This window comes from Anabas testudineus, chromosome 3 (assembly GCF_900324465.2).
Source record: "Anabas testudineus chromosome 3, fAnaTes1.2, whole genome shotgun sequence".
NCBI classification, from domain to species: Eukaryota; Metazoa; Chordata; class Actinopteri; order Anabantiformes; family Anabantidae; genus Anabas; species Anabas testudineus.
Window position 1 is genome coordinate 15,195,967 of NC_046612.1, and position 267,401 is coordinate 15,463,367.

At 38.5% G+C, this 267,401-nt stretch overlaps 11 protein-coding genes across 13 annotated transcripts; 5 read left to right on the forward strand and 6 right to left on the reverse strand.

The window, feature by feature from the left end:
* Positions 1-6,973: 6,973 nt before the first annotated feature.
* LOC113173905 (proteasome subunit alpha type-4-like) lies at positions 6,974-10,242 on the reverse strand. Of its 2 annotated transcripts, none has more exons than XM_026377487.1 (9): positions 10,135-10,242; positions 9,664-9,688; positions 9,521-9,563; positions 8,609-8,771; positions 8,405-8,482; positions 7,991-8,079; positions 7,684-7,814; positions 7,408-7,531; positions 6,974-7,229 (listed from the first exon to the last, which is right to left on the reverse strand). In XM_026377487.1, exons 2-9 carry the CDS (start codon positions 9,664-9,666, stop codon positions 7,069-7,071), a joined length of 792 nt encoding a protein of 263 aa, XP_026233272.1. In that variant the 5' UTR covers positions 9,667-9,688; positions 10,135-10,242; the 3' UTR covers positions 6,974-7,068. The 2 variants fall into 2 exon arrangements, with proteins under 2 accessions (XP_026233272.1, XP_026233273.1); XM_026377488.1 differs by having other exon boundaries at positions 10,164-10,239.
* A 642-nt stretch (positions 10,243-10,884) lies between these two features.
* On the forward strand, positions 10,885-14,422 carry LOC113174931 (solute carrier family 25 member 44-like). The gene is made up of 4 exons (XM_026379146.1): positions 10,885-11,044; positions 11,933-12,596; positions 12,711-12,838; positions 12,967-14,422. Exons 2-4 carry the CDS (start codon positions 11,969-11,971, stop codon positions 13,156-13,158), a joined length of 948 nt encoding a protein of 315 aa, XP_026234931.1. The 5' UTR covers positions 10,885-11,044; positions 11,933-11,968; the 3' UTR covers positions 13,159-14,422.
* Positions 14,423-18,020: 3,598 nt separating this feature from the next.
* On the forward strand, positions 18,021-23,608 carry LOC113174522 (cellular retinoic acid-binding protein 1). Its single transcript, XM_026378583.1, has 4 exons — positions 18,021-18,154; positions 19,193-19,371; positions 19,768-19,881; positions 23,430-23,608. The coding sequence occupies exons 1-4, from the start codon at positions 18,085-18,087 to the stop codon at positions 23,478-23,480; spliced, it is 414 nt and encodes a 137-aa protein (XP_026234368.1). The 5' UTR covers positions 18,021-18,084; the 3' UTR covers positions 23,481-23,608.
* Positions 23,609-24,496: 888 nt separating this feature from the next.
* On the reverse strand, positions 24,497-41,369 carry LOC113174217 (paired amphipathic helix protein Sin3a-like). The gene is made up of 21 exons (XM_026378001.1): positions 41,168-41,369; positions 37,477-37,693; positions 37,125-37,304; positions 36,731-36,837; positions 36,304-36,619; positions 35,920-36,171; positions 35,640-35,792; positions 35,141-35,296; positions 34,411-34,497; positions 34,147-34,265; positions 33,689-33,914; positions 33,354-33,470; positions 32,580-32,818; positions 32,299-32,482; positions 31,478-32,060; positions 31,170-31,339; positions 30,189-30,362; positions 29,994-30,086; positions 29,752-29,846; positions 27,284-27,491; positions 24,497-26,431 (listed from the first exon to the last, which is right to left on the reverse strand). The coding sequence occupies exons 2-21, from the start codon at positions 37,669-37,671 to the stop codon at positions 26,213-26,215; spliced, it is 3,873 nt and encodes a 1,290-aa protein (XP_026233786.1). The 5' UTR covers positions 37,672-37,693; positions 41,168-41,369; the 3' UTR covers positions 24,497-26,212.
* A 577-nt stretch (positions 41,370-41,946) lies between these two features.
* LOC113174938 lies at positions 41,947-52,056 on the reverse strand. Its single transcript, XM_026379155.1, has 15 exons — positions 51,940-52,056; positions 50,815-50,970; positions 49,792-49,982; positions 49,032-49,133; positions 47,839-47,977; positions 47,177-47,327; positions 46,912-47,044; positions 46,052-46,204; positions 45,733-45,770; positions 45,566-45,595; positions 45,264-45,430; positions 44,128-44,615; positions 43,875-43,974; positions 43,131-43,500; positions 41,947-42,872 (listed from the first exon to the last, which is right to left on the reverse strand). The coding sequence occupies exons 2-15, from the start codon at positions 50,944-50,946 to the stop codon at positions 42,790-42,792; spliced, it is 2,277 nt and encodes a 758-aa protein (XP_026234940.1). The 5' UTR covers positions 50,947-50,970; positions 51,940-52,056; the 3' UTR covers positions 41,947-42,789.
* Positions 52,057-52,293: 237 nt separating this feature from the next.
* taldo1 (transaldolase 1) lies at positions 52,294-61,082 on the reverse strand. Its single transcript, XM_026378491.1, has 8 exons — positions 60,887-61,082; positions 57,402-57,525; positions 56,809-56,916; positions 56,441-56,572; positions 55,161-55,336; positions 53,650-53,847; positions 52,953-53,098; positions 52,294-52,844 (listed from the first exon to the last, which is right to left on the reverse strand). The coding sequence occupies exons 1-8, from the start codon at positions 60,984-60,986 to the stop codon at positions 52,812-52,814; spliced, it is 1,017 nt and encodes a 338-aa protein (XP_026234276.1). The 5' UTR covers positions 60,987-61,082; the 3' UTR covers positions 52,294-52,811.
* Positions 61,083-65,826: 4,744 nt separating this feature from the next.
* tspan4a (tetraspanin 4a) lies at positions 65,827-181,059 on the forward strand. Of its 2 annotated transcripts, XM_026377549.1 has the most exons (8): positions 65,827-65,911; positions 86,749-86,828; positions 143,651-143,842; positions 153,812-153,886; positions 169,067-169,168; positions 171,260-171,391; positions 179,130-179,213; positions 180,512-181,059. In XM_026377549.1, the coding sequence occupies exons 2-8, from the start codon at positions 86,766-86,768 to the stop codon at positions 180,578-180,580; spliced, it is 717 nt and encodes a 238-aa protein (XP_026233334.1). In that variant the 5' UTR covers positions 65,827-65,911; positions 86,749-86,765; the 3' UTR covers positions 180,581-181,059. The 2 variants fall into 2 exon arrangements, with proteins under 2 accessions (XP_026233334.1, XP_026233333.1); XM_026377548.1 differs by lacking the exon at positions 65,827-65,911 and having other exon boundaries at positions 84,992-86,828.
* A 13,848-nt stretch (positions 181,060-194,907) lies between these two features.
* Positions 194,908-229,866, reverse strand: ddb1 (damage-specific DNA binding protein 1). The gene is made up of 27 exons (XM_026378335.1): positions 229,694-229,866; positions 228,511-228,659; positions 228,101-228,217; positions 226,890-227,111; positions 225,789-225,903; positions 225,341-225,438; positions 222,248-222,406; positions 220,945-221,028; positions 220,663-220,779; positions 218,265-218,367; positions 217,462-217,537; positions 217,274-217,382; positions 215,005-215,183; positions 212,726-212,889; positions 210,967-211,074; positions 209,091-209,298; positions 208,823-208,918; positions 208,331-208,442; positions 206,988-207,111; positions 205,788-205,952; positions 205,190-205,284; positions 202,751-202,921; positions 200,740-200,849; positions 199,794-199,963; positions 197,206-197,308; positions 196,580-196,703; positions 194,908-195,567 (listed from the first exon to the last, which is right to left on the reverse strand). Exons 1-27 carry the CDS (start codon positions 229,752-229,754, stop codon positions 195,484-195,486), a joined length of 3,423 nt encoding a protein of 1,140 aa, XP_026234120.1. The 5' UTR covers positions 229,755-229,866; the 3' UTR covers positions 194,908-195,483.
* A 1,157-nt stretch (positions 229,867-231,023) lies between these two features.
* cfap70 (cilia and flagella associated protein 70) lies at positions 231,024-243,749 on the forward strand. The gene is made up of 28 exons (XM_026377610.1): positions 231,024-231,177; positions 231,536-231,722; positions 232,353-232,448; positions 232,589-232,659; positions 233,785-233,964; positions 234,225-234,407; positions 234,724-234,818; positions 235,232-235,322; positions 235,532-235,669; positions 236,097-236,249; positions 236,432-236,518; positions 236,755-236,846; positions 237,064-237,124; positions 237,216-237,398; positions 237,564-237,695; positions 237,792-237,920; positions 238,164-238,297; positions 238,489-238,604; positions 239,052-239,261; positions 239,781-239,929; positions 240,347-240,499; positions 240,770-240,931; positions 241,310-241,399; positions 241,666-241,767; positions 242,145-242,192; positions 242,563-242,661; positions 243,403-243,445; positions 243,619-243,749. The coding sequence occupies exons 1-27, from the start codon at positions 231,106-231,108 to the stop codon at positions 243,403-243,405; spliced, it is 3,216 nt and encodes a 1,071-aa protein (XP_026233395.1). The 5' UTR covers positions 231,024-231,105; the 3' UTR covers positions 243,406-243,445; positions 243,619-243,749.
* On the reverse strand, positions 243,408-246,505 carry LOC113174617 (transmembrane protein 138-like). Its single transcript, XM_026378696.1, has 5 exons — positions 246,393-246,505; positions 245,072-245,260; positions 244,741-244,912; positions 244,451-244,526; positions 243,408-243,520 (listed from the first exon to the last, which is right to left on the reverse strand). Exons 1-5 carry the CDS (start codon positions 246,503-246,505, stop codon positions 243,408-243,410), a joined length of 663 nt encoding a protein of 220 aa, XP_026234481.1.
* Positions 246,506-248,337: 1,832 nt separating this feature from the next.
* cd151l (CD151 antigen, like) lies at positions 248,338-266,752 on the forward strand. The gene is made up of 9 exons (XM_026378912.1): positions 248,338-248,557; positions 251,517-251,601; positions 255,156-255,347; positions 261,140-261,214; positions 263,842-263,946; positions 264,934-265,092; positions 265,253-265,339; positions 265,466-265,548; positions 265,867-266,752. Exons 2-8 carry the CDS (start codon positions 251,518-251,520, stop codon positions 265,523-265,525), a joined length of 762 nt encoding a protein of 253 aa, XP_026234697.1. The 5' UTR covers positions 248,338-248,557; position 251,517; the 3' UTR covers positions 265,526-265,548; positions 265,867-266,752.
* Positions 266,753-267,401: the final 649 nt, after the last annotated feature.

Here is a 267,401-nt window from a genome sequence, read left to right on the forward strand (position 1 = left end):
ATAATGCATGTTCACCACCCCCCACACGCAAAGGCCTGTCATGGCTTGTTCCCTTCGACAGCTCAGCCCAGCTCTACTTTTGCCCCTAAGAGGATGCGAACGTTTGCATAATTTAAACGCCGCCCGCTGTTTTCTGGGCTCATCTCTTATCAAAATTGTAACAGACTAAGTTTCTAGGGGAGCTTAATCTAAGGGGGGAGATGGAAGATGTTCTAGCGGAGACAATAGACACAGGCCTGGGCCAAAACTTCTCCAACTTTTTCTCTGCAACTTTTCTGAAACCTGACTGGATGAATACTGAGATAGATACAGGACATAACCCTTGACGCAAACAGAGCCTGTGCTGCACATTTAAAATCCAAAATGTTAATTAATTATTTAAGTAAGAAGACTAGTGAGAGAATCGTGTTTTAATTAACGTCTTTGCTGGTATTAGTTTACTACATTTACATGAAGATCTTGATGGATTGCTTGGTTATGTTCTATTATTTTCTACTACATTACTACAAGTATCATTTTAAGTCAGATATTGATTTTAGTATTAGTATTTTGATATTATTGATATAGTATTACAAGTACAACACATTTAATAAATCACAGTATTGTTTCAGTAGAGTTGATAAAGGGAAACAAAAGACTCATTGAAGGTAACTTGTGTAGCCGGTGTGGCCAGCTGCAGTTGGACAGGTGAAGGTGAATGAGGTCACAAGGAGAAGAAAGATATTTAAGAGAGGGGACGAACACCTGCTGAAGAAATGTGTAAAGTACAGACATGGGTCACAGCCTTTTAGCTGATGTGTCTTTACTTAACTTGCCTCATTGGTGAATACAGAGTGGCACTGAGTTGGGAGAAATATATGAGTGTTGTTGTGTTTGTTTGAAAATGTGCTTAAAAAATCTCTGTCTCATGCAAGCTTCATTAAAAGATTAACTAAATACAATGACCCTAAACATTAAGTAAGTATACCACAGAATGGCTTAAAAAATATAAAATCCATCTTATAAGATTGCTACTGGACATTGTGCAGGTCTAATCCACAGCTACAGGAAGAGCTTGCTTGAGGTTATTGCCGCCAAAGATAGTTCAACCAGTTATAAAAAAAAAAGCCAATTGTTTGTTATTGTGTATTCAATAACATGGCATGAAAGATCACAACTGTTTGTGTTTTATCAGCTTAGAAATATTGTGTTTGTTGATGTTTGGTAAAAATCAGATCACATTTCATGACTAATTTATGCAGAATACCAGGAAATTAAATTTCACTTACTTTTTCTCGCAATGTGTAAATTCTTTAATGGAAAACATTCTGCAGTTATGTTGCATAAGGGGTTAAGTTGCATGTTGTGTTCTGGCGTGCACTGGAAGAACATGCAGTTCACATAGGAAAGAAGACAGACATTATGCTTGGCTTGTTTCCCATAAACAGAAAAGACTTAATGCTGGTGCTGCTGCTGTCCTGCTTTTAATGAATCATCTTCACTCTTAGCACACAACTGTAGCTCTTTGCATGCTACCTTCTATACTGTAGCATGAAACCTACACTTGTCATAGTGAATGACTGTGATTGAGCCCATCATGGCAGTAGGTGACTTGTGTGTAAGCCTCCACGTGAACCATGACATTAGTTTAAGGCAAATTATCATAGCAGAGGTTTATATTTTACAGCGGTCCAACAGGATCAGCCTGAGAGGTTTGTAAACCAACACACGCAGGGAACTGACTAAAGCTGGACTCCTGGTTTTTATGACAACAATGTATTATTACTTCAAGACCATGTAAATATTTATCCCAAAATCTGATCATGCCAATGTGCTGTACCACAAAACCGGCAATTGCACGACAGCAGCAACAATAGCTTCATATACCTGTCCATACTTGGTCATATCAGCCGCACAGCTGGTAATTACTGTTTACTGTGACTTTGGCTCCATTTATGGTGAACTGTCTTGATCTGGTGGGGAGCAGCAAGCCTGTAATCTCAAGGATTTACAGGCTGCTCACAAAATTACTGACATGGATGAGAAGATTATTTAATTCCTGATTCCTAGTAAGGTCAGGATTTCACACACCAGTGAGTGGCCTTGACTTTAAATAGGAGCTTGGTTGTAAGTGGTAAACTCAGTAAGAGGCATAATACTGAGTTGCTCACACTTGAACACTGTGCTCCCTCTGTCACCGTGCACTGCAGTCTGACCACAGGGTTTGCTGTTTAAGAATCCAACGTCTTTATTCTATTTATTTATTTTTTGGGAAAACGTTTATAGTTCATAAATAAATATTAGTCTCGCACAGCATGTGTAACTTTTAATAATGTGTAGTATAAACACAAACCAGTCATTATGGCTATTATTCATAAACGCTCGCTATGGACATGGCAGCTGAGAATAGAAAGTCTTATTGTCATACACTGACATTATTTCTTGTTGCCATCACGGCCCAGTGAAAAACTGGCTTTGCAAGTTAGTTGTTTGTAGCTAGAAACTCCCTTAATTTACCTGATCTGAAGAGGTTCGCTTCAGTAGCTTGAAGATGAGTTACTAAAAATCAAGGCCTCTACACATTTACTTGTTGGTGTACACTGTTCATGACCACTTACAGTTTCTCTGATGCTGAATGCACTGTTGTTGAGACAATGGGATTTTACATGTAAAACATGTAAAAATTAAAATAAAATGAAATAACAAGCACTATTATAAGTTTCCCAACCAGTAGTTGTATAGGGTTTGACCATGGTCCTACCTGGCACAGGCCTGAGCACCTGAACGTTCAGGGGTTCACCTGCAAAACATCACAACAAAGAAATAATATAAGAAAACATTATTACAATAATATGTATATGAAGGTTCACAAAGCAGATTCAATAAAAAGCTCAATAATAAAAAATGCAGTGGAAACAACTAAAAACAATAAAAAAAAAGTCCAGTAAAACCAGAATATCAGCACATGCTGATATTTTCATACAGACAAAATCACCTTGACCATCAGTGGAAACACTCACCTGCAGCTGCTGTTGATACAGGGTGGATTATTACAGGATTGGATACAAAGCAAATATCAAAATCACCATATTACCATAAAAACAGGAATAAAAAGATGTGCAGCTGTCTGTAAAAAGCTCTGATGCCTTTGAACATACGTCTCTTTGCTGCAGGGGTTGTATTTACTTCTTTTCACTTCAGAAATCTTTTGATACAACTGTTTACTGCCTACATACACATGTTAAGTAACAATCCTGAGCATTTAATGGCCACAGAAAGTGTCTCCTGTGCTCTAAACTATCTCGGACTTGCTGTCAGTGATATGTGGCTGAAACTCGAGATCAGTGACGGGATCAAAATCCACTGCATCGAAATGGCAGCAAGTCCCATGTCATGTTTCCCCTTGTACCCTAACTGCTGTTTTTCCCTTTTGGGACTGAAGGAGAGATGGGAGGACGATTGCATCGTAGCGACACTTCTTCTTGTTCCTGTCTGATTCAGCCCCTCATACTCTCCTCCATTTGTCTCTTTTCACTCATCCTTCCGCCTCGGTCTCCTCCTCCTCCTACCTCTTGCTGCTCCTCCTCCAGCGCTAGCAGGATAACATACCGCCTGCCTCTTGTTTGGATAAGTTAATGCTGAGATGTCAGCCTTGATTCTGATGTATACCACCTGCCTTGGCCTCCAGCTGACCTCGTACTCCAGCTCCCACTACAGAGACATTCCTTTGCTTTTCTGGGACTGTGTTTACACTGAAGCGCTGCCTTGCTCTCCCTATCTGCTTCATCATGCTGGACACGGGTTGACGTCCAAATCTTTATCCAGAGTCATCCCAATAAACAGGGTATAGCTGGCTGTATGGCCGGCTAATGTTTTTGAGACCCTCAGCAGGATGTGTTGTGTACCAGATTCAAAGACAGAGAAAAGGGGGAGGTCAGCGGACTGGTCATCTCTGTTTCTCTGTTTTAGGCTCGGCCTCAGGAGGGGAGACCTGAGAGTGGCTCCAGTCATTCAGATGCCAAGATCCTCCCACTCGACGCTGTGAGGGCTCATGTGAACACCATGACCTCACTGCGTCTGCCCTTTAAATGAATTAGTGTTGTTGATTTACAGTTTAAGTCCATGTAAGACCCTAACCGACAGATTGACGTAAAATGAAAAGAGGTTTTTGTTTCAGGAGGCTGGTCAAGACTTTATCTTGGATGCAGCTCAGATATCTCAGTCACTTACAAAGAAACTAGGAAAACTTTAGGAAAAGTGAGTAACTCTGTACTTTATGTTTAGTATAAACAGTTCATGAAGTACTACAAAGTGGTTGTAATCAGTTACGAAAATGATGGAGAGGCAAAAAGTAAACTGTTGACAAATAATAAACACATTATACTGTGCTGTCAACCATTTAATCAATGTTTATATAATGTGTAGTAATGTTAGATAGGAGAGCATAAATTAGTATTAATGAAACATCGTTAAGTGTTAGTTTCTATAAAAGCCAATGTTCAGTCCAGTATGCTGTTGCTATAGCAACCGGTGACAGGCAATCTTCGATCCCCTCTCCAGATGTTGTTGTGTCATTATTTGTAAGTATTTACTGAAACAATAGCTGTTTACTGCTGTTATAATAACTACAGCAACATTAGCAGTGTGGTGAAGAAATAACGAACGTTCTGATTGGTTAATAAGACGAGCTCGCTGCTGTACTGCTGTCAGGATGTTTAATGGTCACACACACCTCTACTGTCAGCATCAGGATAACTTTCAGAGAATATTTTGACTCATAAAACATCTTAAAAAGTTACATACTATAGCTTTAATGTTACTTTTTTCAGCTGTTTTAGGAGTCTGAGTAGCTAGAGCTAGTTCCCTTGTACAAATACTTAACAATAATTAAGGCAGATCACAGAAATCACCATTATACATATAAATATGATGATTCTAATGATAGTGGAGTTGGAACGAGTGGCTTCATACCGCGCTGCAGCTTCAATCGAGGACACTGAGGTCATGTCCACAGCTTGTTTCTGGGAATGTGGGAGGGTGAGGGGAGTTGACATTCTACTATTACACACAAATACACATTATGGGTTTTTAAAGGCAGATTTATGTAGTTGTTGGGCTCAATATCGTATATTTGGCTGTAGAAAAAAAAAGAGGATAAGGTTTCAATAAAAGAAAGGAATTTACTATTACTCCTGCAAAATGACTGCATGTGAGGTGCAGAAGGCTTAAACGGATCATTCTGTCAGGAGATAAATGTGCAGAAAATATTATGAAGCAGTCACTTTATTAAAGCACGTTTAATGTTGGTTAATGGGGTTGTGCTGGAGGACTCTGGACTCCTGTTTTGGTCAAATCTTTTCCTGTGGTGTCACGTAACCAATCAGCATTCTCTGCTGCCAGAATAATTTCAGGAGCGAAACCACAGTAAAAAGAAGTTAGGCACAACGTTTTATGTTCTTGATGTTCTGGTAGGCATTTCATTACTTTACGCGCTACAGCATTAACAGCAGCTGGTTTCAATTCAGTCATGACCACCTACATAGTGTGTAACTGAGTGCCTCTCACTGATAGAAGACAGTTGTGGCCACGTTACAAACACCTGCTCTTTGACTGCACACAAAACTCACCAAATGACATTTAAATCACTTAAAAAAAAAATTTAAATTGAGTTTGAATACACACAAAGTTGATGTTGAAGACGTTGATCTTCATATGGCGTGAATACATCTAATCCCTGAAGAGCTTGTGTGATTTAGATACAAGTGCCTGTAATAAATATAAAAACTGTACACATCACGTCTGCTTTAACCCGTTGTAGTAATGATGATTTCTGGCTTTAAACGTTTTCTATTTTTCTTAATTCAGTGAGCTATCTGTGCACGATTTGGAAATAAAATACCTCAATTATCGAGCTATGTTGTTATTGTACAAGAATACTCAAAAGCACATTTTTTCACACAGGATATCAGCCAGAGGACATTTCAGTTCGATTACCACACTTCTCATGTGGTAAGTAGAACAAATGGGAATCAGAGATGGGAGACCGGAGGACATGATGTTGACGGTCACTGAAAGAATGTGTTATATTAACAGACAGACACAAAGAGGACCAATGCTACAGGAAACTGGTTTGGTTTTCTACATTTATAAAGGATTTCTAGAAATGTCTTCAAGTTTCAGCTGTCACACAAAACCTTCTGTAAAATGGTGACTTGTTTCTGTTCATATCCAGCTTCTGTTGGATTTTGATGTCTGAAGGTCAACAGAGGTTCATTTTCTATTTATAGCACAAAGGTTCTGTTAAACATTTTTAAATACAGCACAACTGATTCTAATTAAACTGTAGGTGAAACGTGAGAAATATCAGGAAGTTCATTTTAATTAATTAAAAAACAAATCAGGCCTTCAGTTTTAAGTTGTTACACATAAGAAACTGTAAAGGTACATCCACAAGACTGATAGCGCCACCGTGTGGCAGCAAAAAAAAAAGGAAAGAAAACGTATTCAATCGTACCCTCTAGGACCATCTGAAGTCAATAATCTATACCTGCTTTTGAAACTTGTAGGGTCCATAATGAAGCTTTTTTTATGTTATGTTATAACACTGTTAAATGGTGCGAAATTTAATTTTTGTAACAGTCATTTTTTATAAGTATAGGTCCAGGTTTAGGTTTAGAACGCTTTAGATTTCACCTTAGATCTAGACACAATCAGTTTCCCCACAGAGTCCCACACAAGTCAGGTGTCACAATGAGGGATGGAAATATTTGGGAAAAGACATCACCAGATGCATCCGTAACTGATGCAAATTATTGCATTTCATTCATCATCATAACACTGTTCATTTTCGAGTTTGAAGTCTGCAGTGTCGACACAAGTTGAAAGTGATGCCAGACGGGGCTTCGTCTTCCTGCTGCATCACTTTAGGTAATGTATACAATTTGTTTTAAAGAGGTGTAAAAAATGTGTAACAAGAATACACACAACACTCCCATCACTTTCCAACTTTTAATGTAAAAGACAAAAACATGGGAATCAGAGATGGGAGACCAGAGGATAAGATGACAAGAGAGAAAATAATTATTTTGCTCATTTCTCTTTCTCCTTCTCCTTCTGCTCCTTCTCCTTTTTGCTCTTTTCAGCTTTGGCCTCTTCAGCCTCGTGCTGCTTGATGAGTTCTTCTACTTCCTTCTGTTTCAGCACTTTGATTTTGGTTTTCCCGTCTTCTCGGGTCAGGGTGGCAATCTCCACTGAAACAGTAAATGTGAAACAGCATTGTGTTATTGTAGTATTTTAAGTCTACACAAAGATCCGCTGGCAACAAGGCACATTATGAGAATTTTTATTTCCTTTATATACACACATTCAAGCAAATCGTATCTGGTCTATGTGACATTCTGCAAGAAGAGTGCTATTCTTAAACCTCACCTTTTTCTGCTGAGAGCTTGCTGACATCCATTGTTTTGTTGAGGACTTTGACAGCCAAAGCCAAAGCAGAGGACAGTGTCATCTCTCCCTCTTTGTAGTCCTGCTTCAACATGGACACTGCAGCCTGAGGCCAGGAAATCAACACATCAAACATCATCCAGGGGAAAAATGTACCTGAACTAAATTTTAATGTTGGGCAAGAATTTATAGTGCAATAACTCTACAACATGTTCGGGTGTATCTATTGAGATAATCTCACAGTGATTTTGGACTTACAGCACTGTTGTTGCCGATGCAAGTCGCCTTCCAGCCTCCATAGTTGCCGCTGGGGTCACTCTGATACAACTGGAAGCCGTAGTGTTTGTCCCAACCCATGTACAGCAGTGAAACACCAAAAGGCCTCTTTCCTATTAAGACAAACAACACAGGTGATTCAGAATAAACAAAACCCATCTGTGAGGATACTAATATGACATTTGTGCAGGCTGTAAATGTGCAAACTGACAGGATGCTGCTCAAATCATTCAGCAGCATGAAAGAATATGAAGAATGTTCTAGATGAGGAGACAACTATGCATCTTACCTCCAAACTGTGTGTAGGCTTGCTTGATGTCACACAGTGCTGTCACCAACTGCTCGCAGGGTATTGGCTCCTGGTATTGCAATAAATTTCTGAAAGAGATTTAGACTGGTCACAGGTGGTGGTGGTGGCTATAATCAACTGAAACAGAAGCACAAGTATGTAGGAAAAAACTGGATATTCAGACAATCAATAGACAGATTTGTTTATTTATGGATTAATGTATTTTAGCTCATCTAATCCAAAAGTTGACTCTGTCCTGATTTGTTAAACACAATATTAATACGCAATATTAAAGTACTACAAGTTCTTTAAGCAAATTATCAAATTTACATAGAGACAATATTTAGGGATGTCTAAGGAAATACAATTAGCCCTAAAATTTTTATGGGTAGCAGGTTTCCCCTCTGAACTTACCTCTGTGCAATTAGCCGCAGCTCATTTGTCAGTACATTAGCATCAGATGTAATGCCAGCAACACTACAAGCCATGTCGCTGAAAGAGATAATTGACAGAACCACACTACAATGTTAGAACAACTGCTGTGTTTATATACTATATGAGCAGATGTATGGACTGGGTTGTAGATGGAGGAGTTCCCCTGTAGTGTAGTTCACTCACTCATTAAGCTTGTAGATCTTCTCAGAGAAGAAAACTTCATCAAGCAGTTTGTGGATGTTGCGTCTCTCTGCTGCTAACAGCACTCCATCGTTTGCTAGAATCCCCAGACATGTTCCAGCATGACCAATCGCCTCCATGGCATACTCCACCTGATACAACCGCCCTGTAAATTACAGTCGCAAAGTTCATATTAGTCTATAATCTTTAAGACATATTAAGATTATAAGGAACACACAAAGTAAATTTCACAGATGACATGACATGGAAATCCATACAACAGGTGCGTCCATCCTTACAAAGCCATCAAGGGAAAAACATTGTCTTACTAACAGAACACGGTTGTAAATTCTAGTTATTTTTAGATTTAGTTTCTTTGACAAAAATAAATAAAACAATAATAATAACACAATCAAAATTTGTTGGTGCCTGTGACTAAATATAAGAAATGGGAATTATGGTTTAAAATTTGATGAAGTGGCAAAACAACTCTGTTGTTGTTTCTTTCGTCTCACATCCCTTCCAAAGTTAAAACCACTGCTATGTGTTAAACACGAGCATATTTCATGTTTTCACATCCCGCCACCAGTCAGTCTTATTCTGCCTACTGGGGCCAAGAAGAGAGACCACATCTCCACTATACAGGCCTTATTTTCGCAGGTTACTAGCGAAGTACCAAGATTGACCGACCAGTATCTTGTTAGTTTTGACTTGTTCTCTGTACGATGCTGTTGAATTTTTAGGATCTTAACAACATATTTTATTCCTGATCTGTAAAGAACTAAGGTTAAAATCTGTTGTTTTAAAATGTGCTGTGGCTTCACTTCTAGTGTGGTCAAAATAAGAAACATATACAATTTGATCATTTCATTTAATACTGAAGTGTTTTTAAAAATAAGGAAAGAGAGCACTTACCTTCAGGAGAAAATATGGTGGTTCGGGAATCATATCTGCGAGACTAAACAACAAGAAACACTAGTTTCAACAGATGACAAAGTACAACTAATGTTGCATACTTTAAAAAGTAACGTTAAAGCGGTATTTGTGCAGTTACCTACCATTTTTCAGGTCACTGGAACTATCCTGTAAAAAACAACAGATATTGTTAAAAAAAACAACAGAGGAAACGAGCAGCAACCAAACACTTGACAAGAAACAATATTCAGTCTGTTTGTTTTGATAACATGTTAACTTCCAAAAGACAAAGATGTGATTATCTCTTAATTCATATAACAATTAACAGTGAAACAAGCCAATGAATATAATTTCTACATATAAGATCTTATAAAACCGGACGTGTTTTGATAATTCACTTTTCTCAGCGCCTCAGTGTATAAGAGCTAAAGCTAAGTTAGCTAAGTGCTGCTGTACAGAATGAATCTGCAATATCTGAGCATGCTAGCTAGCTAGCTATCCACTACACAACACAGAGAATCTTCCAGCTGGACCGTAAACAAACGGATCTCATCATCAAAATAATGTTAAAACTAAACAACCTTGTAGTAAACAGTAAAACATTGATTTGTTACCTTGGATAAAAAGGTCTAAATTGACGTACTTGTGTCCGGGCTGAGAGCTCCACTACTTTCAGTTTGATGTTTCCCCTCGGATACACCGGATTCTACCGCGGGGAGTTTGCGCTCAGCAGCGCCACCTTCCGCTGGAGGACCGATCGTTTCTGACAGGTGTTTACACAGGTACTGTACCCAGAGTTGGCATAGTTGTAGTTTATTATTTTTTTATTTCAGAGAACAGAACTCTCTTAGCTGTATTTTGAGTCTGAGGATAATGGAGGATCCATGACCCGCAGCTGAGACACACACAGACATTTAATTTCCCTCCAAAACCCATTTATAGTTTTGAGGCTTTAGGATTTCAGTGTGCACTGCACAAACTGCTAGATGGTGCAAATAAAACCGAACCCCCTCCATGTTAATCAGTAGGTGAAGTGTTATTTTATTTAATGCTTATTTTTCGTTTGTGAACATAGATCTGATATGACTTACCAAAAAGCTGCATTTTACTGGTTTTCCATTGGCAGCGACTGTGATAGCAGTTTGTTGATATATCTGCAGATTCTTCATCAAGTGGTACATAGATAGTTACTGTAGTCGTTATAAAGTCCTGATATCATGTCTCCAAGTGTTAAATACAAGTCGCAGACTGATTTAAACGATGAACACCGGCAATTCCGCTACAAATGAGATGACGTGAACGCAGCATGTACGCCATTGGCTGTTGTTAGCAGCATGGCGTTTGAATGGGAACAGGAAGCCGGAAGTGGTAGCGTGCTGACTAGCTAGGAGGTTGCTAACTAAATACATATGTTGTAGGTAGGCACCTGATGACGTTAGCTTGAATTTCTCTTTTTAATCAGCGGCTGAGATGGCGTTTCCAGGTCTAAACACATGAGGCTGAAATAAATATATTTCAGAAAAGGTAGGTCCGTGGTAAACTATTTTAGTAAGGTTAAAACAATGCTAGCGCTGAGGAACTCAAACCTAGCTAATGTAGTTAAGTCACCACAGACTAGCGAACGACACTTCCTTATAAGTTACATAACTGGTGCAGTACTTTAATTAATCCATTGTGTGGTCGTTTGACTTATTTTGTTAAGTTTAATACCCTAGCTGTTATTAGTAGCATTCAGCCCCCGGCTCGGGAACATGGTGTCCTCTGACCGGTTTTCCTGCTGGGGTCAAGCACCTCATCAACACGTGTAGTACTGTTTAGTTGATGTTAGCTCTTTAGTTTAGCAAATGGATGACCAAAAAGAGATATTTGTAACAACACGGACTGGAAATCGGATCTTTAGGTCAACGTATTTAGCTTTAAGTTGCTAAGTTATATTTCTGCACGACCTTTGAACTCTCAATTTGGATAAGTTGTATTGTCGACGAAGTTCCATGTTGTTTTGAGTTTAAATTTAAGTTTAGTTTATTTTCTGGGATTTTGTGAGCCCAAGTTGACATCAAGTTTGACCAGTGCCTGAAACAATTAAACCAACGCCTTTATCTAGAAAGCCCTAGGGATATAAAGCTTTGTAGGTTTGAGGCCTTTCCTCAGTATAGTAAAGACAGATGTGTAGATAGAATAGGCTACATTTCATCTGTGGGTTTGGGTTTTTTTTCTCTATGCAACATTATCTGCGAATATTAATTAATGTAGTCTGTTTAAGTTGTGTTACATTTTTGTACCGTCATCATTTAAATGTGAAAATGAAGTTAAAAAGTACAGTTTGCATCTTGTTGCAGACTTCAGGCTATAACTTGTAGATTAAGTAAAAACTAATTCACTGACGCCACTGTTGTTGATGCTGTTGGGCAGGAATCAGTCTGATGAGGGGCTCCCATAGCTGGCAGGATGCAGCAGAAAAGGAACATCCAGATCATCGAGTGGGAGGACCTCGACAAGAGGAAGTTCTACTCCTTCGGAGTGTTCATGACGATGACTATCCGGGCTACCGTTTACCCGGCCACACTCATCCGCACTCGATTGCAGGTGCAGAGGGGAAAATCGCTTTACAGCGGCACCTTTGATGCCTTCTTCAAGATCCTGCGGACTGAGGGTGTACGAGGCCTGTATCGTGGCTTCATGGTGAACACCTTCACACTCATCTCAGGCCAGGCTTATATAACCACATATGAGCTGGTGAGGAAGTATGTCTCCCAGTATTCTGAGGACAATACGGTCAAGTCGCTGGTGGCAGGTGGCTCAGCCTCCCTCGTTGCTCAGAGCATCACTGTTCCTATTGATGTTGTTTCTCAGCACCTGATGATGCAAGGCCAAGGGGAGCACCTCACTCGTTTTCGACTCGGTTCTAACGCTGAGACTGGGAAACCTAAAAAAGTGTTTGGCCAAACCAGGAACATTATGGCTCAGATTTTTGCTGCTGATGGTTTCCGGGGCTTTTACAGAGGATACGTGGCTTCTTTATTAACTTATATCCCAAACAGTGCTGTGTGGTGGCCTTTCTATCATTTTTATGCAGGTAAGCAGCAACACTGTGCCTGATGCTTTTGTACAAACAGTATGTAGTTAGAATACATTTCACAAGTCCTTGCTGTGTAGTTAATGCCATATCAAAATGTGTAATGTTTTACAGAGCAACTCTCTAAAATGGCTCCCAGTAACTGCCCTCATCTGATTCTACAAGCCATGGCTGGACCTCTAGCTGCTGCTACCGCCTCAACCGTCACCAACCCAATGGATGTGGTCAGGGCCAGAGTACAGGTAAGCATCACTTGCTGTACAGCTTTCAGTGCTTCTATGTTAATTTGATGGTTCACACAAATTCGGATGATTATGATAAAGTAAACATTTCATCTGTCACACAACAACACATGCTCTGTTGTGTTTAGGTCGAAGGGAAGACATCAGTCATTGAGACGTTCAGACAGCTGATCAAAGAGGAGGGCTTCTGGGGATTGACCAAAGGACTGTCAGCACGTATCATTTCATCAACACCCACTGCCATCGTCATGGTGGTCGGCTACGAGACGTTAAAAAAATTGAGTTTGCGACCAGAGCTGGTGGATTCGAGACACTGGTAGAACACATCTGAACAGACGATATACGGACCATGTGCCATTTTAAACCCCAAATTAGACGTTCTGTGAAAACACTGGACAAAAGTTGGTTTTAAATTAACCCTGGAAAGCAAAATGGAATCAGGCCACTTTAAACACTAACTATGAGTTTACATGTGAATTGGACTTCTTAGTTACAGACCCCTTGCCTTGTAAACTCATACCTAGATTTGCAATATGTTTGTGTTGCTGCTTAATTAGGGTTTTTGCTTTTTAAATGAAAGTGGTGAATGCATTTCTGTTTTAAGACTGGAAAATGCAGTGTAATTGATGCAACTTTATTGGTTGCATTTTTGTAATGTTTAGGCAACAAACACAAAAGCAGCACATGCTCTAAAGTCAGGTTTAAGGATTTTTGTGCTGTTCTGTTGCGTTTGTCAAGCCCACCTAATAATTTTAATGAGAACGATCATAACTCGGGAACATGCATTAACATCAGCAGTACGCAACATTTTCCCAGATTCCTGTTTCCATGCACTCACTAAACTGGCTCCTGTGTTTGTTCGCTTTTCTTTTCTCTTGGCCTTTTAAAGACCTTTTTGATTTGACTGCTGATATGTGTGAGCAGAACACTAGGTATTAGTCTGTGTAATGTAGCAGTTTATATGTTATAGGTATATTTCTTTTTTACTGTTGTCCTGTGTACTGCACAAAGTCAATGATAAAAGAAAAATTCCAAGCAAATCATTATACTTACAATATTTTATTAGGATTTTTGTGGTGTACTATTACGCTGTTGGGTAATAAATGGCCACTTGTGTGCAGGTAACTACCTGGAAGTTGTATTTCTATTAAGCTGGGCTGCCAGAGAAAATCTGTGAGGCAACAGTGATTGAAGGGAAGTAAGTTGCTTTGCTGTTCGGTACATGTTTGAGTGCAATAAGATGTGAAGATGTTTTATCCTGTGTATCACATGTGATTGTATCTTTTCTGTGAATTGTGTGATTAACATGTTTTAAAAAAATGTGTTATAATTAATTTATTTGTTTGCATTTTGGGAGTTTCTTTATGTTTTTGGGATCATGACCACATTTTGAAATTTCCGTTTCCTTTTAAGATGAATAACATTGAGTTTTGTAACTCGTGCAGTTTGAACATTGTTTAATTGCTTTTTAGGGAGGATAACTTTGAAAAAAAAAAAAAAAAAAGATATTTTAAGTATAACATCAGATGTGTCTTGGCTCATCTATTTGATCAATAAAACATCCAAACTGCTAAAGAAAAACAATTTTTTGTTTTGCTGTTTCAACCGCGCTGCTGTTTTCACTTCTGTACTTCATTGTTCACTTTTATGTTAACACTTGATGATCAGATGTCATGTTTGGGGATATTGGCACACAGACAGGGTGTTCTGGAACAAAGAAATGCTAGAAACAAAACTTGTGTAACCTGTTGCTTTGGCATCTCTGTACGGAAATTTCTAATCAGCATTGTTTTTATTTGCCTTTAATACACTAATAATACGTGTGAAGTGTGTGTGTGAATTCAGTTTTCACACTTTTTAATCACTCAAGTAAAATTACTCTTACTGTGGTGAAATTTACTTGATTACTAAATGTTACTTGTTACGCTTTTGGTCTACCACAACAGTCGATACAAACAAAATACTTCATTATTTTAAAGTGTAGTAAATTTCCGGAACCGTGCTTTTATTTTGAATTACTGTTTCCTGTAGAGCCACTTATAGGCAGGTACGTGACAGATCAGCAACAAACGCAAGTAGCCTGCATCAGTGGATATGTTTGACTTGGTTTTACTTATAACAAAGACAGAAAAGGAGAAATGCTCTAACTGAAGTCACAGAGGCACATAAACTAATACATAAACTGCAGGACAAATGTAAAAACTAGAACAGGGGTGGCATCCTGCTCCTCGAGGGCCACTGTTCTGCTTATTTTACAGCCTTTCCTTCAATCACAGCTGCTGATTGGCTGAACACACCTGATCCAGCTAACTTACCTGCACAGACACACAGGTTTTTGTAGACATCTAGCTTTACATTATTATTACATAACCCTGTAAATAAATACTATTCTCAAACATTAAAACACAGTCTGCTGAGTGTCTCCAGATTCCTTGATGTACAAATAAAACAAGAATATCATAGTCATGTTTAGCAGTGTGTCACTAGGTATGCAGGGAGGGGCTTTGAGTGATTACAACATTTAGAAAGAAAAAAAAACACGTCAATATTCATTCATTCTGTCCTCAGGGAGTTGGTTCATTGTGCAGTAAAGAAGCTCTGAATGTGATTCTGTGCCCTGAGAAGTTAATGTGTTTCCTTGACGTTCTCATAACCGTGGGGCGTTCATGCATCTTATCAAAGGTGACACTCTGACATCAAAGGTCGTGTCTCATTATGTTAGGTAATGAGATGAAAAAGCCCAATTGAGGCAACATGGTTTCAATGCAGCATCTTTCCTCATGGGGTTTATTTGATTTGACCATAAGTAGGAGTATCATGCAGATAAGGGTGAAATAAAACGTTCAACCCATAATTCATCATTGGTGATTTTGGTGCTTGTGGTGGTTTTGTGATGAATCCTTTTGTTCTTCTGGACAAACAAACTACACTTAAAAAAAAGAAACACTGCCCTAAGAACAGAGATAAGTAACCAAAATTATTAAAGCCATAAAAAACACCACTACCATAAATCTTCAAAGACCTATTTTTCACAGGACAACAGATGGCAGCAGACGGCTTTCAGAGCTCAAACCTTCCCTCCACACATCCTTAAACTTTTCTATGCTGCACCTAAACCTTCACTTTCCCTCTTGGAAATAAAATCACCCAGAGACCAACAGAAAAATGTCCTGATAAATGAAAATACAAAGAGGGCGGGGGGGAGGACGGTGGAGGCCCACTTTGAGCTGACAGATCCTGGTGCGATGACAGAGTGCTCCCTGCTCTGCTCTATACATTAGTTATCAAGCCGTGTCTGGAAGGCACTTTGTCAGAAAGACTGATGAGAGCCTGTCAGGGAGGGAACAAATCTGACTTGGCCGAGGTTAGAGAAAGGGCCTCCCATTCTCATGGGATGTAAGGGTGGTAGCGGGACAGTCAAAGCACAGACGGGATCGACATGCAAAGTGTACTGAAAACAACGAGTTGAGTAAATTCTGAGATTTGAGAAGCAGCAAAGGGCAGAATTAGCATTAATGAAACGACAAGAGTGGTGTTTAGTGAATTCATCATTCGTTATTCATTTAAACAAATGTTTAATCTCTGAGTCTGACTTAATACAGCTCTCACATGCTCATGTGTTCACCGGTTGCTCTAATCGTTTCATGTAACATGCTACCAATGCTTTTACGTGTGTCAAAATACCCTTGGTTAGTTTAACCTCCTGAGGGGCCCCGGGGAACCAAAACTAAACATACTACTGAACTCCATGAAAATGTATTCAGCCAAAGTTTTCTTGAGTTCAGGGAACATTCCTGTGGACGCCCAGTATTCATGTTAAATTACGCTTTGTCACATATTTGAGCCCCACAGTGAATATCAGGTCGTGTCATGTGTCTGGCAGGCCCCACGATAAGCAACACAACTCTCCAGTCCTAACCTTTAACTTTTCTGACCTCACCCAAGCAGAGAGTAAAAGCTCGGCAGTATGAGCAAGCTTCATACCATGTAAAAAAACAAAAAACAAATGACTGGGCCACAACCCAGTCCACTGTGCAACACTAACTCCTCCTTATTCAGCCCGGCCGGACCCAACTATAGATACCAGTTACGTTGTTCCATCCTCTTGTCCTTCTGTCTGCCTGAGAGTGCTGCTCAGCTTCAAGTAAGTGGTAACATGGTCAGACTGAAGCCACCACGTGGCCCTGCCTCCCCAAGGTTCCACTTACTCTCTGATAACACTGATGGTAATGTTCTCGTCTGGTAAACTGGGTATCGCTAAATAACCTGTGTAATTTTCTAGCATTTTAAAGAAATGATTACAGACGATAATTATCAGGTGGAGTAATAATAAAAACAATTGTTTGTTGCAGACTAACAGTACATTTATGATGGAGTTACGCAACCCCCCAGGTGTAATAAAAGTAAATCAATGAATTTTTAGAATTAAACTGAAGAAACAATAACATGCCAATGTGACCGTGAGGACATATGAGTATTAAAAGACTTAAAATATGAATGTATGCTTTAAGTATTTGTCTTTGAGCTAAAAAAGGACCACACACAAACTGAGAAAGCATTAATTGAATTGTTGATTCACCCAAAAACAAACTACAAACAAAACTCTGGTGGTACGAAGCCATCCAGATCATTTAGGTCTTATTTGCCCCAAACCTGAGCAAATATCTGTGCTCTGATATATCTGATGTTTTCCTTTACAGCCGAGGAGGATGGACTTTTTTTTTATGGCGTTCAAGCATTTATAAAAACACTGTGCCAACATTAACACTGCCCACCACAACAAACTGACATGAAAACAAGCTCTGGTGATTTTTATTATTATTATCTTCTGTTTGAAGAATTTTAAACTGATTATTCAAAAGTCTAAAACTCTCCATGTGCTGCAAATAGAAAAATAGATAAATTCATCTACCAAGAAAAACAATTTCTATTACTAAACATTTGAATAAATGCACCATTAAGTTCCTCAGTCAGATCAGATGACTGATCGCAACTGAACCATCATTTAGCTCTGTCATTAAAAAAAATCTCTAATGACAATGAGCCATTACTGATGTGTGTGTGGGTGTGTGTGGGGAGGTGGAGGGGGTTTGGCCTGTTGTGTGGGATCACTGCACACAGGGAGGAGAGAAGGAGGGAGCACAGGGACGGACAGAGAGAGAAAAAGAGCCTGAAGAAAAGGAGCAGAGGAGACAACGGCTGACAGGAGGAGAAGGCTGACACGCCGAAACCACCAAACAAGGAAAATGGCCAATTTTGCAGGAACCTGGAAAATGAAGAGCAGCGAGAATTTCGATGAGCTGCTCAAAGCCCTGGGTGAGGAACAAATGTATTTCTTCAATTAAGGTTCGGATGATTTTCAAATGATCCAGTGACTGAAGATAAATTGAACGTGGTTGTATATTATCGGCTGTGTGGACAACGTGGAACACATAGGTTAGACTGTAAGGTTTACTGAAGGTTTACTTTTCAATGCATGCAGGCTGCTGTTTAATTAACAGTACAAATATGAGACCATACAAAGGTACAAAGAAGCATTTCTTTGTGCAGGTTTACTTCATATGACAGATCTCAGGGGACCAATCGAACACGTGTGCTGCCTGGTTTTAATTACAGGCCGAGAACACAAACTCATCCTGTGTGTACGTGCACAGTGATGCGTTTAAGGGTCTACGTGTTGAGGAGGATGGATAAGAAACAGACTCATCGTTCTCTCATCTAATTGCTCGCAGTGTAACTGTGTGTAACTGCGTGACTGAGAGGGTTAATAGGTTGTTTCTACTCATTTGAAGGACACAATCTATCAGGATCTAAAGCAGAACTACACAGCACCAGAATTCCTGTCTCTCATCACCTTGTCACTGCACCCTCAATATTAGCAACATCTGGTTGATAAGTATCTCAGTTACAGCTGCTGTAGGGGCCTTTTTAAATATGAAAACCAACACCTTCATAGGGTGATATCATCGCAGGACAACTTAGAAGTGATTTGTTGTTGCTGGGGGCATGACTGTGTGAGATGGAGATGGATACCCCTACCTTTCTTCAGATCTGGTAAATGAGCCAAGTTCTATCTCAGAGACGGGGGCACTGATTTTTTTTTTTTTCTTACCACCCGTTTGGCGCCAGAGGCAGATAGAAAAATGTGAGGTGACTCAACTCAATGTCAGATGATTCAATATGGATACAGCGGGCTTCGTAGTTAGTGGCAATACACGGGAACAAAAAAGTCTGGGCTAGAATAAGGTCCATTTGAATTGTGTCCATTTGAACTGTGTCCATTTACTACAGGCTCATCAACCCTTCTCAATATTTGCACTGTGGGCTCACGGGTGGCTGTGTGCGTGCTTTCAGGTGTGAACACCATGTTGAGGAAGGTAGCGGTGGCGGCTGCTTCCAAGCCCCACGTCGTGATAAAGCAGAACGGTGACCACTTCTACATCAACACCTCCACCACAGTCCGCACCACGGAGATCAATTTTGTCATTGGTGAGGAGTTCAACGAGGAGACGGTGGACGGCAGGAAGTGTAAGGTAACTGGTGGTTTTAAATATGAACAGGTCTTCCTGACATGTAAGAATAAGAAAATATGGACATGGTATGAAAGGAAGATTTAGCATATTCCCACCTTACAACTCTCAGAAAGAGAGGCAGCACACACTTTTATTAACTATCTGAAAGACTCCAGTAGCTGCAAGCTGATTTTCAATTGGTATTGGGACTAATGAAGCCCAGTCAGTACCTGCACACACAGACACACACTTTAAAAAAGTGGGTTAAAGCATGTTAAAGACTGTGGGACTGACCCTTCAAACAGTTGCGGGCTCATTTCTCCTCTCTAACTTTGTTTTACGGCTGACATCCTGTTAACCAGGTGACACCGAGGATATAAATATAAGAAACCTTATTAAAGTGACACTTTTCTACAGAGCTTGGCCACTTGGGAAACAGAAAACAAGATTTACTGCAAACAGACTCTGCTTAGCGGGAATGGCCCAAAGACCTTCTGGAGCAGAGAACTCAGAGGGGACGAGCTCGTTCTGGTGAGTACTTTAACATTACAAACTGATCAAGTGCACGAAGCATCGATCGTGATAAAAAGTGTAGTTCTGTCATCTCTGCGATCACCTCTCACTTCAGGATCATCCCTTTTGTTTGTCTTTGTAGAACAAAACGATTCTGTGCTTTTTTCTTTTATTAAAATTGTGGCTCCCACATGCACACGTCCCATCAGACTGGAGAGGGATGTCTACACAGAGCCTCCTATTTTCAACCAAAGTCTCTCAGCAGAGCAAAGAACAGATGTTTGGAAGCTGATGAGGCGGCAAATTTGGAGGTCTCTGTCTTTAACCACATTGATCATTTTCTGTTTCTGCCAATAATATTCAGGGGATGGGCTGAAGTTGTGGTACGGTGGTGAAGTGATTAGCCCTGACGCCTCACAGCTAAAAGGGACCGGGGTCTATGTCAGCCCATCTGATCCACTGCCGTGACTTGGAAGTTATCATTTCCCAACGTCTTATAGACTAAACAATTATGAAAATAACGGTTAGTTGCAGCCCTGAGTGCCATCAATCCTCTCACCCAACAGCAGAAACCATGACCAGACAAGTGGTGAAGCGAGGCCATAACTGGGTGGCGACACCAGATGTGAAAAATCTCGGTCTGCTCCGTGGTTTTCCAAAGTACTACATAGTTTCTAGGAAATGTTCTGAGCTCCCATGAGCACTTGGAAACGTCATTCACTTTTCCTTCTTTCTCCAAAACGAGGGTGTGTATAAACATGCTTGGTCTGTGAGACAGCACATTATCATAAGGCATTGAGGTTTTGAGGGTTATTTATTCATGTTATGCTAAAAGGATTCACTCACAGACAACTGAACAAAGGCTGAAATGTGGACCAGACCTTTTACTTGGAAGACGTTTGTCTGAAGACACTATTGGCTGCACAATCATTAAGCCATAATTTAAAGGCTAAAAAGTGGTGAATTATTTGTTACAGTTTGCAGCAACACTTCGTCAGGGGCTCCACGAGGAAACTTCATCTCAATTTCAAAGGCAAAGACAAACATTAACGTTTCACCGCCATATGACTGTAGTTAGAGCCTGCATTCCACACAGCACATGATCTCGCATCCATCAGAAACAAGATCACTAAGACAAAGAAGTGTTTCCTGTAAACATCTGGGATTTGCCATACTTGAATTTACTGGCCAGTAACAACTATGTGGAGTTCAGTTTGACTGTGATGGAGATCTCCTCCTTTACTGGCTGTGACTCTTCTGCAAAGAGGCAATCAGGAAAACATCTGAGAGGGGCGGTAATTAGGACTAAATGCAGACATTTCAAACTGGAAACTAAGCTTGTCCAGTAATTGAAACACGCCGACCTTGTACTACAGCTCAGATAACTTTAAAGTCCGAATGATGTTGACAAAAAAAAAAAAAAATCACCAACGGTCTGGAGATGTCCAGTTTCAAAGTTTCTATAATATTTATCTAATAATATTTAGATTTCAATTCTCCTATCTCTCACATTAACTGCTCAGACATTTATTTAATTATTTAAATCTGATATCTGCTCATTTGCAAGGAGCACGTTGGCAGGTGGTATATTGGTGCTGATTTGTTACATAGCTTGTCCACTAGGGGGCGCCATTATGATTCATATTTAAGTTGATGTTTTATGATACTAAAATCAACTTTCAAATATATTGATGATTATCAATCAGCCTATAATTTCCAGTGATGAGTAGCTCCTCCATGAATGCATAGCGCTGTGGCACAACACACTAAATAAACATAGTTAGTAAATGTGTAATTGTTGATGTCTCAGGTACAAACTAACAATCAAATTAGAATAATTTCACGTGTCATCATATAGACCCATCTCTATGAAACACTGTTTATGTTATCTACTGTATATACTGCAACCCTCCAATGTCTTTTTTACTGTTAGTGTGTGGAAAGTACCAGTTTCTTGTTTTCTATTCATCTACAGTAAAAACTAACATCTCATTTTCTCCTAACATGAGTTCACTTTTCCACAGAGGGATTCCTCTGTTCAGAGGAATGTGAGCCATCCCTCAGTATAAACAGAATAAATAAACTAGAATAAAAGCACCAGCCCACAGATGAGGAAATTAGACTCTCAGGGAGAGACAGATGGATGTGGAGCTTAATGGAGACAACATGTGGTGGCTTAATGCACTCACTGTGATCTAAGATGGGTGGACTATAATGACCATTTGAGAAGAGCACAGTAAAGAGAGGGGAGCTGCCTGAACGGAGAATAAAAAGCTGCTCTATTAGTTGTCCATGCAAGCCAATACACACAGCCAAAAAAACAGTCACTCTTTGTTGAACCGCCTTTAGCTTTGATTATAACACTCATTCACTGTGGCTTCGTTTCAATAAGCTTCTGCAATGTCTCAACATTTATTCACTTCCAGAAATATTCGCCAAGATCTTGTATTGAAGACGGGAGAGTCAGACTGCTGCACAATGTCTTCTCCAGCACATCTCAAAGATTCTCAGTAAAGTTAAGGTCTGGACTCTGTGGTGGCAAATCCATGTGTATAAATGATGCGTCATGCTCCCTGAACCACTCTGTCACAATTTGAGCCTGATGACTTCTGACATTGTCATCAGGAAGAAAAGAAAATCCATTGATGGAATAACCTGGTTATTCAGTATATTTAGCTGACCTCATTCTTTGAAAACATAACGTAACATAATGTTGCTGAACTTAGACCTGACCAACTGCAGCAACACCAGATCATAACACTGCCCCCACAGGCTTGTACAGTAGGCGCTAGACATGATGGATACATCACTTCACCCTCCTCTCTTCTTACTTTGATGCACCCATCACTCTGGAACAGGGTAAATCTGGACTCATCTGATCACATGACCCTCTTCCATTGGACAGTTCTTAACCCAGTTTTAGTAGTTTCATTAGTCTCTTTAGATGTTTTCTTTGCTTGATTCATGTCACTAATTTGACTCTTCTGAATCAGATTAACATCTTTTCCACGACCACAGGATGCGTCTTCAGACATGGTTGTTTAGGAAATGAGCTACTCACTGCATCAGTTAGGGTTAAAGTGTATCTTGACCTTATTAAAGATTCATGCAGTTCTGCATTGGCTACTTTGTGATGAGACTGGAGTCCGATAAAACTGTGCCAGGAGTCCATATCTGTGTGTCGCCTCCTGTTGGGCTTTAAGTGGTCCCATTGATCTTGCAGTTGTGAAATGCCAGTGCACCCTGGTTTTACCTCTGTTTAATAGCTTCCCCGGAACGTTGCCCAATGCCAGTAGGTGCCATGCAGCTTCATTTTTCAGAGCTTTTCCTGTCCTGTGAAAATTAGGCTCAATAGAAATTAATTTTATGTTGATCGCCTAATCTGTAAACTGCCGATGCCCTAAAGCAGCTGGATAGTGTAGTGGTAAGATCGCTGTCTCCATGCTACCCTTGTAAGTTGCTTTGGATAAAATTGTCTGCCAAATGACTAAATGTAAATGTAATGAAAAAAACGTACAGACATGACTGAGAAGATGATAATCACTTTTTCCTCAATCTCCTTTCAGACTTTTGGGGCCGATGATGTGGTGTGCACACGGGTCTACATGCGAGCATAGCAGGCGTCCATGTCCTGAGTTCACATTTCCTCCAACAAAACATCTGTCAGTGTGAGACACTGCATAAAAACTGAATGTTTTGTCAGTGTTTTGCCATAAAAATTCAGTTTTAATAATTTTGTGCACACATTTTTTTTGAAAAACTGTGATCTAAAAAATAAATGATCAAAGTGCAAAGTTTCTGTTTGTTCCATTTATGCTTTCGAGTTGGGTCGGCATGAGATAGATAGATAGAAGAACTTGCTCATGAAAATATTCACTATTCAGAAAAAGAAACACACACATATATATATATACACACACATATATATATATATATATACACACATATACATATATACATACATATATATATATATATACACACACACATATATATATATACATACACATACATACACACACATATATATATATATATATATATACACATACATACATACATATATATATCTATATCTCTCTAGTTAACGTCCTTTGTTATATCTATATATTAATATATATATATAAATATCTATATATCTATATATAAATATAAGAGATTTATGCATTTATTTACATTTGCCAGTTCTTACAGTTATGTTAAGAAATATTTGGACAATGACAGAATTGTTATTTTTTTATTCCAAATACTTAATAAAAAAATGGCTGTAATCCCTACATGGTAAATGCCATATTTTGTGAAACCTCTCAAAACATAACTGAAAGGCTACTCTTCTATCTCTATTTCTATCACTCATTGACTGACTATTTGCCTTAAACCCATTCTGATAGTGTATAAAGGCAAAATCTTCCAAAAAAAATAAATAAAAAAAGTTCCACCTTTTCTTCATGTTTCTAATAAAAACAAATAAAAATTTGAAATAAAAAATAAAAGTTTTTTTTCTAAATTCTGCTTATAACAGGCTAGAGAAATGTAATATTTCATACCTACATAAATTAAATGTAAATGATGCTTAAAGATCAGTTAAACTCAGCACATAAACACAATGGACAAACAACAAAAGGTGGTCAACTGAGTTTCTGTCTATTCAAAGAATAGTTTAATGCCAAACACCATACTAACACTCATATACAACATCATAAAAGTCAAGAGAAGAGACACATTAAACGAGGTACAAACAATCTCTTTATACACAATGAGCTCCTCGGGTCTATCTGTGGTATTCCTTATTAAACACAGTAAATATAAAAATTAAAACCCCAAGTAATAAACTGTTCCAAGATTGTCTGTAGCTGGTTATGTTACTGACTGCTCCCTTACACACAGTTCAGGAGATCGCTGAAGGATGAAATTTGTCTGGCACCACCTGTGTGGCCATTCTGCACTTTTCAAACTGAGCTTTTTGTGTGAACGTTACGATCCACTGGTGAAAAATTACAACAATCTGACTCATTTCCTAAAATTAATATCAGATTTAAACACTTTACAGCATTTAGTGTGATGGATATTTTCCCATTCAACCTTAACTACAATATCTACAGGGCCAGTTGCAGTTTTATTAAACAACCTGCAGAGGAGAATAGGCAATACAAAATCCTTAGTTTACATCCCTATTTTAAGGGAATACAACATTCACATTTGTATTTCACCAAGAAATACAAACTGATAGCTTTGATAAACTGCGACTGAAGGAATTATTGCTTTCTTGTACACAGGTCACATGGCTGACATTCATGTATAGACCTACTATACATGCAGTCGTCCTCAACACTGGGCATAAAAATTAAACAACTCATATATGTTTTAGATTATGAGACCACTGAACATTTCATACAGACTCTAACCATTGGGTCAAGTTTAAATAGAAGAAAACGTTGAAAGTACTGTGAAGACTTCAGTACTCTGGAACAAAATGGACATATACTGTACTTTGAGAAATTGCTGCTCAGCTACATTCAATAATCTTAAAACCACAAGTGATACTAATCCCAAAGACTGAAAGTAGAAATGCGCAAAATGGGCTGAAAACATGTATAAAATTTAATTTCTACTAAACAAACAGGGGACAACATGTTTAACAGACCACAAACAAACAAAAAAAGGTCTCTAGTTAACATCCTTTGGTAAAAACAGTTAAAATTCTCTTAATAAACGTCTCTGCAACCTCTAGCTAAAGATTGATACTATGTCTGTGTTAATGTACGCTACACATAAATGACATTTGATTAAAAAAAACAAAACAAAATCTATAAACAACATATTTACACAAAGTGTTTGGGCGGTCATAAATTATTGTACTTGATACACACTGCTCAGCCAAGCGTCTACCCAGCAGTTGCCAGAGATGATGTATATATAGTGGACTACTGCAACTTCACCACCAAGAAAGAAAACATTCACAGGCTATACACGTTTACAGCTTCAAGTCCAAGTGTACACATCTGAAAAGAAGTAACAGGATACTTGTTCTTGCTACCTAAAGAGAAAAGTTGAGGCCGTTTGTTTTTATTTCCTATAAAATGATGAGTAGATGTTCAAAAACACTTATTACTGAGTTGTTGTTATGAAATGTTTCATTACTTCTTGAGATAGAAGATACAGCAAGGAAGGAGTGTTTTAAGCTTGTTTGAAAAATGTGGAAAAATTTACATCTCATCTAAATCATGGACTGACAACCTCTTGGCAACTGAGTCCAGTAAGTATGAATCTACTGTACGTCTTCACCTCTGGCAGTTTTTGTTTTGTGTAATGATGGCCACTACCACAGTTTATCTTTCAATAAGAGAGACTACAGTGTTCGGTACTTCACCCGATACTTGTTAATGTTGAGATAATGGAGGACCTCTGGGCTGCAAGTGGTGGTGCAGGACAACAGGCCTTCTTGTCCATCTCCCATCAGCCACTTGTGGTTGTCAGCAGCCATGTCACTGGTCACGTGCTCTTTGGCCCAGGTGTCCAGCCAGGTCTGAAAGCGTGTGTGCAGGCGCGTGTTCACCTGCTGGTGGGACTGGAAGAGAAATCAAACACGACGACACAGTTCAGCTACTGAGATACCGGGAAGAAAACATCTCCACAGAGAGGTCATCTCATTCATTAACATCGACACTAAGTGTATGACAGTGGCTAAAATATCAAGATTGACACCACTTTTCAACAGACTTCAATTTTTTTCAGAAAAATCTATTTTTTTTTCCAACTTTTGCAAAGACATAAGTAAAACCCACATTTGTGTACCTTGTCTTAAAGTCAGACTCTTGAAAGTGATCTAAATAAGTTTCTCAGACTGTCTTTTTGACATCTCTTCAGGTCTATAATACACCCATCTTTTTGACAGATTGGGGTTATTTTACAGTAAAAACTACAAACTTGTTTTTAGCTGTGATGAATTTGTTATCTTTGTGATGAGAACACACATTACATTAACCTTTAGAAACTTAAAACATGTTTGAGGGCGACTGGGACTCACGGTAAATGAAAATGGGAACCAAAAACATGACCTTAAATAAACATCTCACATTACGAACAAATCCAGTGGACTGTAGAAAACTGAAGACTATGCTGTGACTTTTGTTCTTTTCGTTTCTTCAGCCTTTATTCTTTGAGTATTAAAGGATGTCACTCCTCTAGTTAATGAAGACATGCTGTATCTGAGACCACTTGTGAAAGCATCATAAATTATTTGTCCATGTGTATTTAGTAGCGGCTGTTGTATCAACACAGGATGAACTTCTTGTCTCTGTCATTAAAAAAACTGCAGGTACATTTAATATTTTTGGATATGACAGTTCTGTTCTGAAATCCAGTTCTGATCCTATCAATAATGAATCATGAAGAAAGAGAGTATACAACTAGGATTTACCTGATGAGCCCGTGTGAGTGCTGTGTGTCTGTACATATAATCTTCTGACTTGCAGACATAGACCATCTTGTAGGAGTTGAGCTTGAACATGCACTCCATCTTCAGTTCACTGGTGCTATCCTGTGACTTGTCTGAGGGGCCCTTGGTCATTCTCTCCTGCTGCAGCTGCTCCCATCCTCTCTGACATTTCCTTACCCGTCTCAAATTCCTGAGAGCCAAAAGAGATTGACCACCATGAATAATAGGGAATGAGTCAAGAGAGATTACTTCACACATCAAACATCACATTTACAGAGAAAGTGAGCACAAATGTCTAAAATCTAAAAACTTTTTCTTTTCACTTGAGCATGTTACATGTCACAATATTGTTTTTGATGGCATGTACTAAGCAATTTTAAAGCCTAAGAGGATACGGTCAGGCATAAAACACGACATTAAGCAAATGTGCGAACAGTATAATCAAATTTGAGAGGACTGTCCCTTTAAACAATTATTTTTAAACCCATGCATTGCAACTCACCGGGTAACAGAATTAGATAGGGAGTCAAATCATTCGTGGGAAATGTGGATCTATAAGAGCAGCAGAGGCAGCAGTCGTAATATTTCTGTACAGTGCACTTCCGTTGCACAGCCACACAAGTTCAGATTAAAATCAAATATGTTTGCCAAATAAATACTTATTTGAATTGGAAATTGATCCCACATATGTGCAGGTAGAAAAAAAAAAATTACAATTATTCACCCCACCTGAATGAAAGTTTTAAATGTGTACTTACCACAGAGGTTACAGGTGAGCGAGGACTGAAACCATGAAGCATATTTTTGCATTCAGGGCTCCACTTAAAAGACATGACAGTAAGGCCAATTTCACGTACTGTTAAATATATACCAGCTGAAAATACTTTGATGCGCACATACTTTTCACCAACAAATGTACAGTGTTATGATCATGAGATGAAGACCCAACACAAGTGAAAAAGAAACTGCTGGAATTTCACTGCCACGGAATAATTTTGTGAAGAATGGTCAAGTGTTTTGACCTCTGGTGCTGCTTATGTCTTACAGATTAAATGAGAAAAGAAAAGAAAAAAAAGAAAAGCCACAAGATGTGGGTGAGCCCAGTGATAAATCATAGGTACCTGATTTATGCAATGGGTTAATAAATAAGACAAAACTAAGAGCAAGATTTTTGTGTTTTAAAAAAATCCTTTTGAAATGCTTATGGTAATGGACAGCCATCTCAAAGTAACAATCAAACAGAAAGTGCCAAAAAGCAGTAACAGACAAGATTTGATGTGTAACACTCGCAGATTTACGACAGAACAGACCCAACCACTCCTCTGTGCACACTTTTGAGGCAAGAGGAAAAAAATACACCAACATATGAACATACAATTAAGACGATCATTTTATTTACAAATCCTATTCCTCTGTACAAGTGGTGCAGATAATGTGCTTGACTAGATTTTTAAAAACTTTATGAGCACTAATGTCTGTCAAACCAGTGGAAAATCCTCACCCACAACCAAAAGTTGCAACGGGAGTGCACTGTTTCCACTGAAAATTATTACAAACATAACACTGAGTATAACAGACTTAAACAAACGACATTTGAACATTTACAGTAAGAAAACAGTGAGTAAGTCACACACACAGGACCTCTGATCTTAATACAATCACAAACAAAGGGCATGATAAAATAGAAAAGGAAACTACAACGTCACTGTTCTCTCTTTCAGATCCTACGCAAGAGCTTCAGTCTCTTCAACTAAGTCAAAGACACAGTAGAAAATAAAATAAAAAGGACAAAAGGTGGAACCCATTTGTTTTGCTTTCAGTTTGTGCATTCAGTGAATTTAGTTTTTCGGTTAAACAATGAAAATCATCATTTAAATTCAATACAGCGTGAATAATGAAACCAAAAGGGGTCAATATAGCTGTGTCTGAGGTGGAAATACAAAACCCAAGATCAAGCCTAAACTAGTTAAAACAAATCTTACTATTAATAAATAAAATTCCCATTAAAAAGGAACTTAATCAATGAATAAATAAATTCCATTTCTTAAAATGATGGCCATGTAAAGTGCAACCTTTCATCTGAGGCAGAGGTCTGAAACTCAAAAAGAAAAGTGTTTAAATAAATGCTTTTGGCCAATTTGATTATTAACAGACAAGAGAGAATTCAGGCACTGCACTTCACTGTAATCATAGTTCGAGTTATTATTTGATCCATCTTCTCAAACCTTTGCCGTTTGTCTGTTACTATAAAAGGCAGAACTCTCAGAGAGTTTTCTAAGTCAGGCTTGTCCAGAAGTGCCACTGTTTCTAACTCTAAAAAAAAACAAAAAAAAAAACTTCTGTCTGGCAGCTGGTTCAGTTTTTCAACAGTGGATTGCCAAGCTGACTAAAGCCTCATCACAGAAGCTTAAAATTGTGCAGACAAGAGGGGAACATGGCTGGAGCCTCACCTTGGGAGGAACACTGGCTTCTGGGCCAGATGCTCGCGCAGCTCTGGAGATGCAGAATCTGAATTCAGGTATCTTCCCACGTAGTCTGACCACCTCTGTAGACGACATAGCAGAAAAAAAAACTTGTATATAATTGAATGCAATTTAAAAATACAATCAACATTTCTGGGCTTCTGTACTGAAATTAATGAGGGTGTAGGTTAGTAGGTGAACTTAGTAAACTAATGACTAATGAGTCTTACCTCTGCCTCCACTGGCTCGTCAGAGTTCTCCTCTTCTGTGTCCAACAGTTCCATGGCCAGACTGACAGATCCTCGGCTCTTTACAAACATCAACTGGACAAAAACAGGCGATCAGAAGAAATTTCCAATAAACGCACTGTATAATAATTTAGACTGATATACAACATTATCGTTATTTGCTTTGTTTTGTGGTACCTTGAAACAGTTCTCATCTGACATAAGCTGCTCTGCTTTGCGCTGGTAGGTGATCTCTGCTGAGGCCCTTAATGTCTGTGTGGACAGTGTGCCCCCTGTGGCTTTATTGGCACTTTCGCTCAGGTATGTATCCAGTATACGTGCACATCCATCATCAGTGACGATGTGCTGGAGCTAAGAAAGCAGTAGATTTAGAATTAGATTTAGTATATGTCCACAAATGCAAAAATTTGTACCATTTAGAATTAAACCCCATTGGCTTGTTTATAGCCATATATAGTTTTTACACAGAGAAGGTGACTGATCTTTAAGATGCCCTAACATATTTACACTGCACTTTAAAACACCACGTTAAAGATGCTCTGGTGTTCATTTTACACAGGTATTGACATCCCAGCTTTAGCAGTGTGATGTTTAACATGACATATGATGATGTGCTTTTTCATAATTTTAAACACATTTAAGACAGGATTTAGACTTAAACACAGTTGATGCATACATAAGCATGAAGCATTATGTTCACATACTTATTTTCCTGAAGTAATGTGCAGGTGATTAAAAGCTAAAAGAGAAATGCAGCTCAGACTGCTATGATGTGCAGCTCTGGAGTAGGAAGGAATTATTGATGGGATAATGTTAGAATTGAAGTAAGCCCGGGGTCTGGTTAAGCATAATATACGGCTGGTTTGACTTTGTCTGTGCTTGCTAAAGTCAGACTGCTTTCTGACACATTGTTAGTTGTTCCTCTGAGGTGCTGTCTTTTTTCTACCTTGTTATTTCCTTTTCAAAATGTGCTTTAGTGTAAAAGACAGGTCACTTTAAGGCAGCATTTTTAAAACTTCTTTTAATGAATTCTGTACTATTTATTCTCAGTATGACTAAAAACATTATTCACAAGATTTAATTCCGTTTGAAGAAAAATTTACATACAGTGCAGGAGTTAATCTCTCTGAAGTCTATTATAATAGGGAATGTACTGACCTGCCGAACAATGCTCTGGATAAGTTTGTCCATGGTGAAGGCAATGTAGGCATGGATAGTAAACATTTCCCTCAGGGAGTCCTCATAATGAGCAGGCTCCATGTTTCCATCCAAAAGATTCCGCACCATTTCCAGAAACACTGAGTAATAGTCGTCTACATCAACATCCACTGCAGGTACAACATGGGAAATATGGTCAGTTAGAGAGTATGGAGGAAAAATTATACAATATGAGCAGCATGGCTCTTTAAGTGACTCAAAGTTCAAGACTCAGCAAAAATGAAACCACTTCTTGTTTGTTCACTTACTCGGCTCCTTCATCTTTAGTTGTATTGCTGGATTTTCATTTTTCTCCCTCTTCAGTCCCAGCACCTCTCTTTCCCACTCTCGCTCACGGGCATCCTCTTCAATCTGCTTCTCTGCTTGAGTGTAGATTCGCAGCAGACGAGAGCAGAGGATGTGATGAAGACGAAAGAATACATACCAGTAGTTGTTCACAAAGAACAGATTATAGGCATCATCGCTGCCCCGCAGCTTCTGAGCTGCTGTGTTGCTGAAAAGAAGCTTAGACTTGGATGGGCTGCTGCCTGGCAGGCCATTGTGCTTCCTGGGGCCGTCTTGATCCATCTCCAAGTCTTCTTCCTCCTCTTCTTCCTCCTCCTCCACATCAGAGAGCTCACCTCGCCGTGCAAACAGCAGATCTGGGATGAAGTGGTGGATAATCTGTTTGATCTTGTACTTGTCTTCTTTCTGAATGCCCACCTGTCTTTTGACATGGTGGATGATGAGGGCAGCAGCATCTTCCAGGATTTGGCTGTCATCGTAGGTCAAAGTCATGTGTGGGCCGCTTGGTGGTGGGGTAGGCGTTTCCTCTGATGCTCGCTCCTGGCGCTACAGGACACAGAGAAAAGTCAACGAGTTTACCTAATTAAAAGTAGCATTCTATATGATCTATCTAGACATGATCTGGTGATCCAAGCCTATGTTGTGGAAATGAATTACTGTACCAAAAGCACCACCAACAACCATCAATGAATCATTACGTTTTCCTTCCTTCCTTCCTTCCTATGTATCTATCTATCTAGCTATCTATTTATCAAATTATTGTTAAGACAACATGGTTCCTTACATCATCATACAGCATCTCTATTTCATTGAGCAAGGTCTTTGAGCGCAGCACTTTGGTGTCATTCTGCTTGAAGTTGATGCCTTGATGGTCAAGTGACTTCAGGTAATACTTTTCATTCTGCTCCCGCCAGATTTTGTTGAAACCTCTCTGGGATTCTCTCCACTCATCCTCCTTCATTTTTAATCTGGAAAAAACAAAAAAGCAATGCATAGTTTAGGTGGTGATAATTTATTAAAAAAGCTAAACCTTGATTAGAGAGTAATTAAAATTGGGCTATTAACCTTTTCAGCACTATGGGTACACACACAGCTGGGTTCCTCTTGAGACCGTCAATAATGTCTTGGGCCTTGTCCCCGTATATCCTCTGGATAGCTTTACGATGAATGACCTCTGATGAGCCACCCAGTGTGTTGTCGAGCTTGAAGCGCAACTGCTCCTCAGCTGACATGCGGGAAACTTTCCGCTGCACTGTCTCCAAGGCTCGTATCGTGGAAAGGTTGGTCTCCAACACAACATCCAGCTAAACAGGACACAATCACATTATTTACAAATGAGTTACAATCTCTGATTATGGATGGTGGTGTCAGCAGGACAGTCTTCCTTGAATATTTAAATCTTTGCTCTGGTATTTTGAGATGCTGCACAAATCTAAACTACAAAGTATTGTGAGCATCTTTGGGCACATACCATTGCTGAACATAGACCTGATCAGAACCAGAACAGATTGACATATTTTCCACGACCACAGGATGTGTCTTTAGACATGGTCGTTTAAGAAATGAGAAGTTACTCACTGCGTGAGTTTGGGTTAAATAACTTGTTGCCAGCTGAAGCATAATCATCCATGCAGTAATTATTCAATGGAATAACCTATTTGCTCAGTTAAACCTTTTTTGGGACGGGCAGTGTTCTTCACTTCACTTGTAATAATTCTATAATATGAGAGCTTAACCTTTTGAATAAAATTATATTAAAAAAAAAGTTTAACAGTATTCTAATTTGTTGAGTTGCGCCTGTACTTTACTTTAGAGATGAGTGGACTCAGTATTCCTCACCTCAAAACGCTCATCTTCACATCTGTAAATATGCTCCTCATATTGTGTCTTCTTTGAGCTCACAAATGTAGAATCCTCCGACCATGATGGAAATGACACCCATGTGTCATTTAGAACCTGCAAATGGACATTTATGTAAAATCAAATTTCTGTTTAAACAAAGTATTCATTATGAAGGCCCTCATTTGCAATAATGTCAAGCTGATAACAGACACCACAAAATAAAAAACTGGGTCGATGTTTAGGACCAACGCCTTTATCTGAGTTAATGACGAAACCATAGACCCTGAAAGAAAAAAAGTTTATCAATAGGCAGACTTCCCTCAATGACTCACCTCTCTGCAAAGTGGCGTCCTTCCTGTGCACTTGGGCTGCTGGTAGCTCTTTGGCAGAGCTCTGTAACTAGACCCCAGCCTCTTACAGGAAGCATAGTCAATCTCCATGGCGATGCCCTCTGTTGCCCGTTCTTTGGGTAGACTCTCAGCATGGCTCGACTCTCCATGACTAGACTCCCGGTAGCCCAGGAAGTTTTTAAACCAAGTAAAAAGCTCTGGGAATTTTCTGTAAATCATGCCCCATTATGTGAGAAACAGAAAGGTGAGACTACGGCCCAGTGCCTTACATGTGTGATTTTTAATAGAAGTATTAAATATGATGCACATGCTGATGCTAAAACCTGTGAGAGCAATACAGCGTTTCATTAATAATAAAGCTTAACATTAGAAAATGATGTAGCAATGTGCAGCTGAGCATTGATTGTGTGTATGTTTTTTTTTTTTTTTTTTAAACTCACCCAAGAAATGGTATGACTAGCTGCACCAGCTCAGCACGCGATATTACTTCTTGATTGAAGATGTGCAGACAACGCAGGAAGTTGTCATACGCCTCAGAGCTCCGAAGGGCCTTCTTTACCTGTTAATGTTGTCAGTGATGACAAAATGAAATTAAACGTGTGGACATGATTTAATTGTATAAATAGCATTTTAGTAGTTGTTATCTCCATCTTGTTATCGCAGTAACCTAAATACACTCGTGTGATGAATAAAACAATACTAACCTTCTCAAAGAACATAGTTTCAGTGCTGGTGCTGTGTTTGCCGACTTCAGTCATACCATGGTCCTTCTCCATTATTTTGGGTTTCTTCTAAAATGGCAATAAAAACATAACAAAACTACAGTCACCCCATGTATATAAAAATATGACCTGTTGCAAATATTTTTTACTGGATGCAAAGAGGCAGACAAGAATTAATAATAGTAATTTATGTTTATCGCTTCTTAATACAGAAATCCCCTCAAGCATGTGTGAACTACCATCTGAAGGTCTCTCTCTATTTCTATGGATTTTGAGTCTTGGCTTTAGCTGGGTCACTCCACAGACTGGTCCCAAAGTCACTATGCAGCATTGTCTTGGCTGTATGATTCAGGCTATTTTCATGCTGAAAATATTCTATAATTTTTCTACTCTGTCTTCCTTTCCCCTGCTGCTGAGATACACTCCATGCAGCATGATGCTGCCCTCACCATGATTCACCATAGGGATGCTATTAGCAGGTCATGAGCAGTGCCTGTTGTGTCAGATATAGTGCTTTTTTTGAGGTTTTACTCCCGAGAAAAAAAATTTATCTTCACACATGGTTTGATTCCTTGTGTGAAGGTCTACAGAGAGTTCAGGACTTGGTTTATGTCTTAACAAGCAGTGTGAATTTTATGACCATATATACACAGTTATGTACTTTAATCAAACTAAATATATTCACACAGTCAACATGGAGAGTGGCGTGTACCTTGACAGGTGGTGTGACTCCCACTCCAGCCGGTCTTCTAATCAGCAGGCCATTCTGGGTCAGTCTTTGTTTGTTGTTCAGCAATGGCCTCTTTACTGTGCCACCATGATCATTACGCACCGACTCTGCCCGGTCTGGCGTAGTCTTATTCAGCAGCTGAAAAAGATATTACATGTCACAGTCTCACCAAAAAGGTCCCAATAGGTGACAGAAAAAATTAAATTAACATTTAAGATTTAAAAAAGGTTAATGATCAACAACTTGCTGCAGATCTGAACCAAAACTAAATCTTGAGGATTATTTTTAGTGAGTTGCAATGTTATAATGTTATAATCTGCGTTGGAGAGGGTCACAGTAGAGACACCTAATATCCCATTATATTAAAATCTTTAACGGAAAGACTTTCACACTTCTAGATTCTTATTAGTAAAATAATGCCAGTGAAATTGGTGTAATAACATCCAGTTAAGATGTAGTGAGTGTATTCACTGAGACTCACCACTGAACTGTTTGCATCTGGCAAAAACTGTCCAAACTCTGAAAGGAGGTCCTCCTGGTTCTTAAAGAGCCTTGCCACCTGAGTGTACACCTCCTGCTCAGTCAGTGCTGGAGTGTAGTTACCTCCTGCCTCTTTAGCATTTCTCTGTTCCTTCTGGAAAATGTAAAAATAAAAAAGAGGTAGTGAGATTACAACTGGTTGTATGCCATTTTGACACACATATTTATGGTGGGTACAAACACAGTACCTAATTTATTTCTATTGATATGTTATTCATTACCTGGTATGTGTGCAGGATTTCCAGGAAAGATTTATACACATCTGGCTGACCCTGAAAGCGGTTTTTGATTTTATTGACATAGTTTATGGCGTGGTTGAACTCCACTGGCTGGTTATTCTGGAGAGGCGGTCCAGCAGATGGCGTGCTGCTAACAGGGGCATGGGACTGAACAGAAGGCGATCTTGGTGAGGCACAGGACGGGATGGATGGATTGGGCTGGCTGGTGGGTGTATGGGCTGGAGACTGAATTGGCTGTTGAGAACAATATAGGCACACAATGTGACATTATGACACACAAGGTCTGTTTAGGAAACATGACAACTAAGCTAATGAAATGTCTCTACCCTTCTATACCCAATTCATGGCAAACTGAATTTATTTTACCTTGCTGGTTTTAGTTGGAGCTGGTTGAGTGGGAATGGGCGAGGTGGTGGTAGTGTGAGGGCCAGCCTGTGGTATACTCTGGTGCTGGTGGTGGCTTGCAGGTTGGCTGGATGCTGTACTCACAGGGAGGTTCTGAACAGAAATACCATGAGGGGTGATGTAGTGGATCTGACCTGGTGTGGTCACATTGACTAGATCGTTGGTTTGAACTTCAATCTTATATCCAGGTGGCAAGAAAGTGTTAAAACCCATTATGAGGTCTGGATGGCCCTTGAAGAGCTGAGACACACGGTTGATGACTCCAGGAGTGTCAATGCTGTGATAAGAGAATAAATTAAAGCAATTCAATATGTGATGACCATTAATCACACAGAGAAATATTAGCAATTAATTTTTTCCAGATTTTCCCGACAAAATTATAACTCACCTCTGTGATTTGAACTCTTTCATAATATCAAGAAAATCATTATAAACTTGTGGCTGATTCCCAAATTGCAGCTTCACTTGATCCAGATAGGACAAGGCATCTTCAACCTAGAAAGGAAAGAATGAAAAATCAGATTTCTGCAGATTTCTGCTTTCATAATCAGATATTTTTCAACATCTAAACATGAAATTAACATGAACTTACCAGTCAAAAACAAACAAACAAACAAACAAAAACACCTACTAGGTTAATATAGTGTGAAATAAACAATGTCCATTTCATTAGTGGTAAAAACGTATAATATAGCATCACATTTGACACAGATGAACTATTTAATTAACACTGATGAGGGTACTGTACTTTAAAGTTTGCTTATTTGTCCATGTAGCAGTACCTTCAGTCGTTGAAACTGCTGCTGTCCTTGGGTTGATGTCATGGGTGCAGGTGGATGAACATGGGCTTGGACCACTGCAGGACCCTGAGACTGAACTGCTAGACTGTGTGCGTGGGGACCAACATGAGACGCAGTATTGTTGTGCCCATGTCCACTTGTGCTCTGAGGCATTGTAGACACCTATGAGAGAAAAGTACCAAATTTAGGATTCTGCAATTTATTTTTAGTATTGATAAAGTAGCATTTTGAATTCAGAAATGTGGTGCTTGATAAAAGTTAGTCTAAAACACAACTGAATACTAAAACAACTCATGTACTGCTGTCTAAGCCAACTACATTGATACCATCATACCTGGTAGCCCTGGGGGAGAGAGTACTGGATGCCGGTAGATGGCTGCATGGTGTCTGTGGCTGCCTCTATCACAGTAGGGGCCGGGGCAAGGGCCCGGTGCTGGAAACTCTCTGCTACACCTTGAACCGGGGGACGGCGTGGTTGCTGTTGCTGGGCTGCAAATATCGGTTCTTGGTCCTCCACACGCCTCTTCATTGTATACACATACTCAAAAGAACTAAAGGAGACAAAGACAGATGGAAAGTTAAGAGAGTGACTTTGGACTCTCATGAAATTGAAAACATATCTTCCTATAGCAATTTGCTTTAATGTCTCCTTGACTCAGATTGTTTACTTGTCTTACACCCGAATTGTAAGTCCCTTTGGATAAAAGCATCTGCCAAATAACTAAATGTAAATGTATAAAATAAATCTGACATATATACAAAATATATTTGTATATAAATATATGAATGTATATTATCGACAAAAGGAATGACTGACCAGGAAGTCAGTAATACAACTGAAGGCCATGTGGTTGTTGTTAAAGTTATGTTTGTAAATAACTTTTAGAGTGAAGGATCACAAAAAACATTAATGATGATCAGTATAATTGATGCCTACACAAACATTCTTTGCCAACAGATTTTACCACTGTTTGGAAATAGTTTGTTTGTCTTTTTATTTTAAACACCGAACTGTCATAGGTCCTGTTGAAGTGTCTGTATCATGGTCACGGTATACTTAAGTAAAAATGTCACAAATAAACACATAACAACATAAAATGTAATGCAATGTGATTCATTAAACGTAGAAATAAACATTTACTCGGTGAAGTGTATGAGCTTTATTTAGACACCATCAAACAGATATGCGCACGATTTTGCATAACAGAGCTCTGAATGTAACCTCAAGATTTTCAGTCTCACGTTCCTTCCGGTTAACACAACATAACATCTGAATTATTGGCCTCTGTTGGTGTTACCAGAACTAAGAGTGGTAGGGAAATGTCACCATGTCAGGTATAAAGGGGGAGTTCCAAAACTCTGTTAGCTTTAATAAAAAAAAAAAAATAAAATAAAAAAAAAAAAAAAAAAAAAAGGGAAGAGGAGCGGTGGAAGACATAATTACATTAGACATAGAAACAATAATTTTCTCTATAGTGGCCTACATATATGAAATGTTTATATAAATTAAAAAACTGAATAAATTTGATTTCCAAAGGAAAAAAACGGGTCGTTATCAATTTAACTCCCCTTGTAAATATACATAAGTAGACTGAACAGTCTAGTCTAATTAGTTGCAAGAAAAAGTAATAGCACTGTTTGCACTTTCTTGGATTTCCTGTAAAAACAACGTACAGGAATTGTGATCTGATCTTCAGCAAAGTCATAAAAAACAAACACAATATTTCTAGTCTATTAAGTCTATTAAATACACAGTCACAAACATATTACCAACAGTGTTTTAATAACCTTTGGCAGCAATAACTTCAAGCAAGTGCTTCCTGTAGCTGTGGCTTACACATGCACAACATCCAAGATCAACATTAGACAGTGTTCTTTACACAACTGAGGTCTGGGCTTTGACGTGGCCACCATAAAAGGCAGATGTTGGGTTTCTGAAGTTGTTCAAGTGTTTTGTTAAATCAAGGTAGTTCTAAACCACAATACTAGACTCATTGAATGGACTCCCGTTGGAGTTTCACATCAGAAGCCTAGTTTTACTTTCTTTTCCCCTATCATCATTCTATATGTTTAATGGGTGTGTTGAATAAAAACATGAAAGATTGTGGCTGTGTTTTGTCAGCTAATTTTGTGTGTTGATATTTGCGACTTTTGAAAAGATCAGCTTATATTTCATGACTAGTTTATGCACACACCAGGTAACTGAAAACGCTGCCATTACATTTTCTTGCAACTGCATATGAATGATCCTGCCTCCACAATGACCATTTCCTATGTTCAACAGAAGGAGTAACTTTTAATTAAGCTTTATGTGCACTATATTTACACTTGGAGCACATATAGATGAACAAGAGCCCTGTTAAACAAGTGTGCTAATAGAAATCAAAAATACAAAAGGGAAAAAGAGAAAGAAAAGGTGGGCACAATGCAAAACTAACTTACTGTATGAAAACAAAAAGCTATCATGAACGCAGTGGACTAAGTGCTTGCCCATGACTCCCTAAATAGACGTGCTATTATTGTTAAACAGAATGGCTGTGGTAGCCAGTTAGGGGCTGTCAATAAATTGTGATGGATCGGTGTGAAGGTTTCTCATTATAATGCAATAAAGTTGCCAAAGTTCTCGTGTGTAATTTAACAAACCAGCCAGATATTTGTTTGTGGAGTTAATTCGAGTAAATATCTGAACAAATCATAGACACGTCCATGTGGCTCACTGCACGCTCCATGCGTGTCTACAGAGACAAGCCATTTACCGTAGGTCCCCCGGTAAACGTCATTGCATTTGGTTAGCGGAGAGCAGACATTGTGCCTCACTACCCAGCTCCACCGATTACGGAAAACACGGTGTCTGAGCGCACGGTCTTCAGTTACCGAACTCGTGTCTGTCGCACGTCCAGGTTAAATGCTATTTGCCGAAACGCGAAGCAAATAACGTCAGACAGTAAAAGACAGCGACACTGGTTCGGTAGCGCTACAAAAAGCCACCATTTCGCTGTCAGCAAATACTCCACAGGCATGTAGGCGCTGTCTCTGTCTTTCGCTCGCTGTAGCCCTGCCTCATCCCCTCCCCCTCTCCGCCAAACATCGAGCTTAACGCCATCCGTTCTCGGTGAGCTGTCCGATTTCGCTTGTCTGATGGCTGACGTTGGCTTTCCTTTCGTCCTAGCTTGAAGTGATGTGGCAAGCGGGCTAACCTTTACCATCTGCAGATTAAATGATAGCAGGCTGAAAGAGCCAGGGCGGGTTTGTGTCTGCCGGGTGCTTGCTGACAGTCCTCAGTACGTTAATCGGGACTCTGCTGCTCCAACATCTAGACGAACTGAACACGTTGGCTACCCTTGTAGTTAGCCAGAACATGTCCAAAAGAAAACAGACACTTGTAATCGCGACAGCACAGTCGGCTGCATAGTTTCTAACGTGGCGGCCAACGTTACACCCGGGTAGTTGAAGTTATGCTGCCAGTAATTAATCCAAGCTATGCTAGCTGTTAGGTCAGGAAGACCGCTAGTTAGCCAGCAAGCTAACGATAGCTTCTACCCACCGTTAACGTCGCATTGACGTTAAGTTACGCGAGAAGTTCGACAGAAAAAGATTTAGTTGTCATACAAACGTGTTCTCTGCAAGCCACGTTTGTCACATAACAACCAAGAACCGGAAAGTTACAATCCGACAGAGCAAGAACAAACTGAAAGAAAATATCCGTGCTGTTAGGTCAGTCTGCTTAGCTTTAGCATGTCAGCTAATTCATGGTCGCCGCTCCTAGCTTGCTAGCCTCACTTAGACTAGCTGCACTAACTTATCGACCCCGCAAGCTAACGTAGCCGCCGCTTAGGTTATTTTATTGGAAGATTAAAAAACACCAAAATGTTAATTCATCCCAGAAAATCAGCCGGTATTCGCTTGCTGTCTGTTTGACAAGGCTATGAATAGCTGACTAAATGGTACGTTAGCACAACAAAATAACCTCCATCAGTACAGGGTACCCTCGGCTAACTAGCTAACATTAGTTCAACTTAGCTTACCTCACAGGACTGCCACCAGCAACAACTTCAGTCACCACTGTAACGGGACCCAAGCAGTAAACCGCTACTCGTGCATTCGCCTGCCTGTGACAAAAAAGTCTACTTCTGAGAAGTGGTAGCAAATGGAAATGTCAAAAATGAAATTGTCCGTAGCGGCTACGTCGCTAACAACACTGTATGTATGGAGCGGTGTTCCTTGAACATAGAGGCGTGTCTATGATGAAGGCGGACTAGTCTCCTCCCAGGCTGAACTGGGATTGGTCAGATCTCCAGAATGAAAACAAATACAGTAAACGCAGCGAGCCAGTGACTCTGGTTCAAGGCTTGTAGTTGTGTGGTCATGCCAAGTGCATGTTATCTGCACTCTGCATCACAGCCTCCATGTTGCCCGTCGGGTACCTTCCAGGGGACTTGTTGGGCCCCTTTGTGCATAACAGTTTCATTGTTTCCACAGGTATCCACAAACCAACCAGCACACTGAAGCTGGATGACACAGCTGGCAGAAAATAGATCACAATAATTTGGACAACTCATAAACAGAGAGAAAGAAAATGTACTAGTTACAGGCTTAATTCATTTCCTTTGCTTTTTAAATGTTGGTCAGAAAAATATGTTCACCGCACCTCCTCTGCCTCATCATTCAAGATCATTTCTTTATGCTGCTGATGCAAAGTCGTCAGACATGCAGATGACAAGAATCAAATAGTCAGACAAATGCCAAAGTCAGCGCTTTTAACATTATCACGAGCACTTAGTCAAATAAGACAATAAGACGTTACTCCAGAATAAAATATATTCAAATCATTGTGAATTGGTGGGAATTTAAACACGTACATGTTTTGGGATGTTTCACTGCAAGCAGAAATTTACATACAGTTGTTCACGAAGTGTCAAATTCATAACAACACAGATCAATAAAACTCGGTTTGCAGAAGCGATTATTATGTTTTCTTGTTACATCAACATTTTATTATAGATAAGAGATAGTTTATTTTTAACATTAAAATAGATGCACAGTATACAGTTATCAGTTCTTTTGCTCCCAAACTGTTTTTGAAGGCACAAGACAAAATGTATTAATTGGATCACATGTTTAGCGGGACAAAGTGTGTGTTTGATAAAAATATTCGAAATAAATGTTATTTTTCCAATCCACTAAACATTTATCAACAGAGTTTTAAAAACAATGAGCAGCATTAGTCAATAAGAGCTCACAAAGAGAAGAAAGTTTTTGTTGCCCTCTGCTCAGTAGTCATGAACATCCAAAAATGCAGGTTCGTTAGATACTGTGACATGATTTTATTATTTGGTCATTTTAATTTTCCTCAAATATTGTATGCTGACAAAATGCTCCTTCTAATAAAGTAAAAATATATAATAGTGCAGAATGATTCTCTGTGTATTTTATATAAGTAAATTGCTTCTTATATTACATACATGTATACAGCTTGACAGAAAGCGAGAGGATGACAGGAATAATGACATACAACACTGTCCCCACACTCAAACCAGGCATGTTGTAGTAACACAGTCAACACCTCAGATCACTGACTAAAAAGAATATTTTATTGTGTCAGCGCTTATTTGTGCCACATCTCATATCTCATTTTGCAGCAGCATGTTCAGTAAAGGAAGATATTTTGAAAAAATATGCCAATAGTTGTCAAAATCACTCCTGCTGCCATTCCTGACGCTCGTTTTGGAGCTGCAAAAGAAGAGAACAGATGTTACAGAGTCAGATCTGTAGGTTTACACATTACATCAAACATAAGCTAATTAAAAATAATAAAGTGGCCCAGAATAATAATGTCTTATTATTAAATAAATAAGACATTTTAAAAGTTTGTAGTAATACTCTTACAACTTGAAGTCACCATGCAATTAATAGTGTAATTCATACATCAGCTGATTATCACAAATGAAAATAAAAATAAAACAGTGGCTTGTTTACAAACCATCTTACCATATGAGGTGGTGGTTTTCTGTACTGTTGTGGTTTTTGTATTGGTAGCAGTCGTGGTAGCAGCAGTACTACTAGCAGCAGTGGTGGTAGTAGTAATACTAGAAGCAGTGGTGGTAGTGGTACTAGTAACAGAAGCATTAGGTGGAGGCAGTGTAGTTGTGCTAGTGGTCGAAATAGTGGTGACAGGTGTTGTTGTGGATGGTGCAGGAGTGGTGAGCACAAGGCTAACTCGTCCCGAGGTGACAGTGTAAGATCTGGTGAACACACTGTTAACCAGTGAATTCTGACTAACTGCGCGGGTGCACAGATTAGGACATGTCTGAGAGGGCATGGTGGTAATGCACAGATTGACTGTGCACTGAACAAACATCTGCACAAAGCAAAACACATAGATACAATGAGCATTGTGAAGAGACAGCTCAAAAATCTTTCCTAACAGTTTATAAGACATGGCTGACAACTGGTTGATAGATTATTATACCACATTTAGGCACGGTTTAAGTAAAATCAATACAGTGATCAGTCTTCAGACAACCAGACAATGTTAGCAGCTCTGTATTTATATACTGAAACTATACTAAATACTAATGTAGGCTTAGAATGCTGCTTTAACATGGCTGCCATAATATTGTTTTCTTTAGAAAAAGCCCAGTTGTGGCTTGTCTTTCTGTATTTAGATATTGTACACATGAAAGGGAAATCTGAAAAGTGTGTCGTATGTCTGTGTAATGTAAGAATACAAACCGTTGATCCTGTTGGTGCCAAGGAGCTCAAATCAAGTCGATAAATCTTGACGTTGGTTTGTGGTGTAAGAATCTCCAATGTGCCATTGGAAGCCAAACACCTGAAACATAGAGTGACAGTGAGAGAGGTGCTGGAATATATGATATGCTTCTTCTTCTGAAGACAAAACAGACTTATTGTGTGGCTTATAGTATCTTTCCTCTTTTAAATGGCCTATAGCTAAATCAAATGAGTTAATTAGGACAGGACTGACCCTTGCTGTAAAACGGGGGTGGATTGTGCAAAGTCCTCTGTCTCAGACTGAACACATTGGCTCACTATCAGCTCAGCTCGATTCACGGTGCAGTTGGACAGCACATAAAGGTCCAGCTGGCTGATCCTGGACCCAGTGCTCCCACTGGTAGTGTTGTCAGTGGACCTGATGGAGATGCTGTGGCTCCCCGATGGTGTTTCTGCTTCTCGACGCCTTCGTCCTACCAACGGCTGGAGACTCTGAAATGTGGGGGTTCTTGTGTATTTTGACATTGGCCCCTCTCCTGGTAGGTAAAATTCCAACTGGAAGTCAAACACCCCAAAGGTCTCCTTCTCTGTAGGCATAGTGATGTTGAACTGAGGTCCCCTGACCTGGATTCCAGGGATCCGGCAGGCCAAAGGAAGGATGAGGGAGGGCTTGCGGCTGACCATAGTGTAGGGACGCACACTTTGCAAGGTGTTGGTGTAAACTAGCTCTGAACCAGCTTGCTGGAAAACATAAGAAAGTGAGGAAGAGGATGGTGGGAATTCATAGTCAGTTAAAAATCTGTCTGCAAACTTAGAATTTCTTAACAAAAAGTAATCTTACTAATAAGAAAACTAACACCAGACTGCTCTTTAATCACCCTGCGTCAGACGTGTGTTATTGTATTGTGTATTTCTACTTCTTATACATACAGAAAGAAATAGTAATATCTGCGTGGGCTTTTTGTCAGGTTTCAGATATCTTTGAGCAATTTAAGCAAAAAGCAGTTTCCTCTAACAGTTTGAGGCAAAATGAGGTAAAAGTATTCCTTTATTTCACAAAAATCAACGATGTTTGGTTCCCGTGTTGGAAACAACTGGAATTTAAAGTTCAAATGGAGCAATCCCATTCTTTAATTAATGAATAGAGAATTTTAATATTTGTAGATATTAAAATATACTGTAATAAATATATCATATATTATATTTAAGACTGAACAGTTTCTTTCATTCTCTGGTTCCAGCTTCTCTTTTGTAGTGATATGTTGTTTTTCCTAAATTTAATATGTTTGGGTTTCAGATTATTAGAACAAAACAAGTTAAACCCTTAAAGTCTAAATCAAAATACAGGCAAGACTGAAAAATACAGACAGAAGAGTGGGGACATGTTACCACAGTTTTGGTGCCGCAGCCACTCAGGGAGATGTGTGCAGTCAGGTGTGTGCTGTTATAGGTGATGGGACAGGTGGGGCTGTTGAGCTGCAGTTCTGCCAAGTTGATGTTGCTCAGGGAGGTGACAGGGAGCACCAGCACCATCTCTGTCTTCTCACACTTCAGCTCTGCAGACAGACAGCAGCAGATTCTTCCATTATTAAAACATCTTATACTTGACAGAAACTTGATGCATACACACACACACACACACACACAGACACAAAACACCTTAATAAAATTAAGTGTAATATTTTCTCAACCTGTTCCAGAAGGTAGTGTCTTCATCTCCCCTGAAAAGATTAAGATAATCATATTTAATAGTCAGTAGTTAACAGTCACTATTTTCTGAGAAGCCTTGCTACACTGTGAGCGGAAGTTAAACATATCTAACATTATTATGTTGTTTCAAGGAAGCTCAAGCACTTACTTTGGTACAGCCACACGCATCTGGGCTCTGACTGTAAACTGGAAAAACATGAAGTGCAAACCAGACAGTCATGTATTAAAGCTACTGTGTACAAGACCTTTAAGTGACATTGTAAGTAAATGTGCATGTGAATAACGTTATATTTAACTTATACTGGACTTACATGTTTTGAATAGCTCAGTACAGATAAAGCAAGGAAATGTGGGCGACAGAGGGGGTAATATAACATGAAACTAGTTCCCGCACCAGAATTGTAAAACTGAATGGTATGCATCTCGACTGGCAGCGCTAGAGCCACTCAGTTCACAGAACAACCTACCTTATGGTATTTGCAACAAAGCAGATGGGCAAAAGGTGTGTCAGATTGTTTTCGGATCTGATCCAGGCCATGGTCATAGTTGCCAGGGGGCCAACTGACAAGAATCCAGTTCTGTAGAGTTCAGGGGGTCCAACCACTGCTATCTCTGATACACTGCAAAACAGAGGGAAACTGTTAATTGCAATGTACATAACTGTATTCAAGGTTCTTTAAGTAAACAGTTAGTTAAGTTTATGTATTCCCCTTAATAAACCAACACAGGGGATTGTACTACATTCATGAAATGTGAAAAGAATGGGAAAATTGGCATTGTTTGCGCACTATGTCAAAGTGGTTATCCTTAATAATCACGTGTTGACATATAGTGGTGCAAGTGTTTAATTAGATTTAGTCATTATCTGAAGAAAATATTTAAAAATTCTATCAATACATCAAAATAAAATAGAAAATAATAAAAATGAGCTAAACTTTAGCTGTACCTACTGAGTTAATATACAGTTACAGTCAAAAGTCTTGAAATTCATCTGTTTGCAATGAACAAACTGAACAAGAACAATTTAAATAGCTCCACACAACTAATTTTACAAGTGGTTCCTCCAAATTCAACTCAAAATGCAACTTTTAAAGACTACTGCAAAGAGGCTAGGTGCTGGATAATGTTTGAGTCTATTGTCCCAAAGATTATTCAACTCCTTCATGACAAGCATGTTCACGACTTAATAGAGCATAATTTAAGCCTTTATGCCCTTCTGCAAACATGGCAACACCAGGCAAAGCTGTGGACTAATTGAAACATTACTGTGTTTTGTATACATAAGCACAGACTACATTAGTTCAGGTGACATAAAAACGGGACACACCTCTCTAGCTGTGACATGAAGTAAACGTTGAAGTTCACCTGCTGGTATGGCAGGACAAACAGCGTGGAGCCGTCTTTGGGCGTACCATCATTTACCATAGGTTCATCATTGCAACTGGTGGTTGACGCCTCCACTAGAAGGAAGGAGAACGAGAGATGTTTTAATAACTTTAAATTAAAATAGAGGAAAGACTAAAATGGGATAATAGTTGAGCTTTTATGTTTTATTATGTACTAGGGTCAATGTACCCCACTGACAAACTCACCAGTGAGAGAGAGCTGCACAGGGATGGAGCTGAGGGGCGTTTGGCCTGTGAGGAGTCTTACTCTGGGGGAAGGAATGAAGTCTTCTGCCATTAGGTAGATGAAATATTGGCCTGTTTGTGCTACTCCAGTGAATGTCAACGTACATTTCTCCTGGTAAAAGAGTTTAGCAAAACAAAAATTAGCTAAATCTAAATTTTTTTTTTCTTTTTTAGAAATAGTTTGCCTACTGTACTGTACTGTGCAACACATGACTCATCTATGAAATATAATGCTTTGTTGGTTCAAATTAACTCCCTTGGCCAACTACAGCTGTTCACAGCTAAGTAATAATAATTTAATAAACACATTTATAATATTACAACACTCTGCATGTGGTAATTCTACCTTTCGTACCTTTACCTATGTAAAGGATCTTCTTCCACCATGTTCTATACTATATCACATACTATAAATACATAGATTCTTTTTTCCTTAATACTGTTACAACTAGGAGATAAAGCTGATGCAATAAAGATGAAGAAGAACCAATAAAGTAACAACAGCTCTTTTAACAAGAAAGAGGGCTTTTTAAAAACGGGAAATAAAACTAGCCAGACTAAGCCGGACAGGGGTTTGTACTGCCCAGAAAACATGCTCAAGGAAACGTAGAATTCAGACTCACCTCATCCAGTTCTATAAAGGAGTACCGTGTACAGTTGAGACACTCTCCCTGCTCAGGACGGGCATATCGACATTGAACCCGGTCCCCATCCAGGTCTTTAATGGACAGAGAGAAGTCGTGAGGACAGTTCACGCGAGCTCTGAATTCCATAACACAACAAGGTTCAAAAACAAAGAAATAATCAGTTACTGTCACAATAAAAGGAAAGTGGATACAAATAAAAATCATCACATTCATTATAACAATACATGTATTTCTTTGCAGAGCTTCATACTCTCTCCTGACTTTTGCACTAAGAGTAATTATGTTTTGTTAGACCCACAATAACTGATGTTCTTGGTCACTTGGCATTGGGAACACGTTATACACTTTGACATATGATCATCACCTTATTGATACAGAAACTTGCTAAACTAAACAGTTACTAATTTACACACCCAGCAAATGCTCTACAACATATAGCATTGAGTAGCTCTGTTTGTCTGCTGTTTGGTGCTGAACAGGCTAGGGTTAGTGATTTATGTTAAAAACAGCTGCCTGCTGCTGCTACTAAATACAAAGCTATGGCAGTAAAGTTGCAGCCGGACAGCTAAACAAGGGTCTGAAACTCCCTATAAAGCTATAAAGCTAAGGGGAGCTGTAAATTTGGATGGTAATTCTCTGTTGCTTTATCACTACGAGCAACATTTTCACACTAAACAATTGTTTTCACACTGTCATTACCGATATAAATTATAGCAATTTTAAAGGTATAGCTTTTTGCCATGACCACCCTTCTAAAAAAGCAGCTGAACAACCAAATGGTTTAAAAGTGTAAGTGCGACTGTGTTCATAACACAGGTTTTCTGCTTTAGATACTGATATGTCAGTTCACTTTACTATTAACAATACAGAACTTAACATCTAAATAAGTGTTTTATTACAAAACATGTACTTTTGGTGACTGGATTTCAGTATTTCCACTAGTGTCTTTTTCTGATTTAAGGATCAAAGTTTCTCATCATGGTGCAGATTGTGAAGTTTGCTGAGGCAAAGTTCATCTTATTTTTTTATAATAAATAAGTAGTTTCTATGCCATTTTAAAGAACCTTAAATTTCATTTGTGTATAAAAGATAGATAGACAGATAGATAAATAAAATGGACTTGACTTGTAGCTTATGTGTATGTCTATGTGTGTGTGTCTATTCATTACCTCAGTGGAGGAGGGAGAGCTACATAAGGTGGCTGGTTGAGTTTCCCAGTGTTTTCCCGAATTGTTGGTCCTGCATTCATTGAGACATACATTTCTGTGGACCTAGACATTCAACAGAAAAAAATGTGTGTTAGAGTTATCATAAGTTAGAAATGAAGAATTAATTATTTAAATTATATTAAAAGATTTCAAAAACCAAATCAAGCAAAACAAGCAACCTACTAGGTCAGTGAAGGAAGATGAATATAAAGTATAACAGAGTAAAACTTTTAAAATGTTTAATGCATAGTACACAGTGCCTTACACTGTATGTATAGACAGGATTACTACAGGAATGTTAAACAAAAATGCCGAACACCATACAAAACAGGTCTCAAGATAGCGTGGATGAGAGTATAAAGAACATAAATAATAATGCAGAAACTTCTTTCTAATTAAAAGTCACTACTTATAAACCTAAATATAAGACATATCCTTCATCTCAGCTTTTTATATTTTATAGCTAGGCACTCTTTATGTTTTTATATTAACTATAATTCTTGTGTGAATGTGAAAAAAGTCATAAATTGCTGCAGAAACTTCAACAGAGTTTAGTAAAATGTTGTAATAGAGTCTTTCTCCTCATCAACACTGTTGACTTGTGAGCAGTGATTGTTGCTCTGGATATTGTTTACTAATGAGAAAAAATGTAGGAATGCAAATAAAATGAGGAGTGGGTGTTTGTCTTCAAGAGTCTAGACAGTGTATCTGGGTCTCATACCCTAATGTGATGAAGGAATTGTAGTTGCTCGGGACAATTTTCTGCCACTGGCGGACACACCAGCCAGGTTTGGGGTTCATGCCGGTGAACGGTAAAGAGGTAGGGTAGACCTGACAGTCCTCTCCTGCAGCACACAAGTCAGACAAAGCAGGACAAGGGCTGGGGGCAATGGCAGTGAAATGAGCCCACGCCTGCAAGAAGCAACGCCACAAAATGACAGTTCTTTTGAGTTTAGTACTGAGCAGAGTGAATTCAGGAACCTGTAGAGTGAGTTCAGTGTGTCAGGAACATGTCATGAAAATAAATCATGACACAATATGCAGCCATCATATAGTTCAAGGTGTTAGGAAATGTATTTTGACTGTGCTTTAATTCAGACTACAAAAAACAGAAAGGAAATAATTGTCTTGTTATGTGATACAGACAACATAAAGCAAACACACTGTCCTCCATTGAGTTGTTCGATCAAAGGTTATCATTTAGTTACTATAAAAAAGTAAGAAATATTAGTTAGTAGTATTACAAGGATTACACTAGGATTAGTAATTGTTTGAGTCTGGCACAAGTTCAATGGGATGTTATTGGATTTAATATGAAAGTCAAGTCATTAATAAAACAATACATGAAACTCATTTATAGAGCGAATGTTTTTTTTTATATTTTAGAGATACAAGTTGTTCAATACGTGCTTCCTTTCTCCACGAAATTTCAAAGTAAGTAAGATCATGTAAAAAAAAAGTTTTACAACATAAAAAAAAAGACATAAAATGAATCTCCGTGATTGCATTTTAATACATTTTAGTAGAAAGAATCATTTTACAATAAGGCAAAATAAAAGAATATAAAATAATAAAATTAGAGTGGAAATGGTGAGAAATAAGAGTAGTTCCCAGTTTTCATCCATATTTCATTGAAGCAATAGATAATAACTTTAAACTTTTAATCAGTGGGAAATCAGTTTACTACTTTACAAACAGAAACCTCATTTAAAGAAATGAAAGAATTTAATTTTTCTTTGCTCACCGTTTTCCCTCCATTGCTGTCCAGGGGCACAGCGTAGACTGCCAGCCCCAGAGAAGAGGCTTTGCAGGCCGGGCCAAACAATAACAGAGTCAGGCCCCCCAACAGGATCCTCAGGTTGAATCTATGCAGCATCTCAGCCAAACAGCAAGAATGAACCTTTATGAAATACAAATGCAGAAACTTTAAACACTCTGAGTATGTCACATATACTACCAGTAGAGGATGATGTCAATACTTTTCTCGGTTTTTAGTTATTAGGGTTAGCAGACAGGTACTGGCACCACAATTCACTGTATGTACTACAAACCGAGAAACAATATCATCATAATTTCACATAATAATGTCACATCAACATTTTAAATCAAATCTTGCCTAAACTACTCATTTATGTCATTTATCTACAGGGTTTTGAGCAGTCCAGAGGTGGTTGAGTGGTCTTTTTTAGTTAGCTTGTTGGTTTTGTGCAGTAAATGTCAACATTTCATTGAGGGACTCAATTAATGACTGAAACTATTGTTTCACTAACCAACATACTGTAATTATGGCTTATGAATAATTGATACACCATATGTGACTAGCCATCATGAAAAGGCTTTTTGATCATGTTTCTTTCCTTTTAAAAGACATTTTATATTTGTTTTATAGTTTTTTAATATTTAGTAGTTTCACTCCAATTACTGTAAAATTATAGCAGATCCACTTCTTTAATGTTTTTATTTTATAATTCACAAATAGCTGTTTACTAAGAAATTTATGTTAAATCTTGATTACTTAAACAACCAAAGGGTGCCACTTCTTGACACTTCTTTTGCTTATCAGTCTAAAGAAAAGGCTGATTAAGTTTTAACTTTCTGTTTGTTATCCAACTTAGGTATTAGGCTTGCTTCATTTTACTTTACATCCTGTACATGACTAACATGTAAATAGTTCGGTTGGCAAATCATAATTGAAAGTACAGAAACCTTCAGATTTAGATAAATGGATCAGTTCTTCCAGCTTGGAAAGAGACATAAAAACATTTGGTTGATATAAATCTTCACAGCACCCATGAAATGAACATAGGAACAAAGGAAATGTAAAGGAAAACATACCCAATACAGAAGTTAAATAAATAAAACCCATTACCTTAAGCCACCATCCACTCTTCTTTCTAAACCTTAGACCTCTCAAAATGCAACCAAATACTGAGTTAACAAACAATAGCAGTAGTTTTCAGTAAATGTGATCTTCCTAAATTAGGGAGTTAAGGTGGAGCTCTGAAGCAACAGAATGGAGTTAAACTGGCTCAACCAGAGACTGTCAAAGAGGTATGACAATAGCTGCATGTCGAGAGGAGAGCTCTGACGCTGATAAGAATAAACCCAGCTTGTGACAGAGCTTTACTGTTGTGTGTGTGTGTGTGTGTGTCTGAGACCTGTCAGAACCCACTGATCCATTACCAAAGACAAAGACCAAGCAAAAGAACATAAACAACAAAACTGACCGTGACGGCTGAGATGTTTATTTATTGAAAGAGCAAAATGTTACAGTTTGAGGAATGATGGTCTTTACAGTGGTCTATTGCCAGTCGGCAGCAAAATTGCGGTCCATTCTTGCCAAAAAAAGTGCTCATGGTCCTCTCTGGTCAGACATGACACATGATAACTACTCAACAAGACTAAACCAAGTCTCATTAAGACATTTAATCTGCTAAGTTGTTCATTTTTGTTCCTTTGTGGAAGGTCTCCAATATTAAATATTAGACTATTTTTCAACAGCTCCACGCGCACATTAGCATCAACCACCATTCATGTTTGGTCAGAAAACAGGGTCAGTCCCAGCCTAAGAGACGAAAAGGTGTCCATTCACGAAGGAGGTCACTGGAGTTTGGTCAGATAAGGAGAGGGAAGGCCGTCTGGTGCTTTGGACCTTCTCTCGGGCAGATAGGGACAAAGAAAGCCGTTTCCCCACACGCTTATATTTCTTGTCAATGCAGCTGAAGACAGCAAGCATCTCCTTTACTGGCCGTTTTTCACGTTAAGCATTTTCTCCTGTGATGGAAAAACAGTAAGAGATAAAGATTTAGGAAAAAAAACAAAAAACAAAAATTAAAAAGCAAAAGTAGGTTTTAGGCCGAAACGTGCAGACAGATCTCTTACTTTGATCATGGTCTCCAACTTGATGGCATCAGCAGCAAACTTGCGGATGCCGTCAGACAGTTTCTCCACAGCCATGCGATCCTCATTGTGCTGCCAGCGGAAAGACTTTTCGTCAAGGTGAATCTTTTCCAGATCACAGGCCTTTGCTGCAAAAACAAAACCAGCAAAGTCAATGCTGCAATATGCTTTTACTTTTCAGGTTTTATCATTTTCAAAAGAACAGATTTGGAATGTTCAGAGAGGCTCAGTATCTACCATTTAATCAGCTTTCCCTTTGAATCATAAAATTTAATAATATTATTATTATCAACAACAACAACAACAACAACAACAACAACAACAACAACAACAATAATAATAATAATAATGGTGCTGTGTGTACTACACAATTTTCTTTCCCATGTCTCTATGCTCTTTAATATTTGGTGATAAACACCCGGCACTCTCAATGTTGCACTCCGGCCTTGCAGGAGGGAGTTCGGTTCGGTTCAATACAAGCTTCACATCAACCTGTGCAAATAAACTGCAGTTATTCGTTTTTTGATTTAATAAATGTACATGAATTCAGTAAAATTCAACTAGGTGTCAAAAATCAGTCTGCCATTATCTACCTATCAACATTCTTTGCCCTTTGTTTCTACTTCACTGAACCTGAATGGTATAATGAAAATAAAACTTTTGAGTCACAGGATATTACCTTTCTCTGCGGTGAGCGTCTCCGTGACAACACTGTGGTCCTGGCTGAGCTCTGCCAGCAGCCCAGGGGAGATTGTGAGCAGGTCACAGCCGGCCAGGGCTTTTACTTGTCCCGTGTTTCTGAAGGAGGCACCCATCACCACGGTGTTGTAGCCAAACTTCTTGTAGTAGTTGTAAATCTTGGTCACACTCTGTACACCTGGATGGAGAAGAAAGGGAAGTTAAGGCATGGTGGAAAATATTCCTCCAAACATCACTTAAAAACCATATGTCTGGTTTGCCAAACCACCACGATGGAGGTACTACTCAGTGCAGTTCACATGGACAGAGGGAAAGGATTTGTCAGTATCTGGCTGCTGGAGTCAAGACCTTCATAACTCTCTCACTATGCCATAAAACAGTTGGTTGCCTTGAAGAAGTGTGTGCAGCTTGTTAAAATCATAAACATATCTTGTTCATTACTTTGTTCATTTTAGGCACTCGTGCACTGCAGTGGACGTGGAAGGAAATGAGTAGTGTGAGTGTGCAAGGCGAATGCACTGATGCTCAACCAGCTGGAGGTTAACAGTTCTGTAGACCCACACCATCTTCTGTGACATTTACTGCGCGTCACATTTAACGTTGTTCCCTTTTATCTGCAGTTAGTCTAACTTTGAGTGACACACATATTGTTGCATGGCAGTGACACACCTTTGAGCCACAGGTTAAATCTAGTACAACCAGAAAAAAAAAAAAAAAATCTTTTAAGGAAACTGCAGACTTCTCCACTCTCTTGCACACCTCACAAGTTGGTTATGCATTTGTTTTCAACAGTCTCCCTTAAATACCCTTCAAATTTCCATATTAATGGAAGCAATGTTACAACTCAGTTCAGGAAGAACTAGCTTAACACCAGACCATTCTTAATTTTATTTAAATGCAATTCAAATGTACTCTTTGTGTAGAATAATGCCATTTCAAATAAAGATGTCGATTGCAATACATAGAAAACATGGGGACAAACAAATTGTAATTGTGTCCACATAAGTCAGTTCAATCTAGATGGACCTCATCTGCAGCATATTTTTGTTGCACCTGCACTTTATTTCCCAGGTGAGAATATTTATTTCCTGGTCCAAACTTCTTCATCTTTTAACAACTAAGTAATATGACTGGCCTCAAACACTCCCTCAAACACAAACTTCCACGAAGCTGATCTCCCTAAAACTATTCAGATTTCCAATGGCTACAGAAAGAAAACACAACACTTTTGTATTCAGAATCACACACAAAACGAATATTGTGAAACTAGGCCGACTACGTGATGAAAGACGATATCTCAGTACTAGACAGTATTTGAGCCAGCACTTCTGAGAACAGATAAATCCTAAAAGCAGTCATTCTTTTAGCCACCAATGTGAAGGAGGTTTCTGGAATCAAGTTCAGTTACAGAAGGGGAAAATGCTGCCTTATCCAATTTGAGTTGTTTTCAATGATTACAGGTTTCGTAACACTGAAGATGGCCTTTAATACCTGGGTCTTCATGTGGCTCATAGCTTTTGCGGTCTGTATTCTCCTTGTACCAGTCCAGAATGCGTCCAACGAAGGGTGATATAAGTGTAACCCCTGCTTCTGCACAGGCCACAGCCTGAGCAAAAGAGAACAGCAGAGTCATGTTGCAGTGAACGCTGTGCTTCTCCTCGAGCTCCCTGTACAAAATGACAACAAATATAAATATGTTAAAGATCACAAACAAACTAATAAAACCAGGTGTGATTCTTCCTCAGCTTCCCAATTCAACTAGAACCTCCTCTAAAATGGGAAGACACCTTTTCTTGATAAATTGAATATTCAGTGTCATCATTTCATACTATACACAATAATGTTTACATTTAGTTATTTGGCAGACGCATTTATCCAAAGTGCCTTATAAGTGAGGAACAAAACAAGCAAATATCTAAGCCTAGAATATGAACTTCAAAGTAAAGTGTTCTAGAAAGAGTAGTTTCAGTTTCATGGGGAATAAGTGCAAGATTTCTTTTATTTTTGGTTAAGTGCAGAGAATAATTCGAATAAGTTCTGTTTACAGTTTAGGTTTTTGATAGTTGAGGGTGAGGCTGCAGAGTGTACACAGAGCTGAAAAGTTTCTCTTCTCTTCTCTTCTCTTCTCTTTTTAGGTGAGGGGAACACAAAGAAGCCTTTGCTTGTAGAGCGCAGTGGGTGAGAGGGATTGTAGACCTGTATGAGGGAGTTCTGGAGGGGTTTTATGTTCATGCCTCTGACATTTATCAACAGAATCAAATTTAACCATGTGTTCTTGTAATTTTTGTACATTTTAGAGAATTTGAAATTATACTTCTACTGGCACTTTTTAGGCCCTGTTAGTACTTACACATTTACTGACGTTTTTGTGTACAGATTCATCTGGTTAGTTTCTTCTCATATTGCCATATAGGCTTTATCAGGGAAAACTAAATTATTTTTTAATAAAGTAGACAGCTTAACAGCTTTTCATCATCTCCCACGTTAATTCTCAGCAGCAGACACCAGCTCTTTTGTGCCTTTAACAATTAGGGATATGACCATGTCAGTGTCCATGCACACACTGACAATTATGACAGTATCAGGTTTTAGAAGTTTATAATTTCATAATGTTTATTGGTAATTAACTTAACAAGTAACAATCACTAAGATAGGCAGCGGTTGAAACCTGCATACAACAGGTTTCAAACTAATTCACTCATCATTTTAAACAAACTGATGCCGACATAACCAACAAGCATCCCTAGATGGAGCTTACACTGCATACTCACTTGCCAGCCTGGATTCCTTCCCATGTTGATGACAGCTTGATGAGCACACGCTCTTTGCTGATGCCTGCCTCTTCATACAGAGCAATGAGCCTCAGGGCCTTGGCAACCATTTCATCTTTATCAAACGATAGTCTGTTAGGTGAAATAACAGAGTCATTAAGCCAAAACGCTCTTGTTAATTTAAAGACAATATTGTGAAGAAAGAATAAAAGTCTATGATGTGGCAGTAATTCTCCAAATAAATTAAATGTAATCAAGTCACAGAGTGACAACACAACTAATACCAGTTTACTTCCACATTCTACAGTAGTTAAAATTGAAAAGGAATCATAATAATAAACATGTTTCCCGTCATAATTTATCCCTACCTGGCATCCACTTCGGTAGAAACTCTGCCCGGGACCTTTTTCAGGATCTCTAGCCCAAAACTTACAAACAGCTTGTCCATGGTGTTAGCGACCTGCTCCTCTTCAGTTCTGAACAGAGAAGGGAACATTAGGATAATGGAGGTAAATTTAACGTCCAGGTTAAACTTAAAGAAATTTTATCAAGACATTTTCCATAACACAGACATTGTGTGGTTGTTATGTTATTCTTTAACGTGTTTATAGTTTTGCTAGTCAACCAGCATGTCCAATCAACTGTTCCTGTGTGTGGAGAAATTTTACTTTTAATGTTTATCCATATTTATCTGAGAGGCCACTCCACTAACTCAGGTTTAAGCAGGGAAAAAGATAATACAATCAACTTCCTGCTGTAAAGTAAGGAACTGTGCAAACACCTTGCAAAGAGGAATTGTGTACTGTGCAACAGCCACAAAACCACATTAAATATTTCCATTAATTTGCAAATTACGGACTTCAATGCTTTGAACGGCAGTGTAACACAACAGGTATAAAACTAAAGGATTTTATCATTTTAAAGAGTTTCCTTTAGTTCTTATTTGTGCGCAACCTCTTACCCGCCTTTGGCTATGCCGTATTTAATGGCCTGATCCAACAGCTGCTGGTAGGCTGGCATCTTCGCAGCAGCCAGGATAAGAGATGGGTTAGTGGTGGCATCCTGAGGCTTGTATTCGTCAATAGCTGTAGGATGGAAAGACAGAACAAAGTAGATCACATACGCGTAACTTGCATTCTCATGAGAATGAGTGAGAATTCATCATTTGTCTGCATTTTGATATTGAACGTCAGAAATATCATGGAGAGATTTCAGGCATGTTCAATCTATAATATGCAGGAGTATGCACCTTCTGCTGTGGAAAAACCCTTGAGGAAAAGTCTGAGTAGAGCAAAGATGAAGGCTTTAATAGTGTTGTTGTAAAAAAGTTGATTATATGCTACTGGGACTTTTTAGACTTCCATACTTGGTAAAACAGCTGATGCTGCACCCAAAGTGAACTATGACAAAAACAAAATTTAAAAACTATGACAAATGAACTCATAATATTAAAATAATGCAATAATGATAAAAGTTGTAATCAACTCAATATAAGAGTTATGTCTTTATGATCTGCAGCATAATCACAAGCCACCAGGTTTGTATTCATGTGCTCCATAACCTACAGAACTTTGAAAGAATTGTATTTTAAAAACATTGTGCACAGTTGAAAGACTAAACTGCACATTTTAATTTGATATGCATGAGCAGCAGGGCCCATTCATGGAGCACAGTGGTTTTGTGTCTGCCCTTGATTGGAGCAGCTGAGTCCAGTCAGTGCTGCCAGCTCTTCATCCTAAGAACAAAGGCTGCCTCTGTTCTGTAACCAGTTATCTCTCACACTACCTCCAAATATGTGATCCTTCTGTAGGTCAGCAGGTTTGGACTGGATAGTAGTGATTGACATTTCAATAAGATATCACACAGTTAAAAGCGCTGATTACAGCAGCATGTCTAAAAGACTGGGTCCAACATATGGACTATAATAATAGCCATGCCAAATTATCACCTCCACTGCAAATATGTGCTAAAATTATTACTTTAAGTTATGATAAAAACACAAACTGCAAATTACTAGATTATACCAGATAAACGTGGTTGTAGCTTTGCAACATCTGCAGTTGATTTGGTATCTGGTTGGAGCATTGGGTTAATGTCCAGAGGGCTGTGTATAAGCAGGAGGCAAACTGTCCAATTAGCCGTTAGTCATGTCATGTTTGTGTACAGAAAGGCAACTTTCCATAAAAGTCACTCTGTGTGCACTGTGAGGAAACACTAAAAAGACAAAACACCTTTCAAACTTTAAACAAAAGTTCACACATAATGGACTCAAATCAGACAGACTGTCTCTTTAATCTAAATGTGATATTAGCAGCATGTAAGGAGGTTGTGACCAATTCTGACATTTCACATAAGAGCTGCTGTCATTTCATCTCAAAAGGTATCCTAGCTAAATGTGCAGTATGTCTTCTTTATACCATCACTATTCATGCAGGCAGTGCAGTCAGCCAGTTTCCCCTCAATTTACTTTCAGAATATTCCTGAGACCCTTTTTCTCCACATACATAAATGAAGCAAGATTGGCATTGCACCACGGTTCTGTGGCTCTGTGTGCATTTCTTATGAGAAGCAGAAGTGCTGCTGCTTGATTTGAACATGTCTAAACTTGCAACAGGTAAAACCAGAGAAATGTTACAACATTAATGTAAAACAGACATTACATTAACTAGACATACAAGTGCATTTTTTAAAAATTCAGCTTCAAAAAGCTTTAGTAACCACTCTGCATTGATTTTCCCCTACAGTGCTGACAGAGCTATTCATTACAGGTGAGATGGTTTGATAACACGTGGCATGTGACAGACATTGTTGATTTATAGGATACTGTAACATGAAAAAGTATGTAGTACTAGTTCTCACCATCTAGCCATTGTTGTAATACATCATATTCAAGCTTACGGCTGAAAAAGATATTTCAATTTAGTCAGTCTGTAAGTAATGTTTTTTTATTCATGATTTAATCTAAAAAATCTCAACAAGAACACAAAATCCCTATCAGCACCGTCCAATTGGTATCTTCAAATAGTCTGTGTTGTTTTGCTCCTTGCATTTGCAATTTATAATAATCTTGTCAGTCACTAGTAAAATACTTAACTGCACTAACTTGGATGTAAGATGGTATAGATATTATGAAATACTCAGAAATTTGCCAAAGAAAACCAAAGTTTTGAGAAGCTTAAGTCAAATAATGTTTGATTTATCTTTCTTTTGAACTTAAAACAATTATGCATGTGTAATTTCCTTATCTGCTGAACAATTAATAGATTAATCAGATTACAATTTCAGCACAGGACTGCAGTGCACAGCAGTTTGTGTTCTTCTGTCCATCTACTATACACAGTATAAGCCATTTGTCTATAGTACAGAAAACAAAGTGCAGACATAGTATTCAACAAATGGTTGATGAATCTATTAATCAATAACCTATATTTGATTAACTATAAATAAACTAAATTTGAAGTCATTTTTTTAATATAGAAAATAGTTCATGTTTTGTAAGTTGACTGTTTTTCTTTGTTGTACACAATAATATACAGAATAGTTTTGTTCAGGGACATTTAAAGATGAAACCTGGCTCTGTGGGAGAAACTGAAACACTTCCTTATGTTTTATATACACAATCCAGTCAGTTAATCAAAGAACTAGCTTGCAGACTAACTGATAAGATAAGCAATTGTTAGTTACCAAGCAGCACCACCCTTACTGAGTAATGAGAAGACTAACACCAGCTTTTCAACAGTCCCACCTGGCTGCAGAGTCAGGCACCAGTTCTGTCATGTCATCCTGAGTCTGCAAGTTGTGCATGAGGAACTCTGGTTTGCATCACAGTGTAACAGTATTACTGCACACTGTTGCCCATTCACACCTATTGAGAAACATGACCTTTTTCTCTGTGGCATGACAGGGTAAAGGATGAAGAAAAAGAGAACTCAAACTTTTCACATTACTGAATCTTAACTCCGGGGACACTGTGTAACTTAGTTTAGCCACCACATCGTCTATGTTTTTACAAAGGCTCAATAAGTTTAAGAGGTACGTTAGCTAGCTAGTTAGCTAGTTAGTTTCAAGACAGGTTATGGGTGAGATTATTACGAGGCAATGTAAACAAATTGCTTTAAGACTCAACTTAAGTCGCAAATGACGCTACACCACGTTAGTTAGCTAGAACTTGCTAGTGGTGCTAACTCAAAGTAGCTACCGAGTTAGGTACCGTTAATAACAAATTATCGGATTAACAGATTGTCTCACATACTAAATTAAACCTACGCAAAATAACATATGAGCGGGCTAGCTCGCTAGCTAACATAAGCCAGCCGCTGTGGATGGAGGGATGCTAACATTTAACCGATATTGACACGGCGGTCATTCACATTAAACTAGATCCTTCCTGGTCCTTTAGTTAGCATGCTAACCAGCTAGCATGAGCGCCCAGTAAAAGCTGTTTACCGTTAAAATCCCCCGTGTCTGCCACCACCACAGTGTGCTTCTTCAGCTGCGCCAGCGCTGACTCCATTTTTCGCCGTTTGTCTGGTGACACACTGGACATGATGAAGACAGACTGGGACCCTTTTATACACAGAAAACACGTGAGAGAGCAGGCGGACAGGCAGGGAGACGGGAGCGCGCACAGCAGAAGGAAGGAGCCACCGGGAACGCGCGCAGAAACTTCAGAAAGATCGTGCAGAAAAAGGAACAAATAAAAAATATATAGACTAAATTATATTAACAAACAATATCTGTGTAAGCCATTAATAATACACCGCCTATTTTTATTTAAGCTACATTTTAAATTCAAAACTCTCATTTATTATGGATTATTATATTGTAGTATTGCTGATTTTTTCTTTATATAAATTATGTGATTCAGTTTTTTTTATGTATGTAATTTGTTTCACTCCTTCACATCAGCTATGTACATGCCAGAGTTGATCTGTGAAGCAGTTGACATTGAATCACAAAGCTTTACCTTGAGAAAGACAAAATAATGGCTATATGTGATAATATTTCTACTTGAGTGTTTTCATTCCTTCCAAGAACTATGTGTATGGATGGCAGTCTGCAAAAACAATCCAAATGTTTTAGCCAACCAGGCTTGACAGCATTTCACTGTCGCTGAGATGTGGCCGTACTGTCATGCAAAGCCATTTCCTTCTCAAATAAACAAATAACATTTCTTTTGCCAAAAGGCAAGGACGCCTTGTTCTTTGTGGCAAGAAGAGGAAATGTTACAACAATCCAAGTAGGAGGTGTCATTTTTAAATATATAACTTTATTGTTGTTTTAAAATTGTTTTTCTTCTCTATGACAACATTTTTAAGATTTAACATGTCATTAAAGTCTCTTCTCAACAAGGTAGTTTAAATATCATTTGCTACCACTCTCTACATTGCCAACAATTCTAGGGATGGAATATTTAAATCACTTTTTTATTTTAGCATGCAAATGCAAAATACAAAGTGATTTCAAAGACCTTAGAAATTCACCAGCCTGATGTTAGGCCAACAATCTACAAATGGAGACACTTTGGAACTGTGGCTACTTTACTAAGAAGTGAGCGGCCAGTCAAAATGATCCCAAGAGTCAGTGAGGTCAAGTAAAAACACAGAGTGAAAGCTAAAGAATTGAAGGCATCATTGGAACTGGTTAACATCTGTGTTCATGAGTCTACAGTAGGTAAAACATTGAACAAACAGGGTGTCTATCACAGGACACCACAAAGGAAGCCGCTGATTACTCAAAAGAACATTGCTGCATGCCTGAAGTTTGCCAAAGAGCACATTGACACTCCACAGCGGTATTGGCAAAATGTTTTGTGGACTGATGAAACTAAGATTTAACTATTTGGAAAAAAACACATAGTACTACATTTGGTATAAAAAGGTCACTGCATATAATCAAGAAACCAGCATTCCAATCATAAAGTATAGTGGAGGAAACATCATGATTTGGGCCTGCTTGGGTGCATCAGGGCCAGGCCAGCTGGCAGTGATTGAAGGGAAGAGGATTTCCCAAGTGGGTCAATTATTCAGAATAATGTGACAATGTCAGCTGAAACTCTGTAGAAGTTGGGTGATGCAACAGGAAAAAGACTCAGAATGAATAACAGAATGGCTTCAGAATAACAAAATCCACCTTTTGGAGTGGCCAAGTCGGAGCCCAGACCTCAACCTAATAGAGATGCAATGGAACAACTTGAAGAGAGCCACTCACATGAGACGTCCAAAGAATATGACAGAACAAAAGTAGTTCAAGGAAGAATGGGCTACAATTCCTCCTGAACGATGTTCAGTAATTAATTCCAAGGGTTCACATACTTTTTTCCACTATTATTATGAGGTTTTTATGGTTCTTAACAAAGATCAGGTATTTTTTATTATTATTTTATATTGCATTATATTTGTTAATACTCTGACTTAGATGAAGATCAGATCATGTTTTATGACAAATTAATAAAGAAAACCAGGAAATTCCAAAACTTTTGCATACTTTTTCTTGCCACTGTACCCTCTTGCCCTCCAGTTAACAAACACATCTAAGTTCTATTTGCAATATTATGGGGACAGTTTAACTTTTTTCCATAACATTTGATGTGATGTATGCCTTTTGGCATGTATGCCTGTAATTAAAAGCAATACTTCAACCATCAGGTTTGACATTATGATAATTTCACATACTCCATTGCCAACATTCTAGGTCTGCTTTTCGACATATTCACATTTAACAATATCTCACAGTTGATATGTGACACAATGACAAATGGCAGACAGGAGTCAGCATCAATCAGGTCTCATAACATTATAAATAGGAGGTGTTTACTTGCATACCTTTATATTTTTCCATTTGGGGAAACCATCCTTCAAACAAACAAAAGCCCAGCAGTACAGTTAATGTCAATAATCTTATATTTAGTTTGGGAATCTACAGTAGTCTGACTTGTTTTGAGTACCTGATAGGTAAGAAGTAGACAAGTTGAATTATCTATCAGTGAATATGCAATGGTGTTTGATTCAAATGTGTTTGAGTCAAATTGTCTTAATTTACAGCTTTATCTTATTTGGGGGGCACATATGTTTTAAATTCTAATGTTTAAAGACAACATCTAATTTCAACTTTTAATCTTTTGTGTGCACAATAGCATATTTGTGGCAAAATATCTAATTTCAAGATTTAGTATTTTGTTCAGGAGTTCATTTTTTCAACTTGTAACGTGCATTATACCGATAACAAGTACAATGACTGCTGCTGAACATCTACAAGGTGCATTTGTCCTAATGCAACTTGAAATGAAAAATTCACCCTCATGGTGGAGCTAGAGAAAAAGCCAGGGGATCACCAAAGACATTTGAAGACACGAACAGAATTTAAAGGCAGTCCTTGCCATAAAAATTGTATTGACACAAATTGGTTTACTGCACTGGCTGTCACATTTTCTTATTACAAGCCAAAAAAGGGGGCATGACAGACATTTTTACAGTCCACATGGTCTCTACACTGACAAAAATTCTTTTGTAGTTCCTGGTTTTATAGTCAGAATGTCATAGTTGTTAGATCATGTTTATTGGGCTATCCTTGCTGTTAGTTTTATTTTTTTGAAAACTGCATTTGAAGCTCAAGAAATGAACGAATGACACTTATTGACTGCTCTTTTCTTTTAGCACTGTTTAGAGTAAATGACAGATGTGAGAAGGATTTTTCACACGTCTTCACTGAATCAAAAATCATTTGAGGTCTAAAAAACAGGTCCTGTGTAATAGCTGCAACCATAAACTATCTTACTGTAGAGAACTTTAATTTACTTCATAGTGGAATATAAACATTGTGCATTAACATGCACTTAATGTATCTAAACAGACAGAAGATGCCATGTTTACTCACACAGTATGTGCACACTGTTACAACCCTAGGGCCTTGGTCAAGATATGTGTGTGTTGTGGGTGGGACTTTTTAATTTTATTTACTGTTTGTGTGTGTGTATATGTGCATAACTTCACATCACTTAGACTGTTTCAAGCTACAAACACACAGTATTTAAATAAAACCAACTTTAGAGGGGAAAGGTCTCTTCGGTAGAACTGCAAACTCCTCACAGGCGAGATATATCACTAACTCAACACTGTTTTTGTACTGTATACTCAAAAAAAAAAAAAAAAACTCAACTAACAAAAACTGTCAAATAAATGTAATAGGAAAAGGTACAATATACGGTTTCCTATCAAATATATCAAAGTATAAAGTAACAGAAAATGGAAAATACACAACCACAACGTTATCCCTTGATACTGCCCGTGATCCCGGCTGCCATTGATAAAGAGGTGGGGGACGTCTATTACGGGCTGACACATAAAGACACTTCATTGTTACGTTGACATCTACAGGCAATTCGGATACAACAATTAACTTGCACGTCTTCGGATTGTTGGAGAAAACTCACAAGGTCAACATCTAAACTTAATTTATTCCACCCTTTGCCTTTGCAGTGCCAAAGCATTGTCCTGTGTGCTCGACTATAACCAACCAATATTTTTATTGGAGAGCTCAGTATAGACCTGGCTTTTGAAATATACAAATAAAATTAATATCTGTTAACCAAAACATGGAAACAATAATAAACACCTGGTGTATTTGCCTTTTTGGGGTTGGCTGTGGATCTGAAGGTAGAGTGGGCACTGTCCTTCAGCAAGACACTGAACCCTGAGGTCTCGAATGGCAGCTCTGTAACCCTTAGTGTGTGTAAATGTGGGGTACATTCATCCAGTGGGGATCAACAACAGTTTTTACCATGGCGCTCCTTAGGAGGTAAGAGCGACTACAATTGGTGCAGATCTTTATGCTGCATTGTTAAATCCAACAAAGAGTAAAGAACAGTAGACATAAAATATTTAATTAAAACATTGACAAATGTCCAATAAAATATTCACACAACAGTGCCAAGATGAGATGGCTGTCCTCCAGTTCAAACTCTGGAATATTTTCAGATAGCATTATGTTAACATTGCATCACCAGCCACGGGCAACATCACAGTCCTACAGTATTTGAATGAAATCTACGTCAAGATGTAACTTAATAGCGAAGGCTAGAATTAAAAAGAATTTGCCTATAAAACACCAAATGTTTGTGGATGGTCAAAAATGGCCTTTATTAAAAATAGCTAGTTGTGTTTATCTGGTGTTGGTTTTAAATCAGCCTGTAAATACTATTGGAAATTTTCGATGTGCCAAAACAAGAAAGTGACTGTTGAAGTGTTGCAGCTGTATTCACCACTAGATGTTGCCATTTTGCTGCCTGATGGTTCTGTGACACTCACATGTGCCTCCATGTTGAGAGAGAGATGGAGAGAGAGAGAGGCACAGAGAGAGAGAGAGAGAGAGAGAGGAAGCCTGTGGAAAGGAACAACTTGAGAAGTTTTGTCATACACTGAGGCTAGAAGAGGAAGAGCCGGGAGAGAGTGTAGAGTGTGAGATAAGTGAATGGTAAGTCATTTCCACATTTCTCTTACTATTCAAATGAGATGTATCAACTAACAGGCATCTTGGCTTCTCTACTTCTTACATTTCCTTTGTAATTCTGTATTCTAGCTCTAACACAGATGTCAGTGACCTTGTTGTGGAGATTTAATGTTGATAAATGGGGGGCTTCCGTGGGCTGGGTTTGTCTAATTAGAAGGGATAAACTAAATCCTGGCTCCATTTATCTTGTGTGAATCCATTAATGAATGTTGGACTTGACTGGAGAGATTAAATTAATCATACGTGAGCTCATCATTCGCCAGTACTATGATTTGCTCATAAAGCCACGGGCTGTATTAATTCATGGTGTTGTGGTTTATCAGCGGTTTTATCAGTATGTTGTGATAGTGGAAATGTGCTGATGTGCGATAATGGACCTTTCTGATTGGCTGGGGAGTGTTTCCGTGGACCTCAATGGAAGACAGAAATAAACTTGTGGAGAAGAACAACATTTCAGAATACCAACCATTCCTTAAGATATTCCCTCCCATCAGTTTTTTCTTTTTTTTTTTCTCTAGAGGGGTTACAGGAACTCAAGGCCTCACTCACTTCTCAAAACCATGCTGGCTGGCTGGCAAAGAGCAGATGAACACCCTACAATGTGCTCCTATGTTAGCGGAACGCTTAAATACCCCCTAGTAAAGCTGCTCTGTGTTACATGTTGCACATTAAAGATTAAGTGCAACTTTCTCAACTTTAATGAAGCCCGTTAGGCTGAATTAAAGGCAAATCTATCCTAAAAACAGTTCAAACTGGAGCGGCTCTTTGGATTCCTGCCTGTACCCAATTGGTTGCCTTGTGGTATATTTGTCTTATTGTTGCATCAGTGAGATTTAAAAGCACAGGAAAAAAAAAATACAGCTGTCCAAACACATCAGTGCTAAATGACAGGTTTTGGCAGCAGTTCCTCAGAATCAAAGCACAAGATATTTTTATAGACTTTACATTTTGTGCTGATTCTCAACAGTCATACATGTTTAAATACATTGTCGCAGAGTGAGAAATGCCATTTTATGCACAGTGACAGAAACCACAATAGAGCAGGATGCAGTGCAGCTGCAATACATTTAAATAAGAGAGATCATTATGACATTTTCTCCTCTAGAAAAACTCTTCCACTAAACACATAGGAACACATACGGTGTCCCTCTTTGTACAGTGTTGAAACTGACTTTTCATTTGGAAACAAACTCAGCTCATGTTTTATATATAACCTAATGACTCCTCGTGGTTCTTAACAGCTCACAGGGACAGTCTGGCACATTCCAGGATGTGCACATTGACAGTAAAGAGAAGGAGGCAGCTTCCTTTTCCCATGTCCTCCCACATTTCATCAGCTTCCAGTATGGCTGAACTGATGAACTGATGGCTCTGGACAGTTGGCAGCTGCCTGCTGTTTACACTGAGCCTGCAAACACTGGCCAAGACCTAAGCCGCTACACAGAGTTTTCAATCTATGTATTGTTTTTTTTTGCTGTGCACATGTCATCTAGCTGTTTTGATAAAAGCTGTGAAAATATGTTTTCGAGAGACGATGTCAAGTGTTTTCTTTAATCGCCACAGCTGGTGCTGTTTGCTATAGCTCTGTGGTCGACTTGTATGCTTCTCTAGGTGTGGCAACTCTCTGGGTAATTGCCCTGAACACTGGCTCTACTCAAGGTGGCTATAACAAGACTACATTGTACTGCTGCCTTCAGGTGTGTGTGTGTGTGTGTGTGTGTGTGTGTGTGTGTGTGCATACATGCGCTGGTCTGCTCTAAATTGACTCACCCAATTTTCCCTCAGTGCTGTGTTGCTTCAGTGCATTTTTTGCCAGATTTCAGCCGGCCCTTTCTCCCTTTCTTCCATTAGTATGTAGTGCACAACATCACTATGTGCATTTACTAACATGTTAAATAATTCTTACTGAATCTGTGTAACATAAAAGTGTTTTGTTTTCAATAACTGCAATAATAATAATAATAATAATATATTTTTAAGTTAAAGTTAAGGGTATTTAAGTTTAGGTGTAACTGTCACTGGGCTGATATATACAGACAGCTATGGGCAATTTAGAGTCAGAGTAGAAGTATGAAACTAGATTGAAACTTCATACAGATGGAAGTGTGGTTTGGGGGTATAAGAAGAGCTATCCTAGCTGTATATCGTTTTTCTTTGACCTGGCGAGAACTACCATAATGAAAACACAGAGCCAGCCATGAATGTGAGTGTGCTGATGTGAGGCTGAATGAGTTACTATGATCTTTCTTTAGTTAGTGATCCTGATCTTTGTTTCTGCCAAAGCTGAAGTTATTGCATGACAACAGAAACAAAAATGATATTGTATCTTTTGGCTAATGAGGGTTAGGATAACATAAGATGATGCAGGATGGATTTCAGCACCAACACAATACAAAACGAAGTAAAGCGATATACAGTAGTTATAAACCTCGGATGGATTCGACACAGCAGACTATTAATTATCAGGACAGTAAACCACAGATTATATGAGACACTAGGATATTATCAATGCATTATTTAGGCAAGATTAGATACGATAGAGAGAGACACATATTCATGGTTCTACTGGATTAAACTAGGTTTCTGCAACAGAAACAGTCATACATTTAAGTAAAAGTATTAGTGTAATAGTTTACTGTAAAATTATTAAGAAGTAAAAGTCCTGTATTCTAAATTTTACTCAAGTAATATAAGTAAGGAAAAAGTATAATAGAAAAAATATACCTGTATCACAGTATTTAAAAAGCGGCTATGTCATAGTTGGTGGAGTATTCATCAATGAACCAAAGAGTCAGTAATTCGGCTGCTTGTTCCTGAGTGTAGCATTGTCCTTGGACAACACACACTGAAACCCTGCAGTGGTACCATCCTAAACATGTGCAGCGGTCTAACGACACCGTCTCTGTGCAATGTTCCCATCATTATTCTGCAATAATCCCATTCAGAATGTATGTATGTAAACGGCTGCATTAACGTTTAGAGTAAACCAAAGCAATTCACAGGCTGAACTTATGCTGCATATTAAATATTTATCTGTAAATAATTAAAGCTGCCAGATAAATGTGATGCACAAGTCTGTGTGTACAAGTATCTCAGAGCAGATTAAATGTACTTACAGTGGTAAAATTAGATTAAAGCTAGTTAATTGTTCCTCCTTAAGCAGTTTTGTGTCTTTTTACACACGCATTAATTATTTTGCTGTAACTTACACCAGAACACTGGCAACAATTTAACATTGGTCTGGTAAAGTTTGCTTAGATTAACATTAAGACTGGAAACAGGTGGAAACGGCTCAGTTCAACAAAATCCACCTGCTAACACCTCCAAAGCTCGCTGACGTAACACGCTGTTTGCTTAATCTGTAGAGCAACCGCATTGTTGAAAATAACTATACGTGGTTATGCAGGCTTTGTCTCTGTATTGATCACGCAGCGTACAGATTTGTTTAAGTTTGCCTTCAGCAACGTGAAAAGGAAATCAAGGTTGAGTGCGTCTGACAGCCATGGTCACAATCACACCTTGCTCTTAACGGCACTTGATGTCACACATGGACGTTGTTTTATTTTTCAGCTTGTCCTCTCAGCATGTGCGGCACCAGCGCAGCCTCTTACATTTTGAAGGGTCTGTTTTGTCCCCTCTGTTCCTCCTAGTTGAGAGCTCTGCTGAGATCTTAGTGCCGAGTGAAAACCACAGGCCATAACCACACTCTTTCACTGCTGCTGACTCTCAGTCTCACGCCCAGTTTAACACAGAGCAGTGTGTTTTTTTTCCTCACTACATTTCTTGATGTTTCCTCCCTGCCTCACACCCTTTATCTCACTCTGCCTACCATAATTTACTCCCCCTTGCTGACAGCCATATATTCCATTTAATGTTTTGTTTAGACTCATTGGTTTTCTTAGTAGATGATAAAAATAGCTGCAGACATTTACATTGTGTATAGCGGACTCTTTTTAGCCTTCTGGCGTAGACTAATCTTTACATAACATGTCATTTTGCACGGCATGAGGTATTCTTTCTTTCTTCAAAATATTTCCTATACATTTCTGCTCATGTGGCTGAAATGGTCCTTTCTTTCCTCTTGTTCTCAAAGCCGTCTCTCTCAGTTTCTCAATGACATTTTCCTGAGTTGGGTCTAAGCAGCCTGAAGCATTTGACAGTAAGAGCTTGATTCCCATTTACATACACTCCTGACAGCCACTCGTAGTCTTTGCCGCTCTTAATAGATTTAGTCTAACTTTATAGAGGCTGACTCCCTGGACGCGGATGTAGCTAAGACCTTAGACTGAAAATCAATTTCCATGACTTTAAAATGGAGAGCATCTGTCTACTTCATTTGAAATACAATGATTTCAGAAAGTTTCCAAACCCCAGTGTGCCACAATGAATACAAACTAAATTTTGTTGTTTGCATTTGTTGTCGTCATTCAACAGAATGTGTTATAATGAAAATGGAACGCAGCTTTGATTTTTTTGTTTTTCCACTTTAGTTTGAAAACATTATCCTATTATATAGCAGCCATTTGCGGCTAAAATTATAGCTTAAGCTCTCCTCAGATGTGCCTTTGCTTGCTTGGAGAGTCTGGATTTGGGGATTTGTTTTCTTTTTGCTGTTTAAAATGTGTAGTGGTTACCACTGTCGCCTCACAGCTAGAAGAACCAGGGTTTGAATCCACTGGTGCCTGTTCTCCCTGAGCCTGCGGGAGGTTTTCTCAGAGTACTCTGGCTTTCTCCCACACTCCAAAGACATGCAGTAAGGTCAGGTTAGGGTTGGGGTTCACTGGTGACTCTGAATTGTCCACTTGTGCGAATGTTTGTATGTTTATGTCAGGATTCAGTCAAACCTTTCGTCCGGCATTGAAGCTGCTCCATTTTCCATCTCATGCACTTTTTAAATCTAGAAATCTCTACCACATAATCAGCTGGGCATTCTTATTCCAGTGTAAAAGTTTGCTGTCATCATCTTGATCTGATGTAGTTGTCTTAATGTGAATAGGCGACTGATTAGAATAATTTCATGTTGCCATGGATAAGATGTAAATTCTTCATTTTCTCTTCTGCAAAGTAAATTGGCGCTCTCAGCGTGAACTCAGTGATGTGAACATCTTTCTGAAGGGATGTTTTTAAGTTTGGGTTTGCTGTTTATTGCTGCTGTGGCTACACATTACTGTCAATAAGGCAAACATGATGCAAATGTACTTCTTAATATATCCACTATGAATCTATATTAAAATTAGGTGTGGAAGAAGATGACATTAATCATTAATATTAATATACAGTAACTTAATACACCTATATTACAGGATACTGACACACCTTGTAGTACACCTTTACATCCGATAGCAAGGTGAGAACCCATTTAAGATCATGTAAAAGCTGCTCTATACAGATACTGGATGAGACTGTGTTTAATGCAAATTGGGTTCATGCAACTTTACATTGCTTTTCAACTTTCTAGTTAGTGTATTGGTTTGTTTCAGTTCATTGTGCCCATTCTGTCCAACAATTCTAGTCTTTGGTTCACACTCACAGCTCTCAGGATCATTTCAGTAAAAACAAAGCTCTAAAAACCCTGCTGTACGCTACCTACTCCTCCTCGTGGAGAATTTAGCAAATGAAAAGTCAAATATTTATCCCTGGAGCCTGTGGAAACCAAAACAAAGATTAAAAAAAAAAAAAACTGTGAACATTGGACTCAACTCACCACATGAGATGAGAAGGTGATAAAATGCATTTGTTTTGTTCACAGCTGGTTCTTTCTGTCCCTAAGTGGCCAGAATGAGTTACTGCAGTTTTTAAATAGTTGGAACATTTGAGTGCAACACTGAAATTGAACAAACTGTCTGATTTGTATTTACTTTTGGGCAATATTATAATAAACATTAGTGACCGAAAAAGAATTCACCAAAATTTAAAGGATGTCTTTGGACGAAGTCACCATCTGTTTGGATTATTGACTATTTTTAGGTTCAGTTGCGTGCTGATTATGTGGTGTCACCAAGAGAAGAGTAATGAAGTTATTGTTTCTTAAACACACACATAGCGACATTCCCAGTCTGTAATTAAAATAGCTGTTTCATTACAGCCAAAACATTCCATTTATGATTTATTTTCATGTTGATTATACCACTTTTGGCTTGTGGTTTCAGACTCTTTGATCACAGTCTGCAGGCTGCTGGTATGACCCCCTTATTCCAGCTGTTACGTCATGGACACTTTACAGCCCAAATTTGAAAAATAAACTGTTTGTTGTGCTTTGGTCAAGATTTCGCAGCACATCAAAGTGACTTCTTCTCTCTTCCTTTGCAACTCTTTTCTTTCTTGTTGTTCAGTTTGTTAAGGCAAACAACACTAAGAAGAATCTGTGCAAATATTTCTGAACAAATCCACCCGCCCACTGTGCACGTTCAAATTTTTGTGTCTAACAATTGGTTCTTGTGCCATTTGTGTGATTTTCATTGCTCTGCTCTGTCATTGCTGCTTGATTCACCGCCGTCTGTGAGAACATGCATGTTATGTTTGATTTTAAACCACGTCTAGCTCTTTCAAGTGAACACAACTTGACACGTTAGCCAAGTTGCAGAAAATCTAAAAGACATTTAAGGCAAATTGGATGCGCCCAAACTTGATTTGAAGTGTTGCAGCGTGGCTTTGAAAGATTATTTCCGTGAAACATTTCAGCTTTCCATTTGTAAACACTTTTAAAAAGAGCACACTTAAACACACACACACACACACACACAAACACACAAAACACCTGCTGAGTGAACTGAGTCTGGCATCATTTTAGGCTTTTATTTTTATCAGAACTACTGTGAGCAGTACTACTCCTTTTTCTCTTCAATACTACTCATTACTGCGTTTTCTTCATTTCCTGCAGCAGTGTCACATCTAGAACTTTGACTAATAGAATAATAGAATATCTTGTTTTGATGATTCATCTAATTGTATGCTCAATCAGCTCACAGTCACTAATGTCACACATCATTAGTCCCTGTTAGAAATAATTTCCCTAGCACTGTAATTAACCCTCATGTAGGGGCCTTTGTTGTCTTGATTACTGTGCCCTTTATAAAGTCTGCACCATCCTGTCCAAACCTGCACATGCTCTCTCACATCGACCTGCTTCGTTCGAGCACACTGGCCACATGTTAAGCAGCACAGTAAACATTTTCTGTTGTCAGTTGAATGATAAAAAGGAAACACTTATGTAGATGCAAAAAAGTAATTCAAAGTGGCCAAAGAGGAGCTTAAAATGACCACAAATAGACTCAAAACAACAACTCAGAGACCATAAATGTCTCCACCATGGCTGCAAGGACACATGCATATCAACGTTTTTGATTGAAAACAAGCAAAAAGATCATAGAGACAAACAAAAAATAGTACCAAAAGACCCAAAAGGAACCACAAAGATTGCAAAAATGATAACAGATTCAAAAATGATCTAAAGGAAATGCAGAGGGCTTTTGCATGGCTCTGCCCAGAAACCCATGTTCCAATAGTCTTTCCATGTGCTTTATGTTGTTTTGATGAAGCAAAGGAGGTTGAATGTTGTCCATTTGAAGTACTAAGACAGAGCCTCTCTCTCTCTCTCTCTCTCTCTCTCTCTCTCTCTCTCTCTCTCTCTCTCTCACACACACACAACAAAAGTGGAAAGTGATGCAGGACAAAAAGTCTAATTTTGCTCTTATTTGTTGTGTTCCTATCTGGGTCTGATATAATTAACATGCACAGTCTGCCGCTCCATAGTCCACAGTGACTTGTTCTCATTGAGAAGTTCACAAGGTACTTCTTTACTGCCATAGCCTGCAGATTAGTTGCCATGGAAACAAAGCTTTGGGAAGTCAGGGTGAATACGTTTCCCGATACTTGTGTTTGCTTCCTCCATTGGAGGATATGTTACGAAAAAAGTTTGGAGAGTGTTGTTGACAGAAGCTCAGCAGCTCTCAGGGACTCCGATTTCTGACAGAAGTGTTTGGGAAAAAGCTCGACGTGTATTTCTCCTCTTTCTGCCCGTCAGGATCATCCATGAAGTTCATTTACAGTATGTTCTGCTGGAGGCTTTGTCTTTTTATACCAACTATTTAGCCGCTCGTTCATCAGAAGCCAAGTGGAGAGCTTGAACACAAAGTGTATGATGTTTGACGTTAGACTAAAAAAATCTTTGACCTTGTATTAAAAACCTGATAAATTATTCACTAAGAGAAGCTGCAGTATGTTTGCTTTATCTGTCCCGGCTTAACCTTGAATTGTCTGCATATATTACTAACTCTGACCAGACCGTTAGGACTGTAGCATTTATTCATTAGTGCTTCATGAGAATAACTAATAGCGTTTTAAATCATATTCCAAACAAAAATAGTAGTGCAGCGAATTGTCGAGTGAAAAACACAGCATGTGTTGATGTCACTTTCCGTGAGTGCTTTTCTTTTATCATAACAGGGGGTGTTATTAACAAAAGAGAGTTGGGTGTTTTGACTCGTGTGATTAGAGCTGACACAGCAGAGGCTCTTTGCTCCCTCTTGAAGACGGTGATACTGGAGTTATTGCAGTGCCAGCTCACAGTTTTTAAGATGGCCACTGGGGGCTAAATGAGCCATTTCGCGAGCATGTGGTGAGAGGATGCGGCTGCTTGACGTCTCTGTGTACATGCTCATGAGCACTAAACATCCCCGCTGAAGGAAGAAACAAGAATGTATGTGATTAACTTTAAAATGTAGTGGTTTCTTGGTGGGAGAAAAGAAGTCAGTGTTGGACTTAAAGGAGAGAGAGGTTGGTGGTGTTATAGATGTTTGTATGTGTTTTTGTCAACAACGCTATGAAAGGAACAAAACCAACAATGACCTGATTCAAATACAGTTATTTACTATGTAGCTGGGGTTATTGACAACATTCAAGTTTAGTTTTACATATTCAGTTCCAAAACATTAGAAAATAGCTAAATATGTTTAACAGTTTTTTTGGAAATACCCTTGAGCCCTAAACAAAACAATTCTATCTCTGTTTGTAGTTTCAGGTGTTTTGGTCTCACACTAATAGTGAATCTGAGGTCTTACTATTTAATGTTTGTAAGGATATTATAAGCTGAAATGCATCCGATGATTGTAAAACAATGTCACAACAAGTGAGCTGTCAGTATATATCAAGGCCTCACTTAAAGTCTTTGGACTGTTTATCAGTGTTTTAAACCATTGACACCTTTAATCAAAGTTTCATTTACTTATTTTGTCAGTTGTCAGTGACTTATTGACATAAATCAGGATTCACCAGAGTGTGATATCACTGACTGAAACAATCATTCTCTCTGTTTTTCCTTTTTACCATTTTAAAACAAGCTGTCTATCTCCACAAAACTCACACCCACAAAGAAACTCTGCTGTCTCACAACATCACAAATCCGCAGCAAGCAGTCGTCTTGATAATTGGCTATGAAAGCGCGCTGTGCACTTGAAAGAAAGCCTAAGAATATCCACTGTGTCCAGACGTGTCAGATAGGAGCAGCTCACAATAGCTTTTGATTACTAGTTATCACAGGAAAACAACACACGCATGTCTTACAGTAGGAGCTCGATCTAAAAGCCGGTTTGTTTGTTTTTTCTGTTTTCATGATCATGTTGAAAGAACTCCTTCACAAGAACGCATGCAACCAATCAACTGCTTGGTACTGGTGGGAAGGTACTTCACAGAAAATGATCTTGTTCAGTGAAACATGTAATTGCATCAGAAAACATTTGCTTGCATGTTTGATGATAAATCTTTTTTCTTCCTGTGAGCAAATGATTTACTACACAACACTGACCGCTGTTAACCAGCCGACCCATGGACTGACCCAAATTTTTTACTTGGCTTAAAGAAAGAAAGAAAAAATCCTTTTAGGGCGATATCTAAACAGGAAAAAAATATTATGCATATATTATAACTCTTTATGTCGTGAAAAAATGAGCTTTCTTATAAAAATCAACTGTTGCTCAGTAGAGTAAGTGTTACATGAGGCATATTTTACTGTCAGGTGTCTTTCAAACACCACCTTCAGTCTGATTTAGATGTGAATAGTAAAAAAACAGTGTGGTGAACAACTGGCAAACTGCTGTTTTATATATTTTTTCTTGTTCTATTCAGTCTGTGAAGACTCGTCGTCATCATGGTTGTGTAACGTCACCATAGAAACACAATCGCATGATTATCACATCATGGATAGCCTTAAAAATGTTACAGCTACAGCTGTTCCTGAATATGTTCTATCAAAACGTCATTCATTGGTTTGTACTTTGATGTGGTGATGAAAAAAGTGAGGTTACTGATAAAACAGCTTAAAGCAGCGCAGTAAAAGTAAGAGGCCTGCACTGAAAGCCTTGTAAACTTACAGTATGAAAAATATATTCCTTAATGTATCCAACATATTTGACAAACGTGACAGTGATTGTGAACATCGAAATTGTTGATCAGGTTTTAGCTTGGTGGTTTTGGACCCTTATTTCAGTACCTCTACAGAAAAATTACCACTAAAATGATTAAATCAATACTATCACCTCTGAACTGCTGCTCTTCTAAATCCATTTCAGCCGTGTCAGTTTTATAAGACAAGCTGCTCAGAGCAGCCGTTTCCTGGACCACTGACCGGGGTGACGTGGTCGCCTGACTGTACTTTTGTAACAATTACTTTGATAGTTTCAAAGAAAAATGAGCGCGTGATTGTTGATGTGAGACGTTACCGGCTCTGCTCCTCACAGCCCGTCAGGTTAAATAAGACCATGTCTGAATGCCCTTGACACTGCAGAAAGTTGTATAGTACAGTGTTTTAAACACTATCGACAGCCTCAGGAGAACGCAGAGGACCAAGGTCCTCGTGTAACACACACATACACACACGTGCAAATACAAACACACACTTGTGCATCAATTGATGTGAATTGATCTGAGTTTGTTTCATGTCTGCTGCAGGGACTTTATCGCTGGTTATCTCTCTGGTGCTCTCTGTCTTCTGGATCACGCAGGTCTGCCTACACACAGCCACCTGTCTGAACACTTGTCTGATGAGATTACTCACACTGGGATTTCAGCTGTGTGTGTGTGTGTGTAGTTTTTGTGCATGTGTTTTGATGCGATACTCTTAATGCTGTGAATGAGGGAGGACAGATGTCTCTATGTGGATGTGGGTATTGCAAAAAAAATGAGCCAGTGGATTTTTTTGGACATGTTATGTCTGTGTATTAACATATACTCAGTAAATTCAAGGAAATTATACAACAGTGACTGGGGCACAGTTAAGCATTCATGCAGTCAGCTAAATTAATCCGTTCAATGTTCTCACAAAGAACCTCACTACATTTCATTAATCTCGAGAGCCATTTGTTACACAGTCCACACATCCTGGGACAAAAACATAGGAGCATATCCATTATTCTTTATACTTATATTAGAGTTTCAAAGACGAGTGATAGATGATAGGTAAAATACTTTTCTGAATACCCACTGATTGCACATTCATCCGCATGCATTGTGGTTTCAAGCACTTAGGAGTCCATTATGTCGTCACTGGGATAAATTCAGGATTGAATTAACTTGTTGCAAATACAGTATATTCGGTGTAATGAGAAATACAAGTGGGACCTTCAAAGACAGCTCAAGTTACATTTCTTGCTTTTCAGCCTAAAAAGCAAGACAACAGATTAGATTTTCAGATTTAACCCATCGATTTGATGTTTTATTCACATTTAAAAAGATGTTTCTCGATCTGGCTGTGACAATCTGATTTCAGATTGTCCTGTGTGTGTGATGGCGTGTACCGTTGTGCTGTGACGCAGCCGAGTCTACCTGCAAATAAGTATTAGTTGTATAATTTCAGTATAAGAGGATTTAGTTAAAAACAGGATGCTGTGAATAGGCTTTTTAGAGGACTATAATCTGGAGGTAGGAGTCATAAACTGCACTGTTTGTATGAGACTGTCAACTACCTGTCTTCCTATTAACACAGTGGGGGTGGTCAACGTGTGCCAAAGCGAGTTTTTACATGTGTGACTTGTGTTCTTGTGTCTGGAGAATGGATGGATAAATTAACAGCAGCCCCCCTGCCGTTTCTTTCCTCCGAGGAGGGATTTTTCTCCCCTTCATGTCCATAAATACATGTCCACACAGAAAACATATTTGTCTGCTGATTGGGTAGCGTTTGACTGGCAAGCAGGGTAATAACCTTCCAGCTAGGAGGGATTAGCAGCAGAATGCAAATGGCACATGTCATACGCATAGCTGTAAATTACTGCTGTGTGCCAGGTTTGAAAGCTTTCCGTGGACACGTTGGCAACGTGTTTGTCACAGGCTGACTAAAGCTGCATCTGGGTGGCATTGCCTTATCAATTTGTAAAGTGGAAAAATGATAACATGATTAAGTGAGAGACCCTGGTTGTTGTATCATGTAAAGTGAATCAATGAGAAGCCACAAGGGCTAAATAATGGAAATAATCCACCTGTTTATCTTGTTAACAGCTTGGATATGTTAATCACTAGCCTTCCACCATTATTGTGACAATATTGAAATATGGATCTATTAACCATGGACTCTGTGTCGTTTAATGGAAAAAGTGTTGAAGTGAACTGTCATAACATGTAAGGTAAAGGTATAATTTTATGCAACCTATCACGGTTTCAGTGAAACACTTTGGTGTTAAATTCACAGGCTGGTAAGGAGATGAAACACGTGCTCGTTCGCTTTCTTGACAAAAGTGAAATAAGAAAACTGATACGTCTCTCGTGTCTGGAAATATGAAGCCACAGCCAGCTCGCTTAGCTTAATAGAAAGACTGGAAACAATAGGAAACAGGTGCAAACAAGTAGCCCGGCTTCAACCCACAGAAACAAAATCCACCTAATTAACAAGGTGCAACCTGATTTTTAATTACTTTTTTATTTTTAATTCTGAATAGAGAGTGTAACGTATAAAGTGTAAAAACAAGACACTTTGAGCTCGTGCGCCACACTGTTTCTAGACAGGGACCAGGGATGTCCTGGAATTGGAAAGTGAAACTTCCATTAGTTTTTTTACACTTAAGTTTTTTTGTGATGAATAAACAAATGTGTTAATTAGTGAGCTTTAGATGTGTCGGTAGGTGCAGTTCTTTTTTCAAACTATGGGCAGAGGCAGGCTGGATGTTTCCCTCTACTTCCAGTCTTTGTCTTTTAAATGTCTATCGATTCTTCTCTCAAACTATTCCGTTACTACATTTGTGGAAATTGAATTTTCTATATGGCCATATTAATAAGTGATTTTTTCATTTCGTACAAAACTATTAACTTTCAAAAAGAGTTCATGAAAACTTTCCAGGCTGTTCCTTTGACACATTATCATTCTGTAGCTGTCCAGCATTTGTCTTTTAAGCTCTGTTTTAAACCAACATGATGCTGAAGCTGCTGATGATCCAGCTCCTTTTACAGCTCATAAATTCTGATAATTAACTCTTATCTTTAATAGCTATAATAGTTATTTTTAAATTAGGGTTGATTAATTAGGTCTTGTTTATATAATGGTGAAAAAAATATGCGAACCCTTTTGGAATTTCGGGGTTTTCTGCACTCGCAGTGTGAGGTTTAGATGGTTGTATGGTTGGAGACATACTTGCTGATAACAACTTCACACCTAATTATTTTTTTTCCTGTGGAGGGGAGGCAACTGAGGATGCAGCAAATGCTATAAAAACTGTTGAAATAATTAAAGTTTAATTTCCTTAGTTCTTCTTCCCTGATGATAGGTAACTTTACCCATCTGAACCAGCACCAAACTAAATGGCCAAAGATGCATTGTCATCCTTTCATTATTAGACTGGGTGTTTAGCTGATACATCCACCAGCTGCCACTAACAGCTCATAACAAGGACACAAAGGAGCCAAAGCTCGGATTTCATTAGACACTGACTCTTTACAGGAAACAACATCACCCATTAAAGGCCAGACGTAACAGTGCATTTATCAGCCCCTCAACACTTCCCGATATTCCTGTTTTATCCGTGACTCTGCCCCCAAGCAAACCCCCTACTGTATGATCGAGTGACAACAACAGTAGCAGCAGCGGGGCAACAGGCAGTCGGCCCCACTCAAATTTGTGTTTTGTGCATTAATTGCCAAAGGCTTTGGGCACGTGCGTTGTTGTTTTTCACACACTCCGTGCAGATGATTTTGTAAGCCCGGGGCTTTCCCCACATGTCAGCCTCTCAAACCCAGCACATCATTTTAAAACTATCATCCAGAGACCCTGCGTTATAAAATATTGATAAACTTCAGCGGCACATTAGGATTTCTATGTCGTGCATGTATTCATCCTCGTTTACATAGATTTCATATTTACCCAATAACACTTGTTTCTGCTGCCAGCAGGGGGGCTCAAGATCATTATTTTGGCTGGAAAACAAAACAATGAACTAAAAGATGAAGAAGAAGTCGAAAACTCTGTAAAAAGACAGAAAGTGCTAAATTTGTTTTGTAAAACTGTTGTTTGCAAGGTCGAGAATAAATGCTCTTTCTAAAGACATTATTGAATTTCACTAGCCTTATCCTCTAAATACTGGATGACCTTTGATGTCCTAACACAGTAGTTTAGCTGTTAGGTCTGTGGGTGGGAAGGTCCTTTAAGAGTCATTTCTACTTTAGGCCCTGAGATAAAAAACCAACAAACTATAAGACAGCAAACAACCAACAGTGGACTTGATACACGGAGTACGGCACAGTATGCCATTGTTCTGGTCCATTTCTGTGTGGACTGTGTCATTACATTTTATGATGTCGTGTTACAAACATCCATAGGCTCATCAGGGAACAATAAGTGGCTCACGTGCTCTCCATGGCTGCGTCTTGTGACTTCATGTGCAAGCCCCTTGTTGAATTAGTACCTGGTATTAATTTTTTTTATTAGTGTTAATAGTAAAACACAATAAACAAAGGTATTAAGTCACAACATTCAACTAATAGTGACTGAGTTCTAACAACTTTTTTCATTAACCCTTTTATGCATGAATTATAAGAACCTCTCTATTCCTCTCGAGGCATAAAAAAAACAATGCAATTGAAATGAATTTTATGAACCCGTTTTTCATGGAGTTACAAAAAAAAAATAAATAAAAAAATACAACTATTAAACTTAGCTGATATCCAGATAACTGCAGAGTTTCTATGATTTTCTACCAAAAGACAGAGACAAGAGAACGGCTTTTGATTAGCTGTCAACTGTACTGACCACTATGCATCGAAGGGCTAATGATAGCTAATGTGTGGGTAATTTTTTTAAATTCATGTTTAATGTTAGCCATTTAGGAAAAACGTCAGGGCGTTTTATAGCCATCATAGGTCTTTATCCAGTGCTACTGTGCAATTAGAGAGCTAAAGAGCCTGTGAGGACAACATCAGTCTGTCCAGTCACTTGTACCATGATAAGTGATAAATGTTGATAAATATTGGATGAATTGAAACTCGGCACACACATTTACGGCTCTCTGTGGTGGTTCATTCTGGACACATCTGACCGTTTTGTAATCTGCTTACTTAATCGCCCTGTTGTGATGCCACATTTTCCTTCAGGTAAATGTAGGCATTATTACGATCACTGTCTTGATCCTATACAGACAGAACATCCACCGACAAAATCATGTTTTGCTTCTGATATAACAGAGAATCAATAATTGTATTTAAAATTGTAGGATTATCTTATTAAATCATGAATAACACGCTATAAGAGTGTTACTAAACCTCTTCTGAAGCTCCTTCTGATGTAGCAGATCCTCCAAAACAGTCTATCTTTTCTATTTAATCTATTTTCTCCAGTATCTTTATTGCATTTTCACTTCAGCACTTTTACACAATTTATGTCTTATTTGATTTTACATTTGCCTTTTCACTCAATCTCCAATACCGCCAGCAGTTTTTTTTTTTTTTTTTTTTACCAAACACTCTGTTGGTATCTTGCTGCATCTATTTTTGTTTTTTTATCCATAAATCTCAATTTTGTCTGCATAGCATCTTAAATCCCTCACGAGTTGGCTCGGATGGGTATTACGTGTTTATTTCCCAGAAGAGCTGTTCTTATTAATCTTCATGACTCCAATTCCTCAGTGATCCTTGGTGTCAAGCTGTTGTGAAAATGTGCTTTCAGTCAGCTCATCTGCCTCACACACAGCCGGTTTTGGAAGGTGATGGACTGCCAACACCTGAGCCTGGCAAATTCTCAGGACCTGAAGACCAAACCTGGTAACAATGGGATATATTGTTGAGCTTGATCAGATGTGCAGTAAAGTGGCTTAAGTGTTTTTATTGTGTACATGAATTGAAACATGAAAAAGTTTTTACTTTACCTCGGATAGTGTTCATTGTCTGGGGAAAGCATATTTTCAAGGAAAGATTCAAGCTACAGCATTTAAGACTGACCTTTCATTTCTGAATCTCTGTAGGGAACTAGTGTTATATTGTCAGTACACAATGCCCATAATGGATACTCAGAGTCATGACCCTGTAATCCAGATTTACAGCCTACTGGTAATGTCCAAGGAGAAAACAGGTTGTCTTAAAATATAAAAACAGCAAATAAAGTTTGAAAATGTAACTTTCTCAAAAATAGCTTAATGTTAACAGGCTGGACTGGAATGAGTTTTGTAGTTGCATAAGCTAAAACTCAACCAAGGCAAACAGCTCTAAATAATTTGCAAGTCTTGTGGAAAGCCATTCTCATTTCATATGCTCATATTGCCGCTCTCCACTTACTGGAGTTATCCTTGTAGCCTGTTATGTCAGTTAGTGGAGCTATTCGTAGGAGACTCATATTCCAGCTTTAAACAAGGGAAAGCGAGCCAGCCTCCTACCCTTTTATGGCTGCACGGAGACTGGAGTGCAGCGCAGCGCACTTTCTGTGTCTGGCTGAGCATGTCAGTCCATTTACATCCTTTCTTCACATCACAGCAATTCATAAAGCTTTTTTTTTTTTTTTTATATTTGCCTCTATCTATAAACCCTCAGTCAAAGCTGAGATGAATTTCATCAAGTTGTGTATCATGGTTCGTTGCTCCAGCCAAAACCTTTTTTCCTTCATCTGTGTATTTGTACACGCTGAAGATATCAAAGCTGCCGCCACCCCTGGGGTGCCACTGCACATTGACTTTGTGAGCTGGTTTGTGTGTGTGTGTGTATGACTCTATATCTGAGGTAGAGTTGTGTTTATTTGATAAAAAACATGAATGGCAGTAAGACATTTTGCATTTTGGCTCCACAGTATATGACGATCAACTTAAAGGCCGATTCATTCGTTCTCACGCGATGTCACAACCTGGTAGGATAACCCACCTGGAGGTCAAACAAAGGCTTTGGTTTGCAGTCTGTCACTTTCTTACTTACTTTTGTTCCATCTCGTCAATGCATGCAGTGCCCTCAGTTTGTTTACAGCTGCTAGCAAAGCATATGTCGTGGGACCAAAGTGTGAACACACTTCTCCGCCGCAATGCAAGTGCACTAAATGATCCCAATCCCTCCATCCACACAGTAACCCAGGGTCATTTAAGCTGTAGGAATGATTTGCCTGACATTTGGAAAAAAGTTTTGATTATATTAATGTCTAAGGTTAAACCTTACGAAAATATTCTTATTTCTTATTCATGACTGCCCAAGAACGCTGACTACAGTGGCCCTGAAACTAACAATCCATGCTTCAAAGTTATAGGTAGCTAATGAACATTAGCTAATTAGAACACTGATTCAACAATGAGGAAATGAAATAGTGAAGATGTAGGGATCATGAGTGCCCAAAACCCTAAAATTACGTACCTATACACTTAAACTGCAATCAGAAATACATTTTTGTAGAAAGCATAATTGCAACCATTATGTTGCCTGTAAATGTAAATGAGACAGGGTTGTTTTTTTGGGCTGCACACACAGACATCAGCAGTGAGTCTGTCCCGACACTTACTGACTTTGGAGGTGACAAAACATAATGTCACTGAGAGTGGACATGCAGAAAGTAGGAAACTATCTTCTCTCTACTTTTGCCAGAGCACTTGAGGTGTTATATGTCAGATTGATTCAGATTGTCCATGTTAGTTATTGAGACAACAATTATTTATTATATAAACAACATTTCTTATGCCATATCGAGAATGTCACTGTGAGCAAGTCACACAGCAAATAGCTTGTTCGTTATCGTGAACAAAATCACTGTGTAAATCAAAAAACACCTACTTTCTCCTACAATTTGTGCAACTTTTTGCTTCACGGGTAATTTTGTAAAAAATCCCAGCAGTCGTGCATGTTCTTTTCAATATCAAAAAGTCAATAAGGCTCATTTACTCTCCCTGGCTGCTGCCTCTCTGGGCTAAAAGAAACACATGCAAGAGACAAATCCATGAAATCCTCGATGCAAGCACAAATCAAACCAGTAACTCTGCATCTTTAAACCGTTCCTGTAGACTTAAAAGCCACTGACCGGGTTGAGCAGCTTTTAGCTATCTTGTGTGAATGTCAGCAGCAGTGTGTGCTTCCTATAATGTTCGCACAGAGCCACACTCTAGATGAGATGTTTGTCGTGTGGAAATGTGTGCTGAGTGCAGCTACACAGATACTGTATGACCCAAGTCCAGGTCCAGAGGGACAGAAGAACATGACTGAAGCCAAGCGTGCAGAGAGCAGGCTGGGTTGTGCACAAGAACAACCTCTGCATGTGGAATGAGTTCCAGGCAGGAGGCAGAGAGGAGAGGAGGAGGAAGCACTAGCGCAAGTGCAGCAGCCTTCTCAGCACTGGTATGTTAACAACACACCAGGTTGGTGTGCGCACGTACATTGTGTGTGTGAGCGTGTGTGTGTGTGTGTGTGTGTTATCTAGTAGATGTTAGAGCCTGATTGGCGTGTGCACGAGGGAGGATGGGGCTATGAAGCACCGATTGGTTGCTTGCCCTTGCAGGGTGTGGCCAGAATATGAATGCCTGCTCCTGCCTTTTGCGCTGCCAGGTTTTGGGGACAGTTACTGAGGAGGGATGGGGTGCATGAGATTGTGCGTGCAGAGGGGAGAGCATCAGAGCTGGTGAGAGAAGGGAGGAAAGAAGAGGGGAGGGGGGAACAGAGAGAGAAAGCGAACAGGAGCTTGCGAGGAGAAAGAGGGAGGGAGCTTCAGGCAGCAAAGCTGGACTACTGCTCAAACACTGCAGTCTTTCTTTTGCTTCTCTGAGGAAACTGTCTTCTCCCTGCACATCTCTCCTTCTTGTTCCTTCTAATTTTGCTGCTTGGCCATGACCCTAGTGGACACCTTGATCTCCTTGCCCACCTAGAGAAGAGGAGAGAAATGCTGTAGCGAAAGGAGTGAGAGACGAGAAGAGGGGACACCGAACACTTTGCCTCCCTGATGAGAGTCTGGAAATTAATTAACCGTCGTCAGAACAGAGGGGGGAGTGCAGAGAGGTGCTCAGAGTGAGGTGTAGTAAAAGAATAAAAGGGAGTTGAAGAGGGTGAATTGCCAGATGTGAGAAGAATAGACTGTGGAGGAAGGCAGAGTAACCCCTAGATACTTTTCAGAGACAAAAGGGACAAGTTAGAGCCGAGCAAAACAAGCAAGCTCGAAACTGAGCAAGGCAAGAATTCAACAGGGATCCTAATTTTTGAAAAAGCCAAAGAATGGTGTGCTCACAGGCGTTACTCATCCTTTCATGCTTCTTTTCAATCTTCCTCTCACATTCATAACACCATCCCTCCCTCTTGTTTGCGTGTCTTGTTCAGATCTCGTTAAAATCTCTCTGCTATGTTATTTTATTTTTTATTTTTTGCATGTTTGCAAAAGCACATTGACAGCCACAACCCATGTGTGTACAGCGTGTGCTGAACACTCCGATGCCACTTGATCACAGCATTTCATTCTTAGCGGATGTGTGTTGTGTTACTGAGTAAAAAGAAGTTGATTGGCTCGAGCAGGGGTCTCATTAGCTACTGGCTCGCGAGCACCCGCTCAGGAGTTTCTCATTACACCAGGTAGGACATTTCTGGATAATTCTGCCAACCCAAAGCAGCTGGAGAGGTGGAGTCGAATCCCGCCAGTCGCTTTACCTGATTGAATCGTTGAGATGAAACTGCAAACAAGCTTATCTCCCAGAGCATGACACTTGTGTTGGAGGGATTACGGAGTAGGAAACATGGATGTGTAGATGCGTATGTGTGTGTGTGTGTGTGTGTTAGTGTGTGTTTATTCTAAGTGCACTGAATTACACAGGTGTTGCAGCAGGATTATACAAAGTCTCCTGCTGAATACAGCTGCACTATAGGATTAAAGAGAGGAACTGGAGTAAAGTGAATGGCAGCACATTATCTGCCACAGATTAACTCAGATCAAGTGTGATCATACTTTGGGTATCGCCTTATTAAATCTGCCATCCAGGATTTGATAGGGTCGTAATTATTTCCAGATAAACTGGGGGTAGGTAGAAACATTACTGAAATCCATCTCTCAGCCCTCAGTGGAATAACCTCTGTCCCTGACTGTGGACTTGGCTCAGACCTGAAGTACCCAGAGTGACTATTAAACGCAATTAAAGCTCACTCAGCTTCCATAATGAGACGTTCCAGCACAGATGAGACTCCGTACCGGCGTAGTCCGTCCTTGGACAGTAAGCCAGACACGCCACCCTTCACGTCTGGGTTTCACCGTTTCAGTGGAGAGTTTGAGTATAAGAGGCCGCCGTTTGCATTCGGCTTCCACACGACAAAGGGTCCACAAACATCCAAAGGGCGCTATGCCCAGGGAAAGAAGTATGTGGTGTTTTACCTGGACCTCTCCTTCATATTCCTCCTAGAACTGCGACGCTGCAGGATGGCCGAGGGTTGCATGATGGCCCTGCGATATGGAATGGTCTTCTTCAATCTCCTTTTCTGGGTGAGTGCTTCATCATACATTCTCTGTCTTTTAAGTGTGTTGGAGTTTTGGGTGGTTGCTTTGCACCAAGCGGGATTTTGCTTTCTTGACTTTCACTGTTTCCTTTTTTCTGCTGCTGATATTTTCTTATCTTGTTTAGAGCGAGCTCTGTTATGTGTGTCTGTGCAGCCAGAGCGATGTGAGAGGAGTGAGGAGGGGGGGGAGTGTGAAAAGGAGACAGATCATACATTTAGATCATGTGTACAAAGCCCACTGTGTGGGTGAGTCGAGCTTTTTCTGTTCCCTATACAGCACTGTAGGTGTGGGTGTACACTGCATTGTTTGCTGTCTTTGGCTTTGGCATATTTAGAGCTTGCATTGTGTGTACCCTAGTTAATCACAGTGTTACTACTGTGCTGTTTTGTGCTGCTTCACCCTCCTCCCCCCCTCAACGGAGCCCATCAAAGCATCTGCTGTCAGTCTGCTGTATCTGGCTGATCGTTCCTGTTTATTGTGAGGAAGTTTGAGCTTCGGTGAGCGTCTGCCTCTGTCAGTCCCGCCCCGATAGCCCCACAACAGCGTTTGTAGACACAGACCCTCTTTGTGCAATCCGCCGCAACTTGTCACAGAGTTTTGATGGCGCACCGGCCTCTGCGGTTATCTTTGTGGGATTACTTTGATTTGTCATAAAACCGCTGGTAATGGGAGGTGTTGAAGCCTTGAACACCAAAACACAATCTAGTTGCCAAGATGCAATTTCCCTCAGGGGACGAGTGACCTCTTCACCTCCACATAGTCTGTCTGCTGTAAATCGCTGTCAGAGAGGGGTCAAAGTGGTATTAGCTAAGTTATTAGTACCCTGTGTGTGTGCGTGTGTGTGTGTGTGTGTGTGTCTGTGCTGCGGCTGGTGATAAATAATGACCACATGACCATGACGAGCAATATCATCAGTCATGTTAAGATCCTACAGCTAAGAACAGAGGATGTCTTCCAACATAAAGTCAGGCCGGTAGCTAGTGTCAGACCTCAGAGTTGAAATCATTTCGACATCTTAACTCTCTGATCCACATCAGTTTTGAACGTGTCATTCAATATTCAAACTCCTAACTTTCAGCGACATCAGTAACATCATCTATTGATTTCAACATCACTTTCACGTTGAAAGGGACAAAGAAAAAAGAGAATTGACATCCAGTGGAAACAGAAGGTGCCCTCATAAGCAACAGCTCTCAGTTACATTGATTATATTGATTATTAATATTTGTAAGAATATCAGCTCCACAAAAAGGAAATATCTTTACGCTTTTTAAGATATTCATGAGAAATACACTGGTGTTAACATTATGTGCAAATAGAGTAACGTAAAATGACAGCTTCTGTACGACGGACTGTGTTAAACAGGTTTTCATTGCTCAACTTTCTATGAGTGGGTTTTTGAGGCGTGTGACTTTACAAGTGAAGAAGTAGAGGAAGAAAGCGAGTGGTAGGTCGACGTGCATCATAACTTGAACCGTGTTACAGTTTCACATTGGCAGAAACAGATTGTGCACTTCTGTTTTATTTTACATGACATGAAATTGTTTCATGATGCGTGGTTCTTGCTGATTTCCACAAACCAGATGGTAGAGGAGTTGGAGTAGAATTTTTTGACACACTCATTTCACTAGTTTACTACCACCAGAACGAAAGCGTTGGACTCGGTACACGCAGCAGCATCTGTGTCATCTATATTCTGAATCTGTCAGCTACTAATACTGCAGCATCAAGCAACTGAAGTGAGCATTTCTTTGATCCCACCTCTGTGAAGCAATAATTTATTTTTCATTTTGAAAACATATCACATGGTTACAGAGAATGCCAACAGCTTACACAGAGCAAGGCTCAACTTGTGTAATGGACAGAAATCACTCCTCTTTGTGGTCTATTGATTCTACATTAAAGCTGCAACGCTATAAAGTTGACATGTTTTTATCCCATTTCCTCCACAGTGATCTCAATATACTGTAGAGGAATAAAACAACAGCAAGGACAAAGTGAGGACACAGAGCCGGGAAAACACATTTATATGATAGACACCAGCCTGGAAGAGGACTATCTTACAACAGTTACGTCTAAGTGAAGCACTTGGTTCTGACAGTGCACATAAAGCTCTGCATCAGATGAAAGAGAACATTTTGACAGATCAGTAGATTTGACACTGACAGAGGGGATGTATTCAAGTAATGGCAGATAAATTTAAACTAAAGCCATGTGTGCATATGTGTTGTCTAGCCTAGTTCTGACTAGTGAATTTCTTGTCTTATGCTAAAACAACTGGATTAATCAGTAAATTATTGTCCTTGTTGTTTTCAGTTTAACATCAGTAAGGTTTTCCAGCAGGAGCACAGCAGCTATCATTACACACGGCCATTAAGTAGGGCTGTGGATATTTATAGTTCTCGTACCACTAATTCATCACATATACCCAAGGGTTGAATTGGGCTGCTCATTCAATTGGGAGCTCCGTCTTCTTCGGCACCACAGCATTAGCAACTATCCCATTTCTGGCTTCAAACGCCCACTCACTTGAAACATTGTCTCAAGCTGAGTGAACAAATGTAAAGTAAACTGCTTTTCTTTGACTTGTACTAAATGTCTCTGGCCATCAAACACCAACCGGATCAACATGCGTGTCTCTGTAATGAGAGAGAAGCGCGATTTACATGAGGCACAGCAGCTGCTGCATGTTCATTTATTTAATTATTTCAGCGATTCAAATCTTCTGATGTTACGTTGTGATTAGCATCTTTAACCTAAATGCGTGTCTGCACGACAAACAGGCAGATCGACTTTTTTCTAAAGGGAAACCATGCCCCTGTGGCCATCACAGGTTCAGCACCATGAAAGTCCAATTTTCTCTTATCAAAATAATTATTCTTGGTATGTTGAGTGGTTTATTAAAGAGGGTTTTCAGTTTTGTTGCTTAAACTCAATAATCTGCAGCAGCATGGTCCTGATTCAATCACAGAAGGAAATAAAATATAATGCAAACAATGAAAATGCTATTTATTATGCTCAGCATGTGAGATATTGTAAGTTCTCTTAATAAATATTTGTCTATTTCTGTTTCTGGGAATTTAGCTGTTTCATAAATTACAAAAAAATGTCACTGCCACTGGCAGCATTTTTATTTTTTTGTCCTTTTGGGAATTCAGGGAGGTGAAAGTTTTTTCTTTAATTCATTTAAAGGGTCACTTCCTTTACATTCCCAACAGATAACAAAATAAAATATAAAAAAGTGTCTTACACAATGACTGTCAACGACTTTCTGCTGCAGAAATAGTCTTAGTGAAAGATATTGACGTTGTGTTGTGAGCAGTTATCTCTAGAAAAGTATGTGCACATAAGTCTGAAAAGGTGCACACATAATTCTTTTATAAATACTAGTTAACATGTTGAGGGCATGACTTTTCTGCTTTTATGCATCTGGCTCCTGGAGAGTGATGCATACTGTGTGTATGATGGACTTAAAAATCTCAGTTGTGCAGCGAGCTGAGCATCTTTCCAGAGGCAGATTCCGAAAAAAAAAAAAGAAGTGGGAAGTCATATGTGCAGTGACAGCTACCACGGCTGAAATAACAAACAAGAGAGAGAAACTCTGGCTGGAATGACAGCAGACCTGACATTTTAACATACAGACAACATCAAAAACCAAAACAACAGAGGATCAAAGCTATCAAATGTATTAATAAGAGGATCTTACTAGTTATCACTTTATCATCTGATGCTAGTGTATGTGCGATGCCAAGAGAGCAGCTTCGACCACAAAAATAATCAAGAGCAGAGTCAGTCTGTCTGCCAAGTGCAGTAAATGTGTGTGAATTTGTCATGCTGCAGATATGGATCGACAACTAGATTAAAAAGTGACAAACTGCACACACTGAGAAAACCTTCAAATGTTAATATCCATGACAATTTATTTAAAGCTTTGACAGTGTCAATTTAATACTGCCACAGTTCAATTCACAGAATTCTGTTGTGCAGGTGCAGGGACAATATGTGTGTCACGCCCATGTAGACACTGTGTGACACGTGAAGGCAGAATGAGGAACACTTCACATGTCATTCTGCAATTAAACAGTAGGTGTCTTACACTGCGATGCATGTTCTGTGGTTGGAATTTGGGCTACATAAAATTGACGTGACTTGCAGGCTTAAAATGTAGTTCTGAAAACTTTGTGGCACGTTCATAGTAAAAGGACAGTCTCTGTGTTGCAGAGACAATCCAGGGTCATAGCAAATAAAATTGATAAAAACCTTCAATTCAAATTGAAAGCTCTCCTGCAGTATGAGCAGTGTGTCTACTGATTTGTATTCTCAGTATATTCGCTCATATTTTTATCAAAATACAAGATAAATATAGAGTTTCTATTGGTCCCTAGTCTGGTTCTCTGTCAATCTTTGTCCATATTTACTTAAATCGGATCGATTAAAAACAATTAGAAGTTTTGCCAAACAGGACGGAATAAAAGGAGTCACAGTCTGTGTGGAGTTTGAACTGTGTCCTAGTGGGATGTTTTCAGATCAAATGAGTAATTGGGTGTTTAGGATTGAAAGCAGATCGTCCTGCTCTCTTCCTCCCAGCTTGGCATCTCCTTAGAGGTGGGCAGAAAACTGCCAGACAGCTGTGCTGTGCTGCCCTGAGAGCAGCAGGAGGTGGAGGAGCCCGATTGTGGTGAAAGTCATCAGGACGGTTTTTGTTTCTGTGGTGGATAAAAAAACAAGACCAGGAGAAGAAGAGAGGATTGTTATACCTTTCACTCCATTACCTTCTGAAATTGTGACGCTAAATGCCAGAAAACCAGTGTTTATTGATGACTAGCAAAGAAATTCAAATCATTTATCCACATGAAACGACTCTTTCAGGTTTTTTTTTTGTTAGATGCTGTACATGCACTTCTATTTGTTTCTATCATTTAGTGTTTGCTGAAACAGAAGGCTTTTGTGGATTATTCTTAAAGAAAATACTGCTCACCATGTGACATGGTTTTGCCTTTGGCTACTTATTTTGTTTCCACACTGAGCAATTCCATCATTTAATCTTTTGCTCTTTGATGCATATAAAACTTCAGACTAATTTCAAACGCCCTTCTGGGTTCAAGAAGGTGCTCTGCTGCACAGTGAAATATAATTAGGCAAAGATCTAGAAAGGTCTGGTTTACATTTGTATTGTTTTGGATCCTATGAATAAATATATCTACTATTGTACATTTCTGTACAGTCAAATGAATAATAAGGTTTGTTTAATTAAGACATTTCAGAAGTGGGTGAATCGGTGCTTTCAAGTACAGCTACATGACAGAAACCAGAAGTGTCAGGATTTCCTGAGACAAACCTTGTGCTGCCGTTGGTGTCACAGACTAATTTGCTGTCAAGGCTGCTGAAAGAGGCCAAGGAGCCAAGCTGAGATGGGCTAGTCGTGATTGAGGCCACTGAACATGCTGAAAACAAGTGCAGATGACAGTATCTACTGGAGTAAGCTGACCGCTGTCCTGCTTCAGAAGGGACTCTGTTAACCTCTGCAGTGTTACTGACAGTTTGCTGCAGGAGGGCATCAGGAATTAAATCTTTATAACAGCATCACTTATATCACAACTCAGGTCTGGACTCAAATACAGCCACCAGCAGACATCGGTGTTTACGCGTATTTGACTTTGGGAAACAGGATGACTCAGAAACACGGGCAAAAAAGAAAATCCTACAATAGGCAAAAATACACGAGGAACACAGGAGACAAAAACAGAAGGCTGGAAAACTACAGCAACAGAGGCACAAGGTGAGAGGCAAACGGACAAGTATAAATATAGAGCAATTAATCGGGAGCCGCAGGTGAGTCAGACAGGATGGGAAAGCAGGGTTAGTGTGGGGCAAAACAGGAGGGAGTAGCCGGGGTCTGACAGAAGATGCTAGTGGAAAGATAAAACCAGGAAAGAGCCTGACTGAGCCGCGTGACGTGCACATGATATGACAACTGAGAAATCTGACTAAATCTGCGTCGAGTAATTTAAAGAAATGTTCTGTGTCATTTATCGTTTCTCGATTCCTTCCCAACACTTTCAACTGATGATCCATTGTTATCATCTTCAGTTTCAACTAGTAGTGGAGTAGTAGAGTTTTGGCTTCAAGAAGCAAAGTGATTTAGGCCAAGTTACACTCTCCAAACGTCTGAGCTGTGCAGCACTAATCACCTCTGTTTACATTATACGGGGTGTTCTTGCAGCGTTGACAGCTCAGACAATGCTACTGGGGAAGCACAAGGAAAAAAAAAAACACTAATGATGTGCTAATTATGCATCAGAGTCCCTCTAAGTAAGTTAAAAAGGGACAGTTCATCTTTAGCGTGATGTGATTATCTGTTTTGTTCTGTTTGCCCAGTAAACTCCTTACAGTTTTGTGTTTTCTTAGATACAATATGCAAACAACTACAGCTGCTTACATAATTTCACATTAGTAGTGGTCGTTTTTACAGATAGGATACTGTACACGTTTCTGGAGCCTCTGTTTCGTCCTCTCAGGAAAACAATGTGGAACAAAACGATGACGCACTCTGAATTTCTGATTTAATGCTTTCATGTCATTAAAACGTGAATCAACTTGCAGATTGTCATGGAAACGAGTCCTTTTCAAAGAACTGCAAGAAAAAGACTTACAAGGTCTGTCTTTGTTTGTGGATATGCTTGTGTGTGCACACGTGTGTGTGTGTGTGTGTGTTCAAATACTATATGTCAACCAGTTGTAAAGTCAACTGCAGCTAACACATCTCATTTAAATAGGAGTTCAATGACTCTTCACTTACCACAGTCGGTTACTCCAGTGTTAATTTTCATTACTCTGTCTGTCTGTGAAATAAGCTCAGTACTCTAACCTCGAACATTAACGTCTGTGTGGGTGAGTTCAGCCAGGGTATCACTTTGTCCTAGAAAAAGTGGCAAAAAATATATACTTATGAAAAGGGAGAAATGAATTTCCATGCTCCAGGACAAATGCTGATTATCCCTTTAATGCAGCAGCAATGACTCTACCATAAAATTGCAACAGAGGCAACTCAGAAAATATGCAGCAATGCAGAACACTAATCATCTTCAGTGGAAACCACCACATAACAGGGAAGAGTGCCTCTCAGCTACACAACACCAAAATAACAGATTGTCAATTGCAGCCATTATTTTAATCACTGTGAATGCTGTTGAGCATTCACAGTATTGTTATTGTAATCTTTATCACTGTGAATGCTGTTGAGCATTCACAGTATTGTTATTGTAATCTTTATCACTGTGAATGCTGTTGAGCATTCACAGTATTGTTATTGTAATCTTTATTATTATATATTATATATTATTCTTCCGTACGTTTTTCGGCGCGTAACTACTCCTTCATACTTTGTGCTACAGAAACCGTTCAGGTATCAAAATGTTCAGCTTTTTAAGGAGAAGTGTGCTTCCATTCAGAATTTTTATAACTTTTATACTTTTTAAAATATTTAACTTTTAATAACTATTTTTTATAATGGATTCCTATGGAAGAGTCTCTTCAGCAACTCTTCAACTTCTTCTTCTTTCAGCTTTAACTACTTCAGCATACTTTCAGCTACAGAAATCATTCAGGTATCAAAATGTTCAGCTATTTCTGCTCTTTTAATCTTCCATTCAGTTTTTTAATATCTTTTATAGTTTTTCTATAATTACAGTTTTTGTGACTTGATGTTTTTGTCTGATTTTGGACTTTATAATGGGAGTGAATGATGGAACGTTGGTGCAGCTAGAGTGGATGACGTCACAGCTTAGAGTGGAGAGGCCGATTTTTTAAAACCAAAATCTTTCTCAATAAACTGTCAGCACGGCCGCAATTTTCACTCTATCTGAATAATTTCTTCACAGAAACGTAGGTAAACTTGTCCTGATTCTGATAAGCTATTTGTGAAAGTGGAGAGACAAATCGTTTTTTCTCTGTGAGCCTCAGAGTGACGGGAGTCCCCCTCCGCTCTCCCATTAGCTCCAATGTTAAATTCGGTCTGAGATTCTGTTTGACAAGCTGAAGGTTGCACTTGGATCTCTCGCTCCTGTGATCACAATTTTCAGTCCTCAAACATAAAATTCACACTAGTGGTTCATTAAAGTCTTGGCTCTCACGTAGTTAACTTTTTATGACGATATCTTTTGTAGTTTTGCTGTAAAAAGCCTGTTTGTAAGGGCTCCAAATCAGTTTTCACCAGTGAAAATCTTGGCAGTTGAAGTTTCCCGCCTCTCCCCTACAGTCTCCGTGGCAACGGCTGTGTCGGGTCACGTGATCAGGGCTGTTTATAAATCAGCGTCACACACTTGTACAGGCTCGTGTGTAGTTAGCATGTTTATGCTAGCGGCTCTTTGCTAACCTGCTTCAGTTTCTTCTACTTTCAGCTCTTTTTAACAAATCAGTTTAACTTTACCTTTCATATTTTACTGTTTAGATAACTTCAGCAAATCTATTTAAGCTTTTTTAAGTTAACATTCAGCTGTTTTATCTTCTTCTTCATATGTTTATCTCTGTTAAAACACTTCCTGTTTCTCTTCAGCTAATTTCAGCAGCGTTTTAAAACGTTTCAGTCTTTATCTAAATTACTGTTTAAACAAATTCAGCTATGTTTTATCAACTTTAGCAAATTGTTTTCAGCTTTTTTTAACTAAACATTTAAATTTAAATTTAACTGTTTAGATAAATTCAGCTATGTTTTATCAACTTTAGCAAATTGTTTTCAGCTTTTTTTAACTAAACATTTAACTTTAAATTTAACTTTTTCGATAAATTCAGCTATGTTTTATGAACTTTAACAAATCTATTTCAGCTTTTTTTAACTAAACATTTAACTGTTATATTTTACTGTTTAGATAAATTCAGCTGTTTTATCAACTTTAACAAATCTAATTCAGCTTTTTTAAGTTAACATTCAGCTGTTTTATCTTCTTCTTCATATGTTTATCTCTGTTAAAACACTTCCTGTTTCTCTTCAGCTAATTTCAGCAGCGTTTTAAAACGTTTCAGCCTTTATCTAAATTACTGTTTAGATAAATTCAGCTATGTTTTATCAACTTCAGCAAATTTATTTCAGCTTTTTTAACTAAACATTTAACTTTATCTTTAACTGTTTAGATAAATTCAGCTATGTTTTATCAACTTCAGCAAATCGATTTCAGCTTTTTTAACTAAACATTTAACTTTAAATTTAACTGTTTAGATAAATTCAGCTATGTTTTATTAACTTTAGCAAATTTATTTCAGCTTTTTTAACTAAACATTTAACTTTATCTTTAACTGTTTAGATAAATTCAGCTATGTTTTATTAACTTTAGCAAATTTATTTCAGCTTTTTTAACTAAACATTTAACTTTACCTTTAACTGTTTAGACAAATTCAGCTATGTTTTATTAACTTCAAATCGTTTTCAGCTTTTTTAAGTTAACATTCAGCTGTTTTATCTTCTTCTTATGTTTATCTCTGTTAAAACACTTCCTGTTTCTCTTCAGCTAATTTCAGCAGCGTTTTAAAACGTTTCAGCCTTTATCTAAATTACTGTTTAGATAAATTCAGCTATGTTTTATCAACTTCAGCAAATCGATTTCAGCTTTTTTAACTAAACATTTAACTTTAAATTTAACTGTTTAGATAAATTCAGCTATGTTTTATCAACTTTAGCAAATTTATTTCAGCTTTTTTAACTAAACATTTAACTTTATCTTTAACTGTTTAGATAAATTCAGCTATGTTTTATTAACTTTAGCAAATTTATTTCAGCTTCTTTAACTAAACATTTAACTTTATCTTTAACTGTTTAGATAAATTCAGCTATGTTTTATTAACTTTAGCAAATTTATTTCAGCTTTTTTAACTAAACATTTAACTTTACCTTTAACTGTTTAGACAAATTCAGCTGTTTTATCAACTTCAACAAATCGATTTCAGCTTTTTTAACTAAACATTTAACTTTACCTTTAACTGTTTAGACAAATTCAGCTGTTTTATCAACTTCAACAAATCTATTTCAGCTTTTTTAACTAAACATTTAACTTTAAATTTAACTGTTTAGATAAATTCAGCTATGTTTTATCAACTTTAGCAAATTTATTTCAGCTTTTTTAACTAAACATTTAACTTTATCTTTAACTGTTTAGATAAATTCAGCTATGTTTTATCAACTTCAGCAAATCGATTTCAGCTTTTTTAACTAAACATTTAACTTTAAATTTAACTGTTTAGATAAATTCAGCTATGTTTTATCAACTTTAGCAAATTTATTTCAGCTTTTTTAACTAAACATTTAACTTTATCTTTAACTGTTTAGATAAATTCAGCTATGTTTTATTAACTTTAGCAAATTTATTTCAGCTTTTTTAACTAAACATTTAACTTTATCTTTAACTGTTTAGATAAATTCAGCTATGTTTTATTAACTTTAGCAAATTTATTTCAGCTTTTTTAACTAAACATTTAACTTTACCTTTAACTGTTTAGATAAATTCAGCTGTTTTATCAACTTCAACAAATCTATTTCAGCTTTTTTAACTAAACATTTAACTTTAAATTTAACTGTTTAGATAAATTCAGCTATGTTTTATCAACTTTAGCAAATTTATTTCAGCTTTTTTAACTAAACATTTAACTTTATCTTTAACTGTTTAGATAAATTCAGCTATGTTTTATTAACTTTAGCAAATTTATTTCAGCTTTTTTAACTAAACATTTAACTTTATCTTTAACTGTTTAGATAAATTCAGCTATGTTTTATTAACTTTAGCAAATTTATTTCAGCTTTTTTAACTAAACATTTAACTTTAAATTTAACTGTTTAGACAAATTCAGCTATGTTTTATTAACTTTAGCAAATTTATTTCAGCTTTTTTAACTAAACATTTAACTTTATCTTTAACTGTTTAGACAAATTCAGCTATGTTTTATTAACTTCAAATCGTTTTCAGCTTTTTAAAGTTAACATTCAGCTGTTTTATCTTCTTCTTCATATGTTTATCTCTGTTAAAACACTTCCTGTTTCTCTTCATCAACTTTCAGCAGTTCTTCATGAATCGATTCAGCGTTTCAGCATTCACAGTGCATTTTCTTCAGGAAATGCTTTATCTAGTCTTTATTATATATTATATATTATATATTATATATTATTCTTCCGTACGCTTTTTGGACTCTAACTACTCCTTCATACTTTGAGCTACAGAAACCGTTCAGGTATCAAAATGTTCAGCTTTTTAAGGAGAAGTGTGCTTCCATTCAGAATTTTTATAACTTTTATACTTTTTAAAATATTTAACTTTTAATAACTATTTTTTATAATGGATTCCTATGGGAGAGTCTCTTCAGCAACTCTTCAACTTCTTCTTCTTTCAGCTTTAACTACTTCAGCATACTTTCAGCTACAGAAATCATTCAGGTATCAAAATGTTCAGCTATTTCAGCTCTTTTAATCTTCCATTCAGTTTTTTAATATCTTTTATAGTTTTTCCATAATTACAGTTTTTGTGACTTGATGTTTTTGGCTGATTTTGGACTTTATAATGGGAGTGAATGATGGAACGTTGGTGCAGCTAGAGTGGATGACGTCACAGCTTAGAGTGGAGAGGCCGATTTTTTAAAAACAAAATCTTTGTCAATAAACTGTCAGCACGGCCGCAATTTTCACTCTATCGGAATAATTTCTTCACAGAAATGTAGGTAAACTTGTCCTGATTCTGATAAGCTACTTATCTAAGCTGTGAGACAAATCGTTTTTTCTCTGTGAGCCTCAGAGTGACGACAGTCCCCCTCCGCTCTCCCATTTGCGCCAATGTTAAATTCGGTCTGAGATTCTGTCCGACATGCTGAAGGGTGCACTTGTATCTCTCGCTCCTGTGACCACAATTTTCAGTCCTCAAACATAAAATTCACACTAGTGCTTCATTAAAGTCTTGGCTCTCACGTGGTTAAGTTTTTATGACGATACCTATCGTAGTTTTGCTGTAAAAAGCGTGTTTGTAAGGGCTCCAAATCAGTTTTCACCTTAGTAAAAATCTTGGCGGTTGAAGTTTCCCGCCTCTCCCCTACAGTCTCCGTGGCAACGGCTGTGTCGAGTCACGTGATCAGGGCTGTTTATAAATCAGCGTCAGACACTTGTACAGGCTCGTGTGTAGTTAGCCTGTTTATGCTAGCGGCTCTTTGCTAACCTGCTTCAGTTTCTTCTACTTTCAACTCTTTTTAACAAAAACTGTAACTATTCTTTTAACTTTTTAACTATTTTAGATAAATTCAGCTATGTTTTATCAACTTTAGCAAATCGTTTTCAGCTTTTTTTAACTAAACATTTAACTTTAACTTTAACTGTTTAAATAAATTCAGCTATGTTTTACTATCTTCAGCAAATCTATTTCAGCTTTTTTAACTAAACATTTAACTTTACCTTTAACTGTTTAAATAAATTCAGCTATGTTTTATCAACTTTAGCAAATCTATTTCAGCTTTTTTAACTAAACATTTAACTTTACCTTTAACTGTTTAGATAAATTCAGCTATGTTTTATCAACTTTAGCAAATCTATTTCAGCTTTTTTAAGTTAACATTCAGCTGTTTTATCTTCTTCTTCATATGTTTATCTCTGTTAAAACACTTCCTGTTTCTCTTCATCAACTTTCAGCAGTTCTTCATGAATCGATTCAGCGTTTCAGCATTCACAGTGCATTTTCTTCAGGAAATGCTTTATCTAGTTATATATTATATATTATATATTATTATTATTATTCTTCCGTACACTTTTTGGACTCTAACTACTCCTTCATACTTTGTGCTACAGAAACCGTTCAGGTATCAAAATGTTCAGCTTTTTAAGGAGAAGTGTGCTTCCATTCAGAATTTTTATAACTTTTATACTTTTTAAAATATTTAACTTTTAATAACTATTTTTTATAATGGATTCCTATGGGAGAGTCTCTTCAGCAACTCTTCAACTTCTTCTTCTTTCAGCTTTAACTACTTCAGCATACTTTCAGCTACAGAAATCATTCAGGTATCAAAATGTTCAGCTATTTCTGCTCTTTTAATCTTCCATTCAGTTTTTTAATATCTTTTATAGTTTTTCTATAATTACAGTTTTTGTGACTTGATGTTTTTGGCTGATTTTGGACTTTATAATGGGAGTGAATGATGGAACGTTGGTGCAGCTAGAGCGGATGACGTCACAGCTTAGAGTGGAGAGGCCGATTTTTTCAAACCAAAATCTTTCTCAATAAACTGTCAGCACGGCCGCAATTTTCACTCTATCTGAATAATTTCTTCACAGAAACGTAGGTAAACTTGTCCTGATTCCGATAAGCTATTTGTCTAAGCTCACAGGCAAATCGTTTTTTCTCTGTGAGCCTCAGAGTGACGGGAGTCCCCCTCAGCTCTCCCATTAGCGCCAATGTTAAATTTGGTGTGAGATTCTGTTTGACAAGCTGAAGGATCCACTTGGATCTCTCGCTCCTGTGACCACAATTTTCAGTCCTCAAACATAAAATTCCCCCTAGTGGTTCATTAAAGTCTTGGCTCTCACGCAGTTAACTTTTTCTGACGATATCTATCGTAGTTTTGCTGAAAAAAGCCTGTTTGTAAGGGCTCCAAATCAGTTTTCACGAGTGAAAATCTTGGCAGTTGGAGTTTCCCGCCTCTCCCCTACAGTCTCCGTGGCAACGGCTGTGTCGGGTCACGTGATCAGGGCTGTTTATAAATTAGCGTGTGTAGTTAGCCTGTTTATGCTAGCGGCTCTTTGCTAACCTGCTTCAGTTTCTTCTACTTTCAGCTCTTTTTAACTAAACATTTAACTTTAAATTTAACTGTTTAGATAAATTCAGCTGTTTTAATAACTTCAGCAAATCGTTTTCAGCTTTTTTAAGTTAACATTCAGCTGTTTTATCTTCTTCTTCATATGTTTATCTCTGTTAAAACACTTCCTGTTTCTCTTCAGCTAATTTCAGCAGCGTTTTAAAACGTTTCAGTCTTTATCTAAATTACTGTTTAAATAAATTTACCTATGTTTTATAAACTTCAGCAAATTTATTTCTGCTTTTTTAACTAAACATTTAACTTTACCTTTAACTTTAACTGTTATATTTTACTGTTTAGATAAATTCAGCTATGTTTTATAAACTTCAGCAAATCGATTTTAGCTCTTTTTAACTAAAAATTTAACTTTAAATGTAACTGTTTAGATAAATTCAGCTATGTTTTATCAACTTCAGCAAATTTATTTCAGCTTTTTTAACTAAACATTTAACTTTACCTTTAACTGTTTAGATAAATTCAGCTGTGTTTTATCAACTTTAGCAAATCGTTTTCAGCTGTTTTAAGTTAACATTCAGCTGTTTTATCTTCTTCTTCATATGTTTATCTCTGTTAAAACACTTCCTGTTTCTCTTCATCAACTTTCAGCAGTTCTTCATGAATCGATTCAGCGTTTCAGCATTCACAGTGCATTTTCTTCAGGAAATGCTTTATCTAGTCACTGTGAATGCTGTTGAGCATTCACAGTATTGTTTTCCTAATCTTTATTATATATTATATATTATTATTATTATTCTTCCGTACACTTTTTGGACTTTAACTACTCCTTCATACTTTGAGCTACAGAAACCGTTCAGGTATCAAAATGTTCAGCTTTTTAAGGAGAAGTGTGCTTCCATTCAGAATTTTTATAACTTTTATACTTTTTAAAATATTTAACTTTTAATAACTATTTTTTATAATGGATTCCTATGGGAGAGTCTCTTCAGCAACTCTTCAACTTCTTCTTCTTTCAGCTTTAACTACTTCAGCATACTTTCAGCTACAGAAATCATTCAGGTATCAAAATGTTCAGCTATTTCTTCTCTTTAAATCTTCCATTCAGTTTTTTAATATCTTTTATAGTTTTCCCATAATTTCAGTTTTTGTGACTTGATGTTTTTGTCTGATTTTGGACTTTATAATGGGAGTGAATGATGGAACGTTGGTGCAGCTAGAGTGGATGACGTCACAGCTTAGAGTGGAGAGGCCGATTTTTTCAAACCAAAATCTTTCTCAATAAACTGTCAGCACGGCCACAATTTTCACTCTATCGGAATAATTTCTTTACAGAAATGTAGAAATACTTGTCTTGATTCTGATAAGCTATTCGTCTAGTCTCAGAGACAAATCGTTTTTTCTCTGTGAGCCTCAGAGTGACGGGAGTCCCCCTCAGCTCTTCCATTAGCGCCAATGTTAAATTCGGTCTGAGATTCTGTCCGACAAGCTGAAGGGTGCACTTGGATCTCTCGCTCCTGTGACCACAATTTTCAGTCCTCAAACATAAAATTCACACTAGAGGTTTATTAAAGTCTTGGCTCTCACGTGGTTCACTTTTTATGACGATACCTATTGTAGTTTTGCAGAAAACAGCCTGTTTGTAAGGGCTCCAAATCAGTTTTCACGAGTGAAAATCTTGGCAGTTGAAGTTTCCCGCCTCTCGCCTACAGTCTCCGTGGCAACGGCTGTGTCGGGTCACGTGATCAGGGCTGTTTATAAATCAGCGTCAGGCTCGTGTGTAGTTAGCCTGTTTATGCTAGCGGCTCTTTGCTAACCTGCTTCAAATTATTTTACTTTCAGGTATTTTTAAGAAAACTGTTTAACTTTTCTTTTAACTTTTATATTTTAGATAAATTCAGCTATGTTTTATCAACTTCAGCAAATCTATTTCAGCTTTTTTAAGTTAACATTCAGCTGTTTTATCTTCTTCTTCATATGTTTATCTCTGTTAAAACACTTCCTGTTTCTCTTCAGCTAATTTCAGCAGCGTTTTAAAACGTTTCAGTCTTTATCTAAATTACTGTTTAAACAAATTTACTTATGTTTTATCAACTTTAGCAAATTTATTTCAGCTTTTTTAACTAAACATTTAACTTTACTTTTAACTGTTAAGATAAATTCAGCTGTTTTATCAACTTTAGCAAATCTATTTCAGCTTTTTTAACTAAACATTTAACTTTACTTTTAACTGTTTAGATAAATTCAGCTATGTTTTATCAACTTTAGCAAATTTATTTCAGCTTTTTTAACTAAACATTTAACTTTAAATTTAACTGTTTAGATAAATTCAGCTATGTTTTATCAACTTTAGCAAATTTATTTAAGCTTTTTTAACTAAACATTTAACTTTAAATTTAACTGTTTAGATAAATTCAGCTGTTTTAATAACTTCAGCAAATTTATTTCAGCTCTTTTTAACTTAACATTTTAACTTTACCTTTAACTTTAACTGTTATATTTTATTGTTTAGATAAATTCAGCTACGTTTTTATAACTTCAGCAAATTTATTTCAGCTTTTTTAAGTTAACATTCAGCTGTTTCATCTTCTTCTTCATATGTTTATCTCTGTTAAAACACTTCCTGTTTCTCTTCAGCTAATTTCAGCAGCGTTTTCAAACGTTTCAGTCTTTATCTAAATTAATGTTTAAATTAATTCAGCTATGTTTTATCAACTTTAGCAAATTTATTTCAGCTTTTTTAACTAAACATTTAACTTTACCTTTAACTGTTTAGACAAATTCAGCTATGTTTTATCAACTTTAGCAAATTTATTTCAGCTTTTTTAACTAAACATTTAACTTTACCTTTAACTGTTTAGATAAATTCAGCTATGTTTTATCAACTTTAGCAAATTTATTTCAGCTTTTTTAACTAAACATTTAACTTTACCTTTAACTGTTTAGATAAATTTAGCTATGTTTTATTAACTTCAACAAATCTATTTCAGCTTTTTTAAGTTAACATTCAGCTGTTTTATCTTCTTCTTCATATGTTTATCTCTGTTAAAACACTTCCTGTTTCTCTTCATCAACTTTCAGCAGTTCTTCATGAATCGATTCAGCGTTTCAGCATTCACAGTGCATTTTCTTCAGGAAATGCTTTATCTAGTTATTATTATTATTCTTCCGTACGTTTTTCGGCGCGTAACTAGTCCTTCATACTTTGTGCTACAGAAACCGTTCAGGTATCAAAATGTTCAGCTTTTTAAGGAGAAGTGTGCTTCCATTCAGAATTTTTATAACTTTTATACTTTTTAAAATATTTAACTTTTAATAACTATTTTTTATAATGGATTCCTATGGGAGAGTCTCTTCAGCAACTCTTCAACTTCTTCTTCTTTCAGCTTTAACTACTTCAGCATACTTTCAGCTACAGAAATCATTCAGGTATCAAAATGTTCAGCTATTTCAGCTCTTTTAATCTTCCATTCAGTTTTTTAATATCTTTTATAGTTTTTTCATAATTACAGTTTTTGTGACTTGATGTTTTTGGCTGATTTTGAACTTTATAATGGGAGTGAATGATGGAACGTTGGTGCAGCTAGAGTGGATGACGTCACAGCTTAGAGTGGAGAGGCCGATTTTTGTGAACCGAAATCTTTCTCAATAAACTGTCAGCACGGCCGCAATTTTCACTCTTTCTGAATTATTTCTTCACAACAATGTAGGTAAACTTGTCCTGATTCTGACAAGCTATTTGTGACATCTGAGAGACAAATCGTTTTTTCTCTGTGAGCCTCAGAGTGACGGGAGTCCCCCTCAGTTCTCCCATTAGCGCCAATGTTAAATTCGCTCTGAGATTCTGTCCGACAAGCTGAAGGGTGCACTTGGATCTCTCGCTCCTGTGACCACAATTTTCAGTCCTCAAACATAAAATTCACACTAGTGGTTCATTAAAGTCTTGGCCCTCGCGTGGTTCACTTTATATGACGGCATCTATCGTAGTTTTGCTGTAAAAAGCCTGTTTGTAAGGCTCCAAATCAGTTTTCACGAGTGAAAATCTTACCGTTTCCCGCCTCTCCCCTACAGTCTCCGTGGCAACCGCTGTGTCGGGTCACGTGATCAGGGCTGTTTATAAATCAGCGTCAGACACTTGTACAGGCTCGTGTGTAGTTAGCATGTTTATGCTAGCGGCTCTTTGCTAACCTGCTTCAGTTTCTTCTACTTTCAACTCTTTAACAAAATAGTTTAACTATTCTTTTAACTTTTTAACTATTTTAGATAAATTCAGCTATGTTTTATCAACTTCAGCAAATTTATTTCAGCTGTTTTAACTAAACATTTAACTTTACCTTTAACTATTTTAGATAAATTCAGCTATGTTTTATCAACTTCAGCAAATTTATTTCAGCTTTTTTAACTAAACATTTAACTTTACCTTTAACTGTTTAAATAAATTCAGCTATGTTTTATTAACTTCAGCAAATCGATTTCAGCTTTTTTTAACTTAACATTTAACTTTACCTTTAACTGTTTAGATAAATTCAACTATGTTTTATCAACTTTAGCAAATCGATTTCAGCTTTTTTTAACTTAACATTTAACTTTACCTTTAACTGTTTAGATAAATTCAACTATGTTTTATCAACTTTAGCAAATCGATTTCAGCTTTTTTTAACTTAACATTTAACTTTATCTTTAACTGTTTAGATAAATTCAGCTGTTTTATTAACTTCAACAAATCTATTTCAGCTTTTTTAAGTTAACATTCAGCTGTTTTATCTTCTTCTTCATATGTTTATCTCTGTTAAAACACTTCCTGTTTCTCTTCATCAACTTTCAGCAGTTCTTCATGAATCGATTCAGCGTTTCAGCATTCACAGTGCATTTTCTTCAGGAAATGCTTTATCTAGTTATTATTATATATTATATATTATATATTATTCTTCCGTACGTTTTTTGGACTCTAACTACTCCTTCATACTTTGAGCTACAGAAACCGTTCAGGTATCAAAATGTTCAGCTTTTTAAGGAGAAGTGTGCTTCCATTCAGAATTTTTATAACTTTTATACTTTTTAAAATATTTAACTTTTAATAACTATTTTTTATAATGGATTCCTATGGGAGAGTCTCTTCAGCAACTTTTCAACTTCTTCTTCTTTCAGCTTTAACTACTTCAGCATACTTTCAGCTACAGAAATCATTCAGGTATCAAAATGTTCAGCTATTTCTGCTCTTTTAATCTTCCATTCAGTTTTTTAATATCTTTTATAGTTTTTTCATAATTACAGTTTTTGTGACTTGATGTTTTTGGCTGATTTTGGACTTTATAATGGGAGTGAATGATGGAACGTTGGTGCAGCTAGAGTGGATGACGTCACAGCTTAGAGTGGAGAGGCCGATTTTTGTAAACCGAAATCTTTCTCAATAAACTGTCAGCACGGCCACAATTTTCACTCTATCTGAATAATTTCTTCTCAAAAACGTAGATAAACTTGTCCTGATCCTGATAAGCTATTTATCTAAGCTCTGAGACAAATCGTTTTTTCTCTGTGATCCTCAGAGTGACGGGAGTCCCCCTCCGCTCTCCCATTAGCGCCAATGTTAAATTCGGTCTGAGATTCAGTCCGACAATCTGAAGGATCCATTTGGATCTCTCGCTCCTGTTATCACAATTTTCAGTCCTCAAACATAAAATTCACACTAGTGGTTCATTAAAGTCTTGACTCTCACGTAGTTCACTTTTTATTACGATACCTATCGTAGTTTTGCTGAAAAAAGCCTGTTTGTAAGGGCTCCAAATCAGTTTTCACGAGTGAAAATCTTGGCAGTTGAAGTTTCCCGCCTCTCCCCTACAGTCTCCGTGGCAACGGCTGTGTCGGGTCACGTGATCAGGGCTGTTTATAAGTTAGCGTGTGTAGTTAGCGTGTTTATGCTAGCGGCTCTTTGCTAACCTGCTTCAGTTTCTTCTACTTTCAACTCTTTTTAACAAAAACTGTAATTATTCTTTTAACTTTTTAACTATTTTAGATAAATTCAGCTATGTTTTATCAACTTTAGCAAATCGTTTTCAGCTTTTTTTAAGTTAACATTCAGCTGTTTTAGCTTCTTCTTCATATGTTTATCTCTGTTAAAACACTTCCTGTTTCTTTTCAGCTAATTTCAGCAGCGTTTTAAAACGTTTCAGTCTTTATCTAAATTACTGTTTAAACAAATTCAGCTATGTTTTATTAACTTCAGCAAATCTATTTCAGCTTTTTTAAGTTAACATTCAGCTGTTTTATCTTCTTCTTCATATGTTTATCTCTGTTAAAACACTTCCTGTTTCTCTTCAGCTAATTTCAGCAGCGTTTTAAAACGTTTCAGCCTTTATCTAAATTACTGTTTAAACAAATTCAGCTATGTTTTATCAACTTCAGCAAATCGATTTCAGCTTTTTTAACTAAACATTTAACTTTAAATTTAACTGTTTAGATAAATTCAGCAATGTTTTATTAACTTCAACAAATCTATTTCAGCTTTTTTAACTAAACATTTAACTTTAACTGTTTAAATAAATTCAGCTCTGTTTTATCAACTTCAACAAATCTATTTCAGCTTTTTTAAGTTAACATTCAGCTGTTTTATCTTCTTCTTCATATGTTTATCTCTGTTAAAACACTTCCTGTTTCTCTTCATCAACTTTCAGCAGTTCTTCATGAATCGATTCAGCGTTTCAGCATTCACAGTGCATTTTCTTCAGGAAATGCTTTATCTAGTTATTATTATTATTCTTCCGTACGTTTTTCGGCGCGTAACTAGTCCTTCATACTTTGAGCTACAGAAACCGTTCAGGTATCAAAATGTTCATCTTTTTAAGGAGAAGTGTGCTTCCATTCAGAATTTTTATAACTTTTATACTTTTTAAAATATTTAACTTTTAATAACTATTTTTTATAATGGATTCCTATGGGAGAGTCTCTTCAGCAACTCTTCAACTTCTTCTTCTTTCAGCTTTAACTACTTCAGCATACTTTCAGCTACAGAAATCATTCAGGTATCAAAATGTTCAGCTATTTCAGCTCTTTTAATCTTCCATTCAGTTTTTTAATATCTTTTATAGTTTTTCTATAATTTCAGTTTTTGTGACTTGATGTTTTTGGCTGATTTTGGACTTTATAATGGGAGTGAATGATGGAACGTTGGTGCAGCTAGAGTGGATGACGTCACAGCTTAGAGTGGAGAGGCCGATTTTTCAAAAGCAAAATCTTTCTCAATAAACTGTCAGCACGGCCACAATTTTCACTCTTTCTGAATAATTTCTTCACAGAAACGTAGGTAAACTTGTCCTGATTCTGATAAGATATTTATCTAAGCTGAGAGAAAAATCGTTTTTTCTCTGCGAGGCTCAGAGTGACGGGAGTCCCCCTCCGCTCTCCCATTAGCGCCAATGTTAAATTCGGTCTGAGATTCTGTCCGACAAGCTGAAGGTTGCACTTGGATCTCTCGCTCCTGTGACCACAATTCTCAGTCCTCAAACATAAAATTCACACTAGTGGTTCATTAAAGTCTTGGCTCTCACGTAGTTAACTTTATATGACGATACCTATCGTAGTTTTGCTGTAAAAAGCCTGTTTGTAAGGGCTCCAAATCAGTTTTCACGAGTGAAAATCTTGGCAGTTGAAGTTTCCCGCCTCTCCCCTACAGTCTCCGTGGCAACGGCTGTGTCGGGTCACGTGATCAGGGCTGTTTATAAATCAGCGTCAGACACTTGTACAGGCTCGTGTGTAGTTAGCATGTTTATGCTAGCGGCTCTTTGCTAACCTGCTTCAGTTTCTTCTACTTTCAGCTCTTTTTAACAAATCAGTTTAACTTTACCTTTCATATTTTACTGTTTAGATAACTTCAGCAAATCTATTTAAGCTTTTTTAAGTTAACATTCAGCTGTTTCAGCTTCTTCTTCATATGTTTATCTCTGTTAAAACACTTCCTGTTTCTCTTCAGCTAATTTCAGCAGCGTTTTAAAACGTTTCAGTTTTTATCTAAATTACTGTTTAAATAAATTCAGCTATGTTTTATCAACTTTAGCAAATCTATTTCAGCTTTTTTAAGTTAACATTCAGCTGTTTTATCTTCTTCTTCATATGTTTATCTCTGTTAAAACACTTCCTGTTTCTTTTCAGCTAATTTCAGCAGCGTTTTAAAACGTTTCAGTTTTTATCTAAATTACTGTTTAAATAAATTCAGCTATGTTTTATCAACTTTAGCAAATTTATTTCAGCTTTTTTAACTAAGCATTTAACTTTACCTTTAACTGTTTAGATAAATTCAGCTGTTTTATCAACTTCACCAAATCTATTTAAGCTTTTTTAAGTTAACATTCAGCTGTTTTATCTTCTTCTTCATATGTTTATCTCTGTTAAAACACTTCCTGTTTCTCTTCATCAACTTTCAGCAGTTCTTCATGAATCGATTCAGCGTTTCAGCATTCACAGTGCATTTTCTTCAGGAAATGCTTTATCTAGTTAATCTTGTTAGCCCAAACGTGACTTTTCCACACCACCGAGGTTGCGGGTGGGGGGTGGGGGGACGTGAAGCCGACGCAGGGTGAGACTGGGATATAGAAGACAGGAAGAGAGCAGGCAGAGAGAAGAGAATGAAGACATGTCCTCTGAAGTTGTGTTTACTTGTCATCATAATGTAGGTCAGAGCCCAGTGGAGGATCCATAGCTTGCCAGAGTTGTGAATGGGCTGCATCTGTCTTAACTGATTTAGCAAGATCAATAGAAATTGCCTTTCTACTGATTTGAGATCTGTCAGCCCCACCTTGCCCAGCGCCCCTATCGCCGCGCGGTCCATCGATTCGCAGCACGACCTGGGGGACGTGCACAGCATGAGCGGTCCAGATAATAGGCCTGCAGTTTGCATTTGCTGAGTTTAGCATGTTTGTGCACAAACCTCACAGGCGGCAATATCACAGCCACATTTGATCGTGTGTGTGTGTGTGTGTGTGTGTGTCTGTGAGAGGTGGGGGAGCAAGGACACTGGGGACATGAATTGCTGTGTCTAAAATGTAGTAGGCAGCACTGAGAGATGCAGTTAGCGATGAATAAGTTAGAATTAAATACGTCATAAATACACCAAAGTTTATTTTCTGACAGATTTTGTTGAAAATATCCTTTAGTAAAGCTCTCCGGGGTTTCTATTGGCTCAGAAAGAGGCTTAGATGGTGTCTCAGTGAGGCTGCTCTGCCTTTATCATCGCTGCCAGTTTAATACTCAAACCCCTTTGATTCCAGTTTTCAGCTTTTATAGACACTAGATTTTGGCATAGCCGTAACACTGGCCTACTTGAAGCATTGTTTAGCTTTTTAAAATCCAATTTTCTTGTTTCCATGGTTTTGAAAAAAAAAAAAAACAGCTAAAAACTAAAAACAACCAGATATGTTTGTCAGTATGAAGTGATGACTTTATTTGTTCTAACCAGTGATATTTACAAGGTTTCATTATACTATATATACTATGTCATTAATGGATGTAGGATGCATCGATGCAAAATTCAACAATTAAATTAGGCGGTACACGTAATAAGTCAGACATGTTTATATTTAACCGCTTTGAGCTCAAATAGCATTTTTAACTGGATCAGCAGCCATGTGCTTTACTAGTTCAGTGACTCAAGTGTGGTTCTGTGCTCATTAAAGGCTGTTTTCGCTAGTTGTGGGATTATAAATGACAGAAAATAGCAGCAAAACTGGATGAGTTAAGCCACATGTGTTATTGTAAGGCCATGTAGGGAAATATATAATGTTTGGTGCAACAAAAGGTGAAATTAGTTGATTATAAGAGCCTGGTTATGTCACACACTATTGATTGGTGAGGGCAAACCAAAAGAAAACAAAAGCAACTCCCAACAAGGAATCTGCTAGCATGAACTCAGTGTCAGGGTTAGAAGAAGAACACATTAATAGACACTATAAAAATGTTACCGGAAGGTGGGAGGATTTTGTTACTGTACCTTCAGAGGAAGCAGACCACCTGGGTCCCCCTGTTTCCAGTCTTTATGGTAATAGAAGATAACCTCCTGCTGGCTGAAGATTCCTATTTACAGTACAGACTGGAATAAATCTTCAAGATCCAAAGTTAAACTAAATCTCAGAGGGAAATTGCTTTTCCTCATCTTGTCATCATCTCTCAGAAAGCAAATAAGCAGATTTTCCATAAAGCTGAATATTCTTCTAAATGTAAACAGCCCTACACTTACTGGATATTTACAGCAATTCTGTGCAACCATAATAGCACCGTTGTTCATATAATGTGCCCCATAACAATAAACATGTTTATTCAGTGAATCACCCATTCACTAGAGCTTTCTCCTGAAGAAGCGCACCCACTTCTCTCCGACACTTTCCCTCATTCACTTGGGGAGTGAGCAGAAGTACTTAGTGAGAGACGTGCTCGCTGTTTTGTCGGTATAATGACAGTGAATTAGTTCCTCCACTGCATCAGTCTGGCATGACTGCAGTGAGGCTGCTCTCTGTAAAGTGATGACCGTGCCTTCTGACGCTATCTATTAAAACAGGTACGCTTCTCTTGATAAACATACATAATATCACATTTATGAAGAGAAAAGCCGACATGTTAGAAAATACTTGTTCTTCAAAAAGTCTGCTAAAATTAATAAGCACTGAGTAATCACAGCTGACAGATCTGAGTCATGAGAATTTTAAAATATTCATAAAGGACACTTGAGGACTAGATGTGCCAAAACGATGTGCACCACAGTGTAAAACCGGCATGTAACTGCACGGTTGTTCCAATACTGTAAAGGTGGGTTATTTCTCGTGTTAAGGGCACGGTGAAAGGAAAGGTCGCATGGAGCATGGAGACGTTGGGGGTTACATTGATTTGAATAATCATTTATTTAAGTGGCTGCCAATCAGTGTAATCCCAGCAATGCTGCTTTGTTTTACTCAGCTGACTATGTGCAGTGATGAAGGAGGTTTCACTGAAAAGCCAGCGTGGAAATTGAGCAGACGATGCCGTGTACGACAAGGATGTATCTAAAAGGTGCATATGGAGAGATTTTCTGTGTTAGTATACAGCAGTGGGCTGTTAACCCTCGCATGAGCAAGAGACCCTGGTTTGTCTCATTACAGATGGAGACCAGATGGAGGCGGCGAGTTCCAACACCACCACCAAGTCTGCTGACTTAGGGAGAAAGAAAACGCAGCTCAGTGCGTCTAATTGACAGTGTGGTGTCATGAAAGGAGCTTTAGTTTGGGCTGGAGTGGAGTCGCAAGTGGAATTCATAAACAGTCGAGTGACATCCTGCTGCGGCTGCGCTCGGGCCGTGATGGAGGAAGACAGATGATACCTTGGGACGCTCCATTGTTTGCAGAACAATCAAAAAAGCTCCTTTTTATGGTTCCGCTCATGAATGATCATTTCTCAGGACGTGCTGAACTCTGAATGAGACATTTTAAGCGGGGAAATCAGAGGAGACATTAGGATGGGATGGAGGGGGTGGATACTAATCTTCAGTAACAAGTCATTTATGCCTAAGAACAAGCAGTGGTGTATAAGTAATGTGAATTTCAGGAGAGACAGAATTGCTTTCTGATATGAGGTTGTAATGTGCCCACGCACTTGGTAGGTTTCTATTGATATTCTTCTCGCTCTCTGCAGTCTCTATTACCTCTGTGGAGAAGCTTTGCTGAGCTCTGTGTAATGTAAGGAAACTTTCTGGTTGTAGGGTTTTTTTCATTGAAAGATAGGGCAAGGCAAGTCAGTCTTTTATATAGCACATTTCATGCATGAAGGAAATTACCATGTACTTCATGTGCAAAATAACTGACAGGAAACTTTAAGAAGAATGACAGAAGAGAGAGGACACAGAAAGACGAGAGGAAAATTATTTTTCCTCAGTAAGGTCACTTGACACAAATAGTACACAGCAGTATGATATTCTGTATGCACCTGGTCCAGCGCTACAGTGAAGTTACATCAAACACGCATTGAATTTTTTTCCTGCTGCACCATTGCATCATATTGAGATTGTATTAGGGCATTTTTACATATTTCTCATTAAATCAAGTACTGTCTGTTTAAAAATAAGCCAGGCTGCACGCTTGATTAGTTTTAGAGTGTTGCATCTTTGTTTTGCTGCACGATGGAGCTCCTCCCAATTAGCTTTGATGCATTTGTAAAATTAGCAAACAAAATGTTTCCGTACATCTCTGCCATCATCAATAAAGCTTATGGAAACGCTTCCTACTTTTCCACAGTCATTACCAGTAGTATCATTTATTAAACTGTCTCCTACTAATAAAGCCCGCCTTTCAAGGCCCACACCTCCACAGGCTCTCTGTCACATATCTATGGACTGGCTAGGGTTTTCTTTTTTTATTCTCAGAGCTGTCAAACCACAGACCACATGTAGCAAATACCATCAGTCAACAGTTTTACACAAATCTCCCTTAAAGACACCAACAATGCAATTTTGGAACATAGACATCACGTATAGAGCAAGACACCAAAGTGCCACATGCACATACAGTAGAGGTGTCGTGAGTCAGAGTTGTCGGTAAACTGAGTAAACCAGCTCCTTCCTCACACAGTTTGGCACTGACACAGCACACACCCACACATCAACTTCACCACCACCACTAAAAACCTTCCATATTATCAAAGCAGAAATGCACTCCTTCTCACATCACCCTCACACTTACAGCCTTCCCATCACCTAAGTCAGTGACACAGCTAAGGACACATGTAGAAGAGAAAAGGTGTTATATTTCCATTTGCATGCATTTATGATTTTTTTTCCTCAGTCAAAATCAGCTGTTTGTAGTCTAATGATGTAAGTGTTTGTAATTCAGTGCTTATTAGCTCTCAGAGATAATAGCCTTTCAAAATAAAACTTGTTCAAATGAGACATTTCAGACCTTGAGGTGCTGCTTTTTATAGCATTAATATGTGATACTCAGTGAGGCAGCACACACCGTTCGTTGCCATATTGTGGCTTTTGTTTATACTGCAAGTTCCACCTTAGCCTCAAAACAGAGCAGTGAATATTCAGTGAAATTTACTGCTTTCACCAGAGCAGATGTTTCCTCTTTTTATTTGTAGATTTTCTTTCCTCCCTTCCTTTACAAGTCCCCGTGAGTGCTTGTGTAGCTGCCCCAAGTGCAAGTGCTCATGTTGTTGGTTTTCACCCCGGCTTTATGTCAGCAAGCTGTCAAACTGTAAAAAAAAAAACTTGTGATAAGACTCTGAATTTTCGATATAACACACAACCTCCACTGACTCTATCCATGCCTTGGCTGCCCTCACAGACCTCCAATCACACATAAACGTTTGCATCCTGACACGTACATACAGTATATAAACATTTTTCACACTCCACACATTTTCGACAGTCGTAGGATGCAAAGATGAGACCCTGCTCGTTTACCAGCCTGTAACAATAGAGGCTTTTATTAAAACTGATAAGAAAAAACTCCATCTTCTTATTGACAGGGGAAACAGGGGAGGGTAGGAGAGTTTGCTGCAGCACTGTTTAGAATAAGGATGCTGCTGGGCAGGGGGCGAGCGAGAGAAACAGCGAGAGATGGAGAAAGGAGGGTGACTTGGGTGCAGAAGGGGTACTGGTAATAAAGTGAAGCCAAACAGAAGCAAAATGAATTTGGACAATGAGAGGACCAGATGGTGGTTGGGAGGAATAGAACTGGGCATTGAAAGATTGGGAGGAATATGCTAACTACCATAGCGAGCTAGAGAAGGAGAAAAAGACAGATGGACAGAATGGAAGAAGGTGAGGTGGGGTGAGTTTGTCTTCGCTGCCCTTGTTCGTGTAATCGAGATTCGGTTGTAGCACTATGGAAAAAAACACACTGCAGTGTGGTGCAGCAGAGAGTCCGAACAGCATGGATGTACAAACCGGAGGATGCCCGTGCATCTTGGGACCTGTGCTGAATGCAGGTGGAGTGGTGCAGAGCCAGACAAGCTGGTGGAGGTGGAGGAGGAGGGTGGCAGTCAGTGGGGATGAGTGAGAGATGAGGGAGGGACCAGGGGAAATGTGGAGGTTGCAGGAACAGGTGGGGAAACAGCAGGTGGTGAGGGGGTAAGGAAAAAAAAATGTAGTAATGGCCCAGGGCCCTGAATCATAAAGTATCTTGATGATGTTTTAATGATCTGAACGTGCTTCTTCGTAGAAAATGAGCTAAAAATACGCTGCACGAAAAATCTTGATAAGTTACCGAGTGTGATAATTTCAGTTCATTTTCAAACGACAACTGCATTTGTACTGTTCTTTCAGAAGAGAGAGCTGGCTCATAAGGGACTGCACTATGTTTCTTTTAAATTTTGATAGGTAAGGGGAGTTGACTGAAGACCCTCACCTTGAAAAAAAATCTAAAAATATAAAACTGAATTTGTACAATTAATTTCAGCATTAACGAGAAATTCCACAAATGTTGGCATTTTACAGATCTTAGGGAGCAATGATTCAAGGCTTGCATGACTGATGTTAGGTTGGACGATTCAGTCTTAGTAAATAAAATAAACCTGCGTTAGAGAGGGTGAGCGTACCATATCTCTATAAACCGCCGCTTCAACTTCGCTTGACGCTTGCGGCTCGAGGCTACAACAGCGTCTACTAGTTTGACACATCCGAATCTCTGTTGGCATAACGGTTAGAGGTCGAGGAGTAAAAAAAAACAAGTTATGTAATCTAATACAAAACTTAACATGTTAATAATGCAGTGAACATTTTGCAGCTTCTACGTTAGAATTAACTTCATTTATAATGAAGGTCTACTTATTTTGTGAACATTACATTTTTAAAATTAGATTTTTTATAATTAAATCAATGATTGGTGGATAATAGCTGTTTTATCATGTAAACTAGATGTAGAGTTCAGGTACCAACATAATCTTTAATACACCTTCTGTTTGACTTGTGTCTATTTTTCTGTGTTTTATGCACCTAACCTCAGTGATTGTATATTTGGCTCTGAGCACTTACCAAAACATCAGTGACCTACACTCAGAGCTGCAGTAGACTCGGTGCCTGAACGCCCCTGGTACTGACACATACAGAACCCAGTTGGGTTGCTGCTTTGCTGACCTGCGGCTCATGCTGCACCTTCTGTGTAGAAATGGTGTAAATGTGCAATGTGTTTTATAGGTTCAGCAAAATATCCATGTGTCAAAGTCACAGCTAACACGGTTTCACCTAGCGTTCAGTTTTATTTTCCGAGATTATATCCTGTTGGTATTTAAAAAGAAAATATGGAAAATAACTTTATTATCTATATTATCTAATACAGCAAAATTATGCTGCAATGCTTTACAGCGTAACTCTGTTCCTGTATTAGAAAGTGTCATCAGTTCACTGAATAATAGATGTATTTTGTATTTATTATTGACATATTGGCCTAGTTACTAATGAGTTGACAGTGATGGGGAAAGAATAAGCCCTGAGAAAGGATTGGCATCATCCTTATGCAATAAAACCCTTCTTGAAATTAATCCCTTGCAATTAATATGTGAAAGCTGGAAAACACAGTACTCCCATTAGCAATAAATAAATAAATCCAGTGCCGTCCGCCTTTTCTGTGATTTCCTCTCTCTCTTATAATTTGGTTACAGTCCCTAACTGAAATCTGTTCAATATCGATGTCACATTATGTCAGGTTTGCGCCATCTGTCTCTCCAAACCACGATGGAAACTTGCCAAAGGGTTCAGCTTAACCTTGCTGCACCTGACACATATTGTTAACTCAGTATTCAAGTGTCTTCCTGAGGTATCTGAGCTATCGTCAGTCTTATCATTCCCACACACTCTTGTCTGGCCTGGCAAAAAGGCAGCGCAGCTCAGCCTTAGACACAATAATATACTCGGGCGAGATAAAGAAATTGCTTCTCTAAGGAGACGATCATTCGTCCAATCAATCTCTTGACAAAGCAGACTGAATATTTCCAAGAGGCACCTCTGCCCTGTCATCCTTTGTAGCTGCCACAATCAAATCCTCAGAAGAGTCTTGTACTGATCAAAGGCCATTCCCTCCATCTTTTAAAGAAGAATGAAGGACAACCATTCTTATTACACCCTCTGTTGCCTTTTATTGAGACAAGTCTGAGTCTTTGGGGCAGGCTTCGCACAATGGGATGTGGTGAGTGTTACTGCAGGGCGCAGCAGCATTTAAGACGGCTTCGTTAGCTGTTGACAAGATAAACATGAAGAAAACCCAAATGTCCTCATGAAATATGGATCTTTTCAAAGGGATATGAGGCATGTTTATCTAGAAGCGCTTCGAGTACCAAAACACGAGAATCCACCCATGCCCCCCTTTCTCCCCCCCACATGCTATAATTTGAGGCTATGATGACGAAGCTATATGTCTTTACTAACAGGTTGTTTACTTCTGCAGCTTCATCTGATGCTGCTTACTGCCTTCAGTGTCCCTGTGGTTTGGCAGTTTTTGTACATTTCTTCTGAAACTTTATGACACTGAAATCCTGACTTTGACTTAGTGATGATATTTGTGTGGAAAAAGTTTTTAAACAGTTTGTTTTAGTCCAACAAACAGACCAAAGCTCAAAGGTCCTGGAGACCCCCAACCTTAAAACAACACAAAACCGACTTTTATCTGCGTGGTTCAACATATTGTTTTTTTTACAGTTTTACACGGCTGAACAGCTGAATTCATTTGATTTTGAACTAATGATGTGTTTTAGAAGTCTACTACAAAAAGAAATATGATAACATTTCTGTTCTGGGGACTGTGAAACATGTTTAAATCGAGTGGATTTTCATAAGCTCCATTGCTGGGACTGGTGTGGAAGGCACACTTTCATGCACCACTACCCTTACTGAATCCCAATTAAGTTTATTATGCTTTCTGTTAATGGACTTTTATAACTGTTTGTTCGTAAAGAGGTGTAACAGGGAATTAAACATCTCTGGGGTTTCAAACACAATTAAAATCACAATGTAGCTCAACACACAGGAATCTCTTTGTCCATGAATGACAAAATAAATATATATGGGACATATTTATTCATAAAAAACCCTTATGACAGAGAAAAATGTTCTTACTTGGTGTAATACTTTTATATTACGTCCTACCCTCTTCATATGAGGGTAGTAATACCTAATTACTTATGCCCTTTGCAAGCAATGGTTAAAACCATATTCAACTAAATGCAAGCATCAGTTTACAGTGATACGAAACAGATTAAAGCTGCACATTAATCACCGAGCTTCACTTGTCATGTGTTACATGTCTTTTCTCTGAACGTGTAACATCTCTGGCGTCTGTAAGCACTCCCTATCACCAAATAGGCCACTGTAAAGTGACGTAAACTGAACTTGGAGTTTTAAAATTCTATGTTTTCTTCAAATCATTAGCATTCACCAAAGGCACAAAGCAAACAAAAAAACAGTGCATTAGCTGGTGTACCATCTGTCACATTGATAAGGCTCCCATGATGCCACTGATAAATGCAGCAGCCAGAGATTGCCAGTTTTAAATATAGACCTGTTTTTTTTTTTTTTCCCAAATGCCTGTGAAACCAATTAAGGCATGTTGTGCGCACCCGTCACACTGATGCTCTGATACATTATGGTGCATGTGATTTCTCAGCACTTTCTCACTGGCCAGTAATTATGAGACAACGTCCTCCTAACAACCTTTCTTATTTGAGTCAAGACTGTGCCGCTGTGATGTGAATCAGTATTTTCTGTCATGATTCTGCACAGAGCTGACTGGTTAAATTACATATGCCAACTATTAAAAAACAGATTGTTATTCATAGAAAAAAGTTGGAAGTGGATTTTAAAAAAAAAAATGTAATCTGCCTTGCAAATGTGTAATTTGGAGTTGGCAGCACCAGTTTGTTTCAGCAAATGTCCAAAAATAACGGGTTTATATTTAAGTCTGCAAACGTTTGCAGGGATCAGAACTCCAAAACCTTAACATTTGTTGTATTTTAACCCAAACCCACAATATTGATCCACAGCTGTAACTATTGTACTTATTTCTGCACCAAATGAAAAAGAAACATCACATTCATCCCTTTATAAATTCAGTTGAATTCTTAAGGCAGTACACAGTAATACCGCTGACACAGCCTCAATCGATCTGGTCTGACCAGTAGCTTTTGGTTGTTAATTTGAACCAGTGTTAGCAGCACACAGGCTTAAGGAAATGTTTCAGCAGTATTGTTTTGTCAATTGTGGCTTTAGTTGCTCCTCAACACATTTTTTTTACATCTTGACAAACATGCTTATTTGGTTTCTTGTCTGCAGTGGCGTTGAGAGCATGATTGCACAATTTCTTGTGAAACTCGTCACAGACTGATGAAAAATAAAAAAGTGGCAGGAGTGTATCGCAATAGAAACATACTGTTATGTGAGAAGTGACAACGACTACATTTGGCAAGTAAATCTGCTAAAAATGCAATTGTTTTCCATTTGTGACAGTTGTTGGCCAGAGGTGGAGCTGGAAGATGTTTCTTATTGAAATCACAGTTGGCTTCAATCTGCAGTTCTCCAGTTTCTTTTCAGAAAACTCTGTTTTTATTCTCTGACATCTCTATTGTCACTGAGCTTTTATTCTGCCTGTAGTGCCCATTTCTCGTTGCTCTATTCTGTTTACTAAAGTGCGCGAACAAGAGGTTGTAAAGTGAGGTATTGGAAAGAAGAACGACTGATTTCTGTAAATTACACAACACTACCACGGAGTTATTATTTATGCTTTTAACTCAAGAGAAAATCTCACTTTGGGCACTTTAAAACTTTGAGCCATTGTATATGCAACATACGAGGATGTAACGGTGTACATGCAGCTATTTAGTTCACTCGAGATTAAAGAGGTTTCCTAATCTGAATAATTACTCAAGTATACAGACTGATTGGGCAGTCAGGAGGGGCTCTTTAATTAGGAAGTCCCACCGTGTCTTCAGAGGCTGATTGGCCCTTTGACATTCATGTAGCTGCACTAATGACACCGCAGATAGCTCAGCTGAAGATGTGTTATTGCACTTAAGTCTGGATTTTTAATTAATCAGAGATGGAAATTGCATCCTCTCTCCAGCATGTTGTATGTTATCAGCTGTTACTGGCTGGAATTATTTTCTACCAGCTCCTCAAGCTGTTTGTGGATCCTAATACGGTTCAGGGTTTTTGAGGAAAATCTTTGCCCTTGACTTAAATTGCACTGTTCTGGACTACTCAGCTGAGAGGCAATTAAACCGAATTTAACGATTCTAAAACCAATTTCAGGAGAAAACAAACACTATGTGCACACGGACCGGAAGAAATGGCTGGTTATATAACACAACACTATTAAAACTACATGTCGTGTCAGTGCTCTGTCTTGCCTCTACTGGATCTACAGAATCTCGGCTTTATTTGATCACTCCTCTTTCTTCCTATGCACCAGTTTTACTTTGCTGGTATATTCAAAGCCTCCTTTTTTACCCCCACATTTCCTGGTCCGCCCCGTTCTATTTGATGCACAGGCCTTTTGAAATATTCAGCGCTAACCCTTCCATCTTATTACCTGTTATATACAGTGGCAGAAGGCTCCCTGCTACGCAGCTGTATGTGAGCAGAAAAAGCTCAGAACCAACCTTTTATTTGATTAATCCTCTTCTTAAAAGAACCTTCTATGTTTCGCTCTTCGGTGTAGCATCGGGCTGGTTGAGCGTGTTCAAGTCTAAGCCCCTCTCACAACGGATGGATTTGCCTTATTGAGGAAGCTGGTGGACACAGTGGTGATTTAAACTGGTTACTGCTGGAGGGAGATGAGGGAGAGATGAAAGGAAAGGTGAATGGAGGGGGTCTGATAGGGTAAAGGACGAGAAAGCATGGATGCAAAGGGAGGCAAAGAAAACGGGACAGACGGGGGGGTGACATAGAGAGACGTGTGAGTTGGTGGTGAAAAGAAAGCTAATGATGGCAAAGAGGATAATGGGGGAGGAGAAGCTGAGGTGTAATAGAGCTGGAGGAGGGGGTGGGGGTGGGGTGGGGTGAGGGAATGAGGTGTTAATGATCATAGGGAATGGGGGAGGAGGAGAGGTGAGGATGTGAAAGAAGGGAAAGAGCAGCACAATTAAGAAACAAGGAATTAAAATGTCACAGAAGTCGTCAGGGAGAACAAGAGAGACAGTGAGACCGGCTGAAGTGTTAAGGGGTTTGTGGATGGATCGCTCAACTGAAGCGTGAAGGCACACACACACACACACACACACACACACACAAACACGCATGTATGAGACCGGGCAACTCAAAAGAAAACAAACACACTTAGAAGAGAGCTTTGGAGAGGCAGCAGGGCTTGAAAACTCACATTTTCCTTTATGCATTATTCTGTTATTATTTATTTTTATAATTTAATTATTATTTGTTAAGTCTTAAATATGAGTCCATGGTTCAAGTCTGGTCGGAGACCTGAGTCGCATTTCTATTCCATCTGACTTCTTTACTGCGAACTTTGGAAATAAAGCATTAAAAGAACTAATTACTGAAAAAGAAACTTGTTTTTATTGTTATTGGTCTGGAGATTTTTACCACATTATACTCACCGAAGAAATCCACCACCACCAACAACATCACTACAAAATAAATGACCAACAGGGCAGGGAACACAATCTGTCATGAGCAAGTTGTAACTAAGAAAGGACCTGAAAATAAATAATAAAATCATCCCACACTGCACCAGAAAAACTGGGAACACAAGTGCAGCAAATGTAAAGAATCATGTTTGGATGTTTGGATCCCGCAGCTTTCCAGCTATCCTACGATCATGTGTCTTCATACCATTCGGTTCAATTGACAAGAATGAACACATCATAAAGCTACATTCCTATTTCCGTTCAAACTGGCACCAAATCTTCATCAAAGCTAAGAATCGCTTGTCTCATGTTCCGGGGGCTGGACGATCGCGACCAACAATATCAACCAATATATTGTTGTTCATACAGTTCAGTGTATGATTAATTAGATGTGTTAGAGTGCAGAGTTAATGCTAGATCATGCTTAACAGCTGATGTTCAAAACGTACACTATCAAACGTAATCGCTGCGCATAGCATTCACAACGCGCAGCACATCTGAGTTGGACCCGACCTCCACATCCTTACTCTCTGTCTGACCTCTGTACATAAAGGTGGGGAAATGATCCAATGTGAATATAGCTCCTTTGATGCTGGTTCCAAATCAAGTCACAGAAATTTGTTGCAGGATTGTGGGATGTGAGCCTCCATTTCTGTAAATGCATGGACGCGCAGCCTCACAGGAGCTGCCCACAACTGAACAGTACTCTGAGCCCACCGGTCTATTTGCCTCCTCTCTGTCGCTCTCCATGTTTCATTTTTTGTCTCCTTGTTGGTAACGCTGCTTGACACTGCATTTTGTCATGCTGTTCTCATGGGACATGCTTGTTACTCTTTCTACCCGTTGCCCCCTATCCTCCCTCTCTGCTCTCCTTCCTCCCCACCTCTCTTTTTCCATTAATAATTTGTTATTCCACTCTTGCTTTGCAGGGCAGGTCTCATTGGTCTCCATCTCTCTCTCTCTCCTCCAGTTCTGATTTGTTATGCCACTACCATCCCCTTGTACACGTCTCATTGGTCAACGTCCGCTGAGTTTTCTATTACCCTCCCTTTCCTTCCTTCCTCTTTGCCCCCTCCCCATTTTGTTTGATCTCATACTTTCGCTGTCAGAGATTTTTCAGATGTTTCTCTCTACAGCATGCTACGGAGGTGTTTTTAAACTACGGTGCACAAAGGGTTTGCAGCATCAGGAAGCTGTGTTTGAGGCAAGCAGCTTCAGATTTGTCTATATTTCCGTACGGGGGGGTATTTAGTCAGTGTTGCACACACAGTGTAGGTATTGCCATTTCGAATCTGTCATTAGTATCACCTGAATGCACCAGAAGGCATTTAGAAGGCTGAATGGGAATATGGGGCCATTATTGGAAAACAGAGAAGGCATATGCGTTTCTCCTGTTTCCCATTAGATGCGACTGCACGTTTGTGCATGTGTGTGTGTGTGTGTGTGTGTGTGTGTGTGTGAGAGAGAGAGTAAAGACAGCAAATTTATAGAAATACTGAATCACGACAAAGGATTTTTAACTTTACATTCATTAGATCATAGTGAGACATGAAGCTGCACAGACAAATCAGTTCAACACTGAATGTTAATTAGCAGGAGGTGCAAACTTTAAAAGATGTGCAAGAATCAACTCTTCAGTATGTGAGTTTTACAAAAACTCTAAAGGGACGAATTAGTTTTGCACAAACTATAATATAACTTCATGTCTTAATCTCATGGGCACATTTCACGAGATGTATGGCAAGTTCTGTCTCAGAGAGTAAAAATACATGATGCTCTGGATCAGACCACCTCACCACAGAAAACGACTTAAAAACACTCAGGACACACTTTACTCATTATCTCTTCCCGTCGTGATGTAGTCTTTCAGTTTTCTCAGAAGGGAAAGTGTCACAGATACATTTATTTGTGCATGTTGTGAAACAGGTGGTGCAGCGAGTGACAACTTGGAGACCAGTTGGCAAACTGCTGCGGCTTGTGAGCTAATGCTGCATTAGGACATTAGCGGAGCCAAGATGTTTACACCAAGTTATAACAATGACAAATGTCCTAAATTGCCTCCTTTTGTTGTAGCAGTTTGTTAACAAGCAAAAGCAATAAATAGTGACTAGCTCCGTTTAAAGCAGTAAAACTGATTCTAATGGTGTTAGTGGATTTTATTTAGATATCACTGCTAGTGAATGTAGCACAAAGCAGTATGATTTTAAATTCAAATTGAGGTATGTTCAAATCTGGCCACATGTAAAGATGAGATTTTTATCTCGTTGTTTCTTTTTCCAGTTGATTCCATGTCGTCTTCTTTAGGTGGTGCCATGCAGAAATAAATTCATGCTGGACCAGATCACTGTGGAAACGCTTCACCCGCTCTCGTTATTTTCCTCTTACATCTGCATAGAGGTTTATTTTTGCAGAAAACAGGTTAAACTCTGTCCGCGTCTGCTGCCACTGTTAAACTTGGGGGCGGCTCTGTGCTCATGCGAACATCCATCCCGTGGGAGTCATTAGGTCTGATGATTGCTCTGCGTGCTCATATAAAGGCTGAAGTATATGAGGGCATTTTATTGCACCAAGTGCACCTTGGAGTGCTAACACTGCTCTCTCCTGAAGTTCCTATGGTTCAGATGACATTAGCTCCCACCAATTTCATTGTTAAACAATTAAATTCTAGGGTGGCTTCGTGGACACTCGGTGCCTTTCACGGCTCGCTGAATCAATACCTAAACATCCAATGAATGTTTGTTTTTCCTGCAGGATATTAAAGTAGATTGGTTTTCATGATAGCCTCTTCCTTAACCGTCTTCTTTAATACTTGACACGGACATCCATAGCGTTCATCTGTCAGTGGTCTTGTATGATGACAGCGCCAGTATTTCCCCACAGCAGTCCACATGAAATGGCCCCTTCAGAGACCCATAAAGCATTTCCCCAACATGCCTCACTGCTTGCTGCAGTGAAGCTACATAATGCCTATATATAGAGAAATATCTTGTGCACCAAATTGCTTATACTGTGGTATCTAGGGATCTCAGTGTAATTTAAAATAATGCTCTCTGTCTGAACAATGCCCGGATGCACACATGCATTTATAATGAAGAATCTGCCGAAGAGGTTAACTGTGTGGTATCTAAGGTCATTTTAACAATTTAGCTGTTCATTAAATTTTGCTATTCATTAAATCGGGCTCTTGTTTACTGCCATCTCTTGTTTGCTGGACACAGATATGGGGTTTTGTTAGACCCTCGGGCTCTAATGGTGGATTTTGATTGAGTATAATGTTCTAATTGTATTTGTGTTTGAGAGCTTTAGCTACTGCACATCATGGTGGTTTTCCTGATGACTTTGCAACATATCCTTCCCTTCTATTTCTGTAGTTTTTATCGTACTGATGTATTGATTGTCTTATTGCTTCACTATGGATTTCCGATTACATCTTCTGTTATCCTCTATATTTCTTTAGGCTTTTATCTTGGCAACTAAAAATAAGTGTCCTCTAGTCTGCACTGTTAAGAAGGGTTGTATTTGTTTGTGTCCATCCAACACAATCTTATCCCACAGAGTCAGAAAATGACATTTTATAACTTCTTTGTCATTGCATACCGATGCTAAAGTTATACTTTGATGCCCTGGGAGGGGCGCTATTCGACACCGTGGGAAAGATAACATCTGCATGTCCGACCTGTCATCACAGCTATGGAAACATCATCGTTAGGTTGAGTTTAGGCACAGAAACAACTGGATTGGGCTTAGGCACATATAATTCTGAGATATTTTAAGTAAAAAGCTAAAATAAATACTTACTTAAGCAAGTGCCACACACGACTCAAATGTCTGTCTCCTGTGGGAAATTCCTGGGTGTTGTTGAGCCATCCTCCTCCCTACGTGGACCTTTAAGACAGCATTGCTGTAGGCATCAAATATTGACCTGTTGGAGTAATTATTGTAGTCAATTGACATTAGCAAAGGGGTACCCAGCATTGTCATGAGACACTAAAGGACTGGGTGAGGCAACACTATGTGATTGTGCTGGTTCACCAGGTCCACAGATAAAAACCTTGTTATTGTCGAATCATTTATTAAAGTTAAAGTCCGATTGTGGTTTTGATTAAATGTCAGTAAACACACTGTGTCTTAGGTCAGTGTAGACTTTTTCAATATTAAACCAGTTAAAAACAGTTTTTCTTAACCTTAGACCAGTGATGTGAGTGTTTAAACATAACCAGAAAAAAGTCATTTCATAACGATCTGTTCAGTTTAATAGAAAACTTAATCTAGGCAGAATTAAGTTTCCTTCAACGTATTAATTTATTAATTAGTAGTTTGAAGAATGAGCTGCACATGTTGTTGCAAGACGTTCCCATGACTGTCCCTGATTTACTTCACTTTCTGGGTCTTACAACATATGGTTACTCCAAAGTCCATAGAAAGCTGCCATCTACTTCAGTCAGTTAGCGTGTTTAGAGAGTGCTTTGTTTGCTCCCACAGTGGATGATTGCTGGATTTTTTGGTTGTGGAGGAAATTTATATTTTATTTTTATTAAGATTAAAACGTACCAGTGGATACTTGAACTTAACCAAAGGACATTGATAATTGACTGACTGCTGCCCCTCCATCTTCTGCCTGTACCTTCACTGCGGCCTTGACTGAGAACCCTGAATTTCAATAGACAACTGTCGCTAACATTAATCCACCGCTGGTGGTTTGCCAAGCTGTGGCTACCTGCTCTCTTCCCCCTTGAAGCCACAACATCAAGTTTGAGAGGGTGTCAAATTAAAATGTTTAATTCAATACTCATTCAATATAGGCCTACAGTATATCTGTTTTAAGGTATATGCCCCTCATCCCCTATTCGTGCATTGAAATCATGGGCACCTCTTGTTCAGGTGTGTCTCATGGTCCAAGGGTTTTCTGTGTTTGTCTCTTTTTTTCAAGTATTTCTACAAGTTTACAAGTCGAATACATAAATATGAAAACATACTGTCCTAGCTCAGTAATCTTTATGTTTTTTACCCTCGGAGTGTTTGTACAGGTCTTAGCTTTGTTATCATTGTTATCTCTTATCTCCTTGTCCTGGGGGAGGTTTATACAGAATATTTGTGCACATATGGAAAAGTGACTGGAGCACACAGAACCTTCTCTCAAATGAGGACACATTAAGAACAGACAACACTCGAGGGGATTGGAGAGTGAGGGTAATTTACTTCAATATGATTTAACTATAATGATGAAAATCCAAAATGGCTCATCAGTAATTGAGGATATTTCAAATAGGAAAACCTTAATGATTTCGTAGATTTCTAGACCAAGTTACCAATTTCGTAGCATGAAGCGAGAGTGACCTGCACCTGAAACAGTCAATTACTCCTAAAATAAACATACATAACATTAAATAAGCAAAGAAGCAATAATGTATTTCTACACAGATGTTGGTTTTAACTTGATGGTTGCCAGGAGAGGTTCAATTAAGAGATGGTGCATGTGTGCACTGCATGATTTATGGGCCAGTTTTAGCAGCTGGCGTTAGGGAAATAAGCTGAAGCATATAAACTGTGTTTGAGCTGGTCCTTCCACTCTGACTTTGCCCGGGGACTGGATGACTGCTGTCACCATGTCTGACAAACCGGGCGCCGCTGCAACAAATCAGTCTCCTCCCAATCCCAGTCGATGTAATGAGACCAGACCTGCAGGCGGCTGGAGATGTGTGTGTGTGTGTGTGTGAGAGTGTATCAGTATTTATATATGTGTGTGTTCCAAGTCGCTCAAAGGGAGGAGAGAGGAGGGGAGAATACTCAAGAGATTAGAGATTTATTGATTACCCTTTGCGGTGTCTCTTCTCCTCTCCCTCCTTTCAGCTTCCATGGGTCTTCCATTCTCTGCCAGTTTATTTATAGAGGGCTGTAGAGGGCTATGTTTTGGCTCTGCAGTGTGTTACAGACTTTTTGTGACCCACCTTCTCTTAAAACGTAATTCCAGAGGCTTACTGAGTGCACCAGCGTCAGCCTCCGTGTATGGAAAGGAGAACATGAAGGCAATAAGCTCTTGTATCAAGCAGCCCCATTTCTCTTTTAATCTTTATAAATGCTCCATGATGTCTCGCACAGCTGCACTTTGAACCACGGTAAAATGCAAATACAGCGTCTCGATGACACAGGATGCACCCTGCTTCAGCTGTTGTGATGGGTACGAGAAACAGCAGACTGCCGTCATGTAAATGGTTGCCCGCCCTATGCTCGCGCTGTTTGATAATCACTATGAATATAAATGAATGGGGGCGCAGGGGGCGGCTGGGGCGGACAAGGGTTCCTGGGCAGGTATTAGTTGAGATTTGGCAGTTAGTATATGGATTTACTGGAGCCCGCAGACTTCTTGCAGGAGGATTGTGTTTGCTCTGGTGGGCTCCCAAAAAGGCAAACCTACGGTATACACAGTGCAGCATATCTGTTGGTTCAGAAAATGCCCACATTGACACGTAAAAGAGTTCATCTTCAAGAGGTAAAACCTTTTTAAGAGGAGTTTCCATCCACATTTTCATTTTGCAGTTTTAAAAAAAGGATAAAAGTTGCATTAAATTTGCAATGCCACTGACGTAATTTATATGCTCACATTCCCATGGCTCCTTTTATGTACGTCAAATAAAAAGAGCTTGAAAGTTGTGCATTGCAAAACATAAGGCGGTAGTTCAACATATCAAGAAAGACTATGTTCTAAAATTGTCACAGCATGAAAGTTATTCATGGGTCAGTAGCTTTATTATGTTTTACAGCTAGTGAACGTGTCAAAAATTCATCCAGAGATATTATAGCTATTCATGGGCAAAGAGGAGCCTGCTGTACCACACAGCGGACACTTTCAAACCCAGAGGCCTTAATAATTATTTTTCAAGGACTATACATTTCTTGTAATGTTTTACTTTTTGTTATAAGGTCGATTTGTGGTAGTTACAACTAATAGTTTGTTGTAGGTGGACACTCAATCTAGAGAGATACAGATATAGATATATATTTAGTTGCTATAATTGTTGAGTTTGTCTCATATACATTCTACTTTTATCACGACTTGCATCACGAGTGCATCTATTTTGTGCCTATGTATGTTTTCGATTATATTGTTTGCATTCTTTACTGCTACATTGAGATATGTTTCCTAGATGACTCTCCTTTTCTTTGCATCAAATCTACCTTTGATCAAATATTATGCAAGTATGGTTGAAGGATACACAATTTATGAATTGTTGCACAATGTGTATTGAGGTATTTTACAATTGTACAACACTGTTTGAGCTGTTTCTACTATTTCTTGCTCCTGACCCAGAGGCTCTACTGTATATAAGATGTGACCTGCTTTCATAAAGCCAGGATATGATATCAAGTCCTATCGAGTCCCCTAAATATTACAGAGCAAAGAAAATAATACAGAAAACACATCTAATAAGAGTAGTGAAGTGAGCTCATGTGTTTGTATTGAGCCTGATAGATGTTGAGCGAAACACCAAGCCTCCATCCAAAATACACTGCAGGTTTAGAGATTGCCTACTCTCCAGCTTGGTAACAAATATCAGATTTACACAATGCCTCCAGCCCAAATGAGTATTTTAATGTGTCCCAGACTTAGAGAGTGGGAGTGGGAAGGTGACGGCAGGAGGCTATACAGCACAGTGGTGGCTGTGCAGCAATATTTCTGAGCTTTCGCTTGAGCTGCAACAGTATGATTTTATCACAGGACATCAAAACACCCAAGGGGAAGCATATTTCTTTTGTACTTCCTAATAGATTGTGTGATATTAAATGTCTGCGCACAAATGTCTTTTTGCAATTCTGAGTAGAGCGCAGATAGATCATTTAGTGAAGATGCTGTAAGTCCCAGCAGAGCAGCTGAGGTTGAAGACCTCTGTACATGGACAAACAGAAAATGGTGCTGTGTGTATGCAGCACACATGCAGATATGTATACTCAACAAATGTGTTAGTATAGATTTTGAATGGGAATCGGACATCTTCAGGGTTGATGCCTTTAGACCAAGCTTCCCCCTTTGTGTATTCAGTAATGGTTATCTTAATGTGATTTCAGAGTTCATATTCTGTTTGGATGAAAAACGGAATTTAATCCTCCTGATATACAATATCTAATATCTAATACACAAACACACACAAACACCTTGGGCATAACCTAACAGGAGCACAGCTTGATGCACTATCTTAAATGCTTTTTTTGTGATTTATATAGTGGGAGAAATTGAAGTGAAAGAAGATCAGCTCCGTTTTGTAAAAGGCTCTTAAGTCCTGTGCCCACTAATTTTGCAGGCTGCTGCTAAATTCTTATGTAATTCAAGCTTTTAAGTTTGTCACATTCTCTCTCTAAGTTTAGATGGGAGTGTCATCTAAGTGCCTGAAATGGAAAATGTAATATGTGCTAAATGGAAAGAGAAAGGTGGGAGCCGGGGCAGAGGTATGAAGGATTATAATGACTAATAGATCACAACATCTTGTGCTGCACTAGTTACCATTTCTTACTCTGCCACGTTCTGCTGTTCATATCCAAAAAGCTTCAGCTCCATTATTCTGCTGACCACAAAAACTGTGTGACTTCTGAGGCTCCTTCCTCCTCTCAGCGGAGCACAACTGATTTCCAGACTGAGCAGAAGTTGCCAGGCTTTTATGGTGGAAAGTAGGTCAGCGTGAGTGCCAAGGATGCCCTTTTCTCCAGGTATGTAGTGGTTTATGATGAGCAGCCAGAGGTAACATTGTTGACTGTCTGTGAGCTCGCCAGGCTTCACGAGTCTCAGTCGAGGAGGTGCTGGGACGCCAGAGGGTTCAGTTTATACGTATATATGTAATTTAAGTTCTGGTAAATTAAAACCACTTAAGTTGTACTTAATATACTCATAGTGGAACTTGAGGTATGCTTTAATACATAGGAAATATATTTTATCACAATTTAATTGTATTGTAAATATAGCACACTTATGTTAAAATGTTATGTCGACTCCCAGCTGTGGCCTACCTCTATCAGGGGTCCTTAGGCAAGACCACCTTACACTTACTCTGCCTTTGTACCTTGTGCCTCACTGTAAGTCGCTTTGGATAAAAGCATCTGTTAAATGTAGATGTATTTCAGATTTCTCTGACATTTTTAATACACACAGTTTTCTGTTCCTTTGTGATACATTTACATTTAGTTATTTGGCAGACGCTTTTATCCAAAGAGACTTACAAGTGAGGTGTAAAGCTAGCAAAATATATAAGCCAAGGAGACTCTAGAGAGAGCTGTTTCAGTTTCATGGGGTACAAGCGCAAGATTTCTTTTTTTTTTTTTTAAGGTTTTAAGTGCAGAGAAAGATTTGAAAGAGTTCTATTTTAAGCTGGTTTTTGAAAACTGAGAGTGAGAGTAGCAGCAGAGTTGGGCAACTCGTTTCACTGAGCTGAAAAGGTTTGCCTGGGATCTTTTGAGGTGATGTGATGGGACCACAAGACGCTGTTCGCTTGCAGAGCGCAGTGAACGAGAGGGATTGTAGACCTTGATGAGGGAGTTCAGGGAGGCTGGTGCTGTTGAGTTGATCACTTTGTAGGCAATGGTTAGGGCTACAGGAAGCCAGTGCAGAGATCTGAAGAGTGGTGTAACGTGTGTCCTTTTTGTCCGATCAAAAATGAGAAGTGCTGCTGCATTTTGGATCATCTGAAGGAATTTGATGTTGCATGCTGGTAACCCCGTAAGAAAGACATTGCAGTAGTCAAAGTCAAGCCAAAGATATGTCCAGAGTCTGCACAGTGAGTTGTGTTGTATAGTCCAAAAGGTAGGGTCTGATCTTTCTGATGTTGAAAAGGACAAATCTTACCCAGTCATTACCAATAAAATGACTCTAGTATAATTAAAGTCTAATAAATAATACAATGTCCCTTTATGTAACATTGCACCAGTAGAGCAATGTATCACATGTGCCAAGTCAGTAAAGGAGGATTCTTTCATTTAGTTTATCCTCACTGATTATTTAAGATTTGTGTCCTCTCTGTGGACGTCACAGGTTTCCTGAACCATCTGCTCCTCCACTGTCTCAGGCTGGACACAGTCTTTGAAGTCACAGAGCACCAAAAAACAAACTTCAGCCTGTAAAATGGTCAAAATAATATGATGCTATTAAAGTGAATTAAATGATGCAGGAACGTGAATAAGTCATCTGAAAGACTACATTTTCCTCCTCGCTTGAAGTATGAAGTCCTGATAGCTTACTGTTGTCAGCACTTTGACCACAATCTGTCGCCTCCTCTGTGTCTGGTAGTAACTACAGCACTGGTAAATAACGTGAGCATCCAGCCAGCCTTGTTCCTTTCACCCTAACAAAGGTGTGCAAATTCAAATAAGAACTGTTATTCTAGACTTTATCATATTTAACTTTTGATCTTAAACACAAATGTCTTCACTGTATAAGCAAAACAAACAAATGGGCCCTTTCAGTACCTTTGGAGAGACACAATAAGACACTGACGTTCAACAAGCAGGCACCTCTACAGTCTGGACTAGCAATCAGTAGCTAGGCCTCAGTGATTGCACACAGATCTCCAGAAACTCAGAAGAGAGATTACACACAAGGCATCACTCTCTCCTGAGTGTGTGTGTACCTCTGGCAAACATTTGCCATATCGTCCATCTCCTTTCTGCTCCTTTGGTAAAGGTTACCGCCACCTACCTCACAACTCAACCATACTGTTCCACCAACCAGTCTATACACTGAACATGGTGGTTCAACAAACTGGAACCATCATCAACCTCCAAGTAAGACAGTCAACAAACTGAATCCCAAATGTCCTAAATCCAACCGATCGCATTTGAGACTTTATGTGTTGGTGCATCAGACGCCACCAACTACCACCACAGAGCCCATGATGCCCTGACCCAGGTCTGGGGTGAGATCCCCCCAGGACACCATCCACTGACTCAGCAAGCGCATCGCCAGATGTGGTTGTAAGCGTATAAAGGCACGCAGGGCCATACTGTGCACATGTCTGAGTCACATTATGAATTACCTTGATGAAATTCACAAAACTTAAATGACTTGAATGGTCTTGTTTGTAACAGCCAAGTGAAACTAATGGACTTCTCGACTGCCAAAACCTGCTGAGAAATGACTGATATACTGTAATTCAAAACGAGTGGTTGTCTTTGTTTGTCTTTCTTTGTTTCTTTTCTATTAAGTGTGATTATTGTTCAGGTGTCGGGTGAAGTGGCTTTCAGAGCGGGTTTGATTTAATCAGCCCTCTATGACTTCCCCTGAGTACTTGTTGATACTACCACATGTCTACTACTACCTCGTTAGATCTTTACTGAAAAAGTGTCAAAAAGTGCAGAAAGCAGATGTGCACTAGGAGCCTAATGTTTATTGCACATGTCCTGTAACGTCCTCGGTTCAGAGAAACCAGGGACCTGTGTGTTGCATGTTACACCTGCTCTCCTACTGTTTCCAGTCTGTCTCTCTAGCAATTAAAGGCAAAATTGCCAAAATAAATAAAAGTGCGCGAAGAGGCAGAGTAAGACTAATGCTTTTTTATTCTAAATCTTACTTAGGTCAACAATCAGTCAGTTTATTAATCCAGGACTGAGGTGGTTAATGGTAAATTCCTGCTTGTTGAATCAAAACATAGAATAATCCTTTATAACCTAAATATATAAACTGTCTAAAACTAAAACAGTGATTTAGATCAAGATTTGTCAATAAACAATATTGCAGCTTTTAGGACAGCAGTTTAATTTTGTTCAGTTTCAAAAACGGATTTGATACTAATACTGAAATCCTGGCTTCAAATGCAAGGTGTTTCTCTATAACATTAAATATTCATTACCAAAGTTAATGTGTGGATTAAAAACCTTCCTCAGTCATTACTCAGCAAGCGTTTAACAGTCAGAAACTGAACGGATCTGCTGTCTGGAACGTGTGCATGGATTACAAATATTAAAAAATAGGTTTTCGGGGCTTTTAAGGTTCAGATAGCTGTCAAACTCTTACACAGTCACCAAAAGTTAAATCAGATGAAAGTTATAACAAAAAACGTATGTAAGGACGTGGGGCTTATTTACTTCCTGAAAAATCAAGACTTCAAAAAAGAAAATTAAGCTCACGCAGTTGTTTGACAGTTTTGAAAGAGCTTCGGGAAAATATTCACCCGAGATACTTGTTTAATAAATTATTAAAGCAAAGAAAAACAGCAACGCTAAATGCCTATTGCTGTATCGGGGTAATGGAAAATGAACAGGCTTTTGTTCTTGCGCTCGCTGCACTCACACTATACGTGCTTTTATGGCCTCATCAGCTGGATAGTTGTCTTAGATTCCATTAAGCATTCAACAAGGAAAGATGCATTTATCAAAAATCATTAATTCAACAAATCTGGAAAGCATTATTACAAAGTGTTCAGCTAAAAACAAATTAGAACAAGTTGATCTTTGTGTGTGAAACATATAAATATAAACCAAAGGAGTTAAAACAATTTATTTGCATTTGCATCAGTCACTTCCTAGAACGCTGCGTATCAGTGTTTCCTAATAATACATTTAAACCAACACAGCCTCATCCCTTTGCAACATGTAATGACACTTCCCACTTGGTGTCCTGCACTTTAGAGGCACTACTCGTGTCCTTCCTTGACGCCATGGGAATGATTGCGGCTGTCAGAACATTCAGGAGTAACATTTGGGTCACTATGTGGCACCAAAGGACATGTTCAGTCACACCTTCCTCTCTGCCACCAGCAAACCAGCTCCAGTCAACCAGTCAGTCGGTGCTGCAGCATTAGTGTGAAGTAATGTCTAATCAGTATGACGTTACTGTAGAGCCACCATCTCCTTTAAATGAGAGCATTTGGAAATGTTTTTATCTTATTGCTGATTAAACTTAGATGTGACCTGCCAACAAACTCTTTCACATACAGTTATATCATAGTTCAGTTTTACTGGCAACAGAAACTAGGACTCAATTGAAGACAAAGTAGAACTTTAAAAGTTTTTCAGCAGTTCACTGTAAAAGAATTTGTTACATACAGGAACTGATAAGCAGCACAGGAAAAGTGAATCTTCCCCAATAACAAGAACTCTGGCAGAAACTTTATGTAGGACATGTACTATGTGGCTCCTAACTTGGGTCTGGCATAGATCAGCTCCAAAATTGGACCACTGAACAGACAATATGCTTGTATTTTTTTTATATTATAATACCAACTAACATGAGTTGTAAACACACATTTTGGATGGATTCACATTAGCTTTCAGGTTGGAAGATGCATCTAATCTTTGCTTAGAGCCATGAAATACACATGACTGAAAAAGAAGTACAGAAGACAAGCAACACAAAATAAGAGATGAATATTGTGTGTCCCTGATATGGCTTGACTAATCTGTTATATATAAAGGCTGGATTCACTTTTTCCAACATACCAAAACTGTGACATATTTGATTTTATATGTCTATTTTGTGCACAGGTAAACAGTTGCAGAAAAATCTGTAGTACGTAAATTGTGTTTTATGTTTCTGACTTGGCATTAATAAAATTCATCACACACTTTGTTGCCTTCTCATAAAGTACACACTCTCGTTGTAGTTAAATACCTTTATATTTCAAAATATTTGCAGTGACAAGATTATGGATAAATTGCAACAGGTTTATGTAAACCTCAATAAAGTAATTTTACATGCAAAATGATTTTTTAGCTAGAATTCCCTTTGTGTCTGAGTTAAGCAGCATCAACTCTTCAGTTACCTCGTTGTGATGTTCTGAGAGAGTACAACAGAGTAATGCTGAAGTAAATTCATCCTGTATTGTATTAGACCCTTTGCATTTATGGCAGAAGCATAATAGTCTGTCTGATGCTAAAATCCAGGTCAATGTGACATGAATGCATTTTACTGCTCAATAATTGATTCTTTGATGTGGGGCTCCATCACGTGGGAACGTTCTCCACTGAATCACAAAGAATGTGCAATCGCATTGCTCTTTTTCTCACTGCTTGTAAAAATATGTTTGTCAAAATGAGCAGATGAGGAGTAAAATTGGCGTAGCTGTAAATTAATTCCAATGAAAGTGTGGGGAGGTGGGGTTGAATTAGTTCCAATGAATAATTCTTCTTTTCTAATGGGCTGCTCGTGTGAATCTTGATTGGTGTTAGAAAGCTGCGACTGATAGATGAAGCAAGTTATGCTCTCTGACAAAGTATACAATGTTTTCAATTACCAGTTTTATTTGGGTAACATATGTTCAGCCACATTGGCTCAAAGATGTTATTTTGTCATAATTTAATTAGAAGTCCTAATTAGCTGTATATTCTGCTAGTGATGTCTGTGTAATGTGCTGCTAACTGCATTGGTTTGACTTTTTGTTGAAGCATCTCTCTGCACTGTAGCTCTGACAGAAACCAGAAAAGAAATTGCTGGAGGGAACTTTGGTGTTTGTGCTCTCCTTAGCAACAAGGGGCAGGATGTTTTGCATCTTTAAATTCCCAATCCAAAGGCAGCAAACAGCCAGGAGTGAGGCACAGCTGCCTGTTTACACAACAACACAATTTGAGGAAAAACACACATAATTTGTGCTTATTACTTTAATTTCATTTTTCTGTTTGTTATAAGAGGACTCAATGCTTTGAACACTCTTAAGGCTCAAAGTTTATTACCAGATATTGTTCCCTACTCTGTGTCATGAAGGACTACAGACACATAACAGCATTACATACATAGTGGTATTCCCACTTTTAAAGGATAACTGTTATTATAAATGGTAATTATAAATACATGATAATTACATAATAAACATGTTTAGAAAGGGCTAAGGCTGTTACATTATAATAGACAGAGGGAGTATTGTCCAACTTTTTCTTATACTGGTATTTAAGGGCTCTCACAGAGAAACATTTTAAGTTCCTGCTAGGGGGTGGCCATGATTATCAGGGATGGCATTTGCCTTGCTGAGCAAATACCTTTCAAAATTTTCAGCCAGCTGAGCCCAACTCGAATGATCTTGCCGAGGACTTTTAAGAAACTCTTCATTCTGTTTATGCTAAATGTCGTCAGGCTCCAACACCAGGATGTCAGGCTGAAACTTGAAAATGTAACACGATTTTGGCACATAAACCACGGTGAATTTACTGGTATTATTATCTCCTACACAAGAAGTTCGTTGTTAGTAAATTGTGGAGACATTCGAAGCTGCCCACCTGCTTTATTGATCATGGTGCCGTATGTGTGGAGGCTGTTGACAATGTCAAAAATCAATAATTGTGCCCTTGGTTTTCAAACCATTCAGTTTCAGAGAAAGACTGTCACATCAGAGTTCATTCAAAACAAGTTCATCTTCTGTCTCCCACAGAGGTCTGAGTAAATGATCAGCAAACTTCAAAATAAAACTGTTTTCCTGCTGACTACAACATTTGCTTTGTCTAAAATATAAAAGAAAAGGGCACAACCCACAGGAGAGCTGGTGGATCAAATTGATATACTAAAGATGCACTGTTTACTTTTATACATTACACTCTTTTAATAAGAACATCTGCTATTTAGCTGTTTAAATTCATATCTCACTTGAAATGAGATGAAAAAGCTTTTCAGCTAACAGACATGGCTGCTGGATGGTGCTGTAAGCTGACAAAAAAAAAAAAAAAAATCAATAAACAGATTTACCATCCACGCTGCTGGTGCGAATATGTCACCCAGCCCCTCCCTGCATTATAAGTGAACTGTTTATCACTGTCACAATGTTCTCCCAGATACATTTCTATATTTTTTTCAGATGCCTCTGTTGCTAAAATGTGAAGGCATAGGTTTCTTTCCTGCCTCATGGGTGATATCGTAACAATAAAAATTGCTTTTTGTGTGTTTTTTTTTCTCTTTTGGGACTCAACAACATCCCGTTTACTCAGTATAATCCACAGACTGCACTGTGGGAAGGGTCTTCTGGTAAGATTCATTGCTGTTAATTTTTTCTAATCACACTGAATGTGGTAGATAAAGTCTAAAGAGTAAATTAGAACTAAAAATCCTTCCTTACAAGACATGTCAATTTATACTATATACTATACTGAAAAAGGAAAGTTCACATCTGTCCAAGAAGACAAGCACTTACGAGTGTCCTCCTTGACAAACAGATGCCTCCTTGCTCCTGAATTGGCTGCATGGCTGAATATTAAAAGAAATAAACCAGTTGACAAACCAGTGTGTACAGACACTGCGTGTAGGAGACTCAAGTCAGCTGACCTCATAGGCAAAATTGCCAAAAGGCAAATAAAAGATTGCAAGATGCACAAACAGTGGACCAAGTCTCATGGTCTAGTTTTGAGGTGTTTGAATACAAGCAAAGAACATCCAGACACACACACAACATAGCTCAGAAGCAGAGCTCATGAAAAGATGATAGATGCCTGGCCAACACCATCAGTGAAGCATAGAGATGGGATGATTTGGCAAAAGGAAAATGGGGGATATGCATTGTGTTCAAGACCTCAATCAGCATGGAAACAACTTCATACTGAAGAGGAATGCTATTCCCTCTGGGCAACGACTGAATGTAGATAAGACTCTGCAGCAAGACAATGACCCCAATCATTCTTCTCAGTTGTGTAAGAAGTATTTGAAGGAGGAAACAGCTGCTGGAATATGCTTTGTGATGGCTAGGCCAGCTCAGTCACCAGATCTGAACCCCATCGAAGTGGAAGAATGTGTACTGAAGAGTTCGGGAACACTGCCCAAGCACAACAGCAGATCTTTGGGAAATACTGCAAGAGGCCTGAGATGAAATCACATCTGAATATCTGCAAAAACTGATCAGTAGAATGCTGCAGATGTTTCAGACAATTATTGCTGCATTAGGAGTTTGGGGCTTTGGAAATGGCAAAGTAGTGTCTCTTGTTCAGATGCAGTTTGACTGCTTTCAGTGTTTCCTTTATGTATTTGTGGTCCTTCTCCAATCCCTTCACCCTCCGCGGCTCAGTGAGGTAGGGTTCTGATGACTCTAAGTTTGTGCACCAGGGGATGGTGGAAGTCAGAGGCTTTCCTATATACTGTGATGTGTATCACACATAGTCAGGTCAGACATTGTGTGAACCTGATGTTGCAGGCACTAGCATTGATGTATTATGTTTTAATTTCGACTCAGGTGTCATCATTGTGTCTAAAACAGTGAATGGGCGTAGTTCCTGCCACAATCGGGGACACACTCGAACCTCCAGAGCATCCATACTTCTGTCTTTAAAAAAACCCTTGTTGTACTTGCACAATACAGTAGCCGAACAGAGATGGTGCTGGGTACCTGCATGTGGTCTGGGCTGAGGTTGAACCTGTAGGATAACGTGCTCTGTGAATGAATGTGAAGAGTAAAGTGACATGACACAGTTTCATCTCGGTCCAAGTGTGTTCACGACAACGGTGCATTTTCCCTTAATCAGCCAGCAAGATGGTGATACTGTCTTTGCTATCCTTTTTGGAAGGTAAACTCTGAAATGTTTTGGCTCCTTTCCAATCTTGCAGCAATGCAAATTCTGAATTTACATCTTGACATGCACATTTTGGATTTGTCATTCCTTGCCGTAGGTGTTCTGTGACAGTTCTGTGACAAATCCGGAAACTCTCTCCAGGACTACATTGGGTAGTCGCTACCTCGAAGCTCTCTCTACACTTCCAGGAATAATAATCCGGTGGGAAATTGCTGAATCCTGTTTGTTGGCCGAAATGTAGTCAAATCTAAACAGAGCACGAGGGAGTTGACTCCAGGCTGTAGGGATACAGGATGTTTTCAAAGCGAGGATGACCTACACTCTGTACTGTCCCTGAACACCTTTAAATAGGGTCTACCAGAGCTGTTGCTGATGAGACGCTGTTTAATGTAAAGCCTGGGCACAAATGCAAATGAGGCAAAGGACAGGCTCCACTTACAACAGTAAAGTAAATATCTAATTTCCAGGTTATTATAGATAATTTGAAGATGTCAAGGAGACAGCATCAAAGAAAAATGAACAAAGAGCGCATGACATCAGTGTCCTCAGTAATAACCACAATACAGCTGTGTTGTACTGTAGCGATTGTTCAAAATAACTTAATGAGAAGTGAAGATTACACAAAGCTTTATGTTTCATACTGTGCAGTGAACCTTTGGTGGAGTGTTTTTATGTACAACATAAACATGATTAAGTAGTTAAGTTTGTTTCTGTTCGCTGTCCTGTCTTCTTCTCAAACTTTGCACAGAGCTGGCACCCAGAAGGGGATGCTAGGGTGTACAGTAGATTTATACAAAAATGTCAATCTTACAGAAGTATTATTATCATTAAACTTGTGCATGGCCATTACGGTCCTCCACAGCTGAAACTGTTCAAGCTTAATTTTGTGCCTTATCAGGCAAATCAGTTTAAAGTTTCATTAAGTTAGCACTTTTATATCAAATCAAATGACTCTGTGTAAAGTGAATATGTTCCTTCTGGTGCTGCCACTGAAAATCATTATCCAACCTAGCAAATGTTAACTCATTGCTTTAACTCTTAAGCTCTTAAATTGCATGGTTTAGTCCCTCTGGCTTGCAACATCCCTCACATATACAGTATAATCAGAGACCAAGTGCACGCCGCCCTGCACCAGAAGAAAAAAGACAATTTTAACAAGTGGCTAATAAAGAAAATCAAACATCTAGCAGCTAAAGAAGCATCCAGTGTATTTCAGAAACTGGCAAAGACCAAGTCTTCCCAAGAAAAGTGACAGCACTAGTTTTAGTATTTCAGTAAATGTCTAACAAATAAATGTCCCTTATGGGACACAGCCCATAAGAGCCACAGTAATTGTGACTCCTAGCCATTGGGAATAAAGCAGTAAATAGTGTGTTGTTCTAGAACCACAGTAACAGAGAAAGGAAATAGGATGGATCCATTCCAAATGTTGAATCTTGTAAAATGTGCTGTTCACTTCCTGATTCCTCCTGGGACACAACTGACTGAACCTGCCTTGTATTCGGATTATGAATGTAATCATAAAGCAATGATAGAATAATATTAACATGTATTCCTGACCCACACTCTGTATGGAGCACTCATAATTGCGCCGAGATCAGAGCACTGATTTTCATGTACTGTGAATGTAGTCATCAAATATGCACCTGTATTACACATCGCAAACCCAGAAGTCAAGTACATCTACTGCACGTAATGTATATTTCATGGGGGGAATGATTCACAGAGACATCCTTGCATCAGCATATCATCAAAATTATATCAGTGTGGATATTTCTGCTCCACTCTTCCCATGCTTTTTGATGCAATAAAGATAATTTACAGTATCCTATAGGTATAGATCTAGGAAAACTGTGTGCTCTCACACAGAGAACAGTTACAGTCCTGGGCCGTAATCAGCAACCAGTATCAGAGATTCTGCTTCAAGTACACAAACCTGCTGCGAGAGGGGGAGGCAGTCCAGATGGCTGCAACAATTTAAACACTGCAAATCTGTGTGACTGTAAAGGCTTAAGCTGCTGTTTCTGATGCTCAGTTCTAATCAAGGCAGGTTGTGATCACAATAAAAGTACAACGGCCAGAAAAAGAAGTAAGATGGAACCATTTTTGAGAAGCTTCAGAACTAACTGCACATTTTGAAAATAACAGTGATTAGATGTTGTTGAGAAGTTTGTCTCTCTGTAGTCTTGGCGCCCCTCACACGACTGTGGAACCAACACGTCACAGAAAAATATACCTTACATACTTATACTTCTATATTTCTTTTAAATGTTATCCTCATTTGCAGGAGCACTTTTCTGTTTAGCGTGCAGTTTACAGTGCAGGAGGAAAAGTGTGAATTAGTATGTGGAAAATGACGCCTGCCTCATAAAGACAAACTGATAGAGATGTCACATAAGGGAGAGTGTCCAAGCTAGCAACCATTTAACAATAAGAGATAACAACCATAATGCAAATTTTACCTTAAAATTTATACACATATAAAATGCCATAGCCTTATAATAACCTGTCAAAATATAATAAACCTAATATTGGTTTTCTAATATTGACAGAAAGACTTTCTGTTGCCCACAATAGAAAGTAGTGGAGAGTGATGAACTTGTGTCAGCTCTGTCTTGCATTACTGATTAAAAATCCACATGTTAAGGTGCTTTACTGTAGGGTTGAGAGGGGAGAGGTAGATTCAAAGAGAGAGGAGGGAGGCAGTCATATTAGGAGCAACATTAATCTATTACTATGCAATAAAGACCTGAATAACACAGATGCTGAGTGTTCAGCAGGTGTTTGATTCAGGTTCCTGTTTATGTTGAGCTGGATCATATCATTGTGATACATTTATAATAGAGCGGGCTGTACAATTAATGGAAATAAAGGTTTCTTGTAGTTTTTGGAGTTTGGATGAATATGTCCAGCATGTCCAAAGTGTTGTATCCCCTTCTTGGATGAGCTGATGAGTCTGAGCTCATCTATTCCCTGTGTTCTCTTCTCATCCTTCATCCTTCTCACTGTGGCCCTTCTTCATTAGACAACACACTCACTGGGATATAATAAGGGTTCGTTGTGAACGTCAGTGACCCAAAGACCCTTCATTTCCAAGCTGCTGAAATCTGCCAACTATGTTAGATAGTGAAAAGAAACCTGCCTCAGTGAATGGAGCCCACATGAGTGCTTTTTATTTTTGCCTTGCCCTACTTCTAGCTCAAGAGCTCATTAAACAAGATCTTGCGTTAAAGCTGGAAATAGAAAGAAATGTGAATGTGAGTGAGTGTGTGTGTGTGTGTGTTTGTGTGCGCGTGAGACAATAATCGTGTATTTAGCCATGTAAATCTTTTTGCCTTTGGGAGTTTTGGCAATTGGCTGTAGATGGCGTGTTTGATGGATGATTCTTCCAGATATATCTGAAAGTCCTGACTGATGTGCATCATAAATGTGTCGTTGTTTTCATCATTTTACGCCTCTAAAGGCAGACATGTTGTTATCATTTTTGTTCAAAGATAAATGCAATAAATAAATAAATAAATAAATAGGATCCGCACATACTTTCTGACTCCATAAATGACAGATGTCCTCAGACAGCATTTGAATTCTTCAAAACATGGATCCTATCTGACTGTAATTGGTCACATTAATTAAAAGTTCTTTAGTGGAAGTGATTAGTAATTAGTCTAATATTACAGTTAATTCCATTTAATGGGAACTTTATCATTTATTTATTAATAATGCAAAAAGAATAAGAGGCTAAGATTGATCATGTGAACGAAAACTGCTTTTATTATTAAAAAGAGACAAACCCAGGACTGGGGTGGGGCAGACGTAACAACACAGTTAAATTAAATTAAAGACTCATAACAAAACCAATGATATTTGACTGATATGCACTATACAACAAGGTGTGTGTGCACACGGTTCGACTATCACGACAATACTACCAACCAATAACCTATAACTATGTTGGCAACATGCACTGACAAACATACAATGAGTAAAGTATGCATTGAAGTCAAAGGGAGTGAATAAGCTAATGACGTGTAAAGCCTAGCCATTATGAATTATTATACTGGCGATCTGTGAGTCATAGTGAAAAAGTGCCAGTTATTTTAGCAGCCTTTTCACGGCACAAATAGAGCGGAGTGACATTCAAAAGTCCGATTTAAAGCCACAACCTTGCACTTCACAGTCAGAAGCTTCTAATCCTAGAAGATCAACACAGCTGGTAAATGTGGAAAACTTAGTTTTCACAACCCTAAAGTTAAACACAACAGCAATTTGCAGATGAAAAGATGCGAGAAAATTCCCATGATTATGATCAACTTAGACAGAGATTTTCATTTCTTCGTTCTGAACACACATTTGGCGAGTTGTTGTTTGTGCAGTGCATAATGCGCTAACACGTTTATTGTCACTGCATCCGAAAACAATTAAAACAGATTTTAAAACTTTTCACAACATTGCTCCTCCACACTCTAATGAGTCGGTGTTGTGAAAGGAAACTGAGGTGAGATATCCCAAAAAAGATCGTCTCAATCTGCTTCCAACAAAACGCTGTCATAGTAGATGTGATTTCACATCAACTCCACATCTAATCCATCTGTTAAATTATATCAACATCCCCAGAGATCTTTATCTATATGATTATGCAATGTCGTTTCGTAACCATGCAAGTGTTGCAGGGATTATATCAGAAACCAAAAAAGCTATAGAATGACTATGTGTCTTCTAGTTTTACGATACAAAAACACTTCGTTTGCATGGCTTTTATTTGCTTGTTTTGTGCATATTCAATCCAACTTCAGTTAAAACTCATTATCATGGTATTTGTGATCTGACAGAAGTCAAATAGACAGATATGGTGCAGTAATGTTTCCTGATTGTAGAACTACTCCACAACCACCATGACTCCACAAAAAAACATCTCTGCATATGTGCACCACCGTGTTTCATGTTAAAAATGAGGCTGTCTGACAGTTTCACGCCTGTTTGTGTTTCCTCTGCAGTTGGGAGGATGTGGCATACTGGGGGTGGGAGTTTGGCTCTCGGTGACCCAGGGAAACTTTGCCACCCTATCATCATCCCTTCCTTCACTGTCGGCAGCCAACTTGCTCATTGCAGTGGGGACAATCATCATGGTGATCGGCTGTCTGGGCTGTGTGGGAGCTGTCAAAGAGAGCCGGCCTCTACTGCTGACAGTAAGTTGTATGCCAGAATATTTATTTGATGCTCCCCCTGACTGTAAAGAAATAGGTTGTTGTTACTTTCTCAGATTACATTTTGTTGTTATTGGCATTGAAATCCTAATCTTTCTATTAAAATGGAAATCATACATTTCTTGGGCAAGGTTAAATTACCAACTTAGCAAAGTGGGCAGCTGCCCAGGGGCCCCAGAAGCCCCAAGTGTCAAGGTTTGTGTTAGGAATAGCAAGTGGAGTGGACCCAAATACAACAACAAATGTATTGTAGAAAACTGAAAAACTTTTCTACAATGGTAATAATCAACTGATAGCTGTCAATTTAGTTTCTTTCAACACACTAATCGATTAAATACCGTATCATTATATAATTTCAGCTTCAGCCTACTGGTTGGTTTCTCTGTGCCAGAGGACATAAAGACACTGCCTCTTACAGTGGATGTTATTAGAGGCCTGACAATCTTGCCCCTGGACATGAAAACAGACGTATTGATCCAGTGCGTGCAAAGAAACACTGATCTCTAGGGTGCCAAACCCAGCTCTCATAAACAGGAGATGAATTTGGGGGACAGGCACACTGCAATCTGAACAAACATGCAAAACGTTTAGAGGATGAGGCAACAGTCAAAGTCCAAAAGCAGGCTGAGATCCCAGAACAGACAGGTGAGAACAGCCTGGATGATGTAAATAAAGGCAGTGCCAGGATCTGTGTGTCAAGTAATTAACACAAAGAACACTTTGGGAGAGAGGAGGATTATTTCATCACAGAAAACAACCTTAAGGCTTCAACAAATGTCAAAATGTCCAAATTTATTTCTCTTCAATAGACAAGTTTATTAAAAAACTGTAGCTTTATGGTACTGGTTGGTTTCTGGGTGCTAGGAGAGAGAAAGACACTCCCGTGTACAGTGGAAGTCATTAGAGCCTCGGCAACCAATTCTTGCCCTGAGGCGCCACAGGAAGTTATCAGGTCATGTCCCTGGGCTTCAGGAAGAAAACCCCACTACATTTTAGAGGATTTTTGCAGATTTAAACAAGTGTCCACTGTAATATACACTGTAATATAATCCAAAATCCCAACCACATGTTTTTCCTTTACAATTTAATGCCTGCTGCACAATAAAGGATCATGGTGTCACCATAAAGCTTCATTTTAAACAAAATTTCAAATGTTTTCATTCTAATTTGTCCAAACTTTGAACTGAGGTCCAGTTTCAATCAAGTGTCCCTGATAAAACATAAATCCCAGATCCTCACAAGACTGATAAGTATTTTGATAAACAAACAAACTCATGTAATCAAGCAGCGACATTGCACAACATTTATCAGAAAGAATAATTCTGTGTGAGGAAAAATAGAATTAATCATTAGAAAAATGGCACAGCAGGAGTAAGCAATTATGAGCTCTGTGGGAATGAGTCTTCATGTCGATCATTAGCATGATCCATGACATTTTCTCCACCATGACCAAACCAATTCCTGTGCTGTGTCAATATAATGAGACCAGGCAAATTATAAGTCTGCTTCAGTGAGTGACAGAGCAGCCGTTCTTCATGGAGATTAGAAAAGACTCTTCATCCCTTCAAATTTCAGGGCTAATTAGCATGTTGATTGTTGATGAGGGAGTATTGCAAATTTGCCGGGAGACATTTTAGGAACTACTGTTCCGTTCAGTTCGGGCAAAAATATTTTGGGCATTTTGTGTGCTTTGGTATTTGTTGGAAACATTTATCAGCTTAACATTTTTGAAACATTTCATATCCTTTATATGAATGTTAGATGTCATAAGCTGTTTCAAATACACGGTTAGCACTTGTATAAGCTCCAGTCTTGATATTTGGACTTCTTCTTGCTTTAAAAAATATATTTTGCTGCCAAAGCTAGAACAACAACATTGTGAAAAGATGACTGGAGATATCAGCTGTCCATTTATCTGGAAATAAAAGTTCATTTTGAGAGCAGACAATTATTAGGTGACTGTTGGTATTCTTCCAAGGCTCAGATGTACAGTACAGCAGCTGAGGAACTGCCCTACAATTTCTAAATTCTTCTAATAAAGTCTTCCCCTTAAATGCTCATCCCACACTAGAGACTGGGTACGTCTTGGTTCCTTTTTACTTTACAGTGATTTAATTAAAACCTTTTCATCAATGGCTGGTTTCCTACATTTAAAAATCAGTTAAAACATCTACTTTGTTCCTACATTAAGAAGAAAAGGTAGATGCAACTCATAGTGCAAATCATAGTGCTATTGGGCATATGTTGTTGATACAGGTGATTTTTCAAAAAAAAAAATAAAAAAAAAAAATTGGTGCTCAAATTGATCTTATTGTGTCTACTGGAATTTGACAATGTTTCCTTACTGCAATGAAGACTCAGGCTATATTTTGCATATACTACGCCGACGGCATTTAACGTTTGTATGAAAAGTAGAACACTGTAGCCCCATTGTGCCTCTTGCACATTGACACTGGTGGTGTTAAAAAGCCTATTAAGCACCAGAATATGGCATTGTACATGAACAAAATGTGTTCCTCTATGGCGGTAAACACAGCAGACAGGGCCTCCACTTTTTGATTTAAAACAAAGTCTTTCAGGAGCTTTAAAAAGAAACTCATTTGAGTCTAATGCACCAGTAATGACAGAGTTTGGATGGAAATCCAATACCTGTCTTTTTAAGTGGAAAATAACAGCGATTTGGTGAGACAGGATTTCTCAAGAAATTCTATTTTTGCTACAGTTATTACTTGGTAATTTAAGTAATGTTTCACATCAGCGAGTTTGGACAGAAAATACTAGTCCAAGTCAAAGGGCACAGAGGAGGTGAGGTGAGCCTGTGACCTAATCACCGCACAGAGTGCTCAGAAAGGTGAAATCACTGTGGTGGAAATAGAAGCAGATTGTTTACACTGAGCAGTTTTACATAGGTCTGTGATACAGAGCCTGTAAAAAAAGGGTTCCACTGACCATATGGACAGACCAAAGCTATCACCTCACACGTCTCCCTCCACGTATACCAAAGGCAAAATCCAAAAAAGGTATTGATTATGATGATGCTGATGCACTGTGCGTCTACAGAGGCTGTTTCAACAGTCTTACTAGTCTGACAACACATTGTAGCTTGGTTACAGCAGGGATGAGCTCAAAAGAAATCAATCACTATTCATGAACTCTGACCATATTCTCAATCTGAAGCAATGCTGGTACATCAGTCTCTTCTAACCAGGGACACCAGCACTGCTGCTGCAAAAACAAAAAACAAAAACAAGAATAAAAAGCAAACGAAGCTCTGGAGCATGTCATATATATATTTTGATCATGTTCCCTATCTGTATTTAGACTTTAGTAGCCAATAAAAAATATCACACAGTAAATATCACATCATTAATCACAAATCTCCAGAGACTAACTGCAACATTGTTTTCTGTGCTACATACTACAGCACTCTTCTTCAATAAAACATGAAAATACTTCAGTCTTAGCCCTGAGGAACTCTATCCTTGTCCTTGAGAGACGGTGTCCTGCAGGTTTTTGTTCCTCCCTGCATGCAGCAGTTAAGACACAGACCAGCTGTGGTTCATTAATTCTCATGGAACAAAAAATATATATGGAAGAAAAAACGCCTGCAGGACACCAGCCCACCACAACTGGAATTGAGAGGTCTTAAAGGACCACTTTAGTGAATTTTATCTTAGTGATAGAGCGACGTGATTATATACACCATTACCCATGTCAGTACTATCTCTCATGGGCTTGAACGGGAAGAGCAGTGGCAAGAAAAAAAACTGTACAGCGTTCCAGATTTTAAATTCTTAGTGTTATCTGGTGACGAGAATAATAAGATGTCTTGGGGATGAAAATTAATCTTTCTTGCTATTGCTCCGCTGCAATCCATGATCAGTGTGAGGATTTGGAGGATGAAAGTAGCCTTTCTACAAGCTAAAGAGAGTATTGGCAAGTGTGATGTTTTCTATATAGGGATGTCATACTCATTGTACACAGCGGTGAAAGTCAAACAACAACGTGAAAATAATGTGTGAAGGGAATTGTAAGACAAATCTGCAGATCCCCTCAGCTTTGGGGAGCTTTACAGTAAGTTTCAGCTCATTGTTTAGCTGTCCGTGTTCTTCACTGTCATCTCCCTCGGAGCAATGTGTGCGGCCACAGCAGGCGGCTGTTTTGAGTGAAATAGCTCAGAAGAGCCAGTGTACACCGGAGGAGGCAGAAGTACACAAACCCAATACTCAAGTAATAATGAAAGTGCTTGCCTAAAAGGTACGCCAAGTCCTGCACATTCTTTAAGTACAAAAGTACTAGAAAAAGACTTCTCTGGACATCAATGAGACTGAGGTGCACTATCGACTGAGGTACTGTTTTAAACACTATTCAAGCTGCTACTGTTTTAACATAAATGAAATGTTTGGACTTTGTACAAGGAGAGAATGGCTTATCGTCATCACATCTTATTTCTGATCATTTCATTTGAAGAATCATCAAATATTCATTATATATCTTTCATTCAAAAGGTGACACTTTAGTATGCCTCCATGAAGTTACTGTCTCTGTTAACAAATGAAGTGGTTTCTTCAGTCCAGTTTCCAGCAACATCTGGAGTGAGGCTGCGGCAGGATTCTCCCTTAAAATGAGAACTTGTGTTTAGGTCCGTCTTTTTCATAAGTTTTGGCTGATGTGTGGGCAGTAGCAACAACAACACACGCAGTCTCACCAGAATAACAACAGAAGGCCAGTATGAAGCCCAGAAACATGAAATGGACTACAACAACTGACAGACAACATGTCTTGGGCATTTTTCACATTCACTTTCCTTTTTTTTTTTTTAAATGTCTAAAACATTGCAGCTTTAAAAGCTTGCTGTTACCTAGCAGGCAAAACCACTAAGTGGTGAGGCTTTAATGTTTTTGCTGTGGTTATCTACAGCCAAATATTTATTTAGAACAGCAAATGGGTCATACATGACAATTAAGTGCAATTAAATGCAATTAAGCAGTAAATTCCTGCAAAGTTAATAAGTGCATGTATCTCAATCTACAATTCATTAAGCATATGGACAATAACACAGTTCAAATGTTTGCAAATAAGCAACCATCAGCTGTTTGCTATATCAACTTAAAGCGTAAAAATAGGTCAGTGTTACACCTGCAAGTGACCAAAAACTCGCTTACTCTAACTTTCATAATCTGAGCACTTCTTCCACCAATGACATAATGGGATTTGTTTGCAAATCAGATGAATCTCTGATCATAACAATGTTGTTTGACATCAGTTTAATAAGCTTTAATGCTTTTTGTTCCCTATAAAACTGTTTATGACCCTATTTTGCTGCCTTTTCCTCTATTCTCCTATAAATCTTTCCTGTAGTTATGCTGCTTGAAGTCAGCGTTGCAAATATAATAACGTATTTCAGTTTGAATAATGGCAATTCAGGGAAAGCATATTGAGTCTGCTTTGGTCCTTTTTTAATGGGATCGGAGTCAGTTGTTCATAATAATTTATCACAGTGAGACTTCAGGCACCCAAAACAGCAAAACAACCCTAAATTCAATTTTATATTTTAGCTGCCATATATGGTGTCAATGTCCATTTAAACAAACCTGACTTTAAGGACTAACTACTGTACTTTAAACTTCAAATGTATTTTTACAGCCTTGTTATGCAGCAGCTTTGCAAAGTAATTTGGAAAAAAATATTTTTGTTTCATGTCTCAATTAAAACATGTTTTGCTCAGAGAAAAAGACATGTTTTCAACCAGCTGTTTAGATGTTTTTCTGATTACTAACATAGCTGGGAACCTGCATCTTTTAAACAAATTACATTTGATCAAGGAAGAAACTGCTTCACAATGATTACGCTGCACTTGACTTAATTGGTATACAGTTATTGCTTTCATTATTATTAGCCTTCCTACACAGTTCACAGATGGATTTTTATCATTTACAGTCATTTCTGCAACACATTCAGCAGTTTGAGATTCCTCAAGCTAATTCAGTATCTTTTTTTTTTCAGCAATAGAATAGAATAGAAAATCTAAATGCACTGTTCTGCTATCAAATGGTCCCACTGAGTCTGGTCATTGTCTGTGGTCTAACAGAGAGCAGTTCAATTTCTTTTTTAAAGCAGATTAATGGGGAAATATTCAGAGAGCCACAGGAGATAAGTGTGTTTGTTTTCCACGTCCACGTGAATATCAGGTACTCACTTTTAACAATGTCCCTTTACTCTCTGGTATCATTTCATGGCTCCACAAAACACACAAGACTACAGTAGAATCAAGAACCATTTAGAGATCAGGAGTGAAATCGTACAAAGGAGACAGTATACAGGACAATATATGTTTTCTGTAGTTTTAATATCAATTTAATTGATTTTTTTAATCAAAACAGTGTATGTCTTAATATTAAAATTTTAATGTTTGTGACACTTGGATGATGTGCTTAAAAGGAAGAAAGACAAAGAAAATAATTATAAATAGCAGAAAAACTTAAAGCTTAATCAAAGTTTTTAAAAACAACTTTAAATGAAATTACTCAAACTGATTTTTTCTGCTGCTTCCAGCTAAAATGTTCTAATGCATTGTCCTGACCAGTCCATTACCAAACTACCACCAGATAGTTGATGTAGCAATTAGCTGTGGGAGAAATGAACATCTTGCAGCTGAGGACCTGCAAGATGGAAGGAACATTTTTAAGGAGATGGTGATGACCAACTAGAGCAAAAGGAAACGTAAATATTGTGTGTAACGTAGTGTTGTGCCCACTGACAGTTTTCCTGATTGAAAGAATAGCTCAGCAAGGTTTGTAAGTGCTAAGAATAGGAAAAAACTGTAACATCCCAAAACAGCTCTAACTGTGGAACAGGTAAAGCTAAATAAATTGTTGTTAGTAGGCTTTCAAAGAAAAAAAGTTTTTTATTTGTTTTTTTCACACGTTACATTTTCTGTTGCTACTGTAACATTTGCTATTTGAATGGTTTTTATTTGTTTTAGTTTTTTTAAAATAACATTTACATTGCTTATTTATGTTATCAAGTTTTGCAAATTCTGTGCAAAAGTATATATTTATTTTAATTTCACAACATTCTTTTGGATGAGCAGAATACATTTTTGTTATTATCAGTTATGGCACTTTCCTATTTTAATTCAATTCAATTCAATTTAATTTGTATAGCGCCAACAGAAGTCATCTCAAGGCACTTCATAGTGTGTAAGGTTTAAGACCTTACAGATTATAATTGTATAGAAAATGACATAAAACCCCCAACAATCCCATTTAAGCAATTAGGCAACAGTGAAGAGGAAAAACTCCCTTTAGAGGAAGAAACCTCTAGCAGAACCAGACTCATGGTGCGCGGCCATCTGCCTCGACTGGTTGGGGTGACTGGAAAGAAAAGAGAGAAAAGAACAGCAGACAACAAAGTAACAACAAACAGAAAAAACATTGGGCAGGTCAACTGGATTCTGGAGATATACAGCTCCAAGGCTGAGGATTGAAATTTAATGTCTTGCTCTGTTGGCACTGATTAAACAAGATTATTGCAAGAGAAACTATAGCCCATTTATTTCCCATAGTTCAGGGAGACTAGAGAGAGCCATCCAAACAAAACATCAGGGTTACACTGCCAATAGCTATGTTTATTTCAACTACAAATTATTTTTACCAACGTACTACCAGTTACTACTGACTGGTTAAAATGAGGTCAATAAGCAATGGCCCAATTTTTGCCAGGCTACTTTGCTAGATGTACAAAGAATCTGCATTGCTGCAATCCACAACACATGCTGTCCACTGTATATCCTATATAACATTGGTGGAAAGAGCTGAAACATAGAGGTTGAAGAAGGCACTTTTAAAACCTGAGACTGCCGAAGCAAAGTGGGCATAACTACCTGTTAGCAAGTGCAGAAGTCTTATTGAAAGTTATTATTTTCGGTGTTATTAAAAATTTTCTTTTCAATCAAAAAGCAAAAGCACACTCTGTTTTTTATTTTTGACTTTTACTTTTGTGAGTTTTAAGTTATTTCAGAGAAAACTGTGGTTTCCTTCGAGACCATTGCAGGTCAAGAAAAACCTAAAAATACAAAGGGCCACAGATTAAAATTTGATTTTTGACATTTGGTTGTAGAACTGCAATGAATAATTGAAAAAATCTAATATTATGACTTTCCTGGGGTTGAACATAACCTTTTCACAATGTCAAATGTTTAGCATAAGGAAAACCGGATGATTCTTCTCATGCTGTATTTTAACATTTTTTATAACTCATAATGACTGAATTAAATAAGATGTTAAATTTCATTAGCCAAAAGGTTGATGTTGTTTAATCCATAGTATATTTCTTCAGCTTAAATAAACAAAAAAAAAAAAAAAAGAAAAAAAGAAAAAACCAAATTAGAATAACACCAAATTTTACAGAGCACAGACCATAACATGCAGACAGTGAAGCCTGACAGAACAATAGAAATTTATTTCAGACGGTTATTTGAGAGAACCTGAAAAGAGCATGAGTGACTCAAACACACCGTGGGCTGTATCCTGCCATTGGTTTGTTACCTAGTTGCTCTTTCACCTTCCAGAGTTGCCTCAGAGACTTTCATCCTTTCCACGCTTAGTGATTCATTCATGCAGGTGCTGCCAAACAGACCTTGGGGGCAACTGACAGCCCTGCTGGATGCCAGTCTTGTGAACTAGCAACACACATCTACTGTCAGCCAAAAGCCTGAAATACATAGGACATGAAACCATGATATCTTTGAAAAACGACACCTCTGCTTTAGAAATCTGTTTTGACTCTTTGAGATTGTCTCATTTTTTTTCTGTGGTTTACTCTCAAAATCAAAAAAACAAGGCAAGGATGCTTGCCTAGTAGCTTTGTGAAGCTGTGTTTGGGCGCAGTGGCTTTGAGGTCAATGCTTGTGGTAGCATGCTCAAGACAATGTTACGATAAAGATGTTTAAAAGACATAATGTTTGCATGTGCAAGTGAACATACAATATTACTAACTATGCATCCATACTGTAGAAAGAGCTAATTTGACTCTAGTGGTGTAGCTTGTGTAATGAGTCAGAAGACAGCGCATTGCAGCTTGTTGCTGCGGAGGATGAGTAGCTACAGATTGGTCAGATTGGCCATCATAAGTTGCTAATAATTGTAAGGGAAGACCCCACAAGTTTCAACCTCTCTGCACCAAAGATGTCTGTACAAACTTTCATGGAACTTCATAGAGTAGCTGCTGAGCTGCAGTATTTCTGACCTCCTACAAAAAGTTTACTTTAGTCTTGTTCTATAAAAGTGATGATGTCTGTAGATATGTTGCTTTAAAGTCATCAAATGATAATCTGGTGCATTCATCAAGATCTTTTTGTTCTGTCTTGAACGTTGCGCCATTGTCTCTCAAAATATTTCAGCACTCTGTGGTTCAGACAATCACTCCCATGTGTTAGAAACAGAGCCATGTCCTAGCAGAGTGTCTGATGGATGAGCTCGTAACTGTTTTAAGCACTCGCATGGGCCCACAGGAAGAAGATGTATCACCTATCAAGCAGCCATTGAGAGGAGGGGTGAGTGGGGACGAGCAAAGAATAAAATGTGGCTCCTTTAACAAATTCAAAAGTGGATAGTAATGCAGTAAAATTGTAGATCACCTCTCCCACTCCGTCCTGCTTGCACTGATTGCCCTTCCCCCATCACTCTCTCTGCTCTCTTGACCTGTCAGTAAGAATTATTGAGTCTGACCGATCTACAGATCCCATATCATTTCCCCAACTCTTTCTCCCTGACACTCAACGACCATTTTTTTTCTTTCCCTCCTTAACAGACTGCCCTTCAAGTTACACTTTGTTCACTCTTCACAGAAAGATGCCAATTATCCCCCTTTGTGGTCTTTCCCTCCAAATTGATAAATGAAGTGTTAAATGACTCAGCCGTCTTTTCTTTTACCTTTGTGTCTCCGCAGTTCTTCATCCTGCTCCTGCTGATCTTCTTCCTGGAGATTCTGTCCATCATGCTATTCTTTATCTATCAAGATGAGGTAAGACTCTTTGATTGCTCTCATCACGTTATATCTTGTGATTCTCCACCTAGACAAGATAATAGCATGGTTGTGGAGAACACCCATTAATACTCTTCAGATGTGACTACGACTGCTGATGCTCCCGATATGAACTGGCTCATAAAACCTCTGCAGCAAGTGTTTTGAAATTCATACAAGCAGTCCTCAGAAAACAGCATGTCAGCTGGCATTTTGCATAAACTGTGGTTTAATAAATCTGTCTGGGAATCTGTTTCAATGGCTAGAGCCAGGGGATGAAGGGGTGGGAGAAGGAATACTGTCATATGTTTCTTATCCCTTTTAATAAATCTCGATTTATCTCAGTTCATCTATTTTGAATGATTTCTCTTGTGAATAAACAAGTCATGCAAGAGGGAAGAGACACTAAAAACCCAAGACTGTAACAAGACACTGGAAGGGCACACTAAATTCCACTCACCTTAATCTTAATTAAGGGGTTGATGGCTGAATTTTGCATATGTTATTTACAATGTAAAATAAGTACCTCATTATTGGTACAAAGCATAGCAAATATTAAACCCTAAAGACTCATGTTAAGCACTTACAATGTGTCTTCTATTCTGTCTATAAAAATCTATCTCGACAATGAGTATTCCCTAGACTTGAGAGATTAGTGAGATTAGTTGGCCACTGGGGGAATTAAATTCCCAAAGCAAGCCTGGGTTAATGCTACAAATGACTCAAAATGTTAAAAATACAGTGAAGTGCCAACTAAACAATGCCTCAAAGCCCCTGAAGACTATGTTCATGTTATCCTGTGATGCAGAGCTGCTGTTGCCACTGTCAGAAGACTGGCCAAACTGTTCTCATCATCATTACAAATAAGAAATGAATTTTTAAAAGCTTTAGATGCAATAATGGAATCAAGGTCCAAAGCAAAATAACAACAGCACTTAACAAATGACTGATGTTGTAAAGTTTCTTTGTCAACTAATAGTAAAATCATCATTTCGAATTCAGTATACAGTAGCATTTAGGGCAAATTTAGAAAAAACTCACTTTCCATGTTTACATAAAACATACAAGAAAAAAAACCCCCAGCAAATTACATATTTGAGAAGCTAGAACCAATAAATATTTTAGCATTTGTCCGTAAAAATGGCTAAAAAGACTCGATCAATTACCAAAATAATTGGGCAGATTAATAATTGTTTACCGGTATTCTTTTGATGGACTAAAATATCTCAACTAAAACATTCAGCTTAATACCATGTTTCTATTGAATCTGAATGTGACATTTCAGCTGGCTTAATTTTAGACATTTATGGCCCCTTTACAGGGCTCATAAGTAAAACTGACAAAAGAATCTGCAGTTGCTGTAATTCAATTTAATGTACATTATATCGGGTGCACTCTCGAGGAACCTAAGATATAGACGAGTGAAGTGGACTCAAAGTATAGAGCCCTGTCATAAGTCACTTCTCAAACAGCGGCGCTGCATTATTCATACGTTGGGACAGAGAATCCCTGAAAACTTTGGCCAAGTTCAACCCTGACCAGACTGACTTTGTTCCTGTTCATAAATAATAGTCTACTTTGATATTTCCACTTGTCATATGTGAATTAAGTTTACAACCAAAGACCTTGTACCCGTAAACACTACAGAGTAGCTTTCTTCTCTTTATTATTTCTATTCTGGCATCAATATATAATGTGTTGTATTTCCATTACAGTTCATAGCCAAATGAGTATTTCTGCTCTGGCTTTCAGCCAATCAGCACCGCTCTGTTTAGCTTTTAATGAATGTTGTCTTTTGTCACGCCTCACCTTTCTCCTAGTATCCGTGTTCCCTGATGTTCAGTGCACCTCATTATTCAGCCTCTGAATTATTCAGTTTTCTCTACCCAGGAGGTTATTAGTGACACAACAGAGTTAAAGTTAGGGATGGTCTAGATGTTCTGCAGAGCTGGTCCACCAGGGGAAATCACTCTCAGTAAAAAATTAGTGGCCATTACCAGTACTCCCATTGATATATTTTTAAACAGCAGGAGACTCAACAGTTCTCAGAGTATTATTCTGTTTCAGCATGCCCCACTGGAGGATAAAACACAATTTCTACATCAAAGTATATTTTACAGCAATAAATAATTGTATTACTTTGCCAAGAAAAGCCTTATTTTTACTTACATACAATAAACTACAATATTTACTATTGTATGGTGATTGAAATAGGCAGTGTAGTTTGTGTGAGGAGCATATTTAATTCCCAATGCATGTGATAAAATTAACTGTGAAAGTAAAAGGCACTGGTTATATTAAGTAGTTTGAAGATTGAACTTAAAATCTAAGATGTTGTGATATTAAACCATTTAACCTGATACTATAGAGCTGGAAACATACATCAGTATTACTTTTACTGATCATATTTTCTAGAGTACCCCACACTCTTTAGAGCACAATAATCAGGACCTGCTGCTTTTCACCTCCTCCATCACCATGGAAACTCCCTGGAAGTGCAATTGGAGTACAAGACGATGCCATTTCTCCAGTATGCAAAGCTTTCCAGATGGCATAACGTAAACAGAGTGCAGAGAGTAGGTAGCATGTTGCTGAAGTCCATCCTAGGCTTCAGGGATGGTCATCAGTGGCGCAGCTCATTACACCTGCTTTAGACCTGATGAAAAGCTCTGTGACGCTGCTGGAAGCTACTTCAAACAGCTCACAGAACTTCTACATGCTTCAAATGGCCACTGTTTGTTCCACTTTGTTGGTTGCTAAGGATGATGAAAAGTCCTATGTGGTTAAAACTAATGAAGGCAGTGTGAGATACAGTGTCAAAGTGAATAAAAATGAAGTGTGACTCTGCAGCGTGATTTGGGAAATTGATGTATAGGGTTTCTTACCACCCATGTATCTGTGCAGGTTACGTTGTTGTCTGCTTGGCTTTATTATCACCTCAAGGAAAAATGACCAGACTAATTCAACAAGAGCAATAACAGCAGCAGGCCACCAGCAGTTAGGGAGTTACTGACAATCTTAGCTTAATTATTAAATTATTTTAGGCCCATTACTATTATAGTATTAGTGGTATGTAGGGTTGTAGCAGAAGCATTGACTTCCAGTTATTCTGAGTGAATTATACCTGTATAATCTAATGAGCCTCTCAGAACTCTTAGTTAGAGTTAAGCAGTTAACTCAGTGCCTCTTAGCAAAATTTGTATAGTTTTTGTTTGTGTGTATATGCTTGTACGGTGGAGTTTGGTTGTTTTTTTGGCAGTAGTAAAGCAGTACTTCGCATGGAGTTGAGAGTTTGGGAAGCCCTCCAAAAGAGCTGTAAGAACCTACAGCAAAGAGGGAAACATGCTGAAAAGCCCAAAGTGCATAAAAGCGTCTTAATATAAGTGCCAGGTAACAACCTGAAGTACAGCCAGTACAAAGGATGACTATGAATTACCAATGCAAATAAAACATGCTGGGTAGATTGTAGAACATATACTGGCTAAAGTAAAAAAAATATCCATCGTTTTTCTTTCTTCTTTCTTTTCATGTGCAGAAATCTGTATAATAACTTTAAGATACATTTCAGATTTAGCTTCAACTTTCTCGAGAGGAGCAGAGACTTGGAAACAGAGGAAAATATACCAGTTGCATTACACCATCTATCCACACAGATACTTCTAGTTCAGACAGTGACAGGCAGATATTTAGTTACATGTCACCAGAATAGTTCAGGGTGTTGTTGAACCATTTTACAGAAACTTAACTGTCTAATATAGTCACAATTTATATGGCAAAAAGAAAAATTGCAATTATTTTCCAACTTCACTCCAACTTTCGGTCTTTCCTCCTGAATCCTTTTGTTAAATATAGTTATTCAATAGAAAGCATTCACTTCTGATTTCAGACTCTCGTCCTCATTTTGAATGTTGAAGTTTGACAAATTGCCTTGTGTTAGCAGAATTCTTTTTTTTTTTTTTGCTCCATTGTGGATTTTTTTTATTGCATTGTATATTGGATAAAATAACATGCCGAAACACATTCATGTTGAACATTTTGTAAAAATTTGCACAGCACGCTGACAAGCTAACATGTTTATAAAGTGCTTTAAGAGTTATCTGAGCATAAAACCTGTTAAATCACATATTCTGGCTAATTGTACTCTTGGGAAAGGTTTAGTGGCAGAACAACGCAAACCATCACATTCAAACCACGGACATCTTACAGGATATTAACATTTGTTTTGTACGGAGATAATAATAGGGTACTTCTGTGGCAGTGCTGGTTTTACTTGAGCATCTAAATTCTTCAAATGATAGCCATGATGTAGTAATTGTAGTATTGATAGTGTTCATGATTGATTCATTTAGTCACCAAACACCTTGCAGGGATGTTAAAAGGCCTGATAAAAACAACCAATGAAAAATGCTGACACTGGATCAGTCAATATATGTGATAGAAATTATCGGCCATTCCTGCTCTTGCTCCTTGATACATTACCCCTGAGGTGCAAATAAAGTTGTTATGCAACTGTATTGATAGGACTTGGAGTCTGTTGTATAAATGATCAGAAACTAGATCAATAACTGAAAAGCTGTGATTTATAAGTCTAATTACATCAGAATCCTTTACACTGCAACAGGTCTCTTTATACTGTATAACTGTGATGGTTTATATATATATATATATATATATATATATATATATATATATATATATATACAATATACACATATAAACAACATATTAAAATCTGTCTGAACTGTTCACAGAGCTCAAGAGGCACCTGTAACAGATATATCTATGAAATCTGTACAGTCGTTGATTTAGGATTAAAATCCAATGTTCATGTGACACCCACAGTGATACACAGCCGATTTCTGGATCTGCTGAAATATTTGACTTCAAACATCAATTGCAACAAAGGCCCTGTAGCAAAAAGGTCTCAATTTGACAGTGAGTGGTGAAAATTAAAGGGAAAATGCAAACTTCTGCTGAACTGATTTCCTGCACTGACAGAATTGGGTTCACAAAAAAAGCAAACATGTTTCATGTACTGTATTATAATTTATGCCAGGTACTTTAAATGTGTCTTAGTTAGTTTACATGATTTATTTGTTGAACATTACTATAAAATGTAATGCCTATAAAAAGCAATCTGGTAAAACAAAGGCAATATAAGACTTAGATTTAGTCCAAATTCATCATTTACTGTATCTCAGTAAATGAGATACAGTAAAATAAACATAAAAGGAGAGGAAAGAGAGCAAAAACAGACAAAATACAAACAGGAAATACCACACAATATCAAACTCCTGAGAATCAGGTCGTAGAAATTACAATGATAGACATTCAGAATCAAAATATTGTTGTCTGTGTATTCATGATAATTTGGTAATTTGATTCATGATTAGTTATTTATAAAGTCCTTGTTTGCTTTTTGTTGAGACCTTGTTGGCATAATTATTGAAATCATAGTTTTACTAGTTGAACAAAAGTTATAATTATTATTAGACTTTTTAGTGTCTGTACTTGGGTGTTTCATATGCAAAAAAACCCAAATGTTTTCTAACCTTGAAATACACCCCGTCATGTCCTATTCTGACATGAAAACAGTCACAGCTCATGTGGGCTCATATCTGCTTTAGGACCGCACGACCCTGCTTTTACTCAGTCCCTGAGTCACCCTCAGTTGTCTCATAAAAGCATAAAAAAGCCAACGTATGACCATAAAAAAAGAGCTGGTCATTTGTACTCTGCCCTGCTGTGACTTCATCAGAGCATGAGCCTCATTTCAGAGTGCACCTAAAGCATAGCTCATCCTGCCAGGATCATTTGAGCCCTCACCCCCACATGATGTTAGTTATTAGGTCAATGCAGCATGAGGTATTTCCTCTGCCGCTCAGTGGTTGATGGCTGAACGAGGTATCTGTGGTGGGGCAGCTGTGGAGATGATTTTCTGTCTGTTTATGCACTTTGGGATGAGTCAAGGTGAGGTAATGCCACTGTAAAAAGGAAGTCATGAAGAGCTATGGTCAGGTTGGACCTGCCGAAGACATCATCCACTGAGCCAAAGGGTGCTAGTGCCATTAAAGATGAATCACAGACGATGTATCTGTAGTAGCAGATGTAGTGACAATGATTTCCATTTCTAAAACTTGTAAAGCAATAGCAATAAATAACCCTTTGCATTCATCATGTGGCTCACACTGTCCCAAAACGTATATTTATCACACAATAAACAGGTGAAGGACATGCTGTAAAACGTTTTTTACCTAATTTTAATTTATCACTGAATATATGCACATCTGATGACATTTCCATCATCCTCAGATTAGTACGCTGTGTTCAGTGTTAATTAACATATAAACCTAAACTAACACTCTCAACTGGGTTGGTAAACATGTAGGCTTTATACCTATTAAACATGCTCTTAGCAATTAACTCAGTCTCCAAGAGCAGCTTGCATTACTCCTGTTTATTTCGCCTTGTTTTGTACACATTGGAAGTTGGGCCTGTACTGTGTTATAATTTATTCATGAACTGTTTATACAGCACTTACAGTTGGTTCATAAAATTATAATAGTTCAAATCACATAAAAATATATTTAAAAGCAACAATTTCAGAGTGTTGTAAACAATTTCTGGAGTGTTTATATAGTGATTATAAATACTAAATAGCGGGGTCAGAGTGTTACCACATAATCATAAGTGTTTTTTCTGCCTATCTGAATAAGGAGCTGCCCTCATAAACCCTCTGCTTTGTGAATCATGTTGTTACAATCCACTTTTTCCAGTGAGATGCAGTCTCGTGGTAAATTCTGTCACCATTTCTCTTGAGAAACAGGGCTTGTATCTGCTATTTTACTGCTGCATTTTCTCATTAACATTGCTGTCTTCTCTTCCTGGACCTGTTCCACTGTTAAACTTAAACGTAACATGGGAAACTGTGAAATAATTTCATAAGGATAAGAAAATGGAATAAATATCCACTTGTGAATAGACTCCTTCAAATGGAGGTGCAACTACTCATGCAGTAAATTACAGGCATCATATGTCTAAAGTGCAGGCGTATGACACGTGAGATGCACTGAAATTCCATTTCAGGTGTGATAGCTCCACTTTTTCCACAGCATTACTGTTCCAGCATCAGTTGTCAAAACATTTTAGCTTGTCAAGATATCAAAATTCAGCACCCCTGTCTTTAAACATTTCAAGCCTGAGAAATTTTCATTTCACGTAGAGTGGAGAAATGCAATTAGAGAAACACCCCTGGCTAATCACATTACTAAAATACACCCACATCAGGGCAATGCTAATATGAGAGACAAATTGAGATGATCGGTAAACAGACAAGACATTTGTTTGTGGGTCTTGCGAAATATGTCACAAGGGATTGTGAGTTTGAGTGCTGCATATAATGTCGAGACATTGCAACGACTGCAATTAGAAACAATTTAAATTGTACTCAGAGCCTCACTATAATGAAGGAATGCAGGAGAGTGAAGCTTTGCAGGAGGTGGTAAATGTCAACACTCCTACAAAGACATTTCAGCAAACATTAAGGCACTTTATAAGCCAGATATAGGGGGAAACTGAATCCAGATGAGTTAAGTCCATAAATAACTATAAATAATAGTAATGCAGTGATTGTTTAGTGCAGTAATACACAGTCTTACCTTCTAGTACTAGTTTAAATGTATGGTTTAAAGATTATTACCAAATTATATAGTATGCACAGCATGATGGATCTTATTTTTTATCTTAATAAAGTAATAATATATAATAGTATAATATATGTTATATAATATATAATAATAGTAATATAAGTAATCTACTAACATCATGATTAATTTTTATGAAGACCCAATAAAAGATAATGAGTTATCTTATTGAGCCCAAGGGGGTAAATTCATGTTAGAGCAGCACAACACAGAGAAAAGAGAGAGGAGAAAGAAAACAATATAGCACTAGGTGAATATTAAAATAACTACAGTGAAATGGAGATACCAAATGTTTCCCAAGCTGTGCTGGTTGTAAGGCACTGGGATGCATGAAATGTGGAAATCAGATGTTTTCATGTATGTACAGATGAAGGCATTCAGGGCGTCAGACTCTGCACAGTCTCCTCATTTGTGCTGCAGCATGGCATGTGTTATAGAATAATGTGTATAGTCCATACTACGATGCATGATCACTTAGAAACTAAAATTAAAAAAATAAAAATCCTGTGGTCAGGATTTACTGGAAACTGTTATTTACGGCTTAAACAATGCATCAACGTGCATTCATTGAATGAATTAATCACATTGCATCAATTATGTAAATATGTCGCTTTGCATGAAATGCATCAACATGCCACAGTGTTTAAATTAGATTAGATTTGAAGACGCATTCATCTCCAACTATTAAATTATCATAAACAGTATCATCACAAGTGTGGGATTCTTTAAACAGAGACCTCTGTAAAACGTAAACGCCCTAACATTACCACAGTAGCACAACTGCTATGCTCGAGCATCTCCTAACAAATAAAAAGCACTCCATCTTCAGTCTTTGAAGCTGTTACTGTTGCTCTGCTAAAAGCTGGGACACAAATCGGCTGCTCATGCTGTTGTCTGTGTAGATAAGTTGTTAGATCCATAGGTTCAAAAGTCTATAATGGTGTAAGTGAAGTCTGATTTCCTGTATATATTTCTCCTTGTCTTTAATCTGTATTTAAGGTACCACTGCCTGCTGCCAAAATACAGCATCTAAAATTTAATGCTGTGTATCTGCTTTTACCAAACTGGATAAGATGCAGTTCTGATGTAGAGTGTAAACAGAAATGGCACCAGTATAGTTCCTTGGGGTGCACCAGTGCTGTTCATCACCTCACAGACACAGTGATCCAAGCAGTTGCCCAGTGATGTAGTTTGTTTTCCAGTCTGTAATGTTTGTACAAGCAGGAGCAGGATGGTGTTGAAAGCTCTTGAAAAGCCAAAGAACAGGACTCCCACAGTGCTGCTCTGCCATGAAGACATTTGATTTACTACAAAAAAGCATCACTTTTAATATATATTTGATTCTTATGTGTTTTGGGACAACATTAAATGTATTAAGAATAATTTTTCACTTTAATAGATGCAGAGAAGAAATAAAGCTTTGTGTGTTGTCTGCAACATGGCACCCAGGCTGCAACAGACAAAGCAGTTCTGTGGCTGTTTGTCTTCAGTGACAGATGGAAGCGAAGTGTAAATTTACTGAGCTGTATGTCACCACATGTCTTGTGTTCAATTGTTAAGTCTGGCTGGTTACATTCACCGTGATTAAAAATATTCCCATTTTGATAATATAAATCCTTTTTGCCAGATGTAAATTAACTTTGACTGTTTGTGCAGCTTATTTCCTCCAATTCGATTCCAAAAAGCACACAAAAACAATTTCCCTTTCACGACTTAAGAATTAAGTTGGAAAAGAGAATTTGTCACTGTTAATAAGCAACTGTACAAACTACAAAGGAGGTCTGTTCACAGTTTCCCATTAGCAAATAACTTTTGGAGTTCAGCTAAAACCCTAACCCTAGCAAGATAATAAGTACTGTTCTGAAGGGTCAATATGTCTAACTTCTGTTTAGAGCTTTAGCTGCCACTGGAAATACCAAGGCCTTGTCTTCAGTAGAGCTTTTGAGAATTACTAATGTGAAGGGGAATTAATATTCTTCAACAATACAAAATGGAAGGTTAATCCAAGCATTGTCTGTTTAAGTGATACTTGACAATGTTCCTACTGTATACTATAGAGACTGAGAACTAAACGGCAGTTGGTAGCACATCCTGTGCCGGCATGTGCCCTAGTGCACAAAAACTGGATTAAAATAGGTACAAAACACAGAAACGTGAGAAATGTAGACAAACTGTGACCCCTTTGGTGTTCTTGCACAGTTTTTGCCCATATTATGTTTCAAACACACTGCTCATTCTGTTGCTGCCACACCTGCTATCACAGCACTTTGATAAGCTACGCTGTCTCTGCATGTCCACCACAGTGTCTCTGTTGGCTTTGAGTTCCCAGAGGATGAAAGTTATTCACTTTTTATCAGAACTTTCTACTTACTGTTTGGAACTTCCTTGTTTTGAGTGACAATGTCAAAGATGCTGTAGATCCAAAAATATCAACACTGGACATACATTTAAATAATAATTTCCAAATGAGTTGATTTTATCAAAATACAAAATCATCCATGACTTCAAAACAAAGATGATGAGAAGCATGGCTAAAACAGCACATTGTGGACCATGATACTAACTGTGACCGTCAATCAAGCTTTAGACCGGCCGATTCTCCAATTGATGCAAAACAGTTCTGGACATACTGGAAGGTGGAATTTAGAAAAAAGCATCAATTTTGGACAATAAAACATAATTCATTTCAAACTGCACTTCACTTCACTTCACTGGAGTAAAAGCTGTGAAAATGAAACAATCTCTGTTCGGGTTTTAATAAACAAGTAAAAACTCAAACACAATGGCTCGAGGCTTATTAGAGATTCTGTTGAAACTAGAATAAGCCTTGGTTTTATGTTACTGTCCAGCATCTTGCCTAAAAGCCTTAAACACGCCACTCTGTGATTAAAGCAGTTCTTTCCTTTTAGCCTCGATACTGCTGGTTCACTGCTTTACCCCTCAGTAGCATTGATTGACTACTCATGTGGTTTGCCAAGAGTTAATCAGGAACTGATTAGAAGCAGAGGATGAGAAAGAGCTGGGATTGTAATTGATGTGCACCAGCTAAGGACTGAGATTAGTCACTTAAAGGGAATGCCTCACATTTTAATAATTTAAGTGTGTTATTGCTGTGCCCCGGGACAGAATTAGAAGTCAGAGACAGAAGCCTTGAACTTGTGGTTGAGGAGCACTGCCAGATTTCCCACTTTACACATTTAAGAGTTAGTTTTGTAGCTTTAGAGAAAAGTTGTCTAAGTTCAAAAGTATTGACTGTTCTGTCCTCAGGCACAATATCGTGTGGATTTTTCAGAGGGGTGGTGTTCCCCTATAACTCCTTTTCAAAATGCGGTGCAACACATCCAAGATTTAAGCCTATATCCCAAGCCGGCAAGTCAGAATACAGTGTTGTGTGCTAAAAAAGTGCCCTTGAAAAACCTTGACTTTGGTCTAAATTGGGTCCAGGGACTGTAATCCGGGCTCCCTCAGAGGAAGGATACATTTAAAGTATTTGCAAGAAACGAGCCCTTTGCAATAAGCCTGGGCACCCTGTTGGTGAGGAAGGCAGAGGCCCTTTGGACATTTACATTCAGAAAATACAGAAGCAAGCGGATGATGAAATCACCCATATTAAAAACTACTGGAATATGACTTTTAAAATCCAACTGGCAATGCAACCTTGATTTTGAATGCCGTCAGCACCGAAGTGATGAATTCCACACAACCAGGCATTAACCTGTGAATCAATAATGTTAAAATCCTCCTTTTCAGTAACGCTGCAGTAGAAGATGAAGTAGAGCCCATTTTATTCAGCTGGTGTCTTGTAGTAAAACGTGTTCATGGAAAACCCACAGGTAATATGATCGCCGAGGTTTTGTCTATATTAATGCCTTTATCCACTGTACTGTATCTCTGATTCTGTCTTCATGCCACATTTATGACACAGGTAATGGATATCCACTGTTTATAGAGAGCTGGTAAATTGGGGCATTTTTTCCTCACATTATTCCCGCTCCTCAGAAATCTCTTTCTTGTGTTACTTTCCGAAATAATGTCCTTTCTTCTGGGCTGTCACTGATAGAAAGCTCCCTTTCTTTGCTTGCTGTACTATCAGTATTATGGTCCAGTAGTGATGCAGTATAACCACTTCATCTGCCCCATAGTGTATTTGCTTTTATATATTATGCCCTTCATCTCCATGTGGCTCATCCTCGGCCTCTTTTCCCTCGTTTACTTTTTCTGCACCCACTCAGTTCTCCGCTTCCATCTCTCTTCTCTTTTTCAAATCTTCATCTCTCTGTCTCATCTCTCCTCTCTTCTCTTCACCATATACATCTCTTATCACTCCTTGTTTCCCTGCCGTATGAATAATTGATGGCCCACCTTCGAGTCGTCTGGTGTAGTTAAAGGGCGAGTGAAGTCCCGAGGACAACATCAATACTCAGCTAAGTACAGACATGGCTTATGCACAGTCTACTTGCTGCACAGTCACAGGAGTCATTCTTTACTAATGACCTACTTAGACGTCAGTAAAAAGTATTTTTCGTTGCTTTTTTTAAACTTCAGAAGACTCAGAGCTTTTATCAAGTCCGTACAAATTGGCCATAAGCGTTCCCTCTGCTGGATTCTTACATCACTTTGGAGATAGTTTGCACAATGCCTTGTGTAGTAGTGGTGATGTCATGCAGTAGCTTATAAATAAAAAGCAGTAGTTATTTATTGTTGCAAGAAATTACGTTATGTGGATTTTATCTTCATTCAGAATTCTCTTTTATCTTTTTCCAATTATGATTTAAATGTTTATCTCAAAGCAATGTCTCATTTAACCAGCCAAGAAGAATCACTTTTATGCTATTATGCCATAAAAGCTGGACAGTTTTTTTACACACCTGATGGCACAGTCAGCAGTTCCACCTGAACCACCTGGACCTGATCGCTGCCGCTCTAGTCAGTGCTTGTTATTCCAGCGGGTGTGCAAACAATTATTAAAACATTAATAAAGAGGGAACTAGGCTAGCACTAGTTTAACTGTCACATGCTTATGTGCTGCGATACACCAAGATGATGGTCACCCATTGTTGGGCTGATGGCTGGGGAGTATCTGTCGGCCTAGTTATTGAGGTGTGTTCTGCACCGTTCGCACTGGTCAGACCCCCAAGCGGCAGATTTTTTTTTACCAAAGAGGAGGACCCATTAAAGAGATAGGCCTGTCACAGCACGGGAAGAGAAATAGACCCGAGTGCCTTTTAAAGCTTCTCATCAGACACATTGGACGTACAGTAGTTAAAAACTGTCAGTGGTGAGTAAGAGTGGTGTAAGAGTAGTAAAAGCAAATGCTGTGATGCATGACAAATACCCAGGAAGTGACAAGGCTCACAATAAATACATGGCTCACCTTGCCTCAGAGCCTATGACACATTTTACCCCGCAAATATTAGTTTGACAAAGCTGCCTCACACAACTGCTCAGCTCTGCAGACACGTTAACAACCTTTAGTAAATACTTACACGCTGAGGCTATAGTTTTTAACGTTAAAATCAACCTGTCATGGGGAAAAACATTTCCCTGGTGTGAGCTTCTCCATCGGAGACTGCGGTAAGATGCCTCCTCTTAAATCTGACAGTTGCTTAATAAAGTAATAAATACAGCTTATTTAAAGTAAAACTGCACAGAGGTCAGACTCATCATGTACAATCACTCAAAAATCAATTTGGTCCATTCAGATGAATCAGGGAAAACAACTCATTAAGTACTATTACATTCAAATTACTGTGTTAGAAATGCTTTATTATAATGTTCCCTGCAGAGTTTTCTTGTAAACAGATAGTTTACAGTATTTAGATTCAGTGTCTGTGACCAAAACACAGTGTTTGTGTGCTTAATACACACAGTGTGTAGATTGCTTTCTTACTTTTGCTAACACATTGCTACAGTACGTTTGTTGGAACATTGGCACATCCATCCATCTATTAGTGAACAATTATTAAATTATAAAAACTGTGGCAGGATCGTGGATTTCACTCATAAAAACACTTTTCCACAGTATGAATGCTGGACAGAAACTCCTCAAATTACATTTCATCAAGTTAAACTGAGGTTCTGTAACTGTATGCCCTATTTTTCATTTCAGCTTTAATTATAAAATGGTGGATAGCTAGAGAGAACGCTGACATTTCCAAAGAATCCAGCTGTGTTAATCCAGACATTAACATCTGAGTCAAGTGGAGAGTAGAGAGAACATTACTGCATATTTAAATTTACATATGCTTCAAGGAAACAGGAAAAAGTGTAGACGGGCTTTGTCTGGTAACTGTTCAGCCCTCTAATTCAAATATACTGTATTTAGTGAGTTTAATGTACTACCCTGTCAACAAGCATCACATAATGTATGCATAACAATTAAAATTGTAAAAACACAAAGTGTAGATTGACTGCAGCGCCTCGCAGCATAAAAGGCTGCAGTAGAAGTGAGAGCAAGGTCAGTGGAGATCGTTGTATTTTACATTCATTAGCTGCAGAGAGTTCAGTGTATGTAAGTTTGTTCATCTCTGTCACTGTGTTCACACCATTTGCTTTGTCTGATTCAGAGCTCGCTGGAAAAGCTGGTTTTGTTAAATGGTTTTATCTTGTTTGTTTAGGTTCCCGCAGTTGAACTAGGGGATTCGCATGTGGTTTGTTTATTGGACAATGGCTCTGTAACTTGCCATCCCGCAGTGTGTTCAGTCCCTTCAAATTCAGTAAATTGGGCTGTTTCTACTCTTGACAGTTGAATATTTTTTTCATTTCTCTTAAAACATTACCTCGGTATGATCATTAGTACAAGCTGCAGTGTCTCTAAGTCTGTGTTGTTGTGCTAAGCATGAAACTGAAGCTAGTCAGGTATCAGCATTTGTTCTACTTATAAAACCTTGTGTCTATTTGCTTAAGCGGTCGACCGCATGCCCGTGATAAACAGAGGTTCACCATACATTATAAACTATTGGTCTGTCACGAAAACTAGTTGTTGTAACAAGCAACTAGACTGGTGTCATTAGATGCTCTGTGTTTTTCTGCTGGCTGCAGGAACACGTGCCTGTTGTTGATGGACTGAGTGTCCTCTTCATGCCTAACACCTTCTGGATAATTTAATACAACACATTTGGCAAACAAGAGATTCATAAGGAATCCTTTGTACTACGTGCAATCAATACAATGAACAAACAGAACATGTCAAGCCTGGAGATATTTGAAGTTCTGTCAACTCTTACAAACCGTTGTGTTTCTGATGAACTTCTGTTTCCATGTGATCCATTTAAATCGTAAAACTTTATATGTTGGATTATTGTGTTTCCATGGTGTCACAATTTAACATGTAAATGCAATGAATTAATAAATAAGAAAAAAAAAAAAGAAATCTGCATTCAAAGCTTCACTTACAGCTCTTTTCAGACAGAAACTCAGGTCTGTGTGATTATTTGTTCCCAGTTAATGACATTTTCCATTTTCACTGTTTCCTCAGATTGATCACTACGCACAGAGGGATTTGAAGAAGGGCCTCCAGCTCTTCGGCACAGAGGGCAACGTGGGCTTGACCAATGCCTGGATGATAGTGCAAACTGATGTAAGATGTGAGATCACAGAAGGAGGGGGGCGGGTGTTGGTGGTTGGAGTGATCAAAAACACAAGTTAGAACAAATCTAAAAGAAAAAAAAAACAAAGCTCAGATGTTTTAAGGCATTGTTTTTCCTCTCAGTCGCAATTACCTGAGGGCATGATGCTTTAAAACATTCTGTGAACATCACAGCCATTCAATATTAACTTTGAGCCCATTTAACAAGTCAAGTCTGGCAAAGTACCTTGTCACTTAGATACACAAGCTGAGATACATGATATCATGACTGCATTATTCATTGTGACAGTGCTTACTTTTGTTGTTGGCAGAGTTTCACCGTTTGAACCACTGTGATCACATTATATTAAAAGGGAGTTGTCAAATGTTGAAGCACCATTTGCCTTAATATTTTTTCCATTTTGTGTAAAATTTGAATAAAACAGTGCAGTTCTGTTTGTAGTTAATGGGATCTGGACATTTAAAAGCAGCCGCATAAAAATACCAATTTTCAAAAAAGGGGGCATTGAAAAAAATAGCAGTAAAAAACACTCTAAGCTTTTCAAGTATAAATGATGTGGTAAAATGCTGTCAGAGAGATTAATGCAAACATCATAGTGTCTCTGAGGTAATCTTTGTTTCCAGCTCTCACTTTGATGTGCTTTATTTTATTTATATATTTATTATATAAATTCCATTGCGAAGAAAACACAATGTGAGAAACAGAGATTTGGAAGTAGGAACTGCAGAGGACGGCTGCTACTGCTGCTGCTGCTGCTGCTGCTGGTGAATGAATGCCTTTGGGCATCAGATGATAGATCGGAGACATCAGGGCTTTTTGGACCTTTGTCACATCACAGATTCAGTGTGTTTGTAGCTTGTTCCATTAGCAAATGTTGAGTACACACTGAATGTTTGACTGGTCTGCGTCTCTGTGCATGCACGGGCCTCCTAGTGTCTCCGAGGCTTATTGTGGGAGTGTATGTGACTGCAAGGAAAAATAAAATAAACGCATTGCTGTGCAAACAATATATGCAAATGCGTATCTGCGCGCGTGGGTGCTAATATGCAGAGTTATGTCCTGCGTGCAGGATGATAGCATGAAGAGAATCTGCATGGCTGAGGCGCCATTTGAAAATGTCTGTGTGCAAGCGTGAATGTGCACTTTTCTACTTGTCAGATCAGAGCTGCCATATGGATGTATGGGGCTCCATAAAGTCTGAGTCTGGCTCAGATGGAGACCATTAAAAGGCAGCTCTCATTCTGTCACTGTTCCCTCCCAAGCCTCCCTCATACATGCTGAGTCACTGAATAGATAATACAGTAGATGTCCCTGGAGCAAGGTTCACCCTGACTATTATTAATGGCCACTTGTGGATTAGAAGGATCTATTGCACATACATGAGATGAAGTACAGTAGGGAGGTAAATCCACAAGGTGCGTGATGTTTTATTTTAACTTTCTGATGTGTTAACATTTAAATATTCTGACTATGCCGCCTTTAGCCTTTGAATTGTCCTCATACTTTAAAACTATACTTTAAGTCATTTTGAATCTTCTTTACTTCATAATGAACAGCAAACACGATCCATTGTTCAAGCAGACAAGCAAGTTGGAAATGAATACACGAGTCTCGATTCTGTGCACGGACTGGGGTGCTGAGCGATTCAGGCAACATTATTCCTGTGTGGAATTAAAGTTCACTGAATGAACAAAACATCAGGAGCACTTTGTCTTTCTATGAAGTATACTGATGAATTGAATTGTGGTGAAAGTCATGATCCCTTATAAAAAAATCTATACCAATCACAAAGGAGCAAGATGTAGATAAAAAGAAGCTGGGAAGTTGGAAAACAATTTTAGGGCTTTGAGATAAATGATATGTGCATCGTACAAACAGGGGCTGCAGCTCAATATCAGGAAGATTAAGTGTTTTCAGCGTTCAGCACATGTGAATGATTTTAGCTGGTAAATCTTATTCTTGGCAGGTGAATAATTTTTCTTTCCATCAGGGGAGGATGTTTATTTGTTATGCATTAGGTTTTCAGTGTGATGATAATAGAAGGCCTCAGTCTGATGACTTATCATCTTTCTCTGGTGCAGTTTCGCTGCTGTGGAGTAACCAACCACACGGACTGGTTTGAAGTTTACAACGCCACCCGTGTGCCGGACTCCTGCTGCCTGGAATACAGCGACAACTGCGGCCTGGACAACCCAGGGACATGGTGGACAGCGGTATGTACCGCTAATACAGTAATCTTCTTCTTCATCCTCTTCTCTTTTAATTATTTAAATAATTTCTTACCATTTCACGATCATAAGCTAATAAAACTATACACTCACTAAACCCTTTTCACGTATTGCCCATGATGATGAAGAGTGATATTTGACATTTAAAGAGTTTGGAGAATGGAGAGGGTGGGTGCGTCATTTTCAAAGTCTACAATCAAGAGAGTAAATGAAAGAGAGTTTACAACAAGGTGGCAAATGCTACAGTTAGGAAAGCACGTCACAGTGCAGATGGATAATAACTCAAAACATACTGTGGAAGCAACGTAAGACTTTTTGAAGGTAAAGAAATAGAAAATTCTTTACTGGTCAGGTCAGTTGCATGTTCTCAACTCAATAGAGCAGCTTTTTAGTCACTGAAGACAAAACTGAAGCCAGTGAGACCCTGAAACAGGCAGGAACTGAAGGTGGCTGCACTGAAGCATCTCCAGGGAGGAAACCCAACATGTGGTGAAGTCCATGGGCTCCAGTCTTCAAATTTTCATCCAAGTATTGAAAATCACGGTTATATTTACATGTCACTTTGTTATTGAGCTGCTGAAAATGGCTGTAATTCCTAAATGGTAAATGCCTCTTAAAATAAAGATGAACATCTACACTTCGATCACATCTTGATTTTGGTGTATGAAGGCAAAATGAACTTGAACTGAACTTATTTTGAACAAAATCATTCTCTATACAACCAGAAAAACACCTTGTTTATGTCGTTACAGACTTTAGCTGTGAATTTCAATACAGCTCAGATATCAAACAACAGACATAGCGAGAGAATTCTAATTAATATTGATTTAATCATTTCTGTCCCGGAGAGCTTGACTGATGGTGATATTGATGTTCTTCTGATGTATAATCGGTGTCATACTTTTACTAGTGGACGACCGATCGGCCAATTAGTAGGTTCTGATCAGTGAGTGAGACTAGCAGGTCTGAAAATACAGCTACAGCGTTTCTGCTGCAGACTCTGTCTCTACCGCTGTCTGTGTCTGTGAAGACGGAGCTCGGGTCCTCCACTCAGAGTGCACAGCAGGCTGGAGGACAGAGGAAGCACAGATGAGGCGAGACTCACTAGTTTTAAGTTTATTCAACTGTATGTTATTAAAACAGACCTGTTACTGTACGTATAATAAAAGCAAGTAGAAATTTTAATAGTGACTCTCTGACTCCTTCTAATCTCCCAGTTATCAGATATTTCCTCTCAGCTTCGTTGAACAAACATTTTTGTTTTGAGAAATCACACTTCAGATTTTGATACAATCTTGCAAAAGCAAAGTTACAACACAAAATAATCATATCATATATCAACGTCATGATTTATTTTTAATCTTTGGGAAAAAAACTGCTGAAGTTTAGAGCTTGTACCCGTGTGGTGCATCTCTTAAAGCCTGCACTAATCAAAGACCACCAATAGGCCACACAGACTGTTTCTATCCTGAAGTCACGTTGCTGCCAAACCAGCTGAAAAAAAAAGGCCACTTGAGTTTAAACTTGTTAGCGTCACAGGGAAAAAGCGTCCAGACGCATCCACAAGTGTCAACAACACAACACGAGTGATGGCTGCCACAGGGTTAAAAGAACAAAGCTGAAAACTAGTGAAAAGATTAAAAGAAATTATGAGCTGAATCATTTTCACAGTGTCAATGAATATGTAATATGTGCGCTTAGTGATACTGCCAGGACTGTATGCATTAATCTGCACATGCAACATGACTTAGCCAGACTGGGAAATTGTTGCTGCAAAAGTAATTGAGTGTGTAGAGATAACACATGTAGGGCAGCTGTTATTAATTACACATTCATTGAGAACTAACATTACCCCCACCCACTTGTGACCCATTATTCACCCTTGTAAACCCTTCTGCATTCAATGTTAAAGTCTCAGTCACAGAACCAGTTGTTATTGAACTGCTGTTTTTCCTGTCTGGCTTCAGTTGAGCTTCATCGGACAGAATCAGCCCCTTTGACTAATGATCTCCTCTTGGCAGCTGATGCATCAAATTGTGTCTTCTGTTAGCTTTTATATCTGTTTTTTCCACAGTATTCCTCCACTGCGGACATTACGCGGGTGTCTCTAACTCAGCTTTCACTGGTTTTTATCAGATTTATCTAAATGTTCTCATCAACAAACCACTGTGGAATCCGAAATGTTTCAGTTTCTGGCCTTGTCCTCTGTTGTAGGTATGATCACACCAGGCTTCAGCATTAGATGCCAGGAGAACACTTAGTATTGTTTGCAAAGTCAGTTCAGTCCGGTCTGTAGTGTGTTTTGGTGAATTAAAATGAATACACTACATTGTTAATGGATTTACATCCCTGAACCCACTCCCAATAAAGGGAAACTCATACTAACATATTCAACACTCAACTGATGCTCAAGTCTAAATTCCAGTTTAGCTGTATACTCGTCTCTCTTTTCTTCTTTCCTTCCTCTTATAAGCACCAATCTTAGCTCTGGCCTTGCTAAACGCTAAGAACACACATATTATGTTAATAACTATTTGCTTCTTAATATAAGGTTGAATGTTGACAGAAATATGAAGTCGACTGATAAAGGAGGTGAATCAAACACATGATTTACTTATATAGGAGAAGCAGGTGTGTGTCCAAACAGGACTTTGTTTGTGTGTGTGTGAAGTGTAGCCTGTAGCTCACCATACAGCACCAAAACTATATTATTAGATGGATGATATTTATTCTTTTCTTAATTACTCAAAATTGCATTGGAATTCAATTTCTCCTTTGCATCCTAACTGCAGCCTTCCATATTTTCCCAACCCTCAAAGGCATTAAATTCAGATGCAATCCCAGCCACCACAAACCACTTTCAGGCTTGATAAATCACATTGCGAGTGTATTTGCTTTTTCTTCTCCATGTATTTTGCGCACTTGGGCAAAAACGCCTCACTTTGCATGTTTTTAAAGGCAAAAATCACATCATGCTATTTTGTTCATTTCACAGATGCAGTCTTCATTACGCACCCTTAGTAGATCAGCTTGTACCAGTTTTGGCAGGTGCTATTAAGTTTGCATGTGATTTACTACATGCAAACCTTTAGTAAGGTCAGGGTTCACTAAAGGTCTGTAGATAATCTACAGTATGTACAACTGCGTGAAACATTCAGAGCATGTCAAGGCCCACTTAAAATTACAAACAACTAATACCTTCTTACATCAGCCTCAGCTGCACTGTCAATGTAGCCACATAATCTGGGATGTAGCCGTAAGAACATACTGTATGTGCATAAGGTGGTCCAGCATGAAATGTCATAATCTGACAGTCAACAATAAAAGAAGAAGAGCTTAAACCTGCAGTAATACAATATTAAGCTAGATATAAACAAGACATTTCTTGACATAAAGCAACACATTTCTTATGGTATGTATGCGTCCCACAGTTTATTCTTTCCGTATCTCTCCTGCTGTGTTTCACCCATGTTTTCTACCTCTTCAACTTCCTAGAAATATTTCTAGGTCTGCGTAATTGTTTGCTGTGTTCACCAGGTAGTCAGCATGTGCGAATTAGCAACTTGATTGTTACCACTCAGTCTGTTCTGAGTGTAAGTACATGTTTAAGTGCGTTTCCTTATGAAGAGCTCTGTGCTGCGTCAATGGCACATGCTGCAATCATGCACCAGGAGGTAAATACAACATATTTAACAGTAGCTCATTTGAAGGTCTTGTAGCAGGAACAGAAAAAAAAATGCAGTTCTGGGTTGTTTAGTATTTAAATTCTTATTTAACTTATTCAGTTTGCTATAACACGCTTAAACAATGAAATATAAAACCCGGGCAGACCTACACATGAGCTGTTGTTCAGTTCTGCCAACTGCAATGAGATGATTTCTGTGATATTTGGAGAATGAAAGATGAGATAAAGTGTCCCATTAAGACATGGTGGCAGCTCTAAAGAAAAAAGGTTTTAAAGTCAACTAAATGTCACCAGAAAGGAAAAAAGTCTTTAATACACTGTCTACTTCAGTCAGTGGAGCAAAAAGCTCTCACTGTACATGATGATGAGTGAAGATGATGAACAATAATGGCAACAAATTGTGTGCAGCCCCTGATGTTATTAAGTTGTTCCAACAAAATGGCAAATGGGCCCGTTTCAAAAACCACATTCAGTGAGCCAGATGTCGCCTTTAGAGACAGTCACGCTTTGTAAAGCCACAGCTCAAGTGTCATAAATCTTGTTTAAATGTTCTACCTTGTCAATTTTGGATTTAAACCCAAATTTCAAACTGTATAACAAATGTAACATCATCATTTGAGGTTCTGAGTTGTTACCTGAACTTACTTGAAGCAGCTGGAGAGCGGTTCCACCATAAAGTCCACTTAGTGGCTGCTGTGGAGCTTTCTTCTCCTTTATCATATGATCATCAGATTTTAAAACACTTGTTGAAATGTTCATATTTGTCCCGCAGTATTTATTTTTAATGTAAAAACGACTTTCCTCTAGCAGCGGTCAGATTTTAAATATGATGGCATCACGTTGACAGGAGTCGACTGGGCAGCAGACAGCCCTTCATCTGTAAATATATTACATTCCCCCTTACGCCAGTTGTTTGCAACTCAATTTAATTTGTCCATTCAGCAGTGGAAAAGGCCAGGATGTGGTCAAACTGTGGCTGTTTTCGGTGCTAGGAATGAAAGACGTAACCTTTTAAAATGCCTTTCCATTACTTTTCGTGGAACGAGGTCCTAGAAAGTTTTTCAAATTATGCATATTTACCTCCCTCAGGTGACAGCTTGTTGGCCTTCACGTAGACCTCTAAATTCTTTCAGCCCCTTTAGTGCGAAGACATTGTGACAACAAATTAATCAGACTATCTTTTGTGTTGTGATTACTATTTGCTCTGCAGATTAAGGATTCAGTTGCTGCAGTAACCGAAGCACAACTACTCTGTCTTCCAGTAATACTATACTACATTTCCAACCTTGTCTTTACAGTTTTATTCATATATATATATATATATATATATATATATATATATATATATATATATATATATATATATATATATATATATATAAGTAAGTCAATAATGTCCAGTTTATTCCCGACCTTTCAACCCACATTTCTCAATTTAAAATCTAAAGCTCCAAAGAAGCTGCTACAAGTGGCAACAAGAAGTGTTCAAGGCCACAGACGAGCTTATGTCATTGAAGAATCTCAGGGCAGATACAGTAGGAGTGTTTATTCTATTAAATACCTGTTTACTCTTCAGTAAATAGTTTTCTTCAGTAAATGAATAGAGGTGGAACAAATCCTGATCCTTGATGTTGACTTTCAAACCTTGTGATCCTCGTCATTGGCCGCTGAGTCTTTGTGGACTTGCCAACTGTGTCAGAATATTTTCTCAGACAAACAACAAAGACATCTTAAACTCTCATTGATAGTAGAAGTAAAAGTATACGTAGCAGCACAAATTACCACACGAAGGACACGCTGCATTGAAGGTTGAAAACACATATGTACATACATTTGAAGTTTTAAAGCCTGTGAAATGAAGACCATGTGTGTTCCTGTATGTTTACCAAGGTAAGAAATACCAAAAGTAATAAAATATAAAGGAAAACAAACCAAAGACCGATAAAGAACAGATAAAATAATAAATGCTATTTTTAAAGGCACGACTGCGTATTTTGCACAGTGGAAATTGTACATCACTGTAAATTGTACAGTACAAAGCAGCAGTCCTGAGAGGGAGGGTGAGTGTGAGTGTGTGTGTGTGTGTGTTAGGACAGTGAGAGGGAGGTGGGAGCATTTCACAGGAGCCTTTATGTCCTCTTAACACCGTGATATTTGCTGGATAGAAGTGTTAAACTGGTCCACTGTGCGTTTGTACTCTCCGGTCTGAGGCTGTTCAGTTTGGATGCTTTATTTTACCACCTGCACACCTCCTGTCCTACGTGATGAAGGTCTGTGAGGATGGCTCGTGTTTCAGCAGCAGTCAAAGTACAAAGTCTCTATTGAGGGAAGAGAGGAGCCAGTGATCTTCTCTGCAGTCTTTACCTCCCGCTGCAGAGTTTTCCTTCCCCGTTGTGCAGTACTACGGTGCTAAATATGGCTGGTTTCCTCTGTGAAAAATCACAGAGGAGACCCTTTTCAGAAACCTAAAACAACCTATATTTATAGTGGAAAATGAGCGTTTAGAGCTTATCTGGTCAGATTTCATGCTATGAGGGCAACCAGGCAGAACTTAACGAGGACGTCTGTGTGCCAGACTGTTAAACAATGAACTGAGACTCACTATGAAGCTCCATTAGGCTGAGGGGGAGCTGCAGATTCGGGGGATCATTTTCTGCAAGTTCATCGCTACAAGCCCTGTTGTTTTCACATTGACATTTGATTTTGCAAATGTAAATTTAACCTTAAGAAGTTACTGTGTTACACAGATCTGTTCATTTTTTGGGGACTTGTTGGCCTTCCAGCTTTGTGAATATGGTCTCTTAGTTGGAGCTGACTTGGCAGGTTCATGTTATCTAGTTTTTCCTGGCGTTATGGGTCTCTGCAGTGGACGTCAAACAATAAAAATCGTAATTTATACATTTTCAGATACAGCTCTGTGATCCAGTAGGATTGCAGCAGCTTGATAAATAACACTACGCTGTCCTAAATTTGGCTTGATCCATGACCTTCCATATTGATCCAGCGCTGAACAATTTCACTTTGTACTGAGGAAAATATACGTCTCAGTTGCTCAATGTTTCAGGCAGCTGTGAAATGCAGAGTACATTGTGTTTCTCCTTGGCTTTCGGTCTGCTTCTTGGTGTAAGAAGCTTTAAAAAAAAAAAACAGCACAAACGGGAAGCCATGTCTGCAGAAATGAATAATTTAATTAGAACACCAGTGTATCTTGTCATGATAGCACCTTCCCCTTTTGCTACAGTATGCTCGATGGTCTTTTCTCCAACCTAAAATGCAGTTATGACCCATATCTGTAAAAGGAACCATGTGCCACACGGCTCTCATGGCAAATGTCACTCCCACCACAGTTAATGTCTGCTTTCCACTGTTGTCGAGTATTCCTCTCCTTTGTATTATTTGCTTACATCCTTGACCCAAGGGGCGCTGCTCTATTCCTTCTATTAATTATAATTATCTGTCTTTTCTTTCTGCCTGCGGGGCACCACACGGCTCAGGGACATTTTCCAGATTTTGAAAAGAGATTTAGAAATGTAATCTACGGGGTGGAAATGTCTCAACGACTAAAAGAATGGGTAGTCGGTGAGAGAGCTTTTTTTTTTTGTTTTTTTTCCTTCTGAATGCGTTCAAACAATGTCAGACATGAAAAATTCAGCTCACTCTCATGTCTAAACGATACCTCCGGTGTATGTGCCGCTCCCATAATCACATTGCTCTTGTTTGTACAGCTGAAGGGAGACAAGGACACCAGGGACTCACTTGAATTTTGGAAAGTTTTCCCAAAGAATATTAGGTCAGAGCAAGAGGAGGAGGAGGGCTGAGAGATAAGGCTGTTGCCACAGGGGATGTTTTAACTAAAGAACATTTCCTAGCACGGTTTCTTAATACAGGAGGAGAAGACACACTGGTACTGATCATCCTATTGCATAAAGTGTAGCACTGAACATCTAAATGGTGAGTTTACGTTTGCCTGAAAATGTTTGCTCATCCTGAGTGTGTGTGTGTGTGTGTGTGTGTCTGTCTATGTGTGTGTCTCCACAGCCGTGCTACGAGCGAGTAAAGGACTGGCTTAATGAGAACCTGGTGGCACTTTGGATCTTTGCTCTATGCACAGCACTTACTCAGGTAATTACAGCTTTTAAGTTTGTGGATTACTTTTTTCAGCAGTCATTAACTCAGCCCTTGATATCTACAACCTCAGATGGAGCCTCCTACCTTGTGATAAATAAACCTAATACTTCGAGCGTCCGTTGCATCAGGAGCTAAGTGCAGGATTTCTGTGGACAGCGGGAGAACATATAAGCCTCTAGTGTTACCACTTAAGGCCACACAGGAGGATTTGACTTTCCATCCATTGACTTTTATCTCTTATCTGACCAAGTGCTGTGTCGCATCTTTTCTCAAAGTGAGAGGAGAAATATGACATTTTTGAAAAACATTGATCACACACAAGGTTCCTGCGCTGCTGCAGGCTCATTTTAGCCCCCGGTCAGTTACTCAGTGCCCTGAGAGACAGGATGTAATCTGTGCCAGGACTATCTCAATATCATAGAAATAATCCAGAAACAGCACCTGTGCACTTTACAACACAAAGAACAGTGTGGTTAAGCGTTTCTTTAAATCTTTTTTGCTGTAACGCCGTGTACATTATTTATGTTTCTTTGTCTGAAGTAGGAGGTGTTAGACAAACCCTCATTTACAGATTTTTTTTTTTAAGCAAACATTTTCTCATGTTTCCTGTTTGGGCGCAGAAGTAAAGGCTCAGTAAGAAGTGTCTGGAGCCCTCAAGGAAACATTTCATCACCGTTTTCCACAATAACAACCTGTGGCCCTAATGGGAGTTACAGCAGAGGGTCTACAGGAAAAGTCTGCTACTGATCCTATTAACAGAAGCCATGAAGCGTAAACCAGTCAATTAATTCAAGCACAGTGTACAATATATATTTGGCAAATATATATATATAAAATCTCCTGAGAAGATGCTGCTGCGTTTTACAGTACAGTACTTCTAGATAGATGTTGCACGTTGTCTTGTAGAAACAACAAACGAATGAATAAAAATCTTTTTTATACATTTTGTAAATAAGTTACTATTAATATTATTTATTAAGAGTGTGAGTCATTTAAGCACACGGCATCACGCCCACTGGTAAACTGGTAAATCTATAGAAGAGCCTCTACACTCGCCCCACTCTGCGATATTTAATAAAATAAATGCTTATTGTCATCCGAGCAATAACTGTAATGAGATGAGGATGTAACAGTGTGAGAAAATGAATCTTTTTGGCACTTCTTCTCAAACAGGTGTACATTATACTGCAGCCAATGAGCCGAACAGACAGAATTAATTTCACAGGGACTTTACACGTGTACGTTTTGCAGATATTAATTAACGGCTGATTTGTTTCTCTGTGTGTGTGCAGATCCTGGGCTTGGTCTTCTCCATGACAATGTTCTGCCAGGCAGTGAAAGTAGAGACCTTCTACGCCTAGCGATCGACCTCTCCGCCCTTCAGCACACGTGGAGTGTTTCTCATCAGAGGATGGACAGATATAGACCCGCCCTCCTCCTCCTCCTCCTCCTCCTCCAGCTCCTCCACCCTTCCCCGAAAGACTCTATCCAACGCTTGTCCTCTCGGTGACCTTCCCTCTTGGGTGTCACCGGTTCACAGGTTTTCTCGCTAACTATCAACAAGCACAGTGTCGGTGTAATACCTGAGTTGGTTCCTATGGTTTGCTCTGTGTCAAAAGCTAACTTCTGTGATACATTTTATGATGCAGTATTATGAACATGTATGAAGAAAAAAAAAAAAACCCAGTGTAACCCCGTTTTATAATACGTGTTTTGTTTTAAATTATTTTATGGTTTGTAAGTGTTTTCAAAATGAGAGCTACAGTTGGGAAAGTGCACTGTGTGAAGTGTTGCAAGTGCATGTCTCCTGCGATGGTCTGTATTAAATGTTTCGGCTCGACTAAACCACACACGTCATCCTGTCATTCCTCAACAGGAAACGCTGAAGGGGTTTTAATGTGTAATCCTGCTGCTTTTTTTTATTTATTTTTTTTTTCCTGACACCTTGGGTGACAAATAGGAGGTTTGACGGAAATTTGCCAGGAACCAGCATGATAAATTGTTAATACAGTCGCCCTGCTGAGACATGTTGGAGTCATTAAATATTTTGTAACATCTAACTGATCGGGCATTAATTAGGTATATGATGAAACAAACTGCTTTGTGGCTTCACGCGCTACAGGACATGTGGCTGTTTAACTGTGCAGATTTTACATGGGACACAAGAGTTACACCAACTACAATAAAATGATTCTGTCAGAGAAATTTAAATGAACAGGCTGAAGGATCCTCAAGATTCAAGATTGGCCTCGGGCGATTTCCCTTCCAGCACCAATCAGAGCTCCGATGACAAATATTCATCTGCTGTATTTGAAGCCTCCTCCGACCCTTTTGTGACTCGTGAAATTCTTTCTTATTGCCGTGGGCCATCAAGTATAATCCAGGCTATGGGTACGCCAGAGATGCACTTTGATTAAATAGCCCCAGAGGAAAAAAAATCTTTGAGATGTGTTTTCAGCTTCAGTTTGAGGTCCAATCCGTGCAGGTGTTGGAACTCTTTTTGCATTTGCTATGATTTCTCTTGCTTTCTTTTTTTTTCTTATATTCTGTACCTCAGAGAGCAAACGTCTCAAAGCAATCAAATCTGTGGAAACATTTCATATTTCAGATGTGAGCTAAAGCCACAAAAACAAACATGATGTGACGGCTCCTTCTACAAATGCAGAGCTATGAAGCTCACATGTAGCCCCAGTTTAATGTATTGCGGTTAAATTCCAATCACAGAGCATCACTTTTTCTGAATAATAAACAGCCAATGATGAACCTAGAAGGTCATTAAGAACACTTAATACTATAGTGAAAGTATTATGGAAATATCTAAATAAATATAAATATAAAACAGCTGAATGTAACAGTAAAGCCTGTCTATATAGTGTAGTGATTATACAAATCTTTGAATATCTCTGAACAAATTGGTGCAAAGACGTGAGGCAGTTTGTTCCATGTCTAGGTGCAACAGATAAATATGTGGTGTGGCCATCTGTTAGCATGTCACATGGATGCTTCAAGAGAACTTGATACCTTGGAAGTATTTCAAGATGTCATCCAATTATAAGTAAATGTCTCACTAGGTGCCTGAGCTGACAACATTAGTCTTTATCACTTTCTGCTGGCTCCTGACTCACATGAATGGAATAAAAATACCTGAAGCTGCGTTATTAATGAAGTGATTATATGTAGCATTAGATACAGTATATATCAACCAGATTTGACCAGTTCACCAAAATCACCTTAAAGCTCTACACGGTGCATAAGGCTCTATCATGCCACAGTCGTAGTACTGCCAGCGGGACACCTTTGTAATATTTATTTTGCAGTAGCACCACTGAGTTTTATCCCTGCATGCACTGGATGAGAAACAGTGGATGCCATGAACATGTGACCAGTCACTTGTCACCAGATGTTACTCACAGCATATTTCAACAGGCCTCCACTCGTCTAAAACATAAAGTCAAGCAGTCGACCAAGACACTTACAGAACATCAAATGCAAACCTTAGGCTATACTGCATAAAATATTTAACACATTCAACGATAAGAAGTGGCTCCGAATTTTGTCAGATCACAGTTGGCTGCAATTTTGGAAACTCTAATACTTCAGATGTCAGTCTGGTTGATGGGTCTGGACCCTTGGAACTACTACAGTAACATATAGCAAGCCTCTATTTTTGCTTTCTCTTGCTTAACGGACTGCAACATCAAATCCCCCACGCTGAGATGCAGTTTGAAAATGCCAAGACACTTGGACTATTTTGTCAGCTCCAGCGATACCAACTCGAGCCACGGGCAGATTTTACACATAACCTGCAGTGTGGACCTTCACATCTTAACCCTCATGCAGCATTTTAGATTTTCTTATTAAGAAACAAATCAGGTTTATGGGTCCAGCCCTTGGATGCAGTTAGAGTCTCAGAAGAGGTTTCAGAGCGTTGGTATTATGAAACAATAAATGAAAACGATAAATGAAAATGACAATCCTTAATTTCAGGCCTTCAGTGAAATGAAGACCTGACCTGACCCAATATTAAAATCACACAGAATGGTTTTCTTCTCAACTGAACTTGCTTTTCACTCTACAGTAGCGTGGAGCAACTATACACCTTTGTCTTTCTCTAATGGAGCAGCAGCTCCAGTATTTCAATATATTACAATATGAAATATACTAATCTAGTGGTGAGTCTTGAATGCTATATAACTGGTTGATGTGACCCTAAAAACACAGTGGGGGTGATTTACAATGCATAAAGTGGCATTGAACAGCAAGGAAACATGTTAGCTTACATTAAAGTTTCAAGACACAAAAAGGGGGAATCAAAGTAGTAGATCGATTAGTGAGTGGTCCTACTGGGCACAGGCCTTTTTAAGTTTTACCTGTAAAATGTGAGCTACAAAAGGAATGAATAGGAAGAGATGCCGCAAAGAAAAGCAGAACGACCACAGACACACAGTGGGTACAGAGATGTAAAAAGGTTTGTAAGTGATACAAGTTTCACACAGTCTTTTTGAGACTTTCAGCCTGGGTGTCTTGCCCCCGTATAGTTGGGGTGGAGGGCTTTTTACATCAATGTGTCCAGAGGCCCATGTCACAAAATCCATCCATGCTCACAGTGGAACACCCTGGATGAGAAGACACAGGATACGTCAAGAGCAACAAAACTATTGACCTGTAATCAGCTTATCGAGGCGGTGACCCTAAGATGCTTTGTTGACTCCATTTGTCAGAAAATGTAGTTTCTGACAACACAGCAAACTCTCCCCACACCCCGGCGTCCCTCTGTTGCCCCTTGAATTCGCCTCACCGCTTCAGCAGATCCGTTTCCTTTCCCCCCCGTCTAATGCATTATTCATTCTCGTGTTCACGGGCTTTCTCCCATCTTGTGCTTGATCAATAAAACATACCTGTGTGCTCGCTCCCTCACCTATCCGACCTCTCATCTTCCTCCTGTAGTCAGACTCGGAGCCCATGCAGAGCTAATACAACAACGTAGATGGATGGTATTTTCAAAATGGTGGAAATGAGTACAGTTCAGTTCACTTTCCGACCTGCGTGAATCGACTCTCTGACTTCAGTATGAGATGTACTGTCTGTGTAAACCAGCGGTCCAGCCAGATATCTGGAACAATAAAAATAATAATGATTAATTATTAAATCAAATTACCAAAGGCTCCTGTGTCTTATTCAAGGACAGAAAGGGGTGTCTATCATTTTTAGGTTGCTGCTCCAAAGAAGAGCCCAAAATATTTGACAGGTATGTTTTCTGAGGACTCCTGATAACTCCCAAATCTATGGTGAAGGTCAGCAGCATGTTTTTACAGTAGAGTTTTACAGTGAAAAAGAAAGTGTGTGCTCGTTTGGTTTGACTTTGTGTCGCTCATGTAAAACTGAAAGGTCGAACTCGGCTGCCTCTCTGGCATGTGGCCATCCATCAAACTCTGACTGGGTTTGTTGAAATCTGCACCAATCAACTGACACAACAAATTACAGTACAATCTGTAAGCAGCAAAAAAATAAAAAAAAAATTATACTTGAATCTATTTTCACATTTTTCCAGGATGAGATGTCGAAAACACAAATGACCGACTGCTGAAGATTCTTATCTTCCAATCGCTTTTCCACAATCTGCATTTCGAATTGCCTTCGGTTTACAATTTTGAACTACTCATTCTCTTTTTAAGCTGAAGTGCGATGTCAATATTGATAACACTGGTCTGATACTGAGCTCAACAGGGCATGACAGCAGCCTGGCAGGAAGGAAAAGGAACTGCTTCTTTGTCAAAACCGAGAAGTGTCAGTGAAGTCATTACAGCGACCACAGGAGGTTTGTTACAGTGTCTACTGTTGACTGTATTTCCACTTTTTCTCCCGGGAAGCTGCATCATTTTTATTGCATATTATGAAAAGCTTGCAACTGAAAACCAGAAACAAAAGTTATGATTGAATTGGAAAGTTTTTGTAAGAACAATGTCCAATGTTGACCATTTTATTACGTCTTCCTCCAAACAGAAAGGAACTGGACGCCTGTCTGGACCAACCCTGCTACATGAAGATCTATGTTCTCTTAACAGAAACAAGAAAAAAATACATTCATTACATTAATTAAAGCCTCCAGGTCACCGTCCATGGATCTGTTTATTGTATTTCAGTTATCTTTCAGTTAACTTACAGAAATATTGGACATTAAGGAAACAATTTGACACAAATGATAATTTTACATCACCAAGTAATTACTAGACCTCCTATTATTAATCTCACTAATTACTTTAGAAATTAACAACCATGTACGGACTAAGCTTACCAATTAAGATCCACACGTCTGACAGCAGTTTTAAAGCAACAGTTGAGACTTCATAAATTAATATTATTAATACTGATGTCACTGATAAAAACAAAGGCTCATCTCCCAGTCAGCTAGTGGCTCAGACAACAACGTCTCCTCCAGTGAGGTCTGACAGGAGAATTAATTGTCCTTCTGTCGAGGGTGGTTTAAACTTTCTCTCTTTTGGCTGCTGTGCATATTTTATATATATAAGACAGGTAGACAGATCTTCTGACCATGACTCAAAATGAACTGAATGATTTCAACTACCTTAAAGTAGTCCACTTTAGAGAGAGCAGCAGGACAGACAGTGACCTGCAGGTTCATGTCAGGCTGGAGGTGAATATGACCTCATTCAGACATTAATCACTGAAACATCCTTGAGCTGAGGGTCTACAGTACGGGCCACACAGCAGGCTCACGTGCTATTCCTATATATGTATATATACAGTATGTATTCCCATCATCTTCAGCTGTTCGTTATATATTGTGATAATTAGCAGGTGTTACCATGTTAAAGACTCTAACTTAAGACGATTAAAACTGTAAACATTATACCTGCTAAACCCTAAGTAACTAAAAAACATGCAAACTAACAAATAATAAAAACAAAAATAAATCAGCATGTAGAAGAGTGCTTGTGAGCATATTAGCATGCAGATGTTAGATTCTCGCTCAAAGCGTTGCTGTGCTTCGCTCGTGTGTGCCCACAGTCTCCCCGACAGTCTCCCCGACAGTCTCCCTCAGCAACTATCAGGGCTGTAGACTCTTAGTCTTGTCAATCTACATTTCAGAAAAACAATCTGCATTAAAAAAACTGAAGTCCTTTCTATGCCAAGACAAAAAGAGGCTGCATCCTGGGTTTACTATTGTCTTCATGTTCATGGTGAACGCACTTTTGTTTACATATTGCAATTAATCTATGCCAGGAAATGTCTATGCCCTCCATCTGCAGCAGAATTATATCTGTGGACTACCAGATTAGCATCTCAGCATGGCTATCACAGAAAGGCTGTGTTATCAGACACTTGCCTCCAGTGTGCTGGAAAATAAAAAAACTGAGATTCTCCGCCTAATGTAGGACACCTCCATTTGAATATTTCATGCAGTATGCCAGAGCATCAAACCCAGTCCCTTTTTACGTCGAAGCTAACGTGATTAGAGGCGCTGCATTATTAACGCAATTGGTTGAAAATGACTCCATAGTGTGTGTCAGTGATCTCAAGAACAGTTTCCCATCGCGTTATCTTGGTGATTTCATGGAGTAAGCTGTGATCATTTCTGTCTCTAATTTTAAAGTGACGGCTGCTCTTCTTGTCACCAGTACACAAAGGAGCCCCTCAGCCTCCTTTTCAGGCAGACCATCGTGTGTTTGATTCAAGCTTGAATCCTCCATCACTGTGTCAGCTCTCGCAGACTGTCACGGTTCTATTTTTGACGTCCTGATTCCTGGCAGATTATTCTCTTGGCTTGTTTTCATCTTCGCTCCCTCTGTCCCTCGTCTGTTTGGGTTCAGGCCGTTGATCACCAGCTGATTCTACCTGCACCTGGTCAACAGTCTATTTAACCAGCTTTGCTCCATTCACCCAGTGCCAGACTGTTCGTTACCTCCACGTATCTCCTCTCCAGTCTTGTTTCCTATGTACTTAACTGATGTCTGTTCCAGACCTTCTGCCTCCTACAACTTGCATATGAAATTCTGCTCTCTGCTTTTCTGTGTTGGATCTTGGACGTGTTACAAGGATTTTGTTTGGATTTTGGATCCGTGATTAAGAACTGGATAATGATTTGAGGATATCAGATGAATGAATATTTATTGCAAGTAGTTTTGGTGGACAGGGTTTCTCGACCCTGATCCAGATTGATTATTTTATTGTGCTTGTGCAACACTCTCAGCGTCAGTTTTTCTTTACAGGAGAGTTGTCATCTTCCCAGAAACAGAAGCTATGATTTCTCCGCTACCCTCGCCATGTTTTCTATCGCTGTTCCCCTCCTGTGCTGCTACTATTGTTCAAGTCCAGTATCTGTGAATCCCAAACACAGATTCCATCTAGTACTCATTCTCTTGCCATCGCGGGGGTTGTATGTGCCTCTGTCGTCGACCAGCCACAGCCAGGCGACCCTCTCAACACCCCCCTGCGTTCATCCTTTGTTCTCTGACTATAAACCTTTAATTTACCTGTGGTGCCGAACATTTCTATATTCATTTCAAACATATTATCATATAGTTATTGTCTTCCTCCTGCGTTAGTATGACCACTGTGTCAAGTCTTTAGTAATCCAATGCCACCACTGGTTAGACTACAAATATATATTCATATGTGAAATGAGAAATCATCTGAGTACAAGTCAGAACTGGGAGGACTTAATTTTATAGTCATAAAAGTCATAAAATCCTGCAAACAAAAAAAAAAAAAACACTGTACCAAAGCCAGAAAGAATGTAGTATCATATTTGTAACACAGAACAAACCCAAAGACAAAAAAAAACAAACATCCAGGACCACACTTAGTCTGAACTGATATGAGATGTGCAAAAGAGCCAGAGCTCCATTCAGCTGCTGCAGGAAAAGAATGGCAGAAACAAATAATGTGCCAGAAAGTCAGGGCTCCCTACCTGGGCTGAGTGCTGTTCATGCTTCAAATGGTTCACTTCTGTCCTTGAGGGAAATAAGTTCATAGAGGGACAATGAAGTTTCACTCACTTGAATTGGCGACAAAGAGCTCTGGTTTTCTCTGGGGAGATGAGCACGTCCAATGAAACATGCAAACACACTTTCAGTAAGTGCTCCTTCCCTGAATGGGGAATCAGCAGCACACAGTGGAAACACGTGATGTTATTGAATGAATATTAAACAGAATAAAATCTTTTGATCTTCAACTGGAGTAGTGCATTGGTTTCTAACATGGCCTTTGAGACATCTCACCGTGGCCTTACCAACAGCAGATTTATAAGAGAAATTCAAGAAAACTGGAAACCATTAATCTAACATTTTAAGAATACATCTGGTGTCATTTTCTTTTTCTGGTGTCAAAGAAGACCAAAACCAACAATTAATTAATCCTAGTAACAAGAAAACCTAGAAACACACCAGTGAAGTGTACAGTTACACCATTACTACCAGTAATACCTGGAAGAAAATTGGTTTGAGGGTGTGGACTAGAGCTCCTTCGACTGACAAAAACCACTCTAACTTTTCAGTTTGCTTTGCACAAGCAGAATATGCTTACGTGAGCCATGCCTCACCAAAAGCTTTCAGAGGATCTACAATCAAGAATTGTGGAATTGTGATTTAGTTAAAGCTGGAAAGGTTTACAAAGTGATTTCAAAGACTTTAGAAATTCACCAGTCTACAGTTAGACAAACTATCTACAAATGGAGACACTTGACTGGACTATAGCTACTCTACCAAGAAGTGGGCGGCCAGTCAAAATGACCCCAAGAGCACAACAAACAGCCAAGGATCTGTAGGCATTATTGGAACTGGCTAACATCTGTGTTTATGAGCCCATAGTAGGTAAACATTGAACATGCAGGGTGTGATTTTTTTGTGTTATATGTTACATTATATTTGTTAATACTCTCGACTTCGATGAAGATCAGATTTTATGACAAATTAATGCAGAAAAGCGCAAAATTCTAAAAGGTTCACATACTTTTTGTTGCCACTGTAGTTAAAATTGCTAAAATAGTACAGTGGCAAGCTTTATTTAAAAATAAGGGTTAAACCTCACAGAACATCTGTGGAGAGAGCTGAAGATGGTAGTTAACAGACATTTCCCATCCAGTCTGATGGAGCTTGAGAGGGTCTGAATGGGATAAAGTGCCTAGACTCAAAGCTGTAATTGCTGGCAAAGGAATGTTTGAAGGGTACTTAGCAAGAGGTCTGAATACTTTTGTAAATGAGAGATTTTAGTTTTTAAATCTGAAAAAACATGTTTTCAAAGGTTATTGTGTGTAGGAGATGTATTCATTTCAAATGTACAAAACGATAAAGTGCATTTCCATGACGCTGACTCAACTTTACCAATTGTCACCCATTTTTTATGATTTACATCGTCATAAACAAATGACTTTGGGTTTCAATACCACAGACAGAAAGCAGCGAGACACTGATTGCTGATTTGGTCTTCTCATGGGATTTGTCAGCAATTAACGAGATGAATGTATTGTCAGCTTTATCTTGTTATGTCGTAGACAGACTTTAAATGTTAGGTTTTCTAAAACTGAGTGGAGTTCATGTACCTTGACAAACCGAATGGTATCTGTATGCTCATAGAAAGAACTATATTAAGGACACCTGAGTTTCAGTATCTCAAGCCAGACACTGTAAGTCATATTTTAACATTTTCAAAACAATGCAGCAAAGTTTTCCACTGAACATAAAGAATAAACCCGTCAGAAACTGATCAGATAGAAGTTACATTAGTCTCTACCCAGCACAGGTAATAAGAAAAAAAAAAAAAAAAGTTTTCTAGGAATTTAATCAAAATCTGACACTGGCTGTGGCTGCTCGTGCTCTCAGGGCAGGGTGTATTAAAGCTCTGGGGCCCTGACATCAAACAATCTGTCACTTTTGGTGCTGGGAACAGTCAGAAGGGCCCCCTGGCACCAGCTCAGTGGGATTAAAAGATGTGAGTTGTAGCTTGGAGCCAGATCAGGATGAGGAGGGGTAAAAAAGATTGTCAGTGAAAAAAAGTTAATCAGCCAAAACAGAGCTAGCACGACTTCTGTTTAGACTCGGTAGATAACTACACGTCAATCTGAGATTCAATTATATGCTTCAACCTCATGGCTTGGTTCAATTAGTATAAATCTACTGACCTTGCTTCCCCTGTTTAAAGTCAAACCTCCCTTGAGTTACGCAAGATGTCCCCCCATCTGTGATGTTTTCTGCTCTGCGGGACTTACTGTACTTTAAGAGGTGTTTTTATTGTCTCTTTTGGTGTTTCCACCTTGAAACAACCTCTGCTTGTTATAATGAACTTACACTGCACTTAATGATTTCCTTTAATGTTTCAAGAGCAGCCAATAAAAGAGACATGAACCAGTTGTATCCAGCTGTGAGTGATGCACAGTATGTGGGGATGGAAATGGCTAGGTAAGTCATACTATTCGCTCACCATGCACATTTCTTTTAAGTTTGCCGTACTGTACACGGAGTACTATCTGGGTAATTATAATTCGAGTTCAAACACAGGCGCAAACTTTCTGTGATGTATGTTCTCAGTAACTGTTTCCCTGCTGGGACAGACAGACCTGTGCAAGCATTAAGTCTTTCACCTCCTTTAACTAATTTGACACTTGTGGGCAGCAGAATCAAACTTTAAGCGAAACCATGGCATATAATCAATTTGTAATCTATTTAAAATGGCACAGCCAAGCATTTGAACATCCAGATGATCTGCAGCAACATTGAGTTGCGTTTCCATCAACATGGTAAAATAAAAACCAATATTAACTCTCCCTTTAGCTCTGTTTTGACTACAGGTTTCTTGTTTTTTCAGCAGCTAAATGCTCCACCATGTTCACCAGCATGGACAGACAGTGTGTCAGCTGTTAGTGCTGCACAGGTAGACTGGTGTATTTTTAGGTGACTTTCACTGAAAACAACTGCTGCTGGAAATGACACTTGCAATGACAACAGTGCAACATAAACTCTACAGTGTAATTCCCTTTATACTATAACATTTGTCTCACTGTGCTGAAGCTAAATAAACACAAACATTGCCCGGTGAATTAAGCTGATGATTAGTTATGTTATCTACAACCCCACAGTTTCTGCATTTTCATAAATAAAAAGTTCCTATTTATTATGCTACTGCTATTCTTCTGTGAGCAGGACTTAAAAAGGCTTATGATACTCAGGTTACATTTATGTGATCATACACTCATTTGTATGTAGAACAACCCTTAATATCTACAAAAAGTTTGTAGTATGTCTTGTTTTTTATGCAGTACTTTTTGTTTAGAAGCCTGAGTATATTGTGAACTTTCAATAATATCAAAAAAGTTTCACAAATTTTACAATGTGCTTTTCCTATTTTGCTTTTCAGAAAAGATGGCAGCTGCGGTGCAGTGTTATCTGAGAATAAAGAGAATAAGAGAATAAAGAGAAGTATTAAAATAGCAACAAATAGCAAAGTGCAACTTTATCTACTGTTTACCATCCTGTTTGAAGTTATCCTGCACCCCCACTCCCTCTGCAGCAGAACAGGCCTTAGTTCCAGTCCCCCCCACCTCTCTGCATAGAATGACACGACAACATATTTGACATGACCTACTTTAGTAACTGCCAGTGTATTGGTCCTTGTTGTCAGGAAGCTGGAGGACTACATAAGGGGGAGATCCAAAGACATTTAATCACTTATTATATTCTTTATAAGCTTAGTATGAACAAGAATATATTTTAGCAAATACTTTTTTTTTTTTTAACATATGTTATCTAGAAGTTGAGTCATGACAACTGGACTTCCTTCTTGCTGGTTTCAAATGTTTCGCTACTTCATCCAAGTAGCTTCTTCAGTCTAAAGATACTTTATAGTTTATGCTCCAGATTTGGTTTCACTACACCCCCGGCCTGAACAGGCTTGTTGAGCGAAACAATGGAAAGGGAGGTCCTTATGGTTCTGGGGATGGATGAAGAGGCAGCCTGATAAATAGAAGACAGGTCTAAGGCCTCCCTCTCTGTTGACTATATAACACACTATATTGCTCATCTTGGAGTCCGGTCTTTGGGGTGGACGAGTCTCTGCCTGAGTCTGTTGGTGGGTTTGAAATAGACAGGCATGCTGTGTTTTCTAAAAATCCTTTTCAGCTTCTCCGACTCCCCAGCCATGTAAGGAAGGACCAGGTTTTTGCGTTGGACTCTGGCTGTTCCATTGTTCTTTTTCGGGAGCAGGATGCTGCCGTGTTAAAGGCCCACTTGGGGCATTCACGGGTCTTTAGAGCTGTCTTGAGATACATGTTCTCCTTCAATTGGGCTTCTGTGGAGGTGGAGATGTTTTGGTTCAGGGTCCTGATGACTCCTAGTTTGTGTTGTAGTGGATGATGTGAGTCAAACAACAGGTACTGGTCAGTGTGGATGTGTTTCCTGTAAACCTCTATTTCCAGTCTGTCGCCTGTCCCAACTGGTTGTTTTTAGTGTCCTCCCTTGTCAATTTGACATTAGTGGCCACTGAGTTAATGTGGTCTGTGAAGGCCTGTACCTCCTGGATCTTGATCTTCACCCAGGTGTCATGTCATAAGACCTTTCTTCTCCACTTCTTCCATATATAAGTTGGCTACAAAGGGTGACATTGGGGAACCCATGGCACAACCATGAATCCGTTTGAAGAAGTCACCCCTGTAGGTGAAGTAGATGGTGTTAAGGCACAGATCCAGGAGCCAGCAGGTTGCCAGTTGCCATGACTCAACTTCCAGATAATTACACCTGGACAAATGAGAATCTTCACTGACTTACATATGTTATATTAAACTAATATTTCCTACTGCTGTTATATTTATTTACTCAACATCACTTGTCCTGTTGTGTCTTACACATATTAAAAATACAAGCAGTAAAATGTGTTTAGATTTCATTGACACCAGAGCCTCTGTAACTTCTACTAAATGGACTGCACAAATGTGTCTGTTCAAAAGCTAAACAATCTACTACATGGCCAAATCATATTGTCCTCCAGGCATTTCTGTTTGTTTCTCCTGACTAACATTCAACAATAAATAAAACAAAATAAGATATACTCACATATGAAACTGCGCCGCAGCTGGCTCTGTCATTTTCTTAAAGCGTTATGAAAGACCTGCAAGGTCAGGCATGCTGCCTGGGTGGCGTTTACGAGCATGTAATGATGTTACCTTGTTACTAGTCTTATGAATCATTTAGCCCATCACTAATTAGCCAATCTCCGTGCTCCATGATACTTGATTATGTTTTGCATTCGATTAACGGCGGTTTTAAACATACTATCAAATACCTAAGGTGGGCTGAAAATACATGTGTACGCTTAGCTTACATCTGTTTTATACGGTTGAATAATAATGTGTATTATTGATATCCTCCACTCAAACACTCCTCATTTTGTATACATAAACAAACTAACCACATTTACCATGTCAAATGTCTGCCACGTGGTGATTTTGGTGAAGAACTGACTGCTCATCTAAATCTGGGTCTGACTGAATCTCAGCGTTTCCTCTTGCTGTACAGTAGCATCGTGATAAACTGTGATTTCACCCGTTTACCTGGGTACAGGGCACAGTATAGCTGGGTAATTTGCATATTTGAATATTCACATATTTTGGAATGCAGAATAAGGGAGAACAGTTCTGTTTTCAGACTTTTACCAGGGCTGCAGTGACCATTTTTTGTGGAAACTGACCCTTTGATTTTTTTTTTTCCATGCAGAGCATTTTCACATACCTGAAAAATGTGCCAAGAGGGGTCTTTAAGAATGGTGAGGATGCAAATAACCCAGTGTGAGTGGGGAAAGAGGACAAGAGGCAGCAGAGCAAAACAAAGGACTGCATGTTTCAGGATGGGGATGGGAGGACAGAAATAGCTCTAAGAACTGGCACAGGACTTCCACTGCCAGTCACTGACCAGTTTGCTTCAAACCCCCCATTTAAAACACGCAAAGGTTTAAAGAATTATTTTAGAAGTGGGTTTGAACTGTATCCCTGCCAGTTATTTCAGTCTGCCATACCTTTGATATTTTCCACTGAAAAAGACGGTATGTTCCGATTCAACACTGTAAGCAGACAACAGAAATTAATGAGGTGCTTGAGAAAACAATGCACAGTAATATTCAGCATTTGCAGCAGGTCTGACAAAGGAACAAGGAGAAAAATCTGTGTTTACCATACACAGAAACTGATCTACTGACACAAATGGAGACTTCTTTTGTTTTTTCCCTTCCAATTCTCCTGCTAAGATTCATTATTGCTGTGTGGGCTATGAGTAGAGAGGCATTAACTGCAAACTAGCCAAGATGGTGTTTTAATTTGATAAACAAGGTCAACAACAGCAATTGTGGAGGGCACCTTGTTAAAGTGCTTTAAAATGGTTGCAAATAAAATCTGCAGGAATCTACAAACCTTTCGTCTGAATAAAGAAGCTTTACGTTCAGAAGGAGCTACAACAGTTTGGGGTTGATAACAACAGCTCATAGTTACAGTAAATGCAAACTCTTATTTTTCATTATAAAAGAAATCTATCACTGAAGTGTCACTAAACTGTGAAAAATTGTATTAATTACCAGTTTCCCAAAACCCAAACTACTTACCTTTTCTGATCAACAACTCTGTAAATCTTTAGTTTAACACCTTAGAAAAATCTTCAGTAATAAAATTCAGAAGAGAAACTGAGACATGTTAACAGTACTAAAGCAGAGTTTATTAGAATAAACAAAGAAAACATCACAAAGACAAAATAGCTATAAATCTATCATTTTCCTCATTTTGTTTCTCATACAGCGGATTTTACTCCAGACGTGAATAATAAACTTGAAAAGTGTAAATTAGACAAGTTCTGGGGGGTAGGATCTGCTAACCTTCAACTAGCTGCAGCCGTCACAAACATCCCAGAAACAGAATTGTTTCTCTCTGGGCTTATCCAATTTATAGTCACACATTATTCCACACGGATGCAATCTCACATGCGCGCACACACACACTCAAACACTCTCAGACCAATGTCTTTACTTTGGTCTTTTTTTTTGTCCAAACAGGATGCTACGCACTTCGTCAGGAGACTCTGATCTAAATGAAGAGTGCACCTTCACGGTCTCAACAGCTGACAAATCACTCAAGTCCCACTGACGAACATGCACTCACTGTTTATTTATACTGTAATTATTTACAAATCTGCAAAACCCAAACCGTTCCCTTCCTCGTCTTCTTGCCCCTCAGGACTCTGTGACTCAGCGGGGGTCCAGATGGCGATCGAGGTTAGTGGATCCTCGTCAGCTCCTCCACAATCTTAATGACCTCGTCCACTGTTGCTTCACGCTTCATGCCACTGCCATCATCGATCTGAAATCGAGCAACAGCACACTGTGAGCCTCCATTATTAAGACAAACCACGCCAGTGCTGCTTATGTTACATTAGGCGAACCAATAAACTGGTACATGTACAAAGAGGGAGGTACCTTTAAAAACATTTTTCTCAGATTTCTTCTTTCTAACCTAAAAATTTTATCACCATAGAGATGTTTCTGGCTTTTACTCTGTGCAGCATAGCCTTTCAGAGAAAAGTTAGTCAATCAATCAAGATAATAGATGATACATTTTGGAAAATAAATCATAGTTACAAATCTGTTTTTAAGACAATAGAATAAGAAATAGACTATAATTAATCATCACAAATCTGCATAATGATGCTTCAGTGGAATCATGGCTTTAAGATAAAGAAAAAAAAAATTTGTTATTATTAAGCATCTTCATCAGCTGGTCTAAGAAAGAAACAGGAAACAGCCTTTGTTTAGGAGCTGTCTTTTCTGAAATGTAGTAAGAGCAGAGAGACACTAAGCTTATTTGTTTATCTGCCAAAAGTGATGTTGCCACCTGTTCTGCCATGAAAATTATTCATGGCCCCCGCTCACTAAGCTCAAGAAAAACTAATAAAACTGTCTAAAGGGTCTCTAAAAGTTCAACACTGCTTCAAGCCAAAAACACAAATGACATAATTTATCCGTTTGCTGCTCCACCAGATGTTTTCATAGGACCTCTGCTGTAAAAACAAGTTCATATCCCCCTGATATTGAACTAAATTATTTCTTACTTTAATAACACATAGGTCACAGCATGCTGTGCCAACAAGCCAGCAATGATAAAGCTGTTGAAAAGTTTAATGCATCAGTGCTTAACATCCTGTATGTCAGTGAAGCAAGTTTACTATGTTCAACATTAAACAATTGAGACATTTCATTCCTGAGGGTATTAAGAGATAAAGGACGCACAGAAAAAATATGAATCACAATACATCTGGCTCAACCTATAGTATAACATAGAGTAAGTGTGTATGGTGATGCACATGAACTCCTACCTGAAGAGTACTGACGACCTCCTGCATCTTGGCACGCCCAAGATCCAGGAAGCTCTCAATCAGATCCCCGTCGATGAATCCTGTGGCCTGCTCTGTCTTACGCTCTGTGTGGAAGGACCTCCAGGTGCAGCACAGTCAAGAAAAAAATCAATACAAGGCTGCAGTATCGCTGGAGGATCGCACTTTAGGTACAATTATGACACATTCAACCTCAGGCGCACTCAACAAATATTTAGGGTGGTGTGAAGAAAATCTAGAAAAGCAACAGTGTTAAGAGGGCAGCTGGTGTTGTCACTCAATCAGGATGAAGGATTTGTACTGTTGACCCTTGAGAACTGCTGTATAAACTGCAGCTTAACTAGGCTGGATTGCAAAACGTATCTATTTTTCAAAAGAATAATACAAAATGCCTCCAATTTGTCTGGGTTGGACGTTCGATCACACCTAAACCCATAGCACATTATATAATATTTTTACAAATCGTATTCTGGTTATTTTTAATTTTATTAATTGTTTAGAAATACATTTAAAAAAGAGTAAAGATATTTAGTTTACTATTGTAAAAGATCAACCAAGGCTGTCGGTGTGGCAGATGGTGAATGTACGTGTAAACATTAGAAGGATATAAGCTGTGCTCAATCTTGCCCACGCTCTTGATGACCTTGTTAAGACGGTTCTGCAGGTCCAGGAGGAGGCTGTACCAGCCCTCGGACAGGGACGTCACCAGACCTAAAACACACCCACACACATATCTTTAACAGAAGCTTTTTTTGAAGGTATGATATTCAAAGTAACTTCCATCTTCCTGCGGTGGATGGCAAATATTCGGTTTCTCATCAGCAAGAGAAGAAGAAGTTGTAGGACTTGCAAAAGGTTTACAATAAATCAATTAGAAGATCATTAATGTGGCTGCAATACTCATAATTAACGTTTTATGCATATATGCTGGGACTACGATGGAAGTAAAGCTGATGATGATTTCAATACTTCAATAATTCAAGGCTTTTGCAAAATGTTTTATTTTGAGACTGACTCCCTTTTCAATTGTATAATCACAGAGCTTTGAGAGTGGAGCAGGCTTTGCTCTACGTGACAGCGGAAGCATTATTCTGCTGCTAAGGGGAAGTAATAGAAAAATAATCTGCAGCGAAACTGACAGTGGACAAAAACCAGTGATTTGTAATGCAGAGCTTGTTTCTCTGCACATGAAGCCATGAAAGTGGTGAAGATCTCCGACAAACTGCAAGAAGCAGTTTGAAGACATTAGGACTGCAAATTCAATTATTTTCCCAATTAATGGTTTAATGTCTTAAGGTCTTATGTGTTTCAATATCCATTATTTGTTTAATGTGCATTACATGTTTTTATTTGTTTTGTTTGTTTATCAGTGACCTGAGTCAAGTTTCCATTGAAAATAAAAATAAAAATAAAAATCAGGTTTTGCTTCTACATCACGTGTCAAACTCAACATACATACACATCCGTCCCTGCGCACAATTATATCCAGCCCGCAAGATAATTATATATTTTTTTTTCATATTTTGAATCTGTATAATTTTAACAGGAGATATATTTACGAAGAGCAAAATATTTTAGGTTATTTTAAGTTTACTTATTTGGGGATAATATTGTATGCTGTCTGTTTTTATTCATATTAATGTTCAAACTTTTTTTCTGTTTTATAAATGTATATCCTATTCGGTCCACGACCTAAAGTGTGCTTTGAGTCCCCCAAGGAAACAATATTGAAAAGTTATAAATATTTAGTCAAAAGTCTTAATCTAAATGAATTCAAAACAGATTTCACAGTAACATAAGAACCAAACTGTACATTCATGAAGTCTTAGGAACACAAATTGTCAATAATCAAGACCTTTGAATCTGAGTGTGAATATAGTGAAAACACATTTATTAGACCTCTGTCCTGGGTTGGTTTTTGGGGCAAATAATTATATGTCCAGTTTATTACATATCACACCATCTCACAGGGTAATTAGACGATTACACACTGTAGGACATTGTGGTTAACGGTCTACTGTGGGAAGGTTTTGCTGTAATGCACAGTCATAGTTCTTATTTCCTGTTAAACTTTCAGCAGAGACTTTTTAAAGAATCACGGACATGTTGCGGTGAAATAATGCGCTCTGTGTTGGTGCTGTGGGAGCACACTGGGTAAATTACTGCTGTGTCCAAACACTGTGTGCTGCCTGTTTTTCATCTCTGCCATCATTACTGCCAAGCTAAAAAGTACTAGTTTAAATCTGAGTAATGAGGCGTAAAACTGTGATTCATCTTCTTTTCTTCTCCCTGTCTGACATGAAAACATTTGTTCTGGATAAATGGTTTTGACAAAGATGTGTATACTCACTAATTGGTCTGACGTATACTTACTGCTGTCAGCTGATTATTGAAAATATTTGAAATGAGACTTGGTTCCACTTCAATAGAGGAACTGACCACTGATGGTGAACTATTCATTTTCAGTTACTTTGCTGCTTTTATTGAATGAACATGAACCTTTCATGACATTATTCTATCATGACATCAAGTATTAAATAGTAGTATAGTATAGTAGTGAAGTTACAAAACTGTGTCTTTGCCAAGTCTGAGTGGAAAACAAAATATAGGTTTAAACAAATATTGACACTTTCGGAAAAAGGAACATTAGTTATAGTATTTTCTTTTCTCAGGTAGTTAAGCTTACTACAAAGACTAACCAACAAAGACAAATGGCTGTTTTATGGAGGATTATGTGCTGTATTATTACTGTGTGAAATACAAGGACATTATTGCTTTGAGCCAACAAGGAGCCTGAAATGTAAAATTTTAGAAAAACTCTGAATTCTTATTTTTACACTTTGTACAGTTAGAGCTAGTTGGATTGTGTTGCCTTTGTGTTCAGATGTGAAGAATGTTGTAGTGTAAATTATCAATCTTATTATTAATCTCTAAGCAAAAAATAAATAAAGTAAAGGTGTATCCTAAAATGGTGAAAAGAGCCTTTATAAGGTTAATAAAAAGACTGAACACTTTAAGGGTCAAATTAATTAAATTACTCACTAAACCCTGATTAACAGATTTTCATCAAACCCTTGTTTTTAGGATTCTGGAAAACTTACACATATAGAATACAGTAGGGTTTACCTACAGCAATATTAGTGCATGTGTGTGTAAATGTTGCCTTGCTGTGAGTCAGCGAGGCACTTGCACTCACCAATCATCCCATTTACTGTGCCAAAGAGCACCGAGCCCTGTGTGGGCGTGGAGCTTTCGCCCAGGTTTTGCAGCACCAGTGAGCCATGGCAGAAGACATTGACAAACTCCCCAAGGTGGAAGACCCCCACCTCTTGCAGGTGCTGCCGCTCCTCATCTGTTGTGGCCGCGCTGATGAAGAGTGAAAGAGAGACACAGAAACAGTTAAAGGGGTTAGACGACAATGAAGGATGAAACATGTGAAAGACAGAAAGGCCAAGACAAAAGACAGTCAGAAAGAGGAGACAGCAAATGAAAGTGTAAAAACAGAGAACAAGATGTCAAAGGCAAAGTGAGAAACTGATGGTGGTGAAGTGAAATCGATTAAGCCAAAGACAAACAAGAGGGGCAGAGATATCAAAAGCATAGGGAAAGGTCAGAGAATGATAGAGAGGTAATGGATAAAAAGGTGACAAACAGTGGAGAGAGCAACAGGAGGAGAGATCTGATACAAAAATAAAGGTCAAAACCATTGAGTGGTCCAACCTGATGTATTAGGTGGATAATACGTGGCAGCATTAATGTAACACACACACACACTTTCAGAACACATCTCGTCCTTTTCTTTGAAATCAACACTTGTCTAATATAAAAATGACTAAAGTGGGAAATGCAGCCAAGCTGTTAAAAGCTCAGTGGCAAGATGACTCATAATATCCAAAACAAATATACCAACAGTTCACTTTCATATCGTGAGATAAGAGCAGCCTCACAGTGACACGATGATGATTTCACTAAATAGATACTGGAGGATATTTATAAACTTCTTGAGTTATAGGAGCAGCTCAATACAATGATCAGAGGTTAGTCTGAAATTCACATGTAATTTCAACGTGAATTTCACGTGTTCAAAAAGTAACTTTGCACTTAGCAATATACTGAAAACAATATTTTAAGCATTTCCTCACCTGTCCTTCTGGCAGACAAAGAGGTTGAAGGCATTTTCTGCCCCCAGGAAGTTGTCATCATCCAGGATCTCCACTGCACTCATCCAGTTAGGATTGAAGTCACGAGCAATCTGACCAAAAACATGAAATATGTATATATATATATATATATATATATATATATATATATATATATAAAAAAAAAAAAACCTGTAAACAACACAGAGGTGCCTGACCAGAAGCAAGGTGGTTTTTGTCTACAAGTAAATACTGCATTATCTATGAGCAAACACACACTGAAATCCAAGAATGCAGTCAATATGTTTAAGTATAAAGGCAGGAGACTTTTTATATGCCCTTGAAGAAACACCACAAAGCCAATATTTGCTCCATCCATGGAACAGTTAACAGAACCATCTGCGAGCATCGTGATGAGCGGTGGATGCTCAGCGTGAGACCATGAATCATTATATTAAGATATTTATTGACAGCAATCAAAATCTGCCAGTTAAAAGAGGTGTTTATTAGAGATGTGTATTAGGTGTATGTATGTATGTTATGCTTAAATATGTTATTAAATTTGTTTTCCTGTAACGATTTAGAAGAGAGGATGGATACTACCTATGTTACTAAGCTGGTTCCAGGACATGGTTAGCTTAGCACATTGAGTGAAAGTATGAACAAACAGCTGGTATTTTGTCAAAGCTAAAAAAATCTGCCAACAAAGTGCAGTAAAAAACCACTAATTAACACTTCATATCTTGAACTTAAGTGTAAAAACAACACATTTCAGTGTACATCCCACACATCACTGACATTCAGTGATACGAAATTTTGACACTGTGTAAATCCTAACCAAACATTTCTCACTTTGGTTTTTTTATTCAGATTTAAAAAACAAAAAAAACAAAACAAGGTATAATATTTAAATTAGCATGCTTTAAAGGAATTTTATGGATTTTCAGATGTTGGCTAGCTGTTTCTTAGTTTCTTATCTTTTTGCTACACAGACTGTCTGAAGCTAACTACTTATCATACATATGTGAGTGGTTTTAATCTTCTCGGTTAAGTCTTGGCAACAAACAAAAAACACATTTATACAAACATACACAACAAATCCAGACACGTGAACACCTACCTAATGGATGTATTTTTAATTTTGTGTCTTTGTTGCCTCTCATGACTCTTACACTTTTTTATCTTACCTCACCTCCCTAACTATCATTATTAGTATTACATTATTGATATTATTCTGTATTTCTGTAATATAGATTTGTTCTGTTCTGGTGTTTTAAGTTTTCATGTAAATTAACTGCGCTGCTGTGACAACTGAATTCTGGCCTTAGGGGATGAATAAAGTTTTATATAATGTATTTCTAATCTTTCTAAAGTATTTATGTCTATGAAGGTTCTCAGTCATCCAAATGAAGTTGAGTCAAGGCAACTGTAACTATACTATATATTTCTACTTGTTAGGAGTCAACAAATTCATTATGTTTCAGGTCTCTACCAACTCCTGGGAAAAATATCTGTTGCTCTGAGGGAAGCAGCAGGTGGTGTATATGGGGGTTTTAGATATTTTTGGAGACGAGAATCTGAATATTTTTGCTGTATCTGTAAATGTTGCTGATGTAATGAGTGACCTAAAACAGTAAAGCTGTGGCCTGAAAACCAAAACAAGGAGCTGAAAGTTTCTCTGAAACCCACAACAGCTGTAAGGAGATTTTCAATTGTTACAAATTGCTTTTAATCTCATCAAATGTCTTCATCTTTTCTCTGCTGCTTAACAAAAAGCTAGGAGACATGTCAGCTACAATTCTCAGAAAAGAGAGAGAGAGAGAAAAAAGACACACGTATAATCCCAACATAAGTTAAAACTTGTGTTGATGAACAGATAGCAGCCAAATATGTGTTTGATGTGTGAAAGTGTCTAAGTAGGTAAAAAAAAAACTAAAACCCTATTTTTAAATCCAGCAGCTAAAGCAAGTGAAAGAAGTCTTGTTAATTTCTCAAAATCATCTTCACATATCACCTCTTCAAAGTTGCCCTCCATGGGTTTGTATGCCAGCAGCAGGACAGAGCGCATCAAGTCTCCCACCAAGATGAAATCTCCTTTAGTCTTCAGGTAAAGGGCCATGATGTTGTTGTAGTGGTTACACTCGGTCCTCAGCTCCTTTTCAGCCGTCCACTCATACAAACGGACCTGAAACAAACAGTCAAGGTGAGTAACTGTTGTCATACAAGATGCCAAATGTAAGTATCAGCAATTAGCCCCAGCGGTTTGTGAAGAACATGCAGACATTTTACTTCCACTTTGCTATATCTCTGGTTGTGATGTGCCTGACATGATGCTGATGTGCCAATTTACAATCCAAATTAACAGGTGCCACATTACATGAACGGTTAACTGCTAATTAGACTCACCGTTTCACACAGGCTTTACTGTCTAACAGTTTTAATAAATTGGTTTTGGGTGCGTGAGTGAGTGATGGGGGGGTGGAGGTGGTCTCTGGACCCAACTGCTTTTCTCTTGTCGTAACATCAAGAATTCAGGTTTACAAGGATACAGCAATGTTGAAACAAAGGACAAATGTGATTGAAAGTTCTGCTTTTGTCTTAAAATGAGCAGCCAGTTGAAATCAAATGTGCAGTCTTTTTAGTTTGGCATTTTAAGGTATTGCAGCGCTCATATTATCCATTTTAATCATATAGCTTGCACATTTTTATTCTTGGATTTTCCTACCACATTTCCCTTAATGTTGTTCAATGCGTTATTGTTTTAAAGTATACCTTCTTTTGCAGGTTTTACATTTTCCTTTGTTCTAGTATTCTGTTTTCTTCACTTTAATCCTTTTATGTGAGGTACTGTGGGCTGAATCTATGCATGACCAGCGCTGCACAAAAATAAATTATTGCTTTTTTAATACCAAAAGGAAGAATGTTCCTAATCCAACTCATACAGTTGCCCTTTGTTTATTTCTTACATTTATTTTATTGTAATGGTTTCCCAGCAGGAAACCGTATCCTCATTGACTACAAGAAAGGGGAAAAATGTATATGCCTATTGATTTTGCTCAGATCCAGATCTCTGCTATTTCTTAATGCTGCTTTTTGACCCTGCCTATACTTTACAGTTATTGCTTTTCTTGTTATCCGCACCTGTCAGTGCAGGGTTTCCACAGTGTTCACTGAATTGAATGTAAGAAACTGCAAGTTCTTTTAATAACACATAGGACTGACTTCACAATCACACTGGTAAAATAATCATCATAATACCATCAGTATTAGTATTGTAATGTCACAATTTTGAGTACATTTACTATAATACAAATCCATCCAATAAAATCTAAAAATTATAATAATGATGATAATATATTTATATCTATATGAGTATGATAAAAATGTTGACTCGTCTTTTCTGAGATCATGAGTTTCCAGGCTACTATGGCCTGCAGTAATGAGACAGTGTTTGCAAATGATCTGGTGATCAAATGATCTCCTGCAGCACAATTCACTGTCACAACAATCCTTCTATTAGCTTAGAGGTGTATCATGTGTCCTCCTAGCCTGCTATCACTTACAATATGTGTGTCAGTGAGTTAAGGAGGAAACATCTGCTTTTGGATTCAGAGAAGCTGAGACGAAACACACCAACGATTGTACCTGATGTTTGAACTTTAAATGTTCCTGTGGTTAAACTCAGCTGTAGCTGCACCCAGAAATGTCACAAACAACCATTCAGCAATATTACACAGGTCATTTAGAGTGAAATTATTTCTTTAAAGTCAAATTCAGTCATGTAGCAGGAAGTGATGAGTTTCAGAAAACTGCAACCCATTACTACTATATTCTTGATTTCTTAAGATAAAGCCTCCCCTTTTAAGCTTTTAATCCTTTTAATATATAGCTCAGGGTGGATGAGCGTGGTACTAAAGGACAGGAGGGGGGAAGCTTTCACATTTTATGTCAAATGACTTCACACAGCAATCCATACGAGATAAATCTATTTAGATATTGGACTTTAAAATGATGGAGGAGGCAAAGTTAAAGCACACAAATCATCAAGGGATTTGTCTTGATGATGTGTATAAAACACACACCGATGAGCTGACACACACACACACACACACACAAAAGCATTTTATAAAGGGGAAAAGAAACAATTCTTTCAAACTGAAGTTATTTTTGCTATATGGCTGTAAATGTAACATACTCTCACATTATTTGTGAGGTAATATGTGGTTTTTATTCATAACTCCCAGTTGGAATTCTGAACTTTAGCAAATAGTCTGATCAGTTGTTTGTACTGTCCTCCAGTGTAAATGTAACCATACAACAATAGACAGTTCCCGTCAGACAAACTCTGCCCATTTGTAAAATCAGTTCAAAATTATTCAGTTTGCTGTGATATAAAACAGACAAGAGGGGAAGACACTCAGTAAAAACTCCAGCACCATCAAGCACCACTTACTGTGCTATTGATGCTGGCCAGCAGTTTGCCATTGAACTCCACCATAGAATAGACAGCTCCTTTCACCTCCTTCTCAGCCACAGTTTGCAGCTTACCTGCAGGTAAGAGCACATATCTGTCAGTCAGTGTTCAGTTAACATTCAAAGTCTTACACACTCAGTGCCAACGTAAACTAGCGCTTACAAGATCTTAGTGAGGTGAGTGACAACTTTGAGTGAGATGTGGGAAAAAGTGAATAGGTGAGGCATCAAGAATAAGAGATAAAGGCAGAACAAAAAGCTAAAGGAGGATAAGTGAAAAGCAAGTAATGCACCTTGAGAACAGTAAGACAGTAAAAAAAAGAAAAGAGGGGACTCAGTAAGGGTGAGAGGAGGCATGTCGGATAATAAGTGATAAGAAAATGATTAAGTGAGGTGGAAAACAAGAGAAGGGTAGGACAGGGTGTCCGTGAGAGGGGTGGGGGAGAAAATGAAACGGGGTGAAGGATAAAGAGAGCAAAGCAAAATGAGTTGGACGACAAGACAGGGCAACAGAATGAGACTGAGTGGTTTGTGTTTGCTAAAAACAGAGAAAGCCAATGAAAAGCCCGACTACTGACCGTCAGTGTAGTGGAAGACTATGATGCGTCCCTGCTTGGGCTCAGCCTCCTCTGGGTACACCATGGCGGTGCCAACGATAAAATATACTGACGGGTCTTTTCCCAGACGACATGACACCATGCTGAGGGCGTATTCACTGGGGAGGAACTGATGGGCATGGAGCACTGATAGAGATATGAAACACACGCAACAGAAAACTGAATGTGAGAGCACAACATCTTTCTTTAAACAGGATTTTACTTTTAGCCTTTCTTGCTAAATAATATGCCCTTTAATATTTGCCCTTTTATGAGGTTAGTTCTGGCTAAAGCAGAGTCTTGCTTTCTCAGGACATGCTAACATTACAAAATCAAAAGTGGTGCAGCAGTAACTGAATTACTCATTAAGTATTAATATGTACCCTGTACTCACTCTGCAGTAACAGGATACCACTTCTGTTTAACCAACAAAAATTGTTGTTGAAAATGTTCAAATACAGCGACTATAGTACAACAAACCAGCCCAGCACCCAGGGCACCAGGAGGTCTCCACATGTGATTGATGAAAATCTCACAACATCTAAATAAGCAGTTGTCTGACCGCATATTGATAAATTGGTGGAAGCTGCAGACAATGCGCTGAACCAGCCTTTATTTACATATTCATATATAACATATACAAATTTATGCATGTGTAGTAATCCCTGGATCTTTAAAAGAAAGGTTTGGTGCAGCAAAATCTGCATTGCAAAACAGAATGGAGCCAAACCCTGTTACATTTAGGAGGCTTCAAGGAGAGCATCTGCGCTGACATCCAACTCGATAAATAATTTAGTCACTGCATAAGAAGTCTATGTGTATTTTAGATATTCACTAATAATTATAATAAAACATTTTTTGTTTCACGGAGTCTGTTTAAGTCACTAAATACAAAAAATGCTACAATAAAGCGAATATTGAAATAGTATTTGAGAATGAATGAAAGGATACTTTTAATGTCCAAAGATACGTGATTGAATGTGAACCCTTTTTTAATATTCAAGCCGTACAAGCAGAAAATAACCTGATGAATGAGTGGGACGAGGCTGTGGAAATATCTTTCTGCACTGACCTGGTTACTCTTTGACTACAGAGCTGACTACATTATTTTACCATGAGAAGCCACATATGAAAGCATGATTTCTTTGAGATCAAATGGAAATGTACATCCGACTAGCTCACCCTCAAAGGTGTGCTGATCCACAACCAGAAGACTGTGAACCTCCACCTCTTCACCGAAGGAGGTCTCATGGGGAGAGGTGCTGCTGGGGAAGAGCTTGCTGGAGCTCACGCTGCTGGAGAGAGCCTGGAAGGATGTAGATTAATGAGATTGGATCATGTGAGGAGGAGTGAAAATGGAGAGAAACCTAGTAAAGGGTAAACAGCAACTCAAATCTTTATTTCTGTGTAAGCTGAACGGCACAGTCAGCACCATCTGTAGCAGCAGATGTGCAGCGTTTAAAATCAGGTAAACATCTTGTGAGAGTCTGACTGCTTGGTCTTTACAAAGTTGCTCAGTAAATACAAACACTAAGTGCACACCTGTCCGTTGGGGAAGGTGCAGAACTAAGATGAGTGGACACGACATGCACTGTGACTCTATACTATAACCTTTCTGGCTGAAAAGATTTTTTGATTATTACTTCTCCAAGTGAAAATATTGTTTAAATGCTAGGCCTATTACTCTTTGTTGGCAGCTTGAACCACATTGTAAGTATTGCCTGACAACAAATCAAACAAAAGATGATTACGTTTAATGTAATTTTCTAAGTTTAGCTTGAGTAGATATAAAACTTATAAAATGGTAAAATGGTCTACACTGTCCTCATTCACTGCACCCTCTAACTACATGTCAATTTAGTCAATTTAACATAGCTCAGTTTCTGTTAGATGCTTACCATCAACTTATGGGATTAATGTATATTTTAATGATTTTGTTTATATCTGGATTATTTACATGTACATATGTGGACTGAATTGTTGGTAAACTTCTCACTGAAAGGTCACTGAAAAAACTGGAATCTGACAAAAGTAACAATAAATTAATGTTTCCTAAAAGCTAACTCATGAAAATAGTTTTTAGAGTTAATACTTAGTAAATTTTCATTTATTATTACTTTTGTCAGTTTTAAGTTATTTCAATGTCCTTAGCTGGTTTTTCCTTTCTTTAACGGAAGGGTACCAACACTTTGGTCCACGTGTAGTTATTGTATTATGATTTGGAATTTACTTTATTTTCCTCTAAAAGTTATGTTTACCAGGAACTTTGGGGTGTATGACATTTAAATAAAGCTTTCATTCATTCACTCATTCACAATTACCAGGCCATGCTAAGAGTACAATTCTCAGAGTATAAATGTAAATGATCAACACAACTGCAGAACAAGACATTTATTTCCTGACAAGCACAGAGTCTCATGTTATAAAATAAATATTTATAGTCAGCATGCCTGGTTAGAAAATAGTGCAAAATAAACAAGCCCTTGTGTGCTTATTATCCAGGAACCACATTGAGATATAGGTACCTGAGTGCTTGCACTGGGACGTACGGCAGATGTGGTGCCGCTCACATCCTGAATCTCCACCCTGCTGGACAGAACCCCAAAACACTGGGAAACCTCCTGGTAACAGATCCGTCTGGTGGGATGTTAACACAGAGAAAGAGAAAAAACAGGGACAGAAAGATAGTGAGAGCAAACAAGGGCAAGTTGAACAAAACAAGGTGCCCTGAGAGGCTTGTTTCTGTTTTCTGACTGGATAATACAACAGTCAGCCTTTTAATAACTTATTTAGGAACACTGAGTCGTGGCTGTCGCTCAAATGTTGGAGCACTAAAAGAGGGAACAAAATATTACTCTGCAGACGTATAATAAAACCAACAGGAAAAAGTAGAGAGCAAACAGGCAAAGTGACTGCAAACAGGAAAAACATGCAGCATATTTATAACAATAAATGACAAGAGGAGAAATGTGAAGTTCAATCTAAGTTCTAACTCAGTACTTGATAAGCAGACATACCTCGGAGACTCGTATAAGGGAACGGTGCGAATGTGGAGTTTCTGTATCTCATCAATAGTGCCGATGGTCAAGGTGCTGTTGTTGGCCAGAGCCAGACTGTAACAAAACAGTAGCTTTAATAAGCGCTCGCTGTCTACATATCAAAATAAAGCTTGATGCTATGCATTTCTGCAAACAACAGAACACACATCTAAGCAAACTGTGTCTGCTCATAGATCAAAACAAAAAGAGTGAAGCAGAATAAAATATAAGTGGTTCTCTTGCAGACCTGTCGGGATAACCCTCAGAGTTGAGTGGGCACATGTAATTGACCTCCTTGAGGTTGACGTTGGAGAAGACCAGCTTGTGGTTGGAGGAATAGATGACAGTTGGTCGATCGGAGCAGGCGAAGACGTTGGAAGTGGACAGAGATCTGAAGGTCCTCAGCACAGTGGGCTGGGTTCCGAGGGTGACCTTTTTACGCTCACTTAGGGCGCCTGCAGGAAGAAAATATGACTGAAACACACTTAACTCCAGCTTGAAAGGTGGATGTACCTTAAGACAATTAAATTCATCATTGTGAACAAACCACTGTATGGAAACCTCAGCCTTTGTCATGTTTCTGGACTCATCTAAATGAGTTCTTTAATTTATGTACAACTGACAGTCTTATTAGAAGTACCTGTACACGTGTACTATGCATAAGCTTTGGATTCTGATGTAAATGTATTTTGTCCCTTCTGACCACTGTACACACACACAGACGAATTAATGAGTACATTTATATGCACACTAATACCATGGGTATGAGTCTCATCCTGTTTTGATGAAATTCAGAACAAGATGTTTACAAAGACTAAACTGATTAATATCCCTGTGTACATGATTATACGTTTATCTAGGCTTCTGATCGCTGTCTGCAATTTGTGTTAGGTGTCCTAAAATGCCGACCACTTGGTCACCAATAAATTAATTAACTAATTAACAGTGGATCACATGAAAATTTATCTGCAGCTATTATATAACTATATATCAAACTGCTGCTATTCCTTGTGTTATGGGATAATAAATTGGTCAACTTGTGAATTGGGTTTTGGTCAACACAAAACATGGTACTGGAAGACTCTTAGGATTACGGTTGTTAAAAAATAAAATAAAAAATAAGCAACTTTAAAGTCAGATTTAGTTTAGAAAAGGAAACCATCCCACAGAATTTACAACCATTATTTTTGCTCCTGACAGAGAGTATTACACAACGTTTGACAAGATTCACACTGAAATTACATCACCTAGCTGTCTTGACTGGATCAGACTATCCCAGAAAGCCTTCATCACAATAGGGTATGAGGTTGAAATACTTAAGCATCTATTAAAACCCAATGTTGAGCTGTAGTAGAGAAAGTGTAGGATGGAGTCTTAAGAGACCCATAAAGTACTGTTACATATTATACTATAAGGCTGTCTCTCCGTCTCTGCTATTTCCATTCTGACAGGCTGACTAACTAAACGTTATTACATTTTGGTGAGCAAATTTAATGGCTAAACCATTGGAGACTTCTTTTAATATAACATGACTGATTGATTTAATCTGGTGAGAATTAAACTAGAAGCAGCACCCTGGAGGAGCAGCATGTTACTGTTGGGATCTTTGGCCTCTGTAAATTACTTTAATACTAATTCTGAAGACAGTGTAACCAATAAGTGTTTTTAAAGCTTGTGTACAATGTTTACAAGTGCCACATTTATGAACTGCATGACAAAGCCAATCATTACTGGGATTGCACTGCACATGTTCACATATTGAATGTAACTTGCTTAGTTGTTTTTGACATTTTAACATTGCCTTGCTTGATGTTAAGTGATGTTTCCTTGATGGATCTAGGTATACCCCACATGAAATCACAGCACTTCATTACATCACTGACTCTCTGTGTGCAGTCAAACAACAGGCTTTCAGTCAACCTTGAAACATTAGTTTTCTTCAGGCTGCAAGGTTTCGCTGCCATTACATCCAAACATAGTGCTGGCAGTTATGCAATTCTCTATGAAATAATATTCTAAAAATGAAAATGCTGCCAGACAGCTGCTCGTAGTCCTGCCTGGAGGCCCTTCTCGGTCTGAGACATTTGAGGAGCTGTGTAGCAATGGTGGTGTGAAGTACCTACCAGTCTGCAGGTCAAGACCAAAGTAGAAAAGCGCTCCGTCTCCCAGAGCACACAGCAGGTAGTAGCTGCCTTCAAAGGTGGTCATTAGGATTGAGCGAGGTATGATCTCTGAGGACACACAAAGATAAATGATTTATCTTTTGTGTACTTTGGAGTCACAGGTTCATGGATGAACACCAAAGTGATAAATGCCTGCAAAAATGTCTTTGTCGGAAAAATCAGTAAAGGTTATCACCCAGGCCGGCTGGTAACTTTTTAAGAAAAGCAAAAAAAAAAAAAAACCAAAAAAACAAAACAAAACATTTGAATGCTGCAGAGAGAATAAAAAAAAAGGCTTCTCCATTTCCCAAACATCGGTTTCTCTGACTGCAGGCCAATTACATCAAAACATTGGCTGTGATTAAGTGCTTGTTGGCTGACTCCCTGCAAAGCAGCAGTGTTAAAAATGTGGCTATTTCAAAGGTTGCATGTTTCCATGGAAATGTACATCAATTATTTTAAGTAAGTGGGCAGATATGTTATGACACAGACAGAGACAGACGTAGGGTGATGCCTCAGAAATATACACAGAAAAAAAGTTCATTTGAATTAAAAATAAAAGATATGTTAACAAGGTTAAAACAGCTTAAGTGTGGTTGTGCAATACTGCAGTGCTAAAAACTATCAACAAACCTTCATCAAGCTATATAGAACGTAAAGTTGTCCGGGACATATTGTGTACACAATTAGTACACAATTTACTGTGGCTGTTGACATTGGTTTCCATGGGTTACCTTTTGTTTTGTATGGCTAAAAAGTTTCAGAAATTGTTCACGGGAAGAGATGAGAATGGAGAAAGAAAAAGAAAAGTGACCCTACGAGGAGAAATTAAAATACAAAAACAGTATTTGAACATATATTAAAATAGATCCCAAAACAGATTACAGACCACAACCATTACTTACACTGCAACCCAGATATTGTAAACTACCTTGTTTTTGTGCATACACGAGTTTGATATGGTGCAAAGCCTGTGCTCATGCTCTTTCAAGTGATCGATTGCAAGATCTGTTATTTTAGATGCCAGCAAACTTCATCAGGAAGCCACTGTGTTCCTCAAACAGTGGTGCATGTACATAGAAACTCATCGTAGCATTACTTTACATTCTCTACTGGCTTTTAATTTGAACGTTTGTATGTTGTATATACTGTATATGCCCCTAAAATACCTAAATCTACAGTCGGAGTGTCCTTGTTAGGAGGACAGCTGCAGAAGAGAAGAGAGCACAGTTTGAGCATCGAGCAGCTGTCAATCAAACACTCTTGGAAAATCAAGTGTGACACTGTGGAGAAGTGTGTGGATACTCTTCACCGATGAAGCATTCTAATTGGAAAGAAAGAGTCCTGCCAGTGCCAGTTCACCATGTTATGAAACCATGTCTCCAGTGACTGCTGCTGACTTTTTCATAAGTTTAACCAAAAATAAAATAAAAAAATTCTCTTGTGAATATTTAACATTTAAATACATTTTAAGTGTCTAAGTGGTGCACTAAATGCATCTGGGTTGGAAGCATAAGTAATGTTCAAGTACTGATTAGGTGGTTAATGAGAGATGCAATTTACAGCTATTAACTGAAATCTATGAAATTGGTGATACGATTCATTGAAGCTGCTACAAATCCACTTCAATTGACATTATCTCAGTCAACCTCTCTCTCCACAAGCCAGTAACAGCTTTCCTGTTCTCCTGTCAGTGCACACTGCTTCTCTATTCTCTCACCTCCACCCAGCATTTCTTTGTGCAGGGCTGTGAAGCAGGGCAGTTTGAGCACACGGGCTGAGATGTCGGTCCAGAGTCCCACAGCACAGAGCGGTGACTCACCACCACCCTCCCCAAGAGGTGTGATGTCCAAGCAGGCCACTTCGTGCTCCATCTCTGTGGTACTGAGGAAGGAAGAGGATGTGAGAAACAGGGTTAATGTGGACAATCATTTTGTTTGAGTATAATTGTTAAATGTTTTAGTGACAGAGAGAATAATTTTACTCCTTTATTCTCATGTCAGATTCAAATTGAGAATCATGGTCATTTGGTAAGATGTTAATTCACACTGCCATTTTACCGACCGACACAGACACGCAGTTACATCCATTGACAGGTGAGTGAAACTGGTCAGTGCAATCGTTAAGTTCAAACTTCTGGGTATTACGCTAAACTCACCAAAACAATCAAGTGGCAGCCAGTAAAAAAAAAAAAAAAAAATCACGTTACATATTATCACTTCATAATGACACATTCAAAGTCTTGATGCAGAGCCTTGCAAATCAAGCAGATCGATATGTTTAGTCTGTGAGTGTATGTGCTTACTTGGGCAGAGTGATATGTGAAGTATATTTATGATATAAATAATGATACTAATTATTGAGAAATTAAATTAGAAGAGTAGAATTTACACTGTGGTAGCTCTTGTTCAGACGATGAACTAGTAATTATTCAAATGATTTGTTGGCTATTTCATTCACAACATAGTCAGGTACTCTGCTCTTATTATTTCATCTTTAAACAGGAGCTGAATTGAAATACCAGAAATCCTACACTATTGAGATATAACAATAGAGTGTCCAAACATTTGATTGGTACCATTTATAAAAATAATACATGAATGGAAAAAAATTGTCTTAAAAATAAACTCTTTTGTGTAAAGGAAAAAAATATCTGTCTAGTGTGAAGATGTATAGTGTGTACAGTACAGTACTCGTTGTTCTCTCTAGCTACATACAGTATTTAACTGACTTACAGAAGAGCATTTCAGTCATGTAAACACCTTGAATTCAAGAATGACTATCATGAGTTTACAGAATGATGTGACTCACAAAACAACAAACCAGCTACTTATTGATGCAGAACATTATTTCACAGCTATGGTGAGACACCGTCTCTTTCATTGTTTCATCATTTAGGAACACTCACAAGGCTGCAAACAAACACTTTGCACTTCAAGCAGCCCTGGTGGCCATTTTTACAAGCTCTGTGCCTTCCTCTGGAAAATAACATTTTTGTGTATCTTCAATGTTTTTATTTTAAATACTGGAAAAACAGTGGCCTACAGCAGTTTTATTGCAATAGTGGCACAAAGACAGCCACAAGGGTAAAACACATCAGCAAAGTGACAGAAATATAATAAAATGTTAGACTGGAGTTCTACTGCACCATTCACTGCAGATGAAAGAAGAATTTAAAATGAAAGATGCAGGACAATAACAACAACACATAATGTGAGTCAGTAGTTAGAGAACCTTTGGGAATGTAGTTAAGTTAATTAAACTTTCAAACAAGAGGAGTACAATATAAGTTTCTGTTTACTGACCAAGGTATGATTGGAGCGTCTGCACGCAACTTTATTAGCTTGAATTTAGGTTATAGATAAAAATTGTCTTTTGGCAATTAGCAATAGCTATTTAGCCTTCTTTATCATGACCACATATAGTGGATAACTAAAGGGATGAGGACAGACCTTTTGTTTTCCCCCAGAAGATTTCCTGAATTTATGTTGACCCATGACTTGTGTTTTTTGAGAAATATTCTCATTTTCTTTCTACAGTGAATATGTAGCTAGAGCCAGGAGCTGATTACCTTCACTTCGCGCAATGTCTAGAAATGAGGAAACAACAAAGCACACTAATTAACACGTATCTTGTTTTATTCAGACAGAGCCAGGCTTGCAGTTTCCTCGTTTCCAGTCTTTGTGCCAAGCTAAGCTAACTTGTTGTTCACTCTAGCTACATACAGTACGCAACAATGAGTTAATCTCCACAAAATTCAAACTTTATCATCTAAAAATAGCTTTATTATTTCAAAGTAGAAGTGTAGGCCATTCGTTCTCATGTATAATTATAATTGTTCTTGAACTTTTGCTGAAAATAAAGAATTTCTGTAAAGTGACGGCATTTGTAAATACTTTTTATTTTAAATAATGTAATGTCTGACCAGTGATGTACTCAGTGTTGTTGTCTGTACAGCACAATGACAAATTGTGTGTATGTGTGCGTTGTATGTCCTACCTGATCTGTTTGAGCTCTCCAGCCAGAATCTGTAGGTAATAGAGGGCCCGTCCCACAGCAAGTACCACCTGGGTGTGGTTGCAGGCAGCCACACTGATGTTCCTGCCCTGTGGCTCCTTCCATTCACTCACTAATGCCTTGCTTTCCTGGAGCACCAGGCGCACAGAGCCTGACGTGATCTGGGAAGACACAGTTTTACCTTTGAAGATTATTTTACATAATGTTTGTGGTGTGAGCTATGGTAAAACATAAAACGGTTTGAACCAAATCCTGTTATTTATATGGAGGTTTATGCCAGGATTTTGATTATGAATAAAAATATGATGAGACCATGTTTTTGATGCAAGAGATAAAATACTTTCATTTTTACATGATTCTCATGAGATTACGCTTTTAAAAAAATCCCCAAAAAACCTTCAGCATTCCCGATAGAGCTAAAGATTTATATGATTAATAATAGAGAATATAAATAGATTTTTGTCTCAAACAATAATGACCATTATTATATGTTATAATGTTTGCCACTAGAATTATAATGTATTAAAGCAAAAGCAACATCAACAAAAACATCAAAACAAGATGTTTGTGTTTTCAAGACCTATTACAAAAGTTAATTTGATTGCATTTGTATTGCATGTAACAAAGAGGCTTGTGAATGACTTGTGAAAGGTTAAAGAGAAAAACGAATTTAATAATGTAATGGGGAGTGCCAAGCAGGATGGAGAAAGCAGGAGGAAAAGAAAACAACTGAACAAGTGTCATTAGCAGCAGGTCCAAACAACAAAGTATAAATTACATTTAGAACTGCAGCAAATATTCAGGATAGCTTCTTTAGTGTATCCTTGAAAGCAGCTATGAAGATTATATGATCCAGTCACTACAGTTTGGCCACTTTTATGAATGGAATTGAGGACATTTTAAATTATTATTTATTTATGTTAAACTTAATGAGTTAAGTTTTATATTGAAAACAGATAATGTCCAAACATCCAGGGATAGCAAGACTCCTGTGAGGCTGTATACTGTGTAATAAGCTGCAGTGGTTTAAACTAAATGCAAACATCAATGCGTTAACATGCTTACAATTAAAATTTCCAAATGCTGTTTAAGGTACATTGCTTACCAATTAGTTTAACAGTTCCTAATTTTCTAGTTAGCACATTAGCATGTACACATTTGAGAGTCCGGCTGAGGAGAATGACAAGTCATTCAATAGTAAATGACAGGTTTGGCTAAAAGCCATTCATTAATTATTAGGATTCTTCCTCTGGAGAAAACTTATATTTGTACAAAAGTTATCCCTCCAAAAGTTATGTTGTGTTGGAGTCTTGTTTATAGCCAATACTCAGTGGTCTTTTTGCTTTGGCTTAGTCTCCAACCCCTACAGAGGAATATTAAGAATGTGTAGTCTTTCAAGATGTTGAGGATTGTTTACAACATTTTTACCAGGCATTTCTTTAGATCTCGGCAATTTTGTGTTAGGCAGGTAGTGAACAATTGGCTTGATGACTGGAAGCTGCTGCCTACAGTTTAATAGTGAGGTAAATTAAAGGAGTAAAGCATAAGCACACAGTCCTTGTGCAGGGCAGAGAAACAAAATAATTAGCAAAAACGAAGCTAAAAGCTGCAAACAACTGCAGAGTCAGGCATTTATACTTAAATAAGCACTATGAGCAACCCTGGAGCACTTGAACTTTTTGTTAGTATGAAATATTGCTATGTGCACAGTTTCTAAGTCATTTGTGGTATAATAAAATCAGAAAGCGACAACTGTTGCACAGTCAAAGTGACTGGGAAAATGTTTTTTAAATGTTTATAAAACTGGTATAAATATAAATACACCAACTCTGGCAGGAAAGCAACTTGGTAAAATGTTCCAACCTGAAAAACACAAGTGATGCTGTCATAACAGCCTAAAGATTTATGGTTGAAGGTCTAACAGCTGGCAGAATTCCCAGCAGGTTTTATCCTCATTTCAAAAAGGCAGGCTGAAGCTTGAATTTAAATGAAGTGCAAACCAAGTGCAAAAGACATGAAATCATTTTACACTCTTCATATTCACGACTGCCCCCTTCAATCATGTATGATTCAGCTCCAGTAAAGTACATATTATTAAATGGAGAAAGACCACAATTGAATAATTAATGACTATGGTTAATTTTGAATTTAGGAAATCTAATGGAACTCCTGTTTTGAACTGGGATGTCCAAATATTCTCATGCAAATAGGCTTGATACATTTTAACAGGTATGCAGGTGTATATACTAACTTGAATGAGTTGTTGGTGTGCCACGTTGCCACAGTAAAATGTCTGCTGGTTGTCCACAAAACCTGGAAGTTCAGTCTCCTCGACTTCCTCGCCACTCAGCATCAACACTCTAGGGAAAAACAATCCGTTAAGGTAAGATAATGGCAGTTGACTCCGTACATACCTAGTATTCTGTACGGCAAACTCACCGTGTTTGACCCACAAAAGACAGCACCAGCATGTCATCTGTCTCTCGGCCTGCCTCAGAGCGGAGTGGCCACAAACCTTCCAGAAGAGAATTGAAAACAAAAATCCAGGTTAGCAAGAAAGGTTTTAGAAAGAAAGTTACTTTCTGCATCAGGCTAGAGGGGAAATTACACACAACATCTAGCCAGTATCCCAGCAGATCTTTAATAGTCCATCTGTCAAATGTTAACATGTTGGGATGTACAGGTTGTAGATACCTCAAGAGAGTCATTGATTGGCTAAGTGAATAAGTGCCTCTAATCAAGAGGCCAGGGGCAGAAGGCAGCAGCTCAGACTTTTAGGGCAGGGATGGTCAATAACAGCTGAAGCATAACAAGTGCAAACAGAAGTTAACTAGCCCGTGTGTCTCATTTAAGCAACAGAAAAGAGTCTAGGGAGATGAACCTAATTTTCAAGGATTAAGAGGTCTCTGACATCATTAAAGTCTGACGAAATTCTTCAACTTGACAGTTTACCACTGCAGATACTGCAGTGTGCACTGGTTTACTAAATGAAAACAAATGTTTCTGGACCTAAGCTTGGCAATTTTCCTGTTCTTTTGGAATACACCGAGCCAAGACCTACGACATCTGAACCATCTGCTCACACTCTGAGCCTGGACAAGCAACAGCTGCCGCTCAGGCCAGGCGAGGCAAACAGAGGTGCAGCTGAAGTGGCTCTACTGTCAAGTCCTTAGAGGATTATGGTACAGATAATGTCCAGACTTGAGAAGGAGGTGGTGGAAGAGACACAGTGAAACACAAACCTTTGATTCCTGGCAGGTCGATGCTGGCATGCTCATGAATCCCAATGCCGTTGCGGATGATCCGAAGAGAGCCCTCCTTGAATGCACCTGAGCATGTCACCAGCTGAAAGCAGCAGAAAAAAAACTGTCAGTTATGAGGTGTGACTGTGACAGCTTTTTCTATTTTTAAGCATATTTGTAATCTAAGAAATAATTAAATCAAGTGGTAAAAAAAAAAAGAAAAAAGAAAAGGTTACAATTCTGAATTTGTGTGAATAAAAAAAATGCTTTTGTTTAAGGTGGAGAGAAGATTGATTACTTTCCATGTCATCCACTCCATCTATTTAACAAATTAACCATATACCACATTTTCATGATACGTATGTTTGATATGTTCCCTGAAATGAAAAATCCAGTTGTACCTTTATGGTGTAGTTTACCTCAGCATTTAAATCTGTAATAGTAACAATGTACATTGTACGTTGTACTCACTAATTACCAATTAGTGGGCACTAAGTGCTGAGATGTGAACTCTATACAAAATGACAAATGAGTCCAATGGGGCAAGAAACATAAGCAGCCAGATGCTCAGGACTGTGTTTTACTTCCAAATGAAGTCATTTAAATAATTCAACTGATGATTTTCTACAATAACAACTTAACTGTTTGGCTAATAAAACAGAAAATAGCACAACATGCCCCATATAGCTTTCTACAAATCAAGGTCTTCCAAGGTATTCAGAATGTTTTTTATTCATTCACTCATGGTACACGAACAGGTGTAATACCACAGGCTGTAATCATTTCAGTCCATACCACATACCACCCAACAGCTTCATCCTAATTGAATTAAGCATTGTGAACATGGTAACCCATTTCACTCCCACACACACACACACATTCAGTAGCACTCTTGCAGGACAGACTGAATCTTGATAATCTGCACATAAAATATTAAGGGTGTGCGTGTAGGTTTCATCAGTCATCAGTCATAAACCCATGTGCGGTTTGCAGTTGCACATCTGTGAATAAAAAATGAATAATGTCATTTTTCAGCTCTGACTGCACACTGTATTGTCAGTGTTTCTCTAAGGCTGGACTGCTGGTAATATTTTGCCCTGCAGCTTGTGCAAAAATCCTCTACTGCCTTGGAATGTGTCAGCAACAATTAAACAGGTCAAATGCTCTGTGGATCTGCAGCTAATGGCAAATTAAAACAATTGTGATTGAATTTAGTTCTGGGCCTCGACAGACTGAAATGAGCTGGACTGTTTGGATGAATATAGTCCGGGGCTGATTGTGTGCTGGTCTGCACCCAGAGAGCGGCTCTGCACTCTAGTGGACTGCTGCCTTTGGAACCACATCAAGTACCCTGAAGCCTGGTGTCAAACCCTGCCAACAAAGCCTTCTGTACTGCATCTCTCTTTACTGCAATGTTTCATCTCCCTCTGCCTCAGTGATTCAACATAAAAGGAAGACACAAATGTTCAAATCAAAAAATGTTTCTGTCAAACTACGATATTTATGCAGATATGTGTCAAAGAACAAGAAAAATGTAATCAGCAGCTGGTTACATAAAAACATTGTTTGATATTTGAGGATATTCATGGGAAAAAAATCAATGAAACTATAAAGATCACACAATTGAGCCTTCTTGTTGCCTTTTAACATGCAAAGTGGTTTACATGCCATTATATTCAGAATACAAACTGATTAACAATTGCTAAAGACAAACATAAGTACACACAAGAGCTAAAGATGATGAATTGTTAGGATACATCCAGACAGGAAATGCAGAGAGAGACATTTCTGTCACTTTTAAGCTAAGTAAATATTATAACAGGAAGTGACAAGCACAGCACAACATTCTGAAACAAGAAAGCCAATTTAAGTTTGTATGCTAGAGATGCATTTTAGTATGAGATTTAACTGCGGTCCAACTAAATCATATCTAGACGCAACTGGGATACCAGACACATTCGCTTGCCAGGTGTACAGGGCCACAGGCAACATAAAATAGATCAGACAAAAGAAGAACACTCAGACTGCTTATAAAAAGATACAGGAAGCTGTGTATTTGATGTCAGCAAGAATCTCTTGAATACACTGTACCCAACTCCTCTGGCCAGTGGCAGGTTTGTGCTCTAGTATGTTGCAATTCTGCTGACAAACACTGTTAACACAACTCAAGAAGTCAGTTGCATTAGTGGTATAAGCCTAGACTCCCTGAAGGCTGTGGCAGAAGATGATACAGAGGAAAATACAGCTGAAGACTCACATAAGCTAAAAGGTTTATTCGGGAGGTGTTAAAGGTTTTAGACCATTTATTCTATCTGAATGATTTGCTTTCAATGTGTCACTCCAATGTGAGTCCAATTATTCTAAACATTAGAGAAAGCCTACAGTCTTAGGTTTTTACCTGGCCCTGGCCTTGCCTCTCCAGGTCCACCACACACATGTCCACAATTGGCCCCAGATTGGTAAATGTCTCCATCACCGCTACATATGAGCCCTGGTCATTACTGTCCACGTTGAGCTGTGGAGAAACAAGCAGCACAATCAGAGGGTATAACAGTACAAGGTGGACAGGAGTCACATGCATTGTCAATCTGTACAGACTTTACTTAGGTTGATTATGTCTAGGATATCAGCTCCAGCCTAAAATTCTCAAATATTATAGATGTGAAACATTGCTGCTTACCTTCACTAACTGGGAGTCGCCCAGCCTGGAGCCCACAAAGACTACACCATTGTCCAAGTAAGTCAAACACTCAGCTATAGACGTCTGTCAACAGATGAAGGCACAGTAATATCTTAGTCTCTATGCAACGTCCACAGTAGGTGCTTAAGGTTTATTCATAACTACCAATCATTTCTTTTTTAACTGCTTTCTTGATTATTCATTTATCTATAAAATATCAAAGTAAAAAACATTTTTACAATTTTCCAGTCCAAGGTTTACCAGTCCCAACCAACGGCTGAAAACCTAAATACATTTACACTTTACTCACAATATATTCACTTTGCTGTCTGATAAGACAAATAAAAGAGAAATCCACAGAACAATTGATTTTGAAATTCAACATGTTAGTCAACTATTTGCTTGTGTTGTTATTGCTGGCCAATCAGTAATTTGAAGACATCACTATAGCCTCTGGTAATTTGAGATGGGAAAAAATTAATTATTTTTGAACTTTAAAACTCTAAACCATTAATGAAAAAACAAAACAATAATTGTCTGATTACTTGATGAAAATAATTACTAATTACAGCCCAACTCCCGCAATCCTCTGATGAAAAAAAACAATGGGGAAAGGTCACTTAGAACAACTCTGTCTAGCAATATTGAAACGTAAATTAAATCTCAACAATTTGTACAATTTTGTTGTTTGCCAAAGTAAAGAGTAAAGAACACTCATCTGTCTGACATTATAATGTATAGGTGATGCTGCCTGAGACCAACCCTAGCAATAAAAGTCAGAATGATGTGAAAAGCAATCTATTCAGCAGTCCTATTCTGCTTGATCGTTTGCAGCTCCAGCATCACTCAGCAGACTATCGAGAAAGCATTTTATCCTTCTAAACTCTCTGGCAAGTCATTAGTGGAAGGTGCCGCAAGCCAAAAGCTGCCTGCCTTTCACATGAGATTTTGCTTTAAGCATAGTATTGATATACAGCCACTGTCTAAATAAAGTTTAAACAGATAAGGGACACCCTGGAACGCAAGCAACCAAGAGGATGGATTATTTTTTTCCTCATCTTCGGTACAAGTGTAGACTGATCCATTAGCTCCTGTCAGGGCCATAAACCATTAGGAAATCATTGTAACAAAGTGGGTACTGAGAGTTAAAGGCAGCAGGAGAAAAACCAACATGTAATAGAAAGGGTGGTCGAGCCAGGTGGAGAGAAACAGATGGGAGAACTGCCAGAGGACAGGCAGGTGGATAAACAGGGTGACGACAGACAGAGACAAAGCGGCACAGAGAATAAGATGGATAGAGCACCTCTCCAAGCAGCTCCACATGCAGGTCTTTAAGCGCCACTGTGCCATCCATGAGCTCCTCCTTCTCTAACAGCAGCATAAACAGACGTCCCTCCATGTCCCCCAGCAGGTAGCGGGAGCCGTTGGGGTCCACTCGGTTGTGACAGACAATGGTACTTTGCTGCAATTGGAACACATACAGTACATTATAATTCACAGGGGAAGTTAAGGTCTGCAAAAGCTCCATGAATAAAACAAGCACCAAAAATCATCCTTACCCTTACCTCACTAATGTAAAACTGTAGGTTATTGTATGCACGTTTGTTTATTTATTTATATATATATATATATATATATATATATATATATATATATATATATATATATATATATATATATCCACTAGAATGTGGACTCTGACACTCGTTTCGATATCTGAATTTAAAAAAAATATATAAAGATACACTGACAGGCAGATATCTTTTCACTTTCACTTTTTTCTCATAAGTGCATAACATAAACAAAACTTTTAAAAGATGATTCATTAGATTTGTATTAAACTATGCAACAGCAGCAAAACTGTTTTAAAGTACCTAAAATATATATTTGGTATTTGTGTGCTGCAATATTTGTGTGCTTGTGGCTTATCACATCATTACTGGGATATGCTAATATTCCAGCCTGAGTTATCAGACCTTTGTGTCAAACTTTTGTGGCCTTATCAGTCCATATGGCATATTTTACCACACTGTAGAAAATGCGTTTCCAAAGAAAACCACACTGCTATTTAAACAGAGAGAAGATAGAAAAATAGAAAATTCCTCTCTATTGACACAAACTGTATACATAATTTGTCTTATAATAATTTTCCCTTCAACAAAATTCCCTTCCTGTTGGCTTTCAGCTTTTGGTCCTCGGCTTTAACCAGACTAGGCTGCATCAAATCATTTTAGGAGCATTCAGCTGAAGTTAAAGTCTCACTTCACCATTGTAACAAGAAGATAAGCTCCCCAATTGGACAGAAAAGAAGTCATGATTGGAAAAGGCATTAAAATCACGTAGTGTGACTGAGCCCCCTCTACTTTTCCTTGAAAGGAAAATATTGTTATTGTCATTGTCTACTGTAAAAAGCAGAGTCAATTTTTCACTTGATGAAACCTTTACAAAACACATCTTCACAATCCTCCTCCCCGTGGTACTGCTTACATATTGTGTCAAACAGTGGATCCACTTTTATTTCACGGATTCACAAACCTCTACCATCCATCTCCACTCAACAGCAGGTAATTAGCTTGTTAGATTCTACAAAGTGTAACCAGTTGCCAGTTTGCTGACCCACCTTAATCAACAGCAAGAAAACAGTGTAATATGAGCTCAGACCTCCATACTGGTAGAACCCTCTCTGTATCACATTCATTTTTCATTTCAGTGCTCCAGAGTGACAATTTATTAATTAGCTGCCAAAAATGTTGTTCTACATCAAAGCATACACTTGTGTTGTCTCAACACAGCTGAAAGGACAGTGTGTTTCTGCTGAATACTAATGTTACATTAGAGGCCGGGAAAATAAAAGTCCAAAATCAAAACTTCAACTTAATTTGGAACAACGCTTCATTAGTCTCATAGCAACAACAGATGTCCCACTACCTCTTGCCTCAAACATCTGCTGTGCAATGTTGGGTAATGCGGTGGAAACAGAGTTGTAACAGAGACATGACAGCTTGCGAGACAACTGTAAGTCGCCTAAGTGTGAAGGCTGTTTGGGGCAGGACACAGATAACTGCAACCCACGATGTAACAACAGAAGGCATGGGAGTGCTTGAAGCCATACTGGTGCTGCATTCCATGTGTGATGACAGGGTCTTGGTGCGGACACGTTTATAGAGCAGCTAAACAACACTAGACGAAAAGTATTGGAGACTTGCACTCCTGTTGTAGCCCTGTACAAACGGGAACAAGAGCTGAGAAGTTGGGACATTTTTACAAACAACACTTACAGCATTGCAGTTACAAATCCCTGCTGGCGCTGACACTACGTGTGTTTAAGCAAACCAAACATGGAAGAGTTAATCAGACAAAAGCTAACACCGAATGAACTGAAAAAGCACAAATCAATAATATACATCAGACTCATTAGTTAGTTACCAACACAGCACCACCTCTTACACAGACTTTTTTTTAAATCATAACAACCATAAAAAGCTATGTAGCTCTAAATTAAAAGGTTCTACATCTAAGCAACTTCAAATGTTCTTCTTTCCAAAATTTATAAGAGCAATGAGACAGTGAGAGAACATTTTCTAATTATAGAAGCAGGATGTTGTTGAGGAGCTCCTTTGGGCCTTGAGATTGGTTAAACGTAAGCAGAGCAGTACAGAGTGCAACTTAATCTTGATAAGATAACACTAAAAGCAATGGTGCATGGGGAGCTAAACTCATCATCACGACAGTTATAAACCTGCCTCTAAATGTAACTTCAACATCATTCACGACATTCATAACAAATTTCTCTAACACACATACCTCATGGTCTCCTAAATATAGCAAAATGTTCACATAATATAGATTGCGATGACAGATTTACCAGCACCATAGTTTTTTCACTTAATTATATCATAGAGCTGTTTCACAAGTATCTCTTACAGGTGTCTCTCCATCCTGCTGAATAATTACAGAACTTTATATTAAAAAAACTAAACTATCCTAATGACTATTATATGAAAAAATGACAACGTAGATTAAGATAGAAACCTATGATTTAAATAAAATGTTCATTCACTGCTAATACAAACACTTTCATCAATTCAAACACAGTTCATATAGTACAGTCTTAGGATAAATATCTGTAATTTGCTTTATCTCTCAATCACAAAAGGAAAAACATTAGCTCATGTACTAATATTACCCTGTGGAAATAAAATTCTATTCGGTGTGTCCCTTGACAATATGTAAACTCTTTAGCACTAAAATATTCTGCAACTAAAATCTTAAACTATCCTTCAAACTGCTGATCGGTGGAAATAACTCAAGTTTAGAAAAGAAAATGAACATTGTGCTTCTTAATGAAACAGATGACAAAAAGATAGAATGATCAATATCCATTATTTGTGTTTACCTTGATAGTAGGTGGTGCAATGGCCAAGTATTTGTCTCCATTGTGATAGGTGATGGACTCTTGTCCTATAATTATAGCTCCACCAAATGGTTCTGGCACTATAATACAAGCACAGAGGGAAAGGTCAGAGAGACAATTTCTGTGTTCTAAACAAGTATGTGTTTCAATAGGTTTGCCACTAAAAATGTCAAAACTTGGACTTACTTAATTAATTACCATAAAGAATTTCAGTTAAATACTTAAATCATTAAATTGTTTATTTTTTAGTTTGTGTCAAATATGTAAGAGATCCTTTTAAAACTGCATGTTTTGCATTACTAATACTGAAAAATTGTTGTGATGCTGAACTTATAATAATTTACATATGATGGTGATAAAAATATAACTATCTGTTACCGATTTCTTGATTTACTATTTGAATCATGTATAAAGTAGAAGCTGTCAGTACCTGGGATGACCATAGATGCCTCGGCCTCTACGTTCTCCTGTTTCCAGGGACCCTTGTTGAACTCCTTCTCCCTGAGAGAAACCTCGTAGGTCTTTACGTGGCGTCCCTGGGGGTCCTGCAATATACAACAGAATACAACCTACTTCAAAACAACATCTTGAAAGAGGGCAATAACTTTGAGGTGAATGTATAAAAAAAAGAAAGATTTCTCTGTGGAATTTAAAGTTTCTAGCAGCATTACGGGGGAGTTTATCTTATGAACGCTGCAACATAAACAACACAGAATGTGGAAGAATGGCAAACTTAGATGTTACAGTATTTATATGTTGAGCTTAAAGATCATTTGCCAAAATCAAAATGGAATTACATTTGACATGGTGGTGATGTGGAAGCCTATATATGCTCTGAGACAATTCAGAAAAAATATCTAATGTTTTTCCTTTATGTAACTCAAAAGCAAATATATTGTTTTGGTAAATATAAATGAACAGTGTGACCAGAGTTCATAGAATAACATAGTTCAGATTAGTATCTGGTATATGCTGTAATATTCAAGGACCACAACCACCACCACCATAGAGGTTTTCATACATTGTTCTTTTCAGCTGATCAGCATTTTATCAGCCTCCTCTTATTTCTTGTATCACTCCATTTTAGAGGGTTTCCCAGCTTTTGACTTTACTTAACAAACAGCAAGCTGGATAAAAAGAAAAAGAAAAATGGAACAAAGCTAGCAACATGCCGTGATAAGCAGCAATGGTAAGCAAAAGTATGAAAGGAGAGGACTGAAAGCTATTAAACATGTTGTTAAACAATATTGAATATAACATACCATTAAAACTCTGCTTTACAAATCTCTTATGAGGCAGGAAATGGTACCAACATCTTTGTTAGGGTTACTAACTGAAATTTGCCATCAAATTGTTGTTGTTGCTGTCACACAATATAGAAAATAACACTTCTGACACCATCACTTCAGGCTTCATAAAACTGGATAAATTCACACAATGAATGTAAAATTCCCACCTGTATAAATATATGCAGGAACATATTCTTTCCTATTAAACACACACTTCCAAGTACATCACTCCTGAACAGTACCTGGTAAATGAAACAGACAGTTGGGGCCTGGCAGCCATACAGGAAGTGGACATCAATGACCTGAAGCTCCTCCAGTCTGATATTAAAGGCCTTGAGCTCACGGTTGTCTCTGTCCAATGGGATCACTTTGAACAACCCATCATACAGGCGCAGGCCGATCATGCGGCATTCTGGATCTACAATTCCAATAATACCCGTCTCTGATGGCCGGCCAATGCGATCCTGGAAGAGAGCATTTTGTTTAGAAATGTTTAAAGCCAACACTACACAGTTTTTTAGACACAGATTTATTTAGAGTACTTTCTACTAAAACCTAACCATATTCAGCTTTTACTTTTGTAAACACCTAAGAATTCTAGCACTTTGCAAAAGAGACCATATTGAATAAAATGAAGACATAGTTAGAAAAAAGATCCTTGCTCATTTAAATGGCATTTTCCATTAAGCTGTGTACTATACACAATGGGACTGTACACAGTCACACTGCACTGGGGTATTTCACCAAGACTATTGACAGAATTTCAAAATACACACTGTTGTACAAATGTGCAAAAATAAACTAGTTTAATTAACTAAAAGGAAGCCGAGTTACAAAATAGTCAATTTGAGGAGTGATAATTACCGTCCAGACTAAAAATATTTAGAGAGTTAGACTTTTTTTCTATTCACGATTCTTTGTTTCAGCAAACTCCATTTGAAATAAAATAATAGACACTATGTTAATGTCCTAAGTCTCAGCTTTAGTTTAAATAGCTTTTGCAAATCACAACCTGGTCGTTCTGTATTTAAAGTTTACCAGAGGTTTGCGTGTTGTGAATAAATCTTCTGAGGTGATATCTTCTTTTACTCATTAACAAGGAATCATGCACCTGTGCAAATCATTTTCAAGACCTGAACTTCTATAACAGTCAAACAGGTTGGTTGTCATTTCTAGCATTCTTGTGTGCACCTGCTTTTTTGAGAATGTGCCCAGCTGTTGATTTTAGCAAACCAACTATGTTTAATATTTCTCTGATAAATACTATCTTATGCACAAACGGACAAAGAACATTTAGTATTATGGCCAACTCCTTTTGAAACTTTGTGCAACATTAAAGTGTGGTAAAAGAGATGGCTCTGACACACAGTTCTTCATAGCCTGCACAACATACTCTGTCCATACACTTATTTTATATTGCTACTTGTTCAAAAACCTATTTTATATTGCTCACCTGTACATTGCCATGAGCACGAGTTATAATGTCAATGCTCTCCCCATTCTGTTTGTATTCCAGGATGCAGGCATTGTACTTGGATGTGAGAATGAACAGCAGGTCTTTGCTTTCACCCTGGAGAAGAGAAAAAGAGACCACCGTCGTCAAAGACTAAACATGCTCAATTTATTCTATTCAGTTTTGCTAATACATATAACATAAGCAATTAGCAATTAATTACCTAAACATTTGCCAATTTATTTTTCTTTTAGTGTACTAATGAAGTAATAAACTAATCTTTAGGTTTTGAGACAAAGAACAAATATAGATTATAAGTCTGTGTGAAGACCCACTGTGGTGGCAAAATCTTTAGACCGATGTTAACCAGTTGCTGAAGCAACCTACAAACCAGTCTACAAAACACCTACCTTGGGCCGGAAGAGCTCCATAACAGCAATTTTTCCATACATGCCCACTTCCTTAACAGGCCGAAGTCCCTCTGCGGTGACCACATAGATTTCCAATCGTGTGTTTTTGGCTATGAGAAGATTGAGGTCTTCCGGAGACGTGAAGTGACCTGTAGACAAGTGCATATTGTGTTAATTAAACTGTTGTTAGGGTGAGTGTACGAAGGAGAAGAGCCAAAGATGATGGCTGAACAACAATATCAAAAATGATAAAATAGATTATCTAATTGTGTGGCAATACTGAGACATGATTACATTTTAGACAATGTTCTGTCTAGAGTGTCAATTAACAATTACATATTAGTATGGCTTCTTTATGTGTTAGTTATTACTTTGATTTACACCTTACCAGAGCCTGTCTGTGATGTACTAAAGTAATGTTTATATGATTTTCTATTTACTATAATGTTTCAATACCGTTTCAGATGTGCTTCAGCATAATACACGTTTTTATAGGAAATGTTGGTTTGTAGATGAACTAGTACTTATAGATATATATATATATACTGTCAGATAAAAGTGGTAAAATAAAACGTACTACATTTGTAATGGTGCAGATATACAGAGGTTCATTAAATGAAAAGGAGAGTACAATACGAGTACCTCAAATGTACTTAAAAGCAGTACTATGCTAATGAAACAGTAGCATGCAGTAATTCATGGGCTGCGAGATGATTTAATAAAGCTTAGGCCAAGTTTTAACAGCAAGTAACAGATTACCGTATGCGTCCTGTATTTGGTGTCATAATATGCACTAGACAACAAGGTTTCCTTATCAAGTCGACAACCAGGGGAACTATTTGTATGTTTTACACAGTATGAAATTATCTGAGGTGACTTGACGGTCAGCAGATTGAAACCTGTTTTGATCTGGGATAGCCAGAGCTGGGACAACAGCTAACGTTATACTAAAGAGAAGACGATGTTCCGCGGGTCGTACATGAAACGATAAAAGACTTGCGTGTCCCCATCACCATGACTAGTGTAGTCTAGTCTAGTCAGTAAGCAGTGGTGTAAGAAAACAAATGCTAGCTGCAGCTACAGGCCCGGCTGTAGCAGTTTACTCGTAGCGCGGGAGCTCAGCTAGCACGCAGGTGGTAAATGTTTCATCTGTGCATAACTGAAACAAATAACCGCTGTTTACCTGTGATGCAGGCATTGACCGCCGTAGGTTTCTGGGCTGTTACCACGTAGTTGTACGACATTTTTGACAACAACAAAAGACAAACTCCGGAGTAGTGTTTTTATCTTACACAAGTGACAAAATCATTGATAATAAACCTCCGGAAGAACTTAACTAAACGATTTGGGCATCGAGCACAGCGCGCTAACGGCAGCTGATGAGCGGTGACTCTGGCGAAGAGCGCCCCCTGTGTCTCGGAGGACGGATAACTCCTCTTGTGGAGCAGGTGGGAAAAACTATTTTAATCTATAAAATCATCGATTGAAGTAACAACATACAAAACAGTCGAAATGTAACTAAGGAAATTTACTCAGGTGCTACTGTACAATTTTAGGTACAGTTCAACTGTTTCTCTTTTTCAAGGCAGCTTTATACTTTTTCTCCACTTGGCTATGATTCAATGAGAAATATTGTATTGTGTATTCAGTGACTATTTACTTTACAAGTTGTATTATTATTTGCATAAAAAAGCATAGTACATTTATGAAATGTGTTTTTTTTTTAATAATTTACAATCAAATCACATAGTTAATTATACAGAGTTGTGTCAATTATTAATACTATTAATTGACTAACTAAATGTATTGGTTAACAGTTTTATGTTTCATAGTTCCAGATTTGCAAATGTGACTATTTGCTTTTCCTATTTTGTATATTGTACTTGTCTGTATGTATTAGGAAATAAACAAAATGGTCTACTTTGAACTGCTGCGCCACCAGCGAAGTTTCCTTTGAGTGCAGTGACTCCTGCTGCCACAATATCACTATTACAGAACTCAATACTACTAATTTCCCATAACATATGCATAGTGCATTTCCGCTACAGCTGCAGGGAAAGGAACTATGCAGCTGGTAAATATAGAGTGAACTCAATCAAAGTGGATTTGGTTTTCTCATGTGCTTCTGTTTCTTGATATAATCCGAGGCTGAATCAGTGATGATTTGATTTATTGACTGTATGCTTGGGGTCAGTGCCTACAGGTGACTCCACAGTGCTGTGCTGACTATGCATAGTCCATGTTTCTATTTCTATACCATTAACCTATAACAGTTTCCCACCTGTCACTGGGCCAGAGGTGAAGCCTAGACAGGCCTATTGTTATTCTGTAAATTGTCTGAAACAGAACTTTATATGACTTTTTTTTAACACACAACATGATATTAACTGTCAGAATGTATATGACAGGTTCACAGTGAAAGAGGTTTTTGACAGATATTGCTGAACTGTCCGACATCCTATTTTCAAATTGTCGTGAACGTCCCACCACGTTGAGCACCGTTGCCACGGAAACGGCGCCGCCTATGCAAACTCAACTCGTCTAAAACAGCATCTACCTGCTAAATTTGATCTGTGGATTATCTAACGTTACACAATGGATGCACCAGAAGACACCGAAGAAACATACCTCGCCATAAAAATAACTGTCATCCGTGGAAATAAACTGGTAAACTCGTTTTTTTTTCGTGAACTACACACGCTAACTAGCTTAATTAGGTGAACTTACCGTGCATGACGTAGCGTTAGCTAGTCACCAGCTGCTAAAGAGTTAGCTAGAAGTTGGGTAGTTAACGTTAACAGCTTTGTCACTGCTGGTCATTGTGCTGCTACATTAGCAGCTTTTGAATTTAAATTTGTGTTTTCTTTTTTGCTTCACTACTTTAATTCAATGTTTAATGAGATTAAGAACACTGAACTGGACAAGTGACTGGGACTGTATGAGTAAAATACAGTAAACCCCTGACAATGTTTTAGGACTAGCTGAGTCCACCTGAAGTTATATATTCTGTTTGTTCACTTTTCAGCAAGGAAAAAAGGCAGACAGCTTCCAGAGTTTTCTGCAGGTTGCAGTTGATGGAACGCTGCTCGGAGAGTCAGACAAGAAACTGTTCAACCCTGGGGATCAGTGTGTGGACTATGACTTTGATTGCACCTTCCAGTGTCCCAACAACATTCAGGCACTCAGTGACTTTTCCCACAAACCAGTTATATGTAAGCTAAGTTTGAATGTTGGTCTTCTGATATCTGACATAACTAACAATTAGGCTAAGTAGTGTCTGATACTGAGCTTGCTAATCATTTGTTTTTGTCTGCTGCCTGCCAGCATCTTCTTGAATACTACACAGGTTATGACCACATAATACATAGACTGACAGGAAATTACGTACAGTACATCCTTAAGTCATTCCATCACAGCCGTCAGAGAAGCCTGATACATGGAAGATTTAGACTTTAGTGTATGCTGATTCTATAGAATCAATTATGCATATATATATATTATTTTAGTATTTCTGTAACATGTTCCAGCCGGGAGACTTTGAATTTAAACTTGGACCAGTTATAATTATTTTATTAGGCTGAACTGTGTCTCCTAACTTTACACAAGCTTCACCACACTAACTAGTGGAAGCGCTAGTGATTTGACTTTTACTGCAGTGCTATTGTCAGTGGATAGTGATATTTATGATTATGAACATAATTGGTAGGTTTGTGAACCCATCCAATACCTATTTGTGCTGATATCCTGCAATGACAAAGCACTTCCAGCTCACATCAATCTTCAAAACACTGAATATCCGTACTCACAGTAAAACTTAATTTGTATGCTTTTGTTCTGGTCAGTGACAGTGATAGAGTTTCTGCCTGAAGAGAAGAAAATTGAGGCGAAGACAGCTGTTCTGGGCCAAGCTGTGGTTGATCTGCTGCCACTGCTGAAAGGTACGGTTGTACCCATTACAAACTATGTTTTATATTGTAATGAAACAAACCGATCTATCTGTCACTTGCTTTATGTAGAGGCCAAAACAGCACTTTATAAAGCTTTCATGACGGGGCACGTTTTTCTCTTCTGTCTTCAGGTCAGCGCAGCTTCTCATCCACAGTCCAACTGAAGCCAGCAAACAGCTTACCAGTCAAAGACTCTTTCCAGGTTGGTTGATTAATACATTTACCTATCTATCATGCTCACTTGTTGTTAGGGTCGGGATTTGGATTATTGCATGAAAGTATGTGTACAGTGTTCCTGTACATCTCCATCTGTGTTATCAAAAACGTATTGAATTGCTCATCAGCGAGTGATGCTCATACTAGTATATTGACAGCTTTCATAGCTTCTTATTTAGAAAGTTAAATTGATAACATTTGTCAAATTAAGTTTAGTATTAAATTATTGTTAGTATAGTAGTTTCCTACTATTTTTTCCTTCTATTTTAGTAGGTTATTTTTCAATATTATATTGCATGCACACAAGGAGACACACATGCACTTGCAGGTAATGCAATATGTATATTTCTGTCAGGGATTTCACAGTAATCCACTGATCTACAGGACATTACAAATTATGCAGCTACAGCATGTACCATTAAAGGTGACTGCTGGCAAGTAAACATACTTGTTGGATTTTAAATGTTCAAAAAAACTAACTTAATGTTTGAGGAACACATTTGTTAAAGCCACTGAATGTGTACTTAAATTTAACTTGTTTGAAAGAAAACTACAGGGCTTTAAGTGCCACAAATCAGCACTAGATAAGTATTTAAAAACGTGGAACTACTATCTGAGGAATTGTATGTAGTTTAGTTTTGGGTTGCAATTATTATATTATATATATTATACATATATAATTCAGTGGATTAGCCATAGACAGACATTGATGTGGTTATTGTATCTATGAATGGTTTCTGGATAACTGTATAAATAGATGTTAGCTGTTTCCACCAGATTCTTCTATCAGTGAATGTTTCATGATCACAGAGCAGCATGAATGTGGAGACGGCAGTTAGGGCTAAACAGAAGCAGGTGACCAGTCAACTCATTTCAAAGTGGAGGAAGGAGGTAATCCCCATCATCACAGCCAGGACAGTTTCAGTTAGAGCAAATTTAAAACCTTTAAAATGTTACCAAGAAAATATCTTGGGGCATAGCCACGTTACAATATTTCATCATGCTTTGCTCTCACCAGTATTTGGGAAAACCCTCAGAACCTCTAGTACATTTTACAGTCTTTAAAATGTTTGAATAATATATGAATAAACATGAAATGTGCCTTTTGCAGCCAACTCTGGAAGTGAGTATCAGTGTGTCAAAACCAGTGCTATCTGAGATTGAAGTCTCAGCATCCAACCTGATGAAGGTAACAGTGGAGACAGCTTACTCCATCCCTGATTCATGGATGCAGCTGTCTGGCCCTCCCTGCACATATGCTGCTGCCCTGGAGGTCCCACTTAGTGCAGAGGTGAGTGTTAACACTGCTTTTCATGCACCTTCTTGTTTTTTTTTTTCTAATGAGAAATCATACATGGATCATATATTTCTTTAGTTAAGTTTGTTGAAAGCGTAGCCATCCAACAAAAAATTTAGAAAAATATATGTTTTCATCAAGTAGGGTTAAATTTAAATGTAGCTGCCACAATAAGAGTATCCCAGTTCCTAATCAGGATTTTTGCAGGATGAAGGATTTTAACACTGTTGCTGCACTATTGCTCTCATTCCCAGAAAGATCAGATGCTGGTGTTCTGTGAAGGGCAGATGAAGTCAGGAGGCCAGAGGGAGGAATATGGCAGACAAAAGAAGAGGCCTCATCAGGCCTTGCTGGTCCCAGGGAACCACTTCCTGCCAGAAACATATTTCGAGGCAGAGCCCATAGAACAAGAAGACGGCGAGCTGACTAACTTAGAGGTAAGTGCAAATACCACCTGCTCCTGTTGGCGATTGTGTTAGTGAGAATAATGTGTTGATTGATTTTACAGTATGTCGGATTACTGTCACAGCCACATGTGAAGATGAGGTGTGTTACATAAGGGCCTTTCACATAACAGATATAGCTATACTTAGGTTAAGTTCAACATACAGAAATGACCAATTAGTAATGATGTTTTAGAGCTGTAGAAATGGTAATAGTAGGAAAGGTAAATCATCATTAGTAGCATATTTAATACTGTAGAAGATTAACTAAGCATTGACAACGGGACTGAAAGTCTAAATGTTCCTACAGGACCAGGCGTTTCGTAATGAGTCAGAGACCAACAAGAATAGAGTGAGCTGGGACACAGAGATGTGCTGCTTCCTGGATGCAGGAGGAAATACCAGGTGAGCCACACAAAGAGTTCACTCACTCTCCTACTTGACTATCATGCTACCTGTTGACCATCACTTTTCAACAGGGAAATACAGTGATCATGGTGCTGTATCTAGAAAAATAACCTAATTTTACGGTCCGGTAATTTCAGGTTAATAGTTGACTGTACGATACTACCTATTGAAGGAAGAGAAAGAAAGGAGAGGTCATGCAAAAGCTCTGCGATATGTGTAAAGTTAACCAGTGTAAAGTGTAGAATAAGTCAAAATACGGTGAAGTAAACTGATTAATAATGTCTTAATATTATCGACTTTTAGAAAAATACAAAAGAGAAAAATAAACATATAACAAGCAAAGAAGGAGTGAAATGCAGCATTAGATGTGGAAATTACTACATAAAGAGAAATGTTAAATGCAATTTCAGGCTACGGCAGAAGATCACTGAGTGCAGACTGTGGCCAGTGGAGATTATGAGGTCGATGAATGTGCTTGGAAAAGCAGTAGAAAACAAGCAGGTGAGACAAAAGATAGTTTCAAAAGTATTTTGAAGTCCTCCCTGAATTCTATCAATTCTGCATTGTTCATTTTCTAGCCCCCAGCTAGGCTGAGGCAACATCCACAATCATTTCCTGTTTGGTTGTTTGAAAACATGATGCATGGATTAATGACAAATGTTAACTAACTTACAGACTGCGTGTGCATGTGTGTGTCTGCCTGTGTAAAGCTCTCTGAAGAGAACCCAGAGATCTCTTTCCATGGCGTCGCATTTGTGGACATGGGACGGCTGCTATATCCTGGAGTCAGCCGCATCCGTGGAGCATACAGCATTCATCCTTTCTCTGAGACGGAGTTGTTAAACAAGGTCTCACAAATACACACATCTACAGCATCTCCTTTGCATTTTTTTGGGGGGTGTTTATCTTATTTATCTTTATGTATATACTGTCAACTGGGAATGCACGGACTAATTCGATCTTATTTTTAAAGAAGCTTTTTTTGGATGTATGCATCAGTTCCTTTTTTTTTTTTTGTCTAATCTTTGTGTGTTCAAGAAAGATGTAGGTCCTCAGATGCATGCTGCACAGCAATGTCACCCTTCGTTGTCATGTTACTTTAGTTTTATATTTTATCAAGAAATGTAATTGACATCGTGACCTTTTTTGGAAAAAAGAGCATATGTGAATCATAAATAAACACTACACTAAATCTAACTATAACTAAATAATCCTAGCACTGGCGCTATGTTCCCCTCCCTTAAAGTGACTTTGTTGTTTATGGTGTATTTAAAGACCAAGCGGAGTGTGAGTGTATTAAAGGAGTATGTCAAGACTGCAGTCAGCCAGGCCAAAGCTCGTGCCAGCCCAGCTGCAGGCTCCTACAAGGGAAAACCAGGGAGGAACTTGGATGCAAGCAGCAAGGATCTAAAAGAGCCCAGCAAAAAGGTTAGAGAGGTTCTGAGTGTCAGAATTCATTTTAACATGACACATACATTCCAGGAGCTTAGATCCTAACTTGAGATTTAAGTATACAAGTTGTTGTATAGTTACAAGTGTTTTACCAGGATTTCCATGTGTCTGTGAAGTTTGGACCCTAATATAATAATCTATTTTCATTATGTCGGCAGCCTGGGAATCAGAATCGGATGTCTGCAGCTGACAATGTGGCCGACAGCTTTACTGAAACTGAGCTTCATGTCAATACAGAGGGAAATGTAATGCCGCTAAACAGCAACACGACTCCATATAGATTTAGTTCACTCATTTACTGTAAAAGGTGGTTGTAGCAACAGTTTATTAAATATACACTAAAAGGAGCAGAAACGTCATATTTTATTTCTGTACATCTTAAGTATTGTAAAAGACTGTAAACCTATATCCAGTTTACATGTTTTCTATTATGCAACAATAATCCTTACACATATTAAAAACTTATTCTTGTTGATGACAGATGTATGTGGAAGCCAGAACTTACATCATAATTGAGATAGCCTTGGATAAACCTTTGGTACCCAAAACATCTCCAGCTGAGCTGGCCAGAAGGTAATGTGTTGGATAAATCCTCATTACACTGTGGAGAGATTGTTAACCTGAGCTAATATTCACTTCTAAAATCAACTGGTCTTTAACAAAAACTTTTACTTACTCTGTAAAGGTTCTACGTTATTACATATGGTCAATGCTCTGTGGGTTTCTGACTGAAAGACTGTGGAACATGAAGGAATGAGAATATGCTGAGATCTGTCTCTATTTCTTGTAGGGTGAGGGTATTGATCCCACCTAGACCTCCACTTCCAGCCGGTCCTAGCAGAGCAGAAAGAGTAAAACACCAATAAATACACAAAAAATGGGCCATACAAGTGGAGATTTTCTTACTTTCTGAATTCTCATCACTGGTTTATTCTCTTGTAGGCTGTGCTGGACTTCCACAGACAGGTAGGCAACGTGGTGTCTCATGTTTCAGACCAGTATGTGAAATTGTTTGGCGCAGGATATAAGCCATCAGAAGATTGCAGCCAGGAACAAATGAAAGTTCAGCTGATTGGAACACTCAATGTCTCTGGGCGATACTTTGCCTTCAAGGAGCAAATGAAGGTCAGAACATCTACACACATCTCTGGTGGATTGATGCAACTTCAGGGAACTCTGAAACTATTACTGTATTTGGAGCAAATATGTTGTTCATCAGGTTATTTTTCCAGCACCAATGACTCCTCTGTCACTATTTGTTCATAGTGCATGTGTGTTTCTGGTGTGTAGCATGCAGTGGTGCGGATTGTACGTGACAAGATGCAGCAGACAGAGCCATTCACTGACCCTCAAGAGCTAAAGGCTTTCACCAGTAAACTCTATGTCTACCTGGTGGATGAGATGCATGTAGCTCTTAACAAGGTAACATGTACATACATGTGTACGTATATACTATATACTGTATATGTATATAGAGTATATGCTTGCTCTATGTTCACTATATTCTTTCTTTCTTAGATTTATTCAGATGACATTGATGATGACTCCACAGATTTGATCCAGTTGAGTTCTTCTCAGCTCAGACATTTTGCCAGGGAAGCTCAGCTTACTGGGGATTATCAGCAGGCTGCTCAGTGCTACCAAGAGGTACAATAATATGCTTTCTATGCTTCCAAATACCTTTAAATAAATGAGGAAAACAACTTGCTGAAAACCCTTTTGTAGTCATAACTGTGTTCATGACAAAAATATGGTTAGTCATAAATGTCAGTGGATTCATTTTCACAATTTATGTTGCAGCAGGGATTGATAATAATCACTATGCAGACAATTGCTCTGGCTGGTAAAATAACCTAAATGCCCACTGAATTTGTATTTGTTTTTCTGCAGCTAGTGGTGAGGCACCCCCATGAGCCTTCCCACAAATTTGAGTGGGGAAGCCTTTTCATGCTGACCGGAGACTACATGAAGGCTAAAGAGTGTTTCCATGATGCAGTGTCCATCCAGCAGGCTCACCAACCAAGGTTAGGAATAATAAAGCTATTATTGCTTCAGAAAATATCTGCTAAAAGAGATTAATGAGCTAAATACACCAGTAGCCCAGAGAGTATACAGGCAGCCATATAATGCAGGCAAAAAGTGAGCAGGTGAAATTTACAAAAGATGTCGATTCCAACTGCACATTTATGTGTCTGTATCCTCTTGTATCTTATAGTCTGATGATGTGTGGGGTCTTGGCAGCAATGTTTGAGCATTATGAGGAAGCCCAGACCTTCCTGGAGCGGGCCACCAATATACACCCACCCAGTGTAGTGGCCTGGACACTTCTGGGTGAGATGGATGTCTGCATTGCTACTTAGTCTTGTTAAACCTATGAATCTGACTGTCTACCAGCAGTCTTTTATCAAATATATGGTTGCCATAGAAAACAGTTTGTGATTTACAATATAATGGACTCAGTCTCAGTCAGTTTGAGCTACACAAGAAACTTTGATCTGATGTGTTTTTTTATGGTTTAATTGTTTGAACAATTTTTTACATTTCATAACTTTTTTACATTCTCATAATAAAGACAGTTTCATGGCCTTAGGTAGGTAAGAGCTGATAGCTTCATTAGTTTGTGTTCCTTTTAACTGCTGTTGTAGGTGTTTTTTTAAATTAATAGGAAAGAAAGATATTCAACAAAATACTTAATGAAAACTAATGAAATCAGCACAAATATAGACATACATGCTGAAACATCTAGTTCCATTATTCATTTCTGGGTGTGCTGTCTAGGTTTGCTCCATGAGAGCCAGGATGAATTCATCTTGGCTGAAAGAGCTTTTCTGGAAGCTAAAAAGCAGCTGAAGGCAGACGAAGCAAAAAAGCAGACCCAGAGGGAGGAGGAGAGAAAAGACAGAGAGAAAAACAACAAGAATGAGAAAGACCAGCAGGACAATGAGGAGACAGACAAACCAGCATGCCCGTCTCCCACTGTTAATCAAGGTAGGCAAAGCAGGAAGACATGCATCAAAAAGGACAGAAGGACAGTGGACTCTCTACGGTTCTTCAACTGATGAGGACTAGCTAAGCAGCAAGCAGAGATGGCATTCGGGGTCCCAAACTAGAGTAAAACATAAGTGCTAGGGGAGACTCTTAGGTGTATCACTGGTGACTGAGGAAGGATCAGTGAGGATTTGGTTTGTGCCTAACGCACATTTATTCTGGTCCCAGTTCTTCTTTGTTCTACCAGATTTGCTATACTGAAACATTACTTATTTACTAATTTTACATTACATGGAGTAAATGATGGCACACTGACATCTATTAACACATCACGGTTTTCAGTTTGTAGCATGTTCATATTACTGTATACATGATTTAGATGTATTCTGTTGCCCAGAGCCACCTGCTTGTCTAGTCTTTTCAGTCTGTGGCACACTCCAGACTGCAGTGTGTGAGACACTGACTATGGGTCCCTGGAGCAGCTGATGTTACCTGACAATATTACTGTATTTTTCCTAGCAGACCCAGAGCCTGTTGACCAGGACTCAGAGAGGCACAAAGAACCTTTGGCACAGAGTGTCAGCTCCACATCAGCTCCAACTAAACACTTCTCCTCCACCATTTACACAGAGACTGTCAGTTTCCTGCTACAGAACAATGCCCTGCAGGTATAAACACACATGGCCAAGCTGACCAGGCAAATGCACCCACACTGGTCAAAATGAATTGTATATTCTACAACTACAACTGCTGTACTGTATTTTGTTCTGTGCATGCATGTGTGTGTTGTAGGGCATTTTTAGCCAATATTGGTTTTCTGGCACCTGGAGTTACTGTGGAAAACTCTGATTTTATCCAAATGTTTTTTTAGTAAGTCAAACTTATAAGACTAAATACAATTAAACATTAACATTATCAAAATAGATTTTTTTACAGTTGGTTTGGTGTTCAGCAACTGATTTTCCAATTTCAGATGTCACAGATTTTGAAAGTCTGTCAATTATTTTTTTCTATGCCTATATTGCCATCAGTGATTCAAATCACACTAAAATAGTTATCAGCTAACATTGTTCTCTTGTTGACAGATGGCAGAAAAAGCTCTGGCCCAGGAGCTGCTGTGTTCAGAAGGTGGTCGCAGTGTTACCTACCTCTTTCATCAGGCCCAGTTGCAACTGCTCAAAGCTGACTATAGCAGTGCTGCTGCCAGCCTCAAAGAGGCACTGTTTTACAGAGATCAGGTAATCAACTGACTGTTGGCTGCATGCTTTACTGAAGATAGAGGCCATTACTCTTCCTAGTTTCAGCAATAAAGTTATAGTTACTGCTCTAACAGACAATTCACCACTTATCTTTAACTACATTATGTGTGGAAAACTTGCCACTGCATTGAAATGTTAAATCTTCCTCCCTGACAGGCACCACAGATTTTTCATGTAGTATTCATATTCAGTAAGCCTGATTAAAAACACATTTATTTAAAAATAGCAACTCCTCTGAACATTTGGCAGGATGCAGATTTGTGGGCTCTGAATGGTCACTGTCACTACTTGCAAGGGGAGTTCGCTGATGCCCAGGAGAGCTATGAGCGGAGCCTGAACCTCCCACAGCAGCTACCAGACTCTCACCTTGTCCTCCTCCGCCTGGGTTCCATCTATCAACAGAGAGAGAAGGTCAGAAATTGAGACAAGCTTTACTATTGTCCAAACAGTCAGGTAGTTTATCTATGCATATTGTATCTGCTGTTGAGTCAGCGAAGGAGATTATAGTTGGTGCACTTTCAAAAAGTCTGCACCTTCCCAGGCTTTCAGGAAATTTACCAGTGAGAGCTGCCCATATCTCAGAAAAACTAGATACTCTGAAACACTATAATGAAGCATTCTAGTCATACAACACTTTTCTAAAATAGCAAAAATGTCTAAAAGGTCATGAGGAACAGTGGATTTTCTTCAACTTTCTTCATTCAAATTAAACCACATCTTAGTAATTGTAAAACATCTTGTGTGAAACCACTAACTTATACAGTGTAATTTTGTGCTTTTAACTTTCAGTTTGAACAAGCCAAAGTTGTCTACCTGCAGGCTTGTGAGCAGTCTCCATCCTGCCTGACCTGGCTTGGCCTGGGCATTGCTTGTTACCGGGTAAAACCTCCACCTCCAGAACAATGATGGAAACTTGAAAATATACTGTTGAGCTTGATTAAGCCCCAAAAGGGTAATGTTATTGAAAGAAAATGTGTAGAATATGAAAGTGTTACAGGGTTGTTTTATGCAGGCAACACTAGAAGTAACGCCTTGGTGAGTGCTGCATGAATTACTGTTCTGATGCAGTCTTAAACAAAACCAGGGTTACTCTTGGAGTTTATGTTATGGTTATTATGTTTATGAATGTGTATATGTGTCTGTAGCTGGATGAACTGTACGTAGCTGAGGAAGCTTTGACTGAGGCCAATCATTTGGACAACCAGAACGCAGAGGTGTGGGCTTACCTTTGTCTGATTTGCTTTAGGGTAAGTGATGACGACTCACACGCTACATAGACAGCTTTTCTCTCTATATATCATCATAGAATATGACACAATGAGCTGATACCTTCCCCTTTATTTACCCCAGCTTTTCTTTAACCATATAAGCATAACTAGCCTGTTTCTAAGGCTTGTAAATTAATGTTCGTGGTATTCTATAGTATCCCACAATCATTTGCTGGCCAGTCACTTATCCTTGTTGTGCTCTTCAGTGAGTAAAGGCAAGTTAAGCTTATCCCTCAGGTCCAATAAAGGACACGCCTGTGTTTAGGAATGCAGCCCCAACTCTAACTAGGACATGGTTAAACACTGTTTGGCTTTTTCTTTTGAGGCTAACCATGTGATGAAACCTTTGTTTACAGGCTGGCAAACAAGAGGAAGCTGAGCTCTATTATAAATATGCAATGAGGGTGAGTTGGCTTGGTGTTTTGATCTTTGAAAGTGTTTTTAAAGTAGGCCTTTGAAAAGTGACTAATTCATTTTTCACTCATGAATGATGCAGTGAAATTTATATTGACAAGGTTTTAAGGAACAAGGGGAAAGGGAAAACATATGAATATTAGTTAGTTTGTGTTTTTACTAAAGAGAAATGGTCTAATAGAGACTTCCTTGTTTCTTTAGTGTTATCATTCAAACATCAGATCATTTATCTAATTTTGTCATAATGTGTAAATTTAACTAAATTTGTCCTTGTAGGCCAAGCCCAGTATTAAAGCCAGATTTCATGTTTTAATTTCTCTCTCATCTGATGAAAATGACTTCTCCTTTCTTGGTCTTCAGTTTAACCTGCAGCAAGAATCACTCCTGAAAGAGTTAAATGAGCTGAAGGATCAACTCCGCTTCAGTCATCTGGTTTCATTCTTTGGAACAAGCTCTGAAGTACGAGTTTAAATCATATCACCAAGGCCATGACATGCATACACACACACACAGTTGCTAAATTCAAAAGACATTTTATTTTATCTTATGCATGTATATTTATTGACGCCTAAGATCAAAATGAAACACAGCTGGTCCTGATACACATGATTTGTCAGATTCTACAGTAGACATTAGAAATAAGTAAATGACAAAGCCATAATAAAGTGAAATATTGTTTAATTTTGACAGTAAACACAAACTAAAAGCCACAACAATGTATACAAAACAACTGCATTATAGTTTTTTATGTACAAAATTAATAGAAGAAAAGAGAAAAGAGCATGTGGTGAGTGGAAACAAAATATATATAAAAAAAGAAATCATTGTCCCAGACTTTGGCACAATCCTCCCCTGATCAGGAAATGTTATGTGGAATGTATTTTTTTGGCTACAATTCCAAACAAACACTTCAAACAGATTCTTAATGCATTTGTAAGAAGAAATGCATTTTAGGCCTGAATGTGCTCCTTACAGCAGTTAACGTTTTGGAAATTGGCGTTTTCAAATGCTTTTGGTTTTGTGACAGGAAATTCATTTCAAATAAATGTCCTGTAACTTGTAATGGTCAATTTTTGACAATGTATGATTTAAAAAATGCAGACTTCATTGTGTATTGTTCATTTGCTTTCCATACTGGCAGATTCAAGGTGCCATTTTACATTAGTTCTGACCTCCCTGGCATCATGTGCTCTGTTGCAGTGAGATCACTGCCTGACCCGAGCGAACATTTCTCGCAGCCACGGTGAGTCCTCATAGAGCCGGGGGTCACCCAGATACTCAGAGGTCCTCTTGTAGAAGTAGTAGTACAATACAGAAACTGTGAACAGCAGCATATTTAGGAAGGTTTTACAGTAACACTAAAAAAGCCAAAACACGCAGAGAATACACTTGTTTCCATTTATTTTTAATTTCTAGGTGCCCTGAGTCAGACGACCAAATTCCAAAGAGCTTGAAAATTGACAAAGGTAAAGGGAAAATCCCCCAAATATTCTCCTGGACTTGCATTCAAGCTGAATTCACTCTCTTGTCATAAAAAAAGTTGAGTTAGGTAATACATGCTCTTTTATAGTTTGCATGATTAATTAGCCATTTCCATGTCAGTGCCTCCTACTGTATGGTAGGACTTTGCAAAATGTTTAAGGTTAATCTGAGTTAATCTGATGATTGTACATAGATGTTAGCCATGGACAAAAAGTAGACAGAGGAATGGGGAAAGCCCCACCAGCATTTACAACCACATGTGGGATGATTAACATGATGTACTGCTCAGCCCAGCAGAGTTTACAGTGTCTTAAGGTGGGCTCATAATAAAAAAGATTTTGTAAATTAGTGTTGCAACACCGGATCAGACCCTGAATAACTGTCTGGGTGGGTCTTAACTCTAAGGAGCAGAAAAAACAAAGAGGCTATCATGGATACAGTACGTTCTCATAAAGGATCACCTACTGAGAACAACAAGTAGACAACACATGCTTTGATCCTCTTACGAGCTTATACGTGTATGAAAATCACATGGCACATGTGAGATCTGTAGAGAGGATGTATTACACTCTAATCTTAGTCTAAAATACAGTTTTGATCATTAGTATTATTATGATTACTTCGTTAAAGATAGTTTGTGAATATGTTTTTGACATACTGATCTACAGACAGCAGTAATTCAACATGTAGACCTGTAGACTGGTTTGATAAAAAAAACATTTCAAATAAATACACTGAGTTGGCATTAAAAAGGAGGGAGTCTTACCGGTTCTTTGGAAGACAAACAGCACCTGAAGACCATCTGTCCAAATATATCTGTTGGTATTTAGCCAACGCAGATTCTGAAAACAAAAAAAAAAACTTCTTATGGGCAAATAATGGGGACATTTACAAGGTATACAGATATTTCCATAAGAAACAAGAGTGGACTTTAAATCCTCTAACTTTTTAATAAACCTTTTTAAAATAAATATTGCATACACTAAGTTAATTTCAATGCAAGCACACATAAAAGGTTTGGTTATACTACAGTATGCTGTTTGTGAATCTGCGTACCATGAGCCAGGAATGGAGTATGATACTGAAGGTCAGGTAGAGAGCTGAGAGCATTAGCAGAGCTCTAAATCGCTGCAGCAATATGGCGACCAGGCCGACTTGGAACACGTAGGTGTTAAACAGCATCAGGAGAATGATGACCAGGTTAAACAAGGTGGAAATGTCCTGGATACTGTCAAATCAAAACATAAGAAGACAAGAGAAGGGGAGACAAATGTAAGAGCAGAAGTAAAGAGGAAACACCTTTAGGCAACCAAAGTATACTACAGTATTTAGGTCAGAATTGTTTTCTCCTGTTAAGCTGCTGAATCAGTGAAGAACCTCTACTTACATGAATAACACCAGCTGGACAGCTGGTTCAGCCCTTAGCAGCTCGCTGAAGGAGTTGACAAACAGGTCAAAGGAGAGCAGGCTGAGCTGAATCAGCAACACCAGAGAGTAGTTGCTGGTCTGGAGCGTCTCCGGCCCGAAGGCTGGGCGCCCGGGCGGACTGTGGTTCCACGATGGATCCAAGGCTGCACTGCACGCACGCGCACACTACACAGAAGCATCAATCCACACACAATTGTCCTGACTGGTTGGACATTTGAGTGACACGTTCAAATGTTTCCACTCTGATAGCTCGAATGCATATGAAGTATGACGGATTCAACATGAGCGCTCCATGTTGTGTTGGGAAAATCAGTCTAGTTTACTTGAAAAAAAAAAAAAAAACATTTTCAAAATGGGAAGCAGGGTCAGACGGTTGGAAGAGCTGCAGCAAAATCACAGATGCCAACATGTCACAACTGTCACATCAAAGGATTTCTTGGACTGTCATATCAAAACTGGTGAGGTAGCAGCCACAGTACATCCTGCAGAGGTTCTGTGGAGAAAGACAGGAGACGCATCATTTTTCTTTACTTTGCACTGTAACTCTTAATTCATCTTTGAATCTTTGCCAACATAGACTATGTCACCAAATAATTGGTCACCTGAAGAAGGACAGAGAGGAAGAGGATGACAAAATAAACTGTCACCTGATGAATTACACTTTTAAATCCTGGAGGGAGGGGCTGATACCTCTAGTAGCAAACTCATGCAACAGTGACTGACGCATGAGTTTACCTGCACCACCCTGAGTCAGCCTGCTTGGTCATTTTAGGGTGACATCACAAGAGACATATCCTCTCACATCCAGATAGTTAGGAAGAAATATGTTATCTGTGCATTCTCCAGAGTAACTGGATCCTTCTTCTGGAAAAAAATGTGCTGTTTACTTTGTCAGTGTTATTTTTACAGCACTGAGATACACAAATCTGTCCACTCTCTCTCATTTATATTGACATGGATCTTAAAATTAAAACTTCCTGCACATCCAGATGCCAAAAAGGCACATGGGTAAACCTTTACTTTGAATAAATAATAGTAATGAGATTTTTACAAATGTCTAGCTTTAACTAGCCAAATTCCAAGCTTCCAGCACACAAAACACTAATTATGATTAAATTACAACTCTCTCTACACAAGGACAATTGAAATTACAGTTTACCGTTAAGTAGAAAATCAGCTTCTCTCCCATAGAGCATCCATTTGTGATGATACTTAATTATAATCCCAGATATTCAGACAACGACAAACAGCCTTTCCAGGTTTCGTTCTCATCCTCTCACTAGTCATGCGCTTGTTTGATGTAGATGTCGTGGAGAGGACAGGTCCTCCTTTCACTGCTATTGCTGCCACTCAGCGTATTAAGTGTAAATCTTCGTCTTGGCTCCTCTGCCATCTTGTGAGCCACTATCCAACAGGTGGATCCTCTTATGACCCCTGTATTTATAACTTGGCACAGCCGTAGCAGGTGTGGTGGTGATTAGGACTACTTCTAAGCACTGCAGCCTCGGCCGGGAGACTGCTTATTCTTGAAATGTGTCCCGCTGGACATTATGTGTTAGCAGCCTTACTGACCCCTTGGCAAAAAATATATGTATATAGTATAACCAGTGCATATAAGAACAATTTAAGTTTAAGGTGAAACATCTTCAAGTTCAATGTTTTCCAGTGTAAGGGATACACATATGCACAGCTTTTTTAAATACAGTTTATCAATAATATGTTAGGTGTGTACCTTTTTGGACAAGAATAGTGCAATTCAAAAAGCCTTTGTTGTTGTCTGTAGTTACTTACTACTACAGCATTTAATCTTCTTAGGAAGCCAGATTGTTGCTTTACACAGAAATCGCACTATTTATTCTCTCTTTTACTATTTGAAAATATCAAATACTACTGTTGAACTGATGACAGAACACAGCAGTGCGTGTACCTGTAAATGAAGATTGATTTCAGAGGCTGAAGAAGGATGTTATCTCTCCAAAATGACGCATGTGGCCACAAACACTTGAGTGCACAGCATGGGACTGACAGCTTGTGGCTGCCCTAGTAACATGATTTTATCCCTCAGTATCTCTAATAGAGGGGCACAAGAGTTTTGTCGTGGCATGCAGAGAACTGAGATTTTTTTTTTTTTACATACATCTTATTGACAGCACACTAGTCGTAGGAGCTAAGACAGGATGCTGGACATGTTAAAGTGATGTGGCAAGCTACAGATTGGCAGATTGTGATGTAAATGTAGTGTTAGAGATTGAAACATACGAGTGTATGACCAATAGTTTGGAGCATGACAAAATAAAACAGTTAAAAAAATCGATTTCTTTCGCTACTTTGTCCAACAATTTAGCTTCCACTTGGGCTGACATTTACATCTTACACCTGTAGCTGCAACCGAGGACATAATGATGGGTAATCTGTAATAGCAGATGATGTCTGTGTCTTTTTCTTTGTCTTTTTTCAGTCACATTTCCATTTATGTTTACGGCAATGCTCCCATGAAGGATTCGAGCCAGAAGAAAACCACTGTCATCTAGTGGTGTGTGTGTATTATTACATATACACACACGACTATCTTGTATCACTAACCTTCACCTACCTACGCAGGGAAGTACAGTCAGGTTCTTAAGTGTTTGGACAGTGACACTGTATGCCACTACAATGGATTTGAAACAAAGCAATCAAGGTGTGCTTCATGTGTAGACTGTCAGCTTTTTAAACTATTTTCATAACTATCTCCATATTTTAGAGGTTTAAAACTAATTGGAGATTAGATAGATGGGGAGAAAAATGATTTTAACACAGTTTCAAGGCTGAAATACAAGAAGTTAAACCCTGAACTAACAAGATAGAATAACATGGAAACACTGAATAAAGATGACTATAATATACTATAATACATCTGCCATGGCACAAGGAATTTGTGTTAATATTTATAGCTTAAATGTTGCAAAACAAAGAGATGCAAAATGACCAGAAAATGAATGAAACACGCAAAATGACCTAAAGACACATAAGAACTGATCAAAAGGGATGAAAAAGGAGGATGTTGCAGCTTTACTGGAACAGGAGGCAGGAGGCAGGAGGCAGGAGGCCCTCTACTGTAATGGTCAGTGGCCATTCTGCCTGTAGATCAGTAGTTAGTGTTTTTATTAAAGCATTAGAAACACGTTTGCTGCTCTGTGTCTGGTTGCATCACACACTGGAGGAATATCATCGCCCCGGGACAGAAAAAACCCCACAGGAACATGTAAGGTGGCTCAGGGAGGAGTCCTCCGCAGCTCCAGCCCCGTCTCCCTCAGCGCTTGCATTTGATCCTCTGCTGCTTCACTCGACTGTCTCCGAGGTCTCCAGCCGAGCAAAGTGGACTTAAAACCAGCCCGTATCTAGGATTATATTTTACTGTTAGACATTAATCTGTTTCTGTCCTCGGAAACCTACGAAGCGCCAGGTGAGTTGAAGCAGGAAGCGGCTCTGGAAGCAGCGCTGTTAGCTCGCACTGCGCCGTCGCTTTGGCCAGACGAGGCTGCTTTGTCGTCTTTTTTCTTAAAGCCGAAACATTTCTAAGGTTTCTGTGGACACATCATTGCAACAGACGTTATCGCCGAGTTGATGTGGGGTTAAAAGAGTGGGGTTTGTTTTTAAAATAGGTCGTTTTCCTAACGATGGACCGCTAAATCTGCGGTAGACACAACTTTAGCGTTAGCTAACCGCGATTTCCTGTAATGTTGGTTAAAATCATGAGGACTGTGATTTTTAGTTGGGTGTTTAATCCCAGAAGTGAAAACCTAAAGTTATAATTCTGCTGATGCTAACCTGTAATGAAAACAAACAAAACAAACGAGGTTTCTCATCGTTGTGCTGCGTGTTGTTCCGGCTGTGGTTTGTAATGGAAAAGCTCTGATGGCCTGAGATTGAAGTCGATGCTAACAGTAAGTTTAGGAAGTAGCTTTTAACTTGATTTAGTTTATTTAGCTTTTTAAATAATACAGCAGCAGCAGCCACACTTTCTACTCTTAAAAACAACATGCAGCCTGCTGTACCCTGATTTAGGATGTGGATGTTTTTATAATAAGTCAGGCTGCTTCTGAAGCTGTATTTCAGTCAGCACACATCACATCATTTGTCAGATATTTATCTACTCTTTTAGTTGATACTTGCTGAACTGCTGAGGTCAAATAAACCATCTGACCTCAGCTCACCCCACTGATCTGTGAACTTCATTAATAACTATTTGACTGTATGACTGATCAGTCTGCCAAGCTCTGTACTGTCTGCCTTATTTGTGTAACTCAGATATTAAAACATTAGAAACAGTCCTTAATGTAATTTATCATTATTAAAATACCACCAAGATCTTTAATGTATTTAATGATGAGATGCAGTAGCAGGTACATGCCTCCTTATCATCAACCTGTAGTTTCTAAATCAGTTTGTTCCTCTTCCACTTTTCTTTAAATCTCATTTATAGTTTCTCTTTCCTCTCTCCTACTGATAAACTGATGATATGTAATGTAACGTAAGGTGTACTCAAGTGCTGGATCATATGATGGCTGTATTGCTTTAGGTTTTGTACTATTAGTGAGACTAAACAATCTGAAGATGTCACATTGTGATTTACATTTCACTATTAGATATTTTCTTACAACTAACGATTAATGGAGGAAATAATTGCCAGATAGACATTTTACATAGTAACTAGCTCAGCAGCCCGGCTGCTATGTTTCTGGTGGATTTTCAGTGTTTCAGTAAGAATATGATGAAGAAACAGTTTGATTTGTCAGGACTTGGTCATCCACTTAGTTTGTCATACACAATCAAAGACTGTGTTCAGACTAGTAGCATAAATGCGGCACCCTCACGTCAGATGAGATCTAAAAACCAAGAGGAGGAGCTGTCAGTTAAGACTTGTTTGAGTTTAATTAACTAGAGCACTCTAAGTGGGTTCTCCATAACAGATGGTCAGCAGACTGAGCGCTCATACTCGCTCATTCATGCAGTGAGTTGACAGTGGTGTATGTGGGGAGGGAGGGGGGACCAGACTGGAGAGACAGGGGGGGAAGAGGAGTTTGTTAAGATGCAGTCAGAGGAGGGCAAGTCTGGGCTTGACACTCGGCAAGTGAGCCAAGAAATTTGAGGGGTTGAGGAAAAAAAAAAGGATGTAAGCCTCCGCCAACCGAGATTACCCAAAGACAGCAAGAAGAAACGTACTGTTGGGACTGGATCTGTGGATCTGTAAAACCCTTTACTCACGCTTGACATTGTTGTGGAGAACATAAATTTTCATACAGTGTCACTTACTGCGGTTTATGTGTAGAGATAGTCGGGGTAATTAATGTGCTGTTAAAAAAATAATAAAAAAAGAGATGATTTTGTTTCCCGCAGCGTTGGATGTTGGTACCAGGGAAGGGGGTGGTTCTAAATTCCAGCCTTTGGCTGACTCTCAGCTCCCACTCAGTGCTTAGTCATGGATCTCTCTGCATACACATGTAATAACTCAGCTCGCTCATTATGCCTACACTGCTGATCTAATGCTTACTCCCCCGCGGTCTGCATTGGCCCTGTAACATCTCATTTGTTAAAAGCATCGCACAGTACCAGCAAGGCTAGTTTTTATATGGTGCCCTCATTCTGTGTCCTTCAAACCATCTTCTTGCCTGGCATTTATTTAGCCTAACTTAGTTCTTATGGTGGACAGGGAGTCATTACCTTTACAGCTGTGTAAATGAGTCTGTTACTAGTAATCTTGCATTTTGGTATAAGATATTTTTCTAGCCCAAAATGCTAATATTTCATTTGGTTTAACTTTCTTAAATATGAGTGTTATAATTGATAAAAAAACAACAACAACAAAAAAAACTGTTAGTAACAGCCTCAATTCAATTTGTTATTCTTGACTTCATTTCTACTAGAGTAGAAACTAGAACATTACATGTTCAGCTGTAGTCTTTAGTCAATGAATGAAAAACATACAATAGAGTTGGTTTGTATCGTTTATCACTAAACTTTAAATATTAAATTGTGGTTATCATATTAGCACTAGTATCAAACATATTGTACACCTAACACAAGCTCTAAGGTGATGCTGTATAAAGTTTCCAGTCATCTAAAAAATCATGTTTGTCACTTAACAACACATCTCTTTGTGAAAAGCTTTTTTTGTTTGTTTGTTTGTTTGTTTTTTAAGATCATTTTATTACTTTTTTTGCCTTCAGATTCTATTGAAGAGGTTGATAGGAAACATGCTAAAAGAGAAGAGGTATAACTTGGTCCCCAGCTGGATTTGATACGGGACACTGCAGCTATGTGGCACGGGCTGTAACTGTTCAGCTACAAGCATGCTAAGAATTTTATTTTTGATCACAATATTGATATAAGTGATCTAAAATCAACTGTTTTCTTTTTTTCAGCATGGGGGCCTCTGATGAGAAAAAGGAAACATGTGGAACCGTCTGCCTGAAATATCTCCTGTTTACCTTCAACTTTCTCTTTTGGGTAAGTTTCCATTCAGGCAGAGTTGAGCCTGCATGAAGTGATTATGTTGGCTTAAACAGCTTCCTTAAAAAAAGGAAGAGAGGAGTAGACGTGCAGATGTTATTAATTAATTCAGTCACTGAACAAAGACTTCACACTGTCTCATACCTGCATGTCTGTGTTGAAGTGAGTGTGGATGACTTGGCAGTGTTGGCAGTGGTTCTGATGGGTGCCAAGTCTACTTTTTAAAATCCAATCAAAACAAATTGATCTAACTTAGGTGTTAAAAGCACAGAGCTCTTGATCGTTATCAAAGCCCAAATTGTGATATTGATTAAACTAGAAGCAATTCTGAAATGCATCTAATCCAATTCCTGATAAAAAACAAGGAGGTGAGGAGGGGCGCTTTAAAGCTTTAAAATCCGGTGTATTCTTTGTACATAAGGGAAATAATACACACACACACACACACACACACACACACACAGTCTTTCACTGTATTGACATCAATAATTATAACAGAGTTACTGAGATAATGCTGTTTGAGCTGCATAACAAAGGCTTTTTATTCATCCCACAGATAGATGCCTGCTGCTATTCCAGTTTGTAGAATCAAAGCCAAGTTGCATATTTTTACAGAAGGACACAGAAGAAGCATTCAGTGCCGAATTTCCCAAAACTTTGCAATGTCAAGAATGTGGTGTTCTAGGAGGAAAACACTACAGACAACCTTCACTATTTTGACATGCTATGTGAAATTAAGTCAAACATCAGTATGGCACACTTACTATCAGCAAACAAAGGTTGTCAGTCTCACTCTCACTCTTTCCCCAGCGTCAGATCTCACTTACGGCTCTGCCCATATGTGGTAATCATCTGTCTGCCAAAGAATCAGGTCTTTCTCAAACTGGCAGACAAACAGCACTGGGCCTTTCAGTGCCAGATAACAGAGTGATGTGGCTATTTCAGGAGTAAATCAAATCTTTAGATCTTATCTCGTAGTTATTTCCATAATGTCTATGTCTATGTTAGGAATGCTTTGTCTTCAGGTCATTGGATACTTGGTAAAACCTTGGTAATATCAGTAGTACTGGTGATGTATTAAAAGGAACAAGGATTTGTTGAGCCATGTTGACTTTATGTTCAGCCTTGAAGTTAAACTTGTGTTACTTTGAAGTGTTATCATTTGAAGCACTGTACGTCATGTTCTTGTGGTTTTAGACCTCCAGAACACGATCTGATTCAAGCACTGACTGCTGCACTCTCGATACTTCAAATATACGTCTGCTGTGTGTCTGTAAACAAACCCTGTAACCTTGAAGTTTAGTGGGGGCAAGATTGAGTGAAAGTTTAATTGCCTTGCTATTCAAACAAAGCTTTTATTGTAGCAGCAATCACTTGAAGATTAGAATAAAGAAAGGACAAGAAATACACCTGTAGGTGTCATGAAAAGGCACATTCACTGACACAGTCAATTCAGGATCCTTTAGTTGTTACCACTTGTTGCCACTGGGGGTTGCCAAAGTTTGAATTTCTCTAGTGCAGCTTTCGTTTGCTATTGGACAGGATTCACTCGTTCCTGTGGCTCATTGCATTTTAACAGCAGGTACAGCTACAACAAGCGTCATGTTCGCCTCATGGAGTTTTTGGTGCACAGCCTGAACCAACATTGAGCTGCTCGGTTCTGTGGTTGTCCAGGCCCAGGATCCTTTTGTGGGTGGCAAGATTAGTTAGCTGTGGGATTCTTTAATAAAAGAAAACTATTGTATTATTTCACATTTTAAAAATCTATAAACAGGCGTCATGCTAAAGGGTAAATAGTCTACTGAAAACCTTTTTAATGGGAAACAAATGTTCAGATTATATGTTAATCTCTTGCTGCTATTGACGGAGTCTCTTATTAGGTATTGAATTAACCCTTTCAGTGTCAGGCAAGAGACTGGGCTTTTTCCTTACCTCCAGTTGCTTGCCTTTGTTTCTCCTTAGCTTTTAATATGTATACATTGCTCATTTTAATTTTTAATAAAACTGATCTAAGCTTACAACAGGCTTATAACTAGGGAATCACATATTAATGCAGTACTACAGCAAAAATGTCCTCAAAATAACTTTAACAAACTGTGTCAATACTTTGATTTACTGCCCAGGATGTGAATAATTCACTAAAACATTTTAGCCGTTAGAGAAGGTGAAATAAAACAAAAATGATGCTCAAATGTTACTTGGATCAATATAAAAATACTACTTACACCCAAATATAGAAATGTATGATTGTATTCATGGGGACCAGGGCTGTTGATGTGCTCTAGTCAGTCGAAACAAATCTAAAGAGGGGTCTGGACACTGGGACTGAGAATCATTTATTATTTTTTATAGATCTGCAGTCTCCTGACCTCTAAAATTAAGTTATTGTGTGGAGTTACTTTAGGTTGTGCTCTAAACTAATTAATTGTATTAATTGTAATGTAAATGAGAATAAAGTGAATAAAAATAAAACACTTAACATGTATTATACTGTAATGTAGCTAATTACTGCTTCTAAAAGCACTGTGGCAGCGCTTTTCAATACTTGTAGTGGTAAAGAGTGTAGATTTAAATGTTTCTCAACACTGTTATTCTGTGTGTTCTCCTGACACACTGTTTCTGGGTGTGGTTCAGTCTGACTCAGTGTCTAGCTTCAGTCATCTCTTGCCTTCTAAATTAAATCTAAATTAGGCAGGTGGTTTTATTGACGACTTTGGCATTATGACAGGTGTCTGTTGCACTGCTGCACCATCTGCTGACCTGCCATTGAAATATATTTAATTTTCATCATATTCTCTTTAACTGTTTGCGTAGTTAATGCTGAACAGGTTGGACTATGACAGTAGCTTATATCTGGCACTGAAGCATTGGTCATTAAACTGGTTTATGACTGCTTTTAGTCTGTCATTTGATGTTTTATAATCATTCAAACTTTACATACGGTTGCTCTGTAATGTCCTACATCATAAAATCTTGAGATTTTTGAAAATTACAATTTACCAAATTCGAAAAAAATGCAGGGCTGCAACTTACATTTATTTAATCTATTAATGATTCTGTCAATTATTTTGTTAATTATTGCCTTGAATATACAAAGGTCATTAGTGATTAGTCATGTCTTTTTGCTTCTTTTAAAATAAATGTACAGTTTATTGTTGTATATGATGAAGAAAAGCAGCAGAAACTAACAATGAACTAAATATCTCTTGATATACTATTGATTAATTGACTAGCTTTAGTTTATATTGTTATCTTGTGTCAGTGCTGGGTTGCTGATCTCAGCAGCTTGTTATTTTTCTGCATTAACTGATTCCAGATCAAGTTGTCTTGTGTGGCAGCAGTGGGTCGTTTTATCAGTTCATATTCAATCATTATGCATTGGTTTTAGGTTCCTTCTTTGTCACTTTGAAGCTGACTTGGGTGATAAATAATTTAAAACCCTTTTGTCACTCTCGGTCTCCTCTCTGTGCCGTTTTGGGGACCTGAATTTTGGCTCCTCTGGTTCGGGTTGCTCTCTGGCAGAGATACATTACCTTATGCTCTTCTCCCAGTTGGCAGGGGGCGTTGTAATGGCGGTAGGTGTTTGGACCTTGGTTGAGAAGAGCGACTACATCAGCCTCCTCCCCTCCAAGACCTACGCTGTCTCTGCCTACATACTGGTCCTGGCTGGAGCCATCGTCATGGTAACAGGCGTGCTGGGCTGCTGCGCCACCTTCAAGGAGCAAAGGAGGCTACTGCGAATGGTAAGAGATCAAGTCGGGAGGAGAGATAACAGAGGCTGCACACTAAAATATTAACGTGTGTGAAACAGAAGTCGTTTGAGCTTCTCAGCTTAAATGTGTTACACTCACTGAGTTGGTGTTCAACATGTTATCAAACATGTTTTGTTTTCATAATTTTCAAGGAGGGAAAATTATGCAAAACTGATTTTCAGAAAGAAATTAGAAAATTACATTTTTTTTATTTACTAAAGTAAAATCCTTGATTTGTCAATTTACTTTTACATTGACAATTTTCAGTGTTTTCACTGACCAACATAATTATATTTTGTAAATATAAGTTAATCTACGATTTGATGCCTGCAACACACAAGTTTGGAGAGAGGCGTGTTCACCACTGTGTCCTTTTAATTGGACTTTCAACCTTTTGGGAACAAAGGGCACAAATTGTCGCACTTTTGACAGTGGAATATTTGTCCATTGTTGCTGATACATGATCTCAGCTACACAAAAGTCCATGTTCCACCGTCTGAAACCATCATTTTCCTCTTCATAGTGTACCATACACTGCACACAGGTCAGTCAAGCACACACACTCTGTTTACGAAGCCATGCTGTAGCACGCGGAGTGGTAAACCTTCCCCTTCCACTCTTTTTTTTAGCATGCTGCAGGCCTCACGTTTGTTAATAACTACATCAACCAAAGATCACCTGTTGTTGCCTGAGAAGGCAGAAATATTGCAGGTTATAGTGGCAGCTGCTAAATTAGTTAACGTTAATATTAATGAAACAATCCTAATTAATTCTCACATTCTGTAGCTACTAAAAATAAGAGGAGCGGCAGAAGACGTGAAAAATGGGTTTTAAATGTGATTGATATTGATTGTTCTGACACAATATAGTAGCAGCTGTAGTATACTGACCCTGGGACATTGGCGTGCAAAACATGTGCTCAGACCTAATTAGGAATCAGGCTTGATTTCATATAGACAAAACTTTATATGTTTGTGTTTGCCCATATTGGTATTTGGCACCTGCTGTCCACAGACAAAGCACATGAATTTGCCAACAGAGACACCTGCATGGCACTGAACACAGTCCAAAATGCACACATACACTGTACTATACACACGCTCATACAGCTGCACAACTGTTGGAGGCAACCAACTGTGGATGCAGCCCAAATGCTTGCGCTTTAAAGGTTTTGCCAGGAAATGCATCATCTTTAGCATTCTCCACTTTTCACCACAGACAAACAATAATTTGGCAAAACCAGGTATTTTCAGGCTGAAGCAATTACGGGAATATAGCCAGTTTCCACTAAGTGTATTTATATTTCCATTGATTTTTTTGCATCTCAAACAAAGATATGATATGATTTATTATTTATATATGTATTTTATATATTGTGCCTCACATTTTTCTCTTGCTCATATGTTTTGTTATCCTAAAAACACAGTAAAAATATGTTTTCTCAGCCACTCTATAATTGTCATGACTGAAATGTCTAAAGATTATGTGTATACTGTATCTACGGTATACTAACATTATGGGTGGTGTCTTTTTCAAGAAACCTATACTAATTGAGAATACTGTAAATATGGCATATGCAAACAAAAAACTATATTTAGGGTTGGATATAATATATACAGTATATATGTATTTTTTAGGGAAGTGCCTGTTGCTTTTGTCCACATTGAATTTTGATAAAAGATGCGAGTGTTGACTGCAGACGCTCAAGGCAGCCAGAGTGAGGTTTTGTTTACGCTTTAAAAGAAAATGGAAAAGTCTATAGATCTGTAAGCAATAAATGAAGTTCCCTCTATGTCTGAATAATTTGATTTATAACTCAGCACTTGTGTGTAAATTGGGATGTGTGCACCATCTCTTATCCTTTGTGTGTTGTGTCGTATTGAAACGCTCGGTGCATCCTGAAGAGCTGAGATTAGAGCCATGAATCACAGTGAAGGAATGAACTTGTCGCAAGGAGAGATGCTATCGAGATTGTTAAAGAGGCCGAACATAAGGGCGGAAGGGTGGGGGGAGACAGGTGGATTAATTGTTTTCCTGTATGTGGTGAGTGCTTGGTACCTGCTGAGAGAACACAGGAGCAGCAGTGATTGGCGACATTGTCCTATTACCTAAAGGTCACAAGTTCTAACCTGCAAAAATAGCTGATCCAGCCAGAGCATCTTCAGGAGACTCTGCAGCTGCGGTCTTCAATAAACTAGTTGCAATTGCCTTTTGATTAAAAGAACAGCCAAATCAGACTTTCTGTCAGCCTGTTAGTGATGTTTGTGCGGTACAAAGTATGAGAAAGGTCAGTAAGACAAAGAAGAAGAAGAGGAAAACTCTCCCATGGGAACATGGGTGTGGTGCATGCCTGTACACAGCTGCATTGTTTTGTAGGAGAATAGCAACAGAACAGTGTAACAAGTCAGAAAGAGGAGCAAACTTTTCCCTCCCATGTGACAGAGCCAAATGGAAAGCAGTCATAACAGAGTCTGGATCCACATGTGGAGAAACTGATTTCATGCAGTCTCACTAGACATACTACGAGTCTGAGGCTGCCTTTCTCTTTAGTCCTCTCTGTTTATGATGATTATCTGTTGGCCTTTCTTCTCTGTCTCTCCCGTAGTTAAATTTAATACTATTATTACCACTATGTTTCTTAATGAATCGACTGATCATTTACGTCATAAAAATTGTGAATTCATCTCTGATAGGTACCCTAAGCCCCAGTGACGTCTGCAGTCATCAACCAACAGTCTAAAACTCAAAACAATATGCACTTAATGAGTACTAATAGTTTTAAAACAACAGTACTGAAATATATAGACAAAGACAGAGTTCAGTATTTCTAGACAGGTTATATACATATAATCACACTCCTATACACTATACATGACTATTGCTGATTGTTAGTTTTATTAATGATCAGGCTGTTGACATGTTTAAAACATAAAGACACATTCTGTAGTGCTTTCTCTCCACTTAGTATTTAACTCTATCTGTAGTTTCTCTTTCTCTCCATTGAATTCTCTTTATTTGAGGCAGCAGGTTGGCAGAGCTGCAAGTAGAAGCAAAGGTTAAAGAGAGAGAGAGCTTCATAGTTAATTTCTGTCAGGCTGCTCAGCTCGCAGTCGACCTGCTCTGAAGCGAGACGAGTTTTACGTGACTTAACGTGGATCATTGGTCATGAATGTCAAGCATCTGTATCAACTGGACGGCTGAGATTAGTCTTTTAGGCTTCATTAAGGAGATCCAGACGAAAAGTTCGGGCTACAGCGTTGTGTGGAAAGCATATTAAAACACACCATTGCTAATTTAATTTCACTTCTGGATGGCTGTTGGATAACACAAATATGAGTTGAGAATGTTTTTAGTTTGCTTTGTAAAGAACAGTGTGATGGGTGTAACTGTTATTATAAAGGTGGTCTGGGCTATATGGTCTACAGTGTTGTTTTAAAATCGGTGCACACCTTTTCTTTCTGCGTTTGTGTTTTTGTTTTTAATGCATGGTGCATCTTGACGAGTTGAGATTAAAGCCATGAATCACGCAGGAGGAATGAACTCTTCACGAGGGAGGGGGGGGATCGCAAGAGATTGCCGTGGAGAACATGATGGAAGTCCGTGTTTGTGTTTTTGCTATTCTGACTTTATGTCCACCCAAGAAGACGTTTTATTTATCAAAGTTATACATCTCAAACTGTCCATAAAACTTTAGCTGACATCTCTCAGGTTTATTCTGCATCTTATTTATTTCTTTAAATGTTGGAATTAGTCAGTTGTGTGCGGTGTTTCCCACCTGTGAACACATATCATTCCTTTTTAGCGACAGCTTGATCAGTAAAGACAATTTTCTATATTTTCAGAGGTGTAATCAAACTCTTTTTTTATTTCATATCATATCTGGGACACGATCTGATCTATTAATGTGCATTGAAGCTGCTGTCAAATCAGATTTTATCTGTTTTTTTTTCAGGGTCTCACCTAAACCTGAAACTGTAAAGGACCATATAGCCGACAGGTAGCAAGTTGTGTTCCTTCAAAAACCATCACATATCAGATCTTTATCCACCTGATTAGACTCACCTTCAGTCTCACTCTGACCTCCTACTTGCTCAGTAATTGTAAAGGCAGCAGTACACTTCTAATGAAGTCTGAAATAGAAACACAGTGGGACACAGAGTGGCATACAAATGTGTGTATCCTCAATGCAGTTACATGTCGTTCTATTATGTATGCTTCATTCTGGCCGAGGTATACGATGATGAATGAGGAATATGAGTTGTTAAACATTTTCTACTTTAGTCTGGAAAACAGTGCAGCCAATCCAGAGCTTTAAAAAAAAAAAAAGGTTTTGTACATATGAACCTGCTGAGAGTCATTCTGGCAGTAATTACCCTGTGCCTTTTAGTCACCCTGGAGAAGAATGGCAGCTCAGAGGCAAAATGAAATGTGTCTATAAGAGTGCGCCGAAGATCATGAGGAGTCCTCTAGAGTCCTCTGCAGTCAGTAAATCCGCCACCTCAGTCTCCACAGCCAACAACAGATTAGCTCACACACCCTGTACACATCGCTGTCCATGTGGGATCAGTCTGCAAGAGATGTATGTGTGTTTGTGGAACATCCAATAGGCCTGAGGGTTGGGTTATACTCTTATCACAGCTACAGTAGGTCACAACACATTTACTGTATGTGACCATAGAGGGAATCAAAAGTGCTCTATCCACACATACTGCACCTGTACCAGTGTGGAAAGAGTGTGTTGTCAGTGGAAGCAGTATTACAGGTTAATTGTTTAATTACTTTTTCCTGCATTTGCCTGTCTTTATCATTTGCCATGCTTTTCTCAAAACCCTCAATACAAGATCAAAATGCATTGTGAGTGTCCTCAGCATTCAGACCCAGAGTCACGCCGACATCTAATCAACCTAAGCCATCAAATCAAAGACCAGGTCCACTTTGTTGGGCTGATTTCTCTTCTGATAGTTGTAAGCCAGAGGAATGTAGGTCAAGCTTTTGCTCAGATGATATCTCTTCTTCTCTTTAGTTCTGAAAAACGTTATTAAAAGCAGACCTTTTCTCTAACTCCCATGGGCCTAGTCACGAATCAGATAAAGACGATAAACTCTGGACAGCAAACTTAACTGAAAGGTACGGAGTGGGAGAGTGCCATTGTGCAGTGACTTAAAGTTTCAGGCTTTAATAAAACAACTTGGAGCAGAAGAACTGAGAATGAATGGAAAACCACAGAGTTGTACCTTTAATGCAGATATGCATCTTGCGTCCACAATTTCTCAGTGATTATGGATTTATTTGTTTATTTATGTACTTATTGGTGTACATGTTTTTTTTCTCTTATATTCATTTTTTATTCTTGCTCTTAATTTTCATTACCTAATTTAATTATTGCCATTATTTCCTGTATGCCCAGTGACTAAACCAGTTGGTACAGTTGCTATTAAACAAATAACACATTTAAAGTTAATATAAGTTTATAACAAGTACTTTTGTGATAATGTGTCAAACGCAAGTTCACCAGATCAACGTAGAAATGTATTTCATTTGCACTTTACATCTTGGGAGAAGGTGGATTATAGATCAACAGGATTTTTGTACACACGTCCAAACCTGCAGGAATCTCGATTTTCTTATATTTCTAATATACCGCAGTAAAATATGAACACACCTTAGCCCCTGTATTGTTTCTGTTTTGTTCAAATGAGCTTTGAAGCCAGTGTTTACCCCAATGTGATGTTTAAAATGCTTCTACATCAGATTTTTAAGCCCGTTGTTCCTTGTGCCCACAGTACTTTGTCCTGCTGCTGTGTATCTTCCTGCTGGAGATCCTCGCTGGCATCCTGGCTTATATCTACTACCAGCAGGTAATCAGTCCCTGTCTTTGCAAAAACAGCACATTTTACATAGCATACTGGGAGTTTTATGTTAGTTATATGTATGGAATATGGGAAGACTAGATATAGATTCCACATGACAAAATGTCCTTTTACGGTTTTTGTACACTCATTAGTATTTTTGGATAAAAGTCTCTGCAGGATGACTAAATGTATTCAAGTTAGGATTTGTTTTAAGTAATAATAGAGTTTTGGCTGAATTACTACTGTCTTTTTTGACTGATTGTCTAGAGAAAAGAAAACTATCAGTTCTGTATTATGCAAGTTTATCATAATATAGAACTGATTACTGTGTGAAAAGCAGCTAAACAGCAGTCTACTAAGACATAACTAGAGTATGCATGGCAAATGTTGGTCTGTTAATTGTAGTATTTGGTCACATTGGTCAAAGATATTACAATAAAGACACATATATTTCAGTCCCCACGTGGTTTGTGCTGCACAGTAATTTTAAACACAACAAAACCAGTATCATAAATTGAGTTTGCAGGGAGGAAATATGAGACAGCCATGAAAAATTACTTGTGGTACATTTATTCCAAATGGGATGAAAAATGCCTCCAGTAAAACACATAACAAGGCTGAATGCTCTGTGTCACAGCAACATAAAACAATTTTGTTGTGAATATAAACTGAAATGCTCTCAAATACAGATTCAGACACATCTGTTCTTATTTCACCAACGTACCTGTGCACATTTCAGCTCCAACAGTGTGCTGTATACTGCCTGCACTGCAACCAGTTGTTGAAGTTTTTTTTTTTTTTCCTTTTGCAATATTAACATGACAGAATGCTCTACCAGCATCACTCCTGCCGCGACTAGTCTTAAAGCCTGGTGGCTTGTAGCTCAGCAACAGGACTTTTCTCAGTCTAGAGGGTGCACAGCTATCATTATAACTTCCTCATACATAATACACAAGTCATCTGAACAAGAGCAGTCACTCAGCTACACTGCTTTACCCTGTTTCCCAAAGCTCTGTCACCGTTTACTCACTTGAAAAGATTCCTGCTGAAATCTCTAACATCACTCTTCTCCTTCAGCATTTTAATTATGAGAACAGTACGTATGCTTTTGCTGTGGGCATCCCTCATGAAACCTGCATATAACTCATTCAGAAATGCACCTATTTGCATTTAACAAGCAAGACATCCTCTACCATCCACATTTTTATACAACCATCACAAAAAAAAACACATCTGTAACTCTATTGCAATCTAAACACTTAAACATGCATAGGTATCTTGTTATCTTGCATAAGTAACTGTAACTATCCTATCTTCATAGGATTTAAAAGGGTAAGTTAAAGCCAGGTGCTTCTAATCATCAACTCAAGTTCTAACATTCAACATACATTGAAAGACAGTTGCCAGTCTTTTCAGACAGTGTGGACATCTCAGCACGTTCACCCGAAGGTAACACCATGAAATGCACAGTAAGAAGAGGATAGAACAAGTGTCTTCTGTCTAAATGAGGCAAAAAAGCACAACTGAAATTCACAAGACAACGTCTGAACAAACCTCGAACCAGCGCAGGCCTCTGCAACAATGTCCTAGTCACAGATGTTGGAGTTGTTGCTTTGATACCCAGCATCACGTTTGGAGGAAACCAAAGGCAGCGTTGGTGTCAATGCCAGGTGGTGGAGACCTGATGATTTGAGCTTGTTGTGCAGCCTCAGGACCTGGGTGCCTTGCAGACATTTAGTTGACCATGAACTCTCTATACCAGAGTATTCTAGAGGCAAATGTGAGGCCATCTGTCCAGCAGCTAAAGCTCGGTCGAAATTGGGTCATGCTAAAGGACAATGATCTGAAGCACACCAGTAGATCTACACGAGAATGGCTGAAAAATAAAAGAATCAGTGTTTGGGAATGGGAGAAGTCCAGACATCAACCCAGTAGTTGGACACAGACCTGAGGCTGCGGCTGAATGTTGAGCCTGCAGACATCACCTGAATGGGAGGCTTGAACTCATGATTGTGTTTGTTTCATGCCTTTAGTGCCGTAATGCTGTTCAGTCCCACACCTGCAGTTTCTACTTACTGAGACATTTTAAATCTTGAATAGCTGTTTTCACTACACGATGGCAGTGTGTATAGCAACAGGTAAAAAAAAAAAACGAAACCCTCTCATCCGTCCTCTTTTCTCCTCCACCTCCTCTCCTTTCCCTCTTTGTCTTCACCTCTCGTCTCATCTCTCTCCATCCTCCCTTCCGCTCTTCATCATTTATTCCCTTGATATCTCCTTCACGCTTTGATTTACAGTGGTTTCCCAGCTGGCTTGTTGCCATAGAAACTGAACCCCCCAGTCCTCCCGCTCCTTCAGCGAGCGTTTTCTGTCACTGGTCTAGATAAGGGGAAAAAAAAAAAAACTAAACACAGACTTCCACAGACTTCATCCTCATCTGTTCCTCTGTTGTTAGAACAGCTGTCCATGCTGTGTGTCATCAAGAGAGCAGTTCAGTCCTGTATGCCATAAATTTCATCAGCCGCAAAATCAACAGTTCTAACATATTTACCAGTAACGGTCATGCTCTCCGGAGATTTCTGTGTTTCTATGTAATGAGCTGTAAGGACATATGTCTTTGTGTGTGTGAACAGTTGAACGAGGAGCTGAAGCAGAACCTGAAGCAGACCATGATCGAGAAATATCAAGAGAAGACACAAGAACACGTCACCGGGGCTGTGGATAAGCTGCAGCAGGAAGTAAGTGTCTGCATGGTGGAATAGAACTACCAGTGTTACAAGGTGGAGGTTAATTTTAGCACAATCTCCGAAATGACAACTGGTATTTATTTTAAGAGTGCTGTCACAGCCGCGATTCTTCCTTGACACAAACTGTGTTCTAAAAATTGATGAATTGATTAATCAGTGGATTCTGAAGTGATGGTTTTATTTATTTTTGCATCCACACCTTCATATTATGAGTGAACAAAGGTTCCTGTCATTAGTCACGTGGACTCTCGTGTGAGTTGCATATTCAACAGAGTGGTGCTAACCTATCATCCCATCAGATTAGAGATTTCAGTGATGGGGGTGACTCAAGACAAATCCAATTCCAGTCCTTCTGACTTAAGCTAAGCATGATGGACTGGTCTGCACTCTCTGATGTAATTCACAGTCTCTCTGTTTTTTGCTTATACCACTTGACAGCACATGAAGGAAAGAACACATCCACTGTAAGCTACTGCTGACACTTCCATCAGTTTATCTTTCATGCTCAGATTTTCAAGTATGAGAAGCCCTCCAGTTATCAGATGCTTATTTTAAAATGTATATTTGTATCATTTCCAATAACTTGATGCACTTATGGTCTTAAAGGAGTAGTTCAACATCGTTTGCTGACTATCATTCTTGCAGTGAGTTAGGCTAATGCCTGTCCACTAAACATTATTATGAATATGGAACAGTCAGCAGCTGTTTAGCTGTGTTGCTAGGCAATCAGCAGAGACCCCAGGACTCTCAAGCCAAGAGATGATCGTGCACTTTGCTTCTCACGGAGAGAGCCAGACTAGATTTTCTGTTTCCAGTCATAATGCTAAGCTAACTAGCCAGCTGTTGTACAGTAGCTTCATATTCACTGTACAGATGTAAGTGTGGTGTCAATCTTGTCTTTTCACTCTCATTATGTAAGCAAATCATTTATTGTAGTATTGGTGCTGTTGGTGTAATGCTGATTTTTTCCTCTGTCAGTTCAAATGCTGTGGGAGCAACAGTTCAGCCGACTGGAAGGAGAGCAAGTGGATCAAGTCAGGTGACTCAAAAGGCAGGGAGGTTCCTGACAGCTGCTGCAAGACTCCCACAGATCTCTGTGGGCGCAGGACGCACCCCTCCAACATCTACAAGGTGGAGGTGAGAGGAGGTCGAGTTTTCAGTACAGGTGGCTTTATCTGTGGTATCACATCTCAGTATGACGGGATTGAGAGCCATCCACCTAACATTTGTTTGCAGTGAGACAGCATCACTCCCACATGAACTGATGCAATACAAAGACACTTTGTTTTTCATTTAGGGTGGCTGCATAACTAAACTGGAGAAGTTCATCCTGGAACATCTGAAGATCATAGGGGCAGTGGGTGTTGGGATTGCCTGTGTACAGGTGAGCTCTCTTTTTCAACAACTTACCTGCACAGAAACTGCAACATAAGAGGTTAAATAACTGTATATTTATGGAAATTGCGGGTTTGCTAAATTGTGTTTTTCTTCCCCTGCATTCGATCACCAGATCGTAGGGATGGTGTTTACATGCTGCCTATATCGGAGTCTAAAGGCAGAGCCATACTAAGACACACAAAAGAAGAAAGCTGTGTGGGTAAAAGAGGAAACTTCATCACCGCATGCCACACTCAAATAGCCCATAGGTTCTTTTCTTTGCCTTGCACATATGGGAAGGAAAATTTGGCAAGGGAACAGACTGAACATCAGAGAATCTCATTTTGCTAAACAAAGGATGGAAAAACACTACACGGTTTCTTGAAGTAATTAGGCAACTCCCATTGTAGTCTGAGCTACATATTCAAGATCACAGCACTGTGAGAAGAAGCCTCTGATGACAATTTGAACACACAGTCTAAATTAATGACAAGCCTCCATGGGAGTAAAACAATGTAGTATTCTTCCTTTTAGATTCCCATAATGTGCGTTCATATATGTGGACCAGGTGCTACGCCCGCGAGTGGTGTACAGATCGGTGGAGTACAACTGGCACTGTGCAGAAAATGTTATTCCTGGTCGCAGCAGCAGCTTCCCTTTGCCAAGCAGTTTGTTTAACAAGGCAACCTCTGGGGCCCTCTTCTACTGCAACATTTTGTTTTCACATTAACTATCCAGTCATTGTGCATTTGAAATCTTTGTTCAATAGTGGCCTTTTCAAATTTTTTTGAACGACTACTTTTTTATATTTTTGGTATTTTATAAATGATTTTCTGTAACATTTGAGGCACTTCTTTATTCTTGCTTTGACATGACATGATGATATATCATCATAGAACATGTTAAGTTAAATGTTTGCGTACCATCATAACTGTGCCATTAAACATAGTAATACCAGCATTTTAACCCTGTAACTACTTTAAGTTGTAAAGTCTGTTAATGAAGTGATGCAATTGTTCTAATGGTACATACAAGCAGTGTGTGCCACAAATATTGCTCGTAAGAAAGTGCCTCATGTTTTTGATTATGCTGTCTTTTTTTTATACAAGGGATTTATCCACTGATGCCAAAGCTGTCAATCATAACTTTGTGTAAGGACCTACTGTATCTCTTCCAGCCTTATTCAACTATCTACTGATGCCTCTCTCTTTAGTTTAGTTTTCATAAATGAAGATTTAGACCATGAAATATACTTTATTATTGTATTTAACAGACAGTTAGTAGACAATGATTGTTTCTCACGGTTAGTAATGATCTTTTCCTGTGCGCCTCAAAGACAACCCTAAATTAATCTGCTGTATTTCTGTCTTTGTGATAATCCAGGAATTAGTTTAGTTTGAATAAACATTGATTAACAGTACACTTTGCTTCTGCTGTTTTGCTTTCTCAGCAAAAGTCAGCCATCAGCTAGCTACGCGAATGGTATAATAATTTTAATTCAGTGGGGCGGATAGTGATTTGTAAAAACATCAAAACCAACAAAATCTGTTAGTAACTTTATACAGACGTACTACACAAATACCAAGCAACTTAATCCTTTCACCTCACTGTTATCTGTTCATCCAAAAAGCTGCCAAAAAAGAAAAAAGGCATTATGTAAAGACAAACCCACGTGTCTGTAACCACTGGCCCTTACACAATTGGCACCGGCTTACAGGTGCATTAGTGTATTAAGCCAAAGTAACTTCCCTGTTACTGTACTGTGATGATGTCGATTTGGGATGGGAGCCATTTTCTCGACAGCTGTTGCTGGAGAGTATAACCTATACCTTGACAGCTATATTGCCTGTAATGAAAGGTTTTTTTTTTTTTTTCTGCTGGCCGTGTACTCACCAGCCTTCGTATTGATGAGAAGGACTGTGCATCCGTGTCATTGCTGCAAACAGCAGCAGTTGCAGTGAGCAAACACAGGGAGGCAGCACCCCTCAGGCTTTCACCATCACAACACCAAACTGATGAAAACAGCTGGTGAGTGTGTGCAAAACACCCACGGGCTATTGAGGATTACC

What these genes read in the sequence shown, in the direction of transcription:
- LOC113174217 (XM_026378001.1), bottom strand. Translation starts at nt 37,671, where the DNA reads ATGAAGAGGCGTGTGGAGGACCAAGAACCGATATTTGCAGCCCAGCAA. An exon ending in AAATCCTGCACACATACCAG is followed by an intron (nt 35,793 to 35,919) that starts GTAATGAATAAC and finishes TACATTTTCCAG; the next exon opens with AAGGAACAGAGAAATGCTAA. An exon ending in CTAGTCATACCATTTCTTGG is followed by an intron (nt 33,915 to 34,146) that starts GTGAGTTTAAAA and finishes CATGATTTACAG; the next exon opens with AAAATTCCCAGAGCTTTTTA.
- cd151l (XM_026378912.1), top strand. Translation starts at nt 251,518, where the DNA reads ATGGGGGCCTCTGATGAGAAAAAGGAAACATGTGGAACCGTCTGCCTG. An exon ending in CCTTCAACTTTCTCTTTTGG is followed by an intron (nt 251,602 to 255,155) that starts GTAAGTTTCCAT and finishes CTCTTCTCCCAG; the next exon opens with TTGGCAGGGGGCGTTGTAAT. An exon ending in CCAACATCTACAAGGTGGAG is followed by an intron (nt 265,093 to 265,252) that starts GTGAGAGGAGGT and finishes TTTTTCATTTAG; the next exon opens with GGTGGCTGCATAACTAAACT.
- LOC113174617 (XM_026378696.1), bottom strand. Translation starts at nt 246,505, where the DNA reads ATGGCAGAGGAGCCAAGACGAAGATTTACACTTAATACGCTGAGTGGC. An exon ending in GTCCAGCTGGTGTTATTCAT is followed by an intron (nt 244,913 to 245,071) that starts GTAAGTAGAGGT and finishes TTGATTTGACAG; the next exon opens with TATCCAGGACATTTCCACCT. An exon ending in TACTCCATTCCTGGCTCATG is followed by an intron (nt 244,527 to 244,740) that starts GTACGCAGATTC and finishes TTTTGTTTTCAG; the next exon opens with AATCTGCGTTGGCTAAATAC.
- ddb1 (XM_026378335.1), bottom strand. Translation starts at nt 229,754, where the DNA reads ATGTCGTACAACTACGTGGTAACAGCCCAGAAACCTACGGCGGTCAAT. An exon ending in TTGCACCACCTACTATCAAG is followed by an intron (nt 222,407 to 225,340) that starts GTAAACACAAAT and finishes TTCCAATTGCAG; the next exon opens with CAAAGTACCATTGTCTGTCA. An exon ending in TCTGAGGGTTATCCCGACAG is followed by an intron (nt 208,919 to 209,090) that starts GTCTGCAAGAGA and finishes GTTTTGTTACAG; the next exon opens with TCTGGCTCTGGCCAACAACA.
- tspan4a (XM_026377548.1), top strand. Translation starts at nt 86,508, where the DNA reads ATGAGACGTTCCAGCACAGATGAGACTCCGTACCGGCGTAGTCCGTCC. An exon ending in TCTTCAATCTCCTTTTCTGG is followed by an intron (nt 86,829 to 143,650) that starts GTGAGTGCTTCA and finishes TTTCCTCTGCAG; the next exon opens with TTGGGAGGATGTGGCATACT. An exon ending in TATGCACAGCACTTACTCAG is followed by an intron (nt 179,214 to 180,511) that starts GTAATTACAGCT and finishes GTGTGTGTGCAG; the next exon opens with ATCCTGGGCTTGGTCTTCTC.
- LOC113174938 (XM_026379155.1), bottom strand. Translation starts at nt 50,946, where the DNA reads ATGCTGCATAGATTCAACCTGAGGATCCTGTTGGGGGGCCTGACTCTG. An exon ending in AATTCCTTCATCACATTAGG is followed by an intron (nt 49,134 to 49,791) that starts GTATGAGACCCA and finishes TTGAATGTCTAG; the next exon opens with GTCCACAGAAATGTATGTCT. An exon ending in TGGCACCAACAGGATCAACG is followed by an intron (nt 43,501 to 43,874) that starts GTTTGTATTCTT and finishes TGCTTTGTGCAG; the next exon opens with ATGTTTGTTCAGTGCACAGT.
- LOC113174522 (XM_026378583.1), top strand. Translation starts at nt 18,085, where the DNA reads ATGGCCAATTTTGCAGGAACCTGGAAAATGAAGAGCAGCGAGAATTTC. An exon ending in TGAGCTGCTCAAAGCCCTGG is followed by an intron (nt 18,155 to 19,192) that starts GTGAGGAACAAA and finishes GCGTGCTTTCAG; the next exon opens with GTGTGAACACCATGTTGAGG. An exon ending in TGGACGGCAGGAAGTGTAAG is followed by an intron (nt 19,372 to 19,767) that starts GTAACTGGTGGT and finishes ACTTTTCTACAG; the next exon opens with AGCTTGGCCACTTGGGAAAC.
- LOC113174931 (XM_026379146.1), top strand. Translation starts at nt 11,969, where the DNA reads ATGCAGCAGAAAAGGAACATCCAGATCATCGAGTGGGAGGACCTCGAC. An exon ending in TTTCTATCATTTTTATGCAG is followed by an intron (nt 12,597 to 12,710) that starts GTAAGCAGCAAC and finishes AATGTTTTACAG; the next exon opens with AGCAACTCTCTAAAATGGCT. An exon ending in TGGTCAGGGCCAGAGTACAG is followed by an intron (nt 12,839 to 12,966) that starts GTAAGCATCACT and finishes TGTTGTGTTTAG; the next exon opens with GTCGAAGGGAAGACATCAGT.
- cfap70 (XM_026377610.1), top strand. Translation starts at nt 231,106, where the DNA reads ATGGATGCACCAGAAGACACCGAAGAAACATACCTCGCCATAAAAATA. An exon ending in GTCCTAGCAGAGCAGAAAGA is followed by an intron (nt 237,125 to 237,215) that starts GTAAAACACCAA and finishes ATTCTCTTGTAG; the next exon opens with GCTGTGCTGGACTTCCACAG. An exon ending in CACTGTTTTACAGAGATCAG is followed by an intron (nt 240,500 to 240,769) that starts GTAATCAACTGA and finishes AACATTTGGCAG; the next exon opens with GATGCAGATTTGTGGGCTCT.
- LOC113173905 (XM_026377487.1), bottom strand. An exon ending in CACCATATTTTCTCCTGAAG is followed by an intron (nt 8,772 to 9,520) that starts GTAAGTGCTCTC and finishes TGTAATTTACAG; the next exon opens with GGCGGTTGTATCAGGTGGAG. An exon ending in CTGCGGCTAATTGCACAGAG is followed by an intron (nt 8,080 to 8,404) that starts GTAAGTTCAGAG and finishes AATCTCTTTCAG; the next exon opens with AAATTTATTGCAATACCAGG.
- taldo1 (XM_026378491.1), bottom strand. Translation starts at nt 60,986, where the DNA reads ATGTCCAGTGTGTCACCAGACAAACGGCGAAAAATGGAGTCAGCGCTG. An exon ending in AGACACGGGGGATTTTAACG is followed by an intron (nt 57,526 to 60,886) that starts GTAAACAGCTTT and finishes TCCATCCTACAG; the next exon opens with CTATTGACGAATACAAGCCT. An exon ending in GAAGGAATCCAGGCTGGCAA is followed by an intron (nt 55,337 to 56,440) that starts GTGAGTATGCAG and finishes CATTTTGTACAG; the next exon opens with GGAGCTCGAGGAGAAGCACA.